The sequence below is a fragment of the Biomphalaria glabrata genome, chromosome 10, assembly GCF_947242115.1.
Source record: "Biomphalaria glabrata chromosome 10, xgBioGlab47.1, whole genome shotgun sequence".
Classification (NCBI taxonomy): domain Eukaryota; kingdom Metazoa; phylum Mollusca; class Gastropoda; family Planorbidae; genus Biomphalaria; species Biomphalaria glabrata.
The window spans coordinates 34003364-34240661 of NC_074720.1; the positions used below are offsets into that span (position 1 = coordinate 34003364).

Below are 237298 nucleotides of genomic sequence, written 5' to 3' on the forward strand. Positions count from 1 at the left end.
GCTTTCTTGGTCACCGTCTCTCTCCAAATAGTGCAGTCTAAGGCTATGTCTTCCCAATGGTCACTATCAATGTTCACTGATTTTAAACCAGTTTTTTCTTGAGCTCAGACCCTCGTAAAAAGAGCGCTTTTATTAGTTCAAAACCAATCGCCCTTGTATATGTATATTATATGTATGAAGCAATACATACATATAAATAATTTTAATGAAAAAAAAAATACGTCGCTTTCCAAATTTCCATTACTTAGTTAAAACATGATTTCGCCATCTTTTCGCAAGGGGGTTCTGATGGCCGAGTGATATAGTGCTTTGTTTCCTAACTGAAGGGTCTTGAGATCCAATACCAGTGAAGACTGGAATTTGGAGCATCCTGATTTCTAAAAGACGCCCCTAACTCTAATGGGTGCATTCCGTACGTTGGATAAGATAAGGTTGGTCTTTGTCCTGACCACATAACACGGAAAACCCTTGTTTACTCTCGACCATAGCAAATCGTGGACATCACCAACCCACATAGATCGCCAATGTCTGAAAGGGGTAACCTTGCTAACCAGAGGAAGTGATCTACGGCATCGAATGAACGGATTAGATTTCTACAAACAATGATTCCACTGGACTCAATGCGCATGTTTAACTCGCGCTACATTATCTTATAAGTGAGAACAATAAACTCGTTATAAGTATAGTTTCTTAAAGATGTTTATACACAAGATTTTATAGTACTTGTGATTCCAACTTTAAGTTGAATTAGAGTATCGAAGAAGGCGGGCTCGTAATAAATAAACAAACAAAAAAAGCGTCACGTGTTCATTATTCTTTAATAAATAGTTTCATTATATTTTCGAAAGTTATAATTACGTAACTATTCAACCGATGGACGGATTCACGGCAGCACAAGACTCAGGCCACATAGGCATCAACATTTAAATTGGCCTCCACATTTCAAAAATACACATTTTTCGTTTAACACTATATGTATAATAATAAATATACGAAAAATACAGGAGTATATGTGAAAGTATTGTATTTCTTTCCTGAAAAAACTGACGTGCTTTCATACGTATTAATAGTATTAAGTTTATTTTAAATGACGTTTTGTCCAGGGCCTCCACTAGATGAAGTCTGGCACTGATCTAAAAATGTACAAACACACACACACATATAACTGTTGTTCAATGAAAGAACTGGATGGAATATAGTACAGAAAGGAAGGAAACCAGGATCTTACACACACACGCACACACACAGACACACACACACACAGACACACACACACTTACTTTAACACTCACACAAATATTCCGTAGTACATTCATACACCTCGAGTTCCGTCTTACACTCACGTTGATTGTATCCACACAAAAGAAATCCGTCCCCGGGTTTAAATAGACAGTTAATTTGAGTTAGATTGGAAGCAAGAGACTTGACCCAGTCTGTACGGGGGACCCAAGGGTACTAATCAACCAGCATCTAGCGCCCGGTTCCTGGGCGATTTCAAATTATAATCTAGTAACATGAACTTTACACCAGCCACGATTGACAGACTCGATCTTTTTTGTATCAGACTGCACAATTTGTCTGGAATAAGATTTTACAAATTGTCTGCTATACAGTTATATGCTAGTTGTTTCAAATGTGTGTGTGTGTGTGCATTTGTGCGGGCATGTATGTATATGTGCTTAATAAGATTAATTTTCGAATGGCGCGATACCAGTAAATTCAGGCAATAATGAAATCTTATTCAAAGTGGAAATATCACAGTAAGTCCAATTATTTTAGAGATGTAAGGTGAATATCTTTGTAGCCAAGATTAAGTAGGGTTTAGGTGAAGGCACATGTTATATTGTAAAGGCTTAATATATGGATTAGAATAGAAAGAATCATAGAAAATTTAGCGGATAATTGTATAGTGAGAATTTTATATGTCATTGTCATATACTATACCCCATATGAATAGCCAACGGCTTTCATTTTGAAAACTTTCTCCTGTTCCTTAAAAAAAAAAAGCTTAAACCAATAGTTTGTAATCAATATGGCTAAAAATTCAACGTCTAGAAAAAGTTCACCTATTATCAGTTTTTATAATCTTTCCCGCAAAGATCATTCAGTACCGTCGGTGCCCTGTGGCGTAGTCTTCATGGCACAAAGAGGTTCATGGCACCATGGCACATGGCCACTTGGAGCCCTTGACACACACACAAAGATTTGACGTATCGAATTTATATCATTTGCAATGTATTTAGTACATAATGAGTGTAATGAGAATGACACTTGTAAAGTTAGTGCATGCATTTGAAAGCCTATTAGTACTTAGGCATCTTCAGGTCCTCGGGGTTTGCAAAGATTTTCCTTCAGGGGAGCTGCCAGGAAAAGAAAGAGAGGCAGACAGAGAAAGCGTTGGAAAGAAAACATACAAGAATGAACGTGCATGTCGTTGAAAGAAATTCTATCCAAGGCAAAAGACAGAGAGAAAAATCGAGAAAGATCGTCGACAGATCTTGTGTAACGCCCCAACGGTTCAGTAGACTAAGCTTAAAGGATAGGTGAAGATGAAGGAAGGAGTTCTTGAAACCCAGGCCCACGGCTATCTTGCTACGTTACTGTTGGAGCCTTCTTTTAAACTTTTCTATTCTCTAAGCACATTGATAAGTAAGATTAACACTTTGAGTAAAAGCTCATAGATTATATATAAATCTAATTGAAAATAAAATCTTTGGATAAATGCCTACCAAGTTAAGACCCCCCTCCTTCCCCTGTCTCTCGTTCGGCACTGATTTTAATGGTAGGCGTATTCAAGAGTAAGGCTTTTTTTTTTTCATCGTCAGAAATCGCTCCACCGAGCCTGGTCACCCAGAAATAGTCTCTTATTGACTTATACCAAAGATAATTTTCTGTCCTCCCACCGCCGTAAGTTCCCCTTCATTGACCTCTGACCCAAGATTCATTTTAACAAGCTTAATGATCTATGACAAATGGACGAAAATCGCTACATAGTTAATGGGGTGAGCTGTGCGTGTGTGTGTGTGTGTGTGTGTGTGTATATTATTTGGGTGTGTGGTTGTAAGTTTTAAAAAAATTGAGAAGGGAGGAGAAAAAAAAAAGTGGGGGGGTCAAGATGGACGGCTGAAAGCAAAAATGGGGAACAATAAGGGGGAGGGGATTGGGGGAGAGATTTAAAAGATGACATCTTATTGTAATGGGGCATGAAGTATTTGTAATGAGTGCAGGGTGTAGGTACAAGCTACACAAACGTCCTACATTCTTGGTGAGCTATAGTCATATATACTTGACTATACTGTATTTGGTTAATAATATTTTTTTAAATTTTAACGTTGAAGTGATAATAGGCTTTTTTTTTTTAAATCGTTCCTTTTTACCAGAGTTTGAACTCTTTCTCATGGGGCGTGGTGGCCAAGTGGTCTCAGGCCCAAACCTCAGTCAAGAGTTGGTTTTTAGTTTCAGGATTTTAAGGGCACTTCTGAGCTGTGGAAAGTTGTGCTGGCCACAAAAATCCTCGTTAACCGTAAAAAAAAAAAACAACCAACAGATTACCTTTACATGAAAATGTGGGAATGTGGCTTGCCTCATTTTCTCGCCCCTCGCCAGTTAATTCCAGAGGCAGAACATGGTCCAGAGTAGTCCAGACAACTGGAGATGGGTTGGTTTTTTTTTTGTGCAGCGGATGACCAGTGTGCTCTCTACATGTCTCATAGTGCTCCGAACGTTCCTCGACGTTTGCTAGGTGACGCCTGATGATCCTGGCCCTGGTAGTCATGTTTGGTGAATTTAGCGCCATGCAGCTGCAACTAAGCTTCACATGCTGGGTGGTGAACAGAGACCATTGTTTCACCAGATGCTAGCTCTGGCTAACCCTCACCTGCCCTGTAGATTGCATGGTCTGAAAGGGGAATTTTAAATAAAATCATTTAGAAATTTATAATTAATATCAGTTTAACCCTCCAGGCATCTGAAAATTATTTTAGGCTTTGACATACATCATCGTAAAGCAATAAAGAGCTTATTAATTCCTTTTCAGCACTTGACCTAGATAAGGAGCTAAGCTTTTTTACGATGTATTTCCTGTGCAATTTCTTGGAAATGATGGAAGATATCCCTGGAACTAATTTAGTCATGGAAGTCCTCTAAGCTATAGCTCTGGTCCTGTTGGTAGACTTATACTTGTGACTGCTTTTATTTGATGACACAGTTCTATTTTTAAGACAATGAATTAATGAGGTAAACTAAAAAACCGTTTAGTAATTCCACACACATTGTATTTAAAACAAACTAAATGCCTCTTCTATTTACAAAGCTTAGATCAACTCTGTCTGTCTGGTCAAAGTTTGTACACGTTATTTCTCCCACACCCAACCTCGGATCAAGCTGATATTGTGCAATTATTAATTTTACCTGACAACACAAGAATCAATTAAAAAAAAAATATAACCAATTAGTTAACTGAACTATTGGTAATAAATTATATGGTTTGGTATCTCGAACAAGGAAAAGAAATTGTAATTGACTGAAGTGGTGGCATAAGCTGAAATAGTCTCCTATAGGGGTCGCCGCTCTATATTGAAACAAACAATATCTTCTCTCGTCATAAGTACCTCATTGGCGGAGTGGTTAGCACGTCGGCCAGAGGAGGCGTGAGTCATGAGTTCGAATTCCGGTCGTTCGACTTTCCCCCCCCCCCATCCCAGATTTTCCAAACTTGTCCAGAAGTGTTAGGATCGTAGCGTTAGCATACTGAGAAAGCTAAAAGCATGAAATAGTCCTAAACAAAAACAATGGGTACAAATATTTCTAGTCAGACATATGTATTGTTGTGAGTCTAGATCTCGTACAAATTTAATTACATCTATAGTCCAATTAAATTGATGGAGTTACATTCCGTTCAGATTTGTTTTTCTTGTCTGTGTACTGTGGTTGCTAAAAGTGTCTTAAATCTCGCTTCCCTTCGCTTGCAAGGGAAAAAAAAAGGGAGTCTCAAAAACGTGGTGAAATCCACTTTTCTTGGATCATTAGGTGCCAGAAAAATAAAAGATTTGAACTTTTTCCTCTCTGTGAGGATCTTTTGTTCTTGTGTACTTGTTATGCTCTTTCACTGCGCGTGCGAGAGATATCAAGGTCAAGGTCAATGGCTAGCCAGGCGCACATGAAATCGTCTGAATTAAACTCCCCGATGACCTCTGTACTCTTACGCCAACGTCACGCGGCCATAAAGGGAGTTAACAATCAAACGAAGTGAAAATATAAAATCTTTGATAATTAATTGATCTGTTTCTTTCATCCCGTCTGAATTAGATGAAGATTTATAAAGTTTTATTCTACACTTGAGCCCAAACCAAAAGCAATGTTCATTACAACATAATTAAGCTGTTTCATTTCTTATTGGACCCCCCAAAAAATAAATTATTCCCTTTTAATATAGAAGGGCAGAATTTATTGTTTCTAGCCGCCGCGATTACAAGGTCTACTACTCCATTTCTATAAGTACCCCTGTAACATCACGGAATCACAAACTTGGCATAGATCTCATCAGACCCCTGGAGAATGTTGATATAAAAATATGCAATGAAACGTTACAGTAGACTAGAAATAGATTCAGACAGAGAAAGTAGCAGGGAGTGAAGCTGCTCGCAAATAATAAGAAGTACTTATATTGTAATTTGTTCTAATTAATTCATGGACTCACAAATGTTGTTGTTTTTTTTACTTTATTCAAGTAGCAGCTTCTTAGTGTTACACCGTCTCCCACACCATACCATTGAAATGTGAACATATCTTTCTTTTTCTTTTTCTCTTTCTCTCCCTCCTCTCTCTATTTCTCTCTCTCTCTCTCTCTTTTGCTTTCTCTCTCTCTTTCTCTCTCTCTTTCTCTTTTGCTTTCTCTCTCTCTCTTTCTCTCTCTCTCTTTCTCTTTTGCTTTCTCTCTCTCTTTCGCTTTCTCTCTCTCTTTCTCTTTTGCTTTCTCTCTCTCTTTCTCTCTCTCTTTCTCTTTTGCTTTCTCTTACTCTTTCTCTCTCTCTTTCTGTTTCTCTTTCACTGTCTCTTTTTCTTTATCTCTCTCTTTCTCTTTTGCTTTCTCTCTCTCTTTCTCTCTATCTTTCTCTCTCTCTTTTTCTTTCGCTTTCTCTCTCTCTCTTTTTCTCTCTCTCTTTCTCTTTTGCTTTCTCTCTTTCTCTCTCTCTCTTTCGCTTTCTCTCTCTCTCTCTCTCTCTCTCTTCAGAACAAATAAGATCTGAACCCAACAGATCAACGTATGAATCAGGTCCCCAGCTACTAGATCTAGAACTTCATGACTAATGTTATACAGATTCTTTTTGGTCCAGTAAGCCATTAGTCCATGGTCAGATGACCACAAGCTACACATATGGCTACATTGTGCATAGAATTCAGCCCCCCAAAAAAGTTATGGCGAAATAAGCCGCAGTTAGCATCATTCTAAAATAACAGCCATACCGCGACCCGAGGGTCACATCTGGCGAGTCTTGGTTGAATGACTGTTTTAATCGTCTAAGATTTGTGTTTAAGAAACTTGTCTTCATTACAACTGACTCTTGACAATAATGTACATTTTTTAAATGACTTGTGGCGGCGTTCTGCCAGGTAACATGTGTCCTTAATAGCCATCTGAAGAGTGATCTCTACATTCAGGCCTTGATCCAAATAAGGGGAGGTTATAGCACATTTGACTGAAGATAGAGAGGGGCGATTTATAAAAGAGAAACTCTTTCTCTCTCACTCTCTCTCTTTCCCTCTCTCTTTCTCTCTCTCTCTTTCATTCTAACCTCTTTTCTCTTTCTGTTTCAGATAGGCAGGCAGACATTAATATCTATTTCTACATCTATATTTATATCTATATCTTCCATATAATCTCTCTCTCTCTATCTCTCTCTCTCTCTCTCTCTCTATATATATATATATATATATATATATATATATATATTATATATACATGATACAAGGGCTATTTTGTGACGGTACGGCACACACACACAAAATAGAAGCATCTCAAACCATTGATAACAACTCAATAAAACTATTAATCAAAATTTAAAAAAAATATGTAAATAAAATGAGACTATAAATATTTGACCAAACATACTCTACTCTTTGTAAAAAAAAATATATTTCAATAAAACAATAACACCTATTTGATAGATTCATCTAGTTTCTACACCAAATTCATTTCCTATCGTACAATTTCTTTGAATAAAGAACATAGTACTTATTAATATACACACAAAAGACGCAACGTATTCATGAACGTTATTAAATGAAAGTTAATAAATATTTAGACGACTGGTGGCCTAGGCCCCCGGGGGCCTAGAGCATTGTGTGATGGAGATAACAAAAATAATGAGTAAAGGGAGACAATGAAACTAAATGAGAAGACTTGCTAAGGGGAGTTCATTAGCGTGAAATTTAACAATGACGGACACTTCTATTGGAAGAAAGAGATATAATGAAATAATATTGAAAAGATTTTTTAAAAAGTTGTCTCGCAAAAAATAATTTCATGATAGATGGAGAAACGTTGGTGTAGGATGAAAGAAAAGAACTTTCTCTTTGGATTCCAATTAATAGTCCCCCCAAATATCTTCCAGTAATTACTCATTCAGGCTCTCCATTATTCCACTTTATTTCACAGCAACACATGTCAATTATACAAATGAAAAGTAAACAATACTACAAATGTTTCCTCTGAAAATCCCTAATATCAAATCAGTAGAAAATTTACAACGAACGCACAACATTCGTAAACAAAATCAGAAAGACATTTTTAAACTACTTCCTAGGTCTAGAACTCTTGTTTCAACATTGGTTTTGAAAGGACTATCGTGTCCATGGAAAGACATTTCCTTTCGGGAATTTCCGAATGTATGGTTTTTATGGATTCAAGAGTTGAATCAATTAATGTTCAGCAAAAAATTGCGCATCGTCTTCTCAGTAAGGTCTAGATCTCAATGCTTATCATAGGAATATTAAAAGGTGTACATATCTATTATCTATACATTCGCTATGCCGCTATTTTTAAATACTACCTTCCGGAAGTTTTTGAAGCATTAGCCAAACCCATAGACATAAATAAATATAGACTGGCCAATTAAAGAGTTTTATGAAACGAAAATTTGTGACTTGCAATTTTGTGTACTGTATTATAAAGCATTTATGAGCAGTATAAAAGTGCTTTTTTAACTTTGATACACACCTATATATATTGTAAATAAGGAGGCAGTGTAGCTTTGTTTAATCTCTAAGAATGAAGATCATGTAACTTTTCATAACTCGGAAATCCGAATACAATAGATATACATGTTTTCAAGTTACATAAAGTTACTTCCTTCGGCCAGTCTATATTTATTTATGTCTATGGCCAAACCACAACCAAATTACTCAACCAAAACCCAACATCGATGTTACCCAACTAAATAGCGCGGGTAAAATCATGTAGAATTTTTCTTGAAAATAGCGCGGACTTATTAATCATTTTATCGGATTTTAATAAGTGGAGTCTCTGAGCAGGATTTTTGCGTAATCGCCTCCCTTCTTTAAGCGTTAAATATAAATGTTTTTTATGTTATTAAATGTATTAAATGTATTTTAGTTGAAATTAAATATTTTTTTAAACATGGAAGCTGCATAACCTTTGATAGTCGTAAGTCCGCCCATATATAGTGTGATAACCCTTCAATGCACAGCGCCATCCAAGCTCACGCAGAAGGTGCACACTGTTAGAGACCAGACGGAGAAGGATGTTGACAAGAAGGTAACGCAGCTTCCCCCAAGTCTAGAACTTTTATAGAGGCTGTGCTCAAGGCAGACATTGTTACAGGCATTGTTAGCCTACTATGTATATCGTTGAGTCGCCTCCCTTAAGTCATTACACTATAATGATATGTGTTGAATGTATGTGTTATAATTTAGTCAGAAATGTAGATAAAATACGAGGGTCATCTGTCAGCAGCCCTCTTAGATCAGACCCTGGCGTCTCAGGCGGCGAATGACCAATTCAAGCATCCATTTCTTTATATCTTGTCTATGACCATTGTCTTTGACCATTGTCCATCACATAGGTATCAAAGTTTCATTGTTAGATTGTAATCAACTCTCCCAAGCACACCAGTCCATGAGAATACAATGCTGGAGAGGGAAGCTAATTTGCAAGAGACTCTATAACCAAACAGACATTTTGCAGCAATGTTGCCACAGTTGGAGTTTCCTTACATACAATTTGTCTTTGACAATCCAATTAGTGGCAATTAGTGTATTTGACTAGTATGAAACTATTATTCTAGTTGTCATTTTGCTTACAATATTTTTTCATGTACAATTTTTTGGACTATAAATATAATGATATGTATATAATTGACTCTTTTTTGCGTAACATGTCTGTGTATTTATAGTTTGATATTTTACAATATCTAAAGTAATTACTGGAAAGTGAATAAAAAAAATTAAAGTTAAAAAAAAAATTGACGTTATTTTGTCAGGATTGATATTTTGTTGTTTTTTTTTTTTCAACGCTTTGTTGTGGTTCGCTGTTTTACAGGGTAACTAACATCGTATCCTATTGGCATACTTCTGGAATCAGTTGATGATTTCTGTTACCCTAGCTTTATTATCTTAAATGCTGTGCTACTTGATAAGGAAATTAATAACAGACGTACCAAAACGTTTAATCGTATATTTATTCGATCAATCAAATCTCCGTACCGAGATAATGAATGAACATATGGAATTTTGCAACGATTCTTACTACTGTTTAGCGGTTAGGAAGCACAATAGAGAGAAAATAATACTAGAACCCATGTTTGTAATAGAACTTGACTGACATGACTAAAAGAATGAAATAGTGCAAGATCCAAGGTAGTTAGCATTCCTTTAAAAAGCGTATTACTTCTGACGTATATATAAATGGGTACATTTCTGGTTCAGACAAATAAGATTGGTCAATACAATTTGATATTATTTTTCCATTTTATCTGTAAGCAGTTCCAATGTAAGCAGTTCCAATGTAAGCAGTTCTTAATGTTAACAGTTCTCAGTGTTAGCAGTTCAACGTAAACAGGAATAAGCTTTTTTTGCTGCTTCTAAGAAGTTTTAAGGAGACTATAGCTGCGTACGAAGTGTTTACATTGGTCTCAGTTATGCTTGAAAGCCGTGTGTCGGTGCCTAGGCTGCCCTATTGACTTTCTTTTAGTTCCACCTAGTTGTTTGGCGTTATTAGTACCTACTTGGTCTTCCTATGGTAAGAAGAATAGACCTATGGTCACTACCTATGGTCATTAGGAACTGTGAGAAATGCGGATACTATCTGCTGATATAAAAGTTGAGTCAGGTCTGCTGGTTGTGTTGTCGGAGGTGTGGTTCTATTTAGTACACGTTGTAGGTTAGAGGTAAGCTGCAAGCACTACTCAATGTAAGCACTACTCAATGTAAGCACTTATCAAATGAACCCATTATCAAATGAAGCTCTCATCAAAAAAGCACTTGTCAACAAAAGATGTATTATGCTAATTATTCATATGCTTGTACATAACAAACTGTTATGAAAATGATTTGCTGTATCGGTTGTCGTTCTTATGTTCACATGTGCTTGTAACTCGTCCGTAAGAATGTGTTCATGAAATGTGTTGTGTAGTCATTCTGTGTATTAAAGCCATACAATGCTGACATGGTTTTTGACTTTCTAATTATAATGTTCATAATATCAACTGTAGAGTTCAATATCTTTGTCTTACATCGTATATATACACTATTAAAATAACGAAATTTATTGGGTTGATAGTTTTTGCAAATGATTAATTTCATTTCTTTAATAGGAATTATTCAAGATTCAAGTCAAATTAATTACAATTTTCATTTAGTTTTTTTCCATCAGAATACCGAAGCTCATATCTGAATAATGTAGCCCTAACTTATTCCTGAAATTTCCATTTAGTTTTTGGTTCTCGTAGTAAAACCACGCATTTAAAAATGATTCTTCATTTTTTTTAAAATAAGTTAAAGTTAAGGTCACATCCCTCTTAAATGATGCAACAAGACAGCATTTGTATTGGCTACGTCTGACCAGCACGCTTGTCTCGAGAGGTGGGCTAATATGGATGACGTAAAATCAATCAACCAATCAGATGTCGACGATTTCGCCCTCAGCGGTGACTATCAAATCAAGACACACGCGCGACACGGCAAACAAGTGTGGTACTCTTTCCAGTCACGTGGGGGTCTGCGTCACTGGAAACACACACATTTTTATATTTTTATAAAACAACAACAACAAAAAAAAATGTTTGACACATTCACCCCATTTTTTTTTTTTATTTTAAATTGTATTATCTCCCTTTATTTTTTTCCGAGATATATTTAGGACAAACTTTGTAGTAATTTTGACAGACTAAAATATATAAATAATATGTTAATGAATCAAATGAAATCATAACTTACCCTTAGTATTTCTCGTCTTGTTCTATTATAATCCAACCTGGTGGACAAAGTCAAATATTGCTCTGAGGGGAAAAAATTAAATTCAATTACATTTTACGAATGAATTAAGAGCTCAGATAAATAGTAAAATCTAGTATCGGCAACGATGGCTGAGAGGGACTTTTAGAATAGAATGCTGAGATCATGTTACCAATACAGAAATCCTCTACCGCTGAAGGAGTACTCGCCGCCTATGTGAAGCTGTGATCAGACGTCGTATCAGAATTGGCGGGACAATTTCCCCAAAGACAACCAAAAACTTGGACATCGAAAAGCAGAACACGAAAGCAGAGGCCTATCCTCCACTAGCTGGGCGTCGCACCTTCTTGGAAGTTGTAGCTGCTGGCTGAGAGGAGGCGACTTTTGACCAATCTCTTTGGAGAGGGCTTTCCGCCCTAGGCTCTGATGGGATCTAAGTCTAATCTCAGTAGAGTATAGGCAGTACATTTTGTCTCTGACGCTCATTGCGTCAATAGGGTTAGGAATTCGTTCAAATTGTCTGTTAGTTAATCATCATGTTAGAATGAGTAACTCACATTACAATTTCACGCACTTTTAAAGCATGAATTTTTAAAATAATAAATTATGGAGTAAAGTTTATTGAAAAGATTTTTTGAATTTTATCTAATGACTATGTTTTTCCAGTGTCAATACCAAAGTATATGTCGATTTATTTTATTTTGTACATAAAAACTATATGCTTAATAATGGTATTACTAAATTTGAATACGATTTGGAAATCACAGTGCAGTTATCTCTAATCTAGAATTACTTAGTGAATGTAAACATATGAACATGGAAGAAATATAATCGTAAGAGTCATGTTTGTGACTTCAAGATACTGACATGATTGAGTTACTGATATGATTGAGTTACTGATATGATTGAGCTACTGTCATGATAAAGGGGCATGATTGAAGTACTGACATAATTGAGTTGCTGCATAATTGAAGGGCATGACTGAGTTATCAGCATGCTCGAGTCACGGGTATGATTGAGTTATGGGCATGATTGAGTTACCAGCATGATTGAGGAGCATGTTTGAGTAATTGGCTTGAATGATCTACAATAAATATCGAGTTATTGACATGATTGGGTTACGGGCATGATTGACTTATTGGTATGATTGACGGGCATGATTGAGTTATTGACATGATTGAGCTAATGACATGAATAAGTTATAGGTTTGATTGAGTTATTGGCATGATTGAAAGGTGTGATTGAGTTATTTGCACGATTAAGTGACATGGTTAAGTAACTCACCTGATTGGTTGGAAGGATTGAGCTGCGTGCTGGCAAAGTTGAGTCTAAAAAAATTAAGGTTAGTGGTTGGGGGAAATGGTATAACTTTTTTTTGGTCAATTTCCAATAAATGTATTGATGCATGAAATATTAAATGAAATTGTGTACATTTATGAATTATATGAGGAGCGGTGGCTGAGTGGTAAAGCGCTAGGCTTTCGAATTGAAGGTCTCGGATTCAAATCTCGATGTAGACATAGATTTTCAATGTTGGGATTTTTTAGGCGCTCCTAGTACGTCTTACTCTAATGTGTACCTGTCATTAGTTGGGGAAAGTAAAGCTGTCTGTCGTTGTGCTGGCTACATGACACATGATGGCGGCCTGGTCGTGCGGTTAGCCAAAGTTTGCGCACTGGACTGTCGTTCAGATTTATCTATGGCCCTGGGTTCAAACCCTACCCCGTCGTCCTGCGGTAGGTTAGGACTAGGAAGTAAATTATCTTCAACTCTGAAGGAGCATCCGAAACTTGTCAAACATTTAAAAAACTGTTGTTTTTTTTGTTTGCACCCTCGACAACCGTGGGGCATTGAAAGAGAATGGCTGCCTGGTCGTGCCGTATGCCCGCTAAACTACCGTTCGGTCCTGTAGATGGTCCCGGATTCATACCTTTGTCTGTCGTCCTTCAGGAAGTATACACTAGGATGTAGATTATCTTCCACTCATCTGCCTTATAGATCGCAAGGTCGTTCATACTTGTGATAATTTTTATTTTCTAAGAAAAGAATTCTGCGCTATCCCAAAGGCTGTTGTTATTCAAACGAGCACATCGTAGTCAAGTTTGTTGCAATAGTACAACCCGTTAGAGAGCTTACACAATATAGTTCCGAGCTTAGGGATTTTACTGAGACTTCTGGATAACCTTTCGAAATAGCAAACTACATAGTTTAAAAAATACAACGAAAGGAAAAATAAAAAGACGAAAGAAAAACTTTTATTTTTATTTCGCATTGAAAATGTCATTTCCTGTTAATAGCTTTCCAGATGAGAAAAGGGAGATAAATACCCCTCTCCCAAACCCCCCCCCCCCCCCCAAAAAAAAAAAAAAATAAATAATTAAATTAAAAATGCATATATTATCAAATAAGTAGAAAAGAGAGTAATGTACAATAATACATTTATAAAGAGACACCGAGGTAGAAATAATGGATAGCAAAATGAAGCCAAATTTCTAATTCCAAGACTACCGGAAGTATGTCCCTGACAACAACAAAAACCTCGAATCGATACACTGTGGTAAGCTCCCTTTGATGTTATTGGCCTTGAGTTCCAGGCTCACTTTACTTGCCATTGTGCTCGGGTGTTTTGTTAAAAAGTTCTCATCAACCCCCCCCCCTCCTTTTTTTGACCCACCCATTCCCCTCTTTATAAAATATAAATGCAATACACCTTACTCCATATCAGTAATTTCTCCACTTAAACTCAGGGGCTAAAGAGAGCTAAAGCTCCTCAGTTGCTGGGTCTCGTATAATCCTCGGAAGCTGATTGGTGACGCGCTTTTGAAGTAAGTGTGGGTGCGCTGGTCACGTGACTCTGATTTTCATCCTAATTGGCTTAAACAAACTTTCGGGAGCAAGCGAAAACCGGCGAATTGAGCCGAGACATGACATGTATTGATGAAACTCTGTAAGTGGTTGGTGGAAGGTAAAGTGTTTGGCTTCCTAACCGAGATATCTCGGGTTCAAATCTCAGTGAAGATTGAGATTCTGAATTTCGGGATATTTTGAGCGCCCCTGAGTCCATCCAACTCTATTGGGTGCCTGACTTTAGTTTGTGAAAAGTAAAGTCGCCTTTCCTTGTGCTGGCCACATGACACCCTCGTTAACCGTAGGCCACAGAAACAGATGACCTTTACATCATCTGCCCTATTTATCGCAAGATCGGAAAGGGGTACTTTACTTTAATGTAATGTCCGAGAGGATCCGGCCTTGACTCGAGATGCACTCAAGCATATCTACGTCCATAATTAGATGTCTAGCAAGGCGCCGAATCAAAATGTTTTTTATGAATGGCGACACAACGATGATGGTTATGCAAGTTTGAGTTGAGTCTTTATAAAAAAATGCTTCTATGGTTTTGCTATTTCATCCCTAAAACTATCACCAAAGACATATAATCTCCCCTGCACTAAGAGTTACTACTACGAGTTATTAGTAGTTAACTAATTCCATACTAGGATAGCGGCAAGTTCCGATGTCAATTTCTGGTGGTTGCCTTATTGTCATTGTTGTTGAAGCTGGTCATTGAATGCTGAAAGTCAAACCTGAATACACGATATTGGGTGCTAATCAGCAGCTAATGTTCAAGAAGATGGATGGGTAGATTCTGTATCGATAGCACAGAATTAGAAAAAGAAAACAAATTAGTAGCGCGTTTCTCAACAATCGAGCGCGCTCCCAAAATGGCCAAAACGTGCTTAAAAAGGGATGTGGTGTGAATGCTTTCAAAGTTTTTTAATGGGACAAAACATTTATTCGCATTTTTTTTTCTATTTTTGAATACTAATTACAATTAATTATATTTAAAAAAACAACAAAATTATTTTCAATTTTTCAAAATATTTTTTTAAAAATTAATCAAGTCATTGTTTCTTTTTGTGTCTAGGACCTCTTAGAATGCATACTGTTGGCGACAGACTTCTGGGGAAAAAAAGGTTTTTAAAACGTACTCGCTAACGCGATTCTACCTGCATTTTCTCATGTCGGCTTTAGTAAGTCGTTTGGTTGATGTCTTATGTGTGGAAAAAAAAAGGCTTGCAGCTAGACGTCTTAATGAACTCAAAATAAATTATCATACAACAATCACGCGCAATACAGAAGCACAAGCGCTAAGTTGCTGGCATGTAGTTTTGACCAGTGCCGCTGAAGCCTACAACGTTCATTATAGAAACTGCTAAAATATAAAGGGTGTGAGTGAGTTGGATAAACGTGAGGGTGTATATATATATATATATATATATAGGCCTATATAAGATTAGCCTTAGATAAATTTCTTAAAATACTGTCAAGGAACGACAACTGGGAAAGTGTTGTCCCATTGCGGTACAGGAGTCCTCGGCCTTGACTCCGTCCTGCTTACTCGACTAAAGGATGAGCTGAAAGGAAGCTTGCTAGACACCATGAAGGATTCGATCAACATTGCACCGCCAATCTCTGGTGTGGGTAATGTCACGGCAACTCCATAGAGCTATCAATCCATTTGTCAGCTAGGAAACAAAAAATTGAAGCCTTAGTTTTTTTGTTTTATCTTCCGAAAGCATTTCGGCATGTCGTAAAAGAACTGTGCAAATATCCACTCCACTTTAAAGATGACACTTCCAAACACCAAACCAAATCACTAGACTCCTTTAAATCTAAATAAGATTTGTCACAAGATTCATACGGCTTACTTAATAGGTTATTTATATTTTGGTGCTATATTTTGGAAACTAAAGATTTGTAGATAATTTTTGTTACTATTCAATATTTAATTGTTTAAACTTACTTTATGCACATGTTAAATTTGTTAAAATATCTATTTTAATGGACTGCGTTAAACCATGTAATTTATGTTTCTCATAAAGTAAATATCTGAGATTCGTTACGTTGCCTTTGGAGAATATAAAGGACTTGGAATGGATGAAAAATTTGATAGAATACCAAAGAGTTATAGTAAATGCTTTGGGTCCTGAATACAGAAGAGTCAAGGAAACAATCGTCAAACACAGCTGTCCTTTCATGACTTGAATGTCAGCTAATGTCAGCTAATCTGGGTAGAATATACAGAGATTTTATTTTGAATTCGTTGGTTGAGATTTGGCTATGATTTCCTATTAAATCTGGCCAACGCTACATCATATTCTAAGACTTTTAAAGCTTTGAATTGTGCTTGGATTAGTATTGCAGTTATCTCCCTTTTATTAGGGTGGTGTTTGTTGTTGTTATTTCCCTTGTTGCGCTCTACTATCGCTTCTGTGATGACCATTAAAAGAAGATAGATATTTATAACATGAATTACACAATGACCAATTGTTTTTTGTCGACAAAAAGCTTTGATTGTGATCTATCTATCTATCTATCTATCTATCTATCTATCTATCTATCTATCTATCTATCTATCTATCTATCTATCTGTCTGTCTGTCTGTCTGTCTGTCTAATTGTCTGCCGTTTTATTAATCCATTTCTCTGTCTCTATCAATGTCTATCTAACAACATTCTTGAGCACAATCATTCAATTTTTTATATTTCCAATTCCAATGAAGTATGAATAATGAATGCATATAGATTTAATAGAATAATAAACTGGCTGAAACAAACTCTGAACAGTAGCGTTCATTTTGGAACGTTTATCGAAGATTTCAATGCATGTTTAAAAAAACAACAACAACACTAACTTACAAGGAAATATGTCTTCACTATTGTCCGAAGTGTTATAGCGTTAGGCTGAGAGTCTTGCAGTGTACATTAATTACATGTTAGCAGCAATCAAAAGAGAGACTGGATGAAAAGAGCCCAAACACCCAGCCAATAGCTAAAGAAGACTTAGCGCAGAGATTTGGAAAGGGGGGGGGTGATATGGAGGGGGGGGCCTCGTTTCTGTACTGTAACTTTGTTGTTTTCATTTATACAACTCTCCGAGCAGCACTAAGCTTTAAGCGCTCCGTCTCTCTCTCCTTCAAGAGGAGGTGTCGGAGGAGGCATATGTTGGCTGCGCCCTCGTTGACAAAAAAAAAAAAAGGAGTAGGGGGGACGATATTGTTCCGATGTTCGATTTAATACCCCTCCACTCTCCCCCCGGTTTTTTTTTAGCCTTTTCTTTAATCTCAAAGTGTTTCGGAAATGTATTCACAAAGCCATATTTTTGTCTTTTTTTTTTTTGTCACATTCAGTTTCAGGTTTTGGAAGGGGAGAGAGAGGGGCGACAACATTTGAATGTGCTAACAAAAGATTTGTTTATGAATAAACTTTTTTAGTTCTCCTGACGTGAACCAGGTTTAGAATCTGAGAGATGTACCAGGAGCTTGTTCAAACTCCAACATTGAGAAGAGCGGATGGCCGCCATTAAGTGGGACGCACCCAAGCTTAAAAAAGTTGGCCAACTGATGAAGGTGAAACATTTTGAAGAAAATATTGAAGAGAATATTGAAGAGAATAGGTCATTAGTGATGAGGAATTTTAAGCAATGGGAGACGGAGGGGACATTTTATTTTACCTACATTTGCTTCGGCATTCTGTTAGCTTCTGACACCAAACTAAGTGTTAATGTACACTTACTTCGGCATTCTGTTCACCTACATTTACTTCGGCATTCTGTTAGCTTCTGACACCAAACTAAGTGTTAATGTACACTTACTTCGGCATTCTGTTCACCTACATTTACTTCGGCATTCTGTTAGCTTCTGACACCAAACTAAGTGTTAATGTACACTTACTTTGACATTCTGTTCAACTACATTTACTTCGGCATTCTGTTAGCTTCTGACACCAAACAAAGTGTTAATGTACACTTACTTCGGCATTCTGTTCACCTACATTTACTTCGGCATTCTGTTAGCTTCTGACACCAAACTAAGTGTTAATGTACACTTACTTCGGCATTCTGTTAATTCCTGACATCAACTATGAGTCCTAGGCCGACAGAAAAGTAAAAAAAAAAATACAAAAGACCTAAATGCCTGAAAACTTGCTAGACCATAATAAAAACACAGAGAGTTTAGGCCAAGAGGCCTTCATCTTGTACGAAAAAACTAAAACAATAATCTATTTACAAAGCTGTTATCAACTCACTATCTCAGTCTGACTGGGTGGAATCTTGTATCTACGTTACCAATGTCGGATCAAGTTGAATGTAGTATGAAGCGTATCTTCTTGTCTAGAAAATCTATAAATAACATAAATGTCATAGGGACTATTTCTCAATCTACAACAGTATCATCAACATTATTATCACCATAAAACTACATATCTATTGATACTATTTCCTTATTGTGAAAAAAAACAACACCTGCTATTGTGCACAATGTGCACCACGCAAGTCAAGAGGATGTGGCTCCCAAACATGTCGAAACAGTAAACAAATTCTCTGGCTCTCCAGTGCGAGGGGACCTGGAGTCAAAGTAATTGAAACTGCAAAGTACCATCAATTTCTTAATAACTGCTAACTTCTTTCTCTTAGGTTGATGCCATCAACTAATTTCTTTTTTTTAAAGTCTAAATGCTCAAAAATATTTGCATGATATCTATTGTACACATATTAAATGCCATCAACTAATTTCTTTTTTTTAAGTCTATATTACTGGCTATATATTTTAACAAGGCATAAGATGTATCAATACGTTCTCTCTATATTATGTTGGTATGGCGGTAGAGAAATAGGTTCCTGTTATACATTTTATCTACACTATTTTTATCTGATGGCTTCAATTTGGGCTAGTATTGTGGAGTGTGTATGTTTAGTCCTAGGAGCTGGGGGGGGGGGGGGGACATTAAAGTACATTTTAAATTGCAAACAATTCATTGGTTTATTAAAAGTCAAAGTTTTCTTACATTTTTTTTTTCTGTCATGGAATAATTTAAATTTATCTATTCATAATTCATAGATTTTTTTTTCTTTAAATCAGTCAAATAGTTCCCACTCTTCTTTCTTTTATTTATCTCAATCCCTCTCTTTCTCTCCCTCACTCTCTCCCTCTCAATCCCTCTCTTTCTCTCACTTACCCTCTCCCTCCCCTCCAATATTTATCCTCTCTGCTCTGACACATTTCTATAAGAACCTCTAGGATATTATGAGACAGATCACTTATAAATGAAGAAAAGTTTTTAAAAAAAAGATACGAAGTTCCAAAATCCCCCCCCCCCCCACCACTATCGTTCCTACCTAATGAAAAGCTCACGGGGGCGTCTTTCTTGTGTAAGCGGGCACTGGAGGTATCCGGTACAGTTTGCTATAAAGCACGCGGTCCTTACCCCAGCTTCTTCCGTCGTGGATCTAAATAATACATAAATATCTGAGTCCGCGTTCTACAACGTACCATGGCGTGATGGGGCCTCCTGCTGGGGGCCCCGTTCATGGGCCAGTGCTACCGGAGAATCGCTTAGAGCGAAAGAAGAGAAAAAAAAAAGAAAGGGGAGGTGCCCCCTTCGTCCATAACTTCTGGGATACGTTGGTAGCCTTCTGTCATTTGAAGCAGCGTGACATCACTGGCGCGTGAATGAAAAGTACATTCAGAATACAGACAATTCAGTCTTGGATAGATGATGCGGGAATAACAGAAGAGTATAACTAACCAAGGAAGAGGTATTCTATAAACGTGGCGATGTATGGACACTATTTTCCTGGTCATGTGTCCTACTCCATTAACTCCCCTGTTCCAATGAAATATCAAAATAAGCTTTATTGTATCGACGAGTTAAAGGGGCTATAACTTTGTGAGGACCAACTATGAATCTATGTAAATTAGCTCCCATGCGACTTCTTTGGATTGGTTTACAATGCTTAGTGTAAATCTCCTATTGTTATCTGCCCCTCCTGGGGTATCGTTTTGAAGACAAATATACGTTCGTGGTACATGTGTTTTATAAAGATGAATGCGACCCTAGAATTGAATTTAGAAAAGTCTTGAAATATTGGCGTTTTAGAAAGAAAAGAACCAACACAAAAAAAAAACATCAAAGACTCATTCTAATCTGGAGGTAATTAAAGGCATTCAGCACAGACTGCGAGCCACAGGATTTATATAAGTTAAAAGGATTGTTTCCAGAGCTTTACAGGATTACACACACATACGCACACACATTTCCATACCCCCTCACCACCACCAGACGTAAACACCCAAAGGTTATAATAGAATCTACGTCTATCTATCATCCAGGTGTATTACAATGACATAGATAGTAGGACTTAACACGAGCTACGCATTAAAGAAGGGGACACAACCTATAAGCACATTTTAAAAAATTAAGCAATATACATTCTCTAATATATCAGAGACACAAAGAAAAACCCTTGCAGAAAACAGGTGCAAGCGCCGTAAAGTGATTTTCAATGAACCCCCGGTGGTGAACAACGACTTTGTCTGCATCCGTGTGACAAAAAAAGTAGGTCACAATTGGGTCTACGTTTACATGTGGATTACAGCACTCGTCCTTTAATCTTCGGACTTAATAAAATTCCTCTATAAACGATATATATCACAATTAATGTGATTGAAAGTGAAAAGCAAACGAAGAGGAACGACTTACAACGTTCTAGCCATGTCTCGCCTTGCACTGTGAGCGTGGAGCTTGTCCAGTCTTCTACTCTGATATGCTGTATTATTTATTTTAATCAAGAGAACCTAATTTTTTAATTGATCTTCTTTCACCTCTTATTGATTCTCCCATTTAGACACAAAAAACACGAAAATGTAATCTGTTATCACTGACCTTGGATGTAAGACAATTAAGAGAGTTGCATGATCGACACCGCATTTATTTAATTTACCAGAAACGCTTTTATTTATTAACAATTTCGACCCAATATGTTTTTTTTTTTTTACAGCCGACATATCAAAAAGTACAAGATTAAACTTTGTTCCGTTTTTAAGGACTATTTGAGCTCTTTCTCAGCGTGAATTTCTCCTTGGCAGGAAACTTACTTTTGTAGACAGTGTATAAAACAATCTTTTTTCTGTCATATGACAGAATAAATGTTTAAAAGTAAAGTTTCCCTTTCAGACCGTGGGGCAGATAATGTTTAAGTCATCAATTTCTCTGGCCAAGGGCTATTGGGCAGGGTTTCATGTGGCTAGAACAACTACCAAACGCCTTTACCTTTCACAACTTAAGTCAGGTACCCATTAGAGTTGGGTGGACTCAGTGGTGCCCAAAAAATCTCGAAATTGAAAATCCCAGGCTTCTCTAAGATTCGAACCCAGGACCTCAGGTTCGGAAACCAGGCGCTTAACAACTCGGCCACGGCGCCCTGAATACGTGTTTTTCTGTGTAAAAATTGTTTAAAAACAAAATGAAATGTAGGTATAACTGTATTATTATTTGTGTTGAGGGAGGAGTTAATAAAATAAAGAGTCACTCCCGCCAAGTTGATAACAAACAAAACAAAACATTTAAAAAAAACATTTTTTAAAAAAGAGAATACCTCCATTTATTAAACTTAAAATATAATAAAATAATTTATAAAAAAAAATATTTTAAAACATATTTGGTTTAAACCTGGTATTGAACCCTTGACAGCTTCTTGGACGCACGGTGTTTTTGATTCGGCCAGCGGGAAATGCATACTTGTGCTATTATTTATTGGTATGTTGTTATGGGTGTACACCCAAAGTATTGTGTCAGCATTTGCAAGCGTGAAATAAGAAAATTAGGTCCAGAACTGAAAAACATAAAAGTCGGTGTAAATAAGGACTATTTGCTAGGACGGAGAATTGAGGGGGTAAAGAAAAGTGATTCTCGAATTTACGGGCAGGTCCAAGTTATATGTACGAAAAAAGAAAAGAAGGGGGAGGTCCATTGTTATATTGAAACACATCAACGGGCGTAGCCGTTGGGTAATTCTAGGTAAACATAATACTGCAAATGGAAACTCTATTCTGGAGATGTATAACTTTGATTTGCAATCGATCAACAGACTGAGGGCAGAAAAAAAAATTACTCAAAATGAATAGTAGGTCTCATTAGAGGCAAATGTTAATGTTAAAAACGTTTACATTTCTCTAGTAAGGCTTTCTTTCTAATTGTTCTTATCAATCTCCAAACATTGATGAAGCTCATTCTTAATCTTATATTTTTTTCTCCTTACTTGTGAATTATTTGTAGTGCTTTGACCCATCCATTCACGGGCCACAACATTATCTATTTCCCTTTTTCTTGACTTCATTTTCTGTCGCCTTCTTTTTTTTTTTTTTTTTTGGTTTGTTTGTTTTCGTTACGATGAAAAAAAAAATAGGCGGGACATTCGGAACCTGAATTGTCCGTTCATTCCATAAGCTGGTTATGGTGATGGAAACTGCTCACAAAATGTGAAGCTTTTAAACAGCAATTGCAAAGAGCAAAACCGCCCCCCCCCCCGGGTCTCACGTGGGAAGGGGGAATGGAGAAGGTATTCCAGAACGACTTGGTGGTTATGTGTTCGCCAGTGTAACACTAATGTGTAGAACGTGTGTAGACAGTGTGTCAGCAGACGAAGACAAGAAATGTCTCGCGACACTTGACTTGGGTAAACCAGAAGTGACACTTCTGACTAATGGCGAAGCCCCGGTGTTAAAACATGACCACTCACCTTGTCCCGGCTCACACCTGTCAGCTAGTTAGGCAACAAATGGATTGCCTCCTCCCCTGGCTCTTGTGGAAGTGGAAGACATGTATCTGTGTGTTTCGTCTACCTGTGTCCAGGGGCGTAGCTATCTCATTTTTATGTCGTCCATTCGGTGCCTTTACCCCCCCCCCTTTTCTCTCTCCCTGTCCTCTTATATTGTTAAACCAACAGTAAATATAATAACAGACTATTTTTTTTTTATAAACAGACTCACAGCAGCAATTGGAACACACGATGACCAGCTAACAGCTGTAAAAAAAAACAAAAAAAATCCATAAAACTTATGACCATATCACAAGGTCCTCGGGAATAGCAAATACCTTTCTTTAGGGAATAGTACAAGGCAGTGCTTTTTTTTTGTGTGTAAAAAACAAAAAATAGGTGCCCTACTCAGTAATGGATTACCTCACTTTTAATAAACGATTAATAATAAACGTTAAAATACAAGAAAAGTCATATTTTCTCCCCTAATGAAAAAGGTGCCGGTACGCCGTACCGGTGCGTACCGTCACACAAAAAAAAATAGGTGCCGGTACTCAGTGATGGATTTCCTCACTTTTAATAAATGATTAATAATAAACGTTAAAATACAAGAAAAGTCATATTTTCTCCCCCAATGAAAAAGGTACCGGTACGCCGTACCGGTGCGTAAGTCACAAAAAAAAAAAAAAAGCGCTGGTACCAGGGAGAAGAAAAGACAGACAGAGATATCGATGGGAAGACAACATAAAAACGGACGGGCCTGTCACAGAATGCAATCCTAAAGCAAAAACAGAGAGAAATGGCGAAAGATGGTTAACTGATCATGTGTGGTGCCCCAACGACTCAACAGACTAAGGTGAAGGTTAATAATAATTATTTTACTTCCTAAATATAACATTAATGTCAATATTTTTTTTTTAAATGTTTGAATTCTCCAATTGGTAATACGATTTTTTTTTTAATTCAGACATCAATAGTTCTGTAACAATCAGGAAAACTGATGGCATCATATTGATTGGAAACAATAGGTAAATTTACTATTTTGTTCTTGTCTTATAGATGAATGCATTGTGATATGGTTGAAAATAAAATATTTTTTAAAATACACTGGGAAAGTTTGTTGTCTGGTAGAAGAGATGCAAAGAATTTCTGAGCTGCTTCCTATTCAGAGTCGAACTGCTTGACAAGTCTAAAGGCGGTTCAGAAGCGGCGTAAGCATGAAGCTGAATGTGGAAGCACTTTGGTGTTAAGTTTGTGTCACCTAATATAAGTGTCATTTTGAATTGTAGAAAAATAACCACAGGTTTAGACTTCGAGCAACAATAGAATCTCCAATAACCAAGGGAGTTAAACATAAACAGTGATCTCTGTCTATAGGAGAAACCAATTTTTAAGAGGATATAAATACAAGGGAGGAAAATAAGTTTAAAGTTTCATGTTAAGTTTACTTTGGTGAATCTTGAAAGAATTTTTATTCTGAGTTAATAGCGTGTGTTTATTGTGTGTGTGTGATTTCTATCCATCTCTCCAGCCCAGTGGCGCTACAACCCATGGAGTACCTCCCATTAAAGTGGGATATCATTCTTGTCTTAAATGCAACTGTCATAGATCTATTGAACTGCATGGCTCATGTGGTTGTTAAACGAAACCGACCTGTTCCACTCTATCAATATATACCAGTATTAACCTGGTCATGAGACATGCCAGTCAAAAGAGCTCTTGTTCTTTGAGTAGATTATATACAATCTTCACCAGGATTCGAATCCGGGACCCACGGACAAGAAGCCAAGGGCTTTATCGCTTTATATATATATAGAATACAAAGAGTCCTTATAACTCTACATGATAAGGTACAAAGAGACAAAGGAACAAATAAATAAAGGAACAAACAAACAAAGGAACAAAGATTAATGGAACAAGTAAAGGAACAAAAATTAACACAAAGGAACAAAGAGACTAGGGGATAAACAAAAAAACAAACAAACAAATGAACAAAGAAACAAACGAACAAAGAAACAAAGGAATAAAAATAAAAGGAACAAACAAAGGAACAAACAAATAAAGGAGGCAACGGAAATAATAAACAAATACAAATTAACAAAGAAACACAGCGACAAATGGATCAAAAAATATAAAGGAACAAAGAGACAAGGGAACAAACATACAAACAAAAAAAAACATATGTCAAGGAACTATTTGTTAAAATGTGTTTATTGTTCAAACTTTTGTTTCACTTGAATGATTGTATTTCTGACCACCCAAACAAAACATGCAAGCAGCACATTCACAAACACACACATATGTTTGTACATCATAACAGAAACATAATACCCAGCATACAACTTAAATATGTTATTGAGTGGGAAATATAAAGTTTGCGTGTTAAATGCTTTGGGGAAAAAAATCGCAATCGAATGTAAACATGTATAAACCAATTTTTAATTATTTTTTTTATATTTATCATATACATATATATATAATTTAAAAAATTTCAAATATTCGCTCATTTCCAATCAATGCAATAAATCATAAATTAGACAAAATGACATAAAGAAATATTTTATTAAAAAACAAACAACGGCAAATAATATAATTTATGTTGATTTTAAAAGGCAGAATATACAAATGAATACTTATAGTAACGTCAGACTCTCATATATGTTTAGTATACTGACTCACGGTCGTTATTCGGATGTGTTGATATAATTTGCATCAATAAATCTAGTTACTAGATTAATTAGTGTGTTGTACCGCCTAACCTCGTGTGATCAACTCGAGGTCTTAACAGCCTAAAGAACATATTCATTCCTGGTCTGCGAATTTTGAATATTTCAATTTCTTAAATTTTGACATATTACCAATCCCACTAGCCTCGGAATAGAAAGATCAAATTGCGAGACTCCAAACGTTACAGCGTTCTCTTGATGGATATTAAGTTACTGAAGACATACAAACCATATAAGAGGACAATAAAATACGTACTGTACTTTGTGATAGTACTTGTTCATAATTCATTTCTAAATGTCTTGACTTTAAAAAAAAAAAAAAGTAACTTGACATAGTTATTTGACTCAAAAGAGCTCATGCTTAGCAGACTAAAAGACCACTCAACAGTGCAGTTAGAAGGCTATCGATAAAAATATGAAAAATTCTGTCCAGACAGAAGTTGAATTAATATGAAAATATTTGGCTTCGAATATAGAACCTCTTCTTTATTCGACACTATGTTACGCACCTATTTGATCAGAATGAATGTAAATTAACACAACCTCTGTGTGCACCATATTGACTCTAAATTTATACTATATATATCTCAGAGCATGCACTCATAAGTAGACAGATCTTTTGAGCATTATTAACTCTTTTAAAACTAGCACCAAGAAAAACGTGAGTTCAAGGGTACATCATCTTGTAGTTGTTAGTAGCTATAGAGTTAAACTTTCAACAATTTTCTTTATTGAGTTGCATTTGGCTATATATGTAGCGTTAAAAGGCAATTTGCAGTCAATTTGTTTCCAAGACAGATCTACATGATCTAGATCTATATCAGGTTTATTTCCTAGACAAATCTATTTGATATAGATCTACATAAGTTTATTTCCAAGACAGATCTACTTCATAAAGATCTCTATTATAAGTTTACTTCCAAGACAGACAACTGTCTGTGAACAATGACAGACAAAGTTACATGTTTTAGTTTACGCTATACAGTAATCCCCAGCGGGCCATATCCGGCCGGAGTCCCGATGTGTCCCTCCGTCCCAGCCAATGTCTGACCACATTAAAGGTGATGCCGAGGCACATGTGGCTGAAATTTAAACGCTCCTTTTCTGAAAAATGTCGGACATCACTTTTTTTTTTAAATTTCGTTAGCATCTTTCTAAAGTAGAAGCCAGATTAAACTGATAATTAAAATAAAAATTTATTTTCTAGTTGTTTTTTTTCTCGTCCAATGCCTGGAGTCAATCAACCATGTCAGCAAAGGCAAGACATTAGCCAAACAGTTTAAAAGGTCTGCACTATCTGAAGTGACAGTCATTAAGTCATCCAGATAATAAAACAATAATGAGTTTTATAATAAATTATAAACAAATTTTTAAAATCTCTTTAAAACCAACAATCTCAAAGATTGAGAGCAAAATTACATCTATAAAAGAAAACTACACTCAGGAAATTACACGTATGTACTTGTAACGACGTACAATTCTACATAATTATAAAATATTTCACAATATAATAGCGTAATATCCCAAACTTTGAAATATCTATATTGTTATTTCAGTCATTTAATGAAACAATATCAGATACAACAATTACTTATTTCAAAGAAAACCAAAATACTGACTTAATCGTACATTTTGGTGAACTTTTTAAAAATATACAATTGATAAATTTTATGAGCATTGCACACACAATTGTAATAATTAGTAACCTATTGTCTAATGTTCAAAGCATTTGATCTTATTTGCCAAACACTGCAATCTGATAGCACAATGGAACTGAGATCCATTCACTTTTCAATCTTTTACCATCGTACACTGCGTCTCGTCTATGTTTTGGTCCATACACCTCTTTGTTTACTATTTACAATCTCTCCCTCTCTCTCTCTGTTAATCTTTCAACCATACACAAGTACATTATTGCCACGTTATTTCATTAAGCTAAAGAATCTATACAATGAAAATATCATTGATGATTGCTGGCCATAATTAAACAGTTAAGTTTATCAGAGTGGTTTCAAACAAATAAAGAGGAAAACAACCAATCAACAGTACACACATCAATCAGTTGACGTTTTTACACTCAGTAGTACATTGGCATGCAGAACCTGAAACTGAAACTAAAATGAAACAGTCACACAATATGAGAACAAAATGTCGAAGAGTTTTCTGATAATTTTTACCATAAACACAGCTAAGAAGATACTTTTCAGCCTCTTTCTCATTTGCAACTTAAAGAGAGTTAAAGAGAGTTAGCTCTTAGGATACCTGGTTGTTAAACGTCTGCGAGTTCAAGGAACCACTTTGACGTGGAGTACAGAGCTTCGCTTGAAAAGATTGTTGTGTTCCTCCATGGAACTCTTCGAAGAACATGTTCATCTGTGCTTTTATCAAAGCGAATGTCTGTAGCTGCCACAAGGGCAACAAAAGTTAATGTACAAGATCTGTACACTTTTTAAATAACACATTTGTTCCTAGTACTAGATCTGTACACTTTTTAAACAACACAGTGGTTCCTTGCTCTTTAGTGAGCTAGTCATGTTTCCTTATGTCCAAAGTAGCTGGTGAGTTGCTCTTTAGTGAGCTAGTCATGTTTCCTTATGTCCAAAGTAGCTGGTGAGTTGCTCTTTAGTGAGCTAGTCTTGTTTCCTAATGTCCAAAGTCTGCTGGTGAGTTGCTCTTTAGTGAGCTAGTCTTGTTTCCTAATGTCCAAAGTCTGCTGGTGAGTTGCTCTTTAGTGAGCTAGTCTTGTTTCCTAATGTCCAAAGTCTGCTGGTGAGTTGCTCTTTAGTGAGCTAGTCTTGTTTCCTTATGTCCAAAGTAGCTGGTGAGTTGCTCTTTAGTGAGCTAGTCTTGTTTCCTTATGTCCAAAGGAGCTGGTTAGTTGCTCTTTAGTGAGCTAGTCTTGTTTCCTTATATCCAAAGTGGCTGGTGATTTGCTCTTTAGGACTGCAATTTCAGTAAGCGTCTCTCTATGAGTTCAGAAGTGTAAATCTTTCTCGCTCTTTCAAGCACACTCCAAAGAAAATCGAAACGAACGTCCACAAAGATTCTAAATACACATCCTCTCGTTTACAATAAGAAGTTCTATATAATAAATAGCCGAATTCTCATTATGAAAAGCAGAATTTACACATTCACATTTTTCAAAAATTTGAAAACGTGATTTTGTTTAGAAAGAGTAAAGAAACGCCCTACTCATTACTTTGAGTGTCTTTGAGACTTAATTCTGAATGTTCCTACGAGTAATGTAATAGAATCAAGTGAAGCTGAACTGGTCCAGATTAGAGCAAAATTCATCCAATCCTCACCAAGCGTTTGATTCAACTGAAGAACCTCGTCACGTTGCAGAAGCAAAACACGACAAAGCTCGCAAGTGATGAGCCTTTAGTGTGACGTCAGCTTCTGCAGTCTTACGATGTTGTGTAGGTCAAGGTGCAGTTTCCGCCTTTAAATTCCCATTTATTGAGCTCTATTAAGATACAAGACACATGTAGTCAAAGATGACGTCATCTTATTAACATATTTCCTGTGACAGACGACTTGTGCCCAACGTTCGCACAAAAAACACAATTTTCATTGTTGATCTTTTTTTTTTTGTTATTGTTTTTACTTTTTTTTTTTACAATTTTGAAATTGTATGCTGTTTAGCTGTAGGGCAGTTTAATGACGAAATTAAATAAAACTAAAGATTTCATTTCAATTATTATCTCAAGCATAGGACTTTTTAAATAAAGTATTAATATATGCAGACACTGGGGGTCATGAGAATGACCGTAGCGCGGGCGAATACACAAGATGTCTTTGCCTTGTAACGTAATGACTACGTTCTCGGCCACAAGTTGCGTCGTGCTGGTGTTACATCCAGTTTATTTAAGAAAGCAAAGACGATCCTGAAGCAGGAAGGGAGAGAGGGGTCTCTCTACGTCAGACCCCACATCTCGCCCTGGCGTCATTGAAGTCTTGGCCAGTACTGCGACGTCATAGCTCCCATGTGGTGGTGGTGGTGGGCCCCCATGTCCTGCGCCCCGCCTGGTACTTGGATGGGCACAGACACGCCGGGGGAGATCAGACCTGGGAAATAAGAATAGAAAAATGGTGTCAGAATCAAACCCCAAAATAAAATATAAGTCATAGGGTAAGCTTATAGATATTAAACCTTTCTTGATGACGAGGTGACTCGTAACATTATATGCTTTTTCACTTGGTCCCAAAACCCAAATCCCCATGAACTGGCTAAACAGTAACATACTTCGATTCTAAGTCAATGAGCTTAAATTTACTGTTGTTAATGAACGTCATTCACCAATCGTAAAAAACCAACATTGAACCACTTGATTCTCTATATTTTCTTTACAAATTACGATCTAATTTTAATCAACTATGGTTATCACGTGACACTTTTTATTCCGTTGTTTTATCAATATCATGATGTGACCGTTCGTTTTTGGTGAATGAGGTTCATTGAATCTGACCTGAAGAGAACCCATTAGGAATGTTTCTCTTTTTCAATCTCTCTCTCTCTCTCTCCCTCTCTCTCTCTCTCTCTTTCTATCTATCTGTCTGTCAGTCTGTCTGTCTTCTACTTATCTACACCGCTTTATCACCTTAATGGAAATGCAATTTATCAAAGCTTACCTGTAGAGACAGAATTGTGTGGGGGTTGTGTCATATGGTTCTGGTGCATGCCAACTGTAGGGCCGCAGGGCGGTCGGCCGTAGTTGCCGAGAGACAGAGGATGATCGTACGCTCGGTGGTTGTAATCTGACAGAAGAAAAAAAAAATTACATTCTAATTTCAAATACAGAATTCATCAAATTGTGTCAAATTATTTAAACACAGTTATTTAAACCAGAAATGTCGATTACTTGACACGTGCCCAACAAGAGTGTGCCTTTAAGATTGAGTGTGTCCAATGATTGTATGTGCCTATTGATTGAGAGTGCACAGTGATTGTATGTACCAAATGATTGAGTGTGTCCAGTGATTGTATGTACCCAATGATTAAGTATGTGTAGTGATTATATGTACCCAATGATTGAGTGTCCAGTGATTGTTTATACCCACTGATTGTATTTACCCAGTGATTGTGTTCACCCAAAGATTATGTGTTCCCAGTGACAGCTAAAGAATGAAAGATTAACAATAGTGTTCAATTAGGAAGTTTGTGACCTCAATTCAATGCAACAAACACTTTACAAAGATGTGACACTTTGTATGGATTCTGTGCCAGGACTAAGAAAGAGAGAGAGAGAGAGGCAGACAAACAGATACACACATACACACTAACGAGTGCCAAGAGATATTCGAGTATCATTCAAGTGTGACCAAGAGTCATTCATCACTCACCAGGTATCATACAAGAGTACGACGAAGGTGCCGAGGACTGAATGCAGGCAGGGTTCGGTGGGATGTTATTGGACAGTGAGTAGCCAGACATGGATGGCATCGAGCTGTGAACACAAAAACGCATGGTCAGCAATGGTCATAAAGTAACGAATCCCTTATATTCATAATGTACTTAGAATTTACATGTAATATTTTTTTTAATTAAAGAAACATATTTTTTAAAAAACCCAGCTGCTTGTTCTTAAACCCAGCTGTACTGTCTACAAGTATATCACAGAATTTTTAAACAAATATACCACAGCATTTTTGTTTTTTTTTGACAGTTAGTAGGAAATTGAATAATTCACTCACCTGTACGTGTCGGCCATGGAAGGAATAGACTGGTGGATGGCTGGAGGCACCCCTGGGTACATGCTGTTACTAAAGCCGTGGTTGATGGGGAGCCGTGTGGCACCATTGCATACGTCCCTCCTCTGGTTCCTCAACTTTTCTTCCCTCCTCCATTTCGCTCTCCTGTTGGGGAGGAACAGAGAGGCCATTGAAAATACGATACACAGTTAAATTATGTCTACTAAGTAGATCTATGAGCTAAAGTCACTTGTAGACTTTTGACCAACTGTAGTTATAATATTGGAGATATTGATACATGGAGGAAATTTTTTAGAAATATTAAGCGTTTTGGTGTATCCGGTCATAATCCGGTGTACAAAATGGAGGACGTCACAACTGTGTACACTTTTATAGCACCGCAGAAACAATTTTTCCGAGCTCTTCCGTTCGTAGCACAAAAATACTCTCACTATGTAGGAAGCATCATCAACTACCTCGCATTGAGAAACTGTTGAAATTATAGCTCCCTTTTTTTTTTAATATATAGTTGGCAACAGTTTGGTTCAATCTAGAGTCCTTGACATTGACCTTGACATTAGTTTATCGTAAAAAACACACACAAAAAAAAAAGCTCAGTGATGTAGAGTCATATCTAAAATAACACAGAGTTCAGGCAGGGTATTAAAATCGGCCCGGCATTGCTATACTATCCGGCCCACAAATTGTATATCATAAGATTGACATCCATTTCTAGGTCTACCTGTCCTCAAAATCATTTTGTTAAGTTTGATAATGTATCGATAACTGAACGCATGCATACAATGAACTCTGTATCTTTATAAAAAAAATATAGTAGGCCTTGTGTCTCTTTTTAATCGCTAAAAGTGTGGGCCCTAAAAGGATGAAGCCTACTAGTAGCACTATCTACGGATGTAGACTATTACATTAGTTCGGAAAATGTGTTAGATTACATTAGCTTTATACTGTAGAGTCTGTAAAAGATTTTTTTTAAACACGACTCTATTTTTAATATTATTATTATTAACACTTTAATACGTTCTTTAGTGGATTCTTAAGGCCCTTTAGGTGACCCTACCGGCCCATTTGGGACCGGCCCACTGGGCATTTGCTGGAATGCCCATATAGCCAGTTCGCCCCTGGTTCAGGCATTGAGATAAAAAGTTCGCGAAAGCTCGGAATGGACAGATGTCTTCGATCCTAAAAGGATTTGTGACTATGTCGAGTTCACAGCGACGTCAAAACTTTAAAGAATAAATACATCCTTTGAGATTTGCAACCAAATTTTTTTTTAACCTTGGCTGGATTTAAGAAAGGGGTTACCCTGATTTTACCTGTTGGAAAACCACACTTGGATCCTGGCTTCCGGGAGATCAATCTTCTGCGCGAGCCTCTCTCTGGCAAACACATCCGGGTAGTGCGTCCTTTCAAATTCTGTAACATCCAAAAACTTTATGCTATAAAGTTTCAGAATAATATGTTCTAGGGGTATTAAATGGTACAATATAGGAAATACAATATTTGAAGTTCGTATCGAAACGAAAGTCTAATCCTAAAAGGGTTTAAGTTGTATACAATAGCAGTAATCCTATGCCGTAGAACTGTGGTAGAGTTTATTAAATATAAAAGTTTATTAAATATAACTATTACTCTTAACATTTAAAAGACACTCTTTATATTTCTTTACTTTTAAGTATAGCCAAAAAACAAATAAAAATTTTTAATTTTTTTTTAAATTTAAACTTTTAGAAATAGAATAACACAGGGTAACTATTTACAATTATATTAATTCATTCCGTATTTCTCTTGTATGTTACATAAATCTTTGCAATCGATTTTTCAACCACTTCTATTATTTTTTTTTTATAAAACAATGAAGACATGAAAATTATAAAATTGTGAAATTATAAGAGTTACATCTCTGAAAATTGTAGACAGTATATAGATATTGGCTCAGAGAACCAGGTGAGATTTGAACCCAAGCCTTTAAAGCAAGACTAAAGAGTACAAACCTTTTTCTAGAGATTCAATCTGTCCAGCTGTAAAGGACGTCCTGTTTCTCTGTAACTTCCGTTTTAGACGCATGCGCATTTGTTCGTCCGTCTCGCCCGCCTGACCATCACTCTGACTTCCGGTTGACCCAGCACTGCTAATGAGGTCATCTGTTGGTGAAACAAAAGAAATATATTGACAGTTACGATGAATATTTCTCCCCCCCCCCCTCAAAATATTCCTTAAGCGTGACTGTAATATAAATTCTGTGTGAATTATTTGAAATTTGAAAACGATATACTCCAAAACAAACAAAAACTTGCTCGCCAAAAGAAGAAATAAAAAGACCAATACTAAAAAGAATCATAGGTCCTTCTAAGCGAGACAGATAAAATCGTAATCCTTGCATTCGCTAATTTGTTAATATCAATCATCAGTTCTCTTTTCGTTATATAGAAATAATACCACAGAAAACACGTGTAAAGACCACTCCATCACACACACACACACTTACACACATGACACATTGAATTAAAAGCACAACAGCTAAGGAGATAGATTATAAAGATGGAAGTGTTCTTAATGCTTAGATCGGTGATAGATAGCTAGATTTAGTCGGTAATTCAGAGTTTATCAATCTGTCTCGGTTGTCTCTCTTTGTCACCCCTAAGAATTACATGTATAAAGTAATGCAATGGTTGAGCAAGAATTTATGCAAATTAAAGAAACTTAGCTTAGTTGTTAATTTTGACTTATACAGTCTGTCTCAGTTCTTTTTCGTTCAAAAGGGCACTACAGAGGAATTAGTAAGTAAATGGTTGTACAAACTAAAGAAACATAAGAATACAAAGAAAACTCTTTAATTATTTCTAAAATGTAGGGGAAAAAATGGTATGGGGTGGGGGAGAGGAACGCAAAAGACATAAATTGGCGGTAAAACCCGACATCTCCCTCGCAAATGCTCCTGCGGGCTGGATAATAAAATACTAAATAAATCAACTGATTTTTTTCTTGATTATTGAAATGAGCAAACATGCCGGAACTTTTATTTATTTTTTTCTTTTTGGGGGGGGGGGGCGGTTGCTGGTGACGCTGTAACCCGGATGCAAATGAGGTCCAATATCTTTAGTGTGGGGTGAAAAACTGACAATGGGCATGCGCATCGCGGAATGCTGGGAGCGCGTACGATAACGTTGCGGCAGAAGCGATGGACGTTGACCGCATAACGGACGCTGACCGCATGAAGAGCAGCCAGAAACAAGACAATTCTTGGAGATTCTAATCGAGGCTCAGAGCCGCCACATGGAGCCCTCGGACAATGGAGGGTGAAATCAATGTATGACAGGACAGGGGAAGGAATGGAGGCGCAGTATTAATCTGACCTCATTGCCGCCCTTTCTCTAATAATAAATAGTCCAACCACCACACACTGTGTCTCACCAAACTTGTGGTCAAAGAATCAGACCAGATCCTGACACGCGAACACGCAGCGCCCGGCTCCATTCTTTCCCTTTCCTTTACCTTTAATAAATTCTTGTACTCAACAATGAGCTCCCCCTACCCTTTCCCAGTTTTTTCACCCAGGGTCACGTGATTCGCCCGGAGGTCATCGCGGCGAGCGCATCCGCACGTGAGATGAAAGTGGACAGTTGTCTGGACACGCGCAAGAGGAAATTGGAGACAATGTCCAAAAACGGCTGCAAGTAGATTAGCTCCCATGGTCGGCGACCAATTTGCAAGTGGCGTCTGCTTTGAACTCTGATCCCGAGAACCTTGACCTTGTGGGATTATTGCAAGAAATCTACATTTTTGTGATAGTAAAGACAGCTTGTTTATTGAAGAACTCTCTTAAAAGGAGAAAACATAAAACAGTGATGAGTGGCATTTAGTAACGAGCAAAAGTCACACGGCGAAAAGAGAGCTGAATTAGGCCCCCAAAAGACATCACCTCTGTCTGCATCAGATGTGTCAAAATATGCATGAGGTAAATGGGTCTGAGATGCCACCTTAAACGAGCAAAAGTCACACGGCGAAAAGAGAGCTGAATTAGGCCCCTAAAAGACATCACTCTGTCTGCATCAGATGTGTCAAAATATGCATAGGGTAAATGGGTCTGAGATGACACCTGAAATAGTGCGCTCACCTTCACACTTCGGACTCGTGGACAATAACTAAATTTAAAGCAACGATCAGGTCAAATTTTTTGTTAATATAAACATAAATATAAACTTGATAATTGCTTAGTTTTCCCCATGTTTTCATTAGTAGGTAATAGCTTAGCTCTACCCAAGTATAACTGGTTAGTAATAGCTTAGCTCTACCCAAGTATAACTGGTTAGTAATAGCTTAGCTATGTTCAGATTTCATGGTTAGTAGGTTAATAGTTTAAAAAAAAAAGGAAAGTTCCCCTTTCAGACCGTGTGGTCTATAGGGCAGATGATGTAAAGGTCATCTTGTTCTGTGGCTAACAGTTAACGAGGGTGTCATGCGGCCAGCACAACGACCAACCGCCTTTACTTTTCCCCAACTGATGTCAGGTACCCATTAGAGCTGGGTGGACTCAGGGGCGCCCGAAGATCCCGAAATTAAAAATCCTAGTCTTCACTAGGATTCAAACCTCGGACCCCGGTTTGGAAGTCAAGCGCTTTACCGCTCATCCACCGCGCCTACAGGTTAGTAGTTAAGCAATACCAAAATTTTACTGGTTAGTGATAGTAACAGGGTCGGATTTACCGCAGTGGAATACTTGGTCTCACCCTTATGGGAGCCTCAACTTTTCAAATATAACATTGTTAACAATTTATGCTTATTAAATATCATGGGAAATGAGATTCAATTATGGGTACTCTATTTCCTTTTTTTTCTCTAATTAACATGCTTCTAGATTTACTAAATATATTAAGTGTTTTGCTTATATTGAAGAGGGTAAGGATCTACACAAAAATCCTGTCCAGGGGCCTCCATGTACTAAAATCCGGCACTAATTTATAGCTATATTTTTTTTTCAGAAAAAAGGACATTGGTCTGTACTTATTGTGGTAATACATTAAACAGGCAGAGTTAGCTATGGTCCACCAGTCATCAAAATATCCTCATTTTAAAAGCATCAAGTTCCAGTGGCGATAACTCTTAAACAAAGCAAAAAGTTTGCACTCCAGAACCTCCGGGTTTTGTTTTCTTGTTTCCCTTTTCTTCTTTCTTTCTTTTACATCGAAGAAATGACGCGGTGCGTAGAAGCTTGTCATAAATCTGTCGCGTTAATAAAGCCAAACTGTTCTGTTCTGTGGCGCAGAGAAAGAAAACGCCGACTTCGCGTCGAGTACTAACGACACGTTTCGTATCGCGGCGTTCGTCGCCCTATTTTAGGTCAGCCCAAAACCCGTAACTTCTGAGGAAGATACGTACAGTTTTAGCAAGAGACTGATTTTCAGCAAGGCCCGTAACTCTAAGCAAGGCCCGTAACTCTAAACAAAGCTCGCGAGTCTTTAGAATACAGTATAATGAAATCCGCAAATCCCTGCGCAGTCTCACTTAAAAGAAATAGTTCTGAAAAAGACTTAAGTTGGCATCGAGTATTTATCAGTCGGTTTAGAAAAAACTGCCGAGAAGAAAAAAAGTGATCATATCGTTGTAACTCTGTTCTTTTTTTGACGAGTTTTTAATCTGTATAAAAGTGTTGCAATAGCTGCATGTTTAGCTTCAAACATTTCCCGGGCAATGCTTCTCAGCCTGAACGTGGCGATCTGTTGGCAGCGTTGTAGGAGGAGACGATTAGGCCGCTAGCGGGGATGGAGGATAGCCCCCCCCCCCCAACCCGAAGTGTCACTATCCTCAAGGATCAGAGAATGAATATGGGAGAGTTTGCACGGTTTGCTCGGCCTTCGACCTTACTTCTACGCCGAGAGTCTTGGGATAAGAGCCATCGGTACTAGGCAAGTAAAATGGACAGTAAAATGGAGACGAGCTTCCGTGGAGCTAGTAGTACAAGAATCTAGCATTCAACTTTTAGAATGTCTGTACCGAAGAATCTCCAAGCCAGTAGTCTCAGAGCGAAATGTCTAACCAAGTATATATAAGTATATTTAATATATAAGTATAAATATATCACCTTTTTTTAATCACTCAAATGTCATTTTAAAGTCTTTTTCTTTTTTAATGGACTATACATTTTTTAAAAAATAAGCTATTCTCCCCATTGTCAGGGGCCTCAAGTATGTTCAATAATATTGAATGGACACCAATACCAGAAAATTGTATGCTTTTGATCTTTGACCACGGCAGACATCGTTTCCGGACAGCGGGAATCTCTTTTTGTCGTCTGCTCCTGAAGCTAGAACCGGAGGTAATAATTAGGACAGTCTTCCCGCGCGCGGGAATTACGTTGATTAATTATCTCCAACAGAAGTAAAATAAGAATGGCGTGTTTTTTTTTTTAAATAGTGTCTTGTTGGCGGGATTTTTATTTCTATTTCCTTGCTAGGAGACAGAGACACAAAGAGTTATGGATCGCGGGCTCACAAGAAAGACAATACCATATATCAAATATGTAGGCTACAAAGAATTAAATTCGATTTTCCCAATATCGCGCGGTATCTTACTCAACTCAAAAAGAATTACGCCAATTTAAATTTTAAACCTCGGGTTATTTTCCACATCCCCGACATGATCCGAGCTTTGCCTTGAATGAGAACACTCATAGCGACATCCACGTAAGACCTCTAGCAATGATAGATGGGGGCAAAAGCAGGAAATCCTCAATCAGTGTTCAGTTCATCGTATCTCCCTAATTCCAGCAGAATGAGCATGTTGAGGTTGATGATCTGCGGTTCAAGACCGCTTAAGATTTTTTTTTTTTTTTTGGAGGGATGGTCAGTACTGGGAATAAAATGAGCGATCACCTGACATTTCAATACCTCCTTTGTTAAAACCTGAGCCTTTATCGAAGTGATTTATCCCCTAATTACAGAACAGTTGACGTCCACCTACTAAGAATTGTTCATCTCTTCCTGACCAGTGGTCAGCGTCAAAGACATTCTCGGATACCCCCCATCGATGATGCTTGGATTTGAGAGAATGATTACGACGACCGGCTGATGAAGACTGACCAGTTGAAACAGGAACGCTTTGTGTTGACGCTGTTCCCAGAGAATCTAACATCCTTGAAAAAAAAAAAGCTGACCAGTAGTTGATAGCTCGTTTTTCCCTGGTCACTCTGCTTATTGTAAGGGATTAGTGTTGCAACCAGGAGCTTCAAACTGTCATTAGTGGCTCGGCGGGAGGGAAGAAAAGTACTGAGTGTCTGTATTACGTCTAGCTCTTGGTGACTGCAGACAGAAAAGGGATTACACCCGCCCCTTCATCGGCGTAGCGCAAATCATTTTCTGTAACGTTTAAAGCAAAAACCCCGGTGTGGGTGTAGGAAGTTTGTCTATATGTCTGGAGATTAGTAGAGATGTGTGTCTCTATATCTAAAGAAGTGTCATGTATGGAAAGTGTGTCTTTACATCTGGTAATGGAAAGTGTGTCTTTAGATCTGGTAATGGAAAGTGTGTCTTTACATCTTGTAATGGAAAGTGTGTTTTACATCTGGTAATGGAAAGTGTTTCTTTACATCTGGTAATGGAAAGTGTGTCTTTACATCTTGTAATGGAAAGTGTGTTTTACATCTGGTAATGGAAAGTGTTTCTTTACATCTGGTAATGGAAAGTGTGTCTTTACATCTGGTAATGGAAAGTGTGTCTTTAGATCTCGTAATGGAAAGTGTGTCTTTAGATCTTGTAATGGAAAGTGTGTCTTTAGATCTCGTAATGGAAAGTGTGTCTTTAGATCTTGTAATGGAAAGTGTGTCTTTACATCTTGTAATGGAAAGTGTGTCTTTACATCTAGAAACATTTCGTTTTACCATTTAATGAAGTATTGAGACTAAACGAAAGGTAAAAAAAACCCTGAGAGGTATGGGTTCCAATCAGTCATTGTTCTTTGGCTGGTTTGTCTCTATTTCTGACGCTGGCTATGCCATTACTATCTTTATTTAATAAAGACCTTGGACCAAAAAAAAATTCAAATTCATCTAGATATAAAAAAAACAACAACTTAAAACAAATTACTTCACGGTGGCAATTACAAATAAACATTATTGATATGAACCTTAAGCAAAGATCCATATTTAGTTTATCACAGAATTTAGAAAATCTCTGGTATGTTGTTTAGATAAAAGTTTGCTATTCCAATTTGTTAAGTTTCAAGTCCAAAGATGTCAACATTTGACAACTGAACAACGTCTTTAGGCTTCTAGTAAACTGCGATGTATGCACATTGGAGGCGCAGTGGCTGAGCGGTAAAGCGCTTGGCTTCTGAAACGAGGTCCAGGGTTCGAATCCTGGTGAAGACTGTGATTTTAATTTCTGGATCTTTACGGAGCCTCTGAGTACACCCAGCTCCAATGGGTACCTGACATTAGTTGTGGAAAGTAAAGGCGGTTGGTCGTTGTGCTGGCCACATGACACTCTCGTTAACCGTCAGCCACAGAAACAGATCATCTGCCCTATAGATCGCAAGGTCCGAAAGGGGAAGTCAAATTTACTTTTTATGCACATATTTCCGGGGGCGTATATCCAGGGGCGCATACAAAAAAAAAAGTTAAACTCACCGTGCCAGTCATTTTTCTTCTCCTGCATCAGGTGGTGGGTGGCCGCCTGCGACGGTGAATAGGCTGAAGGGTGAGCCAAGCCTCCCATGGCGGAGACCGTGGGCGAGTACCAAGGGTTGGGCCGGTGCCACCCCTGACCGTTGAGCAGACCCAGCTTGTCGTACATGGACCCTTGACCCAAGACCTTCTGGTTCTCACTGGCCAAGTTCCGTAAGACACGATTGATTGAAGAGACCTGTGTTAGAAGAAAACAATAGGCCGGGCGATGAACTTACGGGGATTGAGTTAGGTGATAAGTGATGGGGATAAGTGTTTGATATAGATGATTTAACTAGGTGATTCTTAAAGCTGATTGAGTTTCATTTCTAACACAACAGATTCTTTGTAAAATTAAAGAATTATGAGAATTGATTTATGTATATGATAAAGCCATGTATAAAAATAGTTAGAAAGACAAGCCGTCTGTAGAGAGACATAAATACAGACAAAGAAAAACAGACAAGGAGAGACAGCTTGAAATAATAGACATAGTGAAAGTCATAGACTGAAATATATGAAGACACCACAATAGATTAGATAGATAGCTAGATACATATATAGTGTCATACATACATACATACATAGATACATACATAAATATACATACATAAATAATTACATATTAGATAGATAGATAGATAGATAGATAGATAGATAGATAGATAGATAGATAGATAGATAGATAGATAGATAGATAGATAGATAGATAGATAGATATTTGTTATTGTATTTTCAAATGCCGTGCCTCACATAAAACACAAACTCTTCACCAACATGTCAAATAAAACACCTTAGACTCCGTCTGGAATTCGAGTATGACACTTTCATGTTGACTCCAGTTTGAGGACACGGATGAGGAGAGGGGGGACGCAGCGGTATGACAATATGACAAGTGTCATACGCAATCGTCATGACAGGAGGACACGTTGGCAGTGTCAGTCATCGGCTGCTGTCTTGTTAGCCTCAACAAACATACAAATGACACTTGGCCGGAAACATGGACTGTACATTTTTTTTTAAATTATTTTTATTTTAGCTGTACATGGGATCATGGTTAGGATCATGGTTAGGATTATGGTTAGGGTCATGGTTAGGATTATGGTTAGGGTTATGGTTAGGATTATGGTTAGGGTTATGGTTAGGATTATGGTTAGGATTATGGTTAGGATTATGGTTAGGGTTATGGTTAGGATTATGGTTAGGATTATGGTTAGGGTTATGGTTAGGATTATGGTTAGGATTATGGTTAGGATTATGGTTAGGGTTATGGTTAGGATTATGGTTAGGATTATGGTTAGGATTATGGTTAGGGTTATGGTTAGGGTTATGGTTAGGTAGATCGCGGCGATGGTGGATGTTGTGGACACTGTTGACTAAGTATCCTTAAGAGGGTAGGGCGTACCTTGATTATATCAGCTCACACAGTTTTGTGTAACCTTTTACATACATCAGCACACGCTAACACACACACACACACACTCAAATGATGGAAATTAGCCCTTTCATCGTTTTCTACTTTCTTTTCTCTTTTTGTCTCTTTTTTCTTTTTCCTTTTTGTCTCTTTTTTCTTTTTGTCTCTTTTTCTAAATTTCTTTTTACTTTTTTAACTCTCATTGAATATATCTTTTTTTTCATCTCTCTGAGTTTCTCACTCTGTATTTCTCTCTCATTCTATCTCTCTCCTACTCTCTCGCCATCTTTCCCTCTCCGGCTCTCTATCTCTTTATTTCATTCGTTCGTTTTCTCACTCTCTTTTTCTCTCTCTCTGTCACTCATTCTATCTCTCTTTCTTTTTTTCCCTTTCTTTCCCACTTTGGTCCGTCCAACTATTTTTTTAAATTCCCAAATAAATTACCCATTAGGAAATCTGCTGCCAACATTGTTGTTTTTTTTAATTTTGGAACTCACAGTCCCAACCAGAATCCATTTTGAATTAGCTAGGTGTAGAGTTGGCAAGTTAATAGACCAGTGCTCTGGTTTTCTGTAGGTTACTGCCCAAATCTCACCTGCCAGGTCTACCTCAAAATAAGCAAAAAAACAAAACAAAAAAAAAAAAAACAACATTCACACGATATAAAAAAAAAATAAAAAAATTCTGGATTACATGCAAGACGAGTTTCTTTTAGGGGAGGGGGGTGCACAATGGCGAGGGTGCGCAACAAGGTGGCTCCTTGTAGAAGATATACCATTCGTACAACCGCTAAGCTTGACATGGAAAAAGTTTATAGTGGGGGGCGAAAGAAAGGCTTAGCCCGTCGCCAACTTGGAGACGAAATCTGCACGTCCCAGAGGTCGAGTTCCTGTCGGATGTCAACAACAACTACATTCGTGAATGGATGGACTTTCTTTTTTTTTCTCTTTTGGCTTGATGAATATATTTATGCGCGTTTTGCTGAAATTTATCTTTTTTGTTTCAAAACTAGATCCAAATGCTAAATATGTGCGTTTAAAATATTTTTACCCCCCCCCCAAAAAAAAAAAAACAAAAAAAAAAAAACATTTTTACATGTAGATAATTTGTTTGTCCAGTGGATAAATGTGTTATTAGAAAATGAATAAGAGTGGTCAACTTGTAGATGTAGCATTACCATGTTAAATATTCTATGTCTCCTTCACCTTTGTTAATCATTTGTCCCGTAGTGTAAATTTGCTAGTGGAACATAATACGTTTTATGTAGGCATTACAAATTATACTAGTTACAGGCTTTGACAAAATGCAATTCCAGACACTTGTCACACCCATGGAAAGGGTTTATTCTTTATGTCTCAGAACCCTGAAGCTCTGCCAGCATTGTCCAAGATTAGGTCTATGTCAGGAGATTAATGAAATGCGTGCAGTATAGAAGCATATCTGAAGAATAGCGTTAAGTATAAAGTATATGAGTGTATATGAAGTATGTCTGAAGTATCCTAATTGGTCTGAAGTATTTGAATATGTCTGAAGTATCTCGAATTGTCTAAATTATCTCGAAATGTCTTCACTGTTGTAAATTGTCTGGGGTATCGTTCTCTGTCGTCTAAAATGTTTTACACCTAAATATGCGGTTGAGTAGCTAAAACCGTTGGGCTATCTATCAAGGAGGCTCAAGCTTGAATCCCAACTCGAAATTAAGCGTGGTCGAGAGGCTAAGTGCGCTTGAACTTGGCTTGCCTTGGCTCGAGGTTCGACGCCCGACACGGGCAGAGTTGTGTTTACTGAGCGCCTGAAGGCAGCACGGAAAAACCTTCTCCCAGATACCCCCTCCCGCCCCCTCCCCCACTGGTCCACAAATGAGATTGGACCAAAGCGTTCTGAGCATGCTTTAAGCATGAAAGTAGCGCTATATAAAAGCCATAATTTATTTATTTTATTTATTAACTGTGTTTGTTGAGTGCCGTTAGACAGCACTGAAACCTTCTCCTAGATACCCCCTCTACAAAAGGTCACAGGTCCACAAAAGAGATCGGACCATAGCGCACTGAGTATGATTTTAGCCTGAAATATGCGCTACTCAAGCAATCGGAACAAAAATAGTTAGAGAGAAAAAAAAAAGAAAAACAAACAAACATATCAGAACGTGAAACAAAATTCTTAAAAAAAAAAAAGAAACTTCAGACCGCCATCTTTGTGAATGTCGAACGCCCCACACTACGTCATCAGTGTACGTTGACATGAAAATTTCAGCCTCCAATCATGCACGTACCTCCCCTCTCGCCAGCTGACCTCCAGCTAGACTGCGTCTCTCCCTCCAGAGCCAGACCAGGGTCATTAAGGGCCAGCTCACGTCAACTTCTTCAAACTCGTTGGAGCCACTGGGGCGGAAAGAATGAGTGAACCTTTGGGACTAGTGGAGGCGGGGGGGGGGGGTGTCACCTAGTCTGTTTTCTGAATGTCTGGCTTTATATAAGAGTGCTTGGTAACTTACATGTGCACTGTCTTGTGCACTTTCTCACTTTGGTCTCAGATGATTATTTCTCATCAACACAGACAATCATACACTTTCTCATCCCTAATTCTGCTGCTTCTTTTTTTTTGTTTCACTCCCATTCTCTCTTTTATGAACACTCTCTTACTTTCTTTCTCGAATTCTTTCTTTTACCATTACTCTTTAAAGCTTTTTTTTTTCTTTTTGCACCCTCTGTCTCTCTGTTTCTCTCGCTCTCTCTCTCTCTCTCTCTCTCAATCATATTTCAACAAACGTTTTCTTTTTTTTTGTTGTTGTTGTTGATTTCTTTACATCACTAAGCTAGGGCCTACCTACTTCTTTTGAAACCTAACACTCTCTTTTTCCTTTTTTTTTTTAAAGCTAACCAAATTCTTACACACCGAACTAAAAACAATAAAAATATAAAATAATCACTGATTAATTACAGCAATTATTTATCCAGTTAGTTGAATGTACCAATTATATATTATAACAAACTATTATACATTGTGGATAGTACAGTTTAGAAGTCTGATATATGTAAACTCTAAAAAATATAGAGGAGAATTGATGAAAACCATAACTGTGTACAAGTTGTGTATAATTATGTAGATCCATACACCATAGCAGCTTGTTCTTATATGAAATACAAATGCATATCCCAAAAGAAACCTTTTTTTTCTTTGATTAAACATTGTCAATGGATACCATCGCAGGCTAACTTTTATGACTTCCCATTTGCATGTTAGATTTAAAATGCGCATTACAAGGTATCTGGTAATTCTACTAGATCTCTGAAATCTCATGGCGTCAACTGAAGATCAGCTAACTGGAGTTTCTTGGGGAACAAATTCTCTCAACATTAGACCTTATAGGAACCTCTTTTTCGTATATAAAAAGCTACTTAACGAAAGCAGAATGGCTGCTGAGGGGAAAGGTCCAGAACAGAGTCCGAGGGCAAAGTGCTGTTGCGGCCCAATCCTCCACTGGGAGTCAAAAGTCAAGTCATATGGTGATTTTAAATGTTCAACTAGTTACCGTAAATGTGTAGCGAGAATTGGCCTCTTTAGTCACAAGGTGAGGTTCACCAATTCCAAAACGTAAAATGCCAGCTATATTATATCATCAAAGAAAATGAAAAGAATGCCATAGCCCAAATATAACACTATATGCCATTTTATGCAGTCTTAAGTGTGAAACATTCAAATATGCTGGTGAGCGAACGAGAGCACTTCGATATGGATCCTTCGTTCATCTTAATTAATCACTTCATTGCCCACGGATTCCATACACTTAATGAATGGATTCGAATCCCACTTCAAAGTAAAGATTTTGATGTATCGATTTAAATGTCATCCAATGCTGAGAACAGGGTGGCGATCGCACCCAGAAAAGCTCTCTCTCTCTCTCTCTCACTCACACACACACAAATACACAAACACGACACCGCGCATTAACAAAAAAAAAAAGTACTCGCGATTAGAAAATAACGTCGGATAAACTATTTAATTATTTTAATTGGTCACAATAAAGCGATTACGTCATGTCAGGGAGATTAGCGAGCGAAGGGTCTCCCCAGAGAGACAAAACAATCTTACTACAAAAAAGGAATGCAAAAAGAGGGGGAGACATCAGTTGGAGGGGGAGGGTTGCGGTGGAAAGAGGGGGCTAACACATAAAAGCAGGTGGAAAGGGTAGGGATGGGGGGGGGGTCCCTATTATGAAATTGGTTTGCTGGGTTTTAAAAAAAGTGTGGTGGGGGGGGATTGAATAAGATAGGGTGGTAGAATAGAATGGTTTTTCCCTCCAATTTGTCTCAATTAGAAGGATGTATGATCCGCGAGACACAGGAGCTTTAAGACTGAGGGAAATGATGGGTATCACTGACTTTAACAATGACGGGGGGGACAGGCCGAGAGGACAATAGAGATGTCACCGAGCCTGGAACAGGAGCCGCTGCCCCATGCTGGGCGCGCAGTGGGGGCGCCGACGATACCGCGGAGGGGGATGAAGGGAGAAATGACTTTGAAATTAGTCCTGGCTCAGGAGGGGGCCCCGTTTTCCTGGGGACCGGCGTGGGTGAAGAGATGGCAATCTCGGGGGTTTCTATCTCTTCGCTGATAGAGATAAAGTTCGAAACTCTTTTTTTTTTTCTGTGATATTTTTCTCTTTCAGTTTTCTTATACCGGATTAGCTTCCCTTTGATGTCGTTGTTTTGAAGACGCCGTGGACGGTGTCACTGACTAGGGCGCTGACGGGGCGCGGACGTAGGTTGATGCGGTGGTGTCATGATAGCTGATCCTTGTTACCCCACTTTTTTTTCCGTTTTTTTTTCCGCTTTCGGTATATAAGAAATTATGACTAAGAGAGGCGGCCCCTATCAAGGGAAGCTGCCAACGTGTCTATTGTTATAATTCTGTTATGATGTCGCCCCTGGCAAGGTAAAGTTGATGACGACAGTGAGGTGAGTCCAAAAGAGAGACAGAAGGCGGCACATCTGCATGCGCAGTGCAGGTGGCAGGTGATTTGCAAAATAGCAACCCTAAAAGCAAAATAATTTTGGCATTTTTGGTAATGACTTTACGACTTCCGTTTTGGGTCTGTGTAAAGTGATATATGATTTGAATTTGTTAGAAGCTAATATCTTCGTCCACACTGACAAGTGTTAACATTAATCACAATGCTAAAAATCTGTACAATTCAAATGTCTAGATTACCGATAGGGTCGCAGACATTCCATAAAGGGGCGACGTAATCTTTTTTTTTTTTTTTTTGATTTATTGAACAATATCAATTGAACAAGATCTAGGCCTATTGAAAAAAAAAAATCTAATGAACAAGATATACAAAACACTGTCGATTGAACAAGGCATATGCCTTTTGAACAAGATCTATTGGATTAAAATTAAAATTAAACGTGGACCGTTGAAAATCTATCTTTAAGATATCTCAAATAAATTTAAATAAGATCTTCTGAACAAGCGCTAGAAAACGAAATCTATTGAATAAGATCTTTGAACAAGATGTATAAGATAAGATAGGAATAAAAAAAAAATATTACGATAGATGAAATTAAAAGGATTTTTATAAATCAGGCGTGAGATTTTCACACACCAATTCCTCGTCCCCCTCTACTCTTGTTTTTTTTCCCCTCTCACTGAGCAGCGTACTGTTTCATAGACAGCCCCCCCCCTTTCTCTCCATCTCACCCGTTCCTATTTATCTCAAGCATCGTCCCGGATTAAGCCGCCCCCCCCCTTTAATGTCGCAAAACTAAAAACTTTCTTTCTTTCATTTTTTTCCCCTAAGCCATTAATTCCCACCATTGGATGTGTCAATGGATTTGTTCCATTAAAAAAAAAAAGGGTTTTGGAAGCAGACGATAAATTTGAGCGGGAACGAGCGCTGCAGGAGGGAGATGGAAGTCGCGGGATGGATAAGATGATGTGGAGGGAGGGTGGGGGGAGGTGGAAGATGAGAGAGTGGATGGTAATACATGTTTCGCAAACTTGTAACGGATGACTGCGGAAGAAAACACAGAGGTATCAAACCGTGACATGCTGTGACGTGTCCGAGCGATTCTCAATCTATCAATCAAAGTCGACACCTTTTTTTTTTCTGTCCTTTTTTTTTTCTCTTGTTTTTTTTTTTTTTTGAGTCAAAATAGAATAGTCACACACACACACACACACATTCTTATTCAACAGCTTTCATGTCTCTTTTCCCCCCCCCCCCATCTCTACTTTCCTCTCTTTCTCTCTTATCTTATCTTATATAATACAGACGTTACTTCAAAAAAGAAGATGATTACGTCATGCCTATTAACCAATGACCACCCACTCCCACGTGACTTTAACAGATATGTATTAGGATTTTGATAATAACCTAAACAATGTCAAGGACGCTCAATGGAACTTCAATGTTGCCAACTCATCACAAGACAATGAGCTACAAACGGAAAGGCTTAGAAACTATAGATCTGCATTGCTCAAAAGTGCACAGAAATTAAGATATAACTTGAAAAAAAAAATTTATCAAAACATTTTCTTCCTTCTGTACACCAGATACACCAAACTGCTAGCTATTCTTAGTGTTCTAGAAATAGATCAAGATCTACACGTCTAGTTTGCTATATATGTGATGTCTCAAGCTGACAGAGAATATAAACAATGAATTAATCACTTGGTGATTTTTTTTTTATTTTTTATCCAGTACCGTTCTCTCTTCTCAAAGAAAGACTCTTGAAATCTTGAGTTTTTAGATTTAAATCTAAACTGATTGGAGGGGGGTGGGGTAGATGAATGACAAAGAAGCAGTGAAATAGAATATCAACACTAAAACGACATTATCATTATTCTTATTCTTATCATTATTCTTATCATTATTCTTATTCTTATCATTATTCTGTAGATGTTTGACATGTGCGGGATGCGCCTTACGAGGTGAAGATTATTACCATCCAAAACAAAAACGAAAACAAAACAAATCTACGAAGTGGTCCAACATTCGGTAACAGGGTTTTGGACAGGAAACACATCAAAATACGTTTTAACAAAAGGCAATACATTCTTTATACATCTTATAGAACCATTATTTTGCTCTTGATAATTAATGAATGCAAGATTTTTTTTTTTTAAAGGTTCTTTTTTAAATTATTTTCATTTTTTAAATTGAAAAATTGTAACAGTCAAACTAGAGTTTTCCCAGTGTGGCCAACGAGCTAGCAATTTTTTTCCCAAACGATATACATACACCAACTGTCAAATTTATAGGAAAATCGTCAGAGCCGTTTTCGAGATCCGCTTCCATCCAGGTTTTTGACCCCACACCTTTAAAAGTTTCCAGAAAGGTATTGTAAAATAAATAAAATACTTATAGATTATTTGTATTTTTTTTTTTTTGGTTCTGGGTAAAAGAAAAAAACAGTTAAACATTTTAAACAATAGAAGCAATAATAATAATAATATAAATAATAATGATAATAGCAATAACAATAATAATAGCAATAGTAATGGCAATGTTTTCTTTAAACAATAACGACACAATAAAGTAAACATTTTCTTGCTGATATTCTCTGATCTTCCTACGCTTCAGTTTCCCGTAAGTTCTCCAGTCGATACTACTGCTGTGCTATTATGCGAGCTTCAAACTACCCAGCTAGCCCCCCCCCCCCTCCCAGTCTTATTATTTCCCCACTCCTCCTTTCTCGGGCCGTGTTCTCCAACCATCCAATTTCTTAGTCTACCTCCCCTCCTCTATCTTCCTCCCTCCCTCGCACGTTTTTTTCCCCTCCGCCTTCCCGGAAGAAGTGAGTATTCACGGAGTGTACTCGAGCGTACGGAACATTTTTGGACATGGGACGGGCCATTCCTTCCTCGACACGAGGACTCTCCTTTCTAGTGAGTCCCTCCATCAGCTCCAGCCCTGGTCTTCCCTTCTCCACTGGTCGCATGAAGAGAAAAAGTGTCCTAATGAACGGTTCAAGTTTAAGGCTCAAAAATGTAGGTCAGTGCTTTCCCCCTTGCTTTCAAATAGTGGAGATTTTCACCATAAAGTAAACAATGTCAAGGGCGCTAAACTGAAAGTTACTGTTTCTAACTAAATAAAAAAGAATTTGGTTACAATTGAAACAATATTTCAACGTCAGGCTGCCTATCTTCGTATCTAATCTTCTTTATTATCGCTAATTAGTTGCCCATTTGTTTTCAAATGGGTTTTAAGTCATAGAGTGAAAGTCCTTCATCCATATTGAGCTGTTATAAACGGGAGAGCTTAGAATATTTGATTCTGCAGTGTTAACAAAATGCACACAAATATCCCATACCATTCAAAAAAAAAAAAAAAAAAACAAGGTTAAAAAAAAAAAACCCTCAAAATCGGCCCCGAAGTGGTCCGCCCAGGCAGGTAAAAAGGCAGGTTTCAATATTTTCAGAAAGAATATTAAAATGAAATTATATCAAAGGCAAATGACAGAGAAGAATGGAGCAAGAAGGTTGACAGATCTTGTGTGGTGCCCTGAAGGGTCCAGCAGACCAAGAGACAGGTCAAAGTGAAGAAGTTCGATTTGAACCTGGCCTAACAAATGTTATATAATGATTATCTAATTGATCTACTTGTTCTGTAAAGGTCAATCTCTTATTCGAAATCTCAAGAAAAAAAAAATCCATTAAAAAAATATACCCTTCGTTTAAATCAGTGTTCAATAATATGATGTCGCGCTGAAGTTTACCCGATAATATGAAAAATTACTTATTAATTGTTATTTTAAATTATGTCCAACTTATATGCAGACCAAATAGATTTTTTCTCTTTAAAAAAAGAAAACATATTTTTATGTAGATGTAGTAGTGAGTATGACAGAACTAACTTAACTTAATACAAATGTAAAACACTTTTTTTTTTACAAAAAATCTAAAACTTTTACTTAAATTTTATTAAAATATGGTAAAATGTTATCCTCACTACTAAATAGCCCCCCCCCACACACACACTATTTGTTACTATTATTAGTGAATAGTTGTAAAAATGGTGTATTTTTATGTCTAAAATATCGTGATGTAGGATTTTCAATCTTTTCTAGTTTACGAGATCTAAACGGGACGGACGGACAGACAGACCACACAAAACTATTAGCGTCTATTCCCTTTTCGGGAGCCGCTAAAAACATAGCTCATCTACACTTCCTTTACTTTGTACACCGGATGCACCCAAAGGCTAACTATTTATAGTTTTTCCGCCATGTATGAAAATGCATAATAAGAAACAAAAAAAATATAACATATATAACTTGGCACCACACGTTCATTGAGGACCTCAGAGCAGTGGACAACAGGTGGAAAGAGGCTTCACACATTGCCAGAGACAGATCTTTTATTGGAGACAGCTTGCAGACCAATGCGCTAAACGGCGCGGGATGATTTAAGTCTAAGTAAGATATATCAGCTATAGAAGTTATATAATCATATTATATCAGCTACAGAAGTTATATTATCATGATACATCAGCTACAATAGTTATATTAACCTGATACATCAGCTACAGAGGTTACATTATCATCATACGTAAGCTACAGTAGTTACATTATCTCGATGCATCAGCTATAGAAATTACATTAGATAATATTATATCAGCTACAAAAGTTATATTATCATGATACACCAGCGACAGAAGTTATAGCCTATTACGATGACAAATTCAGTACAATAAATACTACCAGCGTTCTGTACCCTTTGATCAGATAAGCTATGTTAGTGTAAATTGAATTCATTATATATGATCTTAGGTATCCCCACCTTTTAGATGTTCCATCTCTATAGAGTCCAATATTGCCATATGTTCATGTTGCTACCCCGCGTCGAACTGGGTGCCTTTATCAACCTCAAACATGGCAGCGGACCCAGGCGGAGCTGAATTTTCTCTATTCTCAATGAAATTGTGGGGATAATGGCGCCCTCGTTTGAATTTCGTGTGTAATGGCGCGAAAGTAAATGTCCCGCTCCGCTTTCCAAACAAAAAAACAGTTTTTCTATGATCTTTTTGGAATACTCTAATATCTTAATTTTTTTTTTTTTTTGGTTTTGTTTTCGGCGTTGCGTAGTTTTGTGCAGCCCAACAATGAATGTTTTTAGACTGTTCGCTTGCAGGGCGCCTCAATGAAGGTGTCATAAAGAGACGAATCAGATCATAAATTACATCTGGCTGAATCAAAAAAATGACGGCCATTAGGGGGGCGCCACTGCACGCCGGACGCAGTTGACTCTTCAGCTTACTGGAGGCGATGGGAGGGACGGGGGTTGGGAGGTGGGGGGGGGGCGGCTTGGTTGCAGTGTGCACGAGGGGGTCGATGCGTAAGTTCAATGCAGCGTAAAACATCCAGTGTTCCCTGGGCGATCTCGAGGAAAGGAAAGTACACGAAGACATCACAAACGAGGTTTTGGTTAGGAGTTATCTTCCCAGAGGCTCACTCGCTCTAATCCTTTGCTGGTCTTCTGACAGTCCGATTTCGCCCCCCCCCCCCCACCACAACTTTGACAAATATAAAATCAAAAAGTAAATGGGGCGGGACTAAATATAAATGTAGAATTTTTTTAGTGTTTTAATTACAGACCTTTTTTTACCATTTTCTGGTTTGAAAAAAACAAAAAAAAAAAAAAACAAAAGAAACACTCAAAAATAGGGATAGGACACCAATAAAGATTATATTGTTTTAAAAGAAATGCGTTCTTTTTTTTAAAGTATTGGTTAACTAAAGTTTAAAGTTATTACTATTGTATGCTGGGAAATTCTCAATAGATCAGGGATTTAGCTAGTTTAATTTTTTTTATGAAGGAAAAAAAAAGAAATGTATAGTCATTCCCAGTTGAAGAAGTTATAATCACATCTTATCTAATCAAAAGGGTATAAACAAATTATTTCTAGGCATCTTTTCATAATTAAGTTTTTGTTGTTGTTGTTGTTATTGTTTATTTTTGCAGAATGTCCGCTCTTCATTTAAATTTTGATTATCAATTCATTTTCAAACTGCTAAAACTGTAAAAAAAAAAAAAAAAAAGTAAATAGTAATAAAAAAAAATCGTATTTTCTAAAGATTAAAGAGAAAAGCTTTCAAAAGTACTCTATGTTTAAATATTAAAATGTAAACAAAAAGGAGATCCTGTCATAAATTTCAATATTCGAATCGTGTATACATGTATGTGAATATCGTAATGATAATATACAAATATACTGTCAAATAGGAGAGAAAGTAAGTAGAAACATTTTGCAAACATGTATACAATTTCTTGAACTATGACCCTACGACATTGCTCGATATAAGATTTTCACGCATGCGTTAAACAGAGCAAGCCTCGTATCCATTTTCTCAAACTAATTTATAGTTCATGTCAAACTTGTGACACATAAATACTATGTTGCTTCTTTGGAAAGCAAAAAAGTATTTCCAGCATTTAAGTTCTTTTAATGGCTTGTAAAAAAATGTCAGATCCAGAGCCAGAATCTTCTCTTGTCCAAAAGTATAGAGCCTAGAAATCTTCCGACTTCCAGAATGTTCCCTTAGGACGGCCTCACAATAAAAAAAAAGGAGGACAAGCACTCACCTAGAAAATGCGCTCAAATCGGGCGAGAAAAATTAGATTTTTGACGTAAAATTAGCGAGGGGTGAGTCAAGCATAATTAATATTAGACTAGCCGGCCTTTTTTTTTTTTTGGAGACCCCAGTGAGTGTCCTCACCAAATCATGACCTTTATGCATGAGCTCCCTTTCTTTTTCCTTTTTTGTTATGTCCCACTTCTCCTTTCCGATTCTTGCCGTCTTTCTTTCAAGCTTTTTTTTTTTTTTTTTAAACTGCAATTTGTATTTAAGGGCAGTATTTCTATAGCGTAAATGTTAATTGGAAATCGAAAACAAAATGAACTTCAATGCGCATGACTGTCAGAGAACGTGAGGGATGGTGGGATTGGAAAAGCAGTAATTAGTAGTGAGTAGGTACCTCCAGGGAAGGAAGGACATGGAAGGACAAAGAGGACTTGAATAGAGCCGAAGCTGGAGGCAACTACAAATACTTAAGATCTGTAATTTTTTTTTTTAACATACTGTATGTGCGCGGGCCATCTGAACAAAGGTTGTAGACATTACTATGTGTTTTAAAGCTGACAAAGTATAGACACAAAATACATTTTTAAAATCTTTCATATATAAAGACAATAGAGACATGATCATATTTTTTTCTTCTTGTCGCCAAAAGCTTTGTCTATGATCAGTACAAGCCTATTTCATATTGTCGACTGTGACAGACCATGGCAGTGGAAAAGTAACTTAACCTACTCATGAACTTGTGAGGTCATTGGAAAAATAATTATTACGTCATCCAGTTGTGTTGTCTTGGGGTAAGTCGTGTGAGTGAAGCCAGACCGGAAGTTTCCATTCCAGATTTATGTGTTAAAGACCGGGTTTTGTTAAGGTACGTAACTACGAAGCCTTATGGACAAGCCAGTCAAGGAGCTTGGTTCATATATTTAATAATTTATCGCCTAGCTTGGCTCAACAAATGTTGTTTTTGCGATTCTATGTTATAATTTGAAATTGTGCCGCTTTTATTAGACTCATAGAGGCGCGTCCGCATGTTTAGTACAATAAGTATAAAAAAATTGTGCTTTTAAATGTGGTGAAGGTTGTAATGAATATCGCTAAGCAATAAGAGCTCACTTAATATACTTTCTCCAGACTGAATACGAATGTCAATATGACCTTTTTTCTCGCTATAAAAAGCTTTCGTTATTTGTTGTTAACGTCACGTGAGCTCATTGATGCAAAATCTATATGATGTACGTGATCAAAGAGCCTTGACCTTTATAGTACAATCATTGTGGGGTCACACATGTGCGTGACACGAAGAAGCTGTGCTGTGAGAAGATTTACTATCACATATCGCTATCAATACTTGTAACTGATAAATGATCCCTCCAGAGGCGGAGCTAGCTAATGCCCCTGGGGGTCGGGACTTATATTTGTTGATGTATACAAATATCGGTTAAGACTTAAGTCATCCAATGTGTCCACGGATGCGCAAATATGGTAGAAAAAAAGTTAAACCAAACATTTTAGAATTTATTGTAACATTTATTTTATTTTTTTATAAACCTTTTACATATTAAATGTGATTATTTAACAATAGCAAAATAAGACTTTGCGATTTGTAGGGCAGATGATGTTAAGGTCATCCGCTTCTTTGGCCAACGGTTAACGAGCAGGGTGTCATGTGCAGTGGTGTAGCTAGGTTGGGGGATGGGCGAAATAATTTAAACTCCCGCCGGGCCCCGTCTTGAGGGGGGAGGGCCCAAAAAAGTGTTCGAATTTTTTTTACATTAAATATTAAATATCACGCCATTATCTCATGTCATGATGTCGAATGTCAAAATGCAGGGATTCCCATTTTTATTATTAAATGAATTTTCGATATGGAATTCTATTAGCCTCTTGTTATGTAGAAAAGGAAACCTTAAAGTCTCGCTAAAGATTAGGATTTGAATTTTCAGATTTTTAGGACGCCCCTGAGTCCAGCCAACTCTAATGGTATATTTGTTGTTGGTCTCCTTCAGTCGTAAAACGACTATGGTTCATCTCGAACACTTTTTCATGTGACTGTGGAGACCTATTTTGGAGAGACACTTCCGTCCACAAATATCTCAGGTTAAGGTGGCTTTCGCTTTGGTGGTAGAGGATCTGGCCATATTCCGCATGGCACGTTTTTCTTCTATATATCAGTTGAAGGAAAAAAAGCCGGTTAGTCGTTGTGCTGACCACATGATATCCATTGAGAAATATGATCTTAACATCATCTGCTTTATAGATCGCAAGGTAGGATAAATTTAGAAGAAAAAAATACTATGTATAGTAAAAAAGATTATTGTATTTCCATTATATAAACATCTAATTAACATAAGAACACAAGGCATGTCACTTTCATAAGAATTTTCTAATCAGTATAATTATTGCAATATAGATTTCTTTGAAAAAATGTTCCACTATCTTCTAGATCTATGTTACCAAACAATCAACGTCTGCCTGCTTAGCTATTTTGACGCCACAACTTGCCGCAACAATCGCCAGTTGCATGTCGCGATGATATTTGATTGCTCTGAATGGGATGAGCTAATTTGGATGTCGCGTGCTCGACGCATCACGTGACTGTGCATACAGGTAAGCTGCTTTACACTGCGGCAGTAAAGTTTCGGGGGGACCACCTACGCTGCTGGTGAGTTAGCAGATACATGGTGGAGGCGGGGCAAAGGACTCCATGCTTGAGATCAAGATGAACTAACCTTGAGAAAGAGGAGTTTAAAATTTCCTATTTTACTTTAAAAAAAAAACGAAAACAAAAAAACACGCACGCTCCTAGCTAATGACATTTACATTTCGTCCGTCTCTTGGTTGTAAAAATCGTAGTTCGAGTCTGAGAGACAAAAAAGTCTCCTCCAGTGGTGGAGGCTACCAAGCCGACCAAGGTCTATATTAGATATTATGACCCAGTTCAGGACGCGTGTTTGTCCCATTGTTTTATGACGCAAGGTTCGTGTACACATTTTGAAGCATGGTGTCCCAGCTGTGATGAAAAAGAGAAAAACATGTCACATATTCATTCTGTCTCAGGTCGGCCAAATTCCGCATAGGAAAATCAGAGAACCAACTTGCTGTTACACGCTGTAACGAGGAATTTCTATCCAGGGCTTTTTGAAAGAGAGTTTTCTAGCCTCTCAAGCGCTCACTCATAATGAGGATGATGATGAAATAGACCTGATTAAATGTGAAGGTATAGAGTACAAACGAAGCGGTCAAAATGTGGTCAAATTTTCCTCAAAATCAGAGAACATGAGTAAAGATTTGAAGTATAGATTTCGAGTGTATATTTCAAGTATATTATCTTTATTGCTGTTATATATATATATACAATTATCAGAGCGCTTTGGTCCAATCTCTGTTGAGGAAATCTGCACAGAGAGAGAGAGAGAGAGAGAAGGGGGGGGGCAGGGAGATACTTAAAATTTGTTTACTTACTGCAATAAACACAATTAGCTGAAAATCTGACCAAAAAAATCTACAATGGGATTTGAACTCGATCCCCACTCATGTAGCCAAGCGATTTATTCAGCTCGGCCACCTAAATCCCAAAATGACGGATTCGAAGATCAACAAATCATTTTAAAGCCACATTTGTAAATAGTTGCACTGACCACTGCATTCTGTCTCTAAGTGTTTATAAAACATGCACATTGAGCGAGTCCGATCTAAATGTTCTTTTGTTTTTCTCTCTGAAGCTTGGTCTTAAATTATAGGCTCGTGTTTCGCATAAATGAAAAGAACCTAAAAATAAAAATACGAAATATTAATTGAGCGACGTGAGCATTGAAAGACTCCAATAAGAAGCGGGACAAGACTGAAGATACTAGGAACGTGTGAACAGATTGGGCGCTAGCATGCATGCCAAGACTCATCCACACCCTGTGTCCCTCGACTGCCCTTGGGCCAGAACAACAGACCAGGGCGCCCAGTATCCAATGATGGAAGAAAGTGATGGGCCGTTTTAACGCGCCCCATTTCTCAATTCCCTTTCGGTCAATTGTGTAATTCTACGCTGGCCGCCCCAGGGTAAGGAGAAGAAATCACTCCCCCCCCCCTTCTTACTGTACCGTAAAGATTTTGTTTTTTCGAGGATCCTTAGGAATCGTATTATTTGCCCGAGCTGAAAATGACCGGATCTTTATTTAGGCTCTTGTTTATTTGGCGGCCTTTTTGTATTCTAGTAAGAAATAAACGTTACAAAAAGAGGCCTGCCAACAAAATTCAATCGGCCCTCTATCTCTTATTCTTTGATAACTCAATCGGCCCTCTATCTCTTATTCTTTGATAACTCAATCGGCCCTATATCTCTTATTCTTTGATAACCGCCGATGAGTTAACTGTTGCACTCTCTATGAAAAAGTCATTTAGCAGGTAAACAAAACGTTAACATATGAGTTATAACAATCACAAGAGTTTTCTAAATTTAGCTTTTTAGATTACGAAACGAAATAAAAATTATTTTGAAGCTGGTAAAGTCATTTTTATAGTTTTCTTCTTATTTATTGTCTTTAAAGTTGTAGGAGTCAAACATGTATATCAATATGTGATAAACTGCAAATCGCTTCCCAGATTAAACAATTCTCCATAAAGTTTGTCTTTGAGACTTGTGAATTTGGTATCCTATTAAAAGAATTTAGTTTTTTTTTCAAACGCAATACTATACTTATAAAATATGTATGGTGCTAAATAATTTTAAATTCTAATAATAATTTTAAAATCTTTTAGGAAAAAAAATGCATTAAAGGAATCAACATGGCGTCATATTAAAAATAATAATTTTAAATTGGATTGTATCACACTAATTGAAATGGTCTTACTCAAATTTTAAGGAGGTTACATTTACAAGGGTTTACAGTATTGGTGCAGACGACCACGGATCTCTTCCAGTTGTGTCCTATGAAGGTCGAAATCTGTGAAAACTGGCTCTCTTACAGTAGAGGTGTTGGGGCGAACTCACTCTCTCTCTCACACAAATGGGCGCGTGTTATTGCATTGCCAAGGCTGGTCAGAAAATACTAAACTTAGAGGATGGTGTGAACTGCTAGAGGGTCTGAGGAGGCGTAGCAAGGAGAAAGTTTTTTTTTGGAGGGGAGAATGAGCAAATGTTTTATCGGTCAGTGGCTTCTATATGGTCAAAAGACTGCTCACACACAAGGTCGTGGGTATTAATCTCCTTCAATGATCGATGCAAAACTTCTTCTTTTGGCTGCTTTGTCGGTTTTCTTCTATATAGCTTGTTTTTCAAGATAGACATAATGTCTTTGTATGACTTAACTGTTAAGTCGAATTACTTTTATAAAGTCACACTACTGATGCTCATAGTGCATTTTTGTTTACCATGCACATTGTTACGGGGGTCTGTGGGCGTGTATCTGGTGTTGTGTAACTATGAGAAAGGCTTGGAGGATGGTCTGGTTGTTGGCTGGAAAGACTCTGACGAAATCACTAGGTCGTCTGTCGTAGTTCAAGTTACTAAATATTAGTGTGACAGTGGAAGAAGGAAGAACCAGAGAGAGACGTGTGACAGATTGGCGTGTATTTTTTGTGAGTTATATCTTGTTTAAATTATCCTTTTTTATATTGTGTTTCTACAAACATCTAGAATTGAAGTTGAAAGTTGTGTATATTTGAAAATAAAAATGATATCCAAGTTTGTTTTAAAACGAAGTCAGTTCAAGTTTATTTAAAGCTCTACATTCAGAATGTAATACGACTACATCGGTTTGGATCTGTGTGGAGCAACAAATTAACGATAGAGAATCAACTCAGTGTTGAAGAGATCGATATCGTCCTCAGTTGACAAGGATAGACTATAAGACAAACAGAAAAGACTTTACAGCCAGACTTGCGCTACCTTTACCTGTGATGTATGTGACAAGAACATTGTTGAGTACCTCCATTTACATGAGCTAAGTGGGGACATCTGGGGGGGGATGTCTTAGATTTATATGAGAGCTTAAAAACACTACGTCGTACAGGACATCTAGAGCTTTGTGAGAGGAATCATCCTTCCTGGTCCTGCTCTTTAGCCAAGAAGAGTTCATCTTGGACAAGGTTCTAGACCAGTAAGAAGTAATGATCTACGAGATGGAGTCATACATGTTCTCACCACTAAAGTCGGTAAAACCATAACAGCAACAATCATAACAGCAACAATCATAACAGCAACAACCATAACAGCAACAATCGGTGTTTCACATTGAACTCAGGCAAAAAAAACAACCTCTCCTCACGTTGCTCTGCAGTCATTTCACGAGCCCCAATCAGATATTTTACTTATTTATTTATAATTCGAAACATACCTTACGTTAATCAGTAAATCAATTCTACAATGCTAGAATGTCAGTCTGTCATTGTTTGGGTCTCTTGATGTCTTTCAAATGTTCTTTAGACTTAGGTCGACGTTTAGTTTCTAACTTTGTTTTTACTATTGTAAGTAGTTCTTTCTATTCACTGTAATACACTGGCATCGAAATATAAGCGAACGAGAAATATTCAGGATATTGTTTCGCTATCCCGCCTCCCCCCCCCCCCCCCCCCCCGCTTTCCTCAACTCTAGACAAAGATGTTTGCTAAATAAGAAAGTAGGAAAAATGTTAACAAAAAACATTTAAAGGAGTCACGTCAAGGTCAACAAAAACAAAATTAATGATCGCAAAAGCGTTAAATCTTAGTGTGTGTGTGGGTCAACTAGATGTTGAAGATGAGGATATTGCCAGAGAAAAGAAAGAGTGAGACAGAGAGAGAGAGAGAGACAGAGAGAGAGGTGGCTGGACTCTCGTAGAGATAATCGGCTTACTCTTTCTTCTGATTGGGAAAATTAATCGCCGAATCGATTTCTAAATTAAAAAGAAGTGGCTCTAAGTCTTCGCGTAGCTCTAGCCAGCATTGACTACAACACTGACCCACATAATATTCTAACTTTGTAATGGTCGGAATCTTGGTACATTTTTTTAAACGGAAAAATATGACAGAAGAATATATCTCAATATTTAGTTATTTGAAGAAATGTTTAAACGTGTGTTATAGTACTAGCTTTATAGCTGACATGTATTCCGAATCTTATATGTATAGAGCACATTGGTGTATATATTTGAATCTGAATGTACGTATCAACGAGATCCGTGCAGAAGTTAGATCTGATGATCAGATCTCGAAAGGACGCCGCGGTATCTTTATAAACACTCAATATAGCGTAGATTCAAAAATAGATTCATGAAAGTAGATTTAATATGAAGCTTGAAACATTGACTGTTCTCATTTATTGTCTTCCCTTGTTTATCTCTATATATAATTCTCTTCGTCGTCCAACCACGGGACACCATGATGAAAAAATCCTGGAAAGATAAACTTTTTTATTTCTGCTAGTCGGACTAGAGTTACCCCGCGAAACCTTCACGGTGACAGAGAGTGAGGCTCTGAAAAAAAAAAGGGGGGGGTATGCTACGCCGCGGGTCGGCTCGTAATATATACATTACATATATGTTGTGTTAGTTGTTCCCTTTTCAGACCTTGCGATCTATAGGGCACATGATGTAAAGTTCATCTTTCCTGTGGCCAACGGTCACCGAGGGTGTCATGTGTGCAGCTCAACGACCCACCTCCTTTATTTTTGCCACAACTGAGGTCAGGTCCCCAATAGTGCTGGGTGGACACAGAGGCGCCCAAACATACCGAAACGAAAAATTCAAGCCATCAACAGGATTCAAACCCGTGACCACTCAGCCACCGCTCCCCTTCTCTTACATACTAGAAAGAACCAAAGACCCTTTTTTTTAAACACCCGTAGTTATTTTTAGTACTATGGGGAGATTACTGTTGTTTCGCGAGTGTATCATAGTAAAACATATTGTTTATACAATTAAAATAACCCTGACATTGACCTTGACACTTATTATTACAGTGTCCACAGTATGCATGAAATCTTGACCAGTCACTAGAATGAATCACGAGCGCTCAGAGGTTCTACCATCATGTTCTACACAGTCATCGTAAGGGAAGGCGGGGATCTAATAAAGATGATGGTCACTAAGGATGAAAAGCGGAATAAAACATATCGACACCCTCTTGGTGCGGGCGCCTTCATATTGCATGGAGGTAAAGGGAGGGGTGGCATTGATAGATTTATAAAGAAGGTCGCCGTCCACTTATGGCTGGCCACTCAGTTCTCCTCCCCCCCCCCTTTTATATTCTTTCTTTATATTTTTCTTCTTTATTTAATTAATTAGATACTAATGCACGTAAGCAAAGGGCCTTAACTCTGTGACCTCATTGAAAAAAAATGGGTTGGCCAGAAAGAGGGGGGGGGGGAATGAATACATGCCGGCGTTAAGACCTGGGGAAAATCTGATTAATCAAAGAAGGCAAGGAGCTCTCACTGCAAACAAGATTTTATAAATAATATAGGCGAGAGAAAGAGACAGATAGACTTACAGATACATATTGTATTAGAGACAGATAGACTTACAGACAAATATTGTATTAGAGAGAGATAGACTTACAGACAAATATTGTATTAGAGAGAGATAGACTTACAGACAAATATTGTATTAGAGAGAGATAGACTTACAGACAAATATTGTATTAGAGAGAGATAGACTTACAGACAAATATTGTATTAGAGAGAGATAGACTTACAGACAAATATTGTATTTATCTATCTATCTATCTATCTATCTATCTATCTATCTATCTATCTATCTAGGCCTATGTATGTATGTATGTATGTATGTATGTATGTTTTGTTTGTTTTTACATATTTCGGATGTTCCTTCAGAGTTGAAGATAGTTTACTGCCTAGTCCAAACCTCCCGCAGGACGACAGGGGATGGGAGCGGGCAGGGTTTGAACCCTCGACCGTCGATAAATCCGAACGACAGTCCAGCGCGCAAACCGCACGACCAGGCAGCTATCTATCTTTCTATCTATCTATCTATCTATATATATATATATATCGTGTCTGTCTGTCTATCTATCTATCTATCTATCTATCTATCTATCTATCTATCTATCTATCTATCTATCTATCTATCTATCTATCTATCTATCTATCTATCTATCTATCTATCTATTCACTAACGATGTATTTCTGGTTTTATGTGCATAGTCAAATAAAGGCTTACATTTGTTCATATCATATAATTCGCATCCCAGTGCACCGTATTACAGGACGAACAAATTTGTGTATTTAACTTTACTCTTACACTGCTAATACTTAATTGACAATTAAAAGCAAAAACAAAACAAACAAAGTTATGACAACTTTATCGGAGCCAAGATATTTTGTTTTCTTTAAAAGGTATTGGTAAGAAAGGGGGTTATTAGAAATGAGCTTTTGGGCCTTGGGGTGGGGTGAAAAACTCTTTAACCATCTGTCGGGGGCCAATTTTTATCTGCTCCTGCCATGTTAACGCTGCGACATTTCTAGCCTATTCAGATTTACCAAGGCAATACTGTAAAGTGTAAAAGGGTCTTGAGAAGAGGGGGAGGGATATTCAATACAACATTCTCCCTCGGCGAAAAGGGCTGTATATCCATTTTGCCGTTCCTAGCCACGCGGGAGTGGCGCGATCTGTTCGCCTCCTTGCTGTATAAAAAAAAAACGACCCATCATAGAGAGATCTCTATTATAACCACTATTGAAGAAATGGGCGCCCCCCTTTTTTATTTTTCTTCTTTTTGGAGTTTTAGAAGCAGGGGGTAATTTGATGTGGGCGAAGGTACGCTGCACGAGTAAGCCCTGACGAAAAGGGGGAAAAAAATCACCCGGCGCCTTTATGTCACTGGGCGCTCCTCCCGACTGAAACATTTTAGAACGTACGATAACAAGCGCCCTTTGCAACATCGATATTGCATTCAAGGTTTTGTGAGATAAAGTAGATGGTGTGGGCGGGGGAGGGTTGATTAAGGCGGAACTGTTTTCGACTGGCAACTATCAATAATCTGACAAAAGATTCATTATATCGCAATGCTTTCTCTGATTGTAATGTGTAACATAATATTGTCACATACATTGTTAAAATATTGATTGATCTTATCACGCAAAGGGTGTTAAAGCTGACTGAATGGAATGTTGGAAATATACATCAGTATAGAGGGCTCTACAGACTGTAATAGGAAGACAGAGAAGACATCGACAAGACTCACTAGTCCTAGAGAGACATGGGAGACTAATTAGAGTGAAGACGCTACGAAGTGATAATATACTTTCTCTATACCAAGAAGGACCTATATCTATGGTGCATTCTGTCTCAAGAGATAGTGGATATTTATTTTCTATAAGAAAGAGAAGTCACTACATAAAAAAAACAACTGACTCTCGTGGTGCAGGCTGGTTGAAAATGAAACCAAATCAATTAGACGAGCGACATCAGGACTACGGATCATAACTTAGTAATGAATCGATTAGCGCAGAGTTTCCCAAACTTGTTTCTGAACGCAACACTTCCTATACGTGGAGTATTTAGCGGAACGCTTTGCTTATTGTTTGTTTGTTTTTAGATTAATTCACGTGATGACCTAGTTTGTTGAACACCTATTCAGGCTTCGCGGAACACTGGGGTTCTGTCTAACTCGGTTTGGGAAACCCTGGATTAGCGTGTGTGTGTTTGTTTGTGTGTTGGTATCTGTGTATGTGTGTGTCTCTGTGCGTGTCTGTGTCTGTGTGTGTGCATGACAGAGAGAGCGAGAGAGAGAGAGAGAGAGAGTAAAACACTAAAAGTATTGAGTTCACCTTACAATTAATAACTTAAGAAGTATATATCTTCTAGTTTAAAGTAACGTCTGTAATTTATAAGATCAATTGTATAAGATAGAACGTCTCTTGACACAATGACAATGTTGTTTGATTAACATGGTGGTTAGGGTTTTTGCACTCAGTGCACTCAAGTCAGTCAAGTGACTGTAACTTGTAAAAGTGCTTGTTTATTGTGTTTTGTTTTCCTTGTCAGAGTTTACTAGTTGCTTAAGTTTACTTATATAAATTTGTTTCAACAAGTTTATTTTCATAACCACATTCCATAGGTTTTTTATCATAGGTACAGTTCCATGGTTTTAATAGTGTGGTTCAAAGTTGTCTGATTTGTATTAAACTCCAGTTTCTCAGTCTTGCTGTTCCTCTCTGTCCTCCTCTGACTAACTACCTCCCTGGTCTCACTCTCCATCTCTCTCATTATAGAGGTTCATTTCGGTATTCATAACTTCCCAAACTGTTTCTCTATCACTCTTCTTTCATTTATTTCTTTCTTTCCTTTATCCCACTCTGTTTCTCAACTGTTAATTTCCCTCTCTCTATTTCTCTTCCCATTTCTCTCTCTCTCTATCTGTCTCCCTCACTCTCTTGCAGTACCCTAACATTTTGTCGTTCTACTTTTCACCTAAGCCTAATCTTTGACTACGGTTATCGCTCAGGTTTTGACCAAAATCCTTGCCGTCATTGCTACTAATAACGGGTGCATTCACGAAAAAAAAAGGAGGGGGGGTGGAGAATCGGAAACAAGAAAAATCTCTTACTTTATTCCGCATTCAAAGTTACGCTGCGTAGGAGAGCGGGGTGCGTACGATTAACGCTAATTCCCAGCGCTCTTTAAATACGCTGAATGCCCCCTCCCCCACCCCTTCTTTTTTTAATCTCTTCCCGCGACTATCTCTCCCTGTCGCAGTTCGCGGGGTTTTGATCTTTTCTTTTCGCTACTTCTTGTTTAGATCCGCCACTGCGGATGCCCCGCTGAGCAGTCTTCGGAGACCGACGACGATTTCTGAACTAAAGATTTTTTTTTTTTTGGTTATTCTTATTCACGGTTGACTTAGTTCTCTTTCTCTCTCTCTCTCTCTTCACCCACCGTTCTTTCTCTCTTTAAGATCAACTTAAAACATGAAAGTGTTATGAAGAAGTAACAGATTTATAAACACCTCCCCCCCACTCCCTCCCAACACGAGTTCTAAAGATTGTGTTTAATAAAGGCACTGAGATGCTAGCAACTAAAGCAAATCTAGATCTAATTCAGCAATCTTTTAACCCCAAACCCAAACCGAATGATCCCCCCCCCCTTTTTTTTTTTTTAAATTCTTACCGCAAGTTCATTTTTTTACATCCTGATTTTAAAAATGAGATTTTCCAAAAGCCAAAAAATATGGACTCCCTATTCTTTTATTTGTATAAATGAAGTCCAGGGCCCCCCACTGTTTTAGAGGCTGCGAATCTGACCATGGATGGGCAGCTCACAGTAAGGGCCCATGTTGAGGTCCGTTAACTTCCGGTAAAAGGTCAACTTAAAACTCATTAACGCTTAGGACGATTTTTTAAAGGGTAAAACGTCAGACGCTATTGTTAAATCAAGGGGAGGTGATGCGAGATGAAGAATAATTGTGCCCCTGATGGGTAGAATCCGATATTAGTGGTATAAATATTTGCAACAGAAGTTCTAATACTTTGCAAATAGCTTTCAAGATACAAACTACAATAGTTATGATTCCGGTATTCGTCTGTAGTTTTAATGCAAACCATGGAATTGATACATTTATCTTCAAAAAACTATAATCCAAATTGTAAATCAGTTCTATAGATTAGTGTCCAATAACATATACATTAACATCAGTACATATTGTCCAGCAATATGACTATACACTGGCCTACAATTTTACATAGAATACATTTGGATACACTGTAAATAGGAAGCTAATTATTTATTAGCTATGTCTATCTGGTACACATTTTGTAAACGTTATGTCTCGCGCTATTTCTCCCACTTCCCCATTCTATCAAAGGGAGAAGAGTTCGAATCCTGACTTGCGCTGAGTTCTGCTCGCTGGGCACCAAAGGCAGCACGGAAACCACGAGTTCACAAAATAGATGGGACCTGAACACACTGAGCAAACGCTTAGCATGCAAATTGTGCTATACAAAAGTGTTGTTTTTTTTTAACGCTATTATATCACAATTGACATTATACTGTTATTCAAAAACTTTTGGGATGTGTATTAGACATTGTAAAACATTCAAACAGGACAAATGCACTCTCGGAAGTGAGATGTGATTTAATCATTATTAGTGAACCGAAAATAAACTGACCATACGCTTCAAAGATGTCTTCAATATCCTTGTCAACTGAAGCCATAAACAGTAACTCATCATTCTAGACACTAAAGCCCCTGAAAATTCGGCATAACATTTATTTATAACATTCATAACATTCAGCTTATACCATTATTTCAGTCAAGTACTATTTCTTTCCCTTGTTTGAGATGCCAAACAAAATAAGTGATTAAAATATTTAATTAACTACTTTTATTATTATTATTATTATTATTATTATTATTAATGACTCTTGTGTTGTCGGGTACAAGAAATAATTGTGTACAAATTTCAGCTTCATCCGAACTTTTTTACCAGACAGACAAATTGAGTTGACATAAGCTTAGTGATAAAAAGAAAACCTCTTTCAGACAACAGATACGACCCAGCGGGTTTGAACCCATGCCAGGTAGTGAGTGATAAGTTACCACAAAGGTTCCCCTCCTTAGTGTCCTTAGATATATGAGATCTGGATCAGGGAGCCAGTCTTCTGGAAAACTCGCTCGGGGAGGGGGAAGTGAAATCAACTATTGAGGTAAGAAGATGATTTCAAGGTTGTTATTATCCCCATGGTAGGTAGATCTACTTCTTAACCATTAAACGACACGCTACAGTTTGAAGACATGACAGTTGAGCAATTGAAACATTCAACAAGAAAAAGAGAAATATTTAGAATCTATTCAGCCAAGCTTCGAAGTAGACAAAACAAAAAGAAGACAATACTACTTGTAAATGTTCTTTGAAATCATATTTGTCCTCACTACATGCCTGCAGGGGCCCCCAAGACACGCCCATCCTCGGGCAGTCTGAGCCTTCGTAGGACGAATATGTCGCGGAACATGCCTGCAGGGGCCCCCAAGACACGCCCATCCTCGGGCAGTCTGAGCTCTTGTAGGACGAACATGTCGCGGAACATGCCTGCAGGGGCCCCCAAGACACGCCCATCCTCGGGCAGTCTGAGCTTTCGTAGGACGAACATGTCGCGGAACATGCCTGCAGGGGCCCCCAAGATACGCCCATCCTAGGGCAGTCTGAGCTCTTGTAGAACTTAGACAATAGTTAAAGTTATGTTAAATGAAAACTGTTGCATTTTGTGCTCGCTTTTACAACACCTCTATTCAAGCCATAACTTCATGGAGGGAGGGTGGTACCTAGACGCGGATCAACAAAAACTAGAAATATAACAGTTGATGTATATAGCTGAGAAAAGAACTGCTAGTTCGTTGGCCACACGGGGAAAACTCTAGTTGGACCATTATCATTTTGCAAGTAAAAAAACAACAAAATTAAATTAAATTTGGGTAGAGAACTAGACCTAGGTCTTGTTCCAACATCGGTTTAAAAAAAATGTTCCATTGATTTTTAATTTAACATTCATTAGTTATTAATAGAAAAACCATCGCTCTATAAGTTGTATGTAGGAGCTATTGTCTTTTTTTTTTAAAGTATCTAAAATGTTTTTGTTGTTTATTTGTTTATGTGTGTTTCTGAGTATTATGAGTGGAAGAACCAGTGAAAGATTCTGGTTTTTAAAGTATTCGAATATATTGTTTTCTTTTTTTTTTTCTATTCCGAGTGGAGAAAATATAATCAGAAAGTAATTTGTTGTGATTTGATTATTTTGTTTATGGAGATATAAAGTAAAGTTCCCCTTTCAGACTTTGTAGTCTTTAGGGCAGATGATGTAAAGGTCATCTGTTTCTGCGACCTACGGTTAACGAGAGTGTCATGTGGCCAGCGAAACGACCAACCGCCTTTACTTTTCCCCGACTAATGTCAGGTACCCATTACATCTGGGTGGATTCAGAGGCTCACAAGGATCCCGAAATTTAAAAAATCCCAGTCTTCACCGGGATTCGAACGTGGGATCCCCGGTTCGGAGACAAGCACTTTACCGCTCAGCCACCGCGCCTGTTTATGGAGAAATACTGAAGCATGGTACATTGCCTTTGCTTTGGCCTCTGATGGTGTTGATAGTTTTATTTTGTTTGCGTAGCAACGTCACGCTGTTATCTCAGCCGAGTAAAAGGATGCAAATGTTATCGCCTTAACCTGCCCCTGAAAGTGCTGTCACCCACTGTCTAGTTATTAATTATGCTGCTGTTGAATTAGGAAGGGTGTTCGCTTCACTTTACTTGATTCAATTCACTAGGCTTGGTATCGCCAGAAATCTGTCAAGCAGATGCAATCAAACCTCCCCTCCCCTCCTCCCCTTTTCAAGTGCTCACAGTAATGTGACGTACTATTCGAACGGGCGGAAAGGGAGGACAATTAAACCAGTGTAGTTCTCTCCTCCCGAAATACCCCCGCCACCCTCCCAAACACTCTTTCATAATAAAGAGGTTCCTCCTCCCCCCCCCCCCCCACTCCAATCATTACTCCGAGCATTCAATTTTCTTGTTTAAGTCTTCCTAACACAATCATCACTCATTACGGAGATTGGGGAGTGAGGCGCTATCAGTGGAATCCGACGCCACAGCTTTTGGACTAATTGGGGGAGGGGGGCGGAAGGCGTAATGAAGGCATTTAGCTCCCTCCTAGTGGCCACATCTTTCACCGGAGCTGGACAGAACTTAGGATTACAAGAGGATTTTTTTCCCGTTTTTGTTTTTGTTTTAAGTGGTCACAGCCAAGGCGATTTCATGGAACTTCTGACAAAACGTCTCAAGTATTACATCTTTGACTTTTAATAACAGCGCCACCTAGCAGATGTCTATCACATCTGCAGCGAATATAAGCTCAGGTAATTACGATGACAGAATGTATATAACAAAGTACAAGGTGTTGCACGCGAATGGCTAGTAATCAATTAAAAAAAAAAAAGAAGGGGGGAGGGAGAGAAGAATTTTGGATTTCCCTGTTAAGGCACCAAGGGATAAAAAATAACTTTCTTTCATGGGTTTTTAGAACTAGATCTGTGTTGAACGTTATTTTTTAACAAAGAAAAGGTCCGTAAGACACAGAAAATATTCAAGATAGATTCAATTTGAAAATTTGTGGTTTAAAAACGTATGAGAAGTTTTCAAAGTAACTAGTTCTTTAGTTAACCCTTTAGATGCGTGTGGTAGCTAAGCCTCTAAACACTAGCATTGTAATTCCATTTTGTATGCACTCATTGTAAAAAAGATCAGCACTTTAAGGGTTAACTAAGGTTCTGTGTAGTTAGCACAGCGTGAAACAGGTCTTCAACTTTCCACGAAAGAATCTGTTAGATTTAGAAGGTCCTTAAATATATCTTTATAAAAGATTCGAACCCACGGTCTTCACTCAACAAGATACTACACCTGACTGAGATTTCACTTTTTGTTATACTAAGACGTTAGAATCCAGCCCCCCCCCCCTTTTTAAAAATGAAAGAACGTCCTCTCAGTATAACATCTTTAATTTACAAGAACTTTAAAAGTGGGATTTGGATTTATTTCAAGATATTTACATTTTTGGATGACATTGTGTTTACATTAGAGAATGTTCCCATTCGGCTATCTTTCGATAACAAAGAAGAAACATTGTATTATATATATTATATTTAAATTTTAAAAGTTTCCCTTTCAGACCTTACGATCTATAGGGCAGATGAAGTAAAGGTCATCTGTTTCCCTGGTCAACGGTTAACGAGGGTGTCTTGAGACCAGCAAAACGGCCAACCACCTTTACTTTTCCCCGACATATGTCACGTACTTATTGGAGTTGGGTTGACTCAGAGGCGCCCTAATGATCCTGAAAGTAAAAATACCAGTCTTCATCAGGATTCGAACCCGGGATTTCAGGTTGAAAGTCAAATGTTTTACCACTTAGCCTTCGTGCCTTTTATGTTTAGAAAGCTAACATATAGACACGATTTGGGATACTATAAAAGGGCCTGAATTTTTATTATTAGTTATGCCCTCTTTCACCCCAAAACTCTGACGCTTTGACTGTATTTAATGCACTTTCCGTTACATAAACAACAAAAAAACCTAACTTACTTTATAAAATAAGATAAGATAAGATACTTTTTATTGGTTCATTCAAATGGAAATTCAGTTTGACTACAATTGACCACCTCAGCGTTACTCAATATAGATGCAAATACGAACAACATTCACGCACTAACAACCAGCGCTTTATGAATTAAACTTCTATGTACTTCTCGATGACGACAAATGACCTTGTAACACTCTGACCGAAAGTTTACTTTTGATTGCAAGTCGATAAAAACTAAAGAAATATAGGAACAAACAAAATATTGTCATCAATTTGTAATACCAGCAGATATCCTTATCAAATTATAATCTTTCATATTGAACTGCTTACAATTGGCCCATTTCCTTTGTAAATGGCGCTATATTTAAGAAATAATATTTGGGTGATTTTGTCGCTTAGATTAACAACCGGAACTACGTATCGGCTGCTTTTTTGTCTACATTTGTCGCAATTATGATTCAGTGCTATTAAGTGCAGCATCGCCCTCAATCATAAGCAATGAATCAATACTACAGTCAAAGAAAAGTTTAGGAAGAAACTTGAGATTTAAAGCCAGCGCTTCATTCAATCTTCAGCTTTCTTTATCAAGCTATCACCAATTTAGACGTCTTTGTCTGCCCCTTCTGTCCAAACCTCACTAATGAGACGCATCTCCCCGGGATGACGCGATTGACCAGCGTCCACTGCAATGGACGAGCCGCAAACAATGACCATTAATGATAGGCTCAGCGAAGACGGTCTAATTCGTTTTTGATGCGCGTTCGTTTTCGTCCAGTTGTTGATATCTTCATCCGGCCTAGGCGAAGACATTGCTAACAGAGTTATCTCTAGAAAACAGATTCAGTTAACTCCCTTATTTTTAATGACCAATCAGCACTTGAGTTATATTGAAATCAATTTCCTTGAAGCACTGAGTACGAATTATAGTGACATCAAAAGGTTACATGTACATGTCCTGGAGTATACATTATTTATATAGTGTACTTAAATGTTTGTTATTGGAAAGAAGAGTCGATGTTTGACATGCATAGAATGTTATTACAAAGTACGTACTCATAGAATAAACATCATTATTGTATTTATCCTTTATATTCAATATCCAATATCTCCATTGGTCTCTGTAAGTTACATCGACAGAGAAAGAGAGCAAAACAAAGAGCAAAAACGTTTTTGTAGGGAAACATGAAGTACAACAAGAAGAACATTAACAACAACAACAACAACAACAAAGATAAAGATAATTGGCTACAACAAAAGAAAAGAGAGAGGAAAAAAAAATAGATGTACAACAGGAAGAGATAATATAAAAAAAAGCGAGAAAGAAAAGAGAGTGAATGAGAGAGAGAGAAAGAGAGAGAGAGTGATTGAAAGTGAGAGAGTGAGAGTGAGAGAGTGTGAGAGAGTATGTGAGATAGAGTGTGTGAGAAAGAGAGAGGCTGACAGATGTCTATTTCACTAACTACCCTCTGATAATCTACTTTTGTTTTTTAGACTATGACGTGTGAAATGTGTCCTTGTGGAAAATCTCCTTCAAAGTCGCATACTCCATCGAGATGCCCGAACAAGACATAGGCCCTAAAACTCCACTATAAAGGAAAAAGGGTGCCTGATTCAAGTATTGGACTAACTAGAACCCTCCAACATAATAAAAACACAGAAAATTTTAGATTATCTTTGTGCAAATAGCTAATCGGAACGAGGACAGACTCTCTGGCAGGCGCAGACAAAGCTTCCGGTACTTACACTTGGAATATTCTCCTGGTTACAGATGCCTTCACTCAACAACCTGTCCCGTATCTCCCAGGCGAAAATGCTCGGGCACTCCCGCTTGTAGTGGGCTATCCGGCCCACCACGTCGTTGGTGGCCACCCTTGGCTTGGACCCTCCAATAGCTCGGGGTCGGATACTCCCTGTTTCGTAGTAGCGCCCCAGGATTTTGCTGACACATCCGTTGGATACCTACACACGATAAAATAAAACATAATTATGCATTTTTCGAAATGATTTAATGCAAATGACCTAAAAAAAAAGTATTCATGTTATTTTAGCATAAAAAAAAAGGAAAATGAATCTATTGCTCTACTACAATCCTAGAACGCCAAAAAACTTTATTTTAGGGTCAAGGTTACTTTTGCTTTAATGTGAGGGATTTCCCTAACTGGAGTACACAGTGTATCCGTCGTCTGCAAAGTACGGAAGTTTTGATAAGCTCTGAATTTTAAGTATCATATAAATATGATCTTTTCAAAGAGAAGAATCGAATGTCTAGGTCATTGTAGCATAAATTATTATTATTATTTTATTTATTTAAATTTTAGTTGGCAAAAGTGATCTTTTAAGTGGAGCTTCTTCGGCATGGTTTCTTTTCATGTTCCCTTACATTTCTTAATATCGCTTTCTCTTCTTTGACTATTTTTTTTTTTGTTTAAAGAATGTACAAATCTTAACCAAAATTCAAACAAACAGTAAATTACTGTAATTAATTAAGATATGAACATCCTGTATAGCAGTGTATAGGATCTCCAGCGTAGGTCATGTGATATCTACAGGCCACCATGGACCATGGACTCAAAGAAAATATCCTTTCAGGTCTAAGATCATTTGTCACGTTTTAATTTCTTCTAGACTAAATCGTATCAGAATTGTGAGGGCTTGCTCCGAATTAATTGTGCACATCGACCAAATATCTTACCTGTAAGATCCGTGATATATCGCACGGCCTGGCACCGCTGTGGGCTAGTTCCACGATTCTCTGCCGCGTGGAGTCTGGCAATGGCCTGCCGTTAACAAAAACACCGCCCAATTGGTTAACTCCGCTATGACCTGTAGGAAGAAACAAGACTAACATATTATAACAGCTAGAGTGTATTACCTTGCATGGTTCCTTCCAGTAGAAGATTGTTCCCTGTCAATTAGAAAAGCTATGTAATGGAAGATATTTATATAGGCCAACAAAGGAAGACAATAAACGTAGCCGGTCAAGAAGTTTCAAGCTTTATATTAAGTCTACTTTTGTGATTTTATCATTGAAATCCAATTATATAGCGTGTCAATAGTGTTCATTTCAAGAGGTCAACATGTTTATTTCAATCAACAGAAGTTTACGGCGTCCGAACAGCAAAAACAAAAAAGATAATTAAGCTAATGTAATAAGTCTCTAGAATTTTACACCCTCAGCTAAGATGGAAGTATATTTTAAGTACACATGCATGTCATAATGTGCAAGATAATCAAAGGATTTCGATTATTATGTATAATGAACTTATAGACTTCAATCCCTCCAAAAATATTTAAAAAAATGAACTATCTTAAGACACTTTTATAAGTATTTGATTTATTTAAAAATATGAATATCGAGTATACAACTTTTTATATTTTCAAAATTCAATAAGTATTCAGTCTTTGGTAATTTTACATAGAAGTCTAATAAACCTAATTGTTTATATCTATTTCATATATTTTAACTTTAGCCTTTAATTCTTTTTTATGTCATTGTTAACCTGGCAATGAGAATTTTAAGTTTGGTTTTAATTTGTCTCCAGCTCAGAACTAGGTCACAGCCAAGGGACTCTACTCATCATCTTGTCTGAAAAAGCGCGCCTCATCACTTTCCGCATCGCAGATTGAACACAGGGATCACTTCCGGCCGAACTTGCATCTCTGGCAGATATCTTCCGGAGAAACGTCTCCGGCGCTGGTGTGACCAAGTCGGGAACTTTCTAAGTGGGCCTAGCTCTTCACGGTATCTCACGTGACCACATCTTAGTGTGACTCTAGTAGGGGCTGATTTGTGCTTTAGGAGGGCCATGAGTTTTGTACACTAATGACTTTCTGGAGATTGGCATTAACTTTGAAGATTGTTTACAAAATGACTAGATCTAATTTGTACATGGTTTAGTTTCGTAAAATCCTTAAAGTTTAATGAGATCCATACGTCATGACGAATAAATCTGAATTGGAAAATGTTAAGAACGTTGGTAGGGCTGAGAGGCAAAGAGCTTGGCTTACAAAACTGAAGGGTTCCGAGTTTAAATCTAGAAGAATATTGGGATTTTGAATTTCGGGATTTTTTTGACGTCTAGAAACTTCTTAACTGTAATGGACATTATAAAACTGTAAATTTAAATGAACAGTCGAAACCGTTACAATTTAAATAAGATGCTGCCCACATGGTGACAAAAAAGATTATGGAAATATTTAATGTACACAATTCCAAGACATCTCATGGGTGATAGGCGTTTTAGCAAGTCTCTTCAGAGCCAAATGACTTCTTGAAAACCTTTTTTTTTTTTTCGTGCAGAGAGAGTATGATTTCATTTCCTCTAGATGACAGCAGGAAACTAAGGCGGATCCACGGCACTCTTCTGATGGGGCTCAATGACAGAAGGTGTTTCCTACAATCAAGAGACGGTTTTTGTAGCAAAGTTGTACGTTATCAACGACTTATATTCTGACCATTCTTATGTAAGATATTAACATTAGTATTGATATGGGTTGATGTCAATTGTGATTTAAAACACAAACATAAACGTTTACATTAACTCTAAAGAAGAAATGTATAATGCTGATTTTAAGCATACAAATATTTAAACATTGACACATGTTTTTATTTATTTATTTTCTTTATTTATATTTGTTGTTAATTTTTAGTCACATTTGCCCTAAATATACTGCATTGATTAGATTTAAAAAATCAGATAGTCAAGCAATAAAAGAATTCTAAAATGACTTCGTAGAGTTTGTCTCTAATTAAAATGTAAGACTAGACTGACTCGCGGATACGAGTAGGAAGTAATTATCTTCTATTCAATAGAAACTTCTTCTAAGACAATACGAGATGAGATACGGTGCACACGAAAGGAAACGTTCAGAATCCCCAAGTTTCAAAGTTGGTAATTGGAATGTCGCACAAAAAAAGATACTCTGAATGCACATTTAAATGTGTGTTTCTGTACATGATTAAGGCCTATGTCTAATGTCCTTTGGTTTGGTTTGTAATTGAACGTTCCTGTTGGTTTATTGTATGTCTATAGAACTTTCAGAATTATGTAATAGCATGAATCGAGCTGTTATTATGTTTTAAAACAATCAATGTTGAAATTGATTATTCATAAACTGGACAGCGTGGTTAAAACTAAAAGAAGATGTATAACTAATGACACCTGAAAAGTTTCTTTAGTAACGTGGGACTAGTGTAGATAAATTTAAAGCTGATTAGAAAATCCTATAATAATTTCTGATCAAATTGTTATTGAATAACACTATTATTGACGAATTAAGTTAAGTTTCATTTATTTATTTAACACAATGATATCTAGCTTCAATTTTAAAATGTATAAGTGATTTGATATTATACGTGAGTCCACATGGGAGATTGAATTAACTATTTGGAGCTACATAAGAGCCATACTACAACATTTGTCATAAGATAAACATACACCTAATAGTTTCTAAAACGATCCTTGCTAATAGACTCATGGATTTAACTTTTGATTGCTAAATTTCTAGCCTCATAATTTATACGTCAAAAAAGGAGCTTAACTGTGCATAAAACCGCCATATTTGTTCATGATTCATATTGACCTAGATTCCGCATGAACCACGGAGAAAAATATGATCCAATGTTTCATATTTTCTTTCTACTTTCACTTTCCAGTCTGTGTGTAAGTGAATGGGCTAAATGACAGGGGAGGATTACTCCCGATTCAAGGCTGTGGCGTTTGCGGTGTCACCAATTGATGAAAAAAAACAGTTCAATGGAATGGCCATGACAGAGGGGGCCATCAACAGTCTAAATGTCCGAAGTGGAACCCGGCTTAGCAGCAAAACGCCAAAGACAATAGAGAGTCGCCCTAATAAAGCGCTCTTGGTTGATGGCAAGCAAGGGTGGAGTGTTGAGTGTTCTGGAGAGGGGGGGGGGGGCGCCTTTTGCAGGACAGTCGGACCATCCAAACTGAAGAGGGTAACGACGAAAAAAAAAAAGCCCCAAGGTCAGCTTGGTTTGAAAAGCTCCTCGAAGAGCTCCCACGTGCGGGAGGGGTGAGCGACCTTTTTTTTTGATGCGCGTGAGTCGGGAGGGCAAAACACAAGGGCCGTAAATGGAGGGGGGTCAGTCTCGAGGTCTAGTGAGGGATTTTATCTGTCTGGATGTTCTACAATGTTGGAGAGCTGTCTGGAACATTGTTTTATGGTTGGCAGATGGACAGAAAGATGTAGTGAATGAACGAAGATGATAAAAAAAAAGACGAGAAGCGATGATTTACTATGGAGAGCGGGGGGTCTTGGGAGGATGATAAATTGATACCTCTTAAGCTGGGCTTTTGACTCATGGTCTGAACATAGCTGGACTGTTCATGAACGTTTATTTAATCTCGTGATGAACTTCTTACAAAATTATACAAGTACTATATATACATATATATTTATATATATATATAATATACGAGTGGGTATGGTGGTTGAGTTGTCAAGCTCTCGGATTTCAAACCGGGGGTCTCAAGTTCGACTGCCGGTGAAGAGTTGAGTTTTGATCTTCGGGATTTTCTTGACACCTAAAACTTTAATAGGTCAATGACTTACGTTGGCGAAGTAAGGGTGATTGGCCGTTGTGCTGGCCACATAACATCTTCGTAAACCGTCGGCCACAGAAAAACCTTCACCTTGAAATCTCAAAGCTTGAAAGGGTGAGTACCTGCCCTAAGTTACGAGTGCAAGGAAATTTTTCTAAAACAATTTGTTCTTTGCAATACTTTGCGTCACTGTTGGTCATTGAACGAGCGAATTCACACCATAGCCAATATGGTCAATTTTTTGGGGGGGGGGGCTTCCAGCCGATCAGTGATGCCTTTAGGCCAAACCTGGCACGAAACAAGACAATTCTCCTTACACTGAATAATGAAGCCACGCGGATTGGTTCCATTGAATTCTACGATTTTTTCAGGCGGAGGTGCCTGCGACATGCGTGTTGGAAATTTATATGATCCCACCCCACCCCACCCCCGTCCTGGACGAAAAAGGTTGGTCACCACTGTACTATTTGACCATATTTGACGATATTAACTGTTTCGGGTTCGAATCCTGGTAAAAACCTTAATTTTTAATTTCGGAATCTTTGGGCGCCCATGAGTCCAGCCAACTGACATAAGTTGGGGGAAAGTAAAGGCGGTTGGTCGTTGTGCTGGCCACATGACATCCTCGTTAACTGTTCGCCACAGAATCAGATGACCTTTACATCATCTGCCACATAGATCGCAAGGTCTGAAAGGGAAACTTTACTTTTATATTAACTGTATATAAATCCCTTTGCTGGCATAGAACCATATCCTCTAAGAAAGTTAAATTCTTGAAACCATATACATTTGTGAGGGTAAGATCAGGGGGAGATGACCACATCTATGACAAGTTTTAACATCTGCATAAGAAAAGTCAGCTGGGGAAACGGAATAGTTGTATTCACCTTTTTTCTAATATATTTAAGATGTTTCTTCAGAATTGAAGACTATTACATCCTAGCCCAAACCTCCAGCAGGACAGCAAGGGATGGCGGCGGACAGGTTTCGAACCCGGGACCATCGCATACCACATGACCTGGAAGCCAACCAGTGATGTGGAACGGCGGGAAACATACTGTTTTTTAAAAAAAGCCACAACGAAATATAATCTCACATTTTGGCTTCATGAACATCACAATTCGACTTTTTCTTTTTTTCGTAACGCTATCTCATTTTAAACGATGTAGGACACATTTCTGCCTAATCTTTATGATTTCGTATTAAACGGGGAACAAAAATACGAAGACGCTATCTTCGCCAGTTAATTGAATGCGCAACTCAGTCAGGTGACGAATGTGTAATCATAATAAAGAGCTGTGTATTTATTTGAACGAGTCGCGTATTTACATTCGCGCCAACTAGCACATCGACTTCCGGATGTGTTGCTGAAAACAGACGAGCCAAGTAGATGTGTTGACACACCGTCTGCTTCAGTGCGCACAACCAAGAAAAGAAACAAACATAGCATTTCAATGGATGGTTACCGCCACTAAATCACGTGGTTCTACTTCTGCGTTAAGTGAGTGTGTGTGTGTGTGTTTGCGCGCGCCAGACTTTCTTTTCTTTTTTTAAATTGCGGATTAACAGACATGTTCGTCTCTGGATGTGCAAACATAGCGGTCTGGTGAAGGGACCGCGGGAAAATGGTCGTCCGCTAGTGTTTACTTTGCGTTCGCTGCAGTTGTGGAAAATCTGTGGACGGCCACTTGTCGTCAATTGGCGAAATGGCTCCATCTTCACACCAAGCACACCCGCCCCTTCTTCTGCTCTATTCCGACTCCATTCATGAACTTAGCACACGACAGTCATTTGCTTGAAACCAGAAACAGGTTAAAATTGGAAGGATGTGTGAATAGTTTGGTGTTTCGAAGACATAAAGTAAATTACAGAAATCTGAAGATTAAATATTTGTCAGTGATAGAGATTTTCATGGTATAGATTATTCCCAGTGATCTGCTCCTTGTTTACATTCTACATTTCGATAGTTCCCTTCTTCTCTTGTTCTTATTTGCTTTATAAGTTTCATAAGATCCTTCTTAAATGAATATTATTACGTCATAGTCGAAACTTCCGGCTGGAGGCCAGGGCTAGAGCTCGGGACAGTCCAAATGACATCCTGCAAGACCAGGCAGGCATTCATTTTCTCAATGGCTCTCTCGTTCTCTCTCTCTCTCTCTCTCTCTCTCTGTCTCTCTCTTATATTCTCATACTGTATTCTTGTCATTCTTACTTTAGTTCTTTCTCTTTTCTTATTTTCCTTTCTGTTAATCTTTCTTTTTTTTTCATTTTCTGTCGCAGTGTTTCTTAAACTGTGTTCCGCGGAGCCCTAGTGTTCCGCGATGCCTCAATAGTTGTTCCACGAATTACAGGAATAATTAACTAGTAGGCCACCAGCTGAAGTCATCTCTCTAAAACAAATTTAAGCAAAGTGTTCCGCTAAATACTCAGAATGAGAGAGAAGTGTTCCGCTAAATACTCAGAATGAGAGAAAAGTGTTCCGTAAAGGAAAAAAGTTTGGGAAACACTGCTCTGTTGATTCATTGTTTGTGTTCTGTTTTTCCTTTAAATTCCTTTATTTGTATCGTTATTAACATATCGCTAGTTCTCTTATAATGTCTGGTACTATTTTTATTGTACATAACAAAGATTTATGGAGGGAAGCATATATAATAAGATAAGAGAGTAAAAAAAAAAGAGACAGAGGGAAGATAGAGAGAAAGAGAAATGAATACATTATATTTGAAGGCATACAAAACTATTTAGGAGATACGCTTGGAGAACAGGCAGAGTGTACCACGTACTCCGTCCAACGGGCGGGACTGGGGTGACGGACGTGAAATAATGGGGGGGATGGGGCAGGGGGAACGCTCCCTTACCACGCGCTGTCAACCTGATTACACCAAAGTGAGCGCTCCCAGGCCGCTAAGAGCATTTGTGGGCAAACAGAAGCGGAGATTAAAAGTGCTAGCGTGATGGTCACTGGTCATACAACATGATTACTTTAGACTTGCTCCCTTTCTGGACTGTACACACCCCCCCTCTCTCTCGCACACCCATACCAATTCCCTTTATAATTCTTCCCTCCCCCCCCCCGGTACTCTCTCTCTCTCTTTCTTTTTTTTTTTTTATTTAACTTAAATAGTGGGGTCGGACTGTCAGGGCTTCTTCTCAAGGGCTGATGCTTGGCCTTCAATTGTTTGGCGTGTAGGCGACCAGCAGTATGACAAAATATGAAGAGGTGAAGGTCAAATTAGAAGCCTCTATATGTCTTATGGATTAATATATGTAACCAAATGATGACGTCACTCTCGATATGATGTAATCTAAAATACAGTGTTACATAAACGTATGTAATATATAAAGAACAAAGTAAGACGTATATATAAATGCATGGTCCGAATACAAAGCAAAACCGTTTGACCAATCTTGATAAAACGTGGCATAAATGTTCATAAGATCACAACGGAGACCGTAGTGTATGTTTAATGTCCCTCCATCAACCCGGGGGCCCTAAAAATAGGCAAAAAGTACCCAAATGTATTTCTATTAAAGACGAAACTTTTTAATATATCGGGTAAACCCGTTTTCACAGTATTTTATATTTGATAGGAATATGTCGGCTGAACGGGTAAACCCATTTTCACACTCTACTTTTATTTTCGTGGCAAAATTAAAAAAAAAATATGAAGGAAACATTGAAAGAACTTCGTCCCCGAAAAAATGGAAGAAGAGTTGGACAGTTTAATCGGATTAATTCAACCACAATAACCACATTTTCGTTCATTTCTTTTATCTGGACCGCCAGCTCATAAATTTACTTTTCATTAGAAACAAGAACAAGAAGAATGTCGTAAAAAAAAGCCGACAAAGAAACAAAAAAAAAAAAAAAAAAAAAACTCAACTGCGGTTTGATTGAAAGATAAAAGCTAATCATACCATCTAACTTGATGCGGACAAGTTTAGTGCCAGGAGATCAACTCAACTGAACTCTGAACGTTTTTTTTTTTTCACATCTTTTCTTTATTGATTTCTTTATGTGGAAAATATAATTTTGTGCTTTCTTGTCTTTTAATACATTTGTAAATAGTTTTATCTTGGTTTTGTAGTGTAAGAATACTCATTAGCGAACACAATAGTGGAATTCCTCTCCAAGACCAGCTAATATAATTTCACTAGAATGTTATATATTTAGTTAGACAATTAGCTGAAGTCCGCGATGTAATTTTAGTTTTTCATGACATGTTTTGGATATTCCTTCAGATTTGAAGATTATTACATCCTAGCATGATTCTCCGGCAGAACGGCGGGGGACTAACAGCGAGCAGGGTTCGAATCCTGGAAATGGGGACATATATATCTGGAAATGGGGACATATATATCTGGAAATGGGGACATATATATATTGTAATAACCTTGCCATGCACACCGCCATCCAAGATAGTGCAGAAGGTGCGCACTATTAGAGACTAGACTAGGAAGGATGTTGACATTAGAGAAGAGAGAACGATTTCCGCCCAAGTCTAGAGGCGAAACGAAGATGCTGTGCTCAAGGCAGATGTCCTATGTGTTTGTCATGTCTCCATGTAAATGAACATCTATGTCTCGTTGAGTTGCCTCCCTTAAGTTATTACACTATATATACCTATTGCCGAAGCTCATTTGTGACTAATGAATGCACTCCCACAAGTTCGTCTTAGTCTGAGTTCAGTTTCAAACTGAAGACCTCGACCTTCGCTCGCCCTCTGCCCTCGTGTCGTGTAACCTTACAGATGAAGATGGTACCAGCTAGAATGAGGGACCGACAAAAAAAAAAAAAAAAGGAAAACTTGTGTTTGAGTTCGGTAAAAATATTTTTGTTTTGGTATGAGACCTGAGACCCCTTGGGCTTATATCATCTGTGTAAATATCCCATGAAAATATGAGAGGTTGCGTGTTGATAGTAAAACTATGACATTTTAAGACATACGCTCTGCACACTGTGTCTTCTGGTCTGCCTGTTATGATGTTACAGCAACAAAAACATAAACAAAATTCGTAAACGCTTACATGTTGAGCCGAAGTAAGTAAAATAATATACTAAAAACTATAATATTCTTTTGACACATACAAAATATATATATGTCCATAGGAAGGCTGACAATTTCAGAAAAATCTGGCCGCTTTCTGAAGACGTTTCAATTTCTGTAAGCAAAGTGTTGCCATCAGTAAATAAATAGTCATACGAGGCCAGCATTCTGTCATGTAATTGCCAGATGGGGGTTATAAGTGCTGCAGTTACGCATGGGTCCAGTCCTACATTAAAAAATAGATCTGCATCTTTTAGAGAGGCGGTGTATTGCTGCTTTCTTTATTTTGTTAGGGAATTTTTAAAATATTTTTTTTGTATTATAAATAATGGAGACTACAAATTTATTCTAAAATTAGGCTTAAATTTATGGAAGCTATTAATAAGAAAAATTTGAAATTCGTTAAATAAAGAAATGACTTTCAGAGAGAAAAATAATTCAATTAAATTAAAATACAAAACTAAAGCAACACATAAACGTATTTTTTTTTTACACTGTGAATATCTAAATATTTCTAGATCTATTCTTAGATCAAGTAGTTTGCAGGATGTAAAAAATGCCTGTATAACTTTACAATTTTGTGCGATTATTTATTCTATGATTCAAGTTAATGATAATAAATATGGATGTGCGTGCATTGCATACTATTCACGGATCTTCGGCTAACGCTTGAAGTTGTGTCACCAATGATTCTCAAAGTGGCGCTCGGGTGGAAACTGTTGTAGGAGGTGGCGATTAGGGCAACACGGAAGCAAATAAGAACCCTTATTGGGGTGCCTTAGGACCGAGTCCATTGTACCGGCGATGATGGGAGAAGGCGCCAACAAACATGTCATAATCCACACACCGTTACTCAAGGGGCCGCTTTCATAGCGGACACCTGCACGACTGATACGATACAAGGAAAGAATATGGGGGAGTTTTCCCGGTGTGCTCTGCCTTTGGCCTCGCTTCCAACCCGACGAGCCTTGGGATACAAGCCTTAAGTAATAGGGATGCAATAATTTACATCTGCTTGGATCTTTCCCAAACAGAAGTTTGTTCAGACAGTCGGAGGCAAGCTTCCAAGACTCAATTCTAGTGACATTTATGAGGAAATATTACCAAGAAATAAAACAACTACAGTGGCTACAGCACAATATGCAATGGAGCTCGATTATAAAGTTTAACTCTTTCTCTCCTAACTGTCGCTACCAGTGTTGATTCCACCAGAATGTGGTAAATAATTACGGAGAGAATGAGTTAAATATATAAGTGTCATTTTTTTAAAATCATTAGATATGTTCTCTGTTTATTCTCGCTACTGGACAAGATGTTTCTGAGTGTTTCATTAGAGAAAACAAAAGCTCAGGGGTTTTTTTTTACGAATTCTTTTTTTTTAACGTGTCATGTCAACGACAAAAGGCATTAACTCTTTCTCTCCTAACTGACGATACCAACGTTGATTCCACTAGAATGTGGTAAATAATTACGCAGAGAAAGAGTTAAGGGGGGAGGGTACAAAATGTTATGAAAAAGGAGACTTTCCCAAGCGCTGTAAATGGGCAAACATTGACGAACAGAGAGGAACCTACTGTTCACGTAGGAATCGAGAGGCAATGTCGTCAAGTCAGTCTTCCAGTTTATAGGCACAGCGTCATTAACATGCTCCCTGGTTTGTTTTCACGGCATCGCTCACACTCCGAGATTCCATGTTTGCCTTGAAACATGTGCGCCGTGCTGATTGTTGACTTACTTGTCTCATTTCACAGATGGCTGGACCCGCGTGAAAACATTTTAGACTACATTTAATAAAGTTCTCTTATTTCTGTCGTCTTGTCTACTCCTTCTCCCACCTCCCAACCCATGCCACGATTATTTATATTTTGTTCCCCCTTTTTCGTTCACAAAAAAAAATTACAAGTTAAAAAAAAGTTAAACGACATTAAAAAGGGAGACTACTTATTGAAATGATACGAGTTAATGCCCTTAACTTTTTATAATTATTAGAATTCTCCATTCCCATCACCGATGGTTATGAAAGCAGAGAGATTGCTGAGGGAGGAGGATTAGTGTTCATGTTTGTGCGTGTGTGTGTGTTAGTGCACAATGTTCATCTATTACAAGCGTTGCTAATGTTCAGAGTGTTATTGGTTCTGTCGTTCTTCCGAAACAACAAGGGGTTAGAGGTCGTAATACACTGTAGGGGTCAAAGTTTACATGCCAGCAAAGAGTAAACGAGAATAGTTCAGAAAAACTGGATCATTTGTTTGAGAGAGCATGAGAACTGTATGACAAGTTGAAATAGCGACTTCCTATTGTTTCAGGAGGCTTACTGGATTACAGAAGTATCCAAAAGTCTGCTGAACTGACTCGTACGATGCCTATGAGAAACGGATTTATGTAAAGTTGTGAAACATTATTTAATTATGTACAATCTTTTAAACTGTTTGAAATTTAAGTAGGCTTACAGTTCCTTCCCCTTTTTTGGCCGTCCATAGTCTATTTTTATAGCCGACGGGGAACGAGAGTGTCAGGTGGCCAGCACAACGACCAAATCGCCTACATTATGTCAAATACTCATAAGATTTGAATGGACTGACAACCCTAAGGCTAGAAAATCTCGGAACTCAAAATCATTCCCCTTGTTCATTATTTGCTCAATGCTTTAAGTTCAGCCAACCATGACCTCCCAGTGCATTGCAGCTCGATCTTGGTGAATTGGTCAAGAATGGACAAAATTAAAATAGGCCATGGGGGGGGGGGAGTAGTAAGGCTGATGGAGAAGTTACGTTAAACATTGATGTGTATTATTTTAAATGCATCCTCCATTCGATTGGTAAGATTGAAATATTCCTATGTTTATCATAACTTAGATCTAGGTTTTTGAGAACAAGACATTCCATTTTTTTTTAAATAATTTTTTTTTTCAATTTCTTCAACTGGCTAACACTTTCTTCCTGTTTGTCAAAAGCACAAATATCCAGCGTGGTGTGAATGTGAAATGGTGCAAATGGGTGCTCAATATAAAAAAGAATAGGAAGTAGACTTATTATGTTGTTGTTTTGTATTTATTGATATATTGAAGTTATTCAGGAATTAGAGCAATGAAAGTTCAAGACAATATTTGTATTTAGCGCAAATGTCGTGAGTTCGACCCCCACGCTGGTTCTTTTATTTTGTTCTTTATTTTATTTTAACATAAATTAGAAATTGATTGTTTTTTTTTGTCAAATGAATACTATACTTGTAGTTTGTTAGCTCTAGATTTAAGTTTTATCGATAATTTTGTACTTGAAAACATAAAGAGTCATTTTATTCAAGTCTAGCCTTGTTAAAGAGAAGAAGAAAAAAACGACAATGAGAATAACAACAAAGTAATCGATAAAAGTTGGAAAGTACAAATCTTTCAGCTTTTCTGAACCAATGTGTTTTTCTATTGGCAAGTTCTCAGGGCTAGAATAATATTTTTTTTTAAATAGTCAAGTCATCTAACAGCTTTTTCAAATTGAACAAGCAATAAATCATCTGATCAGGCGTCGTATCGATCAGTTCACACTCGGATGTATTCTATAGGCCGTTGAGATTGATCAATAAATCATTGATTGCAGGAAATAATTTTCATGCAAATTTGAAAGGCAGGACGAAGTAAACTTTCCAACCAATCACTATAAAGATACCTACACACACACACACACACGCACACACACACACACGCACACACACACACTCTCACACACACAAACACACACGCACACACACACACACACAACGAGATATCCGTGTTTATAACCGTGTTGAATTTGTCTTGCTGTTCGATAAAATATTGATTAAATTAATATAAATATATAATAAGACATATTATTACATCATTATACTTTTTAATGCAACATCAAATGAACTATGTATCCTAGTTCATAAGTCTTATTCTATGAAGGCTCATCATTCCATCCACGCTATGCTGGTGTGACAATGCGAGAAACAGAGTTTCTCTTCTCCTCTCGGTCACAAACCATCAGTACTAGATCTAGGTATTAAAAGACGAGCCTATTAATTAACTCTTTTAACGTTGTTTAACCCATGTAAAAAAAATGTATATATTCGAACAATATGATTGTTTAGATTGAAATTGAATATCCCTAGTATCGAGTCTTATTTAATTTTAATAAAGGGATCCTCTGACTCAGCTAGTTGGACAGCATGACTCGCTTCTCTCTTGACATTAACTCCTAGAACAGACTATGTTTGAAGCAATGCACAAATCCCTGCGTTAACCTAGACGGCCTGAAGAAATTCTTTCCTTAGATCAATCCCAGGACTTTCGTATTGATACATGGACAAAGGAATTGTAAATATGGATTGATAGCTCACTCGGACACAAAATAAACAACGTGGAGGCGGGAAAACCTTTCAAATAAAGCTGCACATGCAAGTGATATGTTACCATTGTATTCATAGCTAAAAGATATCCTCAAACTATATAGCGCCTTAACAAATGTGCTGGTTTATAATAATAACATAGACTAAATATAATAGCATATTCTATTTACAAATATATTTACTTGATATTACCACTATAAATACATATTAGCTTTTTTTTAATTTTTTTTTTATTAATAAGTTTTTGATCCTACATTTTCAATTTCATTCCCCCCCCCCACCCCACATGACTATCCTTCCCTACAAAATGTTTGTCGACAAGAGGCTGCTGCATTTTTTAATTGCTAATGACAGATCGATCTTATTTTTTTTTTTGTTAATTAGTGTCCACTTCATAAACTGGACCTGTCAGAGCCATATGTATCCCACCACTCATTGGGCTGACCATCACACGCGCCCCCTCCCCTTTTGTTCCTATTGAAACTCCCCGCCTCCCACACAATCAAACCACTTTCCCTTTTCTCTATCCCCTGATACATTATTATGACTTCCATACAAAAGCTAATGTATTTTTATTCTTGTGTACGTGTGCTGTACACGCTATTAAAAGACCGTTTTATCAGAGACCTCTTTACATATATTAAAAAAAAAAAAAGCTTATGCGGCCTACCGCAAGGCCGCTGAACCCGCTGGTGGCAATATCTAAACAGTTGTTTGATGGCCTGGTCCGATAAGAGCATGCATTCTTAGCAACCTGTTACCCCCACAGTTTCAGCAGCCACGCGCCCAGATCTCCCCCCACAGAAAGTTGACCCATTCGGAGGTTAGATCCCTCCCGAGGACACAGATGCGAGTGCTGAAAGTAAGAGATGGGGGAGTGGGTGAGGGCAGGAATAAAAAAAAAACAACAGAAAATCCATTTAAAAAAAAAGATGTAAAGTAGGGAATGAACAAATGAAACATGTGTGTGTGTGTGTGTGTGTGCGCCGACATGATCAAATTATAGTTCAATAACATTTCGTGTTTCCATAACTTTTAATAATATAAATTCTGTTCGCTGCTTGTTATAGGGTTAATTTGCATAAGCAAGTAAGCTGAGCAATTAGTCACACTATGATGTGTGAGAAATTATTTTTTTTTTTGACAACTTTAGTAGGTATTTAGATTTGGTCTGCGGTAGTTGTTTTAAAATATTTTTTTGTTATAATTATTATTATTTTAATCGCAGTTTAATTTTATTTTCCAAATCCCGGTCTAAAGTTTGTGTTACTAAATACTTTTAATTTTTTCTCTTTTTTTTTATTTTTTGGGGGGGGGGGAGAGAAGAGGGAGAGAGAGAAAAGGAGTTAGAAATGCGAAGAGTTAAAGAAAGAAAGAGGGTGGAGGGAGAGAGAGAAATCTGAGGAGAGAAGGCGAGGGAGAGTAAGGTAGAGAGAGGGGCAGAGTTGGGAAGAGGCTGAGAGAGGAGAAACGTACGCGAGTAAGAGAGAGAGAGTGAGAGAGAGAGAGTGAGAGTGGGAGAGAGAGAGAGAGTGAGAGGGTGAGTGAGAGAAAGAAAGAATGAATGAATAAAACAGAGAACGTTTACTCGACTTGCAATTGATGCAAGTGAAACATCAGTTACACTCTTTATCAACACTGTATATAATACAGTATATATTTATATTAGATATCAATATCATAAATCAGCAATTTTAAGGTGGGGTGACCACATAGAAGCAAGCTAATGTAGTTTTAATGACTTTTAGACGATTATCCAAATTATAATTTCATTTGCATATTTAAAATTTTGACTTTTTTGCAAGAAATAAAAAACAACTCTGATCAACGTTTAGGATAAGGTGGAGTGTGAATAGCATTTATTGTCGTATTTCTCTCTCTCTCTCTCTCTCTCTCTCTCTCTCTCTCTCTCTCTCTCTCTCTCTCTCTCTCTCACTGTTGGGTACAATGGAGCATGACGTAATATATTAAAAAAAACAACAATTTAAAAAAACTAATTCAGAGTGTGGTGGGTAGTAACCAATGGAGCCGATTCATGCGGCTTGATGTCCTGGCCTGATAGCACATCACCATAGGCCTGATAGCACAGCACCATGGACCGATAGCACAAAACCATTGGCCATATAGCACAACACTATTGACCGGATATGATCCACGAGACCTACTTATGGCATCACAGTTCTAGACAAGCCAGGAATCAATTAGCGAGATCTTCTCCTAAAAGGAGAAAGTTGTTTTCTAATGTATGTTTCAATGTGAGATGTATGTTTAGGGAAACAGCGCCACTGCGCCCCATCGCTATTTATTTGCTCATCTCTCTAGCTTCTGAAACATGCTCTCAGTGTCGAGTCTAACTCCACACTCCCCCGCCCCCCCCCTCAACTGTAGTTAGGCTCACAAAGTAAACTGTGACCCACTCTAACAAAAAATAAAGCCTGAACAATGTCACAATTGCATTTTTTTTTAAAATGTTATTCTACGTAAGTGTGTGTGTAGGAGTATGTGTGTGTGTGTGTAGGAGTATAGGTGTGTGGGAGGAGGAGAGGGGGGTCGAAATAAAAATGGGGCAAGGCATTAGTGTGCGCTTACGCGAGTGCTGAAATGTTGTGGGCAATTTGAGAGCGGCCCGGTCACTCTATATAGAGAATAACAAAAACAAATTTAAAGACATTAGGAACCAGGGGGTCGACCTGACAAAATCATTCTAGGAGATGTCTTTATCATGAGTGTCAGAAGAAAGAAAGAAAGTAGTGAGGAAGATTTTTTTTTTAAAAAAAAAAAAAGGTATTCTTCTTTTACATTGAAGTAAAAAAAAAAATTGTCTTCGAGTTTTATGTTTGTAAGTCAAGTTTGAAAGCAACAGCGTTGAGTTATGTAGTTATGTCTATATGTCTGTGTGTAGCAAGAGAGACAGACAGACAGACAGACAGACAGACATGGGGTGGGGGAGGAAGAGAGAGAAAATATACGAGAGAGAGAGATAGATAGAGAGAGAGAGAGAGAGAGAATATGAGGAAGTTGTTTGAGGTTTCAGACTAAACGTGAGTAACTAGAGAACACTGATCAGTTGACGGAAGGAAGTGGTTTAAACAACAATAAATTAGGTAGAAACAAAAATAAAATATTAAGAAATTATTTCGCTGTAGTTTGAGTGCTTTTTTTCATATAAAGGAGAAAGAGAAAAGGAAAAAAAAGGGATGGAGATTAGAAAAGAGAGGGTGAGAGAGAAACAGCGAATTTTCCATCACATACAAGCGTTCTAGGTTGTTCTTGAGAGGTAGGCTATTAGTACGATTTAAATGAGTTAGAAATAGATTTAGAAATGTAAGAAATATAGTTACACTAATTTGCATTTTATTCCCTTCAGTGCGACAGTATTTAGACATGCAGCTGGATATTTATAGTAATTAAATAATCAATTTTTTTTAGCCAAACATTTTGATTCATGAAAAATGTAAAAAAAAGCGAATTCTTATGAATTGAATTTCAGCAGAATAACTAAAACAGAAAAATTTAAAAACTCCTTCATCCCACTTTGGGTTGGAGTGTTGCAAGATCATCTGTCGTCATCGAGAAGTACATAGAAGTTTAATTTATACAGCGCTGTTTAGGAGTGTGTATATGTTTCCTGTGAGAATGTTGTTCTTATTAGCATCTATATTGTTATTGTACAGTAGTTACGCTGAGGTTGTCAATTGTAGTCAAACTGAATTTCCATTGAATCGGATCAATAAAAATCATCATATCTTATCTTATGTTATCTTATAAAAAAAAAATGGAACAAGATGTCTGAAATTCGATGTTTGTTTTGTTGTTTTCTACTTTCAAAATTTACTTTTTCAAAACTGAAAAAAGATGCTAGAGTTCTACAAGGCGGAACTTTCCCTTCAGAAAATGTGGGCATTGTATGACTAACATAAAAACTGTCACTTGCACATATAAACGAAGATTCGAAATTGCAGCCAACTTACCTCTTTTTCTATTTGGTTTCTTAGCAGCGTTGGCATTGCCAGCAGTATCCGGACTTTGGCTGTTTGGAGAGTTGGCATGCGATGAGTGGCTGTGATCTTCTTCTGGAATGGATGGAAAATGTATTAATTGTATTTGTTGTTTTTAAAACGTCTTTCTGGATGTATGCATTTTTTTTTTCTAAAATCAGATTATAAATAGATCATTGTATAATAGTTGTTAAATGAAGTATTTAATTAAAGTTTGTCTTCATTGTACTTTTCAATGCTGTACTCTAAGCCTAAGCCTAAAAAAAAGTAGGCCAGAATTGGGATTGAACCCAAGCTATTCGGGTTGTTTGCACGACGCTCTAAAAATTTAGCTAACCAAGAATTGTACCACATGCGAAATTTAAGCTTGAAATAAATTATTAAAGTTTTCATTTTTACTTCTTGTTTTGGAGTTTTTGACTTTAGATATGAGATTTTGAAAATTTTTTAACTATACGTTTGAGCTAGGAATGGATTAAGAAATTGTCCTACAAGGCTGATTTGTCATGAATGGATGATTAGATAGATGGAGATTGCTTAATTAACCAGCCTAAAAAAATAATACATTACATTCACTATATAATACTTATTGTCAGCCAAGACATTGTTTTTCCAGGCCTATCGTATGATAAAAGTGAGAGAGAAAAAAAGACTGCTTTTATTTCACACATATTCTTAAATTTCAATTAATATTTTCCACTTATTTTTCACATAATTTAGAAGACGTCTCTATAGCTTTCAATCAATCAAAACAAAAATTATTAATAAGAGTAAAACTTTTTTTTTTTGTCATTAATTTTGTTTTGAAATAAACAGATTCGATAAAATATTCAGGCCATGGGCGGAGTTACATAGTCGTTCGTTATTTATGGCAGCGTTTGGCTTCCCGGGTCTTGTGACAAATAACTTTCACTTGACCACTCGGACAACGGGATGGACTCACGTCCAGGCTGCTAGAAAATATTTTAATAGTTGATTTGTTTTCGTGAAGTATTTACAATGAACAGCCGATGAAACATGCTACAACTAAAGCACATTCTGTAAGACATTCTTGAACTCTATAATGAACGTGACAGGTGTAAGAAGATATAGCAGTAACGTATCATCTACATAGAGTTGCATAGCAATACATAATACATAACAAAGCTGGTACTCATCATACAAGTTTGACAGCATCATAAACAAATACGCTAGGCTGTATTGTACACAAATACATTGGGGAGACACACAACGGTAATCACAGGAACATTTCATCTCTCTCTCTCTCTCTCTCTCTCTCTCTCTGTATATATAGCAAAGACAAACACACACAAAACTCTTTTGTTCCCCTGGCAATCAAATCATTCCATAAAAACTATATGTTATAAACTTTGGCATGCAAATTATGAGCGAGTCTGGTGCAGTGGCGTAGCATCCTTGGCACGAAGGGGTTCAATGAACCCGGGCCCACGACCATTATGGGCCCACAGTAGCAACAATGACGCAAAGGGGTTCATTTCACATGGGCCCATGACTCTTGATTAGTTGAAGCCCACGTGAGAACCTACATATGACACTAAAGTCCTAATGTTCAGAATTAAAATTTCGACACAGCTGCTAATTATTCAATTTTCACTAAGCTCAATCAGTTTCTTTATTTTTCTGTATTTAAAATGTTTCAACACCAAGTTATTTATTCGACAAATACTGTTTTATGTAAATTTAAAATAACTCATGAATTGTACTTTTGAAACTATTACTTCATAAAATTTTGATATCAAATATTCTTGTATTATTATTGATTTAAAATAATATATTATGTCTTTTCTTTTGAATAAAATTTCTTTTAAAAAAAAAGAGGCAAAAGCCCAAGGATTCCAAGGATGTAAAAAGCTCGACAAAGTCAAAAGCTAAAAAGCCGAGGTATCCTAAAAAAAAAAAAGAGAAGTAAAAAAATAAATTTAAAAAGTCTGTTATTTTAACTGACTTTCAACTTTGTTAACTAAGTAGCAAACTATCTCAACAGTTGCGACTCTAAAACGTTTGTAGCCGCTCCAAAGAAGTAAAGACTTTGAAATCGTGTAAAACACTCATTAAGGACAAACTCGAAAGTCTTCATCATATTTAGCAAGCAAACTAAACACCATTGTAGGCCTATGTTTCATATGTCTTGTTAAAGTTGAATATGTTTATTCTGCTACAATGAATGGCGAAACCAAATTGGGAAGGGGGGGGGGGCAACCTTATAACAAGGATCTAGAAGATAAGAGAGATGTCCAAATTAATCAGGAATAGTGTCTTTCTCGGACCATGCTTAGTATTTGGTTTATAGTTCTTAAAGAAAGTTAACACCATTATATTTATACTAAAACCTCTGACCAGGCTTTATTTGAAATTGTTATGAATATGAAATTTGACAGGAAAACAAAGCCGCACAGATTCAAAACGAGATAATAGACCTGTTTGGCGATGAAGTTCTGGAAAAAATACCGAGGTCCAATCAACACTATTTTTGTATGTATGTATGTATGCCTGCTAATAAATTATTGAAAAACATTGTTAGGCCTATTATTTAATTATTTCTAAATTAGAAATTGTCCAAAGAAGTTCTACTCACTATTGCACTATCTAGCTTTGCTCACTTGAAATGTGCCTTCACCTTCACATCACGAAATTGTTGATCAGTCAATACAGTTTGTTGATGCACAAAATATTCCAGAAATAAAACCACAACAATGAACTGTAGACCCGAGATCTGCTATCCCCCTCTTGCCTGGAGCCCCCTGACGGTTGGTCCTGCTCCGGTCACGTTGTGTGGACATGACTGGAGACTCCAAAGAGTCGGGAAATGTTCTCCTCAAGTCTCATGATGTCACTGTGACATACCGAAGTGTCAACTAGTGAACTGGTTTCATTTACAGCTTGTATTGAAGCTGGGATCTCAGTGAGACATCATGTTTGTACTTTCTTTCGTTTCTTTACATTCGTCTTTTTAAACCAAGTTATTTTTAGTACGATACAACACAAGGCGTGGTTAATACCCACCACACTCGGAATTCGTTTGAAATTGTTCTTTATTTTTAAAAAGAATATATCACATCCTATTTATGTTTTTTTTTTTTTTTTCAATTTGGAAAAATTCTACATCGAATGAAATTGAATAAATCAAGGACAAACGAAAAAGGAATATGGGTGGTAATCTACGCACTAACTAAACTATAATACTAATTATGGGTACACATTTTTCATTTGGATTTCACTGTATATACCAATTATATTAAATTACTCCTTTAATGACAGTAACTATAAGAAGTAACACATAGAAGTCAAAATCTTAAATTGAAATTCATTACTTTGAGTTAAACTTTAATAGTAAAAGTAAGAGTATAGTTCCTCTTTAAAACTTACTACAATGTAAACTGTAGGGCAGATGATGTAAAGGGCATTTCTTTCTGTTGCCAAGGGTGTCATGTGACCAGCACAACAACCAACCGCATTTACTTTTCCTCAACTAGTGTCAGGTACCCATTAGAGCTGGGTGGACTCAAAGGCACCCGAAAATAAAAAAAAATCCCAGTCTTCGACAGGATTCGAACTCGGGACCCCCCGGGAAGCCAAAGCGCATTACCGCTCAGCCACCGCGCGTCCTAACTCTTAATGAGAAGCATATTATATGGGGCCTACAAATTAGCCTGAGGATTATAAATGGAATTAAATGATTGATAATTAGTTTAAAATAAAAACATTAAAAACTGGAATTACAACAAAAAATTTAAACGAAAAGACCTTAAAACATTGCAACTAACAGATTCGGCTTCTCTTTGTACAGTGTATGTCTAATGTGAGTCTTGCAGCGTTCTTTACTTGGAGAAACACTATGTGCTCTTCGTTAGGTAGCTTTATAGGTAGCTTTATAGGTAGCTTTATAGGTAGCATTCAACAACAACATCACCATTATCAACATCTACAAACAAACAAAAAACGTATTACCAACGACTCAAGCAACGTTAGCCACATCAAAATATACAACAACAACAAAAAATAAACAACAACTAAAACTACAACAATAGTATCAACTTTAACTACAACAACATTAAAAAAAACAACATAAAATACAACAAAAATAACATCAATGAATGACGTCATCGACCCAACAACAATAACAAAGACAACAGAGACATCAACATCATCAACAACATTATTAACGACATCAGCAGCATCCACAACATCTACTACAATAACGAAAACAAACAAAAGAAAACATCGACGACAGCAACAACACCATCAACCCACACTGGGAGGAGGGGGTCTAATAACGTGAGGTGATAAGTAGGTCTACAAATAGGTGGACACTGTCTTGTCTGTCTGTAAGACACGGTGGCACTAGGTACTTTAGGGTGAGACTGGTGTGAAACACAACGGCAAGGCTTACCACATTACATTACATTGTTACAGTGTTACAAACTTCAACAAAAATATTTCTTTGCTCTTAGTAGCTTAGCGGTTCTCAAATTAGTCAAAACTTTATTTCTCAGGCCTTTTTTTAATTTGATTTTTTTCCTACTTTTTTTTTTAGAAAGAATTAACTTTTGATTAGTACCTTATTTCAGACACTACTAATTAAGTGTTGTCTACTGGTTGTCACAAAAGTGTTTCACTATTTAAAACACTGATGCACTACATAAGAGAAAAACAAATTGATTTTTACAATACCTCTTTTAAATCAGAAATTAATGGAACATATAAGGACACGGTTCTCTACTACAGCATGACCAAAGTATCTAGTATATGTAACTGAGAATAGAATCACTAGCTCTATGGTCTCAACGGGAAAACTGTAAGTTTGAACGTTATAATTTTCAAATATACAAAACAAATTATTAGAACTTAGAAAATATTCATCTTGAACAGATCATACGTCCTCGGGCCTCCACTCATGAAGGCTCCATCTATTCAAGAATTAATGCTCAGAAATACTTTACGCACCGTCCTCCAAGTCTAGATCCAAATGCCCATCATTAGAATATCAGGCCCATAACGTCTACTATATATATATATATATATATATATATATATATTCGCTTTCTTTTTCACAGGGAAGGGGGGTGGTGGTAGAATGTAACGGGATAAAAATTAGTTATTAAGAGCAAAATAATCGCAATAAAGGTTGCATAAGGGAAGTAGGCTTGTTTTTTAAAAGTATTACCATATTTTTCTTGTTTGTCTATTGTTAAATAATTTCTTAAATATTCTCCAGGTACAGGCACATAAAGGTGGGGGGGGGGGAAGGCACTACCCAGTGCACGAAACATAGAACCTCCGATTCTTCTGATTCGATAGATAGATAGACAGACAGACAGACAGACAGACAGATAGATAGATAGATAGATAGATAGATAGATAGATAGATAGATAGATAGATAGATAGATAGATAGATAGATAGATAGATAGATAGAAAAAAACTCAAATGATAGCATCGTTTGTCTTTATTGTTTTCGCACACCAAGCTGCTGGTGTGTGAATGTGTGGATTTGTCTACCTTTCAAAGCGCTATCATTAGATCACATCTTTCACAATTATTCCTTCATTAAGAAGACCTGATCCGTCGGGTCATTAGCATGTGAATCACCTACTTCCACCTTGACATTGTGTTGTATTCACCTTCCCGTAGTTGTCATAACTAGACCTTGTTGGTTCAACCCATTGATGTTTAAACTGTATAAAAACAAGGCTAATTATGCATGGACTTTAGTGCTCCCAAGGTTATCTTATTGGCCAGTGCCATTTGCATAAGTATTAGTGCTTTTGTTGTATTTTTTTTTTGTCGCTATTGTTTTTTTTTTCTTAGGCTTTTGAATTATTTTTTTTCTGCTTATTTTTACAAGGAATTGATATGATTATTAAAAAAAATAATTCTAAAGTAGAAGAAGGAAAAAAAAGAAACACTATCTTGAGCCATTGAGCCATTGAGCCAGCTTCACATGATATTCTAGAGCTCGTAAAGTGTAGCTGTAACGTTTGCTTTCTGTATTCTGAAAGCGACCGTTGTTTTTTTTTTGTAATGTCTTGTTATTTTTATTTATAAAAATTTACACCAGTTTTAAAACTATTTACTGTTAAAAGTAAAAAACAAGGGAGGCTAAACTTCAATACCAACTATGCGATATATTTTTATACTTAGTACGATGTTATCATACTGTTCTGAGAGTTTTGGTCATGTAAAAAATGTCTTAATGAAACCACTAAATTTTGATTAAATTCTCGGCTGCCGAAACCCAAATGTCAGAATCAATAATTTAAGTTCAACAGGGAAGGGGGGGGGATCTACATTTGTTGTTGTCCATGACAGAAAAACAATAGGCGGCCAAGGGCAGAGAAGCAACAGGCGGCCTGGGCAGTGAAATAATACATTCTTTACATGCCTAAATAGACAAATAAAAATGCATGTTTTCGGCGGTAAGCGATATTTAGAGATGTCTTTTAATATTCTTGAAACTATTACAGAAAATAACTAGGTCTTTGTGGTAGCCTCATCGTAACTGCCTGGTCGTGCGGTATGCGCGCTGGACTGTCGATCGGTTGTATCGATGTCCAAGGTGCATTCCCTGCCCGCTACTCCCCCCTTCCCCCGCCTCCCGGTCGTCCTGTGGGAAGTTTTGTCTAGGAAGTAGATTATCTCTAACTCTGAAAGAACATTATAAACATGTGAGACATTTTACAAACAAACATAGTTCATCATTTTTCTTAATAATCTTAAGTCTTGGATAAAAAAAAACAACACGATATTCTTCAGTTTGTTGAAGAATATAGAATCAGGTCTTCCGATGCGTACTTTCACCAGTGATATGTGTGTCGCAAGGTATGTGTATGTGTGTGTAGGTCGCTTGTGTGAACGAAAAAAAAAACAACAAACAAATCTATTTGCATTTTCGAGATAAAATCATAGTTCAGACATCGGCGACGTATGACACGCGTGACAGAAGTGACACGCCTAGTAATTTTCAATGGTAAGAAAAAAATATATTGAAAGATGCCAATGTAGAGTGGTAGACTCATAAATTAGGAGTACATCAAGTTGGCTTGGTCATTAGCATGCAAAACGATTTAAAAATTGTATTTTTTGGCACCCTGTCGCTAAAAGGATGCTGATCAAAGATAGATGTGAAACAGTTGGCTGGCCTCCTTCAGTCGTAGGAAACAAATGGTAATATAAAGACCAAGTCTCGAGCTCGTATTGTCTTCAGGCATGGGTCTGCCTGACCTTCAGGTGGAACCAAGTGAGTGCCGTCACAGAGTTTACCAGCACTCACCTACAGATCCCTCTACAGTGTGTAAACTGGCAGGTTGCTTCCAATTCTCCAACCACACCTCCCTCACCTCTGTCGACACCCCCCCACCCCGCCAATTTTTTTTTCTTTTCGTGCTCACCCCCCCCCCCCCCACGACACGGCACACGACAGCCAATATTGATCTTTTGCCGCTGCTCTACGTCACGGTCGAAGTGCAGGACTTTGTGTGAGTGCGCGTGCGTGTACGTGTGCTAACATGTGTAGGTGTGAACGTGAGAGACGTAGGGGGAGGTGGGAGGGCAGGGGGGAAGGCGGCATAGCCAGGACACAGCCAGGACATAGCCAGGACACAGCCAGTCGAGACGCTTCTCATTTGTATACATTCTCTGCGGCAAATCATCAAATGTTAATTAACCTTCACATTGTCTATCACATGCCATCCAACTTGAATGCAACTATCACTTGGAAGGGCGTTGGAAAAAAGAAAAGTTTCGTTACGGCACACAAAGGATCAGCAGTACATCTCTATGGCTTCCTGATTGCTCTATAGACAGACAGAGAGATAAAGAACTGAAAGCGAGCGCCAAGTTATTCCAATACTTGCAGAACCCCCCAAAATAGCAGCACAACTTGCAGGGCTTCTCAAATTGGGCAATGTGTAACTCTGCAAGAGGGACACTAGGAGGAATAGCTAAGGGTTATTTACAATTTCACTGACATCCTTGCCCAAACCTCCTGCGAGACCGCAGGGGAAAGAAAGGCGGGCTGAGCTCGACCTCGGGACCAACATGATGATAAGTCAATGATAAGTAAGTCAATGATAAGTCAATTACAATAAAGTCAATGATAAGACAATGATGATTCGTAAGTCAATGATAAGTCAATGGTGAGTCATAAGTCAATGATAAGTCCATGATAAGTAAGTAAGGATGCCGGGTTGCGCGTCTCTGAATAGTGCTGAAAGAATGGGTTCCAAGAACTTAAATGATTGCTAAATGGAAAATGTGTCACAGTACAACAAAATAAATAAATAAACTATGGCCAACAGAGAAAAAGTTCTATTTTTCTCCCAGGAAGCATGTTAATTTTACACGAAGTTTACCAGCTATAGCTTGATACTCGTATTGCAACTATACTATAGCTACTAATAAAATAAAAATAAAAAATTCCTTTAAAGTAGTTAGCTTTAAATTACATCATTACGCAAGTGCTGATAAGCTATATTTTAAAAAGCATAGAGTAATATTTTTTTTACACCTTTTGGTAGTGTAGAATTGAATTACTAAGCTCTTCTGCTCAAAGCACCAAGTAAGATGTATCAATTGGCAGCATTTAATTCTCACTATATTGACATTTTTATTTATAATATCTCCCATATCTTCCTTACCGCCTTCTCTTATTTTCCTTCATTACGCGCTGTGTTATGGCTTAAATAGAAGTCTTTCGAATATGGTGCAAAAAAAATGTAAAAAACAAACTATTTACCATAAACCTTAAAAAAAAATAGAGAGTTTATCAATTTTCCCTTGATTCTGTCCACCTGATTCACCAAAACGTTGGCTATTTATAGGATTTCCCCGCAACATAGATGTACAATCTGTAATGTAAATCGGATCTAACACGAAAAAACAAAAAATCAAAATGGAAACAAAGAGGAGATTACTGTGATTAACTTCATTTTGAAAATCCATTCTACATGCGTCTATGTCGATCTACGGGCCTGTTCTGTGTGTGTGTGTGCGTTCAGTTGTCGTGTCTAGATGCTAACAGATTGCTTGATTCTAACAACTTTTTGTGGACGCCGATGGACGTTGTTATCAATGAAGAGTTGGAGGAAAAAAAATAACAACAACATTGAGAGAAATAACCAATAATCCTCGGCAGTGCAATCGACGCGAGCAACGGGTGCAATATAATCCGTTAGTGACTTGCATCATTCATTGAGGTGAGCTGAAGTGTGTGCTCGTGGGGACCGGCAGAGTTGCGTGTAACAAAAAAAAAAAAAAAAAAGACATCCCCATTTCCCCCCCCCCTTTTTTCGAGTCCCCTTGAATTTTTTCCCTACGTGGGTCTCCCCCCCCCCTTCTCTCTTTTTCCCCATGTGTTACGTGCTCACACTCATACATAAACATGCGCCTGAAACCACCTGATACGCCCCCTCTCTATCGTTACACACTTTTGTGGTGGCTAGGCGAGAGAGAGAAAAAGTCAGGGTTCGATTTCAAAACGGCGCCCCATCTCCCACCACCCCTCCCTATTCATTCCGCACGAACATCAAAGAGGCAGTTGCCGAGCCCCGGTACATCTCAATGGTACACGAGAGACGTAGTGCAAGGATTTCGATGCACAGGAAAGTGTTTTTAGAGTTGGCAGAGAGTTAAAAGTGATAAGTTGGCAGGGAGTTAGAATCTCGATCAAGCCCTACCACACTACTCACACACACTGGTGGTTAAGTGTAACTTCGACATTGACCTGGTCTAAGCGAGACCAGTAGTTATAGAAGGCCTGACATGCAACGTCACGACCTGTGGGCAGTTTAGACCAATAGCTCGTTGCCACGTCGTACATACACACATTTTTCCTACTTCCACAAGGGAATGCACTCTAGATGTATGAACATACCATTTCTAATTTATAAAAAACTTCATTGAGTTTACTGTATGAAATTTACAATGATAGATTTTATTCAAGAGTATAATTACAAAACCGCGCTTGGACCACACGATGACCTGCTAAATACTGTACAAAAACGCTAACTAAAACTCTATGGCCAAATTACAAGGTCTTTGAGGTTCGCAAAGACCTTCCTTCAGGGAACAGTACCAGGAAAAAGAAGAAAATGCAGAGAAAACGATGGGAAGACAACATAAGAGAATGGACGAGCCGTCCATCGAAAGAGGTTCTATCCGAGGCAAAAAAAACAACAGAGGAATGGAGAAAGACGGTCGATAAATCTTGCTTGTGGTGCCACAACTGTCCAACAGACTAAGAGTAGGTGAAAGTGACAATTAGAATGGTCATAATAAAGAACCTAAAAATCAACTAATATAATAAATAAATATTTAAAAAAAAAACCGGGTTGTTGTTGTTTTATTGTCGTTTTTTTGTTTTAGACGAAAGAGCCATGTAACAATTTTTTTAACTAAAATCCCTGTTGTTGGTGTTAAAGAAAGGTAACTCTGTTCTATGGTTGTTACTTTATATTTATTATTAAAACAAGCACTTTTTAAAAATAGAAAATAAAATTTGTGACCCCCATTAGCAAAGAGGTCCTATGCTGTTGGACCTTTTTCAAAATGAAAAAAAAAAATCGATTTTGAATTATATTCTGTTGTAATGTGAGAATACATTATTACTAAGCAAGCAATCTCTGATTTCTCACCCTCCCTTTAAAAAAAAAGAAAAAAAAAGATCCAACCGTCTTGGTGTATTGCCTTTTACGTTGGGCTTTGGTACTTGGCAACTATTGAAATCAAAGAGAAAATCCTCCAAGATTCGGGTTGTATCGATGCATGAGATTTTATTGTCTCGTCTGCAAGCGATTGGAGCTTTAGCGGGGATTCCCGTTTGATGGGGCGTATGAATATTGAGTCAATGGCCGCAAGATAAGGAAAACGAACAGTGTAAGGATACAAGACACATAGCGGCATGCTGGGAACGATGAAAAAACCAAGGGCAGACATGTTGAACTACTTTATATGTTTGTTCTGAAAATACTTTGATGTATTCGAGTTAAAATGGTTGGTTTTAAGTCTAAAGTTAAACCAAATTGAAATCTCTTTAAATTGTGGGACAATAGTCTCGTGTTTGTGTGTTAATTCTGTAGATAAAAAAAAATAATGGATCTTACAAGATTGAAGTGTAGCAAGAAGTATTTATCTTATCTTAAAGTATCTTATCTTATTTGTTACAGATGTTATTTTAAAACCTTAAAACAAGAATACGTAGTCTATATAATATGGCAGCCCATAAACTCAGCCACTAAGCTTCTTGCAGATTTCGACCATCACCAACATCATCTACTGAAACCTAATAAGACTTGGGATGGATGACTAATACTTAATAGCGAATATTGGACAAAGCTAATTGAATGGCGGTCTAACCGAGGGGGGGGGTAGAAATGTGGAGAAATGCTAAAGATGGATTTACTGATTTTAGGATTTATGCCATTTGTTACACTCTTAGACTATACACTTACTTTAGCACTGGCTAAAATTCTGATATGGAGCTTAGTCCAGAGTGTAGCATAGAATTTGTGGTACACAGAAATGTAATAAGTTTGAGTAACACCAAGAACAATTGACTAAGTATGGTGTGACTTCAAATGCAATGTATTTTTGTGTGTTTGACTTGAGGGAGATGTATTTTTGTGTGTTTGACTTGAGGGCGATGTATTTTTGTGTGTTTGACTTGAGGGCGATGTATTTTTGTGTGTTTGACTTGAGGGCGATGTATTTTTGTGTGTTTGACTTGAGGGCGATGTATTTTTGTGTGTTTGACTTGAGGGCGATGTATTTTGTGAGTCTGACTTGAGGTCAGTGTATTTTCGGTGCATAACTTAAAGAATAATGTATTGTGTGTGCGTATTCAAGAGCCATGTTTTGTAAGCTGGTGACTTCCAGAACAATGTATTATGTTCAGTATAAGTGACTTCCAGAACAATGAATTATGTTGAGTATGTGACTTCCAGAACATTGTATTATGTTCAGTATAAGTGACTTCCAGAACATTGTATTATGTTCAGTATAAGTGACTTCCAGAACATTGTATTATGTTCAGTATAAGTGACTTCCAGAACATTGTATTATGTTCAGTATAAGTGACTTCCAGAACAATGAATTATGTTGAGTATGTGACTTCCAGAACAATGTATTATGTTCAGTATAAGTGACTTCCAGAACAATGTATTATGTTCAGTATAAGTGACTTCCAGAACAATGTATTATGTTCAGTATAAGTGACTTCCAGAACAATGTATTATGTTCAGTATAAGTGACTTCCAGAACAATGAATTATGTTGAGTATGTGACTTCCAGAACATTGTATTATGTTCAGTATAAGTGACTTCCAGAACAATGTATTATGTTCAGTATAAGTGACTTCCAGAACAATGTATTATGTTCAGTATAAGTGACTTCCAGAACAATGTATTATGTTCAGTATAAGTGACTTCCAGAACAATGTATTATGTTCAGTATAAGTGACTTCCAGAACATTTCAGTTTCTATGTACTTTTAGAAGAGAGTATTAAACATCTATTTGAGAAGAATCTTGTAGAAATCCTGAAATAGTGTTTAATGTTCATCAGTCCATCTCTGGCTGTGTTTATCACGACAAACAACAACAAAACAAAAACATCTAACACACAAAAAAAAAGGAGAGAATAAATGGAAAAGAAAAATAAAATGAGTGGATTGGGAGGGAGGGGAGGAGGAGGTGTAGAAGAGGGACAGAAAAAAAAAAGTCAGCTGTCTTAATTACAGCGGGGATCCAGAAATGATTACTCGAGACTTAGTCGTGAAAATGTAAGAGGCCAGGCAGCTGAGGACGAAGAGACGTTCGTGGGATTGACTGTGTCAAATTAACGGCGCGGGCAGCCGAAGACATCAGAGGTTCTAGTACTGTTGTGTGTATCTACCTCGAAGTGTTAGTACAACAGACTCGTTGAATCTGAAAGATTATTTCGTATATGATATTCAATAGGGGGGGGGCGAGGGGCACGATCCCCTGGCGCCTCCCTCAGTGGGTCGCCACACGCAGCCTTTATTTCTATGTGATGTTCATGGAAAATGAGGATTGGGGGGTGTGTGCCAATAAGGCACCTTGCCCCGGGCGCATGTATTGCTCACTACGCCTTTGTTCGATTGAGTAAATTCTTTCCACTAACAAAAATATGATAAATCTAACAGTTTGTAATTTGTCGTGGCCTTACAGTCGACTGGCCAAATGAAAACCCAGGCTATTGACCTGAACTATACTTAAGTCTTTGTGTTACACAGATTGAGTAAATCCTTTCCACTAACAACAAATGTTTTCTGCTGATAAATCTAACAGTTTGTAATTTGTCGTGGCTGTGATGTCGACTGGCCAACTGAAAATCCAGGCAATTGACCTGCACTATATTAAGTCTTTGTGTTGTAAGTTTTAGACTTTGTTTCAGAAATAAACTTGTTTGTTAAGTTATACCCCAAATCTAACGCAGGACGGCATGAATAGCAGCTGGCAAGGTTTGAACACAGGACCATTGGGTGGATCGTCCATAGTGTATACCACAAGTCCATTCTTTTGGCTTAGGAATAGTTGTCTTTTCCTGAGGCCAGATTGGTGTTTTTCAAATAACACACACTTCCTCTAAAAATAAACTATTCCACTTGACTTCTGAACCAAGATCTCTCAAGTTCAAATACAGGTCAAGACTAGGATTTTGATCTTCGGGTTTTTTGAGACGTCTGAGTGAGCCCAATTCTAATGGGGTACCAGGTAAGGTCTTCACCGAGATTTGAACACAAAGTCATAACAGAATTCAGAATGTCATCGTCATAAGAAACTTAAATTCTCAGACCAACATTTTGAGAAAATGTCAACAAAGACTTTACAAGGTCTTCAGTAAAAACTTAAATTTTCAGACTAACATTTTGAGAAAATGTCAACACAGACTTTACAAGGTCTTCAGTAAAAACTTAAATTTTCAGACTAAAATTTTGAGAAAATGTCAACACAATGTCTTCAGTAAAAATTAAAATTTTCAGACTAAGATTTTGGTCATTGTGCTGATATCATCGTTAACCTCTGCCATAGTAACAGATGAGCTTTATATCACCTGGCCCCATAAAACGCAAGGTCTGAAATAAAACCCTTCACTTTACTTTTAAGTAACATATAATAATAATCAACTTGTCAATTATGTGGCAATTGCAATTATCCCCTATCTCATAATACGTTGTTCTTGTTTACTATTCTCAGACATTGAGCAAAAAAAAAAAAAAAGGGCTTCCAGATTCTAAGGCGGTCACCAGAGGTGAAGTCCACAAGAGATTGCTATCTCTGGGAGATCTGCCACATTCATGAAGCTAGCGTCCCCCCTCTGCTGTTGTCTCCCAGCACTGGCCTATAAAATGTTAGGCTAATGGCCGTTCTTTTCAATGGGAGATAATCGCGTTTATTTGTGAAAATTGTATGTTGTCTGTGTGTGTTAAACACATCTATGTATGTGAGGGATTTTGTGAGTTATAGACATTTAGACATAGATGACAGCGTTTATAATTAATCACGTTTCTATTACTATCTCAGACCACATTGCATTTCTTTTATTTTATGGAACATTTTTTTTTCCTTTGCAGATCTGAATAGAAATTTTACCATATCGATAGAATTTTAGATTTTAGAATTTTAGATTTATGAAATAAATTGTTAAATGGCTGAATAAATGTTACACTGAACTACACTATTCATCCGTTTTACAAGTTTGAGATATTCCTTTACACAAATTGAAGATATTAATTGTAAATAAAATAAATGAGAAATGGACGAGATCTCATCCAAATCACAAGAAAGATGACGCTTACAATAAGCTATCCCGACAAGACCAACGTCTAATCTTTCGACTCAGGACCGGACACAACAGAATGCGACAACACATGTACCGGAAGCTCAAAATTGGAATCAGTGAAATCTGCCCATGTGGAGTATCACCAGAGAATGCCGACCACGTCCTCCAAAACTGCTCTCTTTAACAAGAGGCCCGCATAAGACATTGGCCCCAAACACCCCAATAGAAAGAAAACTATATGGAGAGCTCCCTGATTTGGAAACCACTGCGCAGTTCATATCATATATTGGTCTAGTCATCTGAACGTTCCAATATAACAATGAGAACGAAGAAGAAGAATCCGTTTTACAAGTTTGAGATATTCCTTTAGAAAAGAAGTTTTGCCATTCTGGCCCAGAGCTCCTGCTTGACGGTGGGGAATTGAAGGGAGATGGATTCGAACTCCAAACCACATAACACACAACCAGACCGCCAACCAGTTTTTTTATATATATTTTTATTTCAAGTGAAAGCTTAAAAATGAAAACAAAAATTTAAAGATGCACTATATTTTCTAAAAACTTATTCCATTATAACGTATGCAACTAATTCTACACATCGGTTGATTTATACAATGTTCAAAAATGCCAAATTATATAAAAATTATTTTTTAAACTATGATATCTTTCGTTTTGTCGGTATATTTAGACCATGGCGTGAAGGGACATATTTTGCCCAGGGCCCACAGAAACCTAGATACAAAAATATGTTGACTTCGAATTGAAATATTTAAATTTTTGACACAATTTTATTTAGAATCCAATGTGTTTGGTTATTTATTTTCTTTACACTTGTTTCTAACGCTATTCGAAGGTCAGGAATACACATTTTTATACAACAAATAGAAAGCTGATATCTACTGATAAATAATGAATGGGCCCATAGTTACGTTTGTCAATGTTTAGCAGTTTTCATATATAAATGTTTCTTTTGCTACAGATTGTCTCCAACTGTTTCTAACACATTCAAATTCAACTTTAAAAAAAAAGGGGGGGGGGATGGTCATCATATTCTTGGACCTGGGCCCACTGGTGCCTAGCTGCCTTGAGTAGCTTTACTTGGTCCCTACATATTTGTAATTGACTGTTGAAACATCATATGTTTTGGGATGCAATGTACCAAATACAAAACATAACAATCATTCAGAAACTATTCTATGTTCTTCAAGTTGGAACTCACCTTTTGCAGGCATTTTGTTGAACCGTTTTATCTCCAGACTGTTTGAGTTTATAAAATCCACACAAGAATTGGGAAAACCACCATTAGGGGTTTTCCCGTTGGTGCAAGTGTCTCCACTTAGGCTCTTGTTCCAAGCGTCTCCAGCTACGCTCTTATTCCAAGAGTCTCCAGTTAAGCTCTTATTTCTGGGCCTGACAGAGCCTTGGATCCCAAGGTTTCGGACTGGCTCCACCAGAGGTAAATTGAAAAACGATAATGATTCCAGAGTTGGCGAAGTTGACGCAAGAAGCCGGGAGAAAAAAATTTAGACCATCGACCAAAATCTTGAAGAATCAATGGACTAGATCTTTAGAGTCATTAAAATATTTGGAGGAAAAAAACTTTTCAAGAAAGTATTCCAGTTTCTGCTGGGTGCATCCGAGGAAACTTCTGATGGTATTTGAAGTGTCGTGTATCCTCTAGAACGATTCCGGAATCGAAGTGTGTTTCTAACGTTGTAAGATGAGAAATGGAACCTACGACGCCTCCCGGTGTATATCCAGGCTAATGTCTCTTGTAATTTTTGTAATTGAGATCAGGGGGGTTGGGCGGTATTTGTCTTGCTAGCCAACCCAAAGCTTAGTAAGAATGGTTGACATCATCCAACCTGCATGAGACCTGAGGGATACAAAAAAAAACACCAAATATTATAAGTGAGCCACAAAAAAACAACAACAAAACAATAACAACGTTAACAATAACAAGCGAGGTCGGAAGTGGGAGGTGACATGTAACAAATTGTTACCATTGATAACATCAGAAAGGACTCGTCATTTGATCCTATTGGATAGATCTATTGTCTCTCGAAACACATCATCTCATAAAAGACTTGTTCCCCATATTGGTGTCAGCAATGCTCAGGGTTATACATTTAAATGTTGTTATGTTAATAATAGACAATGAAGTGCAATCAGGTTAACTAGGAGCAAAAAAAGAATAGAGAAGCAAATTAAAGTGCACATGATTACAATTATTTTATTTCAATTAAGGACATCCGAACAAAAAAATATTTTTAAAAATTATAATTTAATTGAAACGTATTTTTAAAGATTACAAAAAAAAAAAAAAAAAAAAGATTTAGAAGAGAGAAAGAAAAAAAGAGAGGGTGGTCAACTGTTAAACATGAATAAAAAATGAATAACATATACAAGACTTTGACCAGACAGACACAAAGACAGACTGACTTGATATAAACTAGATAATGAAAAGAATTCAATTCAAACTATTTTCTAAAAGAAATCTCAACGAAATAGGTCGAGTTTTCGCCCAACATATACTTCTAGTTCTAGTATTGTGGACACGCATTAGCATTTCTGTACACCATTGTTTATCTATAGATTAGTTTGTGCACCTGTGTCTGTGTACGTGTGCGTATTTTGGGCATCATTTATGAATAGGACTTCTCATTTCAACACATGTTTGTGTCTTTTTAAATGTAAATTAAAATATTGAATTTCATCCAACACTTATATCAACTCATTCTGTCCGTATGTCAGTCTGGTAAAAAAATTTTTACACTTCATTTTTCGCACATCCCATTCTCCGATCAAATTAAAACTCTGCACAATTACTCATTGTTCCTAACAAATTATGAATCAAAAAAGAAATTAGACAATTAGCTAATTACCTAGCAGTAATAAATTAAATTTGTTCGATACAGAAACGGGAAATAATATTACAGTATTCAGATATGTGGTTGTAAATGTGCAGTTCTTTCCTTTATATAACTTTTTTTTTAAAGTATTTTTTTTCTATTTTTCTTATTTAATATGAAGTCATATTTTTTAAATCTATTTGTTACTATTTTAGCATTTACCTGGTTGTACTCAATTTACAACTGTCTATATTATATTCTCTCCATTTTTTTGTTCACTGCCTTTGCCATCGATCCACTGGTCAGAGCTTACTATGTGTGGCAGTGAATGGGGCATTTAAAATAGAAGGGCTGGGGGGGGAGAGACCCTCACTACGGACATGATTCCAACATTTCACGTATGCCAATGTAACGAGCCAGTCTCTGAACAATGAGTGTCAGGGAGGGTTTAAGCTGCGAGGTATCCCACAAGTAGACTTTGATCTTTTTTTTTTTACTTTCCGCTATTGAGAAACAAGGTCATGAAGCCATTTCCCTGTGATTGGCTATTGAGTATTGATACGATCAGTTCGATAATTTGAACAATGAAACAAAATCTCACTACCTTGGAGTTTGTATTTAGTAGTAGACAGAGGTCTGGTAGAGGTATGTGTATACGTATGCAGACTGAGGTAACTTTAAGCAAATAATAAAAGATACTAAAGGGAGTTTGTGTTATACCAATTCGTGGGGGACCCCGAGGGTTTGTTGATTAACATATGAATGAGCAACGTGTAGCCATGTGTGTTGTTGTGAAGGAAGAGATATTTGCTTATTCAATTAGGTTTTAACATTTGTATGTAGATCTGTTTCATTCTCTGTATGTGTTGTTGTGAAGGAAGAGATATTTGTTTATTCAATTGTGTTTTAATATTTGTATGTAGATCTGTTTCTTTCTCTGTATGTGTGTTTTACAGACGACAAATAATTACATTGTTTCCTATTCTTTGCATACCTTTCACATTTAACCAGTAGTTTTTACTTTATGAGCCTTTTCAAGCTTCATTAAAATTATAAGTAAATAATAGATTCTAAATAGTATGAAACCTCCCCAGTATTGTAAAAATAATGATTTAGGGTAAAATTTAGGTGGATGAAAATGATCGACATTTTCTATACTGAACAAAATAATAATAGTGATAAATGTTTGTTTTTTCATAAATGAAATTTGTTTTACAATCATGATTGCATGTAACGTTAATGATATGTACAATCATACATTCTCATATAAAACTCAAATCGGTGCCTGACAGTTAATTGGGTAAATTAAAGGCGGTTAGCCTTTGTGCTGGTCTAATGACATCCTCGTTAACCGTGGGCCACGGAAACAGCATCTGCCCTGTAGTCGTAATAGTAGTTCTCTTTTCAGACCTAACCCTCTATAGGGCAGACGGAGTTTCGGTGGCCCATGATTAACGAGGGTGTCATTAGACCAGCATATAAATAAGTGTTGAGTGAAAATATAAAGATATAAATGTTGGTATAACGTTGTAATAAATTTGTTAGATGACATTTATGTTTGAAAGCAACGGTCAAGATAACAATTTGACAAAAGGTAACCGAGTGTTGATGCTATCGCCAAGAGAGACGGGGAACGTGCCTAGTATTTAAATATTGCCAACTCTGGCAACGTTTTCCTTAGTAATTGTAAGACTTGAGACAGAAGCTCATTACACAGGGTCACCTTTTAATACAGTCTTTACCATATTTGTTTTTATACTAAGTTGGAATATGATTTACCGCTCTTATATCCTTCCTCTCTCTCTCTCTCTCCCAGCGTTGTTTCACTCACGCGCGATCAGCTCTACAATACAGCATCCAGGTCAGGACTGGGTCTATACAGGTACGGGGGGGGGGGGGGGGGGGGGTGCGGAAAATGAACAAGAGAAAAAAAAATCAGATTAGCTTTTGAATTAATTCCCTCCTTCTCTTATGTTGCTAGCGATTATTATTATTATTAATATTTGGCTTCAAAAGGTTTTAGGATTAAGCGAAGCAGAACGGGTCTTATCTTAGAGGAAATTAAGAGAAGTGGCTTAAAGGTTTTGATCCCCAGGTGTACATAGTTCACTGGAAGTAACATTTGGTTTTGTAGGCATTTAGTAATCTGATTTGTTTCCTCCGTCCTTCAAATAGAATCTGGTTAAATTGTATCTGAGGAAAAAAAAACTATTTTTTAAGCCACCAAAACCTGTTGTTGTAGATTTGTAAGAATACTTTAAATAAGTCAAGCTCGTTGCTATCAACAGTGGCGAGTGAGGGTGTGGGGGAATTTCAGTTGGATCCGTCAACGTAAATAAAAGACATTTAAAAAAAAAAAAGCATCATTGAAGGTTGAAGTAAGCTCAAATTTTGGCCAGGATAATTGAAATTCTACTGAAGACAATCTAAAGTCTGTGTTAAGTCATTTTGAAAATCTTAGTCCGAAAAGTTACGTTTTTACTTACCACAACATTCAGCTTTACTTTGGGTTCAAGTCTCGGTGAAACTGGGATTATGAATTTCGGGATTTTGATGACCCTCCACCCAACTCTAATGGATACCAAACATAACTGGGTAAAGTGAGCGCAGCTGGTCGGTGTGCTAGCCACATGCCACCCTCGTTATCCTTCGGCCATATCAAGAGTATCATTCCTATAGATGGCAAGTTCTTAAAGGAGTGTTTTCCTTTCTTTATTTTGGATTGTAATTACGGTCTAACAAATTGACATTTTTTTCTGAAGACATTCTGAAGTCTGTGTTACTTAAGAACCTATTTGCAAAACTTACACGAGCCTCAAACCTTGTTGTAAAGGTTTCATTACCCCATTGAAAATGAACTCCAATTTTACGTTTCAAACAGAAAGAGATTTTGAAATAGAGCAAGCTGTTGATAAATAAAATACCTTCAATTGTGTAGGAGTATGTTACTATTTCAAGACATCAAAGCGCTATCTCTCAATTATCAATCCAGACATGCAAAATGTTTCAGCTTAATCATGAAATAAATGCGCAGCATTGTCTCCGCTTTGTTTGCGGTATTAGCGCTGCTAGAAAAGGGTTTGAGATTAAAACGCATTCGTCAGAGGGGAATGAGGGGGGGGGGGTGATGCAGTTTTTGACGTTGAATAACAAAAAATGTATTTGATTTGGCCCGGAGTTAAAGCCAACTTTTTGAGAGCTTATTTAAGTAAAGTGATGGATTATACATCATCTATTTGTTGTCAAGTAGTTCTATTACAATAATCATACATGGTCTTGGGTTTAGTTATTCTTTTGATGTTTTGTTTTTCTTATTTTTTAAATAGTAATCATTTGTTGAGTGTTTTGTTTTCGGCTTCAATAATTGATCAAGAAACGGTTTGTTTGTCAATCTATTATTTCTCTTTCTCTGTATATATATATCAGGGCTTTTTTGTGACGGTACTCGCCGGTACGGCGTACCGGCACCTTTTTCAATGGGGGGTGGATATTACTTTTCCTGTATTTTAACGTTTATTATTAATTTATTAGTAGTTAAAAGTGAGGCAATCCATCACTGAGTAACAGCACCTAATTGTTTGCACACAAAAAAAGCACAGTGATATATATGTATATATACAGAAGAAGAGAGAAAGAGAGGTGGATGGATAGATAGATAGATAGAAAGATAGATAGATAGATATTATAAAGTTAATGTTAGCTATATGGTTTTAGGATTAGAATTGACCTGGCCACATAGCTACAGTGTTATAACCTAATCGTTATGATATGTGTATTATTATTTTCAGGTGTTTTTTTTCTATTTATTGTGTGTGTTTGTGTCAACTTTTAGTAGTAACGAAAACACTTATAAAACTATTTCATACTAAGAAAAAACGAAATTCAAGAAAAATAATGTAACGGTTGAAGCATTCAATATTTAGAATGACCTATTTAATTTAATGTAAAGCTAACGCTACTGGGGTATAAGAAATAAAAATGACTTACTATATGACAAATCAATCCGTGATTAAATTTAGCTTTTTAAAAAATTAATATAAAAATGCAATAGAGTTTTGTAGTGAATTTCTCGCAGATATTCTTCACTTGGTTTCCTATATCTACAGTGTATAAACACCACGGATGATTGTTAAACATACAAAATATTATAATATACATTTATATATTTATATATATACCTTGGATAGTAAATATATATAGTATTATTAATGTTTGGCTAACACTTCAGGTGCCTGAGAAATAAAAATGAATTACTATATGAAAAATCAATCCGTGATTAAATTTAGCTTTTTAAAAAATTAATATAAAAATGTAATAGAGTTTTAAGCTTTCCTTGTAGTGAATTTCTCATAGATATTCTTCACTTGGTTTCCTATATCTACAATGTATAAATACCACGGATGATTGTAAAAAAAATACAGGATATATGAACATACATCTATATATTTATATATACCTTGAATAGTAAATATATATATAGTATAACAGAGGGACATTAAATATATAGGGCTATTTATGATGCAATAAGATAGTCTCCTCAAGTGTATAAATTAAACAATAGATGGAAAAAGAAAGAATTTATTCATCTAAAATAAAAATACGAATCAAATGCTTTCAGGTTTCACATACGGTACTAAGTCACAATTTAAAACTACAGACATTCTAACTATACGTACTCCAGTATACATTGATTGTATACATTTACGTCGACGCAGCGTCGGATGACTAAGTGTGTCGAATTATGAAGTGTCAGACTATAAACGTAAATTTAGATTTATTAATGTATTCATTCATTTATTATTTATATCGCTTAATAACTTACAGTTTCTTCAAGAAAATGAAAACTACAGGCTGATCTCTGCAGAATCTACACAACAAACATTTTTGGCTCAAAATATCTAATTTAAGAACTTGTAGTGTAGTTGTCAATCTGCTTACAACAACAAGAAAAAAAGACCTCAATCACTACCAGTGAAAAGACCCAAAGATGGAGCATATAACGAGTTAAAAATTCGTGATTTAGTGATTCTAGTCAATGGAACAGTTCCTGATGTTCCGAATCGTCAACCAGACTTGGAAAAATAAACTTCAATAACAGAAAACATTAAAACAATATGCACATCTTAGATTATCTAACTTTGATAGGAAACCGTCTCAAAAATAAATGAAAAATTAGTTTTTGGCGCTGGCGCAGTGTTGATAATGAAGCGAATTAAACTCTTGACATTTACATACATGGTACAATGTCATTTTTTGACCTAGATATATTTTTTTTTTAAATTACAAACCTTAGATCTAGGTTCCGCACTGATATTCTTAATAAAGACATCATATTCAATTCATATTCACTTCATATTATTTCATATTCACACTCAAAGTTCAGTTCTTTACTCCATAAGAAAACTTAAGCTCATGGAGTGGAGTTAAAATCTTGTCTTCAGGTTTAGCATTGAACATTTCTTTTTAGTTCCTTCGAACGACTGAGCACTTTCATCGCCTTCATAATCCTTGGCAATTAATTTTTGTGACGCATATTGATTTAAGACACTTGCAACAATCCATTGGAAATCCAGAGTCCAATATCCACTGTTCTGAGTAGATTTTTTAAAATATATATTTTACTTTCACCGTGTTTTATTTTAATTAGTGAATGTATTTTTGTAATATATCAAATAGTTGATAATAAAGAAGATAATTTAATAGACAATAATAGTATCCAAAATATGAAGTACAAGTCTCATGTATAATTTCTGTTTCATTGTTGCATAGATTTGATAGAATAGGTACCTTGATTTAATAACATACCGGTACACTTTATTTATTAGCTTCTTAATCTTTCAATAATTTCTCATTTAACGCAAACAAATGCTATCCTAGCGTCGAAGATAATACAAAAACATGCTATATAGATCTAGATTCTGACACCGTTAAGAGATAACATAAAGATACATGGCGTTAAACAAAAAATTCACCTAAATACTTATGATATTGCTACTATCATAGTCACTGTTGTCACTGCATAGTTATGGAGATTGTAATTCCAGAAATGAACAAATGAAGTGCTATTACGCAAAGCCTTTTAGTCATTTTCTAGTGGATGTAGTGTTAGAAATAATTCTGAACAAGTTACGACTCCACGAATCTGCTCTGACATCTGTGTGTAGTGTTGCTGCTCAATGGAAGCACTTGATCATCCCGATATTATATTCCACTATGTAAAAGTTCATTGTAGAGCAAACGGTTAATGAATAAAGAGCATAAACACACACTAAACACTTTAACACATTTTTGTTTTTGTAATGCAAAGTCCAAAGTTTTTTGTGTGTTTTCGGTGTCAACGATGTCTTGTTTGTTAAAATTTTTTTTACAGATAAATGTTCTTGTGCTAACGGCTTGTTCCTCTCCACCCCCCTCCCCCAGTTATGCAAAACAAGACATTATGCTGACCTGGAAGTGAGACGAGAGAGAGGGAGGGGGAGAGAAAGAGAGAGAGAGAGAGAGAATTCAAGACAGATAGGACTCCCGTACTGGGTAGGGTCAGTTTTTTAATTCAGAAAAGGAAAAAAAATAGGGGTGCATTTGATGTCTGCAATAAATAAATATACATATAGATATTTGCAAAATAACTAATAAAAATAGCTACTTCTTTTTAGAACTTTCCTAGGTAAATAAAAAAAGATTTAGTTTTTGATAGAAAAAAAGTAATTACATAATAAAATTCTATAATAAACTTGTAAATCGTAGCGGGTTATGTTAGAGCTAGGAAGTCGTATACAAATAGTGAAATAATTATACTAATTAATAATTGTGTCGGCATTAATAATGAAATTTATCTAACTAGTAATAAAACTCGGAAAATGTAGCGGTGATAAATCTTGATTTCACTGTTTCTACATTCACACCCATGCTCCCCCCTCCCAAAACCCCACCTCCAGCACCCGCCCATCCTCTACACTGTAGGGAAGAGGTTTGCAGGTGAAGAAGGAAATTTGTTAAGACACAGATCTAGTTATTAATAAAAATAAAAGGGAAAGAAAGAGAGAGAGAGAGCTAGAGCGAGAGAAAGAGAAAGAGGGGGAGAGTAAGAGCTAGAAAGAGAGAGGGAGAGAGAGTATGAGATAGAGATAGTAAAAGAGAGCGGGAGACAGAGTAAGAGAGAGAGAGAGAGAGAGAGAGAAACAAAATAAAAAGATAGAAAAAGAAAAAAGAACAACAGAGGGAGAGAATAAGAAAGAGAGAGAGAGAGAGAGAGATGAAGAGAGAGAGAGTGAGTGAGGACACACCGATAAGGACATAGTAAGTATGACGTATGACTAACTGACCAATGAAGAGACGGACATTGCAACGAAGATAAAAATATGGTATTGTACTTATCTTCCTCTCTTCTTCTTTCTTGCTTTCTCTCTCTCTCTCTTTCTCTCTCTCTCACTGATTCACTCTCTCTCATAAACAAGCAACATGAAGAAGCGAACTAAAGACTCCCAGTTTGCGGGTCAAACATCCCACTTCCTGCTCACCTAAGTTGGACACCCCCCTTCGTGCCTCCCCTAGATGTAGAACCTATCTTTCCCAAGACTCATACACAGCTGCGAATCTGCTGGTCTGGAGTCAATAGAGACATGCTCGTGCCATGTTGATGAGGAAGATAACTAGTTAGAGGCAGAGGGGGGAGTTACCACTTGGTGCGTTGATAACATAGGGAGGGGAAAAAAAAGGGGGGGTGAGAGTTGCAGATGTATGGGAGATGGGGGGGGGGGTGATCAGATGGACAGAAGGAGAGAGAGAGCGAGAGACAGTCAGCTAGAAAGAAGTAGGGAAACTAAGAGGAGGAGGCGGGGGGAGTCATGAATATTCATAGTCGATTAAGATTTGTAGAATGGCCAGAGAAGAGAAATTCAGGATTGACTGACGGAAGAGGTGGCATCGCGCAGTGGCGGCACGAGGGGTGGAAACATGGTGAACAGGGCATATTTGTAGAGTGGATGAATTTAATGTGATAAATTCTAATATGTGTTTTATGATTTAAAAACACAATAGAAAACGGGTTCTCAAAAAATATTGAAGCTTTATTTAATTGTTGCTGGTATGAATTTGTAAACATCTTAAATTGTTTACAAACAAATATGTACGTAACAAAAAGCATAAAGTAGATTTAGATGTGGATCTATGTTTTGGGCCTTAATTTGTTTTTCTTTAAAAGTTGTCTTAACCTTCAAATCCATTGTAAAAGTGTAGCTATTGTTGTAAACACATCTGATGAGCTTGAAGAGGATACTCATCGGGGTTCCCTTATAATAACGGGTAAAAAGAAATAGATAGGCGCAGAGAAAAGAAACCATTATATACACAGTATCAGTGCGCATTGCATTTAGTAAATAAAGAAAATCTCGGTAAGTATGTGCCATCCGCCGCTAGATTCTTCACGGGGTCGCACGCATATCAGTGGCCTTATTTTATAAGTGGTGATACAGTGTAGGAATACGAAGGAATCCCTAGTAGCACTCGGCCCAATGAGTCTTGATTCCAGTCGATGTGAGACTATATGAATCTAGATAAAAATCCTTTCCTTTGGTCAAGGGCCTTAAGGACCTCTGGCTCGACACTATATTTACACTCAACAACACTGGGAGCTTTAAAAAAAAAGAAGATAGTTAAGTATAGGAAGAGGTAGAGTCTAGGGGATGGGGGGGAAGAGGTAGAGTCTAGGGGATGGGGGGGGGGGAAGAGACAGGTGGTATGGAGTTAAGGTGTCCTGCCTAATTAATATTTCAGGCCGGGATTAAGCCGCTAAGACGATTGTCGTTTAGAAGCGGGGTTTGGGAGGGGGGGAGGAGTTATGGAACATATGTGTGTATACCAAAAAGGAGGACTTAATAAATGGGGGAAAGGAAAGGGGGGACGTCTGTCACTGACACGTGGACATAATGGCAAGACGTAAATTTTGTGTAGATATTTAAGAACATGGTGAAAAATGTATTCAAGTGTGCTTGTGTATGTTTTTATATGTGTGCATTATAAGAGTTATGTATACTTGTGTGCGCATATCAACATAAAGATAAATACGTAATGTTGATAAAATGGATGTATATATGTGCTCGCACGTAAGTTTATACCTTGTTATTATACTTCTGTTCCCATGTTAAATTATTTATATCTAATTATGTGCTTAAATAACTATACATGCGAGTGAGTGAAAAGAGTAGTTAAGTCGAATCAATGGAGACAACAACTTTGTCTGCGTCGGTGGTGGCGAAATAGGTTGGTCACAGTTGGGTCTCCGTAGCATCGTGAAATATTGCTATCTTCACTAATAGTTGGGATCTAAGACAATCCCAACATATATATGCGTATGTACAAATACTAGTCAAATATAGTAACGATGGTGTATATGTTGTAAGCAGATAGGGTCACAATAAGATAACCAGATTAAATGAACAAAAAAAAAGATGGCTTCGATGTTTGGCAACTTGACTATTTCTTACACAGATGGGTAAGAGTATAGTGGAATTGGCAATGAAGTGATAATATTGATATAGGTGATGGTTGAATGGATGGATAGATAGATAAGATAGATAGATAAGATAGTTAGATAGCTCGATAGCTAGATAGCTCGTTAGCTCGATAGCTAGATAGCTAGATAGATAGATGATAGATGGACGGACGGACGGACAGACGCAGGGACGGACGGACGGACAGACAGACAGACAGACAGACAGACAGACAGGTAGATAGATAGATAGATAGATAGATAGATAGATAGATAGATAGATAGATAGATAGATAGATAGATAGATAGATAGATAGATAGATAGATCAATTGATCAATGGATGGATGGGTGGGAAGATAAAGAAAGAGAGAGAGACTGAGAGAGAGAGAAACTCAGAGATAGAGAGAGAGAGAGAGACTGAGAGAGAGAAAGAGAGAGACTTTAGTGTCAAATGTCGTGGTGACATTAATTTGGTCACCAAGGTAGCTACTTTTACTCCCCCTACCCTACGCATATTTTAATTTACGCGCCATTATCAAGGTGTAGCCACCAATACCCCCATCAGTGCTACGTTACGTCACGTGATGGTGACATTCATCCGTCACCCAGTGGGCGGACATGTTGCGTGGTCAATCAAAATTTGGGGCTGGAGAAAGGGAGAGAGAATGGTAGATGTACATAGAAGACTTGTATAAAATGTAGAGTGGGGGAGGTCAGAGGTTACAAATGAAAGAGAAAGTGAAAGTAAGAGGTGGAGATAACTACACATCATTCTCTCTCAGCTCCACCTAGATCTAGTGGGTCACGACTGTCTTCTGTCGTCTCTGTGCTCGAGTAGCCTGCCTTGACGGAAGTGGGCTGATCTTCGAGACACTGATTAATTAGAATAAGAAATTAAGTTCTACACGAAACAAATAAAAAAAAATGGGTGAAAAAGGGTTACATTTGTTTTCTATTGGTTTTCTTTACTTTTTTTCCTTTCTCTTTTGTCAACCAATCGTTAATCACAAGTTTATTTTTCTATCGCCTGAAAATAAATACCCCTCTACCTTTCCAGTTCGTTTCGTTCTCACATAAATAAGGATTAGTGTTAGGGTTTGTATGAAGTATAATACAATGTAAACATGTCGAGGTGACCAGTGTAATAAGTTCAGTTTTTTAAATATGAACAATCACTTGCCTTGACCCCGGTCTTTAACGTCTGTTAAACGCGTGTTGATAATAGCGAGCCTTTTACAATTGACATTGCAAATTAATTGTGTTGTTACCCTTAAAAAAAAGTTCCCATTTAATTTAGTCTGTTAGATTTTACCACCGGCTACGCCCTATAGTTGGGCCTCGATTCATCTAAATCAAACTGACGTGTGCATATAAACATGACAAGTTGTATCTATTTAGAGTTTATATTGCAGCTGAAGAGATCTGACGAAGGCCTCGGGGCACACATTTGAGGTCCAAAACAAGCCCTATCCATAGACATAGATACATTCAGAGAACGAAAAGAAAATTTAAATAGACCTCCGGCGGACATCGGCTTTGTTTGCTTTAGATGTGGCAAGTTTTGTAGGTCGCAGTTGGGTTTCAGTAGTCATGTGCATCGCTGCAATCATCCGAAACCTTCGGAATCGAAGTCTTTGTTATTTTGTTTTAAGAATTCTCAGATCGAATGTAGCCGTTGTTTCTTTAGCTGTTATGACTTAATATATTTTACTGTTTTTACAATCTTATGGAATACAGCAAGTTGTCAGCAAGTATCGCGTAAACATTATGATACAATGTTTAATTCATAATATTCTTCGGAATTAACAAACACATTCTGTGTTAAGAAACACAATTATACAGAGCGTTTAAGTTTAGTCTTTAAAACTATATTGAGAGGTAACAAAAAGTCTGGGCTTAGAATTTCCAAGCTGTAACGCTAGACGAAAATGGCCAGATAAAGCGCTTACTTTAATAAATTTAAACTTATTATTTTTTTAAGCAAATAGAAGAGGTAGATTCACAAGGTTTTGTATGCTGAGAATACAACATACAATACGATTCAATTCGTGGGAGCCAGATCTGAATGTGACGAAATCAAATGTTTGAATTCGCTTAAGTTATTGTTTTGGCATTTCTTCCACACTGAGTTTGAAAATAGACGTCTTTCCTTTCTCTGGGGGAGCGATTGGAAGTCTTTGATGGGGGGTTGTATTTCTTCGTGGCTTCTGCTGCGCTTCAACATACAGGATGTTTTGATTTTGAGGGCGGTGTTGATTATATAAATATATGAATATATATTATATGTATATATATTATATATATAGATTGCTTCAATGTATGGTAAATAGAAATTCTGAGAAATAAAATATTGCTTAGTATCGTGCCATTTAGATAATGATTGAATCTTTGCAATGACAATAATATACCTACGGACTAGGAGATGCTACGATGGTTCTTGATTGATAGAGCTCTCATTAATTTGACGGAGATTTCATTGTTTAAGTTACCAACTTGCGTTACATCATTTTTTTTCTTAAGCAGCGTGTGACGTTATCAGGTCATCAGACCACGCCCAGATGAGCATTAGAGAACGCCCACTGATTTCAAGATCACGCCCAAAGATCAAAAGATCACGCCCTAAGAAAGAAAAGGTCAGGGCAACAGATTCACATCTGAAGAGATGATCAGCCGTCACAAGGTAACATAACGTTGGACATCTCCAGAGAGACGAGCGCTTCATTTAGAGGGGGAATGGGGGGCGGAGAGCAGTGGCTGTCGCCTGCTATGTCTTCATCTTTCGCTAGCTTGGCCAGGCTCTTAGGTTAACCATCTGCTCTGCTGCAAGCCCAGTCCAGATCAGGTTTCTGACGATGAAATTCGGGCGTCACTGTAGGATAACTAGCTAAAGATTTAAGAACCGTTGGCGTTCATCGAGATGTGTGTGTGTGTGTGTTACATGTGGATGTGTAGTACATGTGTTTGTATTACATATGTGTGTGTATTACAAGTGTTGAAATGTTATCAAAAGCCAATAAACTAATCCAGTGTTTTGATCAATTATTGCGATGCTGTTATGCAGATTAAATAACGCTCCGCCATGTACATCCAACATTCTGACAATTCCAAACTAATGTATTAGATTTCTAAATTTGTTTTTTAATTAATACTTACTGTCAAAGAGTGCACACACACCCCCGGTAAAAAAATCCTGGTGCACCCATGTATACAACTACTCAAAGTATTTAAATTCTAGTTTGGTGATACAATGGTAACATTACAAGTCAGCAGTCTAGACAAGAATACTAGATCTAGTTAGAGATTGGGTGTAGTGCATTCTAGTTTGGTGATATGCCAAAATGTTCCTGAGTGTTTGTTTCTTTAATTCCGTAGTGAATACATGGTAGAATTTCCATTGACGTGTGTTCAAGATATATATCCCCAGAGCAAATTCAATTTTAAGATGATTATATTCGGAAAAAATGATAACTGTCAAACCAGAGTTTTCCCTGTGTGGCCAATTTAGTAATTTGTTTCCTCCAAGATAGTTCTAAGCTGTTAAATTTCTATCAAAATTGTTAGAGCCGTTTTCAAGATGATTGTCCACCCAGTGTCCAATGTCCAGTTTTCATGTTGAACCAAAGAAGAGTTTGTAAGCTAATAGAAAAAAAATTGTAAAAAAAAAAACAAAAAAAAAACCTCCCAAAACTGCATTTGTCCTATTAAAATTTCTATTTGTTTACAATCCACCAATTGCAGTCAGCAATGACCAGGTTTCACTTACAGATTGCATCTGGGTCAAAAGGTGACAACAGAAGAAAACATCAATTCGAAACGAAACAACTGGGACATTTTAAGGAGGGTGAACTAGCGCCCAACTAAAATGTGTGTAATCTTTTGACTTGCAGGTTTGAAGAAATGAACAATTTATTACGTCAAGTTCAATCACGTCCTAGGACGTTGGAGGACAGCGCGATGGGCAGGGTTTGAACCTGGGACCATCGTAACGTATTTTCATTGTTTCTACTTGCTGGATTTTTTGTTAGCACCATAAATAGTCTATATTTAGATCCACACCACACCAGCTGTAGTAGAATGTTCTGCTTGTTCAACCCAAAGATTTTTTCAGTCTGTGGAAAAAAAAAGGGAGGGGGGGGGGGGAGGAGATGGGTCATTCTTTGTGCCCTTTGGTTTTCTTGTCACTTTGGTCAAGTGCTGAAACAGGATACTAATATTTGGCCTGCAAGCCAAAAGTTGGAGGGGAAAGTCTCTCAACATCCTTTTGGCGATGTTCAAGTTGTCTTCAAACGGTTCATAATCGCTTCATTACGGGGGCGCCAAGTGTTGGCCTCGGTGACGTCCCCACCTCCCCCCCAACCCTACTTTCTCCCTCTACTCCTCACCAACCAGCACCCTCCCCCCACCCTTTCGTCAAAACGCCTCTAATTATAGATCATATCACTGCCTCGGGGGCCTGTCCTCACACGGAGGAGATTTGAGGAGATGCGAAGAGAGGGTGGGGGAGGAAAGGGAAAAAAAAGGCGTTGAGTGGCGCTGGGGGCGCCATACATAGAATGGATGGAAAGATCAAGACTTAATTGTCCGGTCCTATCTCCATGGTCGCCAGATAATGAGCACACTTTAATTACAAACAAAGATACTATAATAAGAATTGTCTTTGCGCCAAACTGAACGTCACTCTGTACTCCCTATATAACTCAGCAAAACATTTGAATGAAATGTAGGATATGAATGAACTATAAATACTTTTTTTTCCTTGGAAGGTTTAGGTAATAAATAGATGTAGGAAGGATGGATGATGGTTAGACAGACAGACGGACTGACTGAGTGGCAGATAGATAGATAGATAGATAGATAGATAGATAGATAGATAGATAGATAGATAGATAGATAGATAGATAGATATAGATAGATAGATAGATAGATAGATAGATAGATAGATAGATAGATAAACTATAAATAATTGATTTATTAAATGTAAATGTTATTGATCAGTTAATAAAAATTACTTTATTTAAAAACAAATCGATTGATTAGTTGATTGATTAACTGACACAGACAAGTCATCTATCAATATATTTATCAAAAATTCAAATACTCTTTCTTGGAGTTATTTTAGCGAATTCAAAAATTGTTATAGACTTCAAAGACAATTAGTATTCTGTTCCTTAGGTCAGTGCGATTAATGGAACGTAACGTGTGTGTCCACACATTCAACTTGACGTCCTGGCAACACGTGGGACACATTATGTAGAAATGAGACGTAGAGGGGGTAGGGGGCCTAGTGGAAAGGGGGCTGGGGTGCTAATTACAAGTTGATACGTGGAAAGGGCGCCGGGTGCAGAGTAAAACTGTGCTCGGAAACTGTGTGAGTTCCATGTCTACTTTTTCTTATGTGCTATGTTGCATCTAATGTGTCTTTGATCTCGTATGTCCATAGTCGTTACATGTGTTTGTATGTAGGTTTGGTGATTGTTACTTGTGTTTGTATGTAGGTTTGGTGATTGTTACTTGTGTTTGTATGTAGGTTTGGTGATTGTTACTTGTGTTTGTATGTAGGTTTGGTGATTGTTACATGTGTTTGTATATAGGTTTGGTGATTGATTGTTACATGTGTTGGTGTGTAGGTTTGGTGATTGATTGTTACATGTGTTGGTGTGTAGGTTTGGTGATTGATTGTTACATATGTTGGTATGTAAGTTTAGTGATTGATAGTTACATGTGTTGGTGTGTAGGTTTGGTGATTGATTGTTACATGTGTTGGTGTGTAGGTTTGGTGATTGTAACATAAGAAGGTGCTTCTAGCGGTAACAGTCTTTGTTTAGTTGAGCCTATAAGCATGCATAAATATTCTTTTAATTTTATGTGAATCTTCAATATTCTTGGAGTTATTTAGAACATGTTTTTTATATAAACAATTACATGCTTTAAATTATACAACCCTAACACTTCATTCTGAATTCCCATCTAAATATACAATAGAATAAATATAAATGTACTCAGGGGTGTAGCTAGGAATTTTTCATCATTTTGTTGCCCGGGGGGGGGGGGTTGACCTCTTTGGAGCCCCTGCAGTTTTCGTAATATTTAATATTTAATGTAAAAAAACACTCATTCAGGGGCCCCTCTTAATTGGGGCCCGGGGGGTTCAAATTCTCTCCCTCGTTTGTTGAGCTCTAAAGCGTTTGGCTTCTGAACCGGGGAGTTCCCGGGTTCGAGTCCTGGTGAAGTCTGGGATTTTTAATGTCGGGATCTTTAGGGCGCCCTGACATTAGGTGGGGACAAGTAAAGGTTGTTGGTCATTGTGCTGGACACATGACACCCTCAATGACCGTCGGCCACAGAAGCAGATGACCTTTACATCATCTGCCCTATAAGCCACATGATCTGAAATGGGAATTGATTTTTTTTTTATTTTTACACTCAATTCTGTAAGTGTAACTGACAAGTACATGTAATAGTTAATGACGCTCAATTCTGTAAGTGTAACTGACAAGTACATGTAATAGTTAATGACGCTCAATTCTGTAAGTGTAACTGACAAGTACATGTAATAGTTAATGACGCTCAATTCTGTAAGTGTATGTTACAAGTACATTTAATAGTTTTATGACACTCAATGAATGTACGTCTTACTACGAGATCTGATGACAATCTTTCAATGGGCTCTTATTAGTCACGGGCCAGGGCGCAATGAGTCCCTTCGCGCCACAGTCGCGACGCCACTCACTATAAGCATGGTCAGTGCGCTTTGATCTCGTGCAACTATGCTCAGAGGAAATCGAGCTCTATATCGAATGAATGACTCATAGCCTCCATCAGGTACCGAGCTCGGGACCTTCCGTTTGGCTGCTGTGTTTATGCTACTCAGCCACTTGTTCGCGTATTTTGGTCCAACTTGATTGTATTTGATATCATGCCTACTATGACCAGTGGTCATAGGTTGTGGAGTTGGATCGCTTTCTTTATAAATCGTAATTACTTATTAACGTTTTTCTTTTGTATTCAGTTTTTTTTTTTTTTTTTTTTTTTTGTAGTTAGGTCAATGTTTTATACATAACTTAAAGGACAACAAAACAATGAGATAAGGACTTCTGAGGGTGTAGTCATGATTGACTGTTCCACAATATCTACTTCTCCGAAACCAATAATTACGATTTTCAAAATAATAGAGCTAATAATTAAATCCAACTGCCGTTTTAAGCAGAAGAATTTGTTACAAAAGTTTACAAGAGACGGGCATTAAAAACAACTTTAGGGGGAAAAAGAAAAGAAATAAAATTCTTTAACTGTAAATAGGTTGAAAGGTTTATGAATGCTAATTAACACAAATTAAACAGACTATTAGCTATTATACATTTCTAATCGCAAAACAAAATTTCTTTTTAAAGTTAAACTAACCCATTCTATTTGTTCTGTAACAAAAAAAATATTTAAAAAATCCTATTTTTTGTAACAGCCTATACTTTACAGGCCGATTGTTCGCCCTTAATAACTAATGAATGATAGATTTAAACATAAAGGAACTTTCTTGACCTTTACATCTGCAATTTGAAGACGGCGTGCACAATGTTTCTTGACATTAATATAACTTTTGAATGAATAAGGCCTACATGCGGAAATACCCGAAGACACAACGCCTGTTCAAGATAAGTATTTTCTAGCCCTCTAGCCGTGTGCACCTATTGTTTTAATTAGCATTCATGAAACTTTAAACATATTTACAGTTGAATAATTTTGTTTCTTATTATTCGGAAGAATATATCTAAAATAGGAAAGTACAGTTTACTTCTCAAAAGCTTTGGCTTGCGGATTTTTAGTGGTGCATGAACCAAAAGATTGGAACTCACTCCCCATTGAGCTGGATCACACCAACTGCTTCACTAAATTCAAGAACTATAACTAGGTTCATTTGTCATTTCAACTCTGGTGTTTATGTTTGTTTTTCTGTCATTAAGCCTGCACTATACTAACACTACACTGGGTTGGGTAACAGAGCTATTTAAATTAAATTATTATTTGATAGAATTGTTATGAAATGAAAATAACACGTAGACTATCGACTTTGTTTTTATAACGATACAACGTGTCTTTTGTTTAGTTGCAGACTTTTATCTTTTTCTTTTATAAAGACTTTATTAAGTCCCAAATTGAAAACACAATTTGTTTTATTTTAAATTGTTGCTGGTACCGTGAAAAACATTTCCTCGTTTTCAAGAGTTCAATAATTATTTTAACATCTGCTTCATAATTTAAAATATTTTTTTTTAGACATAAACATTTTTCTAGGTCTATGTAATCTTAGCCTGTTTTGTTTGTTAATTTGGTAAGTTATAAAAGGATTATGTACACTATTAGGTCTATTTGTCTACTTTGAATATAATACAGGTCTCCTTAGATTTTGTTTTCTTGGAACTCATTCAAACACAAATGAGATAATACTCTATGAAATATGAATATAGGTGTTATTATAGCCAATATGTAACATTGTTACATCTCTCATTGTTTCAACATTTGTATTTACATTTACTGCTAACCACTCGCTCAAACTTCTAGATCTATGTGCTCGAGCATGTATGTTGGTAGGTGGAAAGATATACACAATTAAAAACATGACATGTGTGATTTATGTGGATATAATAGTGTCTTTTTAATTTATGATGTCTGTGTTCGCTGTTTCAAAATGGAGGTTATTTAATTTGAGTATAGATTAGTCCTTATAAACACGCTCCAACTGTTTCTTGAGTATAGATTAGTCTTTATAAACAAGCTCCAACTGTTTCTTGAGTATAGATTAGTCCTTATAAACAAGCTCCAACTGTTTCTTGAGTATAGATTAGTCCTTATAAACAAGCTCCAACTGTTTCTTGAGTATAGATTAGTCCTTATAAACAAGCTCCAACTGTTTCTTGAGTATAGATTAGTCCTTATAAACAAGCTCCAACTGTTTCTTGAGTATAGATTAGTCCTTATAAACAAGCTCCAACTGTTTCACGTTTACGGGATTAACACTTGGAGAAGCTAAAAAAATATAGTAATTGTGGAATGGCTGCAAAGAATGTATCTTCTAGGTCCTCCTAACGTGTGTACTGTACCAGCAGCCGCGGTTGAGACATCAGTCTCTTGTATTTTGTGTCTAGGAGTGCCCAAAGAATCTTAGTGTAGTGGAATAGCAGCAGAGAATGTGCGGACTGAAAGCCTTTGTGTTGCACCAGCAGCCGCAGTTGAGACATCAGTCTCTTGTACTTTGTGTCTAGGAATGCCCAAAGAATCTTAGTGTAGTGGAATAGCAGCAGAGAATGTGCGGACTGAAAGCCTTTGTGTTGCACCAGCAGCCGCAGTTGAGACATCAGTCTCTTGTACTTTGTGTCTAGGAATGCCCAAAGAATCTTAGTGTAGTGGAATAGCAGCAGAGAATGTGCGGACTGAAAGCCTTTGTGTTGCACCAGCAGCCGCAGTTGAGACATCAGTCTCTTGTACTTTGTGTCTAGGAATGCCCAAAGAATCTTAGTGTAGCGGAATAGCAGCAGAGAATGTGCGGGCTGCTTAAATTAAAGCCTTTGTGTAGCACCAGCAGCCGCGGTTGAGACATCAGTCTCTTGTATTTTGTATCTAGGAATGCTCAAAGAATCTTAGTGTAGTTGAATAGCAGCAGAGAATGTGCGGACTGATTCAATTAAAGCCTTTGTGTTGCACCAGTAGCCACAGTAAAAAAAAAAAAAATGAATGAACATGAAACAACTGACCAGTTAATCAAAGTTGTTAAGACTTCAAAAATGTTTTCGTTGAGGGAAAGAATAGAATTACGAAGAATAGTAATTCACCAATATTAAAGCACTGCAACTTTCGTTATGTTTAAACTACAATTTCATAGTCGAGATTGGCCTACATATACATAAAGAGAGAGAAATATATTATCAGAGATTGTAGTATTATTTTTAGTATTCCTTACATTGACTACAAAGGAAACAAAAGATCAACAAGATGTTAATATATTCACATCTATCTCGCACAAAGTCACAAACAAAACGTTGGACAGAGAATACACAGAACAAAAAAAAAAGAGTTTTAAAATTGTTCTCATGCCAGAATAAAGAGATTTATGTTTTTATTTGGCTTGCACGTGACTTCTTTGAATTTCCTGTTTGAAATTTTAGATAGGGATTCTCTTTTAATCCAACACGATCAAAGAAAGACAACCTCCACTTAGAAGGGGACAAAAATATTTTCAAAATGAGAATTATTTTTTTTGTTCAAAACTTAAAATGTGTATATCTTGATAGAGCGCTGAGCTATTTCAGTATGATTGGACTAATATCATGTGAATAGAGCCTTGTTTGAACCAGATTGTTTCTGCGCAAGTTCGGATCCTGTTTCAAACATTGACCTGTTAACACTTCGGGAATGTAGAAATCAACTTTCAGTTACCAAAGATTTCATCACATACAATATTGCACTATCGAAAGTAGAGATGGCTAAACTCCTGCCATCAAATGTAAAGATGGCTAAACTCCTGCCATCAAATGTAAAGATGGCTAAACTCCTGCCATCAAATTAAAAAATGGCTAAACTCCTTCAATCAAATGTAAAGATGGCTAAACCCCTGCCATCAAATGTAAAGATAAATAAACCCCAACCTTAAAGTGTAAAGATGGCTAAATCCCTGCCACCAAATATAAAGATGGCTAAACCTCAACGATCAAATGTAAAGATGGCCAATCGCTTATGTTGGCTACACCCATTTTAATTGTTACCCCCCCCCCAACACACACACACACAAAGATGTATTATTAATTGCGTATTTTAATTGTTTAACTATTTTATTCCACGTTCTTGTGATTACTCTATGATCTCTGATTGGGGAAAGTAAAACCGATGAATCATTGTGCTGCCTACACCTTCCTTAGGAAACCGTTCGCCTCTGTAAATAGCTTATAAAGCTTGACATATCGACTATTGAGCTGTCTATGTAGGACAATATTTCAGTTAATAAATAATAATAGATATATTTATTTTGTAAGTGTGAATGCATTTATATCATATCTACAATATCTAGATATTTATTTCTTCAGTTTGAAAAGAATTAATAGATTTTTAAAACGTTTAGAGACATAAACATTTTTCTATGTCTATAATTTATTTCTTTAACAAGAATTTAAAATTGTAAATAATTTTTAAAAAAAATATGTTTATAGTTTATATATGTTTATATTTTTCTTTACAAAGTCTATTACTACAAAATAAAAATAAATTAAAAAAACATTTCACACATTCCAGTTGTAAGACATGTTTGATTTTGTTTTGTTTTGTTGTAAGTGGTAAAGTTTTTGATTTTTCAGAAATTTGTTTGAACCAAGTTCAGTTGAAGATTGACTCGATATTGAAGCTTCAATTTGTAACAACAAAATAATGCGTGGGCTGGTCTACGATCTGTTCCAAATGTATGTATACAATAGTAAAGGTTTGTTTTATGTGAGGACGGGAAGTGGACAGAAATACATTTTGCCTTCTCATTTTAACAACATTGTAAGAGACTATTGACCAATTAACTACTAAGAAGTCATATACCAAATGTTTATTTGTGTGTGTGTGTGTGTGTTACAAACTTTGAAAAACTTTTTAGAAAACAAAGCTCATTAAGGGAAATAACTACAAAAAAAATATGCAAGGTTTCACTCCCTTTTTCTATGTTAACATAATTAATTAATTACCACTAATTGCTAAACTAATTGGTTATTTTGTTATATTAATTTACATATTGTCATAGACAATGAATAATTGTGCGAAATTTCAACTTGATCCGAGAATATGAAGTGGAAGAACAAAAGGTGAACCAACTTTGTGCCAGGCAGACGGAGAGAGTTAATATAAACTTTGCAAAAATAAATGAGTTTGTTTTTTTGTCTTTGATTGTTCGTTCATTTAATTATAAATGTTTATGCTGTAGAATCAACCATTTCATTTCGAGGTACAAATATTTTCTGACACCTGAGTCACTTGCCTTATCAATGTAAAAAGTGAAATAGAACCGATCCATTTCATTAAGCACTTTGGGACCAAAGGTTTTAGGCGCCGGATAGCGTCCAGCTATGAGACATATGTGGCCCTTGGCTGCAGCTTGGACATCTATATTATAGATGTAAATGTTTTATGGTATTCGTTGAATTTTATAAGTCATGAAATTAGACAAATAGAATGTGTTTGTTTGTTTTACATGTTTCGGATGTTCTTTTATATTGCAAGAAAATTATATCCTAGTCCAGACCTACAAGACGGCGGAGAAAGACTACGGACAAGTTTCCAACTCGGGACAATCGAGGTCATCAAACGACAGTCCAGTCCGCATTCGGCACGACAAGTGAATGTATTACATATATGTTTGTTTGTAAAATGTTTTATATGTTTCGGATGTTCCTTCAGAGTTGAAGATAATTACTTCCTAGTCCAAACCTCCCGCAGGACGACGGGGAATGGGAGCGGGCAGGGTTTGAACCCTGGACCACCGATAAATCTGAACGACAGTCCAGCGCACAAACAGCACGAACAGGCAGCCATACATATATATATATATATATATATATATATATTTATATATATATATATATATATATATATATATATATATATATATATATATATCCATTATATGTACAATAATGCCCAAGAATATGTTTGTCTATAGTGTGTCAGTAAGCTTATTCTAGTGACTCACTTCTGTCGGTTAAATTTAATATACATAATAATGATAATAAGTCCGAAGATTAATGAGGAATGCAGCACACCTATACATTTATGAAATCGTTTAGCAACCTTTAAATAAAAAATACTGACTTAAAAATATATAAGGATGTTGTAGGTTGCAATGAAACAATCCATTAATAATTTAAAAAAAACTAATTGAAAATTACTCACATTTTCAGTCTATTCGCGAGCATTTCAAAACAATAATAACAGTTCTCAAAGGAATGGAATATCATTTCTTCACTGATGAACACAACAAAATGGACAGCTAATCACAATAGTTTATACCTTCTTATCGATGGCTCTTTCAATTTAATTTTACTACTTTTTAAAAATAATTTTTTTAGAGCCCCAATATGGAAAAGTCTCTATTGCTTTTATGATGTACACCTGAAGGTCTGTCCGTCTGTCACGTTTAGATTTTTTTAAAACTTATATTTTTAATCAAAATTATCCTTATTACTTTAATCAGATTCAATTATATTGCAAAGACTACGTTTGAACTTCTATTGTAATACTATTGGGTATTCAGGGATACATATTTTATTAAACAAATACATAAACAATTTTTAACACAATGTAAAAAGACAGCTTCGATTGCTAAATTTAAAAAAAAAAACGCTATACAAAATTCAATTTCACTACCGTATTTATCTTAATGTTCGTTTTATTTTCAAAGATACGTTGTTATGTAAATGTATTCATATTTTTTTAACAAGATTTTTAGTTAGTGGTAATGTATGATTATCTAGTATAGGTACATAGGTGCCATAATGAGATAAAGTTCAAGAGAGATTTGTAAGTTTTAATATTCCATATGTAAAGATTTAATTGTGGCTCTAGTTCAATATAAATTACATCTCTAAATGTCATTGTTATCTTTGGTCACTCAGTTTCAAAATGTTAGTGGCTATGCGTACATCACAATGATAGAAGTAATGGGATTCTTTATTTACGTAGACATAGAAATGTTGTGCATGTAGCTTGAACTGACATAATATAAACTGCTCCCACTATAATTCCTCCACATTTATTATAGTCGGGCCAACATTTTTAGAACTCTTAATATTTAGGTGTCTTTGCTTCTGTACAGAGAGTGTCTGAATTGAAATGAATCCTAGAAATCGGCCCTAAGCTGGAGAAAATACTTTTAACTTGTTCGACTCTTAGTACATTCTCATTACCAAAACATTTATGACTACAATATTGATCTTTAGAAATATTTATTTCTTTATTATCTTTTACATTGTCAAGTCTAGGAGTTCTAGACAAATGTTAAAACATTAAATGCATATAAGCATGTTTCTGAAATAAACACTCCGAATTTTGCCTGGTTGTTATTGATACGTATTAGTATCTATTATAGTTGTAGATTGGAATAGTCTTAGAGGTAGTGGTATTAAGCGTGTGCAACAGTATAGAAACATAATATCGTAAAATTATGATTTTAATGTTAAGAAAATTTGCTTATTAAAAATGTTAGACTCAATTTGTATTTTATCAGATAAGTAAATAAATTCTTCTGACCTCCGTCTTGTATGTATCAACGTAAAACTATGGGTTTGTGTATAGTATATTTTTGGATGACAAAAGGGTATAGATCACAATGTATGTCTATATCTGAGTGCTAAGATATGTATCCTCTTCCTATCACAGGAGTGTATCTCATATTGAGTGTCTAAAATATAAGAGGGCTCTACAACTTTTAGTAACAAGTTGATGGTCAATGCCGATATAAAAACTACACTGGTTGTTTTGAAATGCTCGAAGACTGTAGACTTTCTGTGTAATGAAGAAGGCTTAGTTGTAATACAAATAACAACTTTGTGTTCGAGATAAGAACGATGAATAAAGATTTGCGGACAGACTTTAGAGAAATTGTGACATGTATTTGAACGGTGAATAAAGATTTTCGGACAGACTTTAGAGAAATTGTGACATGTTTTTATTGACACCTAAAATACATTCTTTTAATGTTAAATGGAAATGTTTTTAAAGGTGGTTGGCTTTCCTGCAGGGAACAATACCAGAGAAAAAAAGAAACGCAGATAAAGACAGCGATGAGAAAACAATATATATATAAAAAAAAAATAGACGGGTCTGTCATTGAGACTTAAGTCAAGGAAAAGATAGGGAGGAATGGAGAAAGACGGTCATGTGTGGTGCCCCAATGGTCAACCAGCCCTAATGGATAAGTGAAGATCTTTATCCACTAGTTAATTTTAAAGGAAGATAGAAAATAGTGACACTATAGATCTAAATGTATTGATCCTAACCTGCCGATATCACGGGTCTATGTTTACACATTTCTAGGCTATGTGTGTCTCGCGTTAGGGCAATTCATTCGTGGAAACGGGAAGACAACTCCAGCACTACTGTATGTAGGAGTTGCGCTTGTTCCATTGACTAAGCCAATTATGTCATATTGTGATCTGTCCGAGCGATCATGCCCAGCGGCGGGCAATTACTGTCCAGCGAAGATGGAAAGACGGCATGATAAGGCATGATACGGTAAACGGCAATGTACGTTTTGGTTAGAGGCCACTGAGAGAAGTAATGGCTAGCTTGTTATGTGTGAGCAATCTTAGCTGTTGATCTAGATGTAAATCTAGCTATACAATATAATAAACAATATAATAAACACTCTGTGCAGGAGTATTAGATTTTTTTTAAGGGGCTCTTTAAAGGGGTTGAAAGATTTTTTTTTTAGAAAGGGAAACGATAACAACAGTAGCAGAACAGATCAAGTGGGAAAGAGAAATATTTAATTTTAAAGTAAGATTCTTACAAGGATACTACTAGGTGTTTTCAAGTAGTTATTTACCACAATTAAAACGTTTATATAGAGAGATAAATAGATGGTCAAATAAAATAATGCAGGGGTACTCTATTTCCGTGACACGGACCTATGTTCATTAGAAAACCAAATATTTAAGCAAAGAGTTTTAAAAAAGAAAAACGATCATAAATAGAATATATATATATATATAGGCTAATAATATTGAAATGTATGTAGGAGTTGCGCTTGTTCCATTGACTAAGCCAATTATGTCATATTGTGATCTGTCTTTAATATTTATATATATATATGCTTTAAGATTTCATCTTATATTATGTAACCAACAAAATAGACATGCATTAGAGCCTAATTTTATAATGATACTAATTGAAAAAAAAAAAACAAAAAACTAACTTTCAACTGAAACAGATTTGAAAATATTTATTATATTTTATCATTGTGTGTGTCCCCTTAGTGAACCATTCTATTGATTGTTATTTTATTTAGTTCATAATATTTAGGTCCTAACACTCTAATTTGAATGCTTATATTGTTTAACTGCAAACAGTGCCTGCTTTTTGGTAAACATTAAATCTACATGCTAGACATCAAAATAAATGTAACCAATTTTTCAATTATAATCTTCTATAAGGAAATGAAATATTTTAATTGGTGTTAGTCCTGGCTTACGAGAATGTATTATAGATATGCATGTGTGCGTGAATGTTATAAGATAATGCTCAGTAATATTTTGATACTAGTGGTTTTACCCGGCTTTGATCGGGGAAGAAAAAAAGAACGAATGCAAACTTATGCATTCTCTAGGACCATTGTATTGTGTAAGCGAACTATAACATTCGCGCTACGAAGTTTTTAAACATAAGTTGTTTGTATTTGTTAAAATAATTTAAATTATATTTATCATAGTCTAGGGCTAACCATGTATCAGTGGCGTGGCTGGGGTGGGGAGGGAGAGGGGGTCCAAATTTGAAAATCCAATGGGCCCCTACTTGAGGGTCCCCTTAATGAGCGTCCTAATTATTTTTTTTTTTACATTAGATATTAAATATTACACCATTATCTCATGTTATGATGTCGAATGTCATAATGCAGGTGTCCCTAGGGAGGTCAAGTTCATCAGGCCCCCAAATCCCTAGCTAGGTTATTATGGTGTGTAGTATGAATATAATTTTGCTAAAAGATATTAAAAAGATTTTGGTTTAAAGTTGTTTGTTTCCGCTGTATGACTAAAAAAAAGTAATAGAAATATTCAGCTACTGTGTATGCAGTTTGATAATAACAATATTTTTATTTACTGGAGGAAATTTGTTTTACAAAGGTGTATACATAAGAAAAATATTTTAACGATACCAATGAAGCCTATGTCTATACAACAGTCAGAGAGCTTTAGTCAATCATTTTATTGTTTACTAATATACTGACATAGTATGTGTATCTGCGCAGACAGGTGAAACATAAATTTCTTGCGATACAGGCTGCATATTTATTTATGAATAGGTGAGGGATGATATGAATGTAAAAAATATTTATGGTTAATTATACATAAAGTGTGTATTAAGAGCAAATTAGTCAGTGTGTTTATTTAATGAATAATGAACTTCATGTGTAATAGATCTGGCCATCTAAAATGTAACATATTATGAAATTAACATGTAATATTTCTGACCATCTAAAATGTGTAATATTATAAACTTAACATTTAATAGATTTTACCATCTAAAATTTATCATACTATGATTGTAATATATCTTACCATTTAAAATATATATATTGAAAATATGTATTAAAAATGAGGTAATTATGTGTATGTATCAAATCGACATCATGTCAGACAGAAGTAGGTTTTATGCTGTCCTTGTTATAGAGTTAGCAATGCTCCAGGTAAACATATGTCACATCATTGATTCAGAACAAACTTAATGTGATTCGACATAAGCATGTAAGAGCAGATTGCAAATTAACAAAAACTATCCTGGGATTTATTATCCTAGTAGGATGAGAGTAAAGTTGGGAGTTTATATTTAAATTAGATTTAGGAGTTAGATCTAGATAGTTTTGTCTTAGAATCTGGTTTAGATTTAGGTTTGGATTTAGTAATTGGTGTGAATCTACATGTAGGTTTAATATGATTTGCGGGCTATATGTATTTTATTTTTTTTTTTTTTGGAGTTAGGTCTTGATGGTAGTTCAGATTTTATTTTAAATTTAGGTTTAGATTTAGAGTAAGGTTTAAAGTTGAGCTTTAATTTGTTCTATAGTTAGGATTAGACATTCGTTTAAAGTTAATTGTAGTGATTGTTTAAGCTTTGGAAGAAAATGTCACAATAGACCATTCTAACTCAACCCTCATTAAGTAATAATCTAATTTATCCAAGTATGCGTGTGATTTGCGATTATTGTTTATATATAGTCTTAGCATTAATTTGTTTATTTCTTTATCATTATACTTTACGGACCACATTTTAGTAAAAGTAGTTTACATATAATATTGTAACATCTATTCTGTTCTCAAGAGCACACACATATTATACTTCTGTTATTAAACTAAAAACTTGGTTTTACTGGCTATATATTTCACCAAATATATATCAATGCACGTCTAATTGTATAGAAATAATAAAGCACCGCGTTATTTCATAGACTTTAACTCATTGTCAGAGCAGGATTTACCTATATGTAACATAAGCTATAGATTAGAGTCCCCAAAAAATATTTAGCACTGACATATGATAACTGGGCTAATAAAGGGCCCTAAAAGGGTCCCATAATCTCATAAAAAAAAATCTTTTCAAGTCTAAATACGGCAATGCTTAGTGTAAAGTATCTGAAACCATAGATCTAGTTTGTATATCTAAAAGAAAAATCACAAGCATGTTTACCTTGAGTGAAATGGTCCATAGGGTAAATCCAACAGTTAGAGTGCACACACCATGATAAATGTCACTTAGAAATAACTCATTTCTCTAACACCGCTACACGGTACAGCGGAACGATCCCGGCTAGTTATAGATTTACTCGGGCATAAAGCACACGCCTGTCAGTCTAGGAGTACACACTGAGTCCACCCGCCGAGAGCTCCGAAATATCCACAGCGACAACAAATCAACACACCAATGATAGGTGTGAGGACTCAACGTAATACCTGATCCAAGCACACATCCGAAGAAAAAAAAACTGGTCTGTCTGAATGTAACGCTCAATTATTTCTATTTCATTTCCATGCGAATTTTTAAAAATCTAATTTGAACACAATATCAGACTATTTTTGTTGATTTTTTTTAACCTTTTTTTTTTTATACACGAATTCTAGGATTGTCTATCTTGTTATTTTTAAAATCTCACTGAAAACGGTGGTGCGTAAACAGTTACACGTAACTCCGTGTCCGGTTATTGGCTCAATGTTCGGGCCGATAGTCAAGTTTCAGGCGTAATCCTTCCAGTCGTGTATACCCAACCAGATGCACTCTAGCATTCTGTCGAGGCAATCGTCCGTTGGGCTAAGTTTTTGCGTGATTTTTTTTTTCGGTCCGGTGTGGAATACTATTTGAGCATACGCTTTTCGTCTCCGGTTAACTGCGGAGCCTTGGCTCTGGCTTGGCTGGTCCACTGGGCAGGGCACTGAACCGTCGCTGGATAGAATTACTCGCTCTGAGCTCTGAGAGAGAAAAGGGCACCAATCTGAGCGTGAGGGCCCCAAAAGATTAGCTGGACTGTCCGAGTAACCTCCGCCGTAATAAAACACATGGCCAGTAATAAGGGCGTCCCTTTCTTTTTGTATTTTTTCTCCCTCTTTCCCCCCCCTCCTCCCTAAAAATTCTGCTCCGACCTGATGGGCGGAGTTTAAATCATGTGAGCGACTCCTGCTGATTCATGCAGACGAAATGGGGGGTGGGACCCACTCGTACTAGTTGTAAAAAAAAAAAAACGACGTAGGGAAATGCGGGGCATAAATAAAAGAAAGCGGGGAGGGGAGACAAGGGGCGTTCGGGTAGCCATAACCAGAGCCGCAGCGACCAAACAACGCCGCGCGTGAACCCGTTATCGATAATCCGTCGAAGGGTTAGCCGCGCCCACTTCCCCACCTCCTGCTGGTCCCGTTGCCTGCTATTCGCCAAGCACCCGGCTATGAAAACTGCCGCGCGACGATCATAGAACACTGTGTTCCGACGGATAGAGCAGTGAGGAGGTCCGCCAGCACGGAGAGACCCAGGGACACTTCGGAATGGGGCTTCCAATAGTTCAAAGATCTACACACTTATTTTTTCGTTCCGTTAATCTATTTATTTATTTATACAGTGCTTTTTTGTAAATAATAGTAGCCGATACTCAGTGATGGATTGCCTTACTTTTAACTACTAATAAATTAATAATAAACGTTAAAATACAAGAAAAGTAATAATTTTCCCCACATTGAAAAAGGTGCCGGTACGCCGTACCAGTGCGTACCGTCACAAAAAAGCACTGTTTTTATACATATATATAGATCTATATATGATGGATAGAGAGAAAGAGAGAGAGAGAGAGAGAGAGAGAGAGAGAGAGTAAGATAGATAGATAGATAGATAGATAGATAGATAGATATGTCAGGGCCAGCCCTAACAATTGCGGGACCCTATGCGAAATGGATTGCGCGGAGACAAGGCAGGGTAGGGAAAGGATAATAAGTAGAAATTTTGATTTTTGTATTTAAAAAAATAAATTCGTCTTTGCATTATATGTTTATTAAATGAAAGCTGACAATGCCGTTTCTTTTTATCGCACGTAGTCTTGGCTTTTACAATTTGAATGACACCCCAAAACTACAGTTTGTCTATTTTAAAAGTTTTTCTTAAGTTTTCATGAGATTTTAATAATCTTAGGAGATTTTGAGGACTTTTCGTATATTTCGATTTCAGGAGATTTCCAAAATCTCATAGAAAATCAGGAGGCAGGGGAAGTCCTTATTATAAGTTATAATGGTTTAGTTTATTAATTTACACCTAAAATTAGTGCGGGGCCTATGAAAGTTAGGGGCCCTCTGCGGCAGATAGGTTGCAGTGGCCTAAGGTCTCTAGTTGAAAGTCTACAATTTGTCTAAACATAATGTCAAGACCATCAGGAAGGAACTGTTTTATTATCCATAACAATTTTTAGTCTAGTATTCCAAATAATTGAAACCAATTCTCCTAAAATAATGAGGTTAAAATTCCCAAGAGCTTTATTGCGTAATTTGGGAACCTTGTTTAAAAGGATCGCCAGATTTACATCCACATGTGAGTCACAATAAGCATCTAACAGACTTTGAACAGTATTTTTAACCTTAGAAAACAACGGACAATTTAGAAACAAATGTTTCTCTTCCACTTCCACTGAGCTGTTATATATTATACATTGACAACAGATTTCTAAAATATTGACCTTCTTGCGTTTAGATAAAATACAAATAAAAAAAATATCAGAATGGGGATCGCAGCCACATTTGAGTTTTTTAAGGCACTGCTCTATAAACCTAGCTAATCTAGCTTAAAATAAATAATTCATTTTTTTAATTTCTTGTGTTTCCGACCAACTTCCAACTAACGTTCATTTTCTTAAATTTTACTTTCTTATTCATGAAGAAAATGTAAGCCATTAGTCGGAATAGTAAAACTCAGACGTTAGCTTTATTTAAGTATTGGCTTATAGTATTAGTATAAGCCCAACTTCATTACTCATAGGGTAGAAGCAAGAGACACTAGTGTCAGTAGGCATGATCCTGAAGCAAGAGACACTAGTGTCAGTAGGCCTGATCCTGAAGCAAGAGACACTAGTGTCAGTAGGCCTGATCCTGAAGCAAGAGACACTAGTGTCAGTAGGCCTGATCCTGAAGCAAGAGACACTAGTGTCAGTAGGCCTGATCCTGAAGCAAGAGACACTAGTGTCAGTAGGCCTGATCCTGAAGCAAGAGACACTAGTGTCAGTAGGCCTGATCCTGAAGCAAGAGACACTAGTGTCAGTAGGCCTGATCCTGAAGCAAGAGACACTAGTGTCAGTAGGCATGATCCTGAAGCAAGAGACACTAGTGTCAGTAGGCCTGATCCTGAAGCAAGAGACACTAGTGTCAGTAGGCCTGATCCTGAAGCAAGAGACACTAGTGTCAGTAGGCCTGATCCTGAAGCAAGAGACACTAGTGTCAGTAGGCCTGATCCTGAAGCAAGAGACACTAGTGTCAGTAGGCCTGATCCTGAAGCAAGAGACACTAGTGTCAGTAGGCCTGATCCTGAAGTAAAAGTAGGCCTGATCTACTCTAGACTTTTTTAAAGGGGGCGGTCTAATTTTTTAACAGAGATCCTAGCGTGTTGAATATTTTTATAAATAAACTACTTGTTGATATTTAAACCTATTTGTAAATTATGTCACTCTTATCTCATAAGCCTTAGTGGGTGTCCTTTGAGCCGCTAGATCGGCATAGAGGATATTCTTGGAATTCTTGTCTGGCGTGTGGGTGGCGTGTCCGACCCAACGTAGTGTCCTCTGTGTCAAACGAGCATAGATACTGCATGTATTGGCCAATTTCAAAACTTCTTGATTGGAGACCCCCCCCCCCCCCCCCCAAGAGATGCACATGCCGGCAACGCAAGTGAAAATTATTTTATCTATATTCTTTACACATGTCCTTTCTATCATATAGAAGAGTGCTCACAATACAGGCGACGTACACTAGCATTTTGGTTGCCTGACCATACTTAACTTCAAAGTCATTAAGAAGCTTGGCTGAAGCATTTATACTCTTTCGCTCAAGAGTTCAAAGACCATCATTCATCTCTTCAAGAGGAAGAAAAATAGACGGATATGCGGTATCCATCCTGGCAAATTCGCTCTATCCATTGCTGGCAAAATTCTGGCTATGGTACTGCTAAATAGACTACAACACCACATAGAAGCTGGCCTACTTCCGGAGAGACAATGTGGCTTCAGGCAGGGTAGAGGTATGATATACATGATTTCTGCTATCCGCTAACTTCAGGAAAAATGAAGAGAGCAAAAATCAAATCTCTATACCGCTTTCATAGATTTGGGCAATGCATTTGATAACGTCAGCCGTAGATGTCTTTGGCAAATCATGTTCACATTTGGCTGCCCAGATCAATTCATAACAATGGTGTGGCAGTCTCATGATGACATGCAAGCAAGAGCCGAAAACAACGGTGAATACTCTAAGCCTTTTCCTGTCTCAAATGGTGGGAAGCTGGCTCCAACACTATTCAATTTAATGATCACTGCCATGCTGAAAGATGCCTTTCGCGGAGAAAGCGTTGGAGTAGTCACGATATCGCACTGACGCAAGTCTAGGTAATGCTCAAAGGCTTAAGGCAAAGACCTAAGTCAAATATGACTGCATCAGAGAGCTACTATTCGCAGATGGCTGTGTTCCAGATGCCGGGAATACAGAGAACCTTAAAAATAGCTTCGCCAACGCCTGCATAATTTTCGGCATCAGTATCAATGTAAAAAAAAAAACTCCTCCACATAAATCAATCACAAAGAACCAGACATTCTCATAGATGGCCAAAATCTAACAAATGTTAAAAGTTTATTTATTTGAAAAGTACCATATCAGTAAAGCCAGTGCCGCCTTATCTACAAAACTGAAAGTCTACTGTTCTGTGCTATGCTGTGCTAGCATGACAAAGTCGCTCAGCTTTAGCGAATTCATAATAGTGCTGCTCTAAAAGTTCTATGCGTCAGGATTCGACTTCATTGAAGAAAAATGGAGGGTATTTCCATGTGTACTTGGCCTTCGGCCTCGTTTCTAGTCCCAAGAGTACACGAGGCACCGGCTGTGATGTGTTTGCATCTGCTTGGATCACTCCCAGACAGGACAATTCTTCAAACAGGCCAACGGAAGTCCATGACTCAAGTCTAAGGACAATTATAAACTTTGTGGACTCGATTCTGCTTTTGATCCCTATCGTACACACCACTGGCTCCTTGTGACTGCAAAGCTCGATTACAAGGTGACTACACTTTTGTATTATCCTGAAATGCCCTCAAACTTTTAGTAAACTGCTCATTCCCTATGTCTCTTAGATTCCTGCTCTCCATAAATTCAAGTTTTCTAACTTACCCTTTCTTACCCTTCTTCTTTCCCTGAACTTACGCCCTTGTCAGTATTTGAAGGAAAACATTTTTTGGGGATTCGCTTCCCATTGAGCTCAAACAGAACACATGCAACATTACAGGAGGGCATTAGGAGACCACAGTTCAAAACTTGTTTAAATGAGTCTTTTCAGCATTTATGTACTTTTTTCTTTACGCCATGAACCTACGCTGTTTCTTTAACAATATGAAAAGGTGAGGAAAGGGGGGGGGGTGAAGAATGTTCTATTGTTGTTTAATCTTACAAATTATTAGTTATTAAGAGAAAAAAACAACATGGCTGTATAAGTTGTACAACTGCAGCATGTACCGTTGACGACAATTAAGATAACACGACAGTTATCTACTTGACGACATTTAGGTAACACGACAGTTATCTACATGACGACATTTAGGTAACACGACAGTTATCTACATGACGACATTTAGGTAACACGACAGTTATCTACATGACGACATTTAGGTAACACGACAGTTATCTATATGACGACATTTAGGTAACACGACGGTTATCTACATGACGACATTTAGGTAACACGACAGTTATCTACATGACGACATTTAGGTAACACGACGGTTATCTACATGACGACATTTAGGTAACACGACAGTTATCTACATGACGACATTTAGGTAACACGACAGTTATCTACATGACGACATTTAGGTAACACGACAGTTATCTACATGACGACATTTAGGTAACACGACGGTTATCTACATGACGACATTTAGGTAACACGACAGTTATCTACATGACGACATTTAGGTAACACGACAGTTATCTACATGACGACATTTAGGTAACACGACAGTTATCTACATGACGACATTTAGGTAACACGACAGTTATCTACATGACGACATTAAAGAGAAAACAAATTAAAAAGAAAAAAAAAAGCCCTCGGGGTAGTGTTGGCGGTGATGGTGCGGCGTTAGGACTAGGCGCCTTTTCAGTTGTTGGGTCGAAGAGATAACCTAACTCCGAAACTGCGAAACAAAATATACCATTAAAATGTTGCTCAAGGGGACATAACTCATACAGACCTTTTCCAGTTGTGCCCCTTCATTCTTCGTTGAATGAAAAAGTTATACCAACGCAAAATGGGAAGAGGAAGGGGTGAGTTAAAGTCATTATATATTGTACAAACAAGACCCAGTCTTCGTGTAATCACTTTTCTCTATCTTCCATCGCAAGAGGTGCCCCTAAGGTGTGGGCGAAAGATGGAATAGAGGAATGGGGGGTACCAGGAGGAGACTTTGCCCTATTCGTGTTCCTCTCTAATTATGTTACATACAAAAGGTTTTAATTATAGGTACACACGACTGCTGGCTGGACACGTCATTCGTGGGTTCCTATTCGCGCCCATTCACCTTCTCGTGTTTATTTTAGAGGGCCCAGCGTTCGTTCCGAGGAAGATGCCCCTGACGCGGATTGTCCCAAATGTTAAATAAACGATTGAACCTGTTTCAATCAACAAAAAGTTTTGATTCCACTGGGGCGTACCTTTATTTTCCCAGCTCCTCTTTCGCGACAAACAAGAACAGCAACTCTTATAGACATGTAGGCCTTTAACTCTTTCTAAAGAATTATCTTCTCTTGTTTGCATTGACGACTCAGAAAAAAAAGGGGGTTGGGTGTCACGTGATTGTTTTGAAAGGAGATCTTGACAATGTTAACCACAAACATTGATGACGTAATTGAAATTTTTATTTATAAATAAAACATTGTTTAAGTAAAACAGCGCTTCTCAACCTTTTAAGCTCGGCGACCCCTCTTTATAATCCCACACTCTGCCTCGACCCCCCCCCCTCCCAGCTCAGACACACAGCAATAGAAGAATAGACAAAACTATCCATATTTTTGATGGTCTTAGGCGACCCCTGGCAAATCGTCAATCGACCCCCAAGGGGGTCGCGATACACAGGTTGAGAACCCCTGAAGTAGAGCGAGTCTTTAAATTACCAACTAAACACCAGCGCAGTAATCGACCAGCAGTTAACAGAAAAAAAATATTGATATATCAATATGTAAATACATGGAGAGCTGCCTGATCTGGAAACCACTGTGCAGTTCACCATAGAAATGGCGCTGGATATCCGAACCCTGCATCAGGATATTGAAAACATAGATATAAGAAGAACTAATGAACAAACTCACAGTCAATATTTTACTATAACGTCGTCGAAATTCGTGTTGGTTCAGTTCTTCATCTAGCCAGCTTTTTGGTGCTGAACTGTTTGGTTATGTAAGTTAAAGGGATTTTATTATATGTGTTGGGGTATTTGGTTATATGTGTTGGGGTATTTGGTTATATGTGTTGGGGCATTTGGTTATATGTGTTGGGGTATTTGGTTATATGTGTTGGGGCATTTGATTATATGTGTTGGGGTATTTGGTTATATGTGTTGGGGTATTTGGTTATATGTGTTGGGGTATTTGGTTATATGTGTTGGGGCATTTGGTTATATGTGTTGGGGCATTAGGTTATATGTGTTGGGGTATTTGGTTATATGTGTTGGGTTATTTGGTTATATGTGTTGTGGTATTTGGTTATATGTGTTGGGGTATTTGGTTATATGTGTTGGGGCATTTGGTTATATGTGTTGGGGTATTTGGTTATATGTGTTGGGGCATTTGGTTATATGTGTTGGGGCATTTGGTTATATGTGTTGGGGCATTTGGTTATATGTGTTGGGGTATTTGGTTATATGTGTTGGGGCATTTGGTTATATGTGTTGAGGGTGTATACTTATGTGTATTGGGGGTGTTTGGTTATATTTTGGAAGTGTTTGGTTATGTGTGTGTGTGTGGGGGATATTTGATTGTGTGTGTGCTATTATGGATGAGCTCTGCGGGGGTTCTGTAATGTGTTTTGAGGGTGTTTGTTTATATGTTTGTAGGTGGTAGCTTGGTTATGGGTGAATGTTGGTTGTGTTTGGTCATGTGTGTGTTGATGTGTGTTTAGTTATGTGTGTTGAGGGCTATTCGATTATATCTGTGTGCTGTATAGTGAGAGTTATATGCTTTCTTTTGATTTTCTATTGTAGACAAAATGTTTTTGCTTCCCAATGAAGCTTTCTCTGATTGTTCCCTTGCTAGAAATAATCAAACTCTTGTCGATGTCCACTGACTATTTGCTGACCATCTTTCGCGGAGAGGCTATGGTTTAGAAAGAAAGAGAGCCTGGACGTTAAGATAAGATCCGAACGATGTCGCTAACACAGCACTTGGATGGCTGCCTGGGCGTGTGATATGCAATAGTGTATGTTTTTCGGAGGTCTCAAATTTACAGTTATCATCTTGAGAATCAACTCAACGTTTTGTATTCGACATTTAACACCTGAAAATGTTTTAGAAATATGTGGAAATACTTTAAAAAAAAATATTCCTCTTAGACTTTGCGTTCTATGTGTCATCTGTTTCTGTGATGCACCGTTAACGAGGGTGTCATGTGGCCAGCACAACGACCAACTGCCTTTACTTTTCCAAAACTAATGTCAGATGCCCTTTAAAATTGGGTGGACTCAAGGCCGTCCTAAAACTTACAGCAACGTCAAGTTTAGGCTACTCTTGAAACTTTACTAATCGGACAACAACTTTGAGGGCATCATAGAAATTAAAGTTCGCAATTTCACTTTAACGGTTCATCTGGTATTGAAAACTTGAATTCTTAAATTGTGAATGAAATTTTTACTTTTTAAATTAAATTTTAAAACATATGGCGGGCCGCATGAAACCTTTACGGATGCTGCAGTTGCCCCGAGGGCCGTAGTTTGCTCATCACTGAGATAGACGAATATTTTTTGTTGACACTATAGGACTTACATTACGAGAGAGAAAAAAACAACTAAACATCCCCAACATTCATTACCAAACATACTGCAAGCCTCGATCGTTAAATCACTCCGGAGGGAGCCATCGCCCTATCTGTGAACATACCTCGATAAGCACTTGTGTGTTTAATCCGTAGCAGTCGTCTGAAACGACACCTTTGGGAACGCCCTGCCCTGGACGGTTCAGACCAAATGACTATCTGGGCCATCTCATCTTGTTAGAGCCACAAAATAGAAGACTGATTGGGACACTTTCGACACTTTGGGAGGTGATCGATGCCATGATTGATTGCGAGAGGAGGCCGATAAACTGGACGACGAGTTGCTACACAAACATTTTATTAGACGCTCTTGACCAGGTCACGTGTTCTATTGGCGTTCACAATTTTATTTTTTTGGCCATCTCGGTGTGGAGTTTTAGGATTGGGATAGTAAGACAACAAAAGAAATAACAGAAATTACACAAAGAAATAAGAAAGTTGTATTCGAAACAATGTTTTATTCATAAATTCTTTATCGGCTACTTATCAACTTTGCAGACTGTAAACTGTAATTATGTACGTACTTTAAATGGAATACGATAGTAGAAAAGGATTTATTAAAGTAAACAATACCTAAGAGATCCTGTACTCACCCTTCTCCCAACGTAAAAAAAAAGTATATATAAACAGCGTGATTCTATTTCTTATCTACACCGGTATAATCAACCGTTTTGTCACCTCGAAAGACGTTTTTACCCAATGTCGTTGAATGAAGAAAAAAAAAACGTGGAATTCTTTCACTTATTCCCATGAGCCTCGACGTAACCATGGAAACAGTAAACTGACCCTGGATGTTTATGTTTCTGTTCCCGTAGGAAGGCATCAGGTCAACCGTGGCATAATGCTCAAGTCTTCATTTACATAAACACGTGACGACTGATGAATTATGGGAGAAAATGGAGACACCCAAGGCACGTGCGGCGCGGGGCGACTTCAATATTTAACAGGGGATGTTCTAAAAGACGGCAAGGGTTTTAATTACTAAAAGGTGTACAACTTAGAAACATAGTATGTAAGACATATGTGTCGTGTCTATAATGTGTTCTCTTCTTTGACTTTTTATTTAGAAGTAAACACACAACAGGAAGATAGATAGATAGATAGATAGATAGATAGATAGATAGATAGATAGATAGATAGATAGATAGATAGATAGATAGATAGATAGATAGATAGATAGATAGATAGATGGATGGATGGATGGATGGATAGATAGATAGATAGATAGATAGATAGATAGATAGATAGATAGATAGAGAGATAGATAGATAGATAGATAGATAGATAGATAGATAGATAGATAGATAGATACATACATACATACATACATACATACATACATACATACATAGATACATAGATACATAGATACATACATACATACATACATACATACATAGATACATAGATACATAGATACATAGATAAAGTTATTCTAAAATCATGGAGAAAGCGATAGACAGACAACATAAAATAATGGACAGACATTCTATCCAAGACAAAAGACTGAAAGGAATTGAGAAAGACGATGAACAGATTTTGTCTAGTAGTTCAACGATTCAACTGATTAAGGAATAGATGAAGATTAAGATGAAGGTGATACTTACTCTTGGTTTTACTAGATAAATGTTTGCTGGTATTGTTGTTGAGTGTTAAATAAATTTCACCATAAGTCCCAATTATTTAGACGTCGGGTTAAAGAAATAATAATTACACGATAAAAGCCTAGCCTCTGAAGGGACATAACTGATAATCATTGTCGTGAATGTCCATAGATAGCTGGGCAAGGCGCAGAGACTTTCGCGGAGGTGCCATGTTTCATATTTCACGAACCCCAAGCAACTTACGGATAGATCCTAGTCATTACCTGACGAGAACTCATTAATTATTAATAGACACTGTATTAGTAATTTCTATTTCTGGAGACACAGTCAACTTCCGTAATTACACCTGGGCTCACCGTGGCTGTGTGTGACTACAGTACTGATGACCACCTCTCAGTAACCGTGTGTGTGTGAGTACACTACTATTAATGAGCTACCCTGAAGTACCTATATTGACTAATGTATGAATTTCTCCAGATTATACATTTCTTATCACAGGTTACGAGAAGCGAGGGATCTATTCAATGGAACCTGCAGTAAAAGGTCAGAACGTGTAAAGGTTGGGAGGGAGATTTAAAATAACAACTAAACAAACAATCTCAAGAATGTGACATCGAGCACTGCTATCAACACAATAAGAAAAAATACATTATATATAGAGCAAAAAATTAATAATAAAGAGAACAAAAAAGGGGCTAGTACAGAGACCGAACTTTCCCATTTATGACACATCGCTCTAACAACTTAGCTAACAGTCCCTTCTACAAGCTGTTTCAGATATTTAAGTGGACTTTAAGTTACCTATAAATAAATCGAAAACAAAAAAGCCGCCATTTTTTTTTTACTTCTACCAGGATACATACAATAGAAAAATAATTAGAATCAACTCAACGTTTTTAATTCGACATTAAATAGCTATAATGTTTTAGACGCATGTTTGAATACATTTTTATTCTGAAATTTTAATAAAATATACAATTTGGCAGCATGAGCTTATGTGCTAAAATTCCAGCTGTAGGCCTACATGATGATTTATTTTTCCGGCTTATTCCGTTATTGTGATTCCACTTTTTAATACTCTTTGTGTCCAAGGTGTTTTTGAAAGTGGTGTATTGCGTTCGAAGTGTGACCTGTGAACTAGGTTTAACGGCGGCTCTCAAAGAGTATAAAAAAACGTATCGCTGTTAATAAAAGGTTTTATAACAATGGTCAGCAAATCAAACCCAGGCAATATTAAACTGAATAACAGGCGTCCTGGGGCTGCCCCTCCCACTTTTCTTGATCCCATTCTCTTCTCCACCCCCTTCTTGCAGCTGAGTAGTACCCCCCCCCCCTTTTTTTTTTTTTGTTTTAGATTGGCGCAGTCAAGGCAGAAAATGAAGTTGCGAGTTGGCGGGGGTTTGAAGACAACGTTAATCCAATCTCCGCTGAACGGTGAGATAACAAAAGGCAGCGTACAGTATGAAATTTTAATCTATCTTCCCTCGGGCCAGTCTTTTACCTGATCAAAGGAAGAAGCCGTTCAAGTTAGAGAAGACGGCCAAAGGAGAGCAAGAGACAGAGAGAGAGAGAGAGAGAGAGAGAGAGTTTCATTACTGAAAAGAGACGGGAAATAACTCTTGCAAATTGAGTTGAAGAAAACTGCAAAGTTATCCAATCTTCAGCAGTGATTGACCCCCCGGGGGATGTTTTGGGATGAGGATGTTTACTGGGTATATTTTGAGGTGGGAGGTTGATAGATAGATGTAACATGTATGGACGGTTCAAAAGCTGAGCTCATTAAACTGGCTGGTGGTCGAGACGACTGGGTTATTGGCTTTTGCGCAAAGATTTCGGGGTTCGAACTGGGAAGTCATTGCGATGCATCTTGCTGTTCCATAGTTCAGTGGGATCATATCAAGCTGGCCACGTTAATATCTGCGTGTTAGGAGGAGAGAGAGAGAGAGAGAGAGGGAGAAAGAAAAAAAAGAGAAAAAAAAAGAGGGAAATAGAGACAGCGAAAAATATGTAGAGAGAGAAGTAGAAATAGGGGGAAAAGAAAGAAAGAGATAGAGCGACAGAAAGAGAGAGAAAGAGATACAGGGATAGAAAGAGAAAGTGGAAAAAAAGAGTAAGCCATTGACGAGGGACAGAGAAAGAGAGAAATAGAGAGTTATAACAGAATTGGGATGAATGTTGTTTGGGTGTGATTTGTGTCCCTTCTAATCACTTTTTTTCTGTATATAGTATATATATATATATATATATCCATTTTGCCGATTGGGCACTATTTCTACTACTTCTACCACCTATACACATTTTTTTTTTTGGTTTTTATTGTTTGTTTTACTTAAAATTGTTGCTTTTAATAAATGTTTCACAATTGGGAGATACGATTACATAATTAAAACCACAGACAAACTTAATTATCGAAAAAAAAAGTTAGGCCTACTGACCAGAAGTCAGATTTGGTTAATTAAATATCAAGTCCTATTTCAACCGGATAGCATATATTTTAGTAATTATGACTATCAGTAGGTTATTTTTTTTTGTTGTTGTTGTTGTTTTTTGGCACTATGAAAATATATTCTGCTTTAAATATATCTTTAAAAAAAAGATTCAGTTCATAAATAATTATTACTTATATTATTATAACAGATGACCTTTAGGCCTACATCATTTGCCCTATCGACCACAAGGTCGGAAAGGGGAACTTTAGTTGTTTTTTGTTTTTTTATTTATTGTTGTAAATATGATCTTTATTCCTTATTTAAAGAGCAATACTTTCAAAACATTTTAATATAATAGCATGGGACGTAAATCTATAAGACTTCCCTGTTCGATCTGTATAAAAACTTAAAAGCATCATGCAGTAAATCTATAAGACTTCCCGGTTCGATATGTATACAAACTTAAAAGCATCATGCTGTAAATCTATAAGACTTCCCGGTTCGATATGTATACAAACTTAAAAGCATCATGCAGTAAATCTATAAGACTTCCCGGTTCGATATGTATAAAAACTGTAAAGCATCATGCAGTAAATCTATAAGAATTCCCGGTTCGATATGTATAAAAACGTAAAAGCATCATGCAGTAAATCTATAAGACTTCCCGGTTCGATATGTATACAAACTTAAAAGCATCATGCAGTAAATCTATAAGACTTCCCGGTTCGATATGTATACAAACTTAAAAGCATTATGCAGTAAATCAATAAGACTTCCCGGTTCGATATGTATACAAACTTAAAAGCATCATGCAGTAAATCTATAAGACTTCCCGGTTCGATATGTATACAAACTTAAAAGCATTATGCAGTAAATCAATAAGACTTCCCGGTTCGATATGTATACAAACTTAAAAGCATCATGCAGTAAATCTATAAGACTTCCCGGTTCGATATGTATAAAAACTGTAAAGCATCATGCAGTAAATCTATAAGAATTCCCGGTTCGATCTGTATAAAAACTTAAAAGCATCATGCAGTTTTTGTTTTCATTCAAAGCTTTACCAGGAGTTCAATGTTGATTGCTAATGTAGCTATAGTGAACACTTTCCTGACCTGGACATACTTTAGTTCTGCCATACCACAAGATACCCTTTCACGATCTTTATGGCCAGACAACCAATTTCGTTTTACCAAGCTATGCTGACGATACTGCAAACTTGATTTGGCTTTTATTTAAGGGAAAAACTTTGCAGCCCAGAATAACAGACATGCATGCGTGGGAAAAGTGGTTGAGAGGCTAAGTGCTAACTTGAACTTGTCTTGGCTACCTAGAAGGGGGCTAGAGGTTCGACACCCGACTCGTGCAGAGTTGCGTTTACTGAGCGCCTAAAGGCAGCTGGTCCATAAATGAGATTGGACTAAAGCGCTCTGAGCATGCTATACGCATGAAAGTAGCGCTATATAAAAGCTATAATAATAATATAATAATAATAATGCAGAAATATAACGATTCCCTCTAGGATGATATATTATTATTATTATTATTATGTTAGAAACGAATGAGTAGTCATTCTCTGGCGCTGCCAGGGTTAAAGAGAAACAACATTCATTGCAGTCCCTTTATCAGTTTCCACTGAAGAATTTCCTGGTGATGTGGCAGGTCTGCAGCAGAACCGTCCTCTGACAGGCAACGAGAATGTTCCTAGGATTGTTAAGGTATCTGTGAGGTCAGTTATTACTATTCCCTAGGTTGATATAACAATGGGGTATATCGTTGTTTTAGATAACTTCCATAAACGCTTAATCTTCAAGCATAGTTTCGTTTTTTCCATTTCAGTTTTTCTTAAATTATGAGACAGTGGTACGGCGATGTCAAGAATGGTATCGTTTTTTTTCTTTTTTATTAATGAATAGCAGATCAGGGCGATTAAAATCTACCGTTAATCATAATAAGCCTATCCCTGTACAGCAGATGATCAGTAGTCTCAAGAACATCTTGTGGCGAGAGATGCCCTGCTTTGAGCCATGTTAAGAAAGCAGCCTTGTTAACTTTTGTTTTTATTATAACTCGCATTTCATATTCTATGGCGCTGTCAGGATTAAGATTATATCATCTAAATCTAGAAGAAAACAAAATTCATTCACAGTGTCCACTGAGACATTTTCTGGTGAAACGGCTGCAGTAGTACTGCTCCCTTACAGGTAACGAGCATCTTCTTATGGATGTTAGGGGCCTCATTTATCCCTTCGGCTGATAACTTCTCTCTCGCTTTTTCTTTTCTAATCCCTATAATGTCCATCTCTTGCCCTCTCTTTCTCTAACTTGCCCTCTCTTTCTCTATCTTGTACTCTCTTTCTCTAACTTGTCCTCTCTTTCTCTATCTTGCCCTCTCTTTCTCTAACTTGCCCTCTCTTTCTCTATCTTGCCCTCTCTTTCTCTAAATTGTCCTCTCTTTCTCTAACTTATCCTCGCTTTCTCTAACTTGTCCTCCCTTTCTCTATCTTGTCCTCTCTTTCTCTAACTTGTCCTCTCTTTCTCTAGCTTGTCCTCTCTTTCTCTAACTTGCCCTCTCTTTCTCTAACTTGTCCTCTCTTTCTCTAACTTGTCCTCTCTTTCTCTAACTTGTCCTCTCTTTCTCTAACTTGCCCTCTCTTTCTCTAACATGTCCTCTCTTTCTCTAATTTGTCCTCTCTTTCTCTAACCTGCCCTCTCTTACTCTATCTTGTCCTCTCTTTCTCTAACCTGCCCTCTCTTTCTCTAACTTGCCATCTAGTTCTCTCTGCCTTGTCATCTATCTCTCTGCCTTGTCATCTATCTCTCTGCCTTGTCATCTAGTTCTCTCTGCCTTGTCATCTATCTCTCTGCCTTGTCATCTATTGCTCTCTGCCTTGTCATCTATCTCTCTGCCTTGTCATCTATCTCTCTGCCTTGTCATCTATCTCTCTGCCTTGTCATCTATTGCTCTCTGCCTTGTCATCTATTTCTCTCTGCCTTGTCATCTATCTCTCTGCCTTGTCATCTATCTCTCTGCCTTGTCATCTATCTCTCTGCCTTGTCATCTATCTCTCTGCCTTGTCATCTATTGCTCTCTGCCTGTCATCTATTGCTCTCTGCCTTGTCATCTATCTCTCTGCCTTGTCATCTATCTCTCTGCCTTGTCATCTCACTAGCGGATCCAGAACTTTGGAGTGGGGGGGGGGCGATTTTTTTCCAAACCCTAACCCTAACGCCCAGTAAACCCTAACGCGCGCACACACACACACACACACACGCACACACACACGCACACACACACGCACACACACACGCACACACATATATATATATATAAATATGAGAATAAGAAAAGCAGCATTTCTCAACCTTCGGCGAAAACCAAAACAACTGGGGCAGCGCTATAAGGTTCTTTGGTGAAGTTCGGGGCGAAGCCCCGACGCCATAAGCGTTTTCTTGCTTTTTTCACTGCAGAAACGCATTCTCCTGACAAGTACAGCTCATTATTCATAAATGGAGTTCGGGGCGAAGCCCCGACGCCAAAAGCGTTTTCGCCCCTCCCACCTGGTACAACCCTTTTTCATTTAAATTTTCTAATGATACAATTTGAGATTAGAGTGTGGTACGACATATTTACAATGGGTCACATATCAATACGTAGTTTATATTATATAGATATTCAACTAATTTTATTCACAAACTATGATTCTCCACAAAAATAGGACCGCCCCCCCAGCACTCAGAGGGCTAGAGTGGGGAGGGCAGTACTTGCAATCGCCCCCCCCCCCTCACCCCACCGAATCGGCCAAAATACCAGAAAGGGAGCGACATAATATAAAATTTATATATTAATTCAACTAATTTTGTTCACAAACTATGATTTCTCAATAAAAACGGACCGCCCCCCCCCACTCAAAGGGTTTAGGTGGGAAGGGCAGAAGAGATATTCGTCCCCTCCCCCCACCGATCGGCAAACAGGGAACGACATAATATAAAGATCGGTTAAAATATCAATAACAAGTTACAAGGATATAGATATTTAATTGATTTTGTTAGCAGACTGTGATTTCTACTAATAAATTGGACCGCCCCCCTAGGGGGGGGCGGGATTGATACCATCGCCCCCTCCCGACCCCACCAAATCGGCCAACATACTAGAGGGGGGGGCGAAATAATCTAAAAATAGGTTGAAATATAAATAATTAGTATATATTTTTAACATAAGTAATAAATTCGTATACAAATTATGTGAATCCTATACTAAAGTTCGTCCGCGCCCCCCCTTCGGGGGGGGGGGGGTCGGCCGAGTGGGGGGGGGGGGGCGATCGCCCCTACCGCCCCCCCCCTGGATCCGCCAGTGTGTCATCTATCTCTCTGCCTTGTCATCTATCTCTCTGCCTTGTCATCTATCTCTCTGCCTTGTCATCTATTTCTCTGCCTTGTCATCTATCTCTCTGCCTTGTCATCTATCTCTCTGCCTTGTCATCTTTCTCTCTGTAACTCTCTTGTCCCCTCTCTCTTTTTCTCTTCCCTATCTTTTTCTCCTTTATAATAATAATAATAACAATAATAGTTATTATAATAATACATTTTGTTAGTATTATCATTATTGGGATTTCTGCGATATGTTGACCGCTTTAACTAATCATCTTTTTTCTATTATATATTATTTTTTAATTCTTTTTTTTTCCCCCTAGAATATAAAGTCACCAGCTGACGCGCCCACTCAAAAGAGCAGAAAGCTATTGTTTACCTGAATGAATATCTGTTCTTCCATTTATTACGGGGCGTCCATATTCTATGTGCTCCACGAGGCGTGTTGTCAAATTGTATCTTCCTGGTCGTCGAGGCTCTGTCCCTGTCGCGTAAAACGGGAGCTCACAGATTCTGCATTATCTGCCGGAGGTAGCCTCTATCCCGGACTGTAACCTCTCACCTCTTTGTGAAAGTCCGACAGGTATTCCTGCCCCAAACGCTCTCCTCCTTTGTTTGTTGTTTCTTGCGCCCCTTGGAAGTGGAAATAAAAAAAGGTCCCTAACGCCCTTAGCTCTGAATAGTTCCCCAAAGTTGTTTTTTTGTGTGCTTATGATGGGGGACACTTGGTCCAGCGGCAGACTGTCTGCACCCTCGAGTGGCCGCCTTTGAGTCTACACTTCAAGTAAGTGACATGTGGCGACAACTCAGACAAGGGGAATGTATTCTTTGAGTTACAAGAGACAATTTTAAAGGCTTCCATTTCTTTTAGTATCAAATCATTGTATCTTGATAAGGCATATGTCACTGCTGATATCACGAATAGACGAAATATGGTTTAGTAGGGAATTCATGTAAATGTTAGCACTGATGATCTAGTAAAACAAAACAATATATTCCGAAAATTTAAGAAACAAATTAAACACGTTAGTGTGACGTTAGACAGAGAAGTCAAGGAGGCGATAAGTATCTGCAAGGTATGAAAGGTGCAGTATTATTCCTCCTTTTGGCCACTTCATATTTGTATAATACTTACCATTGATCAGAGATAATAATACTAATAATTTAAAAACAAAATTATGGTCATAAAGCGCTGTTAACAAACAAAATATAAGCTCAAGGCACAGTAATAACATTACAAACACAAACACGAGAGCTAAAATGACAAACTAATCTAAAAAAGTTTTAAACAGGTAGGTCTTAGGTAGATAGCGAGAAACAGAAAAGGAGAGAGAGGTATGAGGGAGACAAAGAGGAGGAGAGAGAAAGATAGAGAGGAAGAGCGATGCAGAGAGAGGGAGAGATGAAAAGAGAGGTAGGAATAGAGAGAGAGAGAGAGAGGGAGGGAAACAAAGGGAGAGAGACAGAGGTGAATAGAGAGAGGAAGAGAAAGAGAAAGATAGAGAGAGAAAGAGGAAGAGAGAGGGAGAGAAAGAGAAAGATAGAGAGAGAAAGAGGAAGAGAGAGGGAGAGAAAGAGAAAGGCAGAGAAAGAAAGGGGGGAAGAGAGAGGTAGAGAAACGACAAGAGAGAGACTGAGAGAACGAGAGAGGGAGCGAGAACGAGAGTGGGAGAGAGAGGAAGAGAGAGATAAAAATAGAGATTGAGTGTAAGAGGGAGGGAGAGACAGAAGAAAAAGAGAAAGGAAATGAAGAGGAAAAGGGAAATTTCAAGAGAGTGGGAGTGATTCAGAGAGAGAGAACGAAGTAGAAAACGCTAGTATCTAGTAAGTCTCAGTCAACCTTTGACGACTACTTTGATCCAAGCTGACTCAGCCAATGGTTTACACTGTCCGAAATCTGGCAGCTCTTCCATAAGAAAGTTTGCTGTTGATCTCTTACTGAAACAAAGTCTAAACTTTAGGCATCGAAGCTCAAGTCCAGTGACAAAATACAAACAAAATATATTTTTTTGGGAGGGGGGGGGGGGAGAAGACACAGTACGTGAATGAAAGAGGGGGGGGGGGGAATGAAATGATGAAAATAAAGTAAAAAAAAAATAAAGATGACGGGGGTGGAGCTCTATGGCGGCCAGCGCCCAGCCTGCGCCGCAATTATGGCAGCGGAGGAAGCACGACACGAACCCCCATTGTGGGCAGCCAAGCGGTAAGGTGTACGTGCAAGCCAGGGCCCTCCCTTCATATCAATCACTTTCATTACAGCCCAGCGTTTTCCACCTTATTAGGCGCGTTCCTGGAATTAAATTGTCCTCCCCCCCCCTCCCCCAGCCCGCCCACACCCCTGTGCTGGAAAAAAAAAGAAAGTTCTCCTTTCAGCCCTACCTTTTTTTTCTTTACTCCCCTCTTCCTTTTTCTTTTCTTCCTTTTTTTTTCTGTCTATCTGTACAGAGATACTGATAGTAATTTTTTTTTGTTGAAAAACCAGGGAGAGAGAAAGAGGAGGGAGTATTTGAAATGAGTGTATGTATGAGGATGGATGATAGGGCGGGGGAGTCATTAAAAATGAGGTACAAACGCCCTCAGAAGGCCTACAACTGTTATTTTTTTTTTTTTGTAACATGCCTCAATCAAAACACTTTCATTTATATTTGTTAATAAAGCAAGGGTAAGAAAAAACAAAATTTATCACAAAGCTTAAATCAGCTCTCTGTTTCTAGTACAAAAGTTTGTACACGTTATTTCTCCCACACCCAATCTAGGATCAAGGTGAAACTTTGCACAATTATTTCTTGCACCTGACGAAACAAGAAGTAATGAAAAAAATTAACTAATTAGCTAATTAATTAGTGATGGTTAACTATTTTGTTTGGTATCGAACAAGGGAAAGAAATTGCACTTGACTGATATACGGTGTAAGTTTAATTATTCCCCTTTACACTTTGTCGCTTGAAAGTTTGAAACTAACAATAGATATTTATGAAACCTTCTATTTTCATGAGCACTTCTCCGGCACAGTGGTTAGTGCATTGATTGAGGAGGCTTAATTATGCCCTGGAAAATTCAAATGATAAAACTTTTTTAAAAAATGCATTTAAAAAGCTATAACGATAACCTTCACCTAGATAAACCCCCTTCCTTACAAATTAATTGATATAATTAAACTTAATATAAGGATTGTTTAAAAAAAAAATAGTCTTCTTTATATTTTTTGTTTGTTTTCTATTCATAACCGTTCTCATGTATTTTTCTTTCTCTATTTCTCTCTCAAGCCTAGTCTATTTCTCTCTCTAGCATTAACTCTCACGTTCTTTCTCTCCATATCTCTCTCTCTCGTTCTCTATTTATCTCTGTCTCTCTCTGTCTCTCTCTCTCTATCGGTCTTTCTTTCTCTCTCTTCTGTCTCTCTCTCTCTCTTTCTGTCTCTCTCTCTCTCTCTTTCTCTCTCACTCTGTCACCTATGTGTAAGAAGTGACTAATGTATTTGCTATCTGAGAAAAAAGGGGGACACATCTGAGAATGTGTGTGTGTTTCTGAGTGTGTGGGGTGTAACAAAGTGTCTTCACCAGCTGCCAATTTGGGCCTAAATATCCTGTCGTATACATATATATACTCTGACTTATAGCAACGCTTAATATCAAAACCTGAATTATTATTAGTAGTATCATGTATTAATAATAGAGGTTTAGTTCCACCGTTTACGTATGATGTATCATCATGTACTGATAAAGGTTTTGTTCAACAGTGCCCCCAAACTTTCTGACAGTGTCGTCATCGGTAATCAAAGTAGACTAAAGTTGGACAATGACATGTTCTGAAGATCAGGTGGTAGAGACATTGTAAAAGATTCCCAGGACTGGCAAAGACTTTCCCTCCAGGGAACAGTGCAAGAGGCCTACTAAAGAAACGATATCTGAAGGGAGTTATTAGTCTCTACATAGACACTGAGAATGGACAATTAAATATAGAGACAGAGGGAGTGAACTGAGTTCTAACAGACTTCAGGTAATCGCAAAGTAAAGATGAAATTAATGCATCTGTAACAAATTCTTCAACAATCAATTTGAAATATAAAAGACAAACCAATTGCCACCTTGCTTAACATCGAGTATGGGGGTTCGAAAGAGAGAGACACACACACATCTATAGATAGATAGATAGATAGATAGATAGATAGATAGAGAGAGAGAGAGAGAGAGACACGCACACATACATATAGATAGAGAGAGGAAGTTGTAGACTGGGGTGAGTTCTAGAGTAAAAACTTTGCCGAGTGAAGAGACGCCATTTTGAATTCCCGTTTTCTGATTGAATAGATTTTTGTTTAATATCGTCTTTATTGTTTGTTTATTTGTTATTTGCTTTTTTCTCATCAAAAAATGTTGGCACCCTTAACCTTTCATTCGCACGCGCCTTCTCCTCTCCCACCCCATTCTAAAATCGAAGACTCTCCAAAGTCCATCTTGGACTGTCCTAGCATGGACATTCTCGGTTTGAAGAAACTGGACTTGGAAAAAAAAAAGAAACAACTTGGGAGTGCTAATAGACGAGGCGGAGAGAGAGGGTGGGGGAGGGAATGCACGTGAAAAAAATGGGGGGGGGGGGAGGGAGTGGAGTGAGCAGGGGCGTTGAAGGATTTCACTTTTCCCCTCTTCTGGCCCTATCTTCCAGCATTTAGGTTTTCATTTGCGTCCCTAAAATTTAATTTTCTTTTCACTAATCATCATTCCCATCTCCGGTTGGTTCAGGAGAAGAAAAAAAAAAGACTAGAAGAAGACAGAAAGAAAAGGAAGGGGAAAAAATGTGTGAAAAATAAAGAAAAAAAAATGTATAAAGAGAGAGGACAAGATTCTGCTTCTCTTTATTTCATTTTAAACGGACAAGGGGAGAAAAGCCTTGAAGGGTACAATTACTTCCCCTTCAGTTGCTACATAAGTCAATGTGTCTTGCCCAGGAGTTATCTTCGTTTTTTATTCTCTCCCTTTTTCATTTAACATGGCATTTTTTAGTGTTTTTTTTACGAGTTTAGCTTTCTATATTTAAATTATTTTTTTTTTGGTGGACGGTTCAGTTTCGTTATTGTCGTATATGTGTAAATAATTACTTCAAGTATTGTTTCTTTATTCCTATAAGTAGCCACGTGATTCATGTATCATTCCTTGGATGACTTCTAGACTTAGAAATATCAACGAAATGCACAGAACTTTATCCCTACTACTTGTACTTTGCAGCAGTGAGCAATTGATGTCATTATTGTCATGATTTTACAATTATTTCAGGAAAAAATATTTTGTTCTATTTCCGAGAATCTCTAAGCGCGGTAGCTGAATGGTAAAGCGTTTGGCTTCTGAACCGAGGTCTCGGGTTCGAATCCTGGTGAAAACTGGGATTTTTTATTTCGGGATCTTTAGGACACCTCCGAGTCCACCCAGCGTATAGACACAATAAACTATAGTTTAGGGCCGCCACTTGTTTGGGGGCTCCGCAAAAATTGTTACAAAGATATTTTCAATCATTTTAAAGAAAAATAGAATGCCTGAAACGTTACAGTATGTTGAGAAATGATTTTTCCATTTCCTACTTTTCTTAGGCATTCAATAGAATGACTAAAACTGCTTTTGGGAAAGTGTTTAATGATGATTGAAATTATTTTATTAATAATATAAATTTATCGGAATAGTGATCTAACTAACTGAGCCTTCTTCTTTAAAGTGTAGGGTATAATAAATTACGAGTGTCTAAGTGTGCGAGCTTTGTACTACTTTGTAGTATCTACTCTATAGTTAATACAAAAGATGTTCCATGTTATACTGTATGAATTGCGACATAAAATAGGTCTATTATGTAGTCATTTCGCCATTGAAAAAAAAATTCTTATTAGCATAATAATTTATTCTACAGCCTAGGACTTACTGACGTTTTGCATTAAACACTTTGTAAGCCTAGTTATCAACATTGACTCTGTCTTATTTTTATATTCTGTCTCCCTTGGTGAGGTTTTATCTCTTTTATTGTCCTCCTATGGGTTTGAACGTGTGCTGGTAAGCCTCAGTGGGTCTCACGGCGTTTTTTCTCAACATATGAGAATGTATATTAACCAAGGAAAGGCTGGAAATGCACTAAGAGAAACGCGTACAAATAGAATATGTAGACTTGTTTTAATACTTTAATTTACTTGATCGGCAGAATTTAAATAAGTTATCCTTTTATTACGATATAAGACACCTGATTAGAACATTATTATATTGATTTTGTATTTGTAATTAAGAAGAAACTAACAAAAATACTTCCAAAATAAGAGAAGCATTTAAGAGTTTATAAATAACTTCGATTCTCTCTACTGTTGAGTGTAGACAGTTTTACCCGCTCAATGTTTCGCCATCTTTTAATTTATAATTTTAGTTTACTTAGACGAAACTACAGAATTATACATTAACTAAAATATATTACTATTTTAAAATACAATTTGTACATTTTAAAAAAATATTTGATTATTTAAAAGTTAAAATTGCACTTAGCATATGTCATAGATTAATAGATTATAAAAAAAAAAAACATGGGTCTATAAGGGTATCTTTTGTCTTAAGAAATTATTTTTTTTACTCATTTAAATTTAATGTATAAATAATTTTTTTACTTTGCCTGTCACAGAACTAGTCATTCTATAGAAAGCCTAGGCAAAGTAGGAAATGGAGAATCATTTCGTGCATTTCCTAAAAACACCAGTCATTTTATAGAATTCCTGCATTTCGCACTTTGCGGTAGTGTATATTGTGTACTATATACATATATAGCTTGAATTCTTGGAGTGTATATTTGATGCATGTGTTAGGAAAAGGTAGTTAAAATTAACATAAATTAACATAAAAACAATCCTATTTCAGTTCCGAAGATTAAGTTGCCTTCCAGCAATTCATGACGTAAAAATTCCCCTTTGAACTCCAGGCTTCATCTACTAAAACCTTTCTCTAGGGGGAGGGCTTGAATGCTAAATAGACAAACAAGCACTTGCTCCCGTGTCGCTAAATAAACTGGCACCGCCAGGTTCGGACAGCTCTTGGACATAACCGCAGGCCAGCCTGCGGGAAATAATATCATGCAGTGGGCAAATACTCCAGGGGCTTCCGCTTCGTCAAGGGCAGCAACTCAAACTACGTCTTTGATCCGTGTAATCTTGGAAAGTGCTTGGGGTTTCTTGAGGGGGGAATGAGCTCCGCTGGGATTCCCTCCCTTGCTCAGGGCGCTAGCTGCTAGTTGTTCCAGTTAAACCTCATAAGGCTTATGACGGACGGGGGTAATTAGGTTCTGAGAGCTGCTGGACATTGCGCCCTCTTTGTGGTTGCATTAGGAAAACAGTAAAGTTTCGTTCGAACACAGAGGCCAACGGTGTCTCGGTGTTTTTCAAAATATAAATTGACTAAAACCCCCCATGGTGTTGTTTAAATAGAACGGCGAAGCACAAGTTGTAGTCTGTTACGTCTAGTCAAAATGATAAATATGTAGGTCTAGCGTTTGGCTTAGTACCTCAATACGTAAGTATTTGTCCGCTTGAGTTTAGTCACCGTGTATAAATAAACCCATTAAATAATTCGCTTGTAACTTGCATCAATAAAGCAATCATTGGTGAGAAAAGAAGAGAAAGAATGGTAACGAGAGAGAGAGAGGGGGTTGAGGGAGATATAGAGAGACAGGGAGGGAGATGGAGAGAGTGAAAGGAGTGAGAGAAAGAATGTGAGAGAATTAGAGAGAGGGAGACGATTGGAGTGAAAGGGAACGAGAGATGTAGATAGATATATGAGGGAGAGAGAGAGACAGTGATGGAGTAGGGTAGAGTGATACAATGGGAGTTGAAGAGGGAGAAAGAATGAGAAAGAGTGAGTGAAAGTAAGAGGAATGTCCCACTCCTTCCCGCATTTTATATTCAATACATTTGAATAAAAGTTAGTCCCCCCCCCTTCCCTCCATTCGTTAGTATTGTGGAGTCTTATAATATAACGATCGCTATTATCTTGCCATCAATGAATACTGTTACAACTCGATGGTTGTTCTATCCTCATCTTTAAACTATCTTTATCGGACTCTATTGATATAAGAATCCTTCTTAGTGACACTATTGAATAACGCGATGAATGTAGTCAGTTTCGGAATGGGTCAGTGTCATATCTGATGTAATGTTACATTAATATTACGACTTACGAGTTATATAACTTATAGTAACTATGTCTAGACATCACATGCCATCCGTATGTGTTCGTAACTCTGTCATTCCTATTCCTCTTAAGACATCGTATCTCTAAACTTGATTGTCCGCTGGTGTCATACGGCTCCACGATAAAAAAAAAGAAGTCCAGAGATGTGCCTGAGTGTCTTCGAGTTGAAAGTTCTATACACAGGACACAGCAATGTGTGACACCAATATGTCAATGGCTTAATGATTCGACGATAATCTTCAATGACTCTTTGTCCCAAGCGCTGATGTCCACGTGGCCAAGTTATGAAAACCTTTGACCGAGTCTTGTACTCAATCCGTTATAATAGTGGTCTGTTTTTTTAAACGTTATTTTGATCGTTCAATGCTGGGACATGTCAAAACTGTAGTGACATGACTACTGCTAGTGCTCGAAGAGAAGGGGGGATTAAAAGAGAAGACAGAAATACAGATCAAGTCAATCAAATCCTCATTGACTTCTACGCAACGGTGTTAAGTCCCACAGTTCACCTTTGAATTCTGTACCTCGGCCACCCCGCCCTCCCGACTCTCAGCGCGTGTCAGTGGTAACTAGCCGATCGTCTGCGGTCAGAGATTACAATATGTTCAAATCCCCATTACCTTGCTTGGCAGTAAACGCCTTTGTCTCCCCCTTTTCCCCCCACCTAATCATTACTTTGAACCAGGCCCGAAAAAAACACAATTAACGCTCAACAGGTTGTCAAGAACAACTCAGCACCAATGTTCTGGGGGTCAGTTTCTTCTTAGCGTCCACTCGTAAGTGCCCCTTTGTGTTTTATTGCTCTCGGACGTGAGGGAACTGGACGAGGCTATGGTCAATGGTGTTGAATTGCGTGGACAACAAAGACAGGGTTTGAATCTGTGGTCATACTTCTAACAACTTAACATATACTGCCCAAGGGTATGTGAAGGATGGTTTAATGGTAGCCATGTCGGTAGCAGGACACCATTGTAGTATGTATTCATAAAAAGTATGGATTGATTACTGTCCGCCACGTAAACAGAAACTATGAATAATAAACTGACGCCTATAAGTGTATTTATGCTACATTAAAATGTTTATTTACTTGAAAAACAGCAGAATTAAATTATAGTATCATATAGCACATATGTTACCCGCGACCCGCAGGTCTTTATTTGCGCATTACTTTCGATATAGTCACTGAGAGTGTTTTGTAAACAATTAAACGAAATAATAATGTAATAAGTAGGCTAAAGCGAATGTGTCAATGTAAAAATAGCTAATAGGCTTAAATCCATTTTTTTTTAAAATTAAAACATTTGCTTTTGAATAATCTAGTGGATTGGATTTAGATGTATGTTAAACGTAGCTAATGATCCTTTCACGTTATTTCTCTTTCGCTACGAAAATAAAATTAGTTTTGCGAAAATGGTTTACCCAAAGTCGATACATTCTTATCTATTAAAAACGAAAAGAGCGATAGCTTTGTTAAATAAATGGGATTATAAAGTGAACAATTAAACGAAATAATTTTTAGTACGCGAGTCATGAATGAATATAGATCTAGGCCTATCTCAACTCCGCTTCGCAGCTTTCGTAGACGAATGTAGCTTTAGAAAACCAAATTTGAATGTTTATTTGATCAAAATATGAAATGAATGGACTTTAATTAATATGTTTATGTGTTAAAGTATAAGACTATATGTGCGAAGAGAAGTTTTATCATCTTAGTGTTGAATTAGAGTTTTAGATCTAGGAATGGGATTATAAAGTAACAATAAAACGAAATAATTTTTAGTACGCGATTCATGAATGAATATAGATCTAGGCCTTTAACTCGGCTTCGCAGCTTTCGTAAACGAATGTAGCTTTAGAAAACCAAATTTGAATGTTTATTTGATCAAAATATGAAATGAATGGACTTTAATTAATATGTTTATGTGTTAAAGTATAAGACTATCTGTGCGAAGAGAAGTTTTATCATCTTAGAGTTGAATTAGAGTTTTAGATCTAGGGATGGGATTATAAAGTAAACAATTAAACGAATTAATATTTAGTACGTGATTCATTACGGTAGGCTATTGTCTAATGAAAGAATGTTCGTCAGGAAATCTGTAGTCACAGATATAAGGAACTAATTTATGTAAAAAATGCTTTCGAAACACAAAATCGAAGGTTAATTTTATTATATAATGAAATCAATGAATCTTCTTTTGTCTTTTCATGTGTCAAAGTAAAAAACTATCTTCGCAAAGTGTATTTCTTAAAATTAGATCTAGGTCTAAATCCTTTCTATCTTTTCTCATGTCAACATTGTAGACATGGCCTAGATCCATAAAATACTATAGCTGTAATAGAGTCGGACAACTTTTTTTTTTTTGAGGGTCTTACATTTGTTTTAGGGCTACAATACATTCACTAAGGTCTAAGTTGGTACCCAAGGAACATTCCTGCCTAGTTTTATCAAGATTGGTCAAGCGGTTTTGATGTCTATAAGTAACATACATACATACATACCCCTCACATTCTACTTTATAATATAGATAGCACAGTAGAAATAAAATGACGATAATTACAAAGTAGTATATTTCAAACTGAAAACTTCACTTTGATGTCCCCGAAGACTTTTTTAAAGCTGATCAACAAAACAATAAAAGCCTGAAAGATGCTCGACCCTGGCAGTGCTAGAGAATGAATATTAGTTCGTTTCTAACATAATAATAAAAATAATTCTGTGACATTTTACGTTTCGAAAGACTATCTTTTCTTTTTGCAACATATCCTGAAATAATAATAATAACCACTATAATCATTGACATCGCCGTACCACTATTCCATACTATAAGAAAAACTGAAATGGAAAAACAAAGAAAATTTGGGAATCTGGGCTTGGAGATAAAGCGGTTATGGAGGTTGTCTAAAATAATAATATACCCTGTTGTTATATCAACTAAAGGGATAATGACAACCGACCTCACAGATACCTTCAAGGCAATTTACATTCCTAAAAAGATTTTTCGTTGCCTGTTAGAGGTACTGCTGCAGACCTGCCACATCACCAGAAAATTTCTCAGTGTCACTGTTAAAGGGACTGCAATAAATGTTTCTCTCTAACGAAACTCGACCCTGGGCGTGCCAGAGAATTAATACTGGTTCGTTTATAACATAATAATAATAATAAGTGACACTCTTGAGGGGAGTAAAGTGGATCTGTAACGGATCTCGAACATGGCAGCGCCAGACAATGAAACTTAGTTCATTTCTACAATAATTCTTCTTATCTTATCTTCTTATCTTATATAATACAGACGTTACTTCAAAAAAGAAGATGATGACGTCGTACGCGTCATGCATTTAGTCATGCATATTAACCAATGTCATAAATTCTTCCTAGTCACTGGTTTTCCTGGCTAGCTCAGGCAACCCATTCCATGCTCTAATAGCACTAGGGAAGAAGGTGCATTTGTCCTAGCATATAATAGAACTATATGACATTACAATAATACTAATAAACATTCAATTGGCAACTAGCTATTAAGAGTTCTATAATTTTTGTGCAGACTTTGATGCTCTCTTGTTTTGAATCTATCAATTAGAATATTGTTCGATTCGAATCAACGCTAACTAAGCATCCACTACTCTACCGCCACTCAGTCCATAGTTTTTTCTCACATAGCTGCCTAGTCACATGCTTTGCGTTTCAGGCTATCTTCAGCGCGTCCCAGTGGTCCAGAGTTCAAACCTAGCCATCCTAATGGAGGTCAAGGCTAGGAGGTAGACATCACGAGTCGTGAAGGAACGTAGGAAGGCAGAGAACACAAAGATAACAACAAACTAGTTCCAGTTACAACCCCTTGCCAGTCTGCGAGTCTCCAGGACCGAATTCGGCAGAGTTTTTTTGAGATATGGGGCCTCGATTATTGACAAAATGTATTTTTCTTTTCTGTATTCAAAACGATAGAGGATATCACTGAAACCGTTGTTGTTTTTATTGGGGGATGGGAGGGGCCCAAAGCAAGTGGGTCCCTAAGTTATAGTTTATAGGTAAGTCTAAATTATCCATCCTCCATAATAAAATATTTTACTCGTCACAAGTTATGTCGCAATTTTCTTTAATGGACTTGGTTTGACCTATTTCCATTTTCTCCCTTGCCTCGCGTTAAGTTTGATTTTTTTTTTCTGTTTTAAGACATTTTACCACAGACTTCAAAACAAAACCGAAATTCTTCCGAATTTTTAGGGACACATACAAGGGTACCTTCAAGGGAAATCCCTTAACATCATCGTTCACTAAGCTATTCCACAAGGTCAAGGGTCACCTTTAGTCCACTCCACTAAAGTACTGTTACGTTCTTGTTTTCACGTATTAAAATTGTCTCTGACTTTTGTTTGAATCAGTTGTCCAGTCCCACCCCCTCTCTGTTTTCCAATATTGACGTAGTGTATTGGGTTGGATTAGTTCCACTAGGTCATGTCATGGTCTTACTGCTTGCCTGGCACGAATAACAACCCCCAGACCCTTTCCTCCATCCCTTCGGGCGCTGATCAATGGCCATTTTAATTTATTGTAACACAAATGGCTCTGAAAGTAACAAACTTCAGGTAGTAATGATAGGAAATGATTTTTATATGTCAGCGTTAACTCTTTATCCCCGTAATTATTTTTTTCAAGTACTGCCAGAATTGTTCATTTTTCATATTTCAACATTCTATACTGTTATGATTAAACTTCAATAACAGTTTTGTTTGTAATCAAAAAACGTGACTTTTGGTTTAGAATTAGAGGAGAAAGCATGCTGTTTTTATATAACACAAATTAAAGTTTATAAACCAAAAAATTAATTTAATTTAATTGGATCAAATCAACGATGCCATCGTTAATTAGGAGGGAAAGAGTTAAATTAATATTTGAAAGAGGCATTTATTCAATTAAACATATATTAGAATATTAGATGATGAGTCTAAATAAAACAATCTTGGTGAAAGCCGTCAAAACATATTGCGAAATATATAGACTGATAAAAAAATTATTTCTTTATTTATGCATTCATTACTAGCATATGAACATCTTTGTGAAAGGTCAAGGTGATATCATCTCGACTTTGATTTTGTTTTCTCATCAATACGATGCTCATGTACGAGTCAGAAAGAAAAATAAATTTCAATTTTGGTGGCTTGTGTGTATCATGGATTATCTCTCTTGAATCGCTAATTTTGAAGTAATCATCTTCATTTAAAGTATTTTAAACCTACAGTCTTCAAAAGGTAAGAAGATACATCTTCATTTAAAGTATTTTAAACCTACAGTCTTCAAAAGGTAAGAAGATACATCTTCATTAAAAGTATTTTAAACCTACAGTCTTCAAAAGGTAAGAAGATACATCTTCATTAAAAGTATTTTAAACCTACAGTCTTCAAAAGGTAAGAAGATACATCTTCATTAAAAGTATTTTAAACCTACAGTCTTCAAAAGGTAAGAAGATACATCTTCATTAAAAGTATTTTAAACCTACAGTCTTCAAAAGGTAAGAAGATACATCTTCATTAAAAGTATTTTAAACCTACAGTCTTCAAAAGGTAAGAAGATACATCTTCATTAAAAGTATTTTAAACCTACAGTCTTCAAAAGGTAAGAAGATACATCTTCATTAAAAGTATTTTAAACCTACAGTCTTCAAAAGGTAAGAAGATACATCTTCATTAAAAGTATTTTAAACCTACAGTCTTCAAAAGGTAAGAAGATACATCTTCATTAAAAGTATTTTAAACCTACAGTCTTCAAAAGGTAAGAAGATACATCTTCATTAAAAGTATTTTAAACCTACAGTCTTCAAAAGGTAAGAAGATACATCTTCATTAAAAGTATTTTAAACCTACAGTCTTCAAAAGGTAAGAAGATACATCTTCATTAAAAGTATTTTAAACCTACAGTCTTCAAAAGGTAAGAAGATACATCTTCATTAAAAGTATTTTAAACCTACAGTCTTCAAAAGGTAAGAAGATACATCTTCATTAAAAGTATTTTAAACCTACAGTCTTCAAAAGGTAAGAAGATACATCTTCATTAAAAGTATTTTAAACCTACAGTCTTCAAAAGGTAAGAAGATACATCTTCATTAAAAGTATTTTAAACCTACAGTCTTCAAAAGGTAAGAAGATACATCTTCATTAAAAGTATTTTAAACCTACAGTCTTCAAAAGGTAAGAAGATACATCTTCATTAAAAGTATTTTAAACCTACAGTCTTCAAAAGGTAAGAAGATACATCTTCATTTAAAGTATTTTAAACCTACAGTCTTCAAAAGGTAAGAAGATACATCTTCATTTAAAGTATTTTAAACCTACAGTCTTCAAAAGGTAAGAAGATACATCTTCATTTAAAGTATTTTAAACCTACAGTCTTCAAAAGGTAAGAAGATACATCTTCATTTAAAGTATTTTAAACCTACAGTCTTCAAAAGGTAAGAAGATACATCTTCATTTAAAGTATTTTAAACCTACAGTCTTCAAAAGGTAAGAAGATACATCTTCATTTAAAGTATTTTAAACCTACAGTCTTCAAAAGGTAAGAAGATACATCTTCATTTAAAGTATTTTAAACCTACAGTCTTCAAAAGGTAAGAAGATACATCTTCATTTAAAGTATTTTAAACCTACAGTCTTCAAAAGGTAAGAAGATACATCTTCATTTAAAGTATTTTAAACCTACAGTCTTCAAAAGGTAAGAAGATACATCTTCATTAAAAGTATTTTAAACCTACAGTCTTCAAAAGGTAAGAAGATACATCTTCATTAAAAGTATTTTAAACCTACAGTCTTCAAAAGGTAAGAAGATACATCTTCATTAAAAGTATTTTAAACCTACAGTCTTCAAAAGGTAAGAAGATACATCTTCATTAAAAGTATTTTAAACCTACAGTCTTCAAAAGGTAAGAAGATACATCTTCATTAAAAGTATTTTAAACCTACAGTCTTCAAAAGGTAAGAAGATACATCTTCATTAAAAGTATTTTAAACCTACAGTCTTCAAAAGGTAAGAAGATACATCTTCATTAAAAGTATTTTAAACCTACAGTCTTCAAAAGGTAAGAAGATACATCTTCATTAAAAGTATTTTAAACCTACAGTCTTCAAAAGGTAAGAAGATACATCTTCATTAAAAGTATTTTAAACCTACAGTCTTCAAAAGGTAAGAAGATACATCTTCATTAAAAGTATTTTAAACCTACAGTCTTCAAAAGGTAAGAAGATACATCTTCATTTAAAGTATTTTAAACCTACAGTCTTCAAAAGGTAAGAAGATACATCTTCATTTAAAGTATTTTAAACCTACAGTCTTCAAAAGGTAAGAAGATACATCTTCATTTAAAGTATTTTAAACCTACAGTCTTCAAAAGGTAAGAAGATACATCTTCATTAAAAGTATTTTAAACCTACAGTCTTCAAAAGGTAAAAAGATACATCTTCATTAAAAGTATTTTAAACCTACAGTCTTCAAAAAGTAAGAAGATACATCTTCATTAAAAGTATTTTAAACCTACAGTCTTCAAAAAGTAAGAAGATACATCTTCATTAAAAGTATTTTAAACCTACAGTCTTCAAAAGGTAAGAAGATACATCTTCATTAAAAGTATTTTAAACCTACAGTCTTCAAAAGGTAAGAAGATACATCTTCATTAAAAGTATTTTAAACCTACAGTCTTCAAAAGGTAAGAAGATACATCTTCATTAAAAGTATTTTAAACCTACAGTCTTCAAAAGGTAAGAAGATACATCTTCATTAAAAGTATTTTAAACCTACAGTCTTCAAAAGGTAAGAAGATACATCTTCATTAAAAGTATTTTAAACCTACAGTCTTCAAAAGGTAAGAAGATACATCTTCATTAAAAGTATTTTAAACCTACAGTCTTCAAAAGGTAAGAAGATACATCTTCATTAAAAGTATTTTAAACCTACAGTCTTCAAAAGGTAAAAAGATACATCTTCATTAAAAGTATTTTAAACCTACAGTCTTCAAAAGGTAAGAAGATACATCTTCATTTAAAGTATTTTAAACCTACAGTCTTCAAAAGGTAAGAAGATACATCTTCATTTAAAGTATTTTAAACCTACAGTCTTCAAAAGGTAAGAAGATACATCTTCATTAAAAGTATTTTAAACCTACAGTCTTCAAAAGGTAAGAAGATACATCTTCATTAAAAGTATTTTAAACCTACAGTCTTCAAAAGGTAAGAAGATACATCTTCATTAAAAGTATTTTAAACCTACAGTCTTCAAAAGGTAAGAAGATACATCTTCATTTAAAGTATTTTAAACCTACAGTCTTCAAAAGGTAAGAAGATACATCTTCATTAAAAGTATTTTAAACCTACAGTCTTCAAAAGGTAAGAAGATACATCTTCATTAAAAGTATTTTAAACCTACAGTCTTCAAAAGGTAAGAAGATACATCTTCATTAAAAGTATTTTAAACCTACAGTCTTCAAAAGGTAAGAAGATACATCTTCATTTAAAGTATTTTAAACCTACAGTCTTCAAAAGGTAACAAGATACATCTTCATTTAAAGTATTTTAAACCTACAGTCTTCAAAAGGTAAGAAGATACATCTTCATTTAAAGTATTTTAAACCTACAGTCTTCAAAAGGTAAGAAGATACATCTTCATTAAAAGTATTTTAAACCTACAGTCTTCAAAAGGTAAGAAGATACATCTTCATTTAAAGTATTTTAAACCTACAGTCTTCAAAAGGTAAGAAGATACATCTTCATTTAAAGTATTTTAAACCTACAGTCTTCAAAAGGTAAGAAGATACATCTTCATTTAAAGTATTTTAAACCTACAGTCTTCAAAAGGTAACAAGATACATCTTCATTTAAAGTATTTTAAACCTACAGTCTTCAAAAGGTAAGAAGATACATCTTCATTTAAAGTATTTTAAACCTACAGTCTTCAAAAGGTAACAAGATACATCTTCATTTAAAGTATTTTAAACCTACAGTCTTCAAAAGGTAACAAGATACATCTTCATTTAAAGTATTTTAAACCTACAGTCTTCAAAAGGTAACAAGATACATCTTTCTTTCATTACCAACAGTGGCGTAGCTAGGGATATGGGGGCCCGGGGGGGGGGGCTGACCTCTTTAGGATCCACTGCAATTTGACACTCGACATCATAACATGAGATAATGACGTAATATTTAATGTAAAAACAAGTTTCGAACACTGATTTGGTGGCCCATCTCAAGTGGGGACCCGGGGGGATTTTTAAATTTGGACACCCCCTCCACCCACAATAGTACGCTACTGCATACCAGCATTTATTTCAGCGCTCTCTTTATTAAATCTAGATCTAGCTCTGTAATTTAGTTACATACATATATAAATGAGGGGAAATATGCTGGTCGAAACTGGGTTTACCTAACCATGAGAAACACTGCACTCTTCGGGATTGAAGGCATTGCCATTATTCATTATCCTTCTTATTACCTCAAACAAAGTAACTAATTGCCAATAATTGATTGACTCATTGGTTAATTGTTTGTTCTTGATGCATGTTTTGGTAGGTACAATAAATAGTAGAGCTACGTGTCAACTACATCCGAGAATGGGTAGGCCCGGTTGGGGAGAAATATTATGGCAATTATTTAAGGGGACAGAACCCCACATACTTAGCCATATCTGTTAAAACTGAAGGATTAATTTCCCCTTGTTGGTATCAAACAAAATAATGACCATTAATTATTTTGACTAATTGTGTTTTCTTTTATTGATTTATGTTTTGTTAGGTACAATAAATAATTGTGTAAAGACAGACAGACAGAGTGAGTTGATATAAACTTTGTAATAAAATCAAATCCTCCAAATACCACGTCTAAACTGGACCAAACGTTATACAAGGCCTGAACACCGACCTGCAACGTCACAGCCTGTGGGCACTTTAGACCGAGAGCTTGTTTCCACGTCCAAGGTTGTGGTGTTAGAATGAACCACACCGGGCCGCGATCGTTTTGGTCCTAATAACCGTCTGGTACGATTAACAGGATTCGAGAGTATAACAGAATATGTTTCGGTACTTTAGGATTCGTCCCGAATAAGCAGCTGGTCCGATTAACAGATTGTCCGAGTAAATGGATTCGAGTGTACTTTATATTTCTGGAGGGGAAAAAAACGTTACCCATGAAAGCTTACATTCTAAAATGAGACATTTGACCTAAGGGGCATAATTCTTTTCAAAATGATATGAATGGCGAAGGGAGGAGAACTGTTGAACTAACACATAGAAGAAGGGACAAAAAAAAAAATCCAAAACATAAATAGCTTATTATAATCATTATTGTCAATGATGTCCTGACTGTAAAAAGCCTCTCAAAACAGTTGCCCAAGGATAGAAGATGTTCGGATAATAGAAGCGAGGCATTCCCTCGCACTACAGTGTGACCAGAGATCTACACAAGAATACCGCCACTTCTTGAACAGTATTCTAACAATTTTATTTTTGTTAACCCGAGTTCGACAATGAAGTAGTGAATAGCTACTGGAGAGTTCCCGTGTATATCCAAGGGAGGTCACTCTAGAAGGGGAAAAACATTCAATTCTGCAACAATATATCTCTAGTTTAAAGACTAGCTTTAACACTTGTGGACACATTTCTTAACAAAGATGTTGAATTCATTCTGTATTGCGAGAGTCTGACATCTTTAATGCATGTACATGTATAAACATCTCCTGTAGAATAATGCAGCGTCGTTATTTGTTTTCTTTTCAATCTCTTGTTGTATAACTGATGACACATCTAAAAAAAAAATACAATTAATCTTTTTCCTTTTTATATTTGAAAAATGATAACGGTCAAACTCTAGTTGTCCCAGTGTGGCCAACGAGCTGGTCATTCTTTTCCCAACAATATTCATCAACTTTCAGATTTATAGGAAAATCTTTAAAGCCGTTTTCGATATCTGTGTCTACATGTCTACCCAGGTTTTTGAGCCCACTCAGTAGGTTTTAGTTTCCACGAATAGAGGTATTGTAAAAAACATAAAACAGTTCAAGTTTTCATGGTGTAGGTATTATGCCTGATTATTAATCATTTACTCTTTTTTCTTTTAATAAAAAGGGGGTGTTATAGTTTGTTTTTGTCGTGGTTCCACGGGCCACATTGAAACCTTCGGCTGATCACATGTAGCCCGCCATTCACTTGTTGCAAACCCCTGACATAAGAAGTCTAAAACGTTCTTAGTGGGCACAAGTCTGTTCTATTTCTATGGACATGTTTGGAGGGGGGGAGGGATATTTTCGTGTTCTTATCCTCTATAAGGTTCCCGGGTTCGAATCCTGGTGAAGACTGGGATTTTTAATTTCGGGATCTTTGGGCACCTCTGAGTCCACACAGCTGGCAGTTTGGGAAAAAGTAAAGGTCGTTGAGCTGGCAGATGACACCTTTGTAAACCGTAGGCCTCAGAAACAGATGACCTTTACATCATCCGCCCTATAGATCACAAGATCTGAAAAAGAAACTTTTTTAATCCTCTATATGAATTCAACTAACAGTTTGTTGGCCAAGTGGTTTAGACCTAACGCTCCGTCTCTACAAATCATACCTTCACGAGAGAGAGAGCCATACATTTCAAAAGTTAGTCTTTTACATGATTTTTGTTTCCAATGTTTAAAAAAAAAAACGCTTTGTGCTGCTAAAAGTTGGAAGTAAGAAAACGAAACAATACATGAATTGAACTTTAAATATATCAACAGTATTATTTTTTACGCTATTTTGTTTATAGCTCTATGACCAAGTAATAGTAATTAATGTCTACGATAAGTAGAATTCCGGACATTCCTTACATCAATAGTTGTAAAAAAAGAGGACCGTCTTTCAAAAGAATTTTTTTTTTTTTTGGAAAAATAACATTGGCATTTTGTCGCGTGGATTTGTCAAAAGAATGACTGTAAAAGGGGAAATAATTTAAGTCGTGTGATGTTAACTCATTCATCTCCCCTTCTTGCGGCAGACGACTGACGAATTTTCAAACTTCGCTTTTGATCCGAGTATGCTCTCTATTGAGTTTCTACCATTTTGTTCCAAAAGTCATCGAACCTCTTTACGACAGCAATATAACTTTCTCCTGACTCCTTTATACATTCGTTAAACACAGCGACTGTGTGCCGCTTGATACAGCTGAAAAAAAAAAGAAATACTTTGACAATTTTTTTAAAAGGCTTTTTTTTTTCTCTCTCCGTGTCGTAAAAAAGTATAAAGACTTTTCAGTCATTTTATTTGTACCTCCCCGACCACTTCGCAACCAAAAATCCGCCAAACATCCGGACTATTGTTTCTCGTTCCTTCTTTCTTATTCTTATTTTTGCTCTCGTCGTCTGCTTCTCATCAAATGGAAGAAAAATTGCGCCATGTTGCCGACTCGGCGCCAACATTGGACAATGTCGTAGGGCGGCTTAATTCTCAGCGGAACACCTTATTGCTCCCCGGCTTACCTTGAAAAGAAACGCCCCCCACCCCTTTATCCAAAAAAAAAAAAGATTAAGCAGCGACGAAAGAATGGGAGGGCGGGAGGTTGTCGAAGAATCCATCGGTAAAGAAAAAGAAGAATAAGGCGTATGTGGAGGATCTGTCATGGGAAGTCTACGACACTGAAGTGTGAGGACATGTTTTATCAAAGAAAATTTTTCTCTTACTTTTAAATTCCGGAGTAAAAACGAAGAGACTAAAGTGAAGAGAAATGATCTTTTCAATTCGTCTGCCGCCTAGCATCGACATGATTGAAAAGCGATAGAGAGAGAGAGAGAGAGAGAGAGAGAGAGAGAGAGGTGTTGAAGGGAGGGTCGTTAAAAAAAGGAGGAGGGATGGGAAATATATATACGGTCTTCTAACAAAATATTATTTTAAAAATTCTTTTAAGGTAATTTTTTTTTTTTTTTGCGATGAACTATGGACGTAAGAGAAATGATTTCAATAGGGGGTGGGGGATGGGGGTGGGGGATGGGGGATGGGGGGGGGATAGTGTCTGATTATTAAGGAGAGAAATGGCGGCGGTGTAGTTTCAACAGTTACGTAGCTAGCGGGTGACAATACTGTCAGAAATTTAAGAAAAATAAATTCGATCGGCGGAGTGAAGGCCAGAGTTTGTGTTTTCAATAATGTTTCATACCATCACTTATTCTTCTCTAGGCTAGTGTCAACGTTATTGCTGGTGTCGTCATCGGTTTTGTTGTCGTTATTCTTGATGGTATTATTGTTGTTGTCGTTGTTGTAGTTTTTTGTCTTTGTTGTTGCTGCCATCGTTGTTGTTATTGTTGCTGTTATTATTGTCGCCCTCGTTGTTTTTGTCGTTATTGTAGTGGTTGTTGTTGTCGTTAGTGTTGTTTTTGTTAGTATTGTTGTAGTGGCTGCTGTTATCGTTATTTTTGTTGTTGTCGTTATTGTCTTTGTTGTTGCTGTCGTCGTTGTTGTTGTTGTTGTTGTTATTATTAGTATTGTTATTGTTATTGTTTTAGTTATTGCTGTTGTCGTTATTGTCGTCGTTGTTTGCTGCTGCTGTCGTCGTTATTGTTATAGTTGTTGTTGTTGTTATTAGTATTATTACTATTGTTGTTGTTATTGTTGTTGTTGTCGTTGTTGACGTTATTGTTAATGTTGTTGTCTTTTAAATAAAGACAGTTGGGTTTTTAAAAATATTTTGGGTCAAACTATTCTTGGGATAGCACCATTAAAAGTTGTTGATATTGAAGCAGAGAATTTAAGCTAGAACAAATGCAGTGGCGTAGAATCCCCCCCCCCCATAATGCTATCTCTAAATTGTGTATTGTTGAGTTTATCTTTTATTATTTCAATACCACTACCAAGTTTATCTTTTATTATTTCAATACCACTACCAAGTTTATCTTTTATTATTTCAATACCACTACCAAGTTTATCTTTTATTATTTCAATACCTCTACCAAGTTTATCTTTTATTATTTCAATACCTCTACCAAGTTTATCTTTTATTATTTCAATACCCCTACCAAGTTTATCTTTTATTATTTCAATACCTCTACCAAGCTCCCACTTTTTTTTACGTTTTTTTTACTTTAGGTTGCCAAATATCTCCGCCACGTTTCTCCATATTTCTTTCTCTTCTTGTACCCTGTTACTATATTTCATGAGTGAAATGTAAATCATATCTTTAATTTACTAGCATTTCGAATTCATCTTCACAATCTACAATAACAACTTAGTGCACGAATCGACTCATATTTAAAGCGTATGAGAATAAAACCAGCACTCAAACATCTTACTAAAATTATTGAGCTTTAATTTAATAAGGAAACAAACAAAAAAGTTTATTCTCTTCCCTACTTATTGACGGGTACATCAAACAGCTAGTTTATTTATAAATATAGATGTCCTTGCTGGTTTAGATGTGGACGTAGAAATGCAGACATTTTTCGTGAATAGCTAATGAGAAAGAGTCTGATAGAGAAGCCATATTGTCATCACGTCTCGCGGGAAAATACCCAATGTCAATCTATCCTTGAACACATTTACATCTACAGCCCGTGGGGCCTCCAGATGAGAAGATGAACATTATTTCCCTTTTTTGTTTCGTATTTATTTCATTCAAATTTACAAATTCTAGGAACCCAAATTAGTTTCATTCTGTCAACATATTTGCCTACAAGGTTTTAATGAAAAAAAAAATGCACCCCCATTTCCAAACCTAAAGACAAAGGGAAAAGAATGAATAAAAAAAAAAAAAGCCTAAGTTATTGCATTTTTTATTCCAGAGTCTTCTGATTCTTTCTGGGCTCCCCCCCTCCCTTTTGCTCCTTTTTTTCCTTCCAACTTTTTTCTTCAGGTTGAATAACTCCAAGCGAATGAAAAACTCTCCAGACCGACACAGCAGAAGCGAAGCTCGGCCAATCATAGGGGTCCAAGGCACAACTCTGAGAGGAACCCTGGGAAGTCGAGCGAAAAGGATTCTGATTGGTTCAATAACCGAGCATCGGAAGCGGAAATCTGGCCATTTTTTTTTCGGCTTCATCGTAGCTGCAGGGGAAAAGGCTTGAAAGTAAGAATTTAAGATGACAAACGAGATAGCGAAATGGGTAAAAGATAAGGTTTAAAGAAAAGCACGTGATGGGGGAGAGAGGTTGAGACGAGATTAATGCAAATGTCATGGATGGCACAGAGTAAGAAAAGAATGTCAATCGATAAAGTCAAGGATGACCACAGAATAGACAACAGTCTTGAGACACTTTGGCAGTTAAACTACTAGATAGATTTGTCTGTTAGACAGATACAAAATCATCTCGATATATTTAGGTTTTATTTGAAATCAAGTTTTCAACATAAATTTTTAGATTTTCAAGCTAAACGAAACAATGTCAAGGACGCTAAACTTCACTCTTGCCAACTAGATTATAAAATAACTTAAGCTCTAACTGTAACAACGTTCTATCGTTACTCCTAGTTAGTCAACCGTTTGTATTGATTACAAAGCTTATAGAAACTTCTCGGATTCTTAATTATTCATTGAATCTGACAAGACATAAATACAAACAAGGTTACAAACACATTTTGTGTGGAAACACAAACTCTAAATCGGCCCTCGAAGTGGTCCATCCAGGCAGGCAAAAAGGCAGATTTCAATATTTTCAGAAAGAACATCCAAATGAAATTCTATCAAAGACAAATGACAGAGAAGAATAAAGAAAGAAAGTTGACAGATCTTGTGTAGTGCCCCAACGGTAAAGCAGATCAAAGGATAGGTGAAAGTGAATGCAAAAATAGATATGAACCTGGCCTAACTAGTTCCCCTTTCAGACCTTGTGGTCTACAGGGCATATGATGTAAAGTTCATCTGTTTTTTTTTTGGCCTACGGTTAATGAGGGTGTCATGTAGCCAGCACAACTACCAACCGCCTTTACTTTTCCCCAACCAATGTCAGGTACCCATTAGAGCTGGGTGGACTCAAGAGGCGCCCAAAGATTCCAAAGTTGAAAATCCCAGTCTTCACCAGGATTCGAACCCGGGACCCCCAGTTCAGAAGCCATGCGCGTTACCGCTCAGCCACCGAGCCTCCCCTGGCCTAACTGATGTCTTATAATTGATCTAATTGTTTTGAAAAGGCTCAATCTCTTATTCGAATCCTCAAAAAAAAAAAAAATAATTTCCGCAATAAAAAAAATGTTCAGAAAAATGAAGTTTATAAGATTACTATTCATATTAAATTAGGTCTAACTTATAATGCATACTAATTAGCTTTTTCTCTTTAAAAAAAGTTTGCATAACTGATTTTAAAAATTAGATTTTTCGCTTTCAGAAAAAAAAGTAGCCGTTGCATCAGAACTTTGAATGGTCTAAAATATTGTGATGTCGGATTTTCAATATCTTTTTTAGTTTACGAGATCTAAACGGAACGGACGGACAGACGGACAGACGGACAGACATTTCGCACAAAACTAATAGCGTCCTTTCCCCTTTCCTTTCGGGGGCCGCTAAACATTTCCGTATTAAAAAAAAGTTAAGTGTACTACATCCTGTCATGTGAACTGCAGTTCACTAAATAGATTTTTTTTTCTTTAAAAAAAGTAAACATTTAGTTTCATGCAGTAGTTTGCATGACAAAACTTATATAACTCAGCTATACTAATATAACACTGCAAATTTTTTGACAAAATAAAATCTAAAACCATTTGCATAAATTATGTTAAAAATATGGTAGGCGTGTGCGTCCCCTTCTAAAGACCTACGGTGTTTGTTATTATTAATAGTGAATAGTTGTAAATGTGGTGTATGTTTATGAAAAAACTGCTTGCATAAGTGATTTAAAAAATTAGATTTTTCACTTTCAGCAAATAAAAAAGTAGCCGTTGCATCAGAATCTTGAATGGTCTAAACTCTACAATATAATGATGTCAGATTTTCACTATCTTTCTAGTTTACGAGATCTAAACAGCACGGACGGACAGAAGGACAGACGGACAGACATCCCACTAAAAACTAATAGTGTCTTTTCCCCTGTCGGAGGCCGATAAAAATTAACCAATTAGTTTATTTATTTATTGGTGATTAATTATTTTGTTTGATTTTGAAATAAGGGGAATAAATGTGGATGTAAATATGGATTTTATTCCCTAATTACGTTTTGATATGTTTTTCTCTCACTTCCCTTTCTAGGATCAAGTTGAAACAGGAGGGATCAGTAAACTAGCAGTGCCGGCGTTAGGGATAGGTAAACTAGGCAGCCACCTAGTGCTTCAGATTGGTGTTAAAAATGTTTGTTTTAAATGTTTCGGATGTTCCTTCAGAGTTGAAGATAATTACTTCCTAGTCCAAACCTCCAGCAAGACTACGGGGAATGGAGCGGGCAAGGTTTGAACCCGGGACCATCGATAAATCATAACGACAGTCCAGCGCGCAAACCGCACGACCAGGCAGCCGTCCAGGTGAGGACCTCGCACAGACTCAAAACAATTTTTTAGAGAAGAAATAGCGAAACGTGTGCCCAATGTTATTAGCAGAGTAACTAGGTTTTAAATAAATCGCGTAATTGTATTTTTTTCGCGGTTTTTTTTTTTTTTTTTTTCAAATTTCTTTTCAAATTCATTTCGCCTAGGGCCTCCAATTATCTAAGGCCGGCCCTGAAACTAAATTATCGTACTTCGGGCAATCAGTACTGGGGTCAAAACTTGATACGTAGCTGGAAAAAACTCATCTATAAGTTTTAAAAAGACCTAAAGGTTCAAAGCTTTATGCAGTGCAAATCATCCAAACATACCCGTCATTAGCCAATCAGCTGATGGTCAGTTGGACGTGTTCTGGTCACTGGTCATCGAGGGAATGCGATTAATCGCGTGCTCTGGTCAGCAAATATGTTGACGTTAATGAAGCGAAGAGGCCAGCACCACCCGAAAGTGAAGCGATCAGGCTAGCGTCACACATGTCACTCTTGTAGCAGTCAATGAAATATTCACTGAGCAGTCGATAGTCAACTTTTCTTGGCTGCTGTTTATAGACATAGTGTCCATAGAAGAACAGCTTTAAACTCTAACAAAAAATGAAACATTTCTGTCAACAAATGGGTACTTAACTGCAGGGTGGTCGGGTTTAGGAGTCAATGAATTTTTTCAAATGCAAATCTATAATAAAAAGCAAAAAGTAAGGCGTATGTATGTATGAATGTATGTATGTATGAATGTATGTATGTATGTATGTATGTATGTATGTATGTATGTATGTATGTATGTATGTATGTATGTATGTATGTATGTATGTATGTATGAATGACAATGTATGACATTGTATGACATTGTATGTATGTATGTATGTATGTATGTATGTATGTATATATGTATGTATGTATGTATGTATGTATGTATGTATGTATGTATGTATGTAAGTATGTCATAACCGGCTAGTTATCTATACAACAAAATGAGATATATTACCGAATTCCCGAATAGTGCATGTGGAAATACGTAATATATTTTTTTTTGTCGATATTTTTTTTTTTTTTTTGGTTTTGTTTTTGCAATTTATTTCCAGGCCTGCTTGGTGACTGGTTTAGCGTTAGACTGAAAGGATGGAGAATGGGATTTTGAGCGTCGGTATTTTACAAATTAGCTTATATCTATCTATCTGGGTGGAATCTTTTACACTTTTTTTCTCCCAATTCCCATTCTCGGATCAAGTTTAAATTTTGCAAAACTATATATTGTCGATGACAACACATGAATCAATATAAAAAGAAACCAATTCGTTGATCATTAGTGGTAATTAATTATTTTTTTTATAATAAGGAAGGTTAAATTTGCAATTTTGAGAGATGTGACGATAATTGTGTGGTTCTTTCCCTTAAATAAACTTAGTTGTGTTTTTAAAGTATTTTTCATATTTGCTTGTTTTTAGTTAAAATCTCACACGAAATCTTTTATGAGACTTCATTAGACTTTATGAAAACTGATTTCACATTATGATGTTTATTCACTCATGCAGTGCCGGCCTTAGGGCACTGCAACCTATGCGGCCTCAGTGGGCCCCGCTCTTTCTTAGGCCCCACTCTATTTCTAGGTATACATTATTACATAAAACCATTTTAACTTATTATTACAGGGATCTGCGACCTTTGATTTTCCTGAAGCTCCTAGAAATCTGAAATTACAAATATACCAAAAAGTCTTTAAAATCTCCTGAAAACATTAAAAAATCTCCTAAAAAATAGACACATTTGTCATTTTTGGGTTTTGATTCAATATGGATAACGCCAATCCTACGCGAGATTAAAAAGAAAACGGCATTTTCAGTTTTCATTTAATAAAAATATAATAAGAGTGCGGATTTTAACCAAAACAGGAAGTTCTAGTATATTTACTTTAATAGTCACTGGCATATACATATTATAAAATATAGATCTAAATCTATTTCAATCTCTTTAAAAAAAATTAAAAAATCAGTAGCGATATTTTTTTAGTCGATAGTAACCTAAATCTAAAAGGCAGATCTGAATGTTTATTGCCTTTTTGCTGGAAAAATACCATCTACCGTGGAAGGCTCGTAAAGTTAATCTGACCTTGAGTTTGTTCTTTGAAAAGAGTGAATAAAATGCAAAGACAAATTTATTTTCTAATATAAAATCTTAATTTTCACTTATTATCCTTATCCCTACACAGATTGGGCCCGCAATATCCGTTTCGCATAGGACCTCGCAATCTGTAGGACCGGCCCTGCACTCATGTGATAGGAATATATAACTTTTTGGATTTGCGCTGACAGGGTTTGGTGAAGACTTCAATCTGGTAAGCGTTTTGGACTGTTGTCACTATAGTTCACTGGCGGATCCAGGGGGGGGGGCGGTAGGGGCGATCGCCCCCCCCCACTTGTCCGCCCCCCCCCCCGGACAAATTTTAGATTAGAATTCACACAGTTTGTATACGAATTTATTACTTATGTTAATAATATATACTAATTATTTATACTTTTAACATATTTTTAGATTATTTCGCCCCCCCCCTCTAGTATGTTGGCCGATTTGGTGGGGTCGGGAGGGGGCGATGGTATCAATCCCGCCCCCCCCCCTACACTTTCGAGTGGGGGGGGGGCGGTCCAATTTATTGGTAGAAATCACAGCCTGCTAACACATCAATTAAATATCTATATCCTTGCAACTTGTTATTGATATTTTAACCGATCTTTATATTATGTCGTTCCCTGTTTGCCGATTGGTGTGGGGGGGGGGGGGGGACGAATACCTCTTCTGCCCTTCCCACCTAAACCCTTTCAGTGGGGGGGGGGGGAGGTCCCTTTTTATGGAGAAATCATAGTTTGTGAACAAAATTAGTTGAATTAATATATACATTTTATATTATGTCGCTCCCTTTCTGGTATTTTGGCAGATTCGGTGGGGTTGGGGGGGGGGGGAGCGATCGCATGTACTACCCTCCCCACTCTAGCCCTCTGAGTGCTGGGGGGGGCGGTCCTATTTTTGTGGAGAATCATAGTTTGTGAATAAAATTAGTTGAATATCTATATAATATAAACTACGTATTGATATGTGACCCATTGAAAATATGTCGTACCACACTCTAATCTCAAATTGTATCATTAGTAAATTTAAATGAAAAAGGGTTGTACCAGGTGGGAGGGGCGATACATGCAATCGCATTTCCCCCATCGGACAAATCAATACTTTTTCTTTTTGTATTATAGTTAAGAAATTACAAAATTAAAAAAATCTGTCACTAATATAATTTATATATACTATAAATTAAATTCTTATATCGAGTCGCCCCATACATATTCTTTAATGCCAAATGCAATCTTTAGCAGAAATTAGTAAAGGAGAGAGGATTAATCGTTTTCACTCTACCGCCATTCCCATTTCCAGAGTTTTTGTAATTTCACATGAAGTTATCATAAGTATTTTAAGAAAGACTTTGCATTGGAAAAGTTAGAATTCAAACGAAATTTTTCAGTATAAGAGTCATGATTGAGATGAGTTCTAAACTCAAATAACGTTTTCATAGTCTCCTTTTCCCAACCTTTCAGTGGCGTAACTAAGGGGGGGGGGGGAGGGGGGGGAGAATTTTAAAATCCCCCCGGGCCCCCACCTAGGGGGGACCCCAAATGGGTGTCCGAAATTTATTTGTAAATACATAAATTAATATATTTGATTGACAAATAGTGTCAACGGGTGTCTTTTTTTTTTCAACATTTATGGATTAAATTTATCACAAAGACTATCAGTACGTTGACTTTGTTTTAAAAATATTTTTTTCCCACAGAGATCAAAGTTTTTTTTAAAGTTAGTTTTACATTTTAAATCTATGTTGCCACGAATAAAACTGCATGATATACAACGAATTCCAGGTATCTTGTTACCTTTACTAATAATAGATCTAAATGGCGAGTATTTTATGGCTACACTAATTAACTTTGAAGCAAAATTTACAGAATCGAGTATAACAGATCCAAAAGTTATTCTTAATAATGCTAGAATAGTCCAATATTCGGGTTTGGCGTCTATAATTTCAGAATTAAACTTCACACGCGAGTTATTACCCCTCAATTCATCTTTCCTCAATCCAATGGAAACTCTATTTTTATTTCCATCTAATCCTTTTGCTTTCGCACAAAACATAAACAACAAACAATCATATAATATTAGCACATCCTTCCTTTTGAAGTTATTATCACACCCTTCCTTTTAAAGTTCTTAAGACTAATATCTACTAGCAGGGCCGGTCCTAGCATTTGCGGGGCCTTATGCGAAACGGATCGCGCGGGGCCTAATCTGGGTAGGGATGAGCATAATGTCAATATTTATTTTTTTTTAAATTAGAAAATAGACCTACTTTCGTCTTTGCAATACATTTTTATCAAATGAAAGCTCGCAATGCCACTTTCTATTTATAGGCACCCTAAAATGTCAATTTCGTCTATTCTTCAGGAGATTTGAATAAATTCAAAAAAAAAAGTTCAGGACTTTATCGTATATTTTGCCTTTTCATGAGATTTCCTGGAAGCCCTGAAAAATCAGGAGGTCGCGAAAACCCTGTTATTTTATATACGTTATAATGGTTTTATTTAATAATGTACACTTTGAATTAGCGCGGGTCCTATGAAAGCGCGGGGCCCACTGTGACCGCATAGGCTGCAGTGGCCTAAGGCCGGCCCTGTCTACTAGGAACTTTAACTATTCGTCCACTTCTGGTTGTCTTGACTGGCACAACAAGTTCTCTAGACGTTGGTCTATAACTGTCTGTTTCGTTTGTTCCAACAGTTTGCAGTTCATTGTCTCCATCGGTATCATAGTACCCAGAGATATCTTCATCAAAACTCTTATTCAAAAAGCGTTGATTTCTTCTGTATGTTTTTCCGTTTGTCTTTATGATGTAAGATCTGGGTGCTGAATGTTTTTTTATAACAACTACTTTCTGCCATGTATGACCTAGACGAACTCTTCGGCAGAATAGTCTTAAGGTAGTCTTGCTTTTGCATTGTATTTCACTTTGCTTTTCATCTGTCGTTCGTTGAGTAATGTCTCTGCATTTTCAGCTACCGATGGTTTCAATAGTTTGGGATCAGTTGGAATGATTCCCTGAGTCTTCTACTCGTCAGCAGTTGTGATGGTGAATACGGCAGTCCACTTATCGGAGTATTTCTATACTCGAGCATAACGAGATATGGATCTTTCCCACTTTTGTATGCTCTGAATCCTTTTGCTTGCGCACAAAACATAATCAACCAACAATGACGTAATACCATATAATATTAGCACAGAATCTTCTTCATGTAGTGGAAAATTAAGAATTTTTTGCCTATCTTGAATTCTGGTCAAAGCTCTTGCGCCCAATTAATATAGTTCAGAAGAAACTACAAAAGTCTGGAATGCATATACGAGAAGCTGCTAAAGAAATTAGTACCCTTTCATGCTTTCTGCAAAATGATGAGAAACTGACAAAAACCCAATCCATCGAAAAATCAAAAGAAGGTAGTGAATACTATTGATTCCCTGTAATCAAAACAACCAGAAGAAAGAAAAGACTTGATGGGAAGTTGAGTTCTAAAGTAGGACTGTCAGTAGAACTGCAATTCAAACGTGTTGCGACAGAAGTGCTGGACAGATTTCATATGGAGATGAAGGGCAGATTTCAAAGGCTGGAAAGAAAATGGATACCTTTGGGTTTCTTCTTGAACCAAGACACCTGTTAGATGAAGACACGCTTATGACTAACTGTGCTACTTTTCCTGTTTGTATGATGAAATAAATGGCAAATCGCTTTTTCAATGATGTCATTGATGCACGAGCACTTGTCATCAACAAACCAGTAATACAATCACCAATAGACATATTTAGGTAAAAAGGCTTCATATGGGAATTACGTGTGCTCAGACTTTGCAACCTCCTCCGAATACCGCTAACTCAGGCCACTTTCATTACGTCATGTGAGAGATCATTTTCAAAGCTCAAGCTCATCAGAAGCTATCTCAGGAGCACAATGACACAAGAAAGGCTTATCATGGCTTTAATGTCAGTGAAGTCACAAATACTAGAAAGTATCGATGTAGTTGATGTTATAGATGTCTTTGCTGCACAGAATGCACGACGTGAAGCGATATCAATTTAGATTTGTCACTTGTGTATTATTTAACTAATAAACAAAGGTATTATTCATTAAAAGAATCTTGATTACTTTTTGTTAGTTTACTGATATGCTGAACCAATTTGATTTGGGGCTTATATATTTTTGCGTACATTATCCCATGTCATATGTCGAATGTCAAAATGCAAAGGGCCCCCAAAGAGGTCAATCCCCCCGGGCCCCCAAATCCCTAGTTACGCCCCTGCAACCTTTACTCAATCTGATATTTTTCTAGCTAAATAAATTTGGGACTATAACTCACAATTTACACTAGAGTCTTTTTGAATACTATTTATCGAATAAGTTTTTTTTCGGCGGCGATCCTCAAAGCAAAAATCTAAATACGTGGGGTATCCTATCTTTTCAAGGAACAAATCGGTTTTATTTGCAATGTATTATGGGCCTATAAATTCAAATTAAAATATTTTTCAAGTACAACATTATTCGAAAGGTCGTTTTTTAATAGTATAAATAATGAGCTTCAGGTCAGGAGAATGCGTTTCTGCAGTGAAGAATGCAAGAAAAGGCTTTTGGCGTCGGGGCTTCGCCCCGAACTTCATTTATGGGTAATGAGTTGTAGATGTCAGGAGAATGCGTTTCTGCAGAGGAGAATGCAAGAAAACGCTTTTGGCGTCGGGGCTTCGCCCCGAACTTCATTTATGGGTAATCAGTTGTAGATGTCAGGAGAATGCGTTTCTGCAATGAAGAATGCAAGAAACGCTTTTGGCGTCGGGGCTTCGCCCCGTACTCCATTGATGAATAATGAGCTGTACTTGTCAGGAGAATGCGTTTCTGCAGTGAAAAAAAGCAAGAAAACGCTTATTGGGTCGGGGCTTCGCCCCGAGCTCCATTGATGAATAATGAGCTGTACTTGTCAGGAGAATGCGTTTCTGCAGTGAAAAAAAGCAAGAAAACGCTTATGGCGTAGGGGGCTTCGCCCCGAACTTCACCAGAGAACCTTATAGCGCTGCCCCAGTTGTTTTGTTTTTCGCCGAAGGTTGAGAAATGCTGCTTTTTTTATTCTCATATTTATATATATATATATATATATATATATATATATATATATATACATGTGTGTGTGTGTGTGTGTGTTTGTGAGCGCGCGCGCGCTGTATGCACGTTTATGCGTAGGGTTAGGGTTTACTGGGCGTTAAGGTTAGGGTTTGGAAAAAAATCGCCCCCTTCACTCCAAAGTTCTGGATCCGCTAGTGCTATAGTTCCGAGTTTAAACCCAGCCCGCTGTCAATCCCCTACCGCCTTCAAAACATCGAAATTAACATAAAAGTGCTTTCAAATAAGAATTTTATTTAAAAAAAAAAAAATATTTCCGAAAAAATAATATTATTTCTGCCTAAATATTATCTCTTTTTTTATGCAAACTATTATTGGTGAAAAAAAAAAAGCTTTTTGTATTTACTTCCGGTCACGAGGATTTGTCTCCGCCCATGAACGAGCTTTTGTTATTTCTCTATCTTTACAGGCCAGTAGATTGATTTCATCCGATTTGAAGATTGGATTGTTTCATAACGAGGCTATCGCGTGAGTAACGACACAATAAAGTTGCAGGGGCGTAACTGATTTCACCTCCCCCCCCCTCTCTAAGGCAAAATGAAAATGTTCTAATATTAATATTAAAAAGATGCAATTCAAAATTAACATTTGAATTTAAAGTTTATTGAGTTGATTAAAAAAAACTATTTAAAATAAAATTAAAATAAATTAAAAGTCTATCCAAAATAAAATGTATAGGTTATACGATTTATAGAAAGTGTCTGAATCTTAGGCATTGGGGATATAGTCAAGAATACCTGAAGTTAGTTTTGTTATTAATTGTTTTTATTGCCATATTTTGGAATAGAAGGAAAAATTCATAAGATCGATACAAAACAAGGTTAATAAGACAGTTTATGTGGAAACACAAACTCAAAATTGGCCCCCGAAGTGGTCAACCCAGGCAGGTAAAAAGTTAGGTTTCAATATTTTCAGAAAGAATATCAGGATTAAATTCTATCAAGGCAAATGACAGAGAAGAATGGAAAAAGAAGGTTGACAGATCTTGTGTGGTGCCCCAACGGTCCAGCAGACCAAGGGATAGGTGAAAGTGAAGGTGAAGTTAGATGTGAACCTGTCCTGATTTCATATAATTATTATCTTATTGATCTAATTGTTTGTATAGAGTCATTCTCTTGTTCAAAGCCTCATTCTAAAAATAATAATAATAATAATAATAATAATAATTTCGTATATGGGCTGTATGTTTCCGCTACAGGTCATGCGATAATATGATAAACTACTTATTAGTTATTGTTTTAAATAATGTTCCACTTATATACATATTAAATAGATTTTTTCTCCTTGAAAAAAATAGTAACCATTTTTTTTGTAAATCTAGTTATTTGTATGACATAACTTACACAATTTATTAATACATTTGTAAAAAAAATATTTTTAGACAACAAACGTATGACGGTTTGCAGATATATCTTGTAGATTTGGTAAAGAGCCTCCTGTGTTTGTTATGCAGTGATAGTTGTAATTGTGGTGTAATTTTATGAAAAAACTGCTTGCATAATTGATTTAAAAAATTAGATTTTTCACTTTCAGAAAAGAAAAAGTAGCCGTTGCATCAGAACTTTGAATGGTCTAAAATATAATGATGTCAGATTTTCACTATCTTTTCTAGTTTACGAGATCTAAACGGTACGGACGTACGGACGCACAGATATTCCACACAAAACTAATAGCGTCTTTTCCGCTTTCGGGGGCCGTTAAAAATAGCATAACATGAAAAACATATGTACGCATTGAACATCAATCTTAAATGACTCTTTTATAAATACATGAAGATAGAACGTCAAACTCGTTGTGTTATAACAAATAATGAAGGCTTCCTCCCCTTCTTTCGACACGAATTCGTCGCGTTTCCACACTACAATGTGCACATATCAGAACTCTTTGTCAACGAGCAGCCCCATGTATGATAATTGTCAATACTTACACATGGTTCTATAAATAGAACGTAAGCAATGTTACAAGTTGTTGTTTTTTAACTTCTTCGAGCTATTTAGTGGCATTTTTCTTTCTACCTCATTCTCGCTCTTTTTTTTTCTTTTATTTCTCTCTTTTATTTTCATTTTCTCTCTCCATTCTTCTGTCTCTCTCTCTCTCTCTCTCTTTCTTTCTTTGTCAATGTCTCTCTCTCTCTCTCTCTCTTTCTTTCTTTGTCAATGTCTCTGTCTCTCTCTCTTTTTCTTTCTTTGTCAATGTCTCTGTCTCTCTCTCTCTCTTAATTGTTCAAAAGCTCTAACTTTCAAGTTTCTTTTTATTAAATCTCAAACTCTTTAGCTCCTCTAACCCTCTCGTTTTTTTATCTTTCTATCACTCTATGTTCGTGTCTTTACTCTCTCTCTCTCTCTCTTCTCCCTTTCTTTCTTTTCGTCTCTATTTCTTTTAAGTCATATTTTACTCTTCTCTCTTTCTCTCCACCCCACTTCTCTCTCTCTCTCCTCCTAGCTCCCTCACTCCTGAGCCCCCCCCCCCCCCAACATTTTCCTTTTGACTTAACACTGCCACCGCCTTCTTTCATTGAGACCTCCTCATTAGCGACGACCCCATGCTGAGCTCTCCTTGGCTTGTTTGGGTGACGTCATAAAAAATGGAGCCGGGCACGTGATGTCCCCACCGAAACGTTGTGACATGCGCAGACCAAAGCACGTGCACTTCGCAATGAATACCGTTGGATAAATTGGGGTAATTAATTGAAACGGGGGTCGATTCCGTTAGTGGACCGTCCACAAAGGATTCTGCTTTTGACAGCTGGACTATGAAAATTTGATTGTTTTCTGATAGTGCTATAAAAACTTTATTACTTTGCACTGTATCCCAATATAGACTATTTAGAATGATTTTAATTATTTAGAATATTAACTGTATAGAAGATAAATACTTTTGATTTTAAGAAATAAAAGATATAGGAACGAAATCTCATGGTGTGATCAAAGATTTTATATTCAATTTTATGTATTTTTTAAAAACCCATTTAATATCAACGATATTAAAAATAAAAATAATTTAAAAAAAAAAAAAGAAACTGACCATATACAAGAGTGTATATGAAACAAAAAAAAAATCATGGGAATCTAAATATAGAAGGTAGCAGTAAAACACATAATTATAAATGAGAGTAATACGTTCATAACGCGACGAATGAACACTGCCCGCCGCAATCCTTCGCCCCTTTGTGGGAGGCTTGGTTTAATAGGATGTAATATTCTTCAATTCTGAAGGAACATCCTAAACAGGTAAAACATAAAAACTATGAAAGGTAATATTCAGACTCCTCCCAAGACCATGATACTGACATGCTTCTCCCACCCCCATAAATCATAGGTGAGGTGTGCACATGACTTTTTTTTTAGTTGAATATACCATAAGCTAAATAAACTATTTCTCTGTGAACTTTATCCTTGTTTCATTTTTTTTTAACAATATTCCCCCCCCCCCACACACACTCTCTCGTTCCTCTCCCTCCACTGTCTCCCCAACTTCTCTCTACTCACTGACACCCCCCCCCCCCCCATTTCTTAATCCTTTTTCCTGTTAATAATAAACAGTTATAAAAAATATGAATTGTTAAATATTTTTTATTTCAAAACAAAACGGTTCACATTTCAAATATAACAAGTAGCCGCTGCACCTACATTTTTAAAACATTAAATTGGTTTTCAAAATTTTTTATAATGTTTGAAATCTGTGACAGGCGGACGGACAGACCACGCAACATTAATTGCAGATTTTCATCTTTTTGGGGGACTGCTAATAACATAAAATAAAATTATGAATCATAACTTGCATAAACGGCCATAAATTGTCAATCACGAAGTCATAGTAATATCAAATAAATAATACACACACACAAACACATACACACACTCCATAGCATTGGATAGCTGCCTGGTAGTGCGATATGCGCGCTGGACTGTCGTTCGGTCATCTCAATGGTCACGGGTTCATATCCTTCCCGCTGCCGAGGCTAAGACTAGGAAGTAAATTATCTTCCACTCTAAAGGTACAGCCGAAACATGTCAAAAATTTTACAAAACATAAGATTAGTTCCTATTTATTGTAAATGGCGAATGGCGCAACCAAAAGTACTTCAGCACATTGGTGAGAAAAATAGAATTATCTTAATATGGCTTTATATGGCTTTGTGTTTTTTGAGGGGTAGGATTAACACTAGACACCAAATCACTATACTGATGGATAGGTATTATGGAGAATCTTCAAACAATAATAATATATGTTGCTAATAGCGATAGATAACGAAGATGTAAAAGGACACTGTTCCGCTTGGAAAAAAAAAGGTATAGATCTATTTGTTATTTTGTTTTATTAATCATTTCAAACCCAACGATAAGACCATATTGAAGAACGGCTCAAAAGACAAAAGGAAGGATTAAATAGATTTTATTGTTTCTTGCAGTTGGCAGGTAAAAGAAGTGATTGCGCTAAATTTCTAAATGCTGCTAGTAAGATCATAGGCAACAAACAAACCGCAATTAGACACCTATTTGAGAAAAACTTTGCTATGAAGTATGAAAGCTACAAAGGTTTGACGTTTAAACAAGAAAAACATTTTTAATTATTTTAATTTAAATTTAAATATATTTTTTTAGAAGACAATACCTCTATTATTAAACTTCAAATATGATAAAGCAGTTAAGTCTTTGATTCAATATTGGTATCGAACCCATGAAACCATCAGCTCTTAGAACTTTTCTGAATAGGCCAGCGAGGAAAGAATAGACTTCAATAGACCTACTTATGAGATTATTTATTGGTATGTTCATTATATAGATTTCTAGATCTAACACCAGACCTGGAGTTCTGACAGAACTCTTAAGATCCAGTCTAGATCTACTTCTAGTCTAGATCTACTTCTAGTCTAGATCTACTTCTAGTCTAGATCTACTTCTAGTCTAGATCTACTTCTAGTCTAGATCTACTTCTAGTCTAGATCTACTTCTAGTCTAGATCTACTTCTAGTCTAGATGTAATCTGTATGAGATTTACGTAAAAGTATTAGCAACGCTTTTAAACGTCAATCAAATTGAAGCAACTTTTAAATGTACTCAGTTAGAGCATAATTGATGAATTACGACTCTAGATTTAGTCTCTAGCCCAATTTACATTCATCTTTTTTTTTTTTAATTTTCGAAAGATTATAACCGTCAAACTAGAGTTTTATCCGTGTGGCGAACGAGCTAGTGTCTTTTCTCAGCATATCCATCAGCTTTTAAATTTCGAGGAAAATCGTTAGAGCCGTTTTCGAGATCATCTGTCCGCCCAGCCTGCCTCCAGGCTCCTCCATGAAGGAGTGACTTAAATAGAGTTGTTGTAAAAATCACCCTTTTCTTCGTGATTTGAACATTTAACTAACACAAAGAAGATAGAAGACACCCGACCACAAAAAAACAAATAGACACAAAACCTCATTGGCAATTAACAAACTGTAACTTACTGATGTAAATGTCATATGCAATATTGAAGAGAAACTGGGTTATGAACTTTGTTCGCTCTGATTGTGTTAATGCAAAATTGTAAAACTAATTTCTTCACCAATAATATATATACAGTTTAATTCATTTAAGTTATTATATTTATACATGTATAAAACAGATTACTAAAAGATGTCTATAAATTGACAGATATAAGATGGATGGGTTTTGACTATATACAAAGATTTGTATAAGAAAATGAAGATAAATGTCTCCTGGTATGCTCATAGGATCAATCTATTTCTCTGTAACGTCAAACTTCACTGTCAGTGACCTTTGGTCGTGTAGAAATCATGGTATGTAGTCTGACATTTGGCCTACCATGAGAAACTCCGCTGGCCAGTTAATTCAAGGGAATAGCCGAGGTGACACAGGGGAACTAACTCAAAGTTATCCTGTCATTTGCTTCGCGGAGCGGAAGTGAATTTATAGTGGGGGCGTCCTTAGCAACCAAATAGAAAAAAACGAAGCTTTTCGCTGAAGATTGGAAGATGTAAATACAGAAATGTCAGCTTGGAAGAGATTCTCTTCCCATCGACCTAGACACTCACACGGCGAATCAGACCCTGGCATTAGTCACTGATCCCCCCCCCCCCACTGCAAATGTTTCGCCTCCCCCTGTATACACACAAGGCCTTTGCTGGCCAGTTCTCACCCAAATGAGCACCTGAAGTGGTCATCGAAGTGGACAAGCGAGTACCACCAACGACACAGACAGTGCTCGCATATGTTAAAAAAAAAAAGAAAGGGGGTGGGGGGTTCTCAAAGAATAACTGGCGTGGGAACCACGTGTGGGGACTTTGCGCTACAACGCGGATGAAAAAGTGGGAGATTTGCCTTCCAGCACACCCTCAGTGCGGATACACAGAACCCAAGTCTATTCTGGATCGGCTGTGAGTAAGAACATCGACACACAACAAAAAAAAATCAAACACAAGGCGGGTTCTTCTTCGAAATATATTTCAAGAACCACTGCCATGTAACTAACGCAAGTAGGGGGAGGGGAGTGGGGAATAGGGGTGGCATCGACTCCCTGGCTTGATTGCTAAGTTCATTCGGGAGGAAAGATAATTCTACTGACCTCTGGAACTTTCTGGTCAAGTTTGGCAATAGACACGCGGCCACACCGTCGCCAGACCGCCGAGGCCCCGGAGATCAGACGACTACCCTTCAATCTACATTTTCCCATTGACCGAACCTGCAGAAACGAAAGGGGCCGCCTACCCCCACCCTATCGCCGAGATTGTGTCAATGGAAAAGGGAAAACAAAAATCTGATTTGACGTCATCATTTTGTGTCTTCCCCCCCCCCTTTTTTTTCTTGTCACGTGGGGTCATGCAATCAGAGATGTGACATCTGACCTCTAACTGATGAACTTTTGACAGTTTCAGTGGATGGGTGAAATTTATTGCCGGATAAGCCCTTACAGTATCAAACCTCGTTGTAACAACTGCACCGTGACATGCCAAACTAAATGAGCAATGCAATACTGCACACCCTTCCTTTAAATATCTTCTTTTTTTTCCCTCTGAGTGCTAATAGATTCAACCATTCACCAAATCAACACGGTCATTTAAGTGGCCATCATTAGGTGATATCTCGGCCCCACTGCACTGTCCACGTCTACCCTCCATTCTCGCCCCCCTCTTTCCAGCCCTTCTGGCCCCAGCGATGACAGCACAAGACGGTGATAGCGCCTTCTTTAATCACGTCATAAATATGAAAATTAATCATGAATGAAACGGGCAGAATTAAAGTCGCCATTGGGGCGCCGGCACCGTGAAATGTGACCGTTGAACCGATGAGTGAATTCAGTTGAAGTCCTGCGGGCCTGTTTGATATTAGCATTTCTTTATTTCTCTCACTCTCAACATCTTTCTTCCATCCTCTCTCTGTCTCTCTCTCTCTCTCTCTCTCTCTCTCTCTCTCTCTGTCTCTCTCTCTTGAATTCTTTATTTCTGTCTCTCGTTCTCTCTCCGTTTCTCTATTACACTTGTTCCCTCTTTTTGCGCTCTCTCTCTCTCTCTCTCTCTCTCTCTCTATATATATATATATATATATATATATATATATATATATATATATATATATATATATATCTTTCTCACTCTCTAGTTCTCTCTCGCTCTCTCTCTCTCATTCTCTCTCCTTGGCTCTCTTTAATTCGCTTTCACTCTCCCTTCCCCACCCTCTCTCACTAAAGGGAGACCTTTTCAAGCCCTTTAACTTAAGCATTAGAAACGCAATGAAACTCGCGCTATGTTTTGTGGCATTTCAATTTGAACTGAAATTAAAGATTTATTATCAACCTTATTTAGATCTTGAATTTAGATATTTTGTAGCAATTTAAATTTTGTCTTTGAACTGGACTATACCGGTGGAATCCACATAGGAACTCTCTCTGAAGAGCTCTTACAATTCCTCCATTAAGTTGCTATTTGTTCATGGGTTCAAAAAGTACACTGGATTTCCAGCTACTTGGAAAAGAAATGAAGCGATTTTCCTAGAAATTTGACAGTTTATATACATCTTAGTGATTAAAAAAAAAAACTTAATCGGCCAAACAGAGAAAACTTTGGCTAGACCGTTATCATTTTTCAAAATAGAATAAACTTGAAATACAATTTGGGTTACGTCTTAAACACGTCTCAGCGGGAATTCCCGTACTCGTATTCCCGTGAGTAATAAATAGTCGAAAATAGAATTTTGCGCGCCGTCTTATATAGAAATATTTATGGCTGGACTGTAACTTTAAAAAAAATTGAATTGTGCAAAACTCACTGGAAAGACTCCTTGCCTAACCATCACAAGAAATAAATAGAATAAGAAATTTCAGACCACCATCAGCTAAATAAAGGAGAAATTAAAAAAAAAAAAAAATTTATGTTATTTATTTTTATTTTATCTTTTTTTTTTTAAATTTGCTCTTAAAAATGAATATGTTTTGTAACTATTGAGCTAAAATTGATAGTTATTGATAAATGATGTGGTATACATTGATGTATAATTATTGATGATTACTGTTAGGACACGATTAGGAATTTGGCTCAAAAAGTGAGTTGTTTTATTAAATGTTTCCCAAACTTTATGCTTAACGGAAAATTTCGCACATTTTGAGTATTTAGTGGAAGACTTTTCTTATTTTTAGAAAGATTAATTCACGTGGTGTTTTTCGAGCTAATTATTCCAGTAGTTCGAGGAACACTTATCCAGGCCTCGAGGAACTCTAGGGTTCTGGTAAACATAGTTTGGGAAACACTGAATTTAATCAAAAGGCTAAAGTTTTGGCTTAGTGACAATGGCGTGACAATTTTTTAAAAAAAAGCCTAGGATTTGAAGTGTAACTAGTAAAGACAGAATAGGCCTACTCTTGGCAGCTTTAGAGAGAGGATGGCTTTTGTTTCTGGAGTAGATATTTAACTTAGCGACATTCGACGATTCTCTTCATTACGTGTTAAACCTATTATTCGACTTCGTTCATCAGAGTCGAGTACCTTTATATCGTTGGTTTTTCGCCTCTGATTTTTAGCGGCCCCCGAAAGTGGAAAAGACGCTATTAGTTTTGTGTGGCCTGTCAGTCCGTCTGTCCGTCCGTCCGTCCCGTTTAGATCTCGTAAACTAGAAGAGAAAATGAAAATCGGACATCACAATATTTTAGATCATTTAAAGTTCTGATGCAACGTTTACTTTTTTCTTTTCTTAAAGCGAAAAATCTATTTTTTTAAATCAATTATGCAAGCAGTTTTTTTCATAAAAATACACCATTTTTACAACTATTCACTATTAATAGTAACAAACACTGGAGGCTTTTTAGTAAGGGAGATACCCATTTACCATAGTTGTAACAGGAAATAGTACACTTAACTTTTTTTTTTTTTTTTTACGGAAATTTTCACCTTAGAGATTTGAATAAGAGATTGACCATTTAGAAAACAATTAGATACTCATTATAAGACATCAGTTAGGCCAAGTTCAAATGGAGCTCCACATTCACTTTCACCTATCCCTTGGTCTGCTGGACCTATGGGGCACCACACAGAATCTCTCTATTCTTCTCTGTCATTTGCTTTTGATAGAATTTCATTATGATATTCTTTCTGAAAATATTGATACCTGCCTTTTTACCTGCCTGTTTCCACACAAACTGTCTTTGTAACCTTGTTTTTTTATTTGGTTAGAATTATCTGCAAAAGACTTAGCGCGGAGGCGCCTAAAAATTACATAGATCAAAGGCGGCCTTAGCAGTACGCTCTAACCCAAACTATCGTGCTAAGAGCTTCCATGGTAAATGGTAGAGATGGTGGAACAATGTCTACAGTATTGAGAGACAAGTCTTTTGTGTAAGAGATCTGATGTGGAAAATATCTTTCACACGGTATTTCAGCGTATACTGTACATTAGAATGCTTGGCAGAGGTGAAAAACAATCTCCATATCAATGACCCCCTCAGTAGTGAAACTTTGAAATGTCGCTCCAGTTCGTCACTTTTTAAGGACAAACTGCGCAAGGTCATAGTTAAAATTGTAATGTAATTATGAAATAAGATTCAGGAATGATATGAATCAAATATTCAATTCTAAGAAATCTTATAACGGAGTATATTATGATATTTATAATAACCAGACCAGGCATATATTAGGGTGCCAGAAGCTAAACGGTTAATCAACAATAACCACGTGATAAAATTATGAAAATTACCATGCTCGAAACTGGAAAAATGCAGCGAAGGGAGATAGCCATTGCTAGCTTACAGATTTATATTGGTTATCTTTCTTTTAGATGTAGTTTACATTATGTGCATAATAGCAGCTCCATTTTTTTTATTTTTTTTTTTACTTTCGAGTTTCTTAACCAATAAGGAAAGTGTCAGCCAAAGAAGACTTATATATGTGTATATATACACACACAATAACTGGAACAGACCCAAAATAGAGCAGTGAGATTCACAACAAACGAAGATTTACATTTGACTAGAGTAGAGTAACACCTTTAGTAAAATCACTAAAATTAGAAAGCCTTAAGAATAGAGACATTCAAAGTAAACTAGCAATTATACATAAAACATTGAACCATAATCTTCAAATACAAAAACAAAATTTAATAAAATACTCAGAAAGACACAAAGATAGGAATACACTCCGAATTCCCTATGCTAGGACAAATGCTCCTTCTTCCCTAGTGCTATTAGAGCTTGGAATGGGTTGCCTAAGCTAGCCAGGAAAACCAGTGACTTGGCAGAATTTAAGTCATTGGTTAACATGCATGATTAGATTGACCTAGGAACACGCGTAGGACGTAATCATCTTCTTTTTTTGAAGTTTTGTCTGTATTTTTTTAGATAAGATAACAAAATTCCTATTCCTGGCTGCGATGTACGAAAGCTAAATGTGGAGAAAACAAAAGACAGTTAACAAGCAGTACAGTGGTTCTCAAATAGTTCAATCGTCATACGTCTCTTTCTCCGCTTCCTCTACACTCAATCGTACACTACTATTACCTGACATTTCTTTGTAGTCTAAACCAGAAATGAAATGCCCAAAGCCATAAGTATATATCTATATTATAAAGTAGAATGTGAGGGGTATGTATGTATGTATGTTACTTATAGACATCAAAACCGCTTGACCAATCTTGATAAAACTTGGCAGGAATGTTCCTTGGGTACCAACTTAGACCGTAGTGTATGTATTGTAGCCCTAAAACAAACTTAAGACCCTCAAAAAAAAATAAAGTTGTCCGACTCTATTACAGCTATAGTATTTTATGGATCTAGGCCATGTCTACAATGTTGACATGAGAAAAGATAGAAAGGATTTAGACCTAGATCTAATTTTAAGAAATACACTTTGCGCAGATAGTTTTTTACTTTGACACATGAAAATACAAAAGAAGATCTTTTGATTTCATTATATAATAAAATTAACCTTCAATTTTGTGTTTCAAAAGCATTTTTTACATTAATTAGTTCCTTATATCTGTGATTACAGATTTCCTGACGAACATTCTTTCATTAGACAATTCAGTAATGAATCGCGTACTAAATATTAATTCGTTTAATTGTTTACTTTATAATCCCATCCCTAGATCTAAAACTCTAATTCAACTCTAAGATGATAAAACTTCTCTTCGCACAGATAGTTTTATACTTTAACACATAAACATATTATTTAAAGTCCATTCATTTCATATTTTGATCAAATAAACATTCAAATTTGGTTTTCTAAAGCTACATTCGTTTACGAAAGCTGCGAAGCCGAGTTAAAGGCCTAGATCTATATTCATTCATGAATCGCGTACTAAAAATTATTTCGTTTTATTGTTACTTTATAATCCCATCCCTAGATCTAAAACTCTAATTCAACACTAAGATGATAAGACTTCTCTTCGCACAGATAGTCTTATACTTTAACACATAAACATATTAATTAAAGTCCATTCATTTCATATTTTGATCAAATAAACATTCAAATTTGGTTTTCTAAAGCTACATTCGTTTACGAAAGCTGCGAAGCCGAGTTGAGATAGGCCTAGATCTATATTCATTCATGACTCGCGTACTAAAAATTATTTCGTTTAATTGTTCACTTTATAATCCCATTTATTTAACAAAGCTATCGCTCTTTTCGTTTTTAATAGATAAGAATGTATCGACTTCGGGTAAACCATTTTCGCAAAACTAATTTTATTTTCGTAGCGAAAGAGAAATAACGTGAAAGGATCATTAGCTACGTTTAACATACATCTAAATCCAATCCACTAGATTATTCAAAAGCAAATGCTTTAATTTTAAAAAATGGATTTAAGCCTATTAGCTATTTTGATTTGATAGCTTCATTCACACCATTTTTACATTGACACATTCGCTTTACTTATTACATTATTATTTCGTTTAATTGTTTACAAAACACTCTCAGTGACTATATCGACAGTAATGCGCAAATAAAGACCCGCGGGTCGCGGGTAACATATGTCTAGTATATATATATTACCAACTTTGTGAAGATGATGATTCCATGGATGAAAGGAATACCTTATCTAACAGTAAATAAAATGTTATTAAATTCAGTTATGAATAAAATGATTTTTTTTAGTTTTTTTTTCTAATTTCCTTTTTATGTTTGAAAAACAAAGAGAACAAATATTGGAGGTACGGAGACCGAGCTCACGACATTTTTACACAGTTTCTATCAACTCACTCTGTCTGTCTTGGTCGAATCTTGTGCATGTTTTCGGATCAAGTTGAAATTTTGCACAATTATTCATTGTCGACGACAAGGCACGAATCAATTTAAAAAAATAACCAATTATGTAACAAAACTGGTTAAAGGGAAACAAACTTGATTAAACAGTATTCCTTTATACTTAAAACTGACGATGCAGGCCTGACGTACTGCATTTTACTCAAAGATCTTCTTAGGTATCTTTAGGAACTGCATTCTCCCGCCCAGAGCAGGCGCCAGGGAGCGCTGTGAACGTTCGGACACAAGTTGAAATCTTCTTCAACGATGAAAGTACCCGGGCAATGCTTCTCATCCACAACGTGGCGCTCGTGTGGATACGGTTGTTAGAGGAGATGATTAGGTCAATACGGAAGCAAAAAAAAAAAAAAAAAACACAGTTGGGGTGCCCAAGGACCGAGTCCATTGCACTGACGGGACTGGAAGAATACCCCAACAAACACGTCACTTAACACACACCGATCTTAAAGGAAAGGAGCCGTTTTTTTTTTCTGTCTGACGCTGCACGGCTGAATTGGTACAGAGAAGGAATATGTGGGAGTTTCCCCGGTGTGCTCGGCTTCGGCCTCGCTTCTATCCGCGTCTTGGGATTCGAGCCATCGATTGCAGGGGATGTAAAAATGTATATCTGTTTGGATCTTTCCCAGACAGAAGTTTGTTCTGACAGGCAGGTTGAGGCAAGCCTCCATAGGCCTGGAGTTACAAGAGTCTTTGACTCATCCAATTGCTCTTCGGTGTGTTTAGAAACTCAAGAAGGTCTGATAGATCAAGTGTCCCTACGCCTTCGTTATTTCTTGCTTTTAAAAAAAAAAACACTTTATTTTTTAGATTCTTGACCTCATTAACACTATCTGTATACTGAACGTGTCCAAAATACAATGGTGCAGGATAATGAGATAACAGTTTGAGATTCACTACAGTCTAAATTTAATGACGTACACGTTTAAACAGCCAAAGTGACGCTCAGACAAAGTGGACATCTCGCCCGAAGCTCAATAATGCAAGTATAATTCTACCCCAACTTAAACCCGGACATACGCCAGTCACCAAACACAAATATCATATAGGCCTACGGGGAACACCACTGAAGCCAAAAATCTGTCATTAAAGTTTCATCCAATTCTAAAACGTTTCTTCCCACTAAAAAATAATAATTAATTAATTAAACACCATAGACATAAAAATAGATAGACAAAAAGGGAAATAACTCAATCAATTTTATCCGGAGTAAACTTTAGATATGATTATCTTTCCTAACACACACAAAACTATTACATTTATAATTTATAATATTTCGATAAAACAGCGCACTAAAGAAGTCAGTTTAAAACAAAAAATAACTTTAATAAATATTTTAATATTTATTTAATTGTGTTCACAATTGTTTATAAAGTTAAATTAATTTTACACAACAAAGTAACAGTTTAACACATAAACAATTTCATCTACAGTGTTACAATGTAAGCGGATTTTACCATCTTTAGTTTTTAGAAATGTATAACATTTTAAAAGGAAAGCGTTTATGAATTTTTTTTTAATTTAGAAAGGATGCAGAGTTGTAGGATTGCTGCATCCTTAGCCAAATATTGTCCTTCAATGCCGCACACAACTAGCTGGCAAAGAAATATTTGACACAATTTGTGTAGGAGTCAGGACTTGATTATGTGCACTTACATCAGCAATAATAACAATATCAAAATAAATAACAATAATGACTAGATTTGAACAAAACCATTTGGTGTCCAGTGACTTCAAATCTTCTAAGCTGTGACAGACAACTCCATTTGGAGTCACAACCCCAAAGCTAGAATTGAACTGCAAGACATACATACATTTGAACTGTTAAAAAAAATATCCGAATACTTCCTGATCTAATCTTATATATTACAGACGTTACATAAAAAAAAGAAGACAATTACGTCCAACTTATTTCATGTGTCCATCTAGTTATGATCACTCGAATAACTTACAGAATCTATGATACGAACAGCCCGACCCCCACCCCCTCAGTTAAAAAGAAGAGTGGCTAAACATTATTTAAAATGTGGTACCAAATGAAGTGTGAAATGATTCTAAGAGCATATAATATTTTGTGTGGTACCTGGAATTACCCATTTGTTATGTATCTACAGGATTGAGGACCGTACAGTATAATACTCAACCAGAATCTCATTCAGATAAATTTGAATTATATGACAAAGCAAGCTCCAAAAAGAATAGGTGCATTATTCACTTTTCTTCGATAACAATGAACATTGATATGACTAAAGTATTAATCTACGTTTGGGCTATTCTCTGTTTAGATATGAAAAGATGGGCTTCTTTAACACTAAGGCCGTCGATTACATATAATAATAATTTTATTTATAAAGCGCTGTAGGCTCAAGGCACTGTGATCACATTACAAACATAAACACGAGAGCTAAAATGACAAACTAATTTTTTTTTTTAATTATTTTTTTTACACTTAGGTTTCTAGGTCAATAGTGTCCAGATTTTCTTTTAGTTTTGAGGCCATTTTATTTATGAACATATGTGTCATGATCCACATCATTGCAAAAAAAAAATAAAAGCAGAATTGAACCTTTTCTGCTTCACAATTGAAGAATGAAAATTCTTGGGACCAGATAGCATCACTGGTCTAAAGTGTTTTTCAATCAATTAATATAGATAGATGCATTTCATTAGTTAAAGAAAACGATGGTACCCTTTTTAACCATTATCAATATGTACACATTATTCACATTTCTGAAAAGCACAAAAAAAAAAGTTTATCTTTGACAATTTCAAAACATTGGTCGTTTTTTTTTAAATAAAAATAACACAAGGACTTATGGAGTCTGTGTTACACAAACTCATTATTGTGCTTACACATTTGCCTAACAAAGTCATGCATAGCAAAGTCATACATCATAAAAACATACATCACAAAGTCATACATAATTCACACTAACAACAGCAATGTCATATTTAGTATGAACAGAGTTTGCAAGAAAAAGATGAAGATTAGAGTCAACTTCTTTTGTGAACTATTTGGTGTTCCTTCCCATTCCACAATTAAAATGACACCCTTTTTAATTAAAAAAAAATAAATTTGTTTATAAGCATCACGAATGAATATGTGTGTGTACTTTAAATGAAGTAGTCTAAGTCAGTCGAAAGAATGAGAGAATGACATGAAGTGAGAAATTTCTTCAAGAAGTCAGTGTGAGATGTCACCATTTTATAGAAAATAAAGATTATGCTGAGTTCTTTGAATATTTTCACTAGTTGTTGTCTTCTACAATGACAACAGGGGTGAGAAATTATTTGATTTAGTTTCAATATAAAAGATAAAGAAATAGCTGTTTAAGTATATGAATAAAATATGCCTAAAAAAAAAAAAAAAAAAAAAAAAGTACACTTTCAGAAAATCAAAAGAACTCGTTGCTCTGATTTCAGGCCAAGAGCTGTTATCTCTTCAGATCTAACTATGATTGATGGACAGGCAGACAACACAAAACAATAGCGGCTTTCCTTAAGGAATTACACAACATAAGATTCAACATAAGCAGTGTAAGCAGAGACATGATTTTAACAATTCTATGAATGAACAACCCGTCAAAAAAATTATTGAGACATCATTGTGACTTTACATCATTGTGACATAACATCATAGTGACATAACATCATTGTGATGTAACATATTTTATAAGAAGATTGTCAAGTTCACATTTCACATTATCGTAAGCTGTAAATAAATATTTATTTACATTTCTTTATATTATTATACATAGTTTATACACTTTTTGATGCTGGTAACAAAATACTTTTTATTAACAAAACCAGATTAACTTATAAAACAAAGCTGTGCTTGAGATACAGGGCAGGCTGCTTTCATAAATGAATCACAATTAGGGATAAAGTAATAACAATTTTTGATTGACAGTTAATCATAAGTAACAATCTGCTTCTCACCAGGTCAGCTTGTCTTGCTATGTTTGACATGTTTGTGATGTACTTTCAGAATTGAAGATTATTACATCCTAGTACAAACCTCCAACAGGATGGCAGAGGATGGAACTCTGGACATCTTCATGATAGTTTGTAGCATACACCACATGACCATGTAGATATTTCAAAGATTATATATTGTTTCCATCTTAAGCTGTGTTCAAACCCAGGACCACTGAGATGACAGACCAGAGGGCATACCACACAACCAGGAGGCCATCCAGCTTAAGTACAGACATTCATTCTTCTTTTTAATCTCAGTTCTTACTTTGGTGAATATCATTGAAATAGAGCATAGAGATCAACTTTTACTTTTCTCTTGCAAAGTGATCTTCAGAAATCTAGAGGTTTTTGTGCTCTTTCCTTCAGACCTTGTGATCAATAGAGCAGATGATGTAAAGGTCATCTGTTTCAAATTTCAATGGATTATAAGGGTGGCATGTAGCCAGCACAATGACCAACTGCCTTTACTTTCCCAAAATAATGTCTGGTAAGAGGTGGGTGGACTTAGGGGCGTCCTATAAACCCCAAAGTTCAAAATCCCAGTCTTCATCAAGATTCCGCTTGGAAGCCAAGTGCCTAACCACTCAGCCGCCACTCCCAAAGAGAGGTTTTGAACATTTAATTTCTTTTCAATGTCCTTCAAGCTCTAAATCTACCTTAGTGATGATGGCTTAAAATGCATACCACATGACTAAGCAGCCAAGTATTTCAAAGATTAAATATTGTTTCTATGTGGTTAAAATCTGAATGACTTTGCAAGACTTGCATGCTACTATTACTATGCAATGGAACAAAATTAACTTTTCACAATCATTGTTTAAAGTTGAGCAGGCCTTTCAAAGTTTGCACCAACTCTACGAATGCTGGTCTTTTTTCATGCTCAAACTCCCAGCATTGAGTCATGACAAAGTAGATGTCATCAGGGACATCTTCCTCCTGACCTAACCTCCAGCCTCTTTTATACTCCTTTAGAAGATTCCCCTCCATCTCGTTAGTGTCAATGATCTGCATCATCTTCCTAGGGTTCTTTCCTTTGGAGAAAGCTTCCCACATAACTGTTCCAAAAGACCAGACATCTCCTTTGCTGGTGAATCGATTGTCATCAGATCTACGATCCAAACACTCAGGGGGCATCCTGCAAAGTTACAAAACATTTATTACTAATTGACCTTTTTTATAAAATCAAATCATTTTTGCATAATTTGGCATTGATTTGTTTATCAGTATCAGTGAAGGCATTCTAAAAAAAAAAACACCTTAAAAAATAATTCAATAATCAGCACAAGGTTTGTTTGTTGCACTTTTCACCCATTGCCTGACAATGAGAGTAGAAACTTTATTTTTTGTGTGAAATGTGGGCTGTCAAAGTTACCAACATAAGAAACCGTTTTTTTTTTTACTGTTTTCTAACCAGCAGTGTCAATGGAAATAAAATCCTATTGTTAATAAAATACTATCAAATAGATTTTTAAAACCAACTCCAGCACCTAGTCTGCTAAACTCAAGGGAAATTCTGGAGTGGAGTCCCTTAGGTGTCATGACTACCAAGTAATGAAGTTCAGTTTATGCTAAATGTGTAGCATAGCCTTCCTTTGGATCATGCGAGTAAAGATTAGGAAGTGACTATGAAACAAGGGCAACCAATATTGCCTTTATCTGAGGTCCCAGAATGTGCCCTTAATTCTGGATGCATTCATTGTCTCTTGACATTGGGAGCCTTATAAACGTATAATTACACCCAGTTGCCACCACATTACTTATCCTGTGAATGTTCAATATTATTATGGTTAACTACTTTTTTATTTCTAACTTTCACACAATAAGTAACAAAAAAAAAGCAAATATTGAAGAATCCTACCAAGCAAATGGAATGGCTGTGTGAGCTTTGTTTCTATAGAATCTGTAATTTTCCTCCATTCTGCGAGCCAGCCCAAAGTCAGAGATTTTACCAACAATTTCGTTGCCTTCAAGTTTGGCCAACAAAATATTCCTGGCAGCCAGATCTCGATGCACAATATCTTTACCACTTAAGTAGACCATTCCCTGTGAAGGTAATTTATATATTAGTGGATGATAAAAACAATACATTTTTGTATTGATTTACAAGTAAATTAAAACAGACGTATGATTACACATAAAAGGTTTTAATTGTTAATGTTTAAGACACCATTTCGGTCGTCTAGTAGGACTTTGTAGAGAACAATTTTAATTTGACTCAAACCAGGGTGGTCGATATTGTTATGACCCTGCCATTCGGCATGAGATATTATAGTGCACCATGGGACACAAAAGAGACAAGAAAGAAATAACAAAGTCATGGAATGGCAGACGATTAGGATGTAAACAAGAAAGTAGTGTTGTGTATTACTTATTACACTATTCACTACTTGTTAATAAAGTACCATCCTTTCAATAAGGTTATTTGGTTTAGCTGTTTGCTAGGTTACAGCAATATCTTGCAAAGTTTTTAAAAATAAAATTACAAATTAAGAATAAATAATAAGAATTTGTATTAATCATAGAAAAAATTTAAAAGGATAAGGAAACAGAAGCAATTTTTTAATTTAAAAATAAAATATGTATCCAAGTTTGACAGAGAAACACTAACACATCATTTCTCTAAGAAAGTTGACACATCGAGTGCAGATGGGATCTCAATTTCAACAAGTTTGAATAACTTCAATGCAAAATAGATATAAAAAGAACTTCCTGCCTAACTACAAACACAATCCTAGGCTAGAAATTGATGGATAGCAGCTTTTTGAAGGCTGGGTGAAAGCCACAAATTCACTGTTTTTTGGCAGCGGGTGAAAACAGTACATGGGAAATCTTTGATATTTTATTAGCATAGCTGATTTCCAATCAATTAATTTTTTTTTTAAATAAGGACAAGGAAGGAAAAAATAAAACTAGCAATGAAATGCAGAGCCGGATTTAAGGGAGTGCAAATGGGCCTACAGCTTCCACAAGAAAGGGACCCCAACATAGAGAAAAAAATCCATATTTGGACAGGTCAGCAACTTTAGGTTTACTTTCAATCTTATAGTTGGCAACACTGTCATAGTTAAAAAGTGTCTGCTTATATTGTTCTTGTAATATACTCCAGATTCACTACATTGAGTAAACCCTAAAAATTAAATTTTTTGTTACTAAAATATGCATATTAAAATTAATTTACAAGCACTCTCTTTCTTTTATTATATGGCATGCTTTTAGATAGTAGTAGGCTATTTTTATTAATAAATAAATTTTTATTAAAGATTTCGAAAAAGTGTAGGGGCCTTCCACAAACATTTCTGCCCTGTGGCCTCCACATACTTCAATTTGGCCCAATGAAATGTAATCAAACCAATCAGAATTTCAATTTATGTGGGATCAAATTATCTGAATTTCAATGCAAATGATTTTAAAAAGCTATCGTTTTAAGTGGTTTAATGTCAAACCTGCATAAAATAATAGAAAGATGCTAATAAGTTTTCTGCTTGGACCCTTTTGTTAATCAGTTCATAACATTACCCAAAACTAATCACACAATTATTTTGTTTACACAATTATTTTGTCTACACTATTAAAATAATGTTCATACAAGTAAATTAAAACATGGAAACCAACCTCCGCCACATCTAAAGAGATTTTGAGCAGACGGTTCATGTGTTGCTGACTTAGATCATTTCGATTTCTCTCGGCATACGAGCAGAGGTTACCAGCATCCATAAACTCCATAATAAGTAGAACATTGGAGAAGTCTGAGTCTATCAATAAAAAAATCAAGCTATGACTGAAATTAACTAATATATTATTTTATGTTTATATTATTTGTATAGTTAAAAATTTAAAAACGAAAATGACAAAAATTTTCATTAAAAAAAATAATTTTAAGTCTAGTCAAGAATTAGCTCTATTGCCAGACTGTAGCATTCCTGTTCGTACATCACTTTACAAATCCCATTAATATTTGACCCTTTATTAATATTTTTTTATGTCTATCAATCAGACTTTTTAGATAACTCATGGTCAATATCTTTTCGTTTCTCTAGCAATCTAGAACACATTTTTTTACCACCTACTTTGTTGAAATTCTCTCTTCTTGGCTGAATGTGCTGCCTAGCATAGAAAAGACATATTTAAATAATGTGTAGTAGTTTTTATGTTTACAAAATACTCTTGAGGCTTACATTCAATGCAGTAATTAAGATTACAGTTATTGAATGCCTTCATAAAACACAGATATTTGTTTCTTCATTTGAAACTGGTTTTGTAAGGATATGTATTTGTCAAACATTGCTTTTGTAGGACAAGATTTGGATGTTCCTTCAGAATCAAGAGTATTACATCCCAGCCAAAACCTTCCACAGGATGGGGAGGGTGGGGGGATTTGAGGCAAGCAGGATTCGAACCTGGAGCCATCAGAAAATCAAAACATAGCCAGAGCATGTACCTCATGAACAGGTAGCCATCCACTTTTTTTATTGGCTTATGAATTTGACTCATGTGTTTGGCTTACCTGTTTGATCGAATGCAAAATGTAGACAACGAACAATGTTTGAGTGGTTGAGTGAGCAGGCCAGCATGACCTCTTTGACAAAACTGCCCTCACTGCTGATTACAACCTTCTTGTCACTGTGCTTGTGGTTACGCCTGAACTTTTTCACTGCAACTTTTTTCCAGTGCTCCTGTTTGCCCTTATGGTTCAGGTTTCGATTTGGCTCACGGATTAAACCTTCCCACACTACACCGAAATAACCCTAATGGTAAAAATAAAGAAATAGAAAAAAAGTACATTAAACTGTTGTTTAATCAAAACTGAATAAAAAATAATGTTGCCTCAAAACTACCCAGCAAAATCAGGCTACCTAGCCAGCAACCAAACTGTAACAGGTTCAAGCAAATATTCATCAAGTTTATTGAGTTATATTGTGTTGTTGTTTTTTGTTTTTGTTTTCTTGTTACAGTATTTCAAAGGTTATTTCTTTTCAACATATTGTTCAACATTAGCTATAGAGATTTATTCAGTTTATTTTAGCATATTTGTCCTAACTACAATCATAAATTGTACAGTTACAATTTACTATCTATTTTAGCTTTTGTTTCCCTTTTGATACAAGAATTTAATTCTAATACATCATAGCATTATCAATCAGCTTTCTGAAGCTCAGCCCAGACCTGGGCCAAAAACATAACCAAAACAACAGAGACTAAAACAAAAACATTTAAAAAATTTAAAAAAATGAGGGCATCACAAAATCAGCAGTGAGAGCAAATAACAATGTTAAATAAGAAAAGTTATTTTGGGCTACATTAAAAAAATAACCTTTTCCTACTCAAGGACAGCCATTGGACAATTCAAAGCATACATTAAGAGGTTGTGAAGTGAAAGGAAGACCAAATATTAAACACATTGAAGGAAAATAAGAAATTCTTAGATGTTTCTTAACCATGGAGACTGTCTACTATACCTACTGACTATAACTCCTAAGGCCATAAGAGAAAGGTAAAATAAGATTGGCACATTTTTTAAAGCTATAGCTTCTGAATTAACAAAGGGAAACTACCAATAAAATAATTGTGTTTAAAAAAAATGCTTACCCTTCCTAATTCTTTACTTTTAACTGTCACGCAAGAATCCGGCAGAAATTTCTGCCCAACTTTTTTCATTAATATATTCTCTAGAGCTGCTTTAGTCAATTTAGACTCATCTGAAATATAAATATTAGTTTGAGAAATTAATCAATACAACCTCTAAATAGTGGCAATAAAAAGGTGTTCTGAAAGTGTAATAGCACATTCTATTCTCAAATGGAATTTATTTATAGCCCATCCTGCAATAATTAACTTATAAACTTTTGGGAAGGATAATTATGTAAAAAAAAATCCAGCCTATTTGTACAAAGAAAATAGCAGCCTGGAAACAATTGTACAAGAGTGTCTCTATATATTCAAGTATTTGTCTGCTACTAGAACAACAATGTTTTGATTCCTGTTAGTGTAACTAAAGGTCAGGAAATGCAAGAAAGAAACAAAACAAATAACACTTTGACAATTACATTGTTTTCTGTTGATTCATTGGCTGTCAAGAGAAGTTGACCATTTATGAAATCACACAAAAAATAATCTAAGACACTCAGAAATTCATACAGTGTTTATCCCTGACAGCCACTTTAGAGGCTGCAGAAATGGAAATGAATTTTAGGCATCATGCAGTACACACTTGCACAAGACCATGAGAAAACGAATCCTTGTGCTTGTACCAAAAAAGATATTTGAGTAGAAGAGAATGAGACTAAGTTCCCTCACCCTCCTTTCATCTTGTAAGTTGTAGATTACCTCAAAGAAAAGGGGAGAAAGTCAAGCATGTTAATGAGATACTTTAACTCTACTAAGTCACTGGTTTTCCTGTCAGTCTCAGGCAACATGCTCTAATCTCTAATGGCACTTCAAAAGACAAAGCATGTGTGTGAATATGTCTTAGTATATGGAATAAGAAATGTGTTTTCATCTTTGTGCCGTTCTAAGTATTTTATCAGGTTTTTGTATTAGTAAGTCATTGTTTGCTATCTAGATAAAACCTTCCTTTCTAGGATCAGAGATAGAAGTTCATGTAAAAATATAATTCATATAAGCCTCATATGCAAACCTAGATTCCACAGCCCCCTAATTGGAAAAAAAAAAAGGAGCTTCTTCAATTAAAGTAATGGCTTTCTATAAATCTATCCCAAAAAGAAAAAAAAACTTACCTAGAATATCTAATTCATCCTTAAACCCAGCCTCATAAACTACTTCTTTAAGGCCTTCAAACACTGTGTCTCTGTCTAACTCTTCAGCCATTAATTTTATTTCTAAACAAAAAAATAGCAAACATTGGCAGTTATTGTTTAGGACAAAAGCATAGCTCCTAGAAATCATACTAAATGAAGCTTGTTAACAAGAAAGAGATATCATTTCTTTTTTTTTTTATAATTGTTTCTTGCTTTTGTAAGTTAGAGAATAATATTGAAAGCAGAAAAATACATGGTCAAAATTTTTATACTGCTGTTTGTATTTCAAGGAAGCATTAAATTAAACATTTTTTAACAGCTTTTGAAATTAAAAGGGGGAATTTAAATAATCCTCCTGAACTCATAACCAAAATTCTTTAGTAACAAGAAAAAGACTGCTGTAGTTAAAATCTAGATGACCAATTAAAAAAAAATTTAATTGACCTTAACTTAAAATATTGCTAAATCTAAACCCACAGAGAGTTTTCACAGGTGTAAAATATTTTCAGCTTACCTGAAAATTTCTTTTTCAAATCGACAGCAGTTGGCCTCTCAATAGGATCTGTCTTCCAACACCACATTATGATAGAGTTAAAGACTTCGTCCAAAACTTTTTCACCTTTACATTTCAGGCAGTTAGGATTCCTTTTGTTATGATGATGATTCTCAAATCGAAAGTCTGGCTTGGGTAAGAATGGGTTGCTTTCAAAATACTGCCAGAGCTGTCAGAAAAAAAAATATGTAAAAAGTTATCAAAAGTTATAATTATCATAATATATCAATGTGGGAGATGCATCCAAAAGTTTGGATTTAACAATGTTTTTTTTTTTATTTTTAGCAACCCTGAAAAGGAGAATATTGCTATGTTATGTTTTCTGTCTGTCATGTTTAGATCTCTCAAACCAAATAAGCTATTTTTTAAAGTAATACATATTATGGGGAGCAGTAGCTGAGTGGTTAAGTGCTTGGCTCAAAAGCCTGGAGTATTACATTCAAATCTCAGTGAGGACTGGGATTTTGAATTTTGGGATTTTTAGGGCACCTCTGAGTCCACCCAACTCTAATTGGTACCTAGGCTGACTATAGTTGAGGAAAGTAAAGGTGGTTGGCCGTTACGCTGGTCACATGACATCCTGCTCATTAACCATTGGCCAAAGAAAACAGATGACCTGAATATCATGTGTTCTATTGCAAAGTCTGAAAGGGGAACTTTACAACTTTAAAACATTACATGTGTATGCATCATTCAATGTTTCAGCAATTAGCTTCACATTTAGATTTCTTTTTTTTTTGTGATGGAAGAAGAGTAAATGACAGTTGGATCAGTTGTTAAATGTTTCCTTAAATTATCTAAACTGCCAAACATTTTTTTTCTAAACAAGCAAAATTGCAAAAATTCATTTTTTTTTATTAGAAGCTGAAACAATAGCTGCGATGCATTATTTAAACCTAGATAACTAATAATTTTAAGTTAACAAAAAGTGTTTCTAGTCCCACCTGATGGATGTTAAAATTTATAATTAAAAAAAAAAAAAGTTTGAACATTTTAACTACAGAGATTTAGACCTGTGGAATTAGATTATGAATGTTAAACTCAGGGAAAAACTGAACAATGACCTACTTCTCTGGGGTCAGAGAGTTTCAAAATTTCAGCGAAATTATCATTTCTATGGAGGATCTCACACAGTGTGGTCCCCACAGCATAGCATTCAGATTCATAAGTCACATGACTCAATTTTTTCCTTCTTTCAGGAGAGAGCCAAGGCAGTCTGTGAAAAAATATGTAGATCTATGTTCTATGTTGTTTAGTAAACTTTTTAGAATGAAACATTTACTTTAGATATTTATAATAATCCTGTCATTAAAAACAGCATTTTGACATAGTTATTAAATAATTTAAAAAGAAAGTTCCCATTTCAGACTTTGCGATCTATAGGGCAGATGATTTAAAGATCATCTGTTTCTGTGGCCCACGGTTAACAATGGTGTCATGTGGCCATGCACAATGACCAACTGCCTTTACTTTTCCTCAACTAATGTCAGGTACCCATTAGAGCTGGGTGGACTCAGAGGTGCCCAAAGATCCTGAAATAAAAAAATCCCAGTCTTCACCAGGATTCAAACCCTGGACCTTGGTTCAGAAGCCAAGCCCTTTACAGCTCAGCCATGCGCCACCTATCAAATAAATCCTAACCCTAAGTTTTATTTTTCCATCATATAGCTTCACCAGAAAGTGACAGCTTAGGCATGGGGGGGGGGGGGGGCAACTTTTTTTAGGGGGCCATATGAATTTCTGACTTGTGCCAAAGTTACTGCCCTAACCCTAAAATCCTTTTGTTAAATGGAATGCTTCATCAAGCCCTATGAGTAAAAATTTGGAAGAGCCCAACAAGGGTCAGATATAGTCTTGGATTCATAGTATGAACACCACTGGCTTAAAGGTTAGCGCGTTAGCTAATGACATTGAACCAGATTTTAACTAATAAAAAAGAATCCAGTCTAGAATTAAAAGGCTGGTATAATAAGTAAAACTCCTTCAAGGCCAGAATAAAATGTGTGAAGTTAAATGGTGATAGAATTAACTTTGATTCAACCCAAAGTAAAAGAAGTGGTCAAGACAACATTATAGCATATATTCAATTAGATAATACAGATTTAAATGTACATCTAGATTTTGACTAGTAATGAAGATAGAGACAAAGGTGAAGCTAAGAGAGAGAATGATACAGTGCCTGGAGATCTAGTCTTGGCATGTTATTTCAGTGCCCAGCATACCTTTCATTGTTGTCAGCTTGGAATTTGTCTTCCGTATTCAAATAGGAGACAACTCCAGCATCTCCTAGCTTGATGTTGATATGATTATTTCCTTTAAACACAGCAAACCTTCTAAGTCTTATATTACCATGAAATAAGGAGTGGTCCTCCTGTGAAGTCAGAAATATTAATTATTTCTAAGCAATAAAATAAACTTTTCAAAGCTTTATTCTAAACAAATCTCAAGGAATGGTCCTAGTGAAGTCAGAAATATTAATTATTTCTAAGCAATATAATAAACTTTTAAAGCTTTATTTTAAACAAATCTAAAGGAGTGGTCCTCGTGAAAGGGTGGGGACAAAATTCTTTTAAAACCAGCAAACATTCTCTGTTCTTATGTTGTCATGTTGATCCTCAGTAGGATCATCACAGTGTTGGGTGTCCCAACTCTCTGCTCAATGCTCTAACTTTTATGCTTTCTACCGTGACAAAGAAAGCTCTGGGCAACAAAAAAGCTTTGGCCTCAGCTCTGGAAGAAAAGCATGCCAAAGGAAAAATGGCTGCTTCCTCTACCACCAAAGTAAATGCCACCTTAAGCTGCATTTACATTTGGATGTGAATGTTTTTCCAGAATAAGGCAGTCACAGTTAGATAGGCCTAAGTGCTCTATGAGATGAACCATAATCGTCCTCAGACTGAGGTAGGTTAACTGATGCTTTCTACTGTTTTTAATAGGACAAGGGACCATCTCTGTACTACTCGCTCTCGTAACACGGCCCCCTGGAAACGCTGCAAACGTCTTTAACAGCGACTAACGAAGATCATCTCCCGTTTGTGGTTTCAAGGCCAGAAGAACGTGGTTCGTTAAGTCCAGGACGTCAAGCCCAATGTGTGGTTGCTTGTGCATCAAAGTGAACAGAAAGCGTTGGTAGGAAAGGCGTTTCGTCATGATAGCAAACTTCTCGAAATATATGACTTGTCCAACATGATTCTGCTTCAGGACTGCGATTCCCCAACAACATTCGTACACATGGGTTACGTAGGGGAATCAAAACCTGATCTGAGCATTTTGGGCAGAGGCATTGAACAATTTTTTTTGCTGGTGTCTCTAAAGCAAGCATGAAAACCCACATGTCGATGGCTCTTGACGGTATCAGGATAGCAAAAGAAAAACGCAATTTACCTAACAGCGAGGCCGAGACCAATACCTTTACAGCAACTTTAAGGAAAAGCAGATTACACAAAGCTCCAGGACCGGGCAGAGTGAGCAATGAGATGTTAAGAAACCTGGGGCCAAGAGGACAAAGATAGCTATGCGACATGCTCAATCGACTTGGACGCAAGGGGAATTTCCAAAGGCCTGGAGAGTGGCCACGATAGTCCCGTTACTTAAGAAAGGAAAGATGGCCGACCGACCTGAAAGCTATAGACCAATATCCCTAACATCGTGTGTAGGGAAAATAGCTGAAAGAGTGATAAACAGAAAGCTCGTGTGGTACTTGGAGGAAAGCAAACTCATCGCACCTGAACAGGGCGGGTTGAGGCAACATAAAAGTGCCATTGATCAAGCGATGGTGTTTATGCAGTCAGTAGCTGACGTATTTTTAGATCTACAACAGGCCTACGATGAATCTAGAGACAAGGATTGCTTCTAAAATTGATGAACCTCGGAGTATGCTCAAATACGTAGGCTAATGGTGGCTAAAGAACTTCCTAACGGACAAGACAGTTCAGACACCCTACGGATCTAGCATGTTACGCAAAAGAACATTTGAACAAGGTTTACGGCAGGGATCCTCATTATCATTACGCTGTTCTTAGTCTACATATACGATCTTACACAGGGCCAGCCCTAACGATTGCGGGGCCCTATGCGAAACGGATTGCGATGGGCTCAGTCTGGGTAGGGATAAGGATAATAGTAAGTAAAAAGTAAAGTTCCTTTTTCAGACCTTGTGGTCTATAGGGCTGATGATGTAAAGGTTATCTGTTTCTATGGTCTACGGCCACATCCGGACCGCGACGTGATTCCATCCGACCCGCCGACACAAAGTGTAGAAAATCCCCTCTTCACAAAAAAAAAAAAAAAGTTTGAGAAAAAATCTTTCTTTACGTTAGGGTAAACGGATTGGTACTGATACTAAGCCATCATATTTTTTTATATAATGAAAGAGTGGCTCTTTTTAAAGAATAACAGCCTTATGAAACCAAAGACATAAATAAATAAGGCGGCATTCTTGGTTAAAGATGCAACTATTAGATTACACCTAGAGTGGAGGACTGATGAGAATATTTACTAAAAAAAAAACAAAAAAAAAACAATTAAACGAGTCGGCTAGCTACAGAGCTGTACACATTGTAAGTAGAGAAATAAAGCCATTTCCTGAAGGCAAATGCATAACAAAGTGCTATGATGATAGAAAGTCCTGAAAAGAAGAATGATGTTGAAGCTGTCAGCCTCCTCAATAACAATTAAAAGGCGACTAACAAATATTGGTAAAATTCTCCATTCAAAACTAACGACAGAGCAGATTTTGAAATGTTTTTTATCGCCGCTGACGAGTCTACCGACATATAGCCTATGATGCTGCTCAAAATCTTGGTAACTATTCTCGGTACACACAGCAGTTTTGAAATCAGAGAATTTAGTAGCTACGAGGAGCATGTATGGAACCTCCATTATCGAAGTCCTGTCTAAGAAATTTCAACCATCACAGAGGATCTTTCTCTTCCTTGAGAGAAATTAGTGGGAGTGACTCCTAATGGTGCCACACAGCAAGTGTTATTGGAAAATGTGTCGAGTCAAATGGAACCGAGGCTCTGTGGCTTCATTCAATTATTTACCAACAAATCAAATCTGTGGCGAGATGATCGGTCTGGACAATGTGATGATGACGGCGTTCAGGGTGTTATGTAGCCAAGCAATGTTCGTGGTTTCAAAAATCCATCCGCGGTCAATGTGCGAAGATCACAGACAGCTGCAAACTTAATGTAAGTACTAGGTACACGTTTTTTTTTAATAAAAATGGTTCATTGTCTATTTTTTAAAAACCTTTTTGTTGACGTGGCCCGCGACTAGAGTGTCCGAAATTAAAGTGGCCCGCCGTCCGAAGAAGGTTGAGCATCACTGATCTACTGTTAACAAGGGTGTCATGTAGTCAAGCACAATGAACAACCGCCTTTACTTTTCCCCAACTAGTGTCCGGTTCCCATTAGAGCTGGTTGGACTCAGAGGCGCCAGAAAATCCCGAAACTAAAAATCCAAGTTTTCACCAGGATTCGAACCCCAGACCGCGGATCGGAAGCCAAGCACTTTACCGCACAGCCACAGCGCCTCCTGATACGGATGATTAAGGTTTTGTATTAGATAATAAAATCGTCTTTACATTTTATTCATTCTTTACTAAGTACAATATCACGATCAAATTACGAGTCTTGCGTGTAGCGAAGTCATGCAGTATATCATCAAAATTCTGTTAATGACATAGATCACGCTCAAAAGCATTAGCAAATATTGTCTAATTGTTCAATCTATCTTGGTGAATTGCTGACCTCAAGTAATTGAATGACATCCCAATATGACAATTTTGTCTATTTTTCAGGAGATGTTCCATGAGCCCGTGGAAAATCAGGAGGCCTCGGAAAACACTATCTATCTATCTATATAATTCTCTCCATGGCTCAACAGTTTGGACACTAAGAAGTAAAGGACAGATCACTTTTCTTCTTTCTGAAAGTCGGACTAGAGATACCCCACGAAACTTAAGGGGCGAAAAAAAAAGGGGGGGGGGGAGGGAGAGAGAACAAGTAATATTCACCTGTCATTAATAGCAGAGCCGGACTTAACCATTCTGACCAAGAAGTCATGGAAAGATCACTCTTTTACTTCTGCAAGTCCGACTATATTCCACAATTACGAGTGTTGCATCATGCTGTTTTTTTTTTTTTTATCGCGCGTAGGATTGGCGTTTTCCACATTGAATAACACCCCCAAATGACAATTTTTGTCTATATATTTCAGGAGATTTGTATGAGTTTTCAAAAGATTTTAATAATTTCCGGAGATTTCCAGGTGCTCCTAGTAAATCAGGAGGCCGCGGGAAATGTGTTATAAATTATAAAAAGGTTTAATTTAATAATTTACACCTAGAATTAGCGTGAGGCCTATGAAAGTGCGAGCCCACTGCGGCCGCACAGGTTGCAGTGGCCAAAGACCGGCACTGATCTTACAGAACGATTGAAGTCTCGATCTCTGCTCTTCGCCGACGGCCTACTAATCTGGCAGACCGGGAAATCCGCCGCAGCTCTCACGGCGAAAATCCAACTTGACCTCGTCACGATTTCATGCTACACCAGAATGTCGAAATTGGAAATTAATTGTTCAAAGACGGTCCAGACCCTATTCACATTGGGAAAAGACATCCACCAAGAAGACATAAATCTAAAAATCGATGGGACGACGCTCTAATCGGACCCACGACCCAAGTATTTGGGAGTTACTCTAAACCATAAGCTGGTTATGTCTTATCATGTGTAAGAAGTACGACAAAAAGCCACGGCAAGATTGAACGTCATAAAGCGGGTGGCTACGACGAAGTGGGGCGCCAAGGCAAGCGTGCTGCGGACGCTCTACATCGGTGCAGTAAGGTCACAGATCGAGTACAGTCTCTTAGCACAAGTTTACGACTCGCAAACGTCTCTAGCGGGTTTAGACTCTATGCAGAACCAAGCTATACGGCTAATCTGTGGTACATTTAGGACAACCTCTATAGCCGCTGGGGAAATTTTGGCGGATATCCCCCACTAGCTTTGCGGAGAGAATGATCAGTTTTCTTAGCGTATGAAAAATACAAACGGATAACCTCTATAGCCGCTGGGGAAATTATGGCGGATATCCCCCACTAGCTTTGCGGAGAGAATGATCAGTTTTCTTAGCGTATGAAAAATACAAACGCCTAGTCGACAACTGGGTGGGTAGGGGTCGGCTCAAAAGGACATCCTTTATGCAGACTGCATTGGATCTTTCCCAAAAGCTTGCCACCCTCCCCCAGGAAAGAGCTGCTTTCCACCCGGCAAAAGTTCCCGAGATGAAGGAAGTGCGGAAAACACTGATTGACCCAAAAAGTAAACAAGAAATATAAACCAAGCACACTAAATATCACTGCGAGAGAAACCATAGCCCAATACCCGAAAGATACCATCAAGGTTTATACGGAGGGATCAACGGGAGAAATCCAAGGCAGAACGAATTTGTGCCATATAGCGGTGTAACAGAAAGCGACGAACTGGTAGGTCCTTGTGCAGGAGAAAGAGCACATTGAACTGCGTATTGAGGGAAACAAAGGGCGGCACCGGCCAATGTAATCCTCTTTACAGACTTACTTTCCTGCCAGCAAGCTCTCGAGAGTTCAGAGACGTGGCCTACGCACACTGAGGTGGGCCCCGCGATCGGAGATTCTCTTGTCATCGTCAGCTTCGAAAACCAAATCAGTTCTCATAAACATGGACTCGTTACTCAATATCTTTGCAAATCTTTCCATGCATCTATGTGATACCAATTACCATGACATGACATAATGAGCTTCAGCAGCACGAGGTTTCTTTAAATCCAGTTAGGTGTGTGACTGCGTGGTTTGATTTAGTTCTGAGAATGTCAAATGGTAGCACAGAGAATAGCGTGATGCAAGAACAAATTAGAAAAGAAAAACAGCATTTGTGCGCAGTCTGAACTAAAATTCTAGCGATTGTACAGTACCTGACGAAAACAACAAAACATTTCGTGGAGAAACAAATGAACAACGGTCAATTTTCAGGCTTGATTGAGATGATGGCCGAAGGGATTCTAAACGAGCTTATGAACCTTAAGGCATCAGAAGTAAATGGGAAAGTTATTGATAAAATCAAACTTGCTAAATATGTTTCCGTCATCCTTGACTGCACACCTGATGTTAGCCACAAAGAGCAGATGTCTGTTATATTGGATTTTGTGGGCGTATCTAAAAAAGAAGGAGCTAGAACACTTTATCAAATTTCTAGATGATGACGACGCAACAGGAAAGGGTTTGTCAGAGTTCTTCTCGCCGTGCTGGAGAACCTTGGTCTGGACATCGCCAATAGTCGTGGCCAGGGATATAACAATTGGTGCCAACATGAAGGGAAAGCACCAAGGAGTTTAAACGCACATTATTCGCAACAGTCGAGCTTTTTACTCTCCTTGCGGCTGCCATAATCTTAACTTCCAGCGTGTTTAGCAGAAATATTATCTAGTTTGTTGATTGTTTATTGTGTATCATTAGTTACGTTGACTAACCTTAAAAGGCAAAATCTTCCATGCGGAACATTATGTAATGTACTCTTACGGCCAATAATACAGTAACTACTACCTACGTAAGGTACTATGTTTTGTAACAAAAATAAGGCCTACAGCATTAGAGGCGGACGAGACATAAGCGTGATGTGGTGCGGTATAAATATAGTCTACCCTTGCTGCTTAGGGCCCCGCATATGACACTCTCCCAGGGCGCCGCGCACTGCTAAGGCCGCCTCTGCCTACGCAACTGGCAAAAACAATGGCGTGCGTGAAGCGCCTCCAAAGGAAATATCAGGAACGTATGGTGGTGGAACGCTTTTAGATCCACCAGAGGAGCCGTAAACATACAAGAGTGCAAAAGCAAAGATTTGTAAATGGGTCAAGTCCAAGTGGTTCGATAACTGGGACCATTGTAGCATGGGACGGGAAGTCTGGAAAGTTCTCAAGCGCCCAAACAGGAAGTACAAATGGTGCCAGCTAGACGGCAAGGATCAGGTAATTTTGGCACCATTTCGCATGGGACACTGTCCGATGGTAGCCCACTTCGCTAGGATCCGAGAGAATCACGATCTCAGATGTCGACACTGTCCGATGGTAGCCCACTTCGCTAGGATCCGAGAGAATCACGATCTCAGATGTCGACACTGTCACAAGGAAGAGGAACCAGTAGAACACATCCTCTACGATTGCAGGTGCTCAGAAACAATCTAGTCTTGAAACAGATAGAACTGATGCATGTGGGGGTCTCGCTCTGTACGGAGACAGACAGACCCTACCCTGCCAGATACCTGGACCGTGCTGTAAGAGATTATTCCCAGTACGGAGCCTTAGTGCATGGAGGCTTACAAATAGGACAAGACAAGAGACCTTTTAGAAGAATTTCTGAAAACATTTAACTTACAGTTGGTATTTTGTTGCAGATTTTTTTTTGTCCGATATATTTCAGTGACCAAGAAATACATTTTAAAAAAGTAAAGTACCCCTTTCAGACTTTGAACAAGGCCAGCACAACAACCAACTGCCTTTACTTTTCCCCAACTAATGTCAGGTACCCATTAGAGCTGGGTGAACTCAGAGGCACTCGAAGATCACGAAATTAAAAATTCCAGTCTTCACCAGGATTCGAACACCGGACCCCGGTTTGTTAGCCAAGCGCTTTACCACTTAGCCACTGCGCCGCCCAATAAATACATTAATGAAAAATAAATGCATACCATGACTGAGAGTATTTTGATAATCTGTTCCATAATGTCCACTTTCTGTGGTATGGACTGTGGATTTTTACAAATGTAGGTCATGAGATCAGAATCTGAATACTCCATGAGAGCGCCCAATTTTCTGTCCACCACCATGCCGTAAAACTTGAAAAAACTTGAGGGCCTCACTTTGTGCAGTTTCATCAGGTCAGACAAACTGGATCTAAAAGCCTTGATAAGAAGGAAACATAATAGTGTATTACAGAAAGAACTGGACAAAATCTTTGGAACAAAGCTTAGTTGATATATTACTTTAACTGGATTTAACTTCATTGAAAATCTAGACAAGTTTAAAAATATACAAATATGAATAGTAGATAAGAATAATTAAAAACAACCCCCTCGGATCTTGACATTTCTATATGTATATTAGACTACTGAAAAATATCTAACGAGACTTTGTGGCACACACTCAAGAAGGAATTTAATGATAATGCATGTCAAGTTCCAGGATCAATTACCTCTGCATACTTTCCACTATCTTGCTGAAGCTCTACCAACATCATTTTAACCCCATTGAAACTTACTTCATACTTCTTTAGGTAAAGATTTTTGTCTGAAAAGAAATGTAAAAAAAAAATTACCCTAATTAGAAAAAAAAAAAAGCAACTATATGCATATAATAATAATAAGGCTTTTCTTCGAGTCCGAAGATTAATGAGGAATGCAGTATTTCCCATGGCTACGCAGCTACAGCTGTGACCTACATATTTTGCCACAACCAGAGCAAGCATAACAATTGTCCGCCTGTAGTCGATTAAGATTTTCTTTTCGCTGTCTGCATCTGTCCTCAGCAGCAGATTTTCTTTTGGTATCAAATGTGTATCCCACTGCCTTTGTGAGTGACCTCCAGCTGTCTCGTTCTGAGGCAGCATGCAACCAGGTGCTCTCTTCTATGTCAGCTAAGGCAAGTGGGCGCCTAAGCTGGGGCACCTCTGTTACATCGACCACCTTATAGCTCATCAAAAAAGACTGCAACAAATTTATATTGCACTGACACAAAAATTGTACATCACAAAGGCTGCTAACTAAAACTTTTTTAATACTTTGATTTTCACATTTGTTTCCCTTGGACTAGCCAGTCCTTAAAATTAGTTGACAAAAGATTAGGAAAATAAATCAAAATGTTGTGCTGGCTTCATCAGTGGTGCCCAAACATTCTATTCAACTTTTTAAATATAACTATTTATAAAATTAAAAAATTGGAAGTTAATATTTTAAATGTAATCAATATTTAATTTGTAATTTATTATTGATTTAGTGTAACTAAATTAAACATTTTCCTTTAAGTTTTCAAATAAGTGATTCAAAAAGTCAAATTGAAACTGTAAAGTGAATCCATAGAATATATATACAAACAAACTCTTTCATTTCCTTCTACATTTAAAACGTGTTGTTTTTTTAAAATGAACAAAAGAATATGCGAACAAAGTCCTTAAAAAATTATTCTGGAACACTAGCAGTAGTATATAAATGGAGTGCTTGAGTTATTTCTGGTATGTGAACACATTGTAAATAATTAATCTGGTTACCTTGAATGTGATGTCTGCGGTTATCCAATTCATCAGGCAGGAAGATCTTACCATTGGAATAGTTCTCAGTTTCTTTACTGTTTTCCTTGTAATAGTCTGAGGCTTCAGTTTTAAAAATATGTTCAAGTTCTGAGACATGACTGTCTGTAATAAAAAACAAAAAAATAAAAATAAAGTTAAACCAACATTTAAAAAAACAAACTATTCCACTATTCGTACCCTCTGGTCAATCTCTTTTTGTGTGCTTTTTACATGAGAGATGATTCAATATGTTTGATTTTTTTTTTTATGATGCACTTTTACATGGGAAATAGTTCAATGTCTCAATTTTAATTTCCATTAATTTCTTTGATTCTATTAGAAACATTTTTTACAAAATTACCTTTAACTTCTTATGACTTTCATATGATGCTACATTGATATTGAAAGAGTGTATAAATATTTATTTTAAAAAGAAGTTATGACATTTCATAATGCAAAAGTTACAAGCTTCCACTGCCCTTAGGAGATTTATTTATTTAAAAGAAATGTAAAAACCAGAGTCACAGGGTATTAAAATATCTCTGTCAGGTAAATGCCAAGGAAACAATGCCAATACACTAAATTTAATAAGGCAAACATAAACAACCATCAATCCTAACACTTTCTCCTTCCTTTTACCACAGCACAGCAATAGACCCACTGCAGGACAAGGTTATTACTCTAGAGTTTTGTACAAAGTATAATAACTCATGATGCCCACCAATCTAATTACCCTTTTTTCCACCATAGTGTTCCCAAGATGATAGCAGCTCATTAAGAAAGAAAACAATTGAAAAATGTCTTCCTGTGAAAAGGAATTAGAGTAATTGAAAGTAAAATTTAATTTTCCATTAATGAAATAGATGAATCATGCCAGTGTATGATATAACTAACTCCAGTTCCTTCCCACTAAAAATTGTTGATGTCTTCTAAATTTGCTGAAAGATATGATGAGTTTATATTGGTTATTTCACCATCATGTTAATACAGAGCTAAGAGCTTTTCACCATTTTATGGTTGGATATGTCACAATGCCTTCCTGAAACAATACCCACAGCACTTCAAACAAAACTATCTATGATTAAACAAATTTCTGTACAACTATGTTAAATACATGAGAAATGGCCACTGAAAAAGCATTCCACAGCTTTGAATCTGTCCTAGATTGCCTTACTATTTTATAAAGACACATCTAATAACATGGAAGGTATAAGTAGATTTAAGATTTAATGATCACATTTAGATAGAAAGCTAATAAAAGGCAGGAGAGCCGCTGGTGACCCATTTTTTTTCGGGTATACTGATGTATGCAAATGGGACATGAAGCTCATTAAAATCGACACTAATGGTTGTAAAAAAGAGGAACTGGAGAGATCCACATGGAGAGCAAGCATAAAGGAAGGGTCCTGGATTGCAGATGGCATACACACTATAAGGAGAAAGACAGTGAAAGTCAAACAACACCTGGTGATTACTGATGCCCAAACTGGGACTGCAGCTGTGGCTCAAGGATTGGCCTCACAGGAAAAATTGACATGAAAATAGAAAGCTTTGACTAAACACTTACAGTTTCTAGGATGGAGTTGATCTCCAAATTCCTTCTTCAAGTACACTCTAACTTCCGAAGCACTCATTTTTTTCTGACAACTATTATTCAAAGTAAACATCTGGCCATCATCCACTGTAATGTTAAAAGTTTCCACAGTTATATCTTTACTGTCTTTGGACTTTCTAGATGATGAGATGACAACGTATTTATCAAAGTCTGTAAAACTTTCATGAATTAAGAAAAATTTATTCTCTGGATCTGTTGGCGACTGAGACTCCTTCAAATATTTCACAGCTGTTAAATACCTGCAACAACAGAAAAAAATTGAAAGAACTGATTCAACTCTAAGGCATATGTTTAAGCTTGTTATTAGTTATCTATCTAGGTTCAGAGCTTTAGACGTTGTTTTAAATTGTCTTAGCCTTTAATACAACATATTGCATCAATTTTCTTTACATTAGCACATATATTTTCAATAGGAACATAGCAATTTAAAAAAAACAAAAAACATTTTGTTGTTATTTAAGAAACTGTTAAAAGATATTTCTTTTTTTCTCTTTTTATTTGAAAAAAAAAAAGGGGGGGGGGGGCAATTAATCAAATGTAGGCTACTCTTTCATCTCTTAAAATTAATAATTCTGGCTTCAATCAGGACACCAGCTTAGAAAATTCCATATAATGGGAAAGATTTTTACTGTCAGCAAACATTATGTCATTTAACAAAAAGCAAGGCTAAAAAAGTTATGTCCAACATATGGACTGCCAGACATATTTGGCTTTTACACACAGTGCATAAAAAAGTCACACTAGCGACTCAATTCTATTTGACTCAAGGAAATTTTGTGATGATGTGGCCTGTTTCATGGATGTACAAAATTTATCACCATCAAAAAACTCCATATAACTGGTTTCCCAGACCTGTCGAGATGGACATCAGCAAGTCTGGGTTATTCAAAAAGAGTATGAGACACTGCATCCTCTTTTTCCCCGCAGCAACATGTATAAAACCCCCAGATTAAAAGAGGTTGGGAGACAATGAATTCATAAGACTTTAAAATTCAAACACACAAAGTGTGGCCAAGTAGATTCATTCAAAACTGCAAATCCTAGCAAAACAAAAAGTATATGTACTTTAAAGGTCCGAAGCTGTACAACTCAGAGCTCAATTTGGAGCCGATGGTCTGTATATCTGCGATCAGATGCTTATCATATTTCACATAGAGACTGTAGTAGCCTTGCAACATGGACAAGAAAGATTTGGCAGCACATTCCTTTTTAAACTGAATCTGCAAGGAATAATTTTAAAAACTAAATCGCATGTCATAAAAGTGTTAATAGAATATTGAAATCTACAACCAGTTTTTATTGGGGTTTTTTTTGTTGTTGTTGTTTTATTAAACTGCACATAAATATAAAGATCTACAGGGGCCATGATTCCTCTGTAGATACATAAAGATTTGCTACAATGCAAATTAAGAGTTTTAAAATAATTTTTTTTCTTATATTCAATATTGTGATAATCTATAGAGTCTAGATCTAGAATCCCCAAGATCTATTTGGTTTAAAATTATACAAACCTTGTATGATTTCTCATCTTTGAGCTGAATCATCACAGTCCAAAGTTTCTTTTGGCTATTTTTAGGTAACTGCAATTCTATATACAAAATTCCGGATAAAATGAATTGAAGTTCCTATGAAAGCAAACAAACAATCATACAATGCATGAGGGTGAAAACGGATATTGAAAACATGAAAGGGAGTAGACAAAATAAATGCACAAGGAAAATGGATAGGCCTACCTATCAAGAAGATTTTATGTCCCAATATATGTAATAGATCTACTATAGATTTAATAGATACACATCTATTTTTCATTAGGCCCTATAATAATTTAAATTCAAATTTTATCATATTAAAAATGATTTGGTAGCTAAAAAAAAACGTTAAGTTACCATTTCAGACCTTGTGATCTAGGCTTATAGATCTAGGACAGAATATATAGACTAGGCCTAAAAGGTACCTAGATCTAGATCTATATCAAATTTTACTAAATTATTTTAATTTATATAATAAATAATAATATATTACCCCCCCCCTTTTTTTTTTATATCTCTTTTACTGATCTTTAGACTCTTTATACTCTTCTTATAGGTTACCGTTATGTAAGCCAATATCATGGATCCAGATTATTCTAGATATAGACTTACATTAGTTATACTTTTCCACACTTTTATATAATATAGATCTAGAGGTATGATATTACTTATTAGATAATTAGTATTACGGGGTATTCACCGTATTGACACCGTCTCAGATTTCGGATGTCTTTATTTTAAAAAGTCCTTCAATTGACTCAATTGCGGTATTTAGATCTATGTCGCATGCGAGCAAAGTTTATTCAGACTTAAGATCAAGAATTAATTCTTCGGGAATGAGGGGTTGTATCTGGGGAAGCTGCTGCACTGGGCATCTTAACTTATACCCTAGCTATACGCAACTAGTCTATGTCTATATATCTATAAATCTAAGTCTAGATCTAGATCAGTAGGCCTATCCATTAGACGAAAGATGATTTCAAACTTTAAATTAACTTACCTCACCAAAGTAAAGAGCAGGCTGTTGATGTTCACCATAGTAACCAATAGTTACTGTCACTTCCTCATTATCTTTACCAACCAGGACTTCTGCATATTGTTCTGATCCGTAATTGGGTTCTGCATCCAATATCGTCTTATAGAATTTCTTTTTGAAATGTCTCAGGTTTTCATTCTTTGATTTCATGATTTTAGTGTTCTCCTTAAGGCCTTCGCGAAGCCAGTAATGATCAATTAGATTGGTGGAGATGAGACGCGATCGTAATGATTTTGAGAAGAAAGTAATAAACCTAATGAACCCGATTTGTCTTTCTCTGTACTTTTCGTTTACTTTTAGGGAACTGTCATAAGGCAAATCTTTGGGCATTAGCAAAGCATAAGTTAGCAAAGTAAATACATTTTTGGTATCTAGTTTTTTGCTTTCCACCAAAGTCCCAGTCAAAAAGTCGTTGTGAATTTGTAAAAATAAATACTCCCACATGACATTGCTACCCGTGTCGGTTTTTAGTTGACTGACATAGTCTGGGGGCGGCCGAAATCGTATTTTGAATTTGTAATTCCTTTGACTGTTGCTATAAGGTTCAAATGTGTGATTCCTTGGCAACCATATCGTTTCTTCTGGAAGTGTAACCAGTCCAAACAATGGAAGAAACTTAGGTGCTTTACATTTTTCTGGCACTATCTTTAAAGCATCACACACATGATCAATACACAGCCTTAAAACTTGTTCACAAGTCAAATTATGCGTTTGTAAATCAAACGATTTAGGGCGTATACCTTTGTTCACAAAATGAATAGTTATCGAGTGTGTAATATTTTGAAGATTATCCATGTCAGAATGTTTAAAAAACAACGACCTCAATATGTTTCTCATTGGTTGAGTTTTCCATTCATTTATCTACTAATACACAGACTGAATCAAGCGCTGATCTAGGCTAGATCTAGTTTCCCTAGATCCATTTGTAATCTACCACTTGCCAACTGTTAATTACGAAACATATCCGCAATTAAATTATTTCACATTTATTTTATTCAATGATCACATATCAAGACTTCGCTTCGTTTAATGATCTGTAACTGATTGACAAGTAGAGTTATAATGAAAATTATCTAGATTTGAGAAGCGAAGCTTTTTTCTGCCTTGACTCCACTTGAAGAACTGAAGAAATGATTCGCTGAAATGTATTTTGTTTTGGTAAGCTCTCCTTTTCCCAGAAAACCTAGTTAGAGCTTTGACCTACTTTTGACTACTTGTCGATTTTATTACACGAGGTTGTGTTTTTTTTTCTCGGGAAAATCGTCTATCTAACTGTTGTTTTTTAAATATTTTTGTACCATTCAGTGTTATTAGTTATGTTTTAAAACAAAAGGTGAAAATACAAAAACGTTTCTTTTCGTTATATTTTTTTTTAAATCTCTAATATTTTTTTCTGTTAAAATGAAAGAAATAGATCTAACTGTATCTAGTTCTTTTTAGTTAAAACATATAGATTTATATGAGCCGAGCTACAACGGAGTATTGCTGTTGAACATTAGGCCTAAGCAGAGCCTCATTAGGGAGGATGGCAGGCCCAGGATAATCCATAAGAGAGGGGCCCCCACAAAAGAGATTTGTAAAATATAAATGCTTACTTAGTATTGAAAGGGATTTACCGTGGGAACTACATTTCAGGGAGTCATCAATGACGTTTCGTCGAAAAAAAATTCCATTCGTTAACGCGGTAATTTAGTTTTAAATAAATTGTATTTAACTTAAACAAATTACAACAATATTTGTTGAAATAATTTTATAAATGGCCATACATTATTTAGAAAGTTTCACACAAAAAAAAAGTTTCGTTATTCCGAAAATAATTTGGGGCCTCCGCTCTTTCGTAAGTTCGTTATCGCAGGGCCGCGCCGCAGTCCCCCAAACCGTCCTGGCGTTATGATTAATTTTTCTCTTTTGAAAATTATTATTATGTGAAAAACGAACTAATATTCATTTTCTGGCACAGCCAGGGTCGAGCTGCGTTAGAGAGAAATATAATTCATTCTAGTAACTTTAAAAGTGTTCACTGATACATTTTCTGGTGATGTGGCAGGTCAGCAGCAGTACTGCCCTCTTACAGGCAACGAGAATCTTTTTAGGGATGTTAAAAGCCTTGAATATATCCAAAAGGTCAGTTGTCATTATTCCCTCGGTTGATATAACAGTTGTTGTATATTGTTATGTTGGACTACTTCCATAGCCGCTAAATCTCCAAGCTTAGGTTCCCATATTTTCTTTGTTTTTCCATTTCGGTTCTACTTATATTATGGGATAGTGGTACGACGATGTCAATGATTGTAGCGGCTTTTTATTTATTTATTTTTTGTCATTATTATTTTTTATAACTATTTAGACATGAATTAAAAGGGAGGGGGAGCTACTATGATCAAAAAGGTCCAACTGAGTGTAAGCCTAAGCCAAAATACGAAAAGTGACCTCAATAAACGAAAGCATCAAATTATCTTTAATTTAAAATGATGATAACGTACTAGCGAAAGTGAATCAAAGGAAGAGAACTGATGGTTCGAAGATTAGTAATCTGGAAAGAGACTAGATAATCATGTTTTGCTTTAATGATTCTTTATTGATATCGTTTTCATAATCAGTTTTTTTTTTCAAAGCGTTTTGGGATGTGTGTTCGTGTGAAAAAAAAACTTAGAATTTTTTTTACTGACGTAACGAATTGATAAAAATTGTATAGGAGTACATATTAATTCCATATCTGCTATGAGAGACCAGGACCGCATTAGGTAATTGTAGGACCTAAGCAAAGTGAATTTGGTGGCCTTAAATAAAATAGCCAAATAAAATAAACAATAACAAATAAAATTACGCAATTCAGAAAAAAAAACAAGTAGATTTAAACATTTGTCAATTAACCTTAAGTCACAGAGACTAAACGTTAAATGATAAAAGATAAATGTTTTTAGACCTATGCGAGGCCCCCACCAATCGGAGGCCCAAGTTTGCCTATGCCTAAGTCCGGCCCTGCAGATATCTACATGCTTCTTCTTCTAGATCTAGATCTGCTTTTGTTGTTCACCACTCTGAAAAAAAAAAAAAGTTATCTCAAAGTAGTGAGAGTCGGAGAGTGGTCCGCCTGCGTCATAGTGTTTTGTTTTTTGTTTTTGTCTGTTATCTCTTGCCTCTCAGTGACTCGCAGTATCCTTTTAGTTGACATCTATCGCTGATGAAATAGAATGTGTTTGTTTTTTCCTGGCGTTCAAGTTTACATTCTCAGGGAAAAAAATCGTTCATGGGAAAAACTTAGATCTAGGTTTAAAGGGAAAACAAATATGGTTTCCGAAGGTCCACTTAGATGTTTCCTAATTCCAATGTTCTTAAATGAGGAAAAAAAAGCCAGTTCACATTTATACGGTTACTCTACTATACTTTAAAAAAAAATGCTAAACATAACTTTAAAAAAAGTTATCCATCGAACTAGTCCAGCATTTACAAGAACATATTTTTAAAAATGCTTTTAAAAAAACAAAGCTAATATTAAGCCCACTTGTTTTAAATTAAAATTTTATCAGATTAAAAATGATTTGGCACCTAATACCTAATATAGTACCGTGTAATAAAATTTGTAATAGATCTAGACTAACAATAAAAAACATTTATAAAATTTTTTTTAAAAAGTGCAAACGACCTGAACTCATGGTTCAGGCTTCTCAAGCCTTACTCGATAACAACTCTGCAAGTGGAGAGCTTATGAACATGGAAGATTTGATAGTTATCTATTGTTTCTATAGTCTCGACCTATTTTTCAGGTTTGTGTTTCCTGAGACAGAGACGACGACCTATAATGGGAAATAATTCAACTTATACCACCACTTCAGTCAATTAAAATGTCTTGTCCTTGTTCGAGATACTAAACAAACAAAAAAATATTACAAATAGCTAATTAACTATTTGTTGTTTTTTTTTAATTGTATTATATTAGTATTGTCAGGTACTAGAAATATTTGTGCAAAATGCCAGCTTAATCCGAGATTGGGTGTGGGGGAAATAGCGTGTACAAACATTTCACCAGACAGACAGACAGAGTGAGTTGATAAAGGTTTTGTAAAAAGGTGAACTAGACAACCCCCCCCCCAACACTAGGGTTACTATATCCTCCTTTATTAGGTCTTGTTCTCCTTCCGCCAAGCATTAGCCTAATGGATGAAAATGTCTGATACAAAAATTAAACACGATATTTCTACCACACCCATACTCGGATCAATTTGAAACCTAGCACAATTATTCAATAAAAAAAATAGACAATTAGTCCATTATTACTATAAATTAATTATTTTGTTTGATATCAACAAGGAAAATTAATTCTTCAGTATTCAGATATATAGCTAAATATGTGAGGTTTTGTCCCCTTGGATAATTGTACACGTTATTTCATTTCTCCCACAGCCATTCTCAGGTCAAGTTGAACATTTAAGCCACTATTTATTGTACCTAACGAAGCATGAATTTAAAAAATAAACCAATTAATCAATTAATCATTGTGTTATATATCAAAAAGGGGAAATAACTACTACATTATTGAGATATAGTTGTAAAGGTTTAGTTCTTCCCTTTAGCTTTTTTTTTTAAAGTATTTTTATATTTAGCTTGTTTTTACAAAGCTTATATCAACTCACTCGTTTAAAATAGTGCTGTACTTTCTCTTAGATTTATTTCCTAGAAAGGTAAGCAGTTATTCCCCGAAATCACTTCAACTGAGGACGGTATTTGGTACAGATATCCTGTTGGACCGTGCTAGTCATTAACTATACATGCTACTAACATCTGTATTCTCCATCCTAGTTCGCTTCAAGATTCCTCTTTACGGACACTGACAATGGTGCTGTCACGATGTTTTTAAGAGAACAAAAAATATTTGTCTGGACGTTGTTAAGTAGCAGACGCCACTATGCTTGTTTATGAGTGTGGACATTGAGGATAGGCCGACCCAGCTGTGGTCTATTTTTTTGCCACGCCCAGCTCAGACGAAGACTTTGCTGCTGGTCAGTATAAGCAAACATAGTACAGCTACACTTTGGGCATTGATATTTGAAAAAAACAGATATTCCCCGTTTTCTTGTTTTTACAGGATGACGATTCGAAATTGACAACTTTTCTTAGAAGTCAACGCGTAAATTTACCGAGAATCGTCAAATTGACAGGAGACTTGTTCAATAAGCTCTAATACTCATTCTTTATAATAATAGTAACCGATGATCGAATCGGTATGTTCCAGGAATACGTTATACAGAGAATAAGTGATCACTATAAGCGTTTGTCAGAAACAGTATATTAGATCCGCCTTCCATTGTTAACCAATCATATTCAACCTTCGTAAAACGATTTAAAGATTAACGCGGAAAAAAAAATCAATTCTGCTTTAAGAAATCCGTTCAGTGTGTAGTTTAACTTATTTAATGGGAATTACTTCATATATACAGCCATTTTGTCTTTATACTGCAAGAATTTTTCCCCCTTTCGGTATCAAACAAAACTAATTAATTACCACTATTTAATTAACTATTAGGTTATTTTTAAAATTGATCTATATGTTGTGTTTGACACTAATTAATTGTACGAAATTGTATTGTCTGGAGCTGCAACCAAACACAGTGCCTATTATATGAGGATTGTGACAGTTGTGTCCATCCGCCGCTCTTGATTCTCAGCGTTCGTCTCCGTGGCTTGTATCCACAATTAGCACATTCTCTCAAGCTAGCGTACGTCACATCCGTTGCGTCACGTGGTACTCTGCTTCAAGGGAGACAATTTGCAATTCTTAAAATAAATTACATTAAGGGGTGTAAGTTTTGTGTGTGTGTGGGGGGGGGGTCATCTGTTTAATGACTTTTTTTTTTTTCAAGAAAATATATAATTTTTAGATGCAATATTTTTTCTTGTGATTCAAAATATCTGCATTAAATGATTTTGTAACGTTTGCATTAATAAGTTAAATGATAAGATGGCAGAGGCGCAGCTAGGGTGGGGGAGGAGGGGGAGAATTGGAAAATCCACCTGGCCCCCACTAATTAGGGGGCCCCAAATGACTGTGTTTTTTTTTTACATTAAATATTACGCAAAATGCAGGGGCCCCTAAAGAGGTCAAGCCCCCGGGCCCTCAAATGATGGCAAATTCCTAGCTACGCCACTGTAAAATGGTGGTTTCCCAAGTGCCTGGAGCTGTCAACACAACACTCTAAGGTTTAAATTCCGCTTGATTCCCTCCAAGAAACCTTGTGACACTGTAATGAGGGGGGAAACGAAAGACGGTGAGTCAAGAAATCGAGAGACCAAGTGCGTAAAGAATGAGAAAGTTACTAGGAACAAATGAAACAGGCAGAAAAGGAGAGTAGCGAAAGCGAAAGAGGGAGAGCGCAAACGAGCGAGAGAGAGAGAGAGAGGGAGAGAGAGAGGGAGGGAGAGAGAGAGAGAGGGCGAGAGCGAATGTAAAAAAAACAAAATTGAGCTGGGCTAAAAGGTAAAAAAAACACACTAATTTCTGCATGCATATAATATACAGTTGCAGTGACCTAGCTCCTCGATGACCACATTTTCTGGGGAACACGAATTTCTTCAGAATATTTTCTGAGCTCACAGCGAAGTTCTCATAACACTTGGAAGCCTTGAGAAGCCAACGTGAAGCATTTCTCTAGCAAGTAACATGAAGACAAGCAATAGCATAATTTCTTTTTTTGTTTGTTTTTTTTTATTTTTTTTTATTCTCTAGTTTAAAAAAAAAAAGAGAACAAAGCTTGGTACACATCAGCATTATTCTCCTTTGAGAATCCCTGATAAAGTCCAGTGCTTCCAAGCCAATAATTTATGATAAATGTTTTAAAAAAGGAGATCACCAGTGTCATAAAAAAACCGGGTTTATATGTGAAATAAAAAGTTTTCCTTTTAGATCTAGTGGTGTAAAGGTCATCTGTTTCTTTGGTATCATGTGGCCATCACAAAGACCAACCGCCTTTACTTTTTCCCATCACATATCAGGTACCCATTAGAGCTGGGTGGACTCAGAGACGCCCAAAGTTCTCGAAATTAATAATCACAATCTTCACCAGGATTCGAACCTGGGACCCCCGGTGCTTACCACTCAGTCACCGCATGTGATATAGCCAACGTAGCCATTTATTTTTTAGCTAGCTCTAATGGCTGCCTATTCAGTGCTTTATGTATACAGAATATAGAAAGTGGTGATAAACTGTGGAAAATTTAGGACGAATTTTGTCCACCTTTAAGCACTGTAAAATCAAAACTATAAGCTCTTTGGTTTATAACAAAAACTAACTATAGAATTAGTTTGTGCAATGTTTGACATGTTTCAGATGTTCACATAAAGTTAAAGATAATCTACTTCCTAGTTCAAAACTTCCGCAGGACGATGGAGGATGGCAGTGGGCAGGGTATGAAGCCGGGATCATCGAGACGACCAAACGACAGTCTAGCAGGTTCACTGCAAGACCAGGCACCCAGTTGATGACAGTGATCTTTTAATAGAGTCCTTGACATTGTTTAAAATCAAAGATAAATCGTGAAAATCTCCACTCCAGGAGTATGAAATGTTATGTTATGTAAAACGTTATCTTATCTTATAAGATACAGATGTTACTTCAAAAGAGAAGATAATTACGTCCTACGCTTATCCATGTGTCAATCTTGTCATGCATGCTAATCAGTGGCTTAAGATCTGCTAAATACTTGCTTTTCCTGGCTGATTCAGGCAACACATCCCAGGCACTAATAGCACTACGAAAGAAAGAGCATTTGTGGGAATTGGCCCTATAATATGAAACAAGAATTGTGTGTTTATGTTTGTGTCTTTCTGAGTATTTTATTAGTTGTTTTGTTTGTAAATTATGGTTCAGTATTTTATGCCTTACTGCTAATTTACTTTTTGTTTATGTAGGGTATAAATAAGCACACTTACAATTTTTATAATTTAATTGTTCAACTATATGTGCTTTGTTTGAGTTTTTATGCATGCGCATTTATTAATTTAAAAAGTATTATCTAAGATAGGCTTCAGTCAAGTTCAGTGTCTCTCGAGACAATGAGTTCACCCCAGAGCAGCAATCCACCAGCTCTACAGCAGTACCAGAGTTTCATCTTAAGAAACATTTCTAGGCATTAGATAAAAAATATCATCGGTTACCCATCGGGTCCCTCCTCTCGATCTAGCTGGTGTGATCCTAAGGAAATGATCTACGTTTAGTACCAATCCAGGAGAAGAAACTCTCAAAGGAAATACACAAGTTCATAATCGTTAATCCCTAAGGATTATCACTCCTGATCGACTCATGAAGCATTCGGCTTATGTTTCTAAGGTTTGAAATAAAGAGCACCTCTCTCCCAGATACATGGCCTTACATGACTAACGAGTTTAGCCTTTTCCCTTCACCTGCCAATAGACATTTCACCGAGCTAATATTTAAGCCACACTTGGTTGTTAGATGCCATTGAAAGTACATAGGCCTAAAAATACACAATGCACAACTCCGTAATATTTTATATAAGTAAGAAAATAAATTACTGCTCAGCTAAGCTCAAGATAAACATAATTTTTTGTTACACTTGCTAGGACAAAATTATTTACTAACTCTTTCTTTTCAATGACCACTGAAGCAAAGAACAGGTTATCTAGCCAGCCTGAAAAACTAAATGATTTGAAAGTTAAATCTTTAATAAAACAATAAACTGTTGAAAACACATGGAGTGATATACGTTGGGGGTTAATATTATTTTAAAGAATGTCTGCTTAGACTTCGGGGCAAATATTTAGTTAGAACTTTAGTTTGTCTTGGATTCCGCTAGGACGCGGCTATTTGTCATTGCCGGAAGTGGTAATGGATATTACCCAATCATGGGAAAGGCTTCGGGAGTCAACCCTGAAGAAAAATCAGGAGCCGGCGACCATTCGGCAGTTGGCAGAACTCAGTGCTATACCCCGGCATAGCCTGCTACGCCGCTGTCCCCAAAATATATCAGCACTTGCTGATACTTTTGAATATATCAACTGCGTGGAGAGTGGGAGGAACTGGGTGACATCGTTCCGACCAGAGCTAATGCCCATGCATTGTCGCTTCACAGCTTAATAGTTTATCTTGCTCACTTTCCACAATCAATATATCAAGACTCTGGCCCCAAAACCCTTCTTTAGAAAAAAAAAAACAATAGGGAGAACTGACTGATCTGGAAACCACTGCGCAGTTCATCTCAGATATAGGATTATTGATCTGAACCCTCCAACATGTAAAATGAGAACGAAGAAGAAGAAGAATATGCACTGCTAGTTAGAAAAAATAGGACAATATGCAGGCTTATAATTGCTTTTGTCGTAAGCCGCTTCGATTTTGTTATCACAGCGCCTTGAGCCTACATTTTACTAGTTAACAGCGCTCTATAAATACAATTATTATTATTATTATTATCGTCGTTTGTAAAGTAATGTCCCATCTCCAGACATCTTAGGCCTGCATGACCATCTCGAGTGAGAAGGTTGTATATCAATCAATGTTTTCAAAGAGTTATTTCCTAGAAACTATAGCAGTAGAAAGAAAAAGAAAATTTCTGGGAAAAAAATCTCAGAGTTCGATTTTGTTTTCCTGGGATTCCTGGGATACACTTTTTTCATGTCTCACTGATGGGACAAAGAAACGTTAAGAGATCAGCCCATCGCGAAGACCTGTGGAAAGTTAAAGTCATTGAGAAGAATTAGTCCAAAACTTTAGGAATGAAGCAGAAACCCACGTACATCGGTCTTAATGTTCCTTTAATATAAAGAACATTCTGGGTTTGGGTCACACCTTGTTGACCTTTATGTTTCTCTATGATCAAGAACATTCTGGGTTTGGGTCACACCTTGTTGACCTTTATGTTTCTCTATGATCAAGAACATTCTGGGTTTGGGTCACACCTTGTTGACCTTTATGTTTCTCTATGATCAAGAACATTCTGGGTTTGTGTCACACCTTGTTGACCTTTATGTTTCTCTATGATCAAGATCATTCTGGGTTTGGGTCACACCTTGTTGAACCTTATGTTTCTCTATGATCAAGATCATTCTGGGTTTGGGTCACACCTTGTTGAACCTTATGTTTCTCTATGATCAAGATCATTCTGGGTTTGGGTCACACCTTGTTGACCTTTATGTTTCTCTATGATCAAGAACATTCTGGGTTTGGGTCACACCTTGTTGAACCTTTTACGCCTTTGCTACCGATTTGAAGCGTCCGAAGGCAGTGAGTGCACCCTGGAGAATTTATTCATGGAACTTTTTTTTATGACCATCAAATTCCGTAGAGAGATTGCCACTCCAGTTCACAGGAAACTGGAAGTAGTCGCCCTTGTTGAACAGATAAGAGCGTCAGGTAATAATGGGCACCTTGAAAGCTGTAGAACAATTAACCGAATCAGCTTTGAACTAAGCTTCTATCAACTCACTCTGTCTGAATGTCTAGTAAAAACATTTGAACACGTAATTTACCCCACACCCATCCTCAAATCAAGTTAAAACTTTGTGCAATTATTCATTGGCGGAGACAATACGTGAATTAGAAAAACAATTTGTCAATGAAATGCTGGCAATTAATTATTTTGTTTGATACCAAAAGGGAAATTAATGTTTCATTATTCAGAGATTTGGCTAAATATGTGGGTTTTGTCGCCTTAGATGATTGTACACGATATTTTTCCCACACCCTTTCTCAGATCAAGTTCAGGTATAAAATTCATTGATGAACTTTCACAATGGACAATGAACTATTGTTCCCGTCCAAGCCTGTCAACTGGGACAACTCCTACCAACGTTTAATGGACTTCATCCAAGGTATATAATAAGTCATACTATAATTAAATGGTATAATATAATGTAATTCTGGTCTTCGAAAACAGAATAACTTGTAGATATAATAGAGCCTAGTGTGATACAGCCTGTTATAATATAGACTGGATCCAAGGGAAAATAATTAATGGAGTATAAAATGAATTGAAACTATTAAGTCTTATTTACCATAGTGTTAAACTTATAGGAAAGTCTTTAAAAAGATTTAATAGAAACGTGACCATCCTTCAAAGTAATTCAGCTCGAGTGCGTGGGAGTGAGCACTTCAGCGACACAAGATTCATTGTAACAGCTCAACAAGTTTAGTCAGCATGTCAACACGGTTCTATTTTTACAGGTCATTGCAATCACTAAGATCAATCAGTACATATTAACTCATACTCTCTGTAATTATTTGTCTACACATTCTGTAATATTAAGAGTTACATTTGTAGCTGAAAGCAACAGACAATTTATCATATTTGAAACAGACAGTCGCGATCTCATTTTGCGCTTAATTTCATGGAAAATGCTTTTTCGCTCCTGTATGCTGATCAGAAGTGACAGGCTTAACTTTCGGCCTAATTTTCTGAGTTCTGGAACATGTTCCATTGCCATGATAATGATCGCCAAAAATTATTAATTTTAGATGCTGCTGGAAATTGAGGCGTGAGGGTTGTTGATTAAATACTTTTGCTTTTTAATCAATAAGTTCCATCTGTACAGTGGCGTTGTTTGGGTGGTAGAGGGGGTCC

The 237298-nt window shown here is 36.7% G+C and overlaps 2 protein-coding genes and 2 long non-coding RNA genes across 5 annotated transcripts; 1 reads left to right on the forward strand and 3 right to left on the reverse strand.

The window, feature by feature from the left end:
* Positions 1-3566: 3566 nt before the first annotated feature.
* LOC129928592 (uncharacterized) lies at positions 3567-17290 on the reverse strand. The gene is made up of 4 exons (XR_008780035.1): positions 17172-17290; positions 12757-12800; positions 11455-11516; positions 3567-3898 (listed from the first exon to the last, which is right to left on the reverse strand). It is a non-coding gene; the product is annotated as an uncharacterized LOC129928592 (long non-coding RNA).
* Positions 17291-25274: 7984 nt separating this feature from the next.
* On the reverse strand, positions 25275-136644 carry LOC106055228 (paired box protein Pax-6-like). Of its 2 annotated transcripts, none has more exons than XM_056044551.1 (12): positions 135777-136644; positions 106236-106892; positions 90173-90274; positions 72918-73048; positions 71969-72184; positions 40129-40363; positions 33500-33649; positions 32822-32921; positions 31491-31652; positions 31140-31243; positions 30429-30554; positions 25275-29864 (listed from the first exon to the last, which is right to left on the reverse strand). In XM_056044551.1, exons 2-12 carry the CDS (start codon positions 106246-106248, stop codon positions 29743-29745), a joined length of 1461 nt encoding a protein of 486 aa, XP_055900526.1. In that variant the 5' UTR covers positions 106249-106892; positions 135777-136644; the 3' UTR covers positions 25275-29742. The 2 variants fall into 2 exon arrangements, with proteins under 2 accessions (XP_055900526.1, XP_055900527.1); XM_056044552.1 differs by lacking the exon at positions 135777-136644 and adding an exon at positions 113157-114222.
* Positions 116839-129898, forward strand: LOC129928755 (uncharacterized). The gene is made up of 4 exons (XR_008780227.1): positions 116839-116969; positions 119880-120036; positions 128696-128797; positions 129600-129898. It is a non-coding gene; the product is annotated as an uncharacterized LOC129928755 (long non-coding RNA).
* Positions 136645-200257: 63613 nt separating the features above from the next.
* Positions 200258-226867, reverse strand: LOC106067432 (tyrosine-protein kinase JAK2-like). Its single transcript, XM_056043042.1, has 16 exons — positions 225689-226867; positions 224671-224784; positions 224225-224379; positions 223112-223398; positions 221524-221667; positions 220453-220547; positions 219950-220162; positions 212447-212595; positions 211293-211440; positions 210186-210393; positions 209651-209752; positions 208503-208612; positions 207421-207661; positions 206529-206668; positions 204775-204959; positions 200258-204051 (listed from the first exon to the last, which is right to left on the reverse strand). Exons 1-16 carry the CDS (start codon positions 226559-226561, stop codon positions 203727-203729), a joined length of 3489 nt encoding a protein of 1162 aa, XP_055899017.1. The 5' UTR covers positions 226562-226867; the 3' UTR covers positions 200258-203726.
* Between the last annotated feature and the right edge of the window lie 10431 nt (positions 226868-237298).

Excerpts from the sequence above, each read along its gene's own strand:
- LOC106067432 (XM_056043042.1), bottom strand. The coding sequence starts at position 226,561 with ATGAGAAACATATTGAGGTCGTTGTTTTTTAAACATTCTGACATGGAT. Across the intron at positions 220,548-221,523 it reads CCGCAGACATCACATTCAAG|ACAAAAATCTTTACCTAAAG; the intron begins GTAACCAGATTA and ends ATTTCTTTTCAG. Across the intron at positions 210,394-211,292 it reads AACTCTCTGACCCCAGAGAA|CTCTGGCAGTATTTTGAAAG; the intron begins GTAGGTCATTGT and ends TTTTTCTGACAG.
- LOC106055228 (XM_056044551.1), bottom strand. Across the intron at positions 40,364-71,968 it reads ACCAGGAGAATATTCCAAGT|GTCTCTTCAATCAATCGTGT; the intron begins GTAAGTACCGGA and ends CTTCTAACACAG. Across the intron at positions 31,244-31,490 it reads TCCATGGCCGACACGTACAG|CTCGATGCCATCCATGTCTG; the intron begins GTGAGTGAATTA and ends TTGTGTTCACAG.